We start from the raw sequence: 234537 nt of genomic DNA on the forward strand, positions 1-234537 counted from the left end.
GCTGAAGATAATTAGCTCTGCTGAGACTCAGACTGATGAACTGAGTACAGGGGAGTCCTCATGCAGCCATACTGTTTGCCAGGCCCCTTGGGAAGCCCCGTGCTGAAGTCCTGGCCTGTTCAGCACCAGCTGGCGCTGATGTCCTGTGCTGTCTGGCTGGCATGTTCTCTTTACACCTCCTGGCTTTCTCCAGATGCTCTTCTTAGACCTATACAGCTCTTCAGTGGTCATGAAGATCTGCTGGGCAGCACCACTGGGCAATGCAGGTGTCCTCTGCATGCACCTGTCACTGTGCACTTGTAGATTAAACACAGCCAGGGACATGGCTCCATCAGGAAGCTAAACCCACCCCATTCCTGGGCTCTTCCCAGTCCCCCACACAGACCTGTGCTCTTCCCAGTGAAGCAGGTCTTCCTTCTCCATAGCATTCCTCTTTATCATTCCTTGCTTGCTCCAATCCACATCTTCACCCTCCATCCTTTCTCCTCCCTCAGTCTGGCTCCTTGCCCATGGATGGCACTGGTGGACACTGCTGAGATCTCATATGTATATTTTGTCTCTCCTCTCGCCAGGTTCAGATTCTTTCTGCTTATAGAGGGCTAGCACATGTGAAATATTCCTCTCCAGTGCCTTCCCCTTGCCCTAGTCCGACCTCCTGCTTCTCTAGCCACCAGCCTTACCTATACCCAATGTATTCTTCCTGCACCAGGCAACCTTTGGCAAATCAGCATCATCTTGTGCTGTATCTTCACTCTATCTCCAGAGCAACACTTCAGCCTCAGAGTGAAGAATGCCTGTTAACATGGAATTAATTGGTACTTTATGTCCTGGCAACCAAAACACCCTATTTGCAGATCAACCACTTTTTGCTCAGTTGGTCTCAAAAGGAGTGGCTCATTGTACAAGTAAAATGGGCTGGCCAGAGGTTAGGGACGGGGAAAACAAGGCACAAACAAATTCCCTTGCCAGTAATGGCAAGTATCATTTGGAGAGACCTAACACCTTTGTTACAGAATTGCAAAAGTGTTGATGGAAAGGGACCACTGGAGGGTTTCCAGAGGTCCCTTTCCGACATCCACATTGATGATCAACACAAAATGAGATCAGCCATGGCTCTGCCTGCCTGAGCCATAGCATCTTCCATGGCCAGACATTCCCCCACTTGTCTGGTGACCTCTGTTAAGGCTGCACCATCCCAATGTTCCACCTTAAACTTTCAAGACTTCATGGTGACTGCTGCTTGATGTATCACTACACACTGCCAAGATAGTTTTGTTTTTTTCCATCATCCTTGAAATTGCTTTATCAGTACTTGTAGACTGCTGTTGGGTCAGGTCCTGCTACCTCCTCACTAGGAAAAAGCAGCCCAGTTCATCCACTTGTATTCAAGGACCCCTGTCCCCACCTTGGTTGTCCATCACTGATGTCTCTCTTGGCTTCTCAATTTTGTAGGTTCCAATACTGGACAGGAAAAAAAAAAAAGTCTATTATTTTATAACAGAAACTCATCTGCCAGTTCAGTCTTAATCCAGACCATGTCTTTATAATTTACAGAGTGGGATTGCTGTGTTTTCGACAAGGTGATTTAGGGAACTGTGCCAGAGTCAGTAATTCATTGTGCTTGCAACCCCCACACAGGACTGTGGAGTGTGCCCAAACTGTGGCCTTTCCCACCTGGTACCCTCACAAGGCCAGCATGAGTGACCTCAGTATCCTTTGATGCCAGTACTAGACCCTCCCTCAGCATCTCTGGAAAACAGGATTAAATCCTGAGTTTGGCGGTTTCCAAATCCCCCTGGGCTCAGGTTGTAACCCCTTTGAGAGTAGCTGAGCAGAGCTGGGGTTAGGCATCACCTGGAACAGAGCATTGCTGCTAGTAACCCATCATTGTAGACAGTCTTCAGGATAACCCTCTTCTGATTTGAAGAAATAATAATAATAGTAGTTATAGTAGTAATAATAATATTATTAATAATAATAATTATTATAATAATATAATAACCCAACATCTTAGCATTTACGAATAGGAATTTTGGCAGTCATCCCTGGGTAAACTTCTCTGGGCTCAGGATACCTCCATACCTTACTTCCCAGATGGAACCTGCCTCCTTCCAGAGAGGTCAGCCAGCCCTGTACCAACATACATCCTTATTTGCATCCTTACCTGCAATGTGCTGTGTGGACACTACTGCCCACCACATGCACAAGCATCCACTGTGCCCTGATGTACAGGTGTCCCACACCCTGAAACAGAAACTCATTACTGTTATGTACTTCCCTTGAAAGCAATGTTACCTGGAATCAGGAAAAGCAAAATGCAAACAAAGGTGATTACTCACAGCATCAGCCATCCCCAGGTGGGTGGTTGTGACCTGTATCGTGTTCTTTGTGTCACTGGTGCAGTGACTGCTCTGACAGCCCTTGTGTGCAGCTCTGTGAGGAGGAGCAAGAGCTGAGCTGCCACCAGGGGCAGGGGACCTCCAATGTCACGTGCCACTCACAAATGTGACTAATTTTTTCAAGCCCACATTTTGCAGCAGAACATGCAGCTTTCCCCCAGGAGTGCTGGGTTGAGAGGCAGCACAGCTCTGTGCCATGCCTGCAGACAGTGCTAAAGGCACTGCATGTCCTGGCCAGGAGCCCACGAGACTTCCAATCCCTGCTTAAGATGCAGCAGCAGTTTGGCTTGCCCAGGGTGCAGCACTTTGGCCAGGCAAGTGCATGTGCCCAGCTGGCACACACAGGCCTGAGCAACCCTCAGGCATCCACAAGCACAGTGCTGAGTATGCTGCCACCACAGAGACAGGCCCTGGCAGCTGCAGGGACAGCTTTGGCAGCAGAAAGGACAGAGTCCCTCGAGGGTGAAGAAATGCCACATGTTCCCAGGCTTGTCTCATTCCCTTACAGAGAGGGACACTCCAGAGATGCCTGCAGGGCAGGCTGGGTTTCTGCAGGGGCAGGCAGAATGAGTAGCATCCACTCTGACTGATCTCCCACCCCATGACACAAATGCAGGGAGATAGAAGTTTCTCTGTGGTGGCAGCTCTCACCTGGGATCAGGACAGGGTTTGGAAGCTGGCTGAAGAGACCATTAAAGAGGCAGCTAATTGCTCTTAGTTAGCCATAGGCATCTTGTGGTAGAAGGATGCGGGGGTTTTTCCAACTCAGTAAATTAGTCTAAGCTGCTGACATAGCAACCTCTCACTTGTTGTGGCCTTCTGTATGTTTGCACATTTCAGAGCATCCTTCACTTGCCCAGTTCTGGGGAGGCTGGTGTGTCTCCAATGGTTACCTCTAGTCTCCTTACAAGCTGATAGCTTTGTTGGAGCTCTGGAGTTTTTACACAAAGAATAATCTTGCCAGGCTGTGCCATTTGTCCTAACAGAGGGATACCTCAACTTCTTTCTACTGGGCATCTTCCCAATGAATGGCCACACAACACCAGGTCCAGGCTGGAGGGGAAGCTTGGCTCTCATTGCCACCAAGGTGCTTTGTCTGATGTCCATCCTGGCTTTCCTAATGAAGGTTAGAAGGAAATAAGGAGCTTCAGTTGTCCCATCTCTCTTTGATGTTCCATTTGTAAAGCAAGGCAGAAGGGTACAGTTGTCCAGAAGCTGTCCTGCAGACTTCACAGTGGACACACAAGATAATTTCTGAATGGACCATAAATGAGATATTTTAAGATGTACACCAGCAGACAGTGCTGGTTTTACTGCATGCTTCTTCTGTAGACGCAGATTTCAATAGAGATTGCTTATGCTGATAAAAACCTGGGCAAAACCATTGGAATTGTTGTGCTGGAGTCATCAGCATGAACAGACCATGTCCTGGCCATAGCACAGGGTCACAGCCAGCCTGGGCATGCTGCACCTGGCAGTCAGGTCAGCTCAAGCATATTCTCCCCATACACAGCACAGGCACAAATCAGAAAATGCCAATCTCTCACTTCAGACTAGAGTTTGTGTGTGACAGGGCTATTGGGCTGCTCAGCCTCTGCACATCTGCTACCTCCATGTGGGCCAGGAGATTTGTGCACATCCCCCAGTACAGGAGTTCTGTGTCTGGGAACCAGACATAGTGCAGAACCATTTCTGGAGATGCACATGGTCTCTGGCCTGGGGTTCAAAGGAGGGATGAGGAGTAATTACCAGAGGTCACATACAATCACGGAGCAAAACGTAATGTATCTGGCTCTCTGCTCGAATAAACCCCCTTAAGGTGGTTCAGGAATATCAAAAAAGTCATTTGATTTGGGAAAGATTAGCTCTGCTTGAAGTGAAGGTCAATTCCTTTGGAAAATGCTTTGGTTAAAGCCATCCCTGCCTGCATCCTGCCATCTCACACCCTTAAAGGGGATATTTTCTAAAGCTGGGCATCCATGAGCCTATGGCCCAGTGCCAGACGCAGGGAGAGCTACTTGTGGCCCAACACCCAGTAAGGTTTGGCCATGGGTCTGCAAACACGCTGTACAGAGATTTACCAGCCCCTGTTGCTCATGCTGTTACATCCCAAGAGCAGATGCGCCCCTGCTTCTTGTGCTGGTGGCCTTCCCTGTGCACAAGTCCCTTGGCTGTTGTCATGGGTCCCCTTCAGCAGTGGAGGAGTTGGGGCCATTTCAGAGACAGGAGACATGAAATTGAGATGGAGGCTGTAATCACACCAGCAGCAAAAGCATCAGTTATAATAGCAAAGGGCTTTTGGGGGCATTTGCTTGGGAGCACTTGATGGTGGGCAGTGACCCCCAAGCTGCCTGGTCAAGGGGGACATGTAGGTCCAGCCACCAGGTCCCACCTCTGCCACATTGCAAAGTGGGTAGGAAGCAGAGCTCAACAGCCAAACCTGCCAATGCCTGTGGTGACGCAAACTAGAGGGTGGAGCTGCCCTTGCAGCCCTTTTCCACCACCTTCAGCCATGGTTCCAGGCAGATCCAACACAGCAGGAAGGAGAGGAAGTTCCTCTGATGCTGCAGCACTTCTCCTTCCCTTCCCTGCTGTTGGAGCACACCTATGCCACTGTGAAGCAGAGCCTGCAGGCAGCTGGAAGGGAGGGATCAGATTTTAAAGCCACTGTGAAGCCTGTGAGCAGCCTTGAGTAATTAACCATGTCATCAAGGCAGAATTCAACATCTTCTGGACTGGTGTGGCGGAGTGAATTAGGGCAGAGTGATGTCTAGTGTGAGATCTGAACACTCTGAACGCAGGTGAGATGCTTGGACACATCTGGGGCACCACAGGACTCCCCAGCTCCAGGGGTCATCATGGCCTGATCCTTGTGAAAACTTCTGTGTGTCAGGTGCTCTTCAGTGGAGCCAACAGCGAGGAACTGGGAGGCTCCTCGATGGGCAGCTGAAGGGGTGACCAAACTCTGCATAGGATTAGAGGTGCTCCACCCCAGATGCCTCTTGGCCCTGGTTTTGCTTGTTGTCCATAGGGTTATCCTGCCTGTGTTCCTTCTGCCCAGCTGTGGCAGAAACAGTCAACTTCCAGCCTATGCAGGAGACACTGAATTTCCTTTGGTCTTGGTCTAGCGAGTTGGCAAGGTAGGCTGCAGCTGGAAACTCCTTGTTCAAGGCCAGAGGTTTCTGTGGATGTGGTTATTTAAGGAAATTCCCTTGTCCTCAAGAGCCTTTATCAGATTGTTGTTGTAAATTTTCTCTTGGGATTATTTGGGATTATTAAGTGGTCTCCTGAGCTTTGCTGCTGCAGATAATTGATGTCAGGGAAGGTGGGGTAGTGTGCACAGGGCTGTCACCATGTCCCTACATGAGCTCTGTGCTTTGTCGATGCTGTAAACCTGGGGTCTGTCCAACACTGCATCCTGCTTGCAGCACGGGTGTAAGATTGTGATGGCTCATACAGAGAGGACTTGGGAGCCTCCTTCCCCGCAGGACCCCACATTCCACATGGGAAGCTGTGCCACAGGGCTGTTCCCTGGGCACAGTATCACAGCCCACCTTATCCTGCAGGCAACTATGGAGTGGAAATTACACATAATATTTTAAATATATGAAGAACTTATACCTAATCTTATTTTACTGCTGTTCTTCTGTAGCTAGTGTCCTAGACTGACAAAGAGGGCTGAGCAGGCAGCTGTGGTGTTCTGCATCCTCCTGCCCTGTGCTGTACCAGACTTGTGGACCCCATGTGGTGCTACCAAGGTCAGCTGTGGTGCCAAAAGCTATCACCTTCATCTGGTCAGACCTGGGACACCTTGTGCAAAGCAGCTTTACCTCGGTGGAGAAAGATCCACCACCAGCAGTTTCCCAGTGACATCCCCTGGACCTAATTTTTTGTTCAAGTTTTGTGGCTCTTATTACTTTGGAGCTGCCAGCTCAGAGATGCTTCTGAGCACGCCTCCAATTAGCGAGAGTGAAGGGTGCTTAACCTGCTGCTTTTCATTTCCATTACCCTGAACACCCATCACCCATCTCTGTGTGAGCTCTGCTCATCCAGTACATGCAACGAAAGCAGAGCCATCAGTCATTACTGCCCCTGGACTGAGACAACAGAATTTATTTGACAAATTTAAATTAAACAGCCCTTGTCTCTATAAACAGTGTTTCTCACCTGGCAGGTTTTCCTCTCACTGTCCCCAATTGATTTTGTTTCCGGACAGGTTTCCTCACCAGGCTCATCTTTTCCCAGCCTCCCACTGAACACCCAGTATGGCAAGGGGTCTGCTGCCCACATGAGCTTCTCCTTTTTTTTTTTTTTTTTTTTTTTTTTTTTACCCCAGCATTTCCTTCCTATGACTTCTCCATCTGTCAATTCCTGAGGGAAGCTGGTTTGATATCCCCAGTGCCAACCTGGGCATGGTGATAGTAGTGCTCCCATGGCCCATACAGACCCATTTAACCCTTTAAGTCTCTTGTCCAGTCCTACATCAGCTTCTTTGCAGGGCATAAAGACAGCTAGGCCCCTGCTATTAGGGTTTTCCATATGCCAGAAATGGTTAAATCCTGGAAACAAGGGAGCCTTTGGGACCAGCTAATGTTAATACCAGGTTATACCATGCTGGTTGTGGACCCAGCTCTCTCAGAAACCTCAGCAATGGAGACTCCAGCCCCTCCTTTTTATGACTGGGAAATTATTCCCGCTGCCTATCTTGATTTTCCCTGTCATAATCTAAGCCTGATTCTACTTGTGTTTTCTGGCATGGGCAGATTTCTTGTTTAGGAATCATTTCCATTCCATCAGACTTCTGCTGCAGCCCCCTTCACTCCCAACTACCAATTAAACAGTCCCACAGTTGCTGTGTTTTCTTGCATTTCAGGTCTCTGACATCTGGATCCTCTCCAACCAGACCAAAGGGTAATGTCTACACATAGCTGCCTTCTCCAGCCACTGCTCCCAGCTGCTGTGGAGAAGAGCTGCCTCCAGCAACTCCAGAGCCCTCTCATGGTTACACATCCCAGTATTGTTTTTGCGTTGTTTGTTTTGTTTTGTTTTGTTTTGTTTTTCCTGTTAACCCCCTGCTCTGCAGTAATTAATTAATAATGTCAGTCCCTCCCCCCAAAATTGCTTCTTGCAAGTGAGTAATTTCTTTGTTTATATGATGTGCTGGCTATGCTGAGATGCTGCCAGTATGAGGCTGTGCTCCATGATGTCCTGCTCCCCAAGCCTGTTTATCTAATTTCTCTGTGAGGTGTTATGTAGGGAGAGTTTGGGGTTAGGAATCTGCCTTCCAACATAATCTCCACATTTCCTATCTTCTACTGTGCCTGCAGTTGTGTATCTCATGATTTGACCTACTGACAAGCACAGCCTGCAGCCTGAGCTGGGACCAGCACTCATTTCACACCAGGGTTAGGCTGGATATGATCTGCAGCTTGCTGCTGAAATGTTTTTATGGACCTGTGTCAAAGTCTTTTGAACATCAAGCATACACAGTGTTTCTTGTTCTTTTGTCAGAGGAGAGAACCAGACCAGGTTTGCCACAATTTGCCCTGAGAGGCTGGAGTTGGCAACTGCTCCCCAGTCTTCCACCCTTCAGCGTTCTGGGCTGCTTTGTTACTTATGCTTGTGTTTCCCAGAAGTCCGAAGCAGTGCTGAGCACTTAGGTTTCTCCTCTTTTTAAAAAGCCACACACACTTCTGCTATACCAGCTCCCCAGTTTTGCCCTCCTGCTCCCAGCTTTTGTGCTGCCTGCTCTGCCTGTATCCACATAGGGCTGCCAGACCTGGCCTGCCTGTGCTGCTCTGCCTCTCCAGGCTCCCCAGCCCTGCTCCTGGCAGGATTGTATCCTCACTGGTGCTGACTGCACACACTGGTTCAGGCTGAAGCACTGAGGCTGTGAATGCTCTTGGCACCACAGTATCCATCATTCCCCTTTCCACCCCAGAGCATCAGCCCTGGCTTTGCCTGTCCCCTTCCTCTCCATGTGCTCTCACTGCCTTGCCTGCTGAATCTTTGTCATAGGTTAACACAGTTTGGTTTTTTGGTTAATGGAATGTTGCCATGTCAGGACCTTGCACTTTGTTTTAGAAAGGACAGGGACCTATCAGGGGCCAGATCTTTCTATCGTCATGTGGTTTGACCACTGAGAGAGTTGAAGGCAACTTTTGGTACTACTTGTATAAAGCTGAGTGTGCCCAAGCCAACCCGTTTGTCCTCTTCCAGCTGGCAAGAACTTAACATCACTTCGTAAGTCAGAGGGCCACGTCCAGCCCCTGCCGCACCCCCCAGCAGTCGGGGCCAGGCCCAGCCAGGCCTCCAGGGGCCGCTGCCCCTCTGAGCAGCGGCTAGGGCTGGCTGTGTCCCCTCTCTCTGGCCAGGGCCGGCTGTGTCCCCTCTCTCCTCCCTTGGCTCCCGATGGGGTATCCTGGGTTGTAGTGTAGGATGTACACAAAGTATTTATTCTATCACCATCTTCATGAACTGTTGAAACCAGGTGGGGCAGTGTTTTCCTTTGGGATCTTCTGCTAACGGCCCATCAATGCCTTGCCCATGACTCACAGGTAACTCCCTCCAGGAGTTATCTCTGTTTAATGGGCCATCAAGGACCCTCTTCACGACTCATCATCCCATTGTGAGATGCTCTGCCCAGGGGGAGAAGCCAAGCATTCTCACTTGGATATAATCAGGGATTTGGGACAGTACAAGCAGCCCTTACCCACTGGATTCCCAGAGGACCAGAGCTACCAGAGCTTTTTACAGGATCACTGCTTCAGGAAGACCATCTCATCTGGACTGCTTCCACCACCCTGCTCAGGTCGTATTCTGATTCTGTCATTGGTATATTGTATTATTGCATTTATTTTATTTTACCTTTTTGCCTTTCATATTATTAAATTGTATTTCTGACTTGGAGCCTCTCACTTGTTTTGCTTTCAAACCACGACACGGGGGTAGGAGGATATTGCAGATGAGCAGTGCTGGCCCTGCACCAAGGGCTGTTGCGGCCATGCCAAGGGCATGGCCACTAGAGCCACTGGTCCAAGGGAGGAGAGAATCTTTCTCCAGAGCTCCAGGGAGCTGATCCAAGTTTGAGTCTGCTTTGGATCTGACCAGGGGTGGGGAAGGGTCTTCCATCAGCGTTCCTGACCATGCTTCCCCCCCACCCACTCACCCACCCCCATCACCTGCTTGGCCTTGAAGTTCCACACCAGGAGTCAGCAGGAGAGAAAAGAAAGACTCTGGGCAAAGACATTAACGCTTTCCTTCCTCCGTGGAAGACAGAGTGATTTAAAACATAGAGAGACAGCATGAGACAAAGTCAGCAAAAGAACTGATAGAGACTATTGGAAGAAGGGATGAAGAAAGTGGACATTTTTGACTTATCTTCTCTGGATATAAACCATGGAGAAATGGACTATCTCTTGTAATATCATAATGTTGTTTGGGGGAATGCAGGCTCTAGCCAAAGGTTGTGTGTATTGATAGAATTGAGATTTAATTGAGAATTCTGAACAGAGTAAGCCCTCACTCCTTGGGTAATAGGAAGTCTCAGCTTTTGAGACAAAGATTTTAAAGTAAAGTTATTTTGAAGCCCCGGCTCCTGGGCTAAAGAGAGGTCTCTATTTCTTTTGAGATAGAGACAATTTTAAAGATAGAATAAGAGAATCCTTGCTTTATACTAAAATAAGCATTCTTAAAACAGTACCCCAAATAAGCTGAGGTCCATAAGCAGCTTGGGAAACTGTTAAATGGATGGGGCTGCACAGATTTGCAAAATTCTGTGTGGTTGCAGGTTTGTGACATTGAGACCCACCAGACCTTTTCTTGTGACATGTGTCTCCATGAAATTCTAGAGAGACTCCTCTCCCCAAGTGATGCAAGATTCTATTTAAATGGTTGCAACTAACTGAAAATCATAGTTTTCTCTCTGTGTTGTGTGGGAAAGTGAACAGTTTGTGGTGGAGGAAAGGGTTGGTTTGGAAATTTAGTTTGTTTTTTTTATTTTTCTTTTTCCTTAGTGTGTGCTAATAAACTATCTGTTTACCTTAAGTTGGTGCCTGTATTGCTTTTTTCTCCCAAATCCTATCTCCCTGAGGTAAAAGAGAATAGACACTCAAACCACTACACTAAATTAGGCAAAACAGAATTTGGTGAACATGAAATCACTACAATCCTTTCTGTGTTCCTTTTGGCCTTCTTGATCTCACATTCTGAGTGGATGTGTTTACACTCAAACCTGCCTGCCTGCTTCCTGATTGCTCTGGAGTTTGGAAACATCACGGGATGTTCCTCATCCTAACATAGCCTTTGATGTGACCGTTGCTATGGTGTCCCACAGCTTCTCTCCAGCTGTACGGGTGAGCTGTGAACAGCAGACATGGCCAATATCAGGGCGTTGGAGAGACCTGAGGTGCAGAGAGGGACAGGCAGCACCCAGGAAATTGCTCTAAGGACAAGGTTTTTCCCACGAGGGTGGCCAGATCTGGGCCCTGGGCTCACAGAGCTTTGGGCTGTCCATATGTGGAGCTATACCTGAATAAAGCCCTGAGCATCCTGCTCTCATATCCCAGGATGTTCCTATTCCCAGTCCCAAGCTCTAGCTCTTTGAGCTCTGCAAGAGCTCTTTCATGTCTTGGTGGCATTCATCCCACTGATTTCCCCCCACAATCCACATCCACACCCTAAGGTTAGAAGCAAAGCCATAGCCTTTCTCTTCTACTGGCCTCTTATCAAGGAAAAAAAATCAGTTTTAAAGCCTTGGGAGTGTTTTCTGGACAGTTTGTCCCTGCTATCCTGGTACCACACCAGTTGCTTGGGTAGGGACATTCTCCATCATCCTGATGTCCTGGGTTTTGGGTGAACCTGGCAATTGCTCATGGAAAGCCCCTCAGCTTGGCAGGATGGCATCAAGGCTGTCATTGGATTGCAAGGCAAATGTATCCAGCCTTCCTATACAAAACAGTACATTTCCCCTTAATCTGCTGTCTGTCTTTCCAGAACAAGCTTCATCCTTCTATATGAATATTCCAGTCATGACCCTCAGCCCACCAAGCCTTTGTTATGCCAATTAAATTGTAATCTTGACTGCACATTTAGACTTCCCCCTCCTTTTGTTTATCCCTCTGGAGTGCCCCAACAGGGCGGGCATGCAGTAGGCTGACGCCTGTTCTCGTCTATGTCCAAGGCCTGTGCTGGGCATGCCACATCCTTCCCAGGTCTCCTGTGGCTTCTGCAGTCTGTAGATTTGTGGCTTCACACCTATCCATGTGTTAGGGCAACCAGTAGTGCTGGAGCTGGCCAGGCTGACACCCCTTCCCCTTCCACCCAGGTGTCAGGAGGTGAGTGAGGGTGGCCAGGGAGGAAATAGGGCATGGGGGAGCAGTGAGTACCCAAGCTGGGCTCTGAACAGTGTCCACCTCCATGCAGCAGCACCAGAGCTGCTGGAGGCAGCTTTGGGCAGAGGTGCCACTGGCTGGGAATGGTTTTGTTACAAACCCTGCTGAACCAGCACAATTATTTAGTGGAAATTAATGGTACTGACTATTTCCAGTTCCCTATGTGGACAGACAGGTGAGTCCCACCACAGACAGTGCCCTGGAACAGCACCCCAAGGCTTCCTGGCACTGTGCAGCCCTGGCAGGTGTGTGATGTGGCCTTAGGGCATCAGCTGTATGTCACTGATGGGGAAGCTGAGTCAGGCAGCAGCCAGGTGTCACTAAATTTTGTAAGCACCAAGTCAAGGGCTGTTGCTGCTGTTCCTGAAACACTGACAATAAAACAGCTCAAACCCAAGAGCCACCAGGGTGTCAGTTCACTACTGAGCCCGGTGCTGGAATGGAGGAAGGGCCCCACTCATCCTGATTTGTCCCCTTTGGGGATTTCTTACAAGGAACAGTGATGCTGTACCAGGGGGAGGACAAGATTTATCCAGGCCCTAAGCAGGTAAGTTGTGGGGGAGGAAGAAAAACAGACAGGGCAAGACAGAAGCCAACAAGAAAAACTTCAGGCACATATTTTTGAGGCAAAAATGTGGGTTTCCTGCAGGACCAGTCAGGCAGGTGGGAAGAAATAGGAGCATGAGGAGCAGCCATTTCCAGCCAGTTTCAGCAAAAACAAACTTCAGGGGAGTGGGAGGGAGAGTCTTGGAGTGTGAATATGCTTTGGAGAGCCTCCAGTACCCTTTCAGGCTGAGAGACCCTGAAGGATGACCCCAGCCTCAGCCCAGGGTTGCAGCATATCCAGGAGAACACCATGCAACACTGTGAGCAAGGTGACTCTTGGCATTGTCTCCAGCTGTCACCCTGCCCCACCACTTGACAAAGGTGCCCCATCTTCCCTGCCCCCCTAATCCCAGGTGACCCTGGCTCCTGTAGCTGTGCAGGAAGGAGTGGCACGAGGCACCCTCTGAATCAATATTAGCTTGTCAGCTGCTGCTCCCCTGCCCCCAAACACTGGTTGCTTTTACAGCCACTGCCTGGCTGCAGGAAACAGTGTGTGCTGGGGCACCTCAGCAAGCAAGGCACAGCCCCTTGGGACATCCACAGTGCCATCCCCAGTGTCCCAGGGCAGCCTGGCACCAGCCATCCTCAGACAGCCCTGCTGTCCCCTCCCCATCTCCATCACACTGGCTCTGATCTTGCTCCCCTTGCATGGCAGTCATCAGCCATAAATGTTGTTTTATATCCCAATGGCCAAAAACTGCTTAGGGAGGGAATTACTACTTAATTACACAAAATTACAAAGACATTTATTTTCAGAGTTTTATAGATGGGTAATGCAGTGGTTGGCTCTCACAATTGAGGGATGAATATTATGTGTATATTAAGAGAAGTTTTATAGATGTACAGTTATGTTATTATGGTATGTTCTCCCCATAGTCCTCTTTCCTCTCCCCCTTGTATTGTTGTCACTGGATGGCCTTAGTAGTCAGGGCATTTGGTGGGGAGGGCAGGCTCATTACTAGGAGGTGTGCCATGGCAACGCCTGACCTCCAACCAAGTTGCAAGAAAGTGATCTCCACCAATGGATGGCAGAGGAGGAGTTGACTGACAAGACTTTGGGAGGTTCCAAGGGTATAAAAGGCAGAGCATCCATTTTTGTGGATGAGCACATGGTGGTGTAGTTTTGTGCTCTAGGTGCACTAATTTTTCCTTATTCAGTCCTGTGTTGTATTTTGTTAAGGTTTAATAAACTTCAGAAATTTCTAAAAGTGAGCGTCATTTTCTCACAGAGTGATAGCAGGTCAGGTCTGATTGGAATTCCTTCTCACTGGGGTATTATTCTCCCTGGAAAAGAGAGCACTTTCTGTGTTGGGTTTGTGCTGGCATCAGGACACAGCTCAGCAGAGTTTTGCTGCAACAAGTTTCTGCAGAATGAAGGCAGGTCTGTGGGTTGCAAACAGCCACTCTGTGTGGTCCCCATGTCCTCAGCCTTGCAGGAAATCTGCAGAAGATGGATGTGCATGATGGCTCTGGACCAAATAACTAATCTCATCCCCAGTGTAACCCAGCCTGGAATTCTGGAATTATTAAGAACAGTGGCAGCAGCCATACTTGTGGTGGATGTGAGATTTAGGGCAGGAGAGCTCTGGTATTTTTAAGGGAAAATGGCTCCTGGCAGAATGTGCTGACCTCCCAGAAAACCAGCCATGTTCTGGGCTCAGCATAGACAGCAGGTGAGGAGGGATTCTCCCTTTCTGGCCCACTCCAGTGAGACCCCACCTGCAGAGCTGTCTCCAGCTTTGGAGTCCCCAACACTGGGAGGACATGGAGCTGCCAGAGTAAGTCCTGTTGGAAGTTAGGATTTTTCCTTTCTCTCAGGGAATTTTGTCCCATTTGTTGCCTGAGATGATAATGACCAGTACTTAAGAGAGGCAAAAGAAGTGGCCAAGGTGGGGGGAAGGGTGCAGCTGGCTGCAGTCTCTTAGCTGAGGGCTTTTCTCTTGGGAAGGGCAAAAGTACCCTGACATTTCTGGCTGGGGGATGAGGGGCTGGGCTCAGCTCCTCACTCTCCCTGGCTCTCGGGATCTGAGGGGAACGGTCCAGTTGCTGCTACTGCAGGGAGGATTCACTGCCAGTGCGGAGTCCAGCCCAGCACTGCTTCTTCCTTACCCTGGGTGAATCTCTGCTCGTAAGAGCAGCCGGTGAACTGGGACCTTATTCACACCCGATCTGACTGGAAAGGAGCCTCACCATCTACTTGGGTGCCTCAGAGGAAAAATGTGGGCCCCCCAACCCTTCCCCCTTTCTGGAGGGAACGTCTCCCCGGCTGCGTGCAGCAGCTGCTTACAGAAACCCGGCTGCTGCTGCCCAGCCCTGCTGCTTTCTGCCGCTGCCTTGGGCTTTTTCGTTATAGTCTAACCCTATGTCCGCCCGACTCCTGCGGCTCCTGCTAAGGCTACGGAATTCTCTCTTACATTTGATACCCCGAGTGTGCCTGCCTCTGCCATTCCAGCCTGCTGCTCAGAGGATCCTGCTCCAGCTCCTTTCATTATCCAGAGGGGCACCGGGAGTGGCTGCTTCCCGTGAATTTCCAAAGGAAGCCCCTTCTCCATCCCTCCCGCCCGCCATTCCCGTGTGGAGAGAGGCAGCCGAGCTCGCGCCACAGCGCCCCCTGCAGCCGCGGGGGAATCATTGCACCCACCCTGCCTGGCCGGGAGCCACCAGCACCCCTGCCGACTGTGCCCGGAACTGCACCAAAGGGGAAGGTGCCTGCGGCCGGGAGAAGGCTGGGACTGGGTCTCTGCTCTGTTGGTTGTTGCTGCCGGGGTTGTTGTTTGTTTGCCTTGTTACACACACACACATACACACACACACACACACTAGTGAAGAACTGCTATTCCTTTTCTCATATCTTTGCCCCATAATTTCAAAGTTAAAATAATTTGGAGGGAAGGGGGTCATATTCTGTCTTCCAAGGGAGGTACCTGTCTTCCTTGTCAGACACCTGTCTTTCAAACCAGGACAGTCCAGATAAGAAGATAAGTCCGAAATTTTCCAAGGGCTGGAGCACTTCTGCTCTGAGAGAGCCAGGCTGTGAGAGCTGGGGGCATTCACCTGGAAAAGAGGAGGCTCCAGGGAGACCTTAGAGCTCTTTCCAGTGTGTAAAGGGGGTCCAAGAGAGCTGGAGAGGGCCTGGAATGCCAGGACAAGGAGGAATGGCTTCCTACTGCCAGAGGGCAGGGTTAGGTGGGATACTGAGAAGAAATTTCTTGTGAGGGTGGTGAAGCCCTGGCACACGTTGCCCAGAGAAGCTGTGGCTGCCCCTGGATACCTGTAAGTGTCCAAGGCCAGGTTGGATGGGACTTGGAGGAGCCTGGAATAGTGGAAGGTGTCCCTGCCCAGGGCAGGGAGCCCGTACTAAATAACCTTATCTCCCCACCAAAACCCGTCTGTGATTCTGTTTCCATAAACACTGTCCATGGGTAGGGCTGAACAGGCCTGTGCAGGCTGGACTGTGTCCTCACTCTCCCTTGTGAAGCATGAAGCCAGAGGCTGAAACCCATCCTGTCCTGGCTGGGACCTGCAGGCTGTGTTCCTGATGGCCACTCTCAAACTGTGATAACTGCTCCACATCCTTGATTTCCTCTTCCCAGCATGACACTTACGTTTCCGCTGTATTTTTTTGGTTAAACCTCCCTTGTCATTATTCCCTTGTCATTGCTCTTTGACCCTGGGGAGGTTCCCCTTGCAGGGGACCAGGCAGGCTCCACCTCCATAAGGGCAACACAGTCATTAGGGGGTCCTGGTTAAGCTGGAGGGGCGTGTAAGGGGCTGTAGGACTGGGCTGACCCTGTTTGGACATGCTCAGCCCCAGTGAGGAAACTCTGGGTCTAGGGCAGGACAGGAGCTTGTTATGACTCATCTCTAAGGCAGGGTAAATTCTTGTTAATAGGTCCCTTGGAGTGAAATAACACTGAATGACCAGTGTATATATGAGGCAGATTTCTTTTTAAAAAAAATTAATTGTAGCAGAAAGGTGGTTTTGGTTCTCTAATAAAATTATAAAAATAACATGAAGAAAATATATGAGCAAAAGAAAGAGAAAGGAAGGACAAGAGTAGGTGGTGGAGAGGACAAATAAGTCTCTGTGTTTCCAGTGAAGAGACTTGGTCATTGCAATTCCAATGTCTGTGGTCAGAGTAATCATCACAGCTTCATTGGGAGTGGGGGCTGTGAAACAAAAAGCCAGGTTATAAACAACCAAGCTGGCATGGGAATGCATATATCTATGTCCACTATTTTGGGACACACAGAGGACAGCAGACAGCAGCAGGTCAAACAGGGAAAGCTTCTCTTTATTTTCTGACTCCATCAACTTATATACACTTTGTACAAAAGCCAAGGATTGGCTAAAAAGGTTGCGACCTCATGAACTTCCTTGGTCACCATTTCCATCAATCAAGTTCTCCTCCCAGAGGAGAACTATGCAAACACATAGATAAATTCTAAAAATACATATAGTTTACATGAAGCTGCATGAGAATCATGCTGCGGATATTCAAACATTTGAAAGCAAGAAAATTCAGGGCAGCATATATCCTTCTCCAGGGAGGGGATTCTTATGTCTGATATAACAGTACTGGGCACATGCAGCTTTCTGCAGGGGAGTTCCTGAAAAGAGTCCAGGGCTACTGGGGGATCCTTGGTGGTATCGATCCCCCTCTATTCATCTTGCCCATTCCTTGACCTCACTTCTGCACTTGTGCTGTGTTGTGTGGTCACTGTAGACCTGAACAGGAAAATTGGCTCCAGAAAGCTTCTTCCCTACCTCTGTAGGGCCCCTTACCAGGCATGTCCTGTTCCAACTTGCCGGTCATCAGTGTTTGAGGCATAACAATGCGTGCACTCCACCATTCAGGCTTCTACAGAACTGGAGAAGTGCCCAGTGCTTATCCCAGCCATCATCCTAGTCCCTTCCCAGCTGTTGCCACCAAAAAATGAGGAGCTTTGCTTGATAAGGAGTTGTCAGGGGTTTCTTAAACATGTCCATGGTGAGCAGGGGCCTAGAGATACTATTTTGGCTGTCCTAGGCAGTGCCACAGGATGCAGGCAGCCAGCACAGGTTCATGCCAGCTGCAGGAGGCAGAGGGTGAAACTCATGGGAATTCTGCCCAGAAAGAGGTTCCCAAAGCCCATGGGAGGTTCCAACAGGACAGTTTTCAGGATGTGCATGGAAACAAAGGTAGTGGTGGGTGAGAGCAGAGGCTGGAGCTGCGGTGGGGGCAGCAGGGGCTGCAGTGCCTAGTGTCCACTGGGCTTGGCACTTGCTGGATGCACCGTGGGCCTTCTCAAGAGGGAGCTGAATCTGCTAACATTTCCCTCTTCCTTGGGTACATCTGTCCCCAGAAATGCTGGACAGGGAACTGAGTAGCTGCCAGGGGCAGTGTTGTCACCACTGGCTTCTCCTGCTGTCACATTAATCACACACCAGCACTGTCTTCAACAGCTGCTGGGCCTCCAGGGCAGGTGGCAGGCTTCAGTGGCATTCAGAGGACCTCAGGGACTCAGGATTATGGGGTGATGTGGTCCTTTGAAGCTCAGGAGGTGTTTAATTCCAGTTCTTGCCCAAAGCAAGGTCACCAGTGCAGTTGGAGTGGGCTCACATCTCCCAGGATGGAGCTTGTGCCATTGCAGGAATGTCCTGAAGTAGACAAATCTTGGGCCTGGAGGTTTTGGAGTAACTCTGTTGCAAGGAGGGGACTAAGTGGACTCCATGGTTCCTGTGCTCTGGGCAGGCAGCCGTGTCGGGGCTGGGCTGCTCCCTCTCCCCCAGCACACACTGGTGCCCCAGTCTCCTGGAGGCTCCAGTCTGTGCCCACGTTGGTGGGAGCTCCAGTCTGAAACGTGGCAGCCATGCCAGGTGACCGGTTCCTGCTGCATCCCAGCCCTACTCCTCCGTCCTGCTGCCCACAGGGCACCTCTTGCCCCATCCCCTCTTGCCCTGTCTCGTCCTGCAGCAGGCAGTGCTGGCTCCGTGCTCTCCAGCAGTCCAGTCCCCGCAGGCAGGTGCAGTGCCAGGACTGTGACACTGTGCTGGTGTTCAACCAGGCAGGAGTGGGCTGTGCTTGCAGCAGCTGAGGCCGGGTGCTGTGGCCCCTCTGCCAGTGACTCCAGTGGCACCTTGAAATGCTGCCTTCACTCATCTCCAGCAGGAACCTCATCTGCACCCACGAGCCAGAAGTGTCCCTATGGCCAGCTGCCATCCCTGTTCATACCTCTGGGGTATTACAGGGCCATGAAAAGCCAGCTACTGCGAGAGTGGCCCCTCCTTACACCCTAAATTCTGCACTGGAATAAATACAGCTGGTATTTATGAGCAAAAGGCTGGAGGGAGAAAAGTCCATCTCCTGCCCATTGTGTCTGTGCCAGGGAAGGGACCTGGGCACCACAGCCAAGCTGGGAACACTAAACCCCCAACATCCACCCATGCCCAGGAGCCACTGGGAAGTTGGGAAGCAGTTCTGGGAGCTCTTAGCAGACATGTGAGCTTCCCAAATGCAGCAGCTTCTGCCTGTGGCAAACACCCAGATAAGCATGACTGGTAGCCCTCAGGGAGTAATGGGGGGCTCTCAGCATCCCCCACTCTCTCCTGGCTACCAGATGGCTCTCGGAGCAGGAAATCTCTGATGGCAGAAGTGGGATGTTCCAGGGATCTCTCTGGACCAGTGCTGCTGCCCCAGAGCCCTCATGGCCTCATGGTCTGACAGGGAGAGTTTCTGCACAGCACCATGAATGGTGCCCACCCAACTGTTCCCAGTCTCCCACAAGGTTCCAGAGCTCTGGGTGCTCTGGATGGCTGGAACAGAGCTTGGGTTCATAGGACACATCCTGAACAAGAAGGCCCCTGAGGAAGAGGCCTCTATGCCTCTACATCGCACTCCCCCCACCTGAGCCCCCCGCAACCTTCAGCAAGAGTCCTCGGTGTCCTTGCCCTCCCACCATCCCTGACTCCCTCCTGCTCACCTCCCATAGCTGCCATTAAAATAAATCGACAAAATAAACCTAATTTGGACTGTAACTCTATTTTCCCAACCTGAAAGGCAAAGTCCTGTAGTTGATCAGCAGCCAGTCTCTACAGGCTCCTGCTACTGGGGAAGACAGAGCTGTCACTGCACTAATGAGTGAATTAGCTAATGAAAATAGTATTTAAAATAATCACAATATTTCTTTATTTGCATGTAAAGATGACATAATAAAAGATAATTACGAACATGTGAAACAGTTCTACTACTCAATTTTCTCAGTTTAGCTAATTAATTATCTTAGTAAAATGCATCATTATGGCTAATTTTAGAAAATCCAGCAGCTGCAAGGTCAGAGTGTTTGGAACAATTTCAATTTGTAATTGGAAGAAACATTAAAGTGAGTCAGATAATCTTTTATTAGATAATAATAATAATGAATCACACAGGCAAGTATATTAAGTACTTTAAGAGGCAGAAAATGCACTGAATCATTTAATAATGCCATCAAATGGGCTTCATTAGGGGCTGCTGTGGGAGCAGGAGGGCACTGAGCCCTCAGCCCTGCCTGGGGGAACACAGCCCAGTGCTGGCTTGGGGATGCTTCTGTTGGGATGGGGCTGGAGCACCATGGAGGGTCTGCCCTGGGCCTCCCTGGCTCTTGCTGCCCTCAGCCTGTGCCAGCAGCATCCCAGGGCCTGGGCAGAGGGTCCTAGCCAGGGGAGTCCCAGCAGACGACCCTCCCCCTGGACTGGATGGAAGGGCTGGGCAGGGACCCCCAGGGCTCACCAGAATCTGCAGGGTGTTTGGGGGAGACTGTGGGACCCCGGGAAACCAGAAGGACATGTGCTGGCAGACACCAGCTCCTGATGGGAATCCCTCAGGCATGTGGGCAGTGGACACATGGCAAGGGTGGCCTGTGATGGGGAATTCAAACCCCAGCCTGGGAGACAAGGCTGAGACATGATGGAAGGGAGCCCAGGACCACTGTGGCACTGACCACCTACATGCTGGCCCCACACCTATGCTCTTGCCTGGGCTCTGCCCTGGTGAAAGGAGTCTTTACCACCCAAAAGCAGCCTGTTCCCCCACAGCTGGTGAAGGTGGGGATGCCAGTGTCTGCAGATCTTCTTGTCCCACGGGGACCAGCTCTGGGGACAGCCAGCAATGGATGGATTGGCTCATCTCTGCCTTTCCAGTAACATCTTTTTTCAGGATCCCTGGCTGTGAGCCCGGAGCTGCAGTGTGTCACCCCTTCCCTTCACACTGCTGAGGTGCCAGGCACAGCTGGGCCTTGTGTGTAGGGTCAGTACTTTTGGTACAGCAGAAATATAATAAATCTATTGTTTATTAATGTTAATTATAATCTATAAAAAGAAACATAACAAAGAAGAAAATCTCATGGCTCTTGCAGGAAGGAGAAAATATGTTTAAAGCTCACTGCTCACCCAGGTGAGCCTCCACCCAACTTCCATGGTTGCTGCCATGCCCTGGGTGCTGCCCACAACTTCCAGAGGGCATGCCTGCTGGGTATATGGGAGATCTCCAAAGCAGCATGAAAAGTCAAAAGCCAGGGCTGAGGTCCCTGGGATGCTCCTGGTTGCCACAACAACATGCTGCCTTCTTCCATGATGCTGTGATGTTGTCATGGAGATGACCTGACCCACACCCAGGATGCCTGGGTGGCCCCCAGAGCCCTGGGAGACACAGTCAGTGTGCACCAGGGACATCCCAGCAGCACTGATGTGGGCCAGGGACACACCATCAGCACCTGCCTGGCCTGAACACACCCTGCCAGCACTCATCACTGCTGAAGTGTGCTGGGGATGCCAGCAGCCATGGCTCAGCCCAGTTACACCTTCAGCCACTTACCTCCCTCCCAACAGACATTTGTTCACTGCAGGCAGCCAAACATTTTCTCAGTTTAAAACAGTAACTAAATTGCATTTCACCCTGGAAAATTATCTGTACTGCAATTTGGCTTCATTTGTGGTCAAAACCAGCCTTGCTACAGTGAGAACAGGCTTCTTGGGTGTCAGTGTGGCATGCTTCTGCCTCCTCGGGAAGTTTCTAAGAATAGCTGATGAAAATAGAGGGCACTGGGGAGGAGTTATATCCTCTACACTCCCGTGGCAAACCTGCCACCAGCTCCTCTGCTTGACGTGGGGTGCTGCCAGCTGATATGTGCCCCATGGAGCTGCTCCCTTTCATTAATAACAAATTAGAAGTTAATTCTTCTTTTTGGCTATGGCAGAGGGTACAGCCCTGGCTGCTTCACACTGTGGCCACTCCTGCCTCATCCCAGGATTTATTTCTGTTCTTGCAGCAATCACCTGGTGGTGCCAGGTCACTCCACTCCCATGGAATGGAGCACCTGTGGGGCATGGACAACTTTTCACAGAAACCAAGGAGCTGCTCCCAGCTGGGCCCTTCTGCCCTGAAGACCTGGATGCCACAGAGACACTGGACTTGCCTTTGAGTTCCTGGGTTCACAGAGGAAGGTTGTTCCTCACTGCACCTACACAGGCCCTATCTGCCAAACACTACTTGTTTCCACGATTTGGCTGATGGAGACCCACTTCCAATCCAAAACCTTAGGTGTGATATCCAGCCTCCCAAAGCAGCTGGGAGTATTGATCCCCCCCCCCCAATAGGAAAGAAGAAAGCATCAGGCTCCACATCAGCCCCAGAATGCCTTTCCTGCCCCTCGACTTAGGGCCTGCAGAGGAAGACACTCAACTGTTTATCACCCATGTTTGTGATCCTTCAGAGATCACTGTGGGACCTGCCTTAACCTTCCATGATGCATTGTGGTGAAGAGCTTGAGTGGATGGCACCAGCTGAAGTTACTGAAGACGAAGCCATCAGGAAAACAGACCTACACACATCCCAGCTTGAGGTTTCTGTACCAGTCACTTCAGTGCTTTTGTTCCAGTCCCCACGTGGGGCAAAGCTCAGGTAAAGCACCAGAGCTGCTGCAAAGGTTAAGTCCCAGGGACAGCACAAGGCCCCTGCCTGAGAAACAGCCCCTGCACCACAGTAGCAAGTACAGACACACACAGGTCCTGCAGCCCTGACCTGTACTGGGAACTCATCCCCTCCTTAAGGAACTCAGAGATGGTCCATGGGGATCTGGCTGGATGGCACTGGCAAACCCTCTCTAACCCAGCCCAGTTTCCCAGGGCTCACTGAGTGCATCACCCTCATGGGACAAGGCCCCACTGCTGCCCAGCTCCTCTCCATATCCAAAGCTGAGTCAATCTTTCTACCCTGTTTGCCCAGACAGCAGAGTCCTCATCCTCACAGAACTCCACACCTGAAGCATACAGCTTTCCCCTGTCCTGGGTGGGTGTCCAGAGTGGCTGCACCACAGGGGACTCACACCTAAGATGGGAAGCAGCACATGGAGTGACTAGAGAACACTGGCACGGCAGGAGCATCAGGCTCCCTTCAAAAGACAGTCTTTCACGTTTTCACTCCCCAGATTATTGAGATCAACATGATTTCGTTACTTATGAGCCTCATGTTCCCAGAGCTACTGAGGTGCAGAGGCTGTGCAATTCTGCTAACTCTGTCTGCTGTTGTTCTGGGAAACATCTCCACTGGAGAATTTCAACCAAGGTTTTGGAAAATATTAAAAATGGACCAGTGCAAAGTTACTAGATAAGAATCTTTAAAATTTATTTGACTAATTGTGTTACATTCAATGTTGATGTATTTCTCCTGGACAAAGAATTGGCATAAATACAAATAAGCCTTTGTGTGCCTTCCCTAAACAAATAAGAGATAAAGTACTAGAGACAACAGAACATAGTTCACATCTTCATATTTACATTTTACCTTTACTTTACAACTTAGCGCCAGGAATATTTACAGAAAAATACAGTAAGAACAGAACGTTCATGTCTTGGCAACATACAGGAATTCATATAAATTGTCTATGATTGAAGCACATGATATCTGGCATTCTCAGTTCTAATTGCTCTTGCTAAATCCAGGGGGAAAAGGGCTGTGTTCGCCTTCAAAGGTATCACTTAATTGCACAATCACGAAAATGCATCAAATTTGTCTGTGAGGCTGAAATTTAGTTCCCTCCTCTTCCTGGGCATGCAAAACCTTGTGAAAAGAAGAGGGAGAACGCAGCAGGTATAGCCCAGGGGCAGCCAGGGCTGCTCCTCCCTCCAGCTTTGCACACTGCTACCCACAGATGCACCAATTTCCACAGGCACTGTCATCCCCCTCTCTGGCTTGCTGTAAGGTTCTAATGCCTTTCTAGAAGGACCTTTAAAAGAACAGCTTTTCTTTAAAAATGTCTGTTAAGGTACTAAAATGTAATTTCAACACCGTGTTTAACAATGTGACAGTGGTCACCTCCTGCTCTGTTAAAACAGAATTATGAACCCAACTGAAAGGTTTGATGAAGAGTCCCAGTTTAATTACTATGGATTGCTTGGAGATCGGGAGGTGGGGGGTGTCAGCGCTCATCCCCTCTGACGGACAGGGATGCTGACCCAAGCCACCTGACTCAGCAAGTCAGAAATTTTATGCAGCAGCTTGTGATATTAAAAAAAAAAAAACCAACCTGATTCTTGGCTAATTCTTGCAATCACCATGGAAATAAACCTCATTTGATCTGACCCTTTAGGGGAAACACTCTCAAGACAGTGCTCTGGACTAGCTAAAGCCATTGGAGTTTGGTCAGATTTTGAGAGGAGATAGATATAATTCCCAGACTGGTGGGGCGCATTTTGTTACAAAGACTTCCACACATCCTGGGGAAGGAGGGACAGTCCCTGCAGGCACCCTGCACTGGCAGAGTCTGCCCAGGGTGCTCACTGCTGTGACTAGCACCCAAACCATAAGGGATGGTAGCACAGTTCTGCATCACAACACTTTTATACTGAACTGTGACTTTCCTGAAGGCTCACTTTTCCAGAGAGGCAATCCCACCACCTACAAGCCAGGTCACACCACCTGTAATCTGCTCACCAGCTGCTTCTACAACTCAACTGACACATGTTCTAAACATCCATCCCCTGGCATTGGGAGTGGCCACAATGTGACCAAGTTCCCTTCTTTCCAGACTCCTGCCAAATCATATCTTCAGGCAGCCCCCTTGACTATCCCTGCCAGAAGACCACTCAGGGTTTGCCCCAACGCCCATCTCTCCACTTGTGACTGTTCCCAACTTCCTGACAGCAGCACTTGGTGCAGCTGTGCTGCATCTGCCAGGACTGTGTAAAACTCAGTCATGGAGATGGGTTGCTGTTACACTATCAGTGTGCAGACACAGGGATTGCTCAGGATGTTTATTGGTTACGCATGCATTGCTCATGCCTTTTAAACCAGTGGGCTCAAGTTTCTTTGGCCATTAATTAGATCCAGTAGGTACATTCACAGTGTGGGTAAATTTAACGTGCGTGCATTAAATTGCTCCTGGCAAGAGTCTGGCATAGGAATGAGGCTGTCTAAGTTCCCTGCATAGCTTGGCCAATGCACCCAACTGCTGCCCTGGAGCTCCTTCTGCCATGTGCCACCTGGGCAGCACGCATCCTGCCACAGGAGTTCTCTTTGGGTGGTTTCATTTTTTCACTTTTTATTCATCTGGATCAAATTCCAGAGCTCCTGAATTGATAAGTCAGTGCACTTGTTCCCTGCAACAAACACACATCACCTTGACTGACCACCTCAGAGTCCATTCATATGTATTTTTAGGGGCGTGTGCTTCCATGAACTCTTTGTGAAAAATGACATGAAAAGCCAGGAGTGAGATCTGTCCTTGGCAGATAAGTCGTAATGAAACAATTAAAACTGCTTCAGGTCAGAATTGTTGCAAAAAGTAGCTCTGAAATATCAAAATTCAATGCCTGACAGGTATTACTGCAATGCATAGCAGAGCTTATTAAAACCACTTCAGAATGTGAAGAGCTCCCCAAATTCCTGTTAAGTCATGCTCTTCCATTATCTCGTGCTAGAAGGATCAGAATTCCCTGCTGCTGTCAGACTGCACCTCCCCAGGAGTGTCAGCCACAAATCACTGCTGCAACACCAGCTGGGATATGCCACGAGGCACTCCCAGGGCTGCTCACGCCTACCACACCTCTGAGATCCCAATATCACACTTGTAGCTGTAAACATCTTTTCCCAGCACATCCTTTGAGTCCTGAACACATCAAAGCCACAGCCTGAAAATGAAAACTCCTGACATAGGTGGAAGTGCTGCTGCCGAATGTGACAACATACAGGAGATTCAAAACAATGTGAAGTTATAACCCCAAAGGGGCTTTCATGGCATTGAAATTAATGGGGAAAAGAAGAATTCGTGATTTTTTTTTTTTTTTTTTTTTTTGAGTTGTTCAGTCTGCTTAACAGGAGCTTCTGAAAAGTGTTGTAGAAGCTGCAAAAACTGCTCATGCTATAAATAACAGGGAAGAGGCAGCCCCAGTATCTCAGATTTCAATCCAATGGAAGGAAGGCAAGAGATTTTTATACTTTTTATGGAAATGGTGAGTAGGTGATACAGACGCTTCAAAATAAATTAAGTTGTTGCATTTAAAAAAAAATTAAAAATAAAAATCAAGCTACTGGAATTAAATGTGACATTTTGCAACAGACCTGAAAGTCATAACCTTGCTTTTATATAACCGAAAGCTCTTATCCAATAATAACTCCTTTTGGAAAGTCAGTTAATTTCAGGTGGTGGTGGTGGTGGCTGTCTCACATGCAGATGGACTCACTGGAGGGAGTGGCCACATACAGCATTGGGCTTTGGATTTCAGGGCGTACTCTTTCCAAGCAATCTTTCTCCTCTTGTTTCTGGTACACAGATGGGTTACACCCAGTGAAGGATCTTCTGTTGAGACTGAAGAAGGACTGAAAAGGTCTTTCAAGTTCTCACAGGGAGAGTTAATGCTCTTGTACAGACTCTTCCTCCAAGGAAAGATCCTGCTTCCTTGCCCTTGGACATGTGGTTTCAGCAAGGTGTCTAATGGCAGGTTTGTTTGTATTCTTATTTCCATCTTCATATGCAGAGATGGCTTTACTTTGATTGTTTTCCCCTCAGAGCAAGACACCTACCGTTCCTAATTAGTCTGGAAAGGATGACTGGGTGAAGAGATTATTTTGCTAGCATCCAGGAAGACTGGAATTCAGTAATCTTCTGAGGGTAGGTGAATCAAGTCAATATCCCAACTGCAATGTTTCAGATTCATTTCTCATACCTCCCACATGGTATCTGCTGACTGGTGCTAGAACATGATTTCCTGAATTCCGGAGGGCTGAGAAAATTTGTTGTTGTTATTTAACTGTTTTCTTTAGTGTAGCCACCAAGTTCTGATCTAATTGTCCTGAAAGGATAATGACCTAGGGGTTGCAGTTCTTGAGCCCAACCTCCTGGAAAAGTGAGGTATAAAACTCTGGCTCCAGCTGCCTGTTTCGGTATTTATTAACAATATCTGCTATTTTCTGTTTTCGGCGGACGTGTGGGGGGTTGTATGAATCACTTTCCAGCCTCTTTCTCCGACAAATATTTATTACTGTCTGTCTTACTAAAAAACCTGAAAAAGAAACAACATTTAAATCAAGTTTAAATTCAGTCCTGCATCCCTTCCCAGCCAAAGACAATTTTGGGTTCTCTCCCATCTAAACCCAGGGGAGATGTTCAGCCCCATCAAGTCAAGAACTTTCTCCATGAACAGTTGTTAACAGACAGCCACGGTCCCCATGATTGTATATACCCTCACTGTAAAGAATGAAGAAAAGGACTCCCACAGTGCTACCCTAAACTGGCTGGAGGAGAAGGAGGAGTACTCTCTGCTCTACTAGAGCCAAGCAGCTGCCTGGAACAGCACCCTTGGGACAAGAGGGCAAACCCAGGGCAGCCAATACTAGCCACAGTACCATAGCCCCAGCTATGTCACATCTGGACCTCATGCGGGCCCTGAGGTCACACCAGGTAAGTCCAGGGGAGCCTTGAGAATGAAAAAAGTACCTGTCAGTACCTTTTTCCAGTAGGAATTGCAGAGCCTTCCCCTTGGAGAGGAGATGAAGAAAGACTGGATGGGCTGTGGCTGCAAACAAATTTCTCTTCCCCTCACTGCCTTGCCACTTTTGTCACCCCTCTGTAACTCACAGTGCTGGATACAGATGGAGGAGGAGGTGGGGAATGGAAGTAGTAGCACTCAAAAGCTGGCAGCTAACTTTATCTTATTTTATTCTGAAAGGAATTTTCTATGCATCTAAGGAAGCAAGTATCCCTTACCCTCTTTGCTGCTTCACAAGCTCTTTCGTAAAGACAGAAACATTTAGAGGACCCCCCTGCACACAAACTACACCGGCTGATCGTAGGAGATGAGAAAAAATTCACTATATTAACAGCCCTGATGCAGCAGAAAAACAAGCCCAGAAAACACATCTGATAGTTTTTCAGTAAAAGGCACTATCAGCTGATTTCATAAATGTTATTTAAGGGCCCAGGTCTGGCTTCAGTTTGCCAATCACTGAATTAAGCATACAAAACCTCCAGAACCTGAAAGTCACCTCCAACAGCAGCTTTATGGTTACGTATAGGTATCCTAATGTTCATTACTTCATTTTACTCTGTCCTGTATACTGCTCTTGCTGGATGGAATTTCCAGTTACTGAAGCTAAATAGCACCAATACCAGGACAGGTCCGTGAATCCATCCAGGAACAGAGGAAAAGGCAGAAGGCACACAATAGAACCAGTTAATACACGACTGCATGACACTGAACACAATCAAAAATGCTGTGGTTTTAAGCCCTGTCTCTCTTCTAAACCAGAAGGAACACACAGCATGCCAGCAAAGTAACAAATTCCATAGCACTCTCTAGTGCACCTTGGTTCTCTGCGCTAAACACCAGGGTCACGTTTTGCTCTCCTTTCTAAACGGGCCCTGTTCCTAGTTCCAGCACTCTCTCCTGCTATCCTGGCAGCCAAGCGCTGCCCACATGCTCCCTCTGCTGTTCCTGCTCCCACTGCTGCTGCAAAAAGCATGGCTTTCATTTGTTCAGCATTGCCTAACAGTTTTTCTAAAGAAAGATTCCAGACCGTGTACTTTGCAAATGTATTACTACTTTTTAAAAAGTAAAACATAAACATGAGCATTCCTAAAACCTTTTAGCTTACCAAGAGCTCTCCTACTGACTATCATTCCATCCACCAGTGGAATAACCATGTTGAATTTCCCAGTTGCTCCTTGTAGTTTTATCCTGAATAAGCCAGTGTTTAAAGGATGGATGAAGATCACAGGAACTTCCTTCTCAGGAATGGCAGATCTTAAGGGAAAAACACAACTGCTGAATCAGTTTTAAAGCATTGTTTCAATTAATCTACAGATGAAAAGTGACCCCTTTAGGTGTTAAAAGAAAGTTTTAAAATGCCTCATGGCTAAGGCAGCAGGATCCAGGGGCATGCTCTGGACCCTCAGAAGGGCTCTTTCAGTCGTGCTGTGCCTATGATATCTGTCCCCACAGGACTGGAGAGCCCTGCAGCCAGGGTACAGCATGTATGCAGCATTAATCACCTTGCAAGGGAGCCAATCAGGAAGGAGACTTATCACAGACTCAGATAAAACTGCACATTTTCTGTAATTTATATTTTATCTGCAGTGATATAAAAAGCTCTTTCACTTTTTCAACCAAAAAACAGTCCACTGAGATACCAATAAAAATAATGAAAATAAGAGCAATCTTACCTCAGGGAAGTGCTACTATTGGCTGTGGTTTCCACACCAGTGCTAGTTTCAGATACCAGATCAGGGAGGGGGAAGTTTTCTGTAAGAACGGAATGCACCGAATTAAGTTTATCTAATATAGTTTTGGATTTGTTTTTCTTGTGTACAAGGAAAAATTATTTATCATCAGTAAAACCATGCAGTCCTCAAGCATTTATACCACTAGTGTTTTTGCACAGCTAGTGTCTTTGTCTGGCTTCCAGTTTCAGCATTCATGGAGGGTACACATACCTCAGCCCTCTGCACTCAGCAGATGAGCTCCCAAATCCTCTCAACTCAATTCTCTCAACCCAAAGGTCAAAATGTCTAGAGGAACCATGAAAGCAGGAAGGAGATTAACTACTTCAACCACAAAAAGAGCTTTCAAATTATTATTCACTGCATCTTTACCTATCCACAAGTAAACAGCCCCCAGAATACTGCTAGGAGCATTGAACAATGCCAGCCACTCACACCTATAGTTCCCTTGAGCCTTCATCCCACAAACATGATATTCTTCCTCAAACCCAAGCTCTGTGGATCTCCACCATAACCTACAACTCTGCTGCCATGCACTTGGTAACAAAGAGTGGGTAACGAAGGTGAAACTAAGAACCTGAATCTCTTAATGGGATTTGGCACTTCCAAACACCTTGTTCAGGGGTTAAGAGATGTTTAGATTTTTTTTCCCCAGAAGTACAGTTCAGGCAGCAGGACAGTGCTTCCAGCAGAAGGAGTCTAAGGCCCAAACCCAGATGTTGCCGTCAGAGCTGGGATGCTAAGGGTACACAACAGCTGGAGCAAGCAGAGGGAGAGCATGGCAAGCCATGGACACACTCTGAGATGGAGCAAGAGGGAGGGCAGGCAGTTGGCATCAGGATGATAACCTTGACTACAAAGTGACAGCTTTTCACTGTCCAGACTCAAAGATGTACCAGAAGCATAAGGTAAAAGCCAAGAACATAAGGAGCATATGGCAGAGCCTCTGGGCTAGAAGTCACTTCCAAGAGCTGCCCTTCCCTCCATCCAACTGCCAGCCTTACTGAGGTTCACTAACTCATTTAATTCAGCTTGAGGCCCAGAACTCTGGGAGATTCCTACAGCTGCTGAAAGAAACAGACAAGCAGAAGCACGCCTATGTAGCACAGCTATTTGCCCCTGCAGTGTAGAGCTCAGGGACACCAGCTGGGAACACACCCTGGGCCGATGCGTGGAAAAGGAAATGATGATGCAGACTTGCTGTCTGCCTCCTGATCTCAGTAAGGCTCTGAGGGACATGCTGTGGACAAGGTGGTCTTCTGGAGAATTTATATCTACACTTAACAGGAAGCTTCCTCTTGATTGCTGCTCCCATTCCCTTGGTTGCTTTACTCTGGAAGGAGCTAAGGCCTTAATTAAGGTCCACTCTTACTGCCAGACTGGGAACCAGGATTAGAAATCAAAGACAGAATAAAGCAGCAGTTTCTGGCCAGTCTTGCAGACACTGCTGAGCTAGGCCAGTGCACAGAGACTCTCACATAGCACTAAGGCCAGGCCATGGCTTGGAACCAGCACAGAAGAAGCTCCTGGGGACAAAGAATTTCTCAACACTGTTCACCAAGGCCATGCCATGGCTTTAACAGAATAAGCAAAGCTGGGTCTCTCCCAGAGCAGCAGTACCCCAAGGCAGAGAGTAAACACCAAACTAAGAAACAAAGTTGCATGAGGAGCAGGAGCTTGCCTCAGCAACACAGCAGAAAGGGAGCATGGAGCAGACACCCTGAGTGCAGAACAAACCAGCCCTCCCCTGACGAGAGAACATGGAGTACCGAAGATGCCATCACACCAAGAAGGATGATGATTCCCTACAGCACAGAAGCAGCAGGTGTCAAAAGCCATTTTTTAAAAGGAAAATAAACAGTTCCTCTCCTAGGACACAATAATCAAGGAGAACTCAAAAGCAGAGGAACACATCCACCTTGGGTGCTGAGCTTAAGAAGCTTCATGACAGCATTTCACAGGTACTGTCAGTGCTAAAGGAAACTCAGACCTACATATGCCACTGATTCATGTACACCCTATGGATCACAACTCAAATATTGAAGAACTGATTCAGAATCTTAGTGTTGTTACAGACATTAATACAGACTTATTTTGATGGCAAGGGTGGTAAGGCTGCCCAGAGAAGCTGTGGCTGCCCCATCCCTGGAAGTATTCAGGCTGGATGGAGCATGGGAGCAACCTGGTTTAGTAGAAGGTGTCCCTGCACTTGGAAGGGGGTTGGGACTAGAAAGCTTTAAGGTCTTCCAATTCAAACCAGTCTGTGGTTCCGTGATCTAGCATTTTATTAAAAGAAAAAAAAAAAAAAAAAAAAAAGGAACAGAGTTTTTCCTCTGGTTCCTGCCCTGTTGCTACTTTAGTGAACAGTTAGCAGTTGTACATACCTATATCATCATAACGTTCCACCCAGACCACATACACTTTCGTTTCAGGTCCCATTGGTGGAATGGTTCGGCCCTGAGGCATCCTCTTGGATCTAGAAGTAGGACTGAGCTGTTTCGAACATAAGGGAACAATAGCATTTGCAAACATCGTGAGTCCAATAACGCGGCCAACAAGTATTTTCCAGCTGCTCCTCAGTCATTCATACCTCAGCCAGGTACAACCTCTGCCAGCTATTGAGCAGGGGCAGCTGTGCTGGAACTACTCACTGCAAGCTGGTCACCAACCTACTTGTATTCTATACAAACTAATATATAAATATATTCAGCCTTGAATCAATTAAATTTTTTTCTTAATGTTCTTGAAGACCTTAAATGAGTAACTAAATATACATTTGGAAGTGAATTCTAATCAAGTAATCCGAGTAATAAGCCTTTCACTTAGAGATATAACAGTTTATGGTTTTCTGCTTTGTTAGTGTACAAAAGCAACTTCTGGTACTTCAGACACAATTGACACACTGTTTTAAACTGGGTAGGTAGGAAAAGTGTTCATGGCTATCCATCCTCAATTTCCAAGCACAGATTTGAGGCTGAATTACTCCGTAAATACTGCATATACTTTTCCCTGCATGCATTTCAAGATTTCAGGATGCACAGTATTACCACTTAGCATGTCTAAGTTTTATATTTAAGTAATGTAATCTTGCTATCTCCTACTGTAGATGAAAATTCTGGCAGGACCAAAGCAGATATCAAAGATTAATGGCAAAGAACAAGTAGCTCTACACGCCAGGAAACCAAATCACATACTATCAAAAACCCTGAGCATTGCCAGCATGCTTCTTGAAAGGAAAAAAAAAAAAAAAAAAAGCACCATATTTCAATGCAAGTTTTGCCTTACCCGCTGAGAGGGATTAAGATTGTCTGTATGATTGGGGAAGAGTTCAAGTGTCAGAGGCTGCTGCTTCAATATTCCTGGCAGCAGATCCATGTTGGAGTCACTTTCTTGGTCAGAGACACTGCTTTCCAGTGAATCAGCTGTAAGCCAGAAGAAAAAAAGGAAGTGTTTGTCTATTCTTCCACCAAAAAACTTAAGCTGTCATCATATATAAGGTTTAAATACTGAAAAAATGTAAGGCTTTTGAAACTAGACATGCATAGATGTATGGTCAAGTCAATATAGTCTTCATAAGTAGGAAGATGAGTTAGGAGACAGCTGCCAGTTACTACAGAAACAGACTACCAATAAAGCACTCCCTATGGACTTACACACATCCCAGCAATTTCCTACAGAATACAGTCTCTTCTTTCCTACACCATATTTTATTCCAGGCAACTTTAAGCATGCCAAAGACACCCTGAAAGCTGTAGCTTCTCTACTTAAACAGTGGTACAAACACTCCTTCATGTGCTGCAGGAGCACATAACTGACAGGAAAGGAAAAAACAATAGGCATCACCAGTTGATGGTGAACCACATGTTCAACCTAAAGCACCCTGGCAACAACAAAATTCCCGTGCATGCCTTGACATCTACTGAGGCTCAGACTGAGAAAGGCACAGAACAGATGCCACATCACGAAGGAGTCTAAGGATTAGAATGCTGTAATTTAAACATCCACACCTTTTGACAAGGATCTTGCTGAACACACTACTTAGTTAATTTATTTAGGTTTTACCTCTGAAAGAGTTCTCAAACAAAAAAAGTGTTGGTTTCATTTTTGTATAGAGCATGTACAGAGAGATCTTACTCAGGGATTCCACTGGTGATGGGACAACAAAGGCAATTTCTGTCAGGGCATCTGCATAATACAGCACCTTCTTCTGCCCATTGAAGATACTTGCTCCAACATCTTCTGAGATAATTAGATCATCTGAAATGGACAGAAAATGAAAGTTTAGCCAGAAGGAAGTTCTTCTTTACACACTGCATCAGAAATGACTTTCAAATACAAGGTGCAATCAATGAGCAGAAATCATGCAAATCTCATTTTAAAATGCAAGGAGTCAAATCTCATGGCTAACAACCTTTCTTAGATAAATGTTTTTACTATCTTGAAGAAAAAGGCATTTTGGGTTGGGAATGGCTTCATTTTGAACGCATTTCCAATGTACTGGATTGTTTATTTCCTAGTACCCTAGTAAGCACATCTGTCACAAGAATACATCTACTATCTATTACTGAGCATTCTGTCTAGCAACACCATTCAGTTAGTCATTCCATTTCAAAAGGATTCTAATATTTATCACTTCAGTCTGATACTGTTCTAGAATTCAAGCCAGTTTCCACAGGCTCTCTTTGTTCTTTTCTCCATCAAGCAGAGTTAGAAAAAGATCTGCCTCCAATTAATTCAAGAAAGCTCCTCATTCTCAGTCCCTACTGATTCCCTCACCACAACTGGCCAACATAGGCCTTCAGAGTAGAGAAAGAGCTTCCCTCTCCGCTTTTCCTTCTCCATATCACCTCCAGAAAGACTAGCAAGGACTTTAAAATGAATTATTTCTCTGATCCAGTTTACAGAAGGGTTCCTGGGATAGCTGCCTCAGAAATGCCACTGGAGTACCGAAATTCAGCATACTGACAGAGAAGTGGCCAGAGGCATGTTGAAGACTCCAAGCCCTTCTTCAGCATCAGGAAAAGGTTCCCACATCTCCAGTGAACAGACCCCCAAGGAGCAGCATCACAACTCAAACCCATCTCTTTAGGAATTTCTTTGATTTTGGGGGTGCTGCTGGGAAACATTCCCATGAAATTATTTTAACCACATGTCACTGGAAGCTATTTTAGACTCACAGAATCATTTAGGTTGGAGATCATTGAGTCCAGCTGTTAACTCAACCCTACCAAACATCACTAACCCTTGTCCCCAAGTCCCACATCTGCACAGCTTTTAAATCGCCCAGGGATGGTGACTCCACCACTGTCCTGGGCAGCCTGTGCTGGACCACCTGTTCCATAAAGAAATTTTCCCTAATATCCAACTTAAACCCGCACTGAGGCTGTTTCCTCTCCTCCTGTCATTCATTACCTGGGATACCGACCCTGACCTGTCTACAATGCTTTTCAGGGAGTAAAGAGTGAGAAGGTCTTTCCTGAGCTTCCTGTTTTCCAGGTTGAGCCCTCCCAGCTCCCTCAGCTGTTCCTCATCAGACATGTGCTCCAGCCCATTCACCAGCAGAACCAGATTAGAAGTAATCTGCCATTCCCCCCCTTCCATTTCTGAACGCTTTTTCTGTTTTCTTCTCCAAGCTGGTTGAATTAATTCAGCTATTTAGTGGTCTGTGTTTTCATTTAAATGGCTGAAAAATGTCAGCTGAAAAGTCCGTATCAAACCAGGTCCCTTGCTAATTCAGGGACCTGCCTTCTGCAGTTGTTCTGACACAGCCAAAGGGAGGTCAGAGAGCTCTGCTTCTGAGAAAGCACAGCCTGACTCTGTCCTGAAAGCAAAATTAAATCCAGACCTGGTAATTTTGTAATCCATCCTGACTTGCTTAGAGAAAGCAATGCCTCTGTACTCTAACCTCTCCCCAATGCTTTCAGCCTTCTGTGGTTTGTACTTTTATTCCATAACTTAAGGGAGAAACCTCTAGCTGGCTGCAGATACCGGTGAAGGGCACTCCTAAGACACAGTGAACGGACAGCAGAGCAAGTGCTGCTTAAGCATCTGCGGCTGTAATGGCATCACCTGATGTTCAACATCAGGCCAAGGATGATGTATGAACAAGCGGCACCAGCTTTACCACTGCATTTGCGTGGCCCACCAGAGGCTGTAGCTTTGTAGAGCACCCAGAACAGGTCTGGGCCTTAGAGCAGTGACACTGAAACCAGCCCAGACGCTACCAATTCCAAGGGAATCTGATCAAGTTGTCCAAGGGAAAAGCTCAACCAACCCCCAGTTTCCCATCCTGGGATAGCAGCTCACATTCCTGAAGATCATTTTGGGTGACAGAATAGGGAGAGAGAGGATGGTATATGACTCAGAGGGAGTTGCTCTAGTGGAAAAAAGCAGAGTCAGTGAAGCAAGACAGAGAGCCATGTATGGGTTCCAACACCTTCAGGACCTATAAACAGCAGCTTGAGTCAGTATTTCATTTTAATCTACTTACAGACCACTAAAAAAAAATCAGAGTATTTCAAGCCTATTTGCCAATACACAAAACAATATGCAACCAATTTCACCTGAATACTGGTTTGCAATAACATAATAAAGACTTACAAATCTTAAGAAATATAGTCCAGAAGTTTTTGGAGTTTTTTTTTTTTTTTTTTTTGCTGAGGCTACTTTCTCCCATCAACATACAGACATTAATTTTGCTCACTCTGACTTGAAGTTTTATTTCATATTTACGTATTTCTTTCTAGCAAACATGATTTATCAAAAAAACCAACCAACCAACAAACACCCAAAAAAACAAACAAAAAAAGCGCCAGTGTTCAGATAGGTACACAGGAGCTAGAAAATTATCTTCTAAAGGAGCCTAAACATTTTAATTTACTACAAAAGACATTTACTATGTTTTACATGTCTTACCTTGTTCAGGTCCCTCTTCATCACTGCAGCTGTTGATTGACCAGCTTGTTGAGACGTGACCAGTCCACCCAGGGTGCTTTCCAATGTCAACAGACCAGCCAAGAGACAGCAAGAACTCCAGGAAGTGGGGCTGAACAATTTTGGAAGACTCCACGTTCTTCAGGATCTGAAACCAACAGCAGTACCATGTTGGTACAAGAAGCAGGAAACAGGCATCTTCCTCCTCAGCTTTTAAATTAAATTTTTGTCACCAACTTGGTTTTGCCCAAATACAGCTACAGAACAAGCCTGGAACCCCAGACTTTCTACATGGACATTACTCCCTGCTCCTCAGCATCCTCCTATTCTGCTTGGCCTTGTCCTATTCAATCAACTTGACTTTCTGGCAGCATTTTCAAAGCCTGTAAAACAGTGAATTAAAGGGCTGGAAATGGCAATTTTGAGACTCAAGCACTTATCAGAAAAACCAGTGAGTACTCAGTGCAGAACCTGCATTTACACCAAAGGTAACACAAGGGTTTTCTAGACAATTTTCAATATTAGACTGAGTTAGGAGAAAGGTATTTTCCTCACTATTCACCTGTACACGACATAGAGTGGTGTAAAGAACAGGCCTCACAGCACATTAAATTATGAAACAGATTTTCCAAAACAATTTTCAGCAGTATTGCGTGTGCACTTTAATCAAACATCACACTGTATTGTTCACATTAAACTTTAATTCTACTTCTGACAGAGATCTGGGATGTTGCCATGCGTTAAGGCAATTTTTACCTAATTATGACCAAGTGAGAGTTGAGCCCTTCACCAAACAGCACACAAGGACACGTGATTTGGGTACCAGAACCACTGAGGCCAGTGGAACAAACAATCCACTCACCCTTTCCAGGCCATGCAGGAATTTGTTTTGTGGTAGAGGCATCAATCATTTTGGCATGTGCAGGGGCAGAACCACTGTTGGGACACAGGCCTCAACAAAGCAGAAATTGCAAGGAGGGGTGCTGGAAAGAAAGCTTCCAGGCTGGAGGCTTTGTGTAGTTATATAGTCCTGATACTCCATCCTAATGCCTTGTACAGTGTCCAGCAGTGAGCAGACTCACTGCATTGAAATATTATTAATCCTCATTACTGAGCAGATTGAAACCATAGCTGTGCTTCAGAACAAGTCAGGGTAAGTGTGGGATGGAAGACCTAAGAACTGCACAAGAGCATATAAACATTCTGCTAGCTCAGCAAGTGCACATCTCAGCTCAAAGGCAAACCTAGCATATCTTGTTTCATAGCTGACTTTGCAGATGAAAAGACTGCACTGGCTACTCTGAACAACAATTTGTAACACTCACAGATGATCCTACTTTCAAGAGTTGTGTCCCACACCAAAGTAGAAGGTGCAGTGGCTTTCTGCCAACTGTGCATTCACAGTGACACGAGGAGGTGGCACAATTATTTATTATGGAAGCCATGCTCCTACTCTTTACTATGAGAGTTATGAATGAAATGAGAAGGTACTAAAGAAGCATCTTTTCCTAATGAGCCCATTAACCCTCTTAGTGAGTTTCTACGTCACAAAACAACTTAAATGAACTTTGCACAAATTAACCTGATTAACCTAATCACCTTTGAATCTAAATATTATAGCATAAAGACTTACAGTGCAATAATACTTCCTTACTTGCAGAAAGTTTTTCATTCTTTTAACATGTGTTTAACATTAGAATGATACCAAACTACCTTGACATTGCTCATTGCTGGAACAAACTGCAACCTTTCCTGCAAGCTGAGCCAACAAAGCTGAAATGCCTTTCTGATCTGAATCTTTGAACTCTACAAATAAGGACAATAAGGACAGAACAGATAATAAAGACACTATTAATATATTAATATATATCTTATCTATATTTAAAATATATATTAATTTTTTAAAAATAATCCTAAGTGTGAGTAACATATTTCAACCTACAGATGAAGGGAGTATGCAGTGCCTTGTAGCTTGCACTGGTTCTGACAGTCCACTTTAGTCACCAGCAGTGATGCTTTACTCACTTGGAAATTACTAGAAGCAATACAATATAAACTAATTGGCACTCTACACTTTCACTTACCTCCTGGCTAGTTTTCTGACCTGCCTTCATGTAGAAAATGAAAACAGTATCAAAAGGACGACAAGGTAACAAATCCAAGTAGCCAAGGTCATCAAAAAACCCAGGAAGTCCAGAGTCAAGTGCAATCAGGTGAGGAGGTAGACGACTGTTAGTAGGTTCCTGTCCAATATACAGAGTTCAGCAGTTTAAAAACCCATCTTTCTTAACAGAAAGGTCTTTATGGCTTCAGTGGTAATCCATTAAAATATAAGAAGACTATTTCTCTTCTCTAGGAGCAAAATTATACAGGGATTTCTGATTCGATATAATCTTGTCACTGTAAATTAGTAACAGCAAGCGTAACAGGTTGACAATTTGCTGCATTCCACTTTCATTAAATAAAAGTGGTACTTTGCCAGTGAGAGACATAATATTTTGCTCAAGAAGAGCACACAACAAAAACAGCAGATGCTTTTGGAATATCACAGCTATGAATACAGTTGTGTGTGCTGTTTCAGATTAACTTCAATACCAGTAATATGTAATAATATACTGAGCACTTTTAGACATCATTTTCACAAATGCTCTACAGTCTACTTTTCCTGACAGCTTTCTGGAAGGAAAAGCAATAAAATACATGGCAGAATCCACAGGTAAGAGGCAGAATTTCAAATTAAGACTATGGATCACCTCTAAAAAGAATTATTTTAGTTTTAAAAAGAAACCTCTACATCTACTATGTACCAAGTGTTTATGTGTGATTAAGCCATCTCAGCACAACCACCTCTGAAGCAAAACTTCTATGGCAGTTTTATTTCACAGAGTCTTTAAGTACCACCCCAAAACCTAACTCAAGTTGTGGAATGATTTTAAGCGTGAACATTTGAGTTTGATGGCTTATGCATCCACTGAAAACAAAGACACAGACACCTATTCAGAGCATGTTTAACTTGAGGGCCAGCCTTCCACAACCTTGCTCTTAATACTGAATGCTGGAATCTATCACTTGATTTAATCAGACTGCAGCTGAACAGTAGTTTGAACTATACAGATGGTGTTCCACTAACAAAATTTATTTTTCCCCTTTTGTCAAGCCAGATAACACGAGAACAGGAGGAACTGGACAACACCAAGAGTTATCAGATCACCTTCAATGCCTCTAACGAGAGGAACCCGAAGTGAGAGAGGAACAGACGTGCTGTCTGGAACTCTTGTGCTGGTGGCGGGGGCTTACACTCCGTGATGGGATCAGGAAAGCCCTTCTTCCGCCACTCCTCTTCACTTCTCTGATCTATGGAAGTCTCAAAGACAATCTGTTGAGCCATGCCATTCCTCAGCTTCTCATGGCGCTCCTCAAGCTGGAAAACATTGTGTGAACTGCTGATGTCACCAAAATCACAAAGATCCACTAAGAAAACAGTTCCATCACTTAGGAAAGCTCTACAGTAGCAGCTGCAGTCCACCATCAGAATGGTTACTAAAACACTTTCAAAAAGACCTTGCAACATTGCAAAATGAGCTCCTAAACACCCTGTTGGCATAAGAGAGCTCTGTGAATATCCAGTATCAGCTATGGCTTCCCCTATTCAAGAGAACAGAAACTAAAACAAATTAGATCCTGTGAAACTTTAAAATATTTGAGACATGCACTCTCTTCTTCCCTCAGGAAGGTCCCAAAAAAGACCCTTCCATTTCCCCAGAAGCAGCAACGAAATGCAAGTCATTGTTTCCTACAGGATATTAGGATCAGTAATAAAACATTTTGAGCAGTGTCTCCCAAATAACACACCCAAAGCATTAGCATCTTCCTGGAGAAGTGCATAGATTTAACTAATTTGCAGAGGTTATGATTCCATTAATATGAAATTAGACAAGCCAAAGAGTAAAACTATTTACAGTAAGACATAAGTGCATGACTCATGAACAGACAAAAACCCCAAGAACAAAATCAAGTCAGAGAGAATTACTTACTTCCTGATTCACGATTTCATGTAAATCAGGAATGCTCAAGTCAGCTTTCACAAATGGAATCTTGTCCACTTCCTCAGGAAAAGGGCGGTGTTTCACACTGTACTTCAACCCAACATCATTTTTAGGAGCTGGTCGAGGTTCTGGTACAAATGTCTGACAAAAAAAGGTTGCTTTTACATTCAAGGTATTGCATCACTAGACAATATTATAACATGAAAATCATTTCCTCTCCCCATCAGAACTACACTAATCTATTAGTGAGCAGTATCGTTAAAAAACATTAAGTACTTTAAACTAGCAGACTTGTATTAAAAATGTGACTGTAAATTTTAAAAATACACAACTGTCCATTTTGAAATCTATGAACCCCACTAAGCATCTAGCCTGTAAACAGTTGCAAACACAAAAAAAAAAAAAAAAAAAAAAAAAAGGCAAGCTTACATGGCAAAATCTTATTTTCAGCCCATTCTAACTGTATTCAGAGAAAGCTGGCAATGGATCATGATGCAATTCTGACGTAGCTACTACATCATGTTCTTACCGTCACTGTGTAATTCCAAACTTCAAGTTACCAAGGAAAGCAACGAATGATCTAGGTGCAGGTTTAGAGGTGCATCAGCTCCAAGCAAGCAAGACCTTTCATTGCAGTGTTGTTTTTTAAGTTTACTACTAATTACTAATTTTACTACTGATTACATTTCAGAAGGGCAAACCATTAACATTAATGTTATAGAATGCCTTCAAGTTGGAAAAGTTCCCTTAAAACTGGTGAAGAGGTCAACAGTCAGATCATGGCTAGCCCTTTAGTGTAGGAGGTAGCACACCTGAGCTCAGATTATTTAGCCAAGGGTCTCAGCTCCAGAGATAGCAGAGCTCCAAACACATTCTGCATAATCTTCTCAAAGGCTGCTTCACAGAGACCACATTCATCTAAATGTGAACATGCCCACTGAGACTAACAAGCCCTCATTTCAGCTACATTACTACCTTTCTTTTACTGAGAGTCATGGGAAGAGTTTGAAGAATTGGAGAAGTTCACAGACAGAAATTTTCATGACAAGAGTACATGCTCCATTAGACAACTGCAGTAAGAAATTTTACTGTAAAATAAAAACTGAGCTATTTCTCCTCCACCATCCCTCTTCAGAGCCGTTCCAGAGTTCATCTAGCTAATTTTTTTTACAGGAGGTCTACAGCCATCTTTGCAATATCAGGCTTTGTAGCTTGAAGACCTGTTCTCTCTTCAGCACTACAGTCTACACCTCCAGACTTCACTTCCTCTGCCTGACACCTGAAAACTAGCACCAATATTCTTGCCTACACACTAAATACACTGTGCCTTACCCCATCACTTCAGAAGATGCTTTCAGAAAAAAAGAAAAGGAAGATAGAACGCCCCCTCCCTTAAGCAAGTTTGCAAGTAGAGAAAGCAACAGCACCTTCACAGCCTGTAGTTAATACTAATCACAAGTGGTAAAGAGTCACCAGAGATATACCACATTACCTACAGCTAAAAGCCCCAATGGCTCAGCCTTAATGCATAATCACCAGCTCTGGGGGGCTGTCTCACATTAGTGGAATTTCTGCTGAACACCTCTAAGTAAAAGATTTCTTTATAGGCTTTGATAGAGACCTTTTGATTTGCTTTAGCTCCTCTTGGTAAAAGACAAAGTTGCTGGGCCCATGCAAATCTTCCAGATGTCCCACGGATCAAAACCGTGACAGAGGGGAAAGAGTCATCTGCAAAGCACATGAGTTAAGAGAATAAGATATCATCACATATTGCAAACAGTTCACTGTGTAATTCAACAAGAAAATTCAGGCATGACAGCAGAGGTTTTGCTTTCATGGTTAACTCTTCCCTGACCCTAAAGAAAACTCCTGGTGAGAAGCAAGCAAATCTCTGCGGCAGCGAAGTGCTAGTCTACTTTGTCAGTTGAATACTTGCCAGCTCAGTTTCATCATTAAAAGCAACTTTCATCCAAATTCACACAGATCACCATTTCTCTACAAAATACCTCCAACGAAATCAAGGAAGACTCCAGTCACTGCCTCTTTAGGTGAGACAACGACCATACAGAGATATTGATACCATCGCGCTTCTAAGACCTTCTGCAAAAGTTCCTCACAAATAGCAGCAGTAAGAATAGTGGAAGGACAAAAGATAATGCTCAAAGAAAGACTTGGAAGATTCTGACTCCACATCATGGAAAATTTTTCCTCACAAGGAATAGGGACACAGAGAAGTTGTCCCACTTTGCAAGAACCACTTGGGCAACATCAGGTTGTGTTATCCTGCTCCAAATCCAGTGCTGGCCTTGTCTACAGTAGGAGGTCAGACTACAGAGTCTTGAGGTGCCTTTCTACTGGCACAATGATGATTTTAACATTGCAGGGATTTCAGACTTCCTTAAAGATGTAAAAGGCCACTGATATTAGTCAAGTTCAATGAGATCATCATACTTCATCATAAGTTTTTCTTCTTAAAGGTATTTGCATTTATCTTTTGTGCACACAAACCACACACCGGCACCATCGGGTAATTAGCAGAACACTGTTCCTTCCCCAGTATCTCTTGGGAAGTTCAGGGTGCAGCACAGTCTATTCACACCCTGTACATAAACACACACACAGAGAACCCAAACCAGCTCCTCAGTCAATTACTTCCATGATCTGCCTCAGAACTGGCCTGATGTACTTATGCATTATTGCAATTAATCTCATAATTCAAAGGGGACTTGGAAGTAAGTTATACACAGCAAGAAAAGATAATCTAATTTGTGATTCCAACAGCTTTGCAGATTCCACAGTAACACATTTAGCAGAGGCAGAGTGAGCATGAGGATTGCTTAGCCATTCTAGCACGCTCTTATCTACTCAGTCAGGAATACACTTGGTCCAACACAGACTGGAGGTGGACATGTGGCAATGGCTCCCAGCATTATCACTTCCTGCAAGATCTATTCAGTGATTCTCAACATGGTCAGAACACTCTGGACTACAACTCAACTTCTCAGCACCAGTTCAGGCAGTTCTGCACAATTTCTGCTTTCAAGACTGGTTTTTAGGCTCCATCCTAGCTACAAATGAAGAAAATATACTGGGGACAGCACATCAGCTCTAACGTAAGTTAGTCTTTAACTGAGGTAGCATGTTAAGGAATTTTCATCTGTTCTATTAGGTAACACCATGACACGCGAAGACTTACGGGAGATCAGTTATTCTCATCAAAGCACCATTTAACACCAGACTTTTGTATTAAGTTCCTGATAGTCAAAGTCTACGAGGCTGAAATGAATTAGACTTAGCTGTGAAAGCCAACACCCTGTGACAAATCTCCTTCAAGGAAGGTGTCATTGACAGAACAGGATCAGACATGGGAAAGTTTGAACAGCTCCTAAGCAACTAAAACCATCTGAGCTGAAAGCACCCACAGAAATATGTAGTAATAGGAGGCCTAAAGTGAGCAGCAGCAATGGTGCAAGCATAAATGAGACATACTAACCATATGTTAAGCACTTACTCTATCAAGCCTCCTATACTCTTTGCATTTTTATTCTAGTATGAACAAGGATGTTTCAAAATGTAATGTTATTGCTTTTGTCCATCACCCATTATTTCAATGGCAGTCAGCAGCAAGTATATGATCTCACTGGTTGAAAGACTTGAACAACTGCATGAACAATTTGGGTAGGCTTGTGTATATTTGATTATCAGTGGCACTAAAGTTATTCCCACCACTTCATTCCAGAGCAACACTCAGCTCTGTGTGCCCATCTACAGACAGGAAAGCCCATAAATGTGAGAGAGACACCTGATGAAGTACCTTTGTTTTGCAGCTCCATACAGAAAGTTTTAGCCTGAGAAAAAAGGAAATGGGAAATCTGAACTTACTCTGTTCATTCCCTAGAGGCTGCTCCAACATGGCCAGGATGACACTGTTATCCAAAACAAAGTAACGGAAGCTGTGCTTGTTTATGGTAGGGAGACGGGAATATTTAATTAATGTGGTTTCATTCACCAAGCTGCAAGGAGAAGCAGGACCACTAGGAGAAGGAAATGCTCCAAGTAACTGCATAATGCTGCAAATGAGAAAAAAGTTGAAAGTTATGACAGATTAGGTAAACTGTTCCACCCAAGCACAAACTTTCACTCATATTTTCCACCTGTATCTTGTCCTAGCAGTTACATTATCGGGGCATATCTGCCCTCGCCATCAGGTTGTTTTAAGATAACCAGCACCATCAGAAAAATATGCATGACATGCATGAAAACCTACAAAGAAAGGTACTCTGCCTATAGAAAAAGCTGGGTTATAAAAATATTAAGACATGCTTTAAAGCATGAAAATCTGTACCCTTTCATAGCTTTCTGTTCATTCTTAAAACATTATTTCTCCAGTCATCCATACTTTAGTCCTTTTGTATCAACAAGCAGGACAGACATGTAAGTGCACTAGTTAAAATTACCTTTGCTTTCTTCAAGTACAGATTACAGTAACTTAAAACCTTTTAAAGTGTTGGGACCCTGAAAAGTCCAGGATCACACAAGCACAACTATCACAGAGGGTAATCTTCCCTGCAAGAAAGCCTCCAGGTGGGGTTCAACAGTGCTTACCTCCTTGGAGCCGCAGCCTTAGAAGGCCTCTAGAAGCATTGTTTTAAATAATTTGAAGCTGTACAGGATCTCACTAACGCTACTAGAAATTGAAAATTTCTATGGCAGGAACTAGTAATGAGAGTTGTCCAGTGTCGGACTGAAGCTCACATGATCTAAGTCAGGGCTTTATCCTTAACACCAATATCCAGAGCAAAATAAGGTCTATTGATTGCCCACCCCATACACTTTTTCACTTTACTGTGAAATTAAATTAAAAGAAACACTTTCAGGCAACAATACAGATTTTTCCACAAGTTTCGATGAATAGTTGCTTTTTCTTGGAAATTACACAGGGTTTTTTTACTAACAGTAACATTTATAACAGCTGAATTCCAAAGCAGAGTAAAAAAGAAAGCAGCTATGGCCTTTTGCAAATCATATTTATTCTCCGCATCCTCAATCTGTCCTGTCTGCCACCATGCTGATCAACCCATAACACAGTGCTTTCCAACTTCTCTGGAGAAAATCCCAATTTTCCTCTCTGTGCTTCCGTTCCCCAACCCACACATTATCTGTTACTGCATTTCCAGCAGAATCTTTCAAATATATTAATATAGCCCAACACCGTGGGCAGGAAGCCATCCCATCCTGCTCCAGCATGTGCTGCATATGCCATTCCTTGCTGTCACACAGTGCTTATCAGTTTCCTAACCAGAGTGGGACAGCATATGTTGTCAGACCGAGGAGAAGAGGAAATGGGAAGATGGGATCGCTGGGATAAGTGAAAGAGAGAGGAAACTGCTGTCTGCAGAGAGGTCTGGGCAGGAACAGAACACCAGGGGAGGAGGAGGGTCTGGGTTTTGCTGTACAAGGAAGAGAGGAAGCACAAGGGGAAAACAGTCACCAAAGGGATCTGTTTTCTGTTAACATCTGCATGGGGAGCGGGATAGAACTAAGGCAGAGCACAGTCCTGCCCAAAGGGCAAAAAGAGGGAACTTCTGCCTAACTGCTTAAACACTCTTGTTACATCAGAGGTCACCAGTTGTGAACTCCCTATTAAACACTCTCAGACAAGGCAATCCTGAACATTAAAGATGATCTGACAAATTACATACCACGTTAGTGTAGCCTCAGCAGCATCCTTCACTCGCATGGATGCAGGGTTCGGCTCCTTATCTCCTTTGTACTTGACCTCCTGTTCACTGTTTTTGGATTTACTCCCTGAAATGCCCAGCTCCACAATCTCCAGTACCTCTTTTAAACAATCCTAAAACACAAGAACGACCTTGAAGCAGAAGTATTTGGGATAAACAAACCCAAAATCTCAAGGCAACAGCAATATGTCATTAAGTAAAAACCCAAAACACTCCTGGTAATATAAGCACTTTATTTTAAGGCAGAAGATTACTCCAACACTGTTAAAATAAAATCACATTTGCTATAGAACTGGTACTTTTTCTGTTTATAGATCTGTACTTATATTATCTACTTATATTCTAATGGTAAAAAGTGCTCTGAATGAACAAATAGACATAATTTATTTCATTGCATACATACCAAATTGCCAAGAGGACTATTATGAATGCAATTGAAAAATATAAACATACTTAAAGAGATAATAAATGCATTTCTGGGACTCTTTGCAGAAGTTTTAAGTTCTAAACACATTAAGAATGAACTCATCTGAAAAACTCCAAGAAATCCTTTTCCAAATTTTTCAGTTGCCAGCATCATTCATTAGTAAAAATACATCATGGTATCTAATTCACCAAGAGAAAAATAAGAACATTCTAAAAGTACATTGTAAAAGCTTCAATAAATCTATTATAGGAGAGGCCAACACTCAGTAGAACCACAGATATGGCACTCCAGTGCTGTGCAGAAAAAAAAAACCCGCTGAAAATACTCAGATTGCTACAACAAAGGTTCAGATCTCATGCCTTGAGCTACAGGATAACAGAGGAAGACTTCTCCTGAATAAATGACTAAAACTGAACATGATTGGTTAAGTTGTACCACCCAAAACTAGACAGGCTTCTATGTCTAGGCCTTTGTCCTTCCTTTTATTCTGTATCAACAACGAATATAAGGTGAAGAGAAAAAGTTTTTGCTGGGGGCTAGGTTTGTTCCTTTTTTTTTTTTTTTACTGTAAAGATTTTTTTTTTCCCCATAAGTTACTAAGGAGACTAAGTGTTGGGTATTTAAAGGGTGCTTGACCAAAACAAAGAGGTGGCCAAAGTTCGGAGGGGGAGATAATGGAGTTCTGAGGCAGGTAAAGGACTGAGCTGGAGGCAGCTTTGCTCTGGCATTCGGGAAGAGAGAACAGCTGGGTTGCTGCCTGCTTCGAGAGGAGTTCATTGTCGCCAAGGGGGTCCAGTCCTGGGAGGTCTGCCATCACCTGCTTGCCTGTCCTGGAATTCTGAGCTCCTTTGCTGACCCGCTGGAGCTGGGTCAGCCCTGCCCCTTTTTGCTACAGTGTCACCCTGCACCCCCCTGGCCTGCTGGGACATCCTGCCCCTGCCCACTGGGGACATCCTGCCGTTCCAGCCACCAGCCCAGGACTCTCCACTGTTCCAGCCTGGTGTTCCGAGAATTCCTGCAGGGGCACCAAGACCAAAACTGCCCTGGGCTTTTGTGAAGCAAAGCCCTCAAGGTTCTTGGTACTGTTTTGTTACTAATGCTGTAGTTGTTGTTTTTGTTTGCTTTGTTATACATCCTAGTAAAGAATTGCTATTCTTACCCCCATTCTTTGCCTGAAAGCCTCTAACTGCAAATTTATAATTGGAAAAAAAGCGGGGGGGTGGTTTACATTCTCCATTTCAAGGGAAGCTCTAGCTTTCCCTGGCAGCTTTCCCTGTCTTCCCAAACCAAGACAGCTTTCTAACAGAGCAAAATTAACCAGCATTGGGCTGAAAGGACTATGTATGAAGAACTGCAGCAAGAGTTTACAGAGTAGCATTGCAGCAGGTGAAATTAAAAGCAAATGTAAGAGAAGGCACCTGGAAAGCTGCATTTTTAATACTTGCAAATGCAGGGAAAGGTTCTCATCTGACTATCATGACTCAGGAATGCGCTACTCAGTGTCCAGTACAAAATGCACACAGTATTTAATACTATCTCCTTATAGCAGCAATTAAAATAAAAAAAGACCATAACGAAATGGAATAAAGCATTATGCAACTGACTTAACACAACCTGTGCCATATCCAGGGAACCTATCCTATTGCAGTCACCTACTGCCACGCCAGTACTCCAAGGCACATGCAGAAAGCATCTTCATTTAAAGTTCTGCTTGTGGGTTTTCAATCTTCTTTTTTAAAAAAAAATAAAAAATTATATATGTTACAGAATAGACAAAATATAAAGATATGTAATGTTCTATCTAAAAAGATAACAAAATATTACATAATACATACATATCTATTACCTATAAAAATACAGAAAGATCACTAGAGTCAGCTCTGAAAGAGACTAACTAATGAAAACGTGCATTCCAAATTTTTCATTTTTTCTAAAGCAGCAGGGCAGAAGGCAACTGAAAACATGTTTCCCATTTCCTGCTCTTCTCAAGCTTCCCAAGTAAATTCCAACTTATATTGAGCTATGCTTTGCTCAGTTTCTACAAAAATCAGTGAAACAAACTCTGATTATCAAAATATTAGCATCAAAGGAATTCTGTTTAGCCTAGAAAATGCTTTAGTCAGGTAAGAGCTGAGAAATGAGGAGAGTCATGGCTATCTGCAGCAGGTAGCTATGGGTACCCCATTCATTCTGTATTTCTCTTTTGGTTTTTTCCAGGTTTCTTTTCTTTTCTTTTCTTCTAGTTTCACAAAGAAAGAAGAAAGATTGAGACATTGCTAACGTAATTGTTTGCCAAGCACTGTATTGGAGAATAAAGACCAGGAATTAAAGTTCAGAAGTATTTTGCATAGAAACAATTTTTGAAATTCTTAAGAAAGCTAAGCAAACCACACTATTTTAAAGTATCGAGAACAGACAGTTTGGGCACAGAAGGCATTTCAGATGCAGCACTCAAAATTTATCCACTGGAGGATCTGACCTTCTCATCCAGCATGTCGGGGTGCTCCGTGAGCCAGACACAGAGGCACTGGAAAGCTGCCACAATCATGGAGTGCAGGTCCCGGGAGTGCAGCGGGGCTGGGCGACTGCATTGGTAGACAATGTAGCTGCACACAGAGCTGATCGCGCGCTTCCGATCCAAGGGATCAACCACCACCTTCACCTGCATCAACAAGGGCAAGAGGGTAAGAATTCCTCCACAAAAATCTTCGAGAGAAAAAATAGTTTTTCAAAATATTCTAATACAGTTTTAAGAAACAGCAATAAACAGCTGAGCTCTTTTTGGATTACAGCTTAAAATTATGGGAAGAATTATTTAACAGTGATGGATATTGAAACAAAAAGTAAAGAAAAGCTGCACTGAAGTGTGACCACATTGCATGGCTTGGTTTCAAAGAGCAGGGGTGGTACCAGTGTGGCTTGGTAAGAAACAATGCAAGCTTAATTTGTAGCATTCAATTTATTCTTTTTCCACAAATGCCTCTTCTTCAACTCTAGCAACCCATTCTGTATCTCCAAGAACCCATTCACTGGCAAGTCTCCCTTCCATAGGGCTTCATTCTGCTCAAGTAACTTTGCCCCAGACATATTCTCAGGACACTAACTTTCACCACTGGTAAAAGGAACAAAAAATCCATCCTTGGACAAGCAGACTGAAAAAAACCCCATAACCTCTTCCCCAAAACTCACTGCAAATACCTCCCTCTGCTTCTTTCCCAGCTCAGGGCTGCAGAGAGCAAGGCTCCAGATGAGGTGGTCAGGAAACAGCACAATGAACTATGAGGATCTGCACTGTAAGGCTGAAGAACTGAATTTCTCTTTTCTTCTCTCTTATTCACAACTTGTGACTCAGCAAAGGAATAGATGGATTTTTCTACTCTGTAGCAACTGACCATGAAGGAAGGTGGATGGACTTGCTGGTGCCAGGACTGAAGTCTGGCAGCTGTACTCCACAAATGGGAGTGACAATTCAGAGCCCCAGGACTTAGCTAGAACATCCTTCAGAAGCTCAAGATCTACAGCAGAGTCCCCCCTCAAGACAATCTTTTGAAAGGCAGGTTTGTGAACCAGCATTCTTGCAGGAAACAAGATTTTTAACTTTTCTAAGTCCCACTAATAACCTAGTGCTGAACAGAAACAAGATAGGGCAGCCTCTACCTGAGAAAGGCTTTGGGATATGTCACCTCCGAAGATACAAGCAGAACAAGTCCCCACTGTGGTTGTGCAGGAAAAAGTGATCTCTTTTTTTCCCCACTTTGTTGTAAAGGGGAAAGATATTCCAGGGCAAGAATTAACTTCAGCTGCATGAAAGTTATACAAAGACTACAATATTTAGCATTAACCTGGGGATACATCTGTAGAGATATTTCCACATTCCCATAACCCTGCAAGAAAAAAAACCAAACCAAACCAAGAAGACCCTGGCTTAATTACATAAGCTACAGAAAGCCCTGGTTCTGTATGGTGCTCTATAAGATTCAATAATACACATTAATTCATTTCAGAACATTTTTAAATACATTTTTCAGTTCATGCTACTGCAATAGTGAACAAACGCCCAGTCCAATACGGCTTAGTGTTCATTTAATGCTCTAAAAACTGCCTGAGTTACACATTAAAGGAGATCTGTTGAGTTCCTGAGGGATTATGACAGGAAATGCTGAATCGTCACACCTGGTTATCATGGCTCCTCTAAGTACACTGGATTTTTGCTTAACATAGGCCATGAAGTCTAGTCTGGACACAAGAGTTCTCAGGCAGAAAGGAGCATTGTGCATTTCAACCCTTCTCCCCCACCTAGTAGCTTTAGTTTTAATTTGTGTTCATTGAAGAACTGTGTGCAGATAAAGCTTTGAAAAAGGCAACACTTCATATTAATACTGTGTATTAGCAACACACTACATTTTGTAAAGCTCTAAAAACTATTTCCAAGATGAGAAGAAAGGGGAAAAGTGATACAATAGAAGTTTCAGCTAAAAGACATTCCCAGGCCACGTGTCCTTTGAGCCACAGTGCGTTTACACTGGGAGAAAATTACCTACAACAGCAGTGCAGTTTCTTTTTCATTTCCAAACAGAATAGTTGCTGACAAACTCAGCCACAGAAATCTGTTCTGTGGCATGACTTTCATCCAGGCAGGACTACAAGCACCCTGTGAGAAGGGGCCAAAACACACCAAGCTACATATCTCACCTTTGCCAGTCCAGAGAGCAGTTCCAGGGCAGCCAGAGAGATACTCATGTCCTGCCTCCACTGGGAGTTGAGCCTTTGGGTTACCAGGTGAATGCTGCGGATCAGCAATCCAGCAGCTGTATCTGTATGAAGAGCTAGGATATAACCCCAAAACCACACACCACAGGGAGGGAAAATAACTAAGCATTAGTGACAAAAAGCAAAGCATAGGCACAAGGCAAAGCAGTCGCAACACAGACACAAAAACTCTAACCATCTCCAAACTGGTTTATACCTTTTGCACAGGTTAACTCTCTCATGTACTCTCCAGGCATTATACAGATCCATTCAGACCAGCTAGCTCAATTTAATTTTTTTAAGACATTTTGAATAATCCCAAAGCTCTGCTGCATTTTTTTAGCAGCAGAACAGCCACCTTCAGGTTTTGCTAATGTACTTAAATTGTCTGTCACGTTATGTCTTTCAGTCTCTGGAAAATATAGGCATCGGTAATGTATATTAAATGTTAGTAGCTGGACTGAGGAACTACAGAGCACATGTAATTTCAGATATCTGTGTCAGAAGTTAACCATTCTTTCGACACCTAATGTTTATCAGAAGATGCACTAGTTCAATAGACATAGATAATGAAAGAATCAGTGCTAGAGAAAAAATTATTTTTAACCTTCTGTTTCCTTGAACCTTTAACTCAAAATTAATAATAGAAAATGTTTAAAATATCAGTTGCTCTCACTTCAAAATACTACAACAAAACAAATATTATCTGTACTTGTTAAAACTGAAGTAGGCAAATTAATCTCAGAAATAAAAAACTGCTCGATGACTAGTTTAAAGAGACATGAGAACTATGACAGATAAGGCATATCCTTCCCAAAATTTAAATTACTTTATTTAACACTCAAGAATTATGTCCAATGTCACACCAGGAGCAGATTCAAGAGTCTACTATGGGTAAACAGTCACAATAAACCATCTTGTATTCAATTTTCTCTTGTTTGAAGCATCCAGTGGAAACACAAATTCTTTTCATAAGCTCCTTACAACTTTACCTTCTGTACACAGGAAGTCTTAAAAATCCAATAAAATGAACATACTACAAAAACATATTTCAAGTTATGTCATGGTATGAAGACTGTAATTCAAATATTTGAAAGATTTTTTAAATCTTACAAATGAATATTTTCACAAGCACTTGCCTATGAAAACCCACATAAATTAAACATGCAATTCAACTGGTGTAAAGAAAACTAGCACGTTGATAATTTCAAACAAGCAAATCCTGTAGGAAAAGCACTAATATGCTTACATGAATCCCTAGAATATACTGAAACTTTTCCTGATAATCTTCCTCCTCTTGCTATTTACAGAACTAGATAAAAAAACACCACCAAACACTTCTGGTTGGTGATGATAGAATTGTCAGTCTAGGCTACAACACAATAAAGGTGATTAGTTCTCACATTTAATTGGCCAGCATCAGTTAAACTGAAGACCAATAGAGCAAATGAAATTGCAGGATCTTGACAGTCAGACAGCTTACCACAGATTTAGAACATGGATTTTACTATAGAGAGTCAAAAATGGACAGTACAAGACATAGCCAACTAAAGTTAATGACTAAATTCTATTGTTATAACATATGACATATCAGAAGCATTCTGCTTACTTGCTCTATAAAAGCCAGAGTCCCTGAAATGTTCTTTAAATGTGGTTTAAGAAAAGGTGCTGCAGAGTTCAGGTGAGCATTTGGAATGCTATCAAAACGAATGAAGCAATTAATGTACACTTCGTGTACAAATATCCCATTCTTGTTGACAGAAACTAAGTGTCTTGAAAAACTAAGTTAAAGCAAAGTTTGCAAATACCTTTTTCAGAAACTTTTACATTCTGATTTTGAAAATGTTAAGAGTCTTTTAGTAGGGCTAAGACAACCATTGGAAGGGCACTTGTGAGTGTCGACTTGCAGCACACAGCTAGGCTATCCTCCTGGCTTCCAACACCTGGGCACATTAATGCTTTAGCCAGAACTAGAACAGCAAAGCCAAAAAACATCAACCTGGCATACCATGACAGGGTTTTCCAAAGAGCTATCCTTACCATAATCCCTCAGGAGGGCCTGTGCTGGCCGCTCACTGTCGGGCGTCGTGGGCTCTGTGCTGCCACCACTTGCAGTGCTAATGCCACTATTAGTGCGACTGTGGCTTTTGAAAAGGTTGTTTTCACCACCATTCTGCAAAGTGAAAGGCAGTTTAGAGAGATGAAAAAATTTCTGAGCTCCCCATGCTCTCAGATACAGAGATCAAACTTTGAGATGCTACCTGAGCCCCATTCAGTAGCAGGTAAAGTGAGGAATGCATTCTTTCTGAAGAAGTAACTTCTTAAACAAAAAGTACTCACCATTTCCATCTGACAGCCAATGGCTTCTAGCAGTGCTGAATCTTGAACAATATTTAACATTGCACCTGCAGAATCAGATAGAAGAAGGTGACAATGGACTACAGCAGAATTCACTACTAAAAAATACCAAGCAGCACAGAAGGTTTGCAGCCTTGTTTTACAAAATCTCTTATTAAAACACAGGACTTGCTTTGAGCTTAGCCACTTTGAGGCAGATGAAAGTTGAGACAGAGCATGCTTCCAGCTGCTAAAAATGCTTTGAACATAGTCTAGAAAAGACTGAGAGGGGATCTCATCATTACATATCAATTTCTCAAGGGTGGGTGTCCAGAGGATGGTGCCAGACTCTGTTTAGTGGTACCATGAAACAGGACAAGGAGTAAACTAAAATACAAGAAGTTCTACCTCAACATGAGGAAAATCAACCTTCCATGTAGGGTGGGAGAGCACTGGAACAGGCTGCCCAGGGAGGTCATGGAGTCTCCCTCTCTGAGGACATTCAAAACTCACCTGGACAGGTTCCTGTGTCACCTGCTCTTGGTGACTCTGCCTTGGCAGGGAGTTAGACTGAATCATATCCAGAGGCCTCCTCCAGCCCCACCTGTTCTGTGATAGGTAATTCCTCAGTTTGGAAGGATTTTGGCTTCACAGAAGGGCTGGAGTGATTCCTTGTCTCACACCAGACTGTGCTAATTTAAAAACTCAAGTTATGTTTAAGGATATCCCATTAGAAGTTGAGTTCATAATCTGAGGTGGGATACACTGAAATTCCCTCTGCCCGAAGTTCTCACCAGCCTGTCACTTCCCATGCTCTAATTTCCATCAGTGCCCAAAATATTGTATTCAAGAAGTTCATGCTCTTAACTGCAGGGGTCACCAACCCCACTGCATCCAAGCTAGTCAGGACAGAGTTCTCTCCTCAACATCAGGAAGGTTTAAATTCACTCAAATCAAAACTGCTGATGTGTCTTAGCTAAACTAGGGTGAACAGCCTGTATTCTGCTTGGCAGCACTGCCTCCAGATGATGAGAGAAGAAGCACTAAGGACATGGACCTGAAACTGACTGACACTGGCACATTTGGTGGCTTCAGTTTTTATTTTCTGCATCCTTCCTCTGTCTCATCCATCAATGAACATTTAGGAAAACACAACTTAGTCTATGAAGGGAAATGACAGGACAAGGGGGAATGGTTTCACACAGAGAGGGCAAGGTGAGGTGGGCTGGCGGGAAGAAATTCTTCCCCGTGAAGGTGGGAAGGCCCTCGACACAAAGAAGCTGGGGCTGCCCCTGGACCCCTGGAAGTGTCCAAGGCCAGGCTGGACAGGGCTTGGAGTAACCTGGGCTAGTGGAAGGTGTCGCTGCCCAGGGAATGGGGGTGGAATGCATGGTGGAATAGCAGGATGGAATGACATGAGCGTTAAGGTCTCTTCCAACCCAAACCACTCTGTGGTTCTATGAAATGCACCACTCACTGCCAGACATTTATCAGCAGATTGAAATAAACCCTGCTTCTGTTGAGAAGCTGGTGGCACATGTGAGAATTTCTGGCTAAACTGGAGATTCATGAATCCCCTCCAGCTAAAGCCAGTAGGAAATAACTTCACATATGGAAACAGGATCTTAAGAGAAGGAATACAAGGGCAGGTAATCTGGCAGAGACTAGCACAGGAACAATAATTCCCAGCAGAAAAGCCATTTAAGGTAGAGCACCCACCCAGTTGGCTGCAGACCAACTAGGTGTGGAGGGGCATTGGACCACAGGAGCGGGATTTAACAAAGCATCACCCCGAGGTGTCAGATATAGTACTGGAAGGTGGGACAACCTCAGGTGCACCAACATTCTGAGAGTCTCACTTGGAAACCACAGATATCCTCACCCCTTCACCAGCAGTGGGTGCAAATTATTCTTTCAAATTATTCCCCTCTAGTCTTTAGTGAAAAAAGAAACTGCCTAAACTATTGCAAGGTAACTTTCTACAAGTCTTTGCAGAGTTTGATTTGTTTCCCTTCCCTTAACTATGCACATCATTTTCTTGCCCTCTCCTGCGAACCAGGTAAACTGTCTGCCTCTCAGAACAAGGCAGACCCCTCTCTCACACCACAAGACTGATGGTTTTTTAAATAAACAAAAGGAAAGTGGTAAGGGCAAGAACACCATCACATTGAAAAAAGCACTTCTAAAGAGAGAAGAATAAGGGGGACAAGAAAGAATAATAGGCATTTACATTTGTACTTATCTGAGAACATACTTAACTTGACAGATTATGCACTATCCAAGTTTTCATCCTCTACTTCCTGAGTACTCAGCATAATGTTAATCCACTCACTACCTCCAAGAACAGTTTGCCAAACTGTGCATAGTGCAGCTCCACACTCTATTTTCCAAAGCTTTTCTCTGACAATCTACACACTGCTAAACAAATGTCATCAGTATTTTGCCTATGTTGGCCCACCAGTCACCAGTATGTCAATAGCTTTCTTAGGTTTAGCTGTATCAAAATCTAAGGTTTTCTCTTGAAATCCATTAGTCAGGAATCCTTCCTAAAATTATGAGATTTTACCTATTTCCATTTCTAGTTATGACTGACTTTCTGTGCTAGAATGTGCTTTACTTTTGCCTCTACTTTTCAAGTACCAGTTCACGTAAAAAAGGGGAGATTAACAAAAATGTGAGGTTTTTTAAAGTGTTTTCATGGTATGAGGAAGATTACGCAAATGACATCTTGCCAGGAATTTAAACGTTCTTGTGAAGCAACACATCACTAATAACCCATACTATCCCAGGACAGATTAAGACAGACAGTTCTATAATACAGTTAATAAATAAAAAAGCTGAAATAACCTAGTATCATTTGAGTGTTGTTGGGATCAGTTTCTGTTTGCAAAGCTCCTATAAGGATATTCACAAGCCGCAGCTTCAACGACAGGAATGTTACTGGCTTATCATATGCTGAGCTGTCATCATTGCTGAATTTCCCTTCCAGGACAACCTGAAGAAAAAATACACTTATTTCAGTATCAATTAAAGATCATGTCAGCAGGGTTTCAAAAGTCAATGTCCACAGCACACGTTGTTATCGGCACCTTGTAATATGGTCTTACTGTTTCACATTCACTGAAAGAGTTCCAGTGCTAAAGAAAACACCCAATATAACCCACAACCCATCCAAATTCCACTCCCAGGAAAAGAAAAATAGAATGCAAAACATAGTGATAAATGTACTACCTCAGACTTTATTGTTCCAAAATGATGAGGGAGAGGCAACAGAGATAGCAAGATGTTAATGGAAGCTCTTCTTAGCTCTGTGGGATTTACATAGATTTTAAACTTTGAGAGTTCCCTGCAAATCAAAGCATCAGACAGTTAATGAACTTTTCACAAGAATCTGGAGCCAAACGCAACTAAGTTAATATTAAATATACATCCACCCAGTGGTCTTAAGTAATTTGCAGTATGCAATGTAGCTGTCGGGTATCAAGACATAACACATACATTGAAGAAGGCACGAAGAGACTACTATTAAGTGCCTAGCTTAGCAAAACATTGAGAAATCTATAAAGCTCTGATAAGAACCTACTCCAATTTCATCAGCCTAAATTATTAATTTTTTACATCAATGAGTATGCAGCTAACAACTCATATTTCATTTAAAATAAGCACTATTATTGCTTTAAAGAAAAGAGCATTAAATAAAACTGAAAATTTGAGCTTACACAGCATTGCTATTATCATCAAACACACACACAGTGGGCCTCACATCGCAGAATTTCTTTGGTGAAATTACAGAGGAATGACAAAAGAAACATCTTCCAACATCTCTGATGATGTTTATATGGAAATGGCAACTTACCTGTCAGGTAAAATAGTTTCCAAAGCTGAAATGAAGTAGGGAACCACAACATCAATGCCTTTCAGGTCACAGCAGAACAGAGGAGAGGAGTTTAGAATAACACTGGCAAGAACTGGGTGGCAAACGAAATCTGCTATCTGCAAACCCTGAATTAAAAGCATGTAAAATCTGACAAAGAAAGATAAGTTTTAATTATTTGCACATAAAATCATCAGAACCCCACATGATTCTGCAGCCACTATTTGATCTTGTCTATATAAAACACAGTACATTTCAAAAACAGAGCTCAGAAACATTGATAAAATTCTTCCCTTATGTTACTTGAACACAGGCAAGCACACCTGACCAGCCTTAATAAACCCTCACACATTAGAGGTATTTCATATGAAAAGCCAGTGCAGCAGTTTCACTGAAATCTTGTTGCAACACGCAGACTGGGAGCTGAGTAAGCACAACCAGCTGGTTACCAGCAGCAGATCACCTGCTCTCCACTACTCCCTTCCCATAAAAGGGTGAGAGCAAGACCTTGATTTTAACTCCTCATCAGGAGAAAAACACTGTGAAATCTTGGGAGAAGAAGTGGACAGGATGTCAGGACAAGACACACTGATCAGCAATTTGGAAAACAAGACCAATCATAACATCACAGCCACTTCAAATGAAAAATCAAGGGCAGAAAGCCAGCTGCTCATCATCCTAGAGCAGTTAGCTTCTTTTGCAACTTCTTGTTAGAGAACATGTATGCCCTCTTAATTGCTTCAAAAGTCTTGCAGACACAGAGGAATCCCACTGACTGGGAAAGACAAATATGAACTATCTATACAAAAATACTACAACATTCAAGAAATAAAATTGTTCAGTCTTTTGGGAAGTTTTAATGCCATCTGGGACAAATGTACCTGAAGAGTATGAGAGAATAATGATTTAAAACTGATTCTGTGCCTCTAGCATTTGCTATTTTACATAACAAAAATTTGTGAAAAAGGTATACTATGACAAGCAAAACTGCTTCATTTTTCAGATATAAAACTGAACACAGAGGTAGTTCAAACACAACTGTTTCAAATAATGGGATATTACTGCATTTCAATAGTCAGAGGGTAAAAAAAAAGCAACTACAAAAAAACCAAATCAAATTATATTTGACAACACAAGAACCTTTGTGGTCTAATAAAGTGTTCAAAATCTTATGCCTGCACACTTATTTTTTCCATCTGAACAATATTCAGTGACAAACTAAACAAAAATAAAAATACAGGAAGCAAGAAAGCACCAAAGAAAATGTTCCTTCCACCTGGAGGCACTTTAAGGTACTCTCCTTCAACTGAAGTTTGAAGAAAACCCAGTGAAAAGCAGTATCAGGAAAATGTGAGAGAAGAACAGTGCTGTGCTTAGCTAGAAATCCCACCTCCAGCCTCTGAAGGCCAGCTAGGTGTTTTTAAACTGGCAACAAAGGGTTCGGACAGCAAGTGAATGCTATTCACTGGGAATTAGTCTGCATCATAAAGTTACACCAATAAAGCAACTGGAAGATAGGTTAATACCGGGATAGGTAAGCTGGCAATATTTCCTCCCCAGTCTTCTTGCTACAAAATATCCTACACAGTGTCCCGCATGCCTCTGCCCTTCCTGCTTCATAGTTGTCTGGGAATTCACTTGCATCAAACATGGGGTTGGAAGCCATAGTGTCTGTGGACATTTGGGATCCTTTCCGGCGGAACTCCACACTAGCCTGTGTCGCTATAGCTGGGAAGAGAAAAAACAGTGTTTCACTATGCGTGATAATATACAGAATAGGCTCATGGGATCCTGGACACAAAGATCAAGTCCAATTTAGTAGTTAACATGAAGCTATTAGTTCACTGTAGAAGTATTTGTGGTGTACCTAACTTGTTTAGAAGTATTTGTGGGTGTACCTAACTTGTTTTCTTCATAAGGATAACAGTAACTGACTTTCAGACCTTCACATCCTAGAGACTGTCCCAACTTTTTGCTGGGAAGAGAGTGCTTATATCCAATACTACCTGCCTACCCTCCCTGAAAGGGCAAGGATCTGTATCACCTGGTTCTTATCCCCACAAAAACAAAATGCCACCTTCCCTCGTTTCCTTAAAAAACAAACAAAAACATTTCAGTGGCGCTATTACTATTGACCTCCAAGGAAGTGCTTAATTTCCAGCTGGCCAACCCATCTCATGCTGCCCTGAACACCAAGCAGCTTTGATCCAGTTTTGTTGTACAAACATACTTATTAAAGAAATAATCAAAAAAATTTTAAGCCCCATATGAGAAAGGGAAGGTTGTGGAATCCCATTCTCCTAATTTGGTCCCTCTCTCCTCACATGATCACTAAAACTGCCAAATAAATAAGAGAGCCTCCAGGCAGCAGTTATGGTGGGCTGGCCATCTCTTGCTCCCGATCCTATAAGAAGCTCCACAATCCTCTCAGAGGGTCCTAAGCTGGTTCTGCCCAGCCCTGTGCTCCCCTTCCCACAGGGCAGTTCTGCCAGTCCAAACCACTCCAGTCCATGTCTTCCATGGAGAGATTTCTGGTGTCCCTTTCACACATCAGCATTGTATGGATACAAGACCACTCGCTCTGTTGGGTCCACCCTTTCTTCCAAGATAGCTACCAAAACAAAATATATACTGCACTCAATGTGACTTTTTTTTTTTTTTCCAAATTTTCCCCCTCTTCCTTGGACAGCTTTCCTCTAGGATTACTAACATCTTAAAGAGTGTGTTCTTGTTTTTAGCTAAGACTAGATGAATTTCCAAAACTTTTATAAACTACAAAAGCAAACAGCAGACAATGTGTGCTCCTGACATAATCACACCTGTGTGTTTCTACCAGCAAAACAGAACTTCTGTCTCAGCTCTGGGACACTGGGGAAAAGCAGGTTCACAGTCAGCCTTGAAAAACAAAGGCATGTTAACACTTTAGCAGTTGGAATACCTGATAATTTACAGATAGGGTGCTTTTTTGTTTTGTTTTAAAGGAAATGTCTTAATGACAAGTGCCTACCCCTAATTTTTTGTTCTCAAATCTATCATTTAACCTACATTTACCTCATAATTTTCATTGACGTTAAGTAAAAATAAGTACAAATCTTTATGCATCTTCCCATGAGCCGTTTTTTGTCCTAAATAAGCTATCCAGCAATATACTGTAGTTGGAAAAAAACACTACATGCACAATGCATACAAATCAAACACTAGGTCTGTAAAATAAGCTTTAAGTAAAAAAAACATGGTTAGTGCAAAGTCCTGAAATTCATGACATGATCACAGACTAAAGTACAGAAAAGATGGGACTGATTCAGGCAGATTAATTTGCTTTTGCCAACAATTCTCCCCATTCAAAAACACACACAAAAAAAATTATTCGTCTGTTTCAAGTAAAAGTGCAAAAGCTACAAGAGACAATGAGAATGAGTTTACAAATAAAATATGGGATTATGGAAAAAGAAAAGCATGACCGCAATTAAGGAAAAGCTACTGGTTCCTACTTACAAGATTTATAAGAAAGAAGAATTTGGATAAAAGATGCTGCAAGATAATAGAAATAAAATGGAAACAAATCAAAGGACAGCAGTAGTTATAAAATACTTTTAAGATGGTGAAATCGTAATATAAGTTAAGAAGCTTTTAGCTTTTTAAAAAATAGATTAAAAGCTTTATGATACAGCAAGCTCGTTAAACACATAGGAAATTGGCATACAGGTCCAAAATTATGGTTTTGAAAGTACCATGCAAAACAACGAACAGAAAGTTACAAAATACGACTAAAATTTAGAGCTGTTCATATCAACATACACCAGTCCTTTAACATGTATTAACCCTTTTCAGCTCACAGACCTGTCTCCATGTCACACTGCACATGGAGCATACACCAGGCTATCCTAAGGCTCCTCTGAATTGGGGTATGTCTTGCAAGGGGAAAGTTACTTACCTGCAATCTCCTCACAGCAGTACTCCTACTTCCAAACCAGCAACTGTATTACAGCTCCCATTTCCCTAAGCCAAATTGCTAACAATCAGAATACCTGAGCATGCATCCCCTGACCACCAACTTCATTAACAATCCTCCAATGCAGAAACAAAAGGTAGAACACTCACAGAAACATTAACATCTCAAACAATGTCCTGAAAAAGAAGAGAGTAAGAACTCCAGCAGCCACAAGCTGGGGAGGGCTACTTCTTTGAACAGGCAGGGTCAGACCTGTAAGCAAGCCTCTCAGCAGCACTCACTATGACCCCAGACAGGGCTGCTTAGAATTTGCTTCTAGAGCCCCACAAACATTCTATGGGACACTGATGACAGTAGAGCCAGAAGAGGTGAGGGTAATGATGTATCCTAAGGCTCTCCCACTGCCAACAGCCTCTGGGTGATACCAGCAAGTCCCTGAGGTGTCTCCTGCATTTGCTAAAAGCTGCGCAGCTGGCATCTTTTATATACAAGGATTGAGAATGAGCCCATCAGATTGGAAGATTCAGCTGCTGCAATGCTGCCACAAGGTGCTGGTGAGACTCTACCCACTCTCAGAGGCTGAGGACAGTAGGTAGCAGCAGCACACACCGTATGGCCAAGCTTGTCTGAAACACATCCTGCCAACTGAACGTGCCCTGGCACAAACACACATACCCCAGGCTGTCATTCTTGGTTAACCTCGTACAAGCTCTGTAGCCAATTTCTTATACATGTGTTATCTATCATAGGGATCTATTTATCCCACACTATCAGCTACATAAATGCCACACACCCACCTGATTCTAACGACTACCCCAGCAGGATCCAGCTGCCTTTAAACCACCTATGCGTCTTCCAACAGGCCATTTTTACTCTCACCATAACATGATGATGTTTATCAGCTGCCCACCATAAAGCTTCACCATTAAAGTTTGTGTGCAGAAACTAAAACTTAGTAAGGATACTCAAGGCTCAAAAGTGTCATGTCAGTGATGGAAGATCATTGCTCTGAATCCAAACAATGACAGAGGACTACCTTGCAGGACGGGGCTCAAAGAGCAAAGAAGACAACTGCATTCCAGGTGATAACCTCCACCAGTAGCCCACTGTATACAGATGACTTCCAGCTAATCTTGAGAGAGAACAATTCTCTCTTCCCAGAGACAGACAAAACCAGAACAACCACAGAAGTGGAATACCTACAGTTTTCCAGTCAAGAGTCAGTACAAGTTCACTCATGAGATGACAGAAAATTGAGTATCTGTGAGGCAGCAGTTAACCTGACAGAATCAGCAGAGTTGAGGCTGAAGGGGCCTCTGGAGATAGTCAGCCATCCCCTGCAAAGCGGGGTCAAGTAGAGCAAGTTCAGTTGCCCTTCTATCCATTTAGACAGTTTTTTCATCTCAAGACTTACAAAAAGCTTGACATTTTTTCCACCTATTGTTTTTCACTACTTCCTCTCTGGAGGTTAAAGAGCTCCAGTGGTAAAACGTGCAATCCTGGGACAAGGAAAAAAGGAAGGCTAGAGGGGCAGTCATTCACATCAGCCTTGATCAAGTGCTCATTATTTCCTACAGCTCATCAAAAAGGTGCACTGTAAGATGGGACAAGGACAATGTGTTTGGCGTGTGTCTCCGCAGGATTTGTTTAAAAAAAAATCAAACTAAATTCTGAACTAGAGCTTGAGATCATGGCTCATCCACAGGGCCCCTGGTAGGCACTGAACTGAGCTCATAAATGTCTCTTTGGTAATCACATCAGAGGGATTCTCACTGAGGCCGTGCTGTGCGACGGAAGAGGACAGAGAAACACACACTAGAAAACACAGTGTTCCAGAAGTGCCCCAGGGCACAGGGTCTCTACAGAACCAAGGAGCAGGTTGCAATACTTTTGCAAAGTGGTCCTCAGTCCTCCAGCTGGCAGCAAAACAAAGAAGCCATATTAGACAGCCAAAAGAGAAGGAATTCCTAACTGCATGGCATTGAAACAAAGCAAATATTAGAAGGGTTTAAAGCTGCTGAGGTCTTATACAGCTGCAGTTCCAGACCTAAAGAAAAATATTGTGTATGGGCCAGTGGAAGACAATACTACATGGAAAAGCTGATTTTAAGTGCAGACATGTGCCAGTCAAAACAGTTAAAGCGCCCATAAAAGTAATAGTGCTTCTTGAAGCTAATGCTAAGATTATCAACAGCAGTGTCAGACATGGTAAGAGTATTCCAGCTAGTGGCTGAAGTGTCACAGCTACAAAAGATAGCAGATGGACCAAGACATACAGGAATAGCCAAACTACAGCTGTAAAGCATCAGATTTCTTTTGGATGTCTTTCCTAAGGGTAGAGACTGTGGCAGCTAACTGTCCCTTCTCTGCTGGACCCTCCTCCTTCAAACCACATCTACAGTGGGCAGCAGGAGCAGGTGGATTGTGGGCCTGATATTTCTGGGTCTGAGAGATTTTAGCCTGCTAGCAGCTGCTAACTTTTTCCCAGAGAAAAATTTCTCAAAACAATCTTTGCAAACTATCCTTTCTCAAAATAATCTCTCTCCAAGTAGTGTTCTGCTGTTTCTCTAGTTAACCAATGAAATTAGAAAAGTGTCGTTCCTATTCACCAATCATGTTAAGTCTGTATCAGAACAGCTTATAAAAAATAGTAAGAATTAAACAATAGCCTTCTTTTTCTATGCTCTTTGCCTTCTGAAATATTTGGAGTCTTTCTTTCGCGTCCTACAGTGACAGTAGTGCCAGAGTGTGCAGATCTAATTGTCACTGATGGGCCCCACTTCTACAATGGGGAGGTCCTAACACAGACCCCTTCTGGCCCACTTCATCAGCCATCATAGCACCTCCTGCCTTATGTTCTTCAAGGAGGAAAAGACTTCACTTAGAGGCATCAGGCATCACAGGTCAAGTTCCCAGAATAAAAACTTTATGATTTGGATTTAAAGCGCATTCAAAAGACACTGATGCTTCAAGTCAGCAGAAACTCCAAGGGCCTGGCCCTTTACACCTCTTGCTCATTTTCCCACCTTAAGCAGAGGCTGAGCAAAAGGATAAATCAAGCAATCAGAGTTTGGGGCCTCTCTACAGTATTTCAGAAGCAGGGGTCCATACTCAGTTCTCTCTCCTTCAGCCAGCCCACCTTGGCACTATTGTGACCAGTGACCTTACACAGCAGTAAAAACACCCTGCAAGGGCAGCAGACATTTGTCTAAATTCCCGTAAGTTAATTCTGTCTTCCAAATCACTAAAAAAGCAGGACATGACACAGACAGGCTCCTGGGCCTCCATCACTGCCTCAGAACCACTGCTGCTAATACACAGCAGTTCATGTGATGTGCAAAGACTGGTCTCACTACAGATAGCTTGTAAGAGCACAGAGGAGAAACAGATTTAACTCAATTTGGAACAGCTGTCTCTAGTTTTCAGAAAGCCAGTAAATATCCCTGTAAGGCTAGTCACACAACAATTTTCTGATTGCTATTAGGTGATTTAAGACATTGCATATATGAACAGAAGGCCCTGAAACCCCTTTAAGGAAGTTAAACCTTTCATTTTGGTTGACTGTGCACTTCTGCCAGCATAACAACACCTCTGTTTACAGCTGACACTTTTGCATAAGCACCATCTCAGCTGACATCCTTCCTTTAGAGGTCAAGCATTTCATTAAAATCACTGACAAAACAGATTATGTCAAAATTAAAATTATCTAATCAATCTGAAAAGCACTAAATGTAATAATACACTAAATGCAACCAAACACACCCTCAAAGGATGCTTTGCTCCTTCCTAAGCTCAGCTGCTTCCCTAGCCAGGCCTTTTACAAAGAGATCCACAAAGAAAACTTTCAAAAACTATGCACTACATACCTAAAAACATCTTTGGAAGATCCCAAATCCTAAGCTTTCACACAGGAATTTGACACAATAAACAAGGAAGACCACCAGTTTAACTGCAGCTGTCAAGTCCCACTATACATCCAACTTGCTACAACAACTGTCTTTCCCCTAGTTTTTCTTAGGTCAGTGAGTTACTGACTGATTGATTGATAGATCTCCTGGAAAAGTTAGCAGACCTTCAAAGTACACCAGGAACAGGAAAAACGCAAAGAATTAGAAAGATTACTCATTTTTGAATATTATCACCGAAAGCAAGATGAGAGCTAAAAAGCCTCTCTGAGCAGAGCACTAATTCTGCTATGATATCTCAAAACATCTAACCTCTGCAGCTGAGCAAAGCACAGGAGACAAATTAAGTTTGGCAGTTAAGGGTTGAAGACACAAAGATATCAAATCATTAAGGGAAACACACAGCAATCATAACTGATGGACATAACTTCACTGGCTATTTTAAGGACTCTTGTTTTCATAACACTATAAAACCAAGAAGTACCGCTTTGTGCACTATGTGGAGCAACGTAGGACAGTTTTTCACATATTAAAGAGTCAATATAAATAGTTCCTATTAATCATAGACACTCAAGCAGGTTTCAAACTAAGAACTGAAATCCTACCATATGATTTCCCTCATTTAATAGCATTTTCCCCAATATCATAATTGAAAGTACCATGCTTGTTAGAGCAAGGGAGTATTTAATAATAAAAAGTGGGCTTTTCTGAACTTTGAAATCCCCAAACAGCTGCTCAGCTAATAGCAGATGCTGGCTCAGCTCAAGGGATTAACTACAATGGAGCACTTCAGATTTTAGGTTTTTTTGGATTATATGTGTTCATCTTGCAGATAGGAAGTGTCCATAAAACAAGGAAAAAAGTGTACATATATTTTTTGTAATATTTACCAGTCATGCTGCTGTCTCTGTTTATTCCATTATGAAGTTTACAGTGAACAAATGCTGCATCAAATAACCACGATCCAAAGAGGTTCAAGATGCTGTTAACCTTTGGCCTGCGAGGAGCTGGAAGTGGCCGAGGCTCAGAGCTTGTCTGGTTTGGGCTAGAGAGTGGAGAAGTAGAGGAGGGTTGGTGCTGCACTTTTGAAGCATGTGCAGTAGTTACCTGTTTGAACAGAAGAACAGATCAGCTCCTAGAATCAAAGAAATTACATCCTCTAACTGAGGAAACGATCCAAAGGGTCAGCTACCCAGAGTATGAAATCTTACAGTGCTGGTTTTCATCGTCACTTTGTTCACAGTCACTGCCCGATGCCTCCGGTTATGGGGTGGAGTGGTGTTGGTAGCAGTGTTCTGGGGCATGCTCAGCCTGTTCACTGGTGTGGGTGGCGCGCTGTCTGACCGGGGTCGGGAAATGCCTGTAAGGCCAGGAATAAAGCAGGCTTTCAGCAAGAATTCCATGGGCTCACAGAGCAGGCTATTAGTAAGCAAAGGATCCTTTGGTCAATAGCCACGCCTCCCCATGTTCCCCAAAACAGCAGTAGCAACAAAAACACCTCTCCCTATTTTGCTATTAGCAGAAATAAACACATAAGCAAATGAAAACAGTAATTACATAAGATAAGCAATTGATTAAAAACTACCAAAGGACCCCACACCTTAAGGCTGTGAGAAATGGGAGACAGGAGGAACCAGTCTAGAAGCAGGCAGAGGGAAAGGGACAAGATTCACTTGCCAAAGACAATTTCACAGCTCACTTCTGCCAAAATTCAGATGCCTCTCACCTTTGCCTTTCCTTCCCAATCATAATTCCCACACCTTTTTCTGAGACATCTCTAAGATGTCTGGCCCTTAAAGCCAACTTAGCTCAATAATTTAAGATGAAACCCATCCACCACATAGCTTTCTGCTGGGTTTGAGCTGAATCAGCTGCTGAACAGTCAAATACTAAGGTGGTACACAAGATAGAGTAAGAAAGCAGAGCAAGCTAAAATTTTCTGGCAGTAGCAGAACATTAGACCAGTTTTTATCCAGCTTCAAGGAAATTCATGCTCTTCTCCATCCAAATCAGAAGCAACACAACTTCTGCAAAAACTTAAAGTGATAAACACAATTTCTGCGCATTTTAATGAATTCCAACACCCTCGTGCCCATTTGAAAAATGAAGTGGGGAACCAAAGTGCTTGAGAATTTGACACAGATTTTTTTTACCATTTCAATTAAAGCACTGAAGTGTTTTTCATAACACATTACAAAACAATTTGCTCCTGCTAAATCATCAGTGTTAGACCCCAGGCAGAGTATGCACTATGAAACCTATTGTTTTGGTACATTTGGCTGGAAAAGAGGATGCACTATTTTGCCAAACACATCATGAGATGAGATGTGAGACCAGAGAGAACAAGATAAAACCCAATGTTTTAGCACTTGTGACAGAAGGTAATGAGCTCTCTCATCAGCCTTCACTGAAGAGCTTTCTGCAGCTCTCAAGTCTGCCCAAGCACACTTTCCCATTCCATACCTACAGCCTTAATTTAATTTTAATTAAAAAAAAAAATCTCTTGTGCCCCAATGCATTGTAGTCTCCATCTCTGCACTCCAGGTAGGCTATTATCACTCTGAGTGCTTTATCTTGCCACAAGATCTTAAATGTCTGATTCATAAAACCACTGAATAGTTTGGGTTCAAAGGGACCTTAAAGATCCTCCATTCCATTCCTAGACATGGACAGGGACACCTTCCACTAGCCCAGGTTACTCCAAGTCCTGTCCAGCCTGACCTTGGACACTTCCAGGGATTCAGGGGCAGCCACAGCTTCTCTGGGCAATCTGTGCCAGAGCCTCACCAACCCTCCACAGGGAAGAACTTCTTCCCAATATCCAGTCTGACCCTACCCTCTGTGCCCCTAGAGCCCGCTCTTCTCCAGGCTGACGGCCTCGTTCCACTGGCAGTTTTTTTCTTAATACTGTTTACATATCTGCTCTAGTCTCCCGCAATCTCTCATCAGCTCACACTTATGGCAGATGACACTTGTTTGCACGCATTTAAGCAGAAAAGCAGCTGGAGACAGGCAGCTCTTCCAAGTTTACAGCAGCATGAACTCCCTAAAGAATTTTCAGTAGGTCTCAAGCATACGAAGTACATGCTTTAAATTTCAGATACTCCATCCTGTTACTTAAAACTGACAAGCCAGAGCTACTGAGTTACTAGCAGACCCAAGAAACATGACTTCTACTCAGCACTAGTAGTAACCCAACTGTAAACTAAGGGGAACTCTCACAAAGATCTGAAGATGACAGACTAAATTCAACACCTTATAAAACAGGCACACAGCAACTGTCACAAAGATTAGAAACATGGTGGTGAGTGCTCACAACATGCTAAAGCATAACACTTGAATTAGTGATTAGATGAAAACAGAAAAGAAGCCTTGTTTGGGAAAGAGATCCCTGGTTTTGTTTTATTTTATATTTCTGATTTATTTATTTGCTTTGCATTTGAAACCAAGCCCATCTACAACTTCATGCATTCAAATGTTACTGTTCTATACACAAATTTTTTTAGAAGTGATCGGAAGTCTCCTCCTCATCAATTCCAGGATATACTTGCAAATGATAAATTGTTATTGGTGTATTTAGGGAGAAAACAGATTTAAAGAGAATAAAATAATGATTAAGTTAATATTTCTAGCTATCCATGGGTAAGACAAAAGCATTACCTAGGAATGCATCCACTAAACAGCTGATTCCACGCATGGCACGAAAGAATATTTGAGGCAGATGTTTAAGGCAGGGGTACTGATTCAGTTCTTGAGTCATCCCACTCACATTCAGAAACTGCTCCTGAAACTTGGGGGTAGAGCTAATAATGGCTGGGTTACTCAAATCCACAGGATTACTGCACAGAAAAAGAGCAAAATATATGTTAGTCAGTTTAAGAACAACTGTTAAGATTTTAAAAACACTTGAAAATGCAATAGTTTAAGGCACTTAAATAATACCACAAATCAGCATCCAATATCAATACATTTTAGCTGTCACTCCATCACAGGATGGCAATTTTCACTTCCTGGGTTGGCAGTATATAACTGTCTTAACTTCAAACATTACCCAAACACACTGAACAATTTTAGTAAAATAAAATAACCAGAGCACACATTTGCTAGACTAATTATTGCAGTAATATTAATTACTTACGAGGTCTTTTGAACCCAGTTAAGAGTTTCTTTAAGCAGTCTAATGTTTATCTAGCTTTTACTATTAAATGGTATTTTGTATTAATTGTTTAATAATCTGGCCATTGAGAGCATTGATGTAACGCCATGTCCAAAAGATTTTAAAACAAAACACAGCATTTGGTTCACCTGTGCATTTAGGAAAGATTAACATGTATGGTAAAATTAACTGTACAGATTTCTTAATAAAAATAAATATATGAAGATAAACACCCATTTTAAAAATAAATTGTAGGTTAAATTTAACCTGGAGAATAAATGGAAGTTGTATGCATCTCCAAGAACTATTGTTCAGCTCTTCCTGTTTGTTATCTCAGAGAAATAAAATTCCATTGAACTCTTGTTTTTCAGATCCTCCAAAATGCCAAATAGCTAAAGTAGTTTTTAATTAACTGAAGCAGTTTACATTTTGAAAGAGTCAGAGTTCAAAGTTGAACATCACCACTCATGGCCTGCCCTGAGCTGCTGCATAGCACTGGCACAACAAGTCTCTGATTTTATTCTATTTAGACGCTTAATCTTGGCAATCTCCAGAGGAATCTTTCATTTGTCATGCAAATGTATAGAGCTGATGCAAGAACACGAACAATGGATAGCTGTAATTACAATACCTCAGCATATGTAAAAAGCGAAACCATGTTTGTGCAACGCACTCATTATCCATTTCAAGAGGAATCAGACCAGCATCTTCATCAGGAATTTTGAATGGAGGAAATGAAGGTCCATATGTAAAACGCAGCAACCTAGAAAGCAAGTCAGACAGACCCCATCCTTCAGATCATACTCCAAAATTTAGAGCCCCAAAGGTATCAGCAGCTCACACATGAGTCCACAGGCAACAACGCAACATCCCAAGTTTTCCTAGATATCCCCATTTTATACAATCACTCAGCCCTCTTACAGCCTTGGATGGGGCACACCTGGAGCCTGCCTAAAGCTCCAGCCAAACCGAAGAGCTATTAAGGCACAACATGCCTCATCAGTTCTCCCATCACTTAGCCAGAGGGGTCACCAGTTATCATAGCCCCATGAGCATCTGGCAGGACTTAGATGTGAAGGATAGAGATTTTTTTTTTTTAAAGAAAGAATTCAAGCCCTTATCCTCACAGCTCTTTAGCTCAAGGTTTCAATGACACCAGCAAGTCATATTAAGTTGCAGTTCTAAATTCCAGCTTATGACTGATGACCTACACTGTACCCCAGCACCATGAGCAGCACACACTGTTGACCTAGGAGCAGCAGAGGACTTGCAACCCACAGTTTAGTGAGTTCTTCAAAACAGACACACCACATCTCCCAGAAGCTGGGATCTACAGACCAGCAAAGAACAAACCAGTGGACCAGTGCCATGAGAGCAATGCTTGGACAAATGTAGATTTTTCCAGAAAAGAGTTATAACTACCTGAAGACTCACCAGTGACCTTCACTGAGCTCCTGCTATCTAATCTGACCCCTGCTTCATATCCAGCTTCACCAAATTACAGTTCAATTTGCCTGATCACCAATCTTGATGTTTTCTAAAGGAATGGAAGAGATCTGCATTGAACTTTCACAATATCCCAGCATCCCCAGAAATCAGTTTGTCTTTCCCTAAGCTAACTTCCTTGCAATGGTCAGGAAATTACCCACTCATCCTTACTCACTTATAAAGCCACATAGTTTTATAAAGTCATCACAACTATGAGAAGAGGAGGAGAAAAGTCGTCTATGGCTGACTCCTAAACCAAGAGTCAAACAGGCTAAATTTCCATTTTCCACTTCTCCCAACAGTGGGCACTACAGTAACCTGAAGCCAACTAATGTAAGTGTCTGAAATCGCAGCCTATTTACAGTACCTAGCCTGGACAGAAGAGCAAAAGAGGTTTAGGACAAGAGACCTTCTCCAGATGCAAGGATGATGAGGAATCCATTCAGTGCAGGAGCTGGTGGTGCAGCTGCAGTAACAGCTGGAAACTGAGCTCCCTGAAGGAAGACTGGGAAATGCTGACCCTGTGCATAACAAAGGGCACTGGACCTGTGGCCCAGACAGGTGCTCAGACACTGCAAGAGCTGAGGGCTAGGGAAGAAGAACTGAGACTTGCACGAGCTTGGACTGTGAAGGGATAAAACCCAGGAGTCTTTCGTTGGGGCTGCTCCTTGGAGGCACCAGCTCAAGCTGTTCCTGTGTTACTGTGCCAGGAATAAAGGGCTTTATGGAACAAGACATCTGAGACTCCCATGGGAAGCCCAGGGGTTGAACTGGTGAGGAAAGCTGGTCTGCCTTTGAGAGTGGGGCATGCAGGGAGTCAAGCAGGGCACTCCTAGGCTCACTGGAGCTGCTGCTGCAAAGGAAGTCCCAGAAGTTAAAGTCGCTGGTGGTGGAAGAGTGACTGCCAGAGTCTCGGAAATGGCCAGGCTGGGAACTTTCCTTAACATCAGAAATACACACATCTGTACCAGGCAGCAAAAGCTCTCCAGCCCTGTGTCTACCTACATTTAGTGCCCAGAGGTAAGACCCCATGGTGTGTTTTTGCTGAGGAATTATCTGGCCCTAAACCAAAAGAGACTGGGCCAACCCCATGCATGGTCATGCCCCACACCACTGCCTGGCAAAACAATGCACTGCTTCAGTTCTCCCTGTGACTGCAAGAAACCAGTTGTTCAAAGAGCATGATCAAATCTTTAATGACATATGGGACACTTTAAAGAATTATTGAAGACAGAAATAAATTTTAAGCCACACATCCATCCAAGACAGTTAAAACACACTTAAAGCAATCTAGATGGGGTAAAAGTACTACCTATTGGTATGGCAACACAATTAAGACTCCCGTTTCATCCTGCTAAAAATCATAGCCAAAGACACAAATTAACACTGCATATCTGCACAGATTTCCAAATATAATTTTCCATATGGTTTTAATTTGAAACATTTACTCTCAGCTTATTGCTAATAACCCAATTCAAAGAACTGTTTACTAAAACATTTTAACTGTTTGAAGCTGGGGCTTCATTGAAGTATTAAAAATGCAGCTTAAAATACCACTGAACTTAAAGCCACCTCAGAGGAGAGTAACTTTCCATGTATCAGGCATAAACCAACATTACTGAACACAGACTAAAACATTCCAGAAATCCTGCAGACTCCTGTGCACCAACAGAACCAAGACTGTTAGTTAACAGTGGGAGTGAAAATGTAGGCACAGTGTGTGGTGCAGAACACCAACACATGTTTTGAGACAGAGCTGTTCTTTTCTGATCAGTGAATCATGAAGTATTTTCCGTTATATAATGCTACATCTAACAAGCTAAAAATAGCTAAAGAAATAGCGTGGGAAATACACAGAACTTGTACTGCAGCTTTATTTCCCAGGGGCTTAGCAAATAGCTGCATAACCAAGAAAAACCTACCCACACTTCACACTGACAGGTAATTCAAAGGAAAATTTTTCAAAGTTATAATAAACCTTTGTAGAAAAATACACTATTGACTATTTCACAATGCAGCAATTTTAACACATCTTTGAACTTTCACAGAAATAAGTTACTGATATTTCAGGAGAGCTGGAAACAACCCTCTTACAAACAATTAATTCAGTTCTTTACTCCAAGAGTCTGATATTTGTCCCACTAAGTCTGCATACCAAAAAGACCTCAATACTAAGGATACTGAAACTCTCCACACTGTTCAGTGGAGAGTGTTTGGCTTATACTACAGCCAAAATTCTCCTGCAACCCCCAGATGTGAGTGTTTCCTTGATCATTTTGCAGGTGACACTGAGGTGGGCAGGAGCTGACCTGCTAAAGGACAGGGAGGATGTCTAGAGGGATTTGTGTAGGCTGGATCAAGGGGCTGAAGCCACTCCAAGAAGTTCAACCAGGCAAAATGATGGGTCCTGCCCTTGGGTCACAACAACCCCAGAGTCACAAGTTTAGAGCAGAGTGGCTGAAATGTGCCCAGTAGGAAAGGCCCTCGGGGGTGCTGATCAACAGCAGCTAAACAAGAGCCTGGTGTGCCCAGATGGGCAAAACACTAATGACACCTGGCCTGTATCAGCGATGGTGTGGCAGCATGACCAGGGCAGCAACTGTCCCCTGTGTGGGGCACTGGTGAGACACCTCCAATCCTGGGGACAGTTTTGGGCCCCTCATGGCAAGAAAGATATTGAGGGGTCGTATCAGAGAAGGGGCCAGAGCACAAGGAGCAGCTGAGAGAGCTGGGAGGCTCTGGCTTTTCAGCCTGAAGAAAAGGAGACCCAGAGGGGACCTTCCCATTCTCTACAACTACATGAAAGGAGGTTGGAGCCACCAGAAGGTTAGCCTATTCTCCCAGGCAACAAAGGACAGGACATGGGTAAATGTCCTTTGTGCCAGGGGATGTTTAGGTTGGATGGAAAAGGTTGTCAGGCACTGGTAGATGTTACCCAGGAGAGTGGTGGAGTCACCAAAGGGTATTAAAGGACTTGTGAATACGGCACCTGGGGACATGGGTTAGTGGTGGGCTTGGCAGTGCTGAGGGTATGGTTGGATTTGATGATCTTAGAGGTCTTTTCCAACCTAAACAATTCTATCATATATGATCCTTACTGTTACCATACCCAGCAAGACTTGGTACAGCTCTTCTCCCCTGCTCTCTAGAGCAGAGAGCCTGTGGTGTGCCACTGGCCCATCACATCTCCACAGCCAGGGCAGAAGTGCCAGGCAACTGTAACAGTTTCGGCTCCACAGGGTCCAAGCAGAGTCCAAGAGTCACCTCAAACCCAGCAGCATGAGTATTAACAAGCACCTAATAATTTTGACGGTGACACGCACACATAATGCTACACTAATATCCTTGAATCACTCCTCAAAGCATATGATGAAGAGTCACAATCATGGAGACTAATACACACGCTGCAAAGTGTTAAATATCACAGAGGTGCTAAGCTTACAAAAGAATAGAGAGAATCCAACTCCGATATTCCCTTGCAGAACAAAGGAACACACAATACAAGGATACAGCAAGATCTCTCACTTTGTACTGCTTATCTACTTTTGGATTGCTGTGCATTCCACAAATAAGCAACTCCAAAATATGTATAATCATGATTATCCCCATACATGCATTTATTTTCATGGGATTTCTCTTACCTAGAAGTAAGGGCACAAATGACCTTGCTCCACTGTTCAACTACTGCAGGATGATGTCGCCAGTTAGCCACCATCTCTTTGGCAGTTTTCCAGTAAGGAGGTGTTGGAAAGCACCGCGTACAAGCGAGTAACCATACCTCAAACAGCACACCAATTAATTTTTCAGCCAGATTCTCGGCAATGCCACCTTACAGAAACCAAGCACACCTTCAGTTAGTGTTCCATCTATATAACTTCAAATATCTCTCCAAAGACGTTTTGGTTAAAGTGCATAAAAATTAAGCCTTCTTTTCATAATTTTTAAGAGTGATCCTTGATTGCTTCCTAGAGCCAATTAGCCTTTTTCCAAGATCAAGTATAACAGATAAAGTCCAGCCACATGTGTGTAATACGGGACAGTAGGAATCCACCAATCTTAGGAAATCTTCTATTACACTGTGTCTATATTGAAGTTTGGGATTTTTTTAATAGGTAAAACTGACAATATTATTTTGCACTAGGAAGGCTGAACAGCAAAACAAAGGGGTTTCAGTGAAACAAAGAGGGATGTATTACTCTGGAGTAAATGTTTTACTTTGGAGTAATGAACCAGAACTAGGAGTGAGCTATTGTGCTTTGGTAGCTCCTTAAGAGCTTTAAATGGGTTCCCCCTCCTGCTAGCAGCTGAATGTCAAGAAGAGCCAGAAGTTTTTTCAGTAATTGAACTAAATGGAAGACAAACATGAACCTTGCACAGTTGGAGCTGCTAGAAGAGTGTCATTGATCTGAAGAAGAAATAGTAACAAAACCTCCCAGGTTTCTCTTGCCATAATTGTTGACTCATGCGCCAGCTTCTGGACAGCTTTCAAAACCTGCAAGCATAGTCTGATCTGACTGGATCCCGGGTCTGGCCTGCAAGAGAAGAAAACAATGCTCAAGAAACAGAACTATGAACTGATGTATTCAGTAACATGAACTTTCAGCAATTACAAAAAGAAACAAGTATTACTGAGCGAGACTCAAGAAAATGAGCCAATATGCTTCTGTGCACCTCAAACTTGGTCTCTACGCATCCTAACTCTGCCTTAATGAGCACAAGATGCACCGTAACACTCTTCTCCATACGAGGCTCAATACGTAGAGCAAACACCAGAGCAAGCACAATCCATCATCTCAGATTTATCTTGGGCCAAACAATCACAATCCAGTTGAGACATCATTAATTACTACAAACATAATTCAGAAGTGGCAAAACTAGGAGAACATATTGTCAGCAAACTAACTTAAATTCTTCCTAGTTCTCCTTTTGTTTCCAAATCAACTCTTACCCCTTCTTCCTTTAGTCTGATGTTCCTATTTAATGACCCCCTTCTAGATCTTCTTCTGTTAGTAGTTAGGAGTAAGAAAGAAAGGAAACAGTTTCATATTTTTTAGGTTTTTCCTATAGTAATAATCAGATCCACATGGGCACTGCTGAGTCACTCAACACAAAGTTGTGCAGAAGCAGCAAAAATCAGCATCATCTCTTCCCATGAGTTAATTTGGACAAGGCAGAACAGCTACAAAACAGTAATGTGAGACATTCTGGACAGTATCTGAGAATGGTAAAAATCCTGAGGGAGCCTAAATTTTAAAGGGTGAAAGAGGAGATTACAAATTAGAGTATGCAGTATATGTAAGGCATACTTCAACCTGTGCATCATTTTGTCATCCCTCCTACCACCACTGAAGGAATGACAAAAAAAAATCATAAAAGTATTACCTTCCACTGGACTACTAAGTAGTATTATCAGATTCCTACCAAACATTTCCAGTGTGGTACAACCCACAAGTCATGCTGCATAGGAAGCACCTCAAGAATGTGCTGGTCTACTAGATACTATTAGCTTTTATCTTGACAGCATAAATCTTGTATTACAGCCCTGGAAAAAAGATTACAGAGACAAGATAATGTCTAATGCAAAACCACACACTACTAGTCATCATTCAGGACCTCAGTGGGTTGCTTGATGATAGTGCTAAACCACGACCCAGGGTCACTCAGTAGAACAACAAACTTTGGGACAAGTGAGTCCTGCCTTGCTTACAGCAGTATTTTTTTGCCTGAGCAGCAACAGAGCAGATTGTTTCAATTGAAAGATATCCTTAATCTACATAGGCTTGAAGCGTCCAAGGCTGCTTCAATACTTGTTTCCCTAATCATTTGGAGAAACTGTAAAAAAACAGGGCTTATATGCAAGCTAATGGGATACTTCTGCGCTAATCTTGTAAAGGCAACTTGAAGATTCCTGTCCATCTATGACTTCCTCTCGTCCACAAAGTTGACTCAGTGGCAAGTTCTGCTTGCACTATTTCTAGACTTTAAGGTGTCTAGATTTCTACAGATCATGGCCTTTTGGCCATACTCCTTCAGAAGTACTGTTCCTATGATTTCATATGAGGCATATGAAGTACTTTGGCAGTCACATGTTCCATGGTCTCTCAAGCCAATTCCAGACATTTCTGTTGCAGAGGACCTGGATATCTGTACCTCACTCTCCTGGAGAGGCAATTCAGGGGGAGAATTCTCGTATTTCTTTCCAACAGTGTTTGTAGCACTGAAACTTTATCTGACAGCAGTAACAACCACTACTACTTAAGTCATCTTCAAGACCTCTTGGATATTCTAGGGTATTTGCCAGAAATGGAAAGTCTGGGGGTTGCCTGGAGACTATTCAAGTATGTCAACAAAGTGTTTGTTTCTTCAGGATGGACAGAAGGCCAGTGTAGGAAGGAAGGAGGCAAACCCTCTCTCCCATCACTGCAGCAGATGGAGGAAAGGTAACTTGACTCACCTGGCCCTCATATTTTTATTTTTCAACACCACACTATTTCAAGGACTGTGCATGTAAACATTTGATTCAGCCGAGCAGTCAGACTAGAAGAATCTATATACCTGCTCTGTATGGGTGTACACAAACTCCTGAGATGCCATTTACACTGAAGTTCCCACTTCAGACTGCTGTATTTCACACCTCACCTATATGTCACCGTCTTGACCCTGAAGCCTTCACAACTCAGGGCCACCACTTTAAAGGCAGCCAAACAGCTACATCGTTTCCAGAGAACCAGGATGAGGAAGTAAGTTATTTTAATCACAACCTTGCATAGGACATAGGCTTATAATAAAGATTTAATATCTTCAACACAAGAACAGATTTTTCCATGAGACAGTTCAATATAGGTTGCTATAATAGCTCCTGGGTTAATTTTCTACATGAACCCATCAGCATCCTGCATCAATTGAGTAAACCCAGAAATTATTCTTCTCTTCCCCACTACAGACACCTAAGTCTGAATCTTTGCTTTTATTCAAGGTAGGTGCGCACAATTCATTTCTGCATTTCATTTGCAGTATAGAATTTTTTGTTCTTGCTGGAGCGAATACTGAACACAGCTCCCTGGAGGGCAAAACTTAAAAAGAGAGTAGGGACTTGAACATCAAGTGTTGACAGCAGCAGCCATGAAAAATCAGTGTTTAAGATACATCTCAGAGGCTCTTGAAAGAAAAACTACAGAACAGCTATACTACAGGGACAATGTTTAAAATAATGATTTTTTAGCCCTCCCTGTCTCTATGCGTTAATTATTTCATTCAACATCTATCACATGTAATCAATCAGCCTTCATCGAGGTCCAACAATGATTGTGGGAGAGAAGGGTGAAGTGGAAGCTTCATGCAAGCATGCAGTGGAAGCATGCAAGAAGCTGTACTACTGAGCTGCCTGCTACTAGGGCCAGCAAGGGATCACAGAAACAACTGTGAAAACAAGTTGGGATCACAGAAACAAGCAAGCAAGCTTGGGATTACAGAAACAACTATTTAATAGACTAGTGAAGAATTCCTTCTCCGCTGTGCCAAGGGAATAAGGGATCCCGGACAGCAGACTGTATTCTATTGAAGCCTAGAGGTAACCTCCTGCTGCACTCTAATCCAAAAGCATGCTTTCCTCAGACCTGTGTCATTGCCTTGACCATTCTTCAATGGGAATTAAATGCATTTTCACTACAAGTTAAGAGCAACAGCAGCTAAGAGTAGATGGTAGACTTCAAAGCAAAGAACTCTTCTGAATTTGCACAAGCACTTTATTCAAAGTCCTTTATAAACAAAGCCTTTAGTAAAGTGACCCAAGAGCAGCTGAGTACTTTGAAGGCTATCTCCAGTGATACATATTTAATACTGATAAATGCAGATGATCTGATACTTATGGACATATACTAAACATTGATCTGAAGTTAAGTACCTTTTCAGGAGGCACTATTATTTAATCTTATTCATCCAATCTATACATGCAACAACAGCAAATAAACTTGCCATAAACTATAAATAAGATATTGATGTTTGCACACTCTGACAACGTAGCTGTGTACAAGACCTAGAAACATGTCTATCCCAACAGCATCATCCAAGGATGTCAGGCAGGAAGCATTCTGCCATGGGGTTCTTCCAAAACTACCAGTGAAGGTCAGTCAGCATAACCATGTACATTTAACAGGCAGCAAGATGCAGGCACAGAGCAGTCACTTAGTGCAAGATCCTTCAGTATATCACAAACATGGTCAAATCTTGACTAACAAGGGCTGGGACTGCCATGATGTGCTCTTAGTTTATCTCAGTTTTACACAATGAGAAGCAGCACATGGTCACACAGTGATGCTCTTCTGCTTTTCCCCTTACTCTCCAGTCATCCAATAGGAACAAATCTTGAAGCTCTTGGGACAGTAAACATTCAAGTATATAAATCATCTATAATTCTAATTACTTAACCACAGCAGCAACAACTCAATTCAGTACTGCAAAATTACAAAAGATGCTTGGAGAAACACCTTCCTCCTAAGCTTGGAGCAATAGCAGTCTTCTTTTACTCAAGAGCCTTCATTTCTCATGAGTCTTCTGACATGTTACCTGCTGACTATAGCTTGGAATCCCTAACACTCACCTTGGTACAAAGAGATTTTGGAGATGTTTGAGAATGCATTGAACATAAAGGTTTGGTTCCTTAATAACAGGTAAAGGAATGGAGTCCTTAGGTAATACAAGAGCCATAATCCAATCTGTATACACATCCACACAGTATTTCACAGTATCGCCATCCAAAGGGAGGGTTAGTCCATAACAAACCACCTCCATAGTCCATTTTACCTAACAAACACAAAGCAAAAATTATTCAAAATAAATATTCGTAAGCAAGTACTGGTCAGAGCCCATTAATTCTAACTCAAAAAAAAAAAAAAAAAAAAAAAAAAAAAAAAAAAAAAAAAAAAAAAAAAAAAAACCAAAGAACCAGAAACAAAACAGTAGTTACATTGTATGGGCAATTCTGTTTAACATATCCTGCAAGAAAACACCAAACCATTAACTCATATATTATGATATTACGAAGAATACGAATAAATGGCAAATCACTCTCTAAATTCTGAATCTCTTAAATCTAAACTGTAAAGAGAACTCTTTGGAAAACACAAGAGCTGCTAGTGAAAGATTTTCAAATTCTAATATAAATACTTGTACTATACAAAGACTTTTTTTGGAGTCACATACTGTTACTTCAAAGCTGAAGGTAATTAGAAAGGCTTTGTGTTAAATGCTAAATTCCTTGGGTTTGAGGGTTTTTTTGGTTGGTTTTCTTTAACCTGAATTTCCTGGTATAGTAGCTCAGAAAAACATTTACTATCAAGTCACAAAGTACACTGTTGCTGTGATCTAGTTGCTAATAAAAACCCTATGGAGATTACGAAACTAAAAATGTAACACACTTCATAAAACTTGGGACAATAAAGAGAGGAAAAAAAAGAGGCTATAGAAAACCATAAGACTGTTGCTCTTGCATGAAGGAAACTATCATCTCCAAGGAAAGACACTTACTTCTTTGTCTGTTTTTAGTAAACTCTCGCTTCCAACAGATGATGTAATTAAAGCTTGTCCAAGAGGACGCACCACTGCATTTGCCACTTCTCTCCCCACATTCTCAGGATAGCTGTGAAGTACACTGGTATTCCCCTGATCATTTTGAATGACAAGATGCAAGGATCTCCACTCTGAGTACATAGTGCCTCTATGCTACAATCCAAACAACACCTAGGGAGCAAGGAAGAAAAAGAGACAATTAGTTAAAATGTCTGTGATATGAGTTAGCAAAACTGAAGCTGTGTATCACAATCCAGACCCTTGTAAATTCAGGATGCATATATCTATTTCATACATTTGACAATCCAGAAGATATTCCAAATGTTGTTCTTCAACCTTCGTATGTTTTTTACACAGACAAGCTTTAACATAGCTTGATTACAGAGATTACAGCAAGTTTCAGTTCAAGACTATTAGCCCATTTTAGATACTTAAGAGGTGACTTCACCTCACACTTCTGTTTGCACCATCTTTGCAGGAAAGATGCTCCCATTTACAAAACATCTTCAGGTAAGTAGAAAACAGTTCTACAAGTATTCTACTCATGAAGCAATAGCTACAATTCATCCCTTGTTCCCTTTTTCACCTCAACAGCAGTTAAAAAGAGATACCAGGAAACTACCAGGAAAACCTTAGTCATCTGAGAAGACAAAACTTCAGCCTCTTTTACATTCATAAAGTATTTCTACAGCAGGCACTACTCAAAACTGGTAGCTGAAAAATGAAATTGAGTAATAAGGAAGAGCGCCCTTTATTTGCAGTGAGTTCAAGACTGGCTGAACCTTTAGTGCATCACTAGCTTAAACTCAGCATCACTTTACAGTTTCATCATAGCACATACAGCTTCCAAATCTACAGCAGTGGGGTGCATTTCAAACTCTTGTAAAGTCAACACACACACAGAGTCACTCTGTAAAAATCCACATTTGTCCCACAGATTCCAGACAGAAAAGCTACTAGGAAATTTTCCAGGCAGTGCTCCCAGAACCAGACACAGTTCTCTTTTCAGTAACAATCCCAGCACAACTGCAGTTGTGCGTTTCCCCTCATTGCCATTTGAGATCAGGAAGCCAAGGTGACCATGAACTAACCAGGTTTTTGCAGTGATGGGAGCTTGGGCTGGGTATTTTGGCATTGTTGTGAAACCTTGATCAAAAGAGGTGATTAGAAGCAGCGGAAGTTAAGCGGCGCTCCCACAGTCCCTTTAGGCAGCAGCACCCTTCTGCACTAGCAGCACACACAACACCTCCGGTGCTGTATGGGGGCAGGGCTGTGAGCCAGGTCAGAACTCCCCATCCTGTGAATAGGTGGGGCGAGGCAGCACCAATCATGGGACTGCACCGGGGAGCTCAGAGACACCCACCACGCACAGCCAGTTTTGATCCACTTATCGAACATATCCAGAGATCTGATCTAACTCAGATGAGAAACATCTGTGCCAACACAACAGAGCAGTGAGGACCCAGGGCCAGAGGGGTGTCAGGAACATCCCTCTGACAGCAGAATGCTTTATACAGATTCGCAACAACATTCAACTGCTGCTCGAGCGGGTGGTACCACAGCAGCCCGAGCCACCAGAACTGGGACTGCACCATCTCCCTTCTCCTCCTCTCCCATCAAAATCAGCAGTCTTTTATCCATTATCTGAGCCATGAAAAAAGAAAACAGGGCTGGCACAGGAAAAAAGCAAGGCGTGTTCAAGAGACACAGCTCAGAGCAGCTCAAGCTGTCACTGATGGCACTCCAAGATCCATTTGCCAACTACACTTACCTGGCACAATCTGGAAACCAGTTATACAGGGAATATTTTGAACGCTTCCCGTAGACATTTGTTGGCCCAAAACTAAACAAGATGGCCAGGTCTGGAAATACACTTTCCTAGGGAAAAGCCTATTTGAACAAGTCTGCCTAGTTAGCTGACTCCCCAATGTTTAAACCCAAAAACTATGCAAAAAGCCTGATGATTCCCTTTAAGGGAGACAGACTTGTCTTCCTACTACATCCTTCCCAGTTTGAGGCAGCAATCACATGTGCTTCTCTCATAGTGAGTTAACCAGAACAGAAGCATCCTTCAGGCACCTTCCCTCCTCTGGGGGCTGAGGCGGGGGGTATGCTCATGTCACCGTGGTCAAAACCGTTAGGCTCAGAGAAAAATGGAAATTCCACGACACAGAAAAGTCACACACATACACGCACACAAACCTCCCAAAATCAAACCAAACACCCAAAGAAAAAACCCACCCAAAACCAAAATGCCAAACAACACCCACAAAATCTCAATCCACAGTAATGGCTTTGATCACTGCTTAGCTTCACTATCTACATTTCCATACTGGTATATTTTCCTTTCATATCCTATAGCCACAAAGATGCTCCATCTCCTCCTTTCTCTACCACCTGAACACCATCTTAGTCTCCATCGTGTGTTCAGAGTAGAAGGGTCAGAAGTGATATATAGCCCCTACAGTGCTTCTATCAGCACATTGCCTCCATCCCCAGAGCAGAGTCCCTACTCTCTATCCCACAAGCCACTTGAATTGGAAATGGCTGCAATCTGTTAGGATTGGAGTATTGCTAAATCTATCTGTATGCAGCTTCTTCTAACTGGACATGAATTTAAAAAGGCTGGAGTCTCCACACAATGACATCCAAGACAATGTTCCTGACAGATTTCACACACTGACAGCTTCCTAACTTGCTTCAGACAAAGAGCACCTAATGCTGTGCAGCAGCAGGACTCCCTCCCTTCCAAGATGTTCTACTTATCAGTAACTACTGAAACAGCAACAGCAAACTGAAGACCAAAAAACCAACTGTCGCATCACATCTGATTTTTACTTCTGTTTCTGCAATGCTTTTGTATTTCAGCTTCAATAAAGCACCTTCACTGGCCCAACTAACATCTCCCAACTTTCCTGAAGATGCATAGTCCCACTTCACATACACATACATCTTATTGGGGTTCAAATAACTAAGGACTCTCAGAACGCTGATTAACAGGAAGGCTAAGAAGAACAATAAATAAACCCCTGTTGTTCACCAAGCAGTTTTAGACATGCTTGTATGCTGTATGTTCACTGTATGTTCCCGGAGGCTGGACTAAATAAAACATCCTCACACTCTCACAGACAGACCTGGAAAGAAATCGCTAGCATTAGAAGTAGCAAAACAAAGGAGACATTCATTTACTATGAAACTGAGCATGAATTCCAACATTCCCTAGTGTAGTAACTAATCTGGATTTTAATGTATTTCCTCCCAGTCTGCTTCACTTTAGGAACTTCAGCAGTTACCACCATATAAACCACTGAAACTGGATGTCTCAGCATTGCAGACCCTAGATCCTCAGTTCTCAAACACTGCAGAAGCCAGTGAGCACAAAAGAACAGTGAGTCCATAAAACAAAAATTAAAGTTCTACTTCCAGTTCCCAAAGACTTAATATGAACAGTTGCAGCTAAAATATTTAAACTCCTGGATCACTAAAGTTAGACAGTGAGAACTAAACAGAGCCACATTCTGCAGTTACTATGAAGGAATGTGCAGAAGGTCCGAGCCTGAAGCTCAGGTGTTTGGAGCATGTGCAGAGGAGAGGTCAGGCAATCAATACCCATGTACAGAGCAGTTCCTCAGAAAACATGCACTGAGGGAGGGAAGTGCTGGGGGCAAACGTGAACATTTAGTGTTTTGTGTTAGCAGCTTCAGATGTAAATTGAAAGATTTTCCTACAATGCAAAAGAACTTCAAGCACGAAGACAAGCTGTTCCAAAAAATTCTTCTTGGCTTTTATTAGAACCAAAAAAGCAGAGCACACACAATGGTTAGCAGTACAAGAGATGCAAAGACCATCAGCAGAGATATGCTCAAATGTGGAGGCCCCTGAGCCTGTGCCAGGGAAACTTCTAGGCCGATGCCTTGGAAGGATCTACCACAGGCTTCAGGAAAGCCTCATAGCTTAGAGTGAGCAAAAAGGCTTCCCCCATGGTGCTCTACAGCATGTTAATTTACCTCAGTTTGGCTCTTCCCATTGGCCCATGGGTCTTGCCCACCTCTGTAGTTCATATATGGCCCTGGTTCTCAAGACTTCTCCTTTCCCTGTTTCCCTATTGGTTGTGATTACTGATGCTCTGTCCTTATGTCCCCCTTAGGTCACTGCCCTTTGCCCTGCCCTTGTACTGCCCCTTGCCCTCAGACCATGGAGTTCCTGACCCCATACTTAACCCTGGGCACAACTTTGATCTTGGTCTTTCTGTCCCTAAAACTCTTCAGTGTGTGTCTGCAAAATAAACTTTGTTGAACTTTATACAGGAGACCCTTCCTGCCTTTCTTCACTGAGCTAGCTGTGGTGTGTGTGTGGACCTGAGTGCCTTGCCTGTGTGCCCACCTGAGCAGCTTCTCCAGAAGAGATGCTTTTCAGGGAGAGGTAGCAGCAACCACCATCCATCTCCATGCTGCTAGGCTCAAAGAAGGCTGAAGGTCTAATTGAGCCTAAACCAGAGAAGCAGCCATAAAAAAAAGTCTAGATCAAAGTTCTGGGATATCAGATATGCTTTTTAAGTACTTCCCAGAAAAAAAGACAGCCTTCTCGTTTAACATGACCTCTGCTACCTAATGGTAGTAACATCTGCTCTCTAAGAGGAAACAATTCTTATCAGAAAGCCATCCTGCCACAACTCACCTTCCCCCAAAGCACAAAACAGACATTTATGCGCAGTTTTTCCCAGTTCTGTGACATTCTGAGCATGAACAGCTGCTATATGCCCATCTGTCCCACTGCCCTCCAATTTCATGTTGGAGAAAAAAAAGTTAGATCTAGCTGAGACTAACTGCACCTCTGGTATAAAGTCTATCAGGCCTGAGGAAGCAAAGCCCTCCTGGTAGCTCACCTCTGGAGCCATCTAACAGATCAGCTCGGCCTAAGGCATGCACTGTGTGTAAAGGCCAACAGCCAGAGCAGAGAGCAGCCAAAAAATAAAAATGGCAAGAATCAAATAGAAGACTTATCTGAGAGAAAGACCAGCAGAAAGTTGGTATTTTAAGTATTTTGTTAAAGAATAAAAAAGTATGCATGTCAGGGTTACTATTGAAATTTTTAAGTCTATATTCAAGGCAAGAAGAGATAAGGCACACAAAACCCAAGGAACTTCTATCATCCTTTCCCAAGCCATTCAGCCACAGCACTATTAAGGATCAGAGAAAACAAATTTGTCAGATTTTATTGCATTACTGTAGAAGTTAACACATGAATGCGCAACAGGGAAGGTTGGTTCTCAAACATAATGTACCATGTAAGCCATAGGACTCCAGTCTCACTACCTCCAGCACTCCCAGTTCGTGGATCCTATCCTCACCTTAGTTCCCAGGAACACTGCTGGATACAGCCTGGCCAAAGCATGAGGCAGGGCACCTGCTATAGAGAAGGCCACTGCCTAGAAATTGCATACTGTTACAGCTGTAGATGAGTAGAGCCATAGGAAAGCAAAAACATCAGTCAGTTTTGTATGTTTTGGCTATTATTCTGCTTTCAAGCATCATTACTCAGACATCAGTACTACTCTGCTTCTCACTATCACTCTTATTTTTAACAGCAGGTTTGAGGAAATTATCTTCCAGACAGGTCACCTCAGAATTTAGTAAGTTTTCAAACTCCTCATTTGTGCCAAAAACTATTTAATAAACTTGACCACGAAAGAGTGCCCTCGACTGAGAAATTTTTTTACTAAACAGTTTATTTTACACTGGTACTTATTCGTCACTTCGGTTTCTCGTAAAGGCTCCAAACTGTTTAAGCAGGAAGGACCCTCTTGCAGGCACAGCCCCCTTATTCCGAAGAGAAGCCTCGTTGCAATCCACTGTTTGCCAATAAATAGGATCTACTACCATTGTGCCGGGAGACCAAATGAGACAGGGAAAGCAGAATCCGGAGAGCCCGGGAGGCACTAATGGGCTGTAGTTCGGACTCTGAAGGCAAACAGCGACACAAACTTTTCCCTCCCTCAGGCCCAGCTCCCGCTCGCAGGATCCACACGGGAAAAAGAGCGCGGATACCACCTCACGCTCCTCCCAGGGACCCGAAACGCGGCTCGACCCCGCGGCCGGAGGAAGAGCCGAGAGGGGTCCTAGGCCGCGGGGGTTCATCGAGAGTCGCTCCCGCCCGCCCTGCGGTGGCTCCGCGGCACGAGCCCGGCGCGAGGCGCTGGGGGAGCCCCGGGGACGGGCTGGCCCGCCGCCCGCCCCGCTAGGGCCCCGCCGCGGCAGCGCAGAGGTCAGCGCGGCGGAGGCTCCGGGCGGCGCCCGCACCACAGGCCCCGCGGGCGGCGAAGCCGGCCGAGTTCGACAACGCCGTGGCGGGAAGCCTCGCCGTCTTACCTGCGCCGAGAGCCCGGCAGACATGTCGGGGCGCGCCGCTCCCTCAGGCCGCCGGCGCCACGGGGCCGCGGCCACACGGGACCGGGAGCGCCGCTCGTTGCGCTCGGCCCGCACCCGCTTCCGGCAGCGCCACAAAGCGCACGGCGGAGCCGAGCCCTGCACATGCGCGAGCAAGCTACGCTAAGACTCCCCACGCCTGCACGCAACCCCAGTGCCGGCGGCACCGAATAAGTCTCAGGGACATGCTATGCGCATGCGTGGAGCGGCCGCTGCCGTGCCTGGCGCCGCTGTGGTGCTTTTACTCTTAAAGGGGCCGCAGCCCGGGCTGCCCGCGAATCCGGGAGGCTCCGCCATCTCACCGTTTCCCGGACGTTGCATCCGGGCCTGGGGAGGGCCTGTGCGGCTCACCGCCCCCGAGCCCTCGGGTGCGAGGAGTTGCTGCCAGGCCCGTCCAGCTCGAGCACCATAGGCAGCGACAGGGAGCCGCCGGTGCCGTTCCGCTAGCCTGCCTCCGGCTCCTCTTCCACTGCCACCGCGGGTCTGCAGGACGCTGCTGTCCGGTCCGGCCTTGCCCTACCCTCAGGCCCCGCTTCTGCTGTGCCCTGGCAGCTGCAGCCCAACCCGGCTGTGGCTAGGAAGGGACAGCGACAGCACCAGCTCTGTTTCCCCAGGCCGTGTCTCGCCCTTCCCGCGATCTTAATTTCCATACCGCTTTCATTTGCTGCTCCCCTAGCCCATAGTATTGATTAGTCTGCAGGTGTTGATAGTACTTAGCTACAGCGACCTGGGTTACCTGGGTTCAAACAGTGTGGGCAACATGTGAGGGGGGATTCTGCCCCTCTGCCCACTCAGGTGAGACCCCACCTGCAGAGCTGCCTGCAGCCCTGGGGACCCAGCATAAGAAGGATGTGGAGCTGTTGGACCAAGTCCAGAAGTCACCACTGGAGATGGTCCCAGGGCTGCAGCCCCTCTGCTCTCGAGCCAGGCTGGGAGAACTGAGGGTGTTCACCTGGAGGAGAGAAGGCTCCAGAGAGACCGTAGAGCCCCTTCCAGTGCCTAAAGGGCCTCCAGGAAAGCTGGAGAGATTTGGGACAAGGGATGGAGGGACAGGACAAGGTGGAATGGCTTCCCACTGCCAAAGGGCAGGGTTAGAATAGATTTCTTTAGTATTTCGTTATTTTGTGAGGGTAGTAAAACACAATTTTCTCCGAGAAGCTGTGGCAGCCCATCCCTGGATGGGCCATCCCTGGAAATGTTCAGTGCCAAGTTGGACGGGGTTTGAAGCAATCTTGTCTAGTGGACAGTGCTTCTTGCAGGGGGCTTGGAATAGATGGCCTTTAAAATCTCCTTTCCAACTACTCTCTGATTCTGTGAAACACACCAGTGGAAAAGGCTGCACAGGGCACTCTGCAGGGTGCCTTGCTTCACAGCCCAGCACTGTTTAGGGATGATGTGAGGGTCCAGTGTCCTGAGAGCCTCTGGAAATGGGCCATTTTACCTCAGTCCCTGCTGCAGCTGGGGAGTGAGACACCATCTGCCTGCCTGTATCACCCCTGGGGACATGCTGTGTTCACCTCTCTGCAGTGTTCTCTGCTTTCTGCAAACACTCCAGTAGGTGCACTGCTGGGAAAGTCAGCCCAGTCTCAATTCCTTGTGGGCTACTCCACAGAAGCCAGGTTTCCAGGTCCTTTCTTCAGCACTTGCCTGCACTGTTTCTTGTTCAGTGCAGCACTAAGATGTTAACCTAAACAACCAGGAGCCTGCAAAGCAATTTTTAACCCCTTGTATTGCCATCCATTGAAGGAACGCCATATATCACAGTTGTGATAGGTTAACACAGTTTGGTTTTTGGTTAATGGAATATTGCCCTGCCAGGACCTTGTACTTTGTTTTAGAAAGGACAGGGACCTATCAGGGGCCAGATCTTTCTATCGTCATGTGGTTTGACCACTGAGAGAGTTGAAGGCGACCTTTGGTAATAGCCGTATAAAGCTGAGTGTGCCCAAGCCAACCTCCTTTTTACTTCTGGCCAGAGGAGAAGGTAAGACAGCTCTGAGGGGCGGCCCAGGCTGGTCAGGCCCTGCTGCTCCCCCCCCTGTGATGGGGAGCCAGTCCGGGTCTGGCCACGTTTCTGGGCCCCCCATCGGCTGCTGGGGGGCAGGGGGGCAGTGATGGAGGCTGCAGCTTAACATCTAGTGAACTTTTAAAGCTTACCCCTGAGCCGGCCAGGGAAGATGTTCCCTTTTCCCCTCCCCGCCCCCATGAGACTGGGGGTGGGCAGGAGGCCTCCCTGTGATCCTGGCTGCTGAGATCCCTGACTGCCTGAGCTGCTCCGATCTCTCCAGGTGAGTTTCTCCCCCTCCTCCCCCAGTGGTGGGGCCTTGAAGTCTGATGCAGCTGGGAAAAAAGAAGACTTGGGCAAATTTACTCTTTCTTGGCAGAGATGAAATTTCCAAAGCTCTAACTTTTTCCTTAGTGAGAGAGATATGGCCAAATTGAAGACATGTAAAGGGACAATATGGACATCTCAAAGTCAGTAAAGGAAGAGTAACTTCTTAGGTGGAAAAGATGAGAAGTTGCTTTGGTTCCAGGCTGAAAAATCTTCTGTGAGTTGTGGTAACAGACCTGTGATATGAATACTGAATTAGAAGTTGTGATTTTGGTGGTCCCATGAAACGTTTGAACAGAGAGAGATGAGAAGATGAGAAGAAGCCCCCTGAGCCAGGAAAAGAAGTGAGAAGACATCTCTGTTCCCTGAGTTGAAGAATCCTTTGCCTTTGAAGTTGCCTATCTTTAAAAAGTGCCACCCCAATATATATATATATATATATATATATATATATATATATATATATATATATATATATATGCGCGTGAGTCTACAACCCATACGTGTGGTCTCAGTAAAGGCTATGTAATAGGAGAGGTTCCACAACTGCAGAAGTTTCTTGGGCAGACTGCTTTTGTGTGAGTTAGAAGCCACAAACAGACTCTTTCTCTTGTGGAAAGTTACTAAACAGTAAGAGAGACTTCTCTCTCTCAAAGACTGAATGAAAGACTGTTTTATAAGTGGTACTGACCTGGAGTTCTGAGTTTTGCCTCTTTACATTGTTTATAGAAAATGAACAATTTGTGGTGGGAGAAAGGGTTGGTTTAGAAATTTCATTTGTGTTTTTTTCTTTTCTTATTTTCTTCTTAGTGTGTGTTAATAAGAGCTATCTGTTTATCTTAAGCTGGGGCTTGTTTTGCCTTTTTCTCCCAAAATTCTATTTACCAGTTGGCAAACAAAATTTGGCAAGCATTAAACCATCACATAAATGCTGCCAAAACCTGGGACTCAGATAACCAAACAACTACTAAACAAGTAAGCACTTACTGATGGAAAGGCATGGATTTGTAATGGAAAAAGGAATCTGATGTCTCTTTTCTAGGCTGAAAGAGAGGAAGCTACTCCTATTTTCACACAGAGTCAGTGTTCCCAGCTGCTGTGCCTGAAGCAGGGTCTAGCTTAGCAGAAAGGGAGTTTTGCTGAAAAGGAGCAGAAGTACCTTTTGTGTTTAGCTGCTGGAGAGGCGTATGGTTCCTTCAAACACGGTCTGTATCCCTCAACTAAAACCAGCCAGCCTATACAAAGAGTTCTCTGCCTTGAAAACACTGAGCAGCCAGCCTCAGCCTGACCCTATTTGTACTGTGAGCTGCACTGCCCCATAAGCATCCTCAGAAAAATGGTCAGCATGACAGATGTCATGTGGTGTGTGGTGTGTTTGGTGTTTTCAACATGCCAATGAAACAAGAAGAGTGCTCCTTTCAACTCTCCTGCTTCCATGAAAGCTGCGAAAAGACACAGACACCATGCAGGGAGCTTTCTGGATGGAGTAGCACACTGCTCCACATCCTGGCTGTGACTGAAGATGAGGAGTCATCACCTGTGTAGACTGGATAGATGCTGGACAAATAGAGCCAGCAGGAGAGGTCCATCACAGCAAAGCAGAGCTACAGACAGCCCCTGCAGGAGTACAGGCTCCAGCCAGGAGCTGCTGTGGCTACTTTGCTCTCTGCATGAAATTGGAAAGGCATGGAAAATCTACCTCACTGGCCCAGTAGGTCTGAACAAACCTGGTGAAGCCTGGGGATGCAGGGATGGCATAGTTATGCTTGTACCCCACTGTTCCCATGACTACTGCAACAGAAGGCAGAGGCCTCTGCTCAGGACCAGCCCCAGGTCACTGCCTGTCACCTGATCCCTACTGGCCCTTAGTGGTTCTCGGTGGAAACAAGCCATCCATCAACTAGGACAGCCCTCAACAATCAAATGAGTCTCCTGTGGGAAAATAAATGGAATAGGCTCACTTCACCATGCACTGAAGCAGCGTATTTGTTGCATGCTTCTTTCTGTGGTCTCAGAAGAACTGTCAGAGAGGAAAAGGTTAGATTTTAAACTCCTTGCAGAATCAGACCAATCTTAGCAGCCTTCCAGCTCTGTTACATGCTTTGATCGGGACTCAGTTTTGTCAAAGCTGTATCTCTGGCAGATACTCTCTCCTCAGAGAGGGCTGAAGGCAAATATGTAACGATGTTCCAACATCTCTCATTGCATCAAAAACCAAGTGTTTTGGAAAATCTGACTTGGATTAGTTAGAAGAGAATCTGGTGGCAACAGACTGAATTCTAGCGGTTATTTCCCAAATTCAACTTTCCTCTGAATACAAACATTGTTTAGCTGCACTAAATGAGCACTTTATCACTTTGAAGTGAACAATTGATTTTTCTATAAATCTTGAAAAATAATTCATTTAATTAAAATACAATATTGTTTCAATACTGTCATAGTATTTTGAACTACAGACCTGAATGGAGGGAATAGTTGCTTCATTGCTACTGATCTCCTAGATCAACTCCTGTGAACTGTAGATTTTGACAAGAATGAATGTTCAGTCAAGCTTTGTGAAGGATTTAGGCTGATGTGGAGATGCAGTGTCTTCGGGAACCTCTTCCCACTTTGCCTCAGCCAACCCTGACACCAACCACAGGAAAGATACAGCTCTGTGTGCTGGCACACTTCACTGATCCTGTAGGTTCTTTGTCCTGCACAGCATGAACAACGACGAAGGAAAAAAGGGAGGACTCTGTCAAGGGTACAACCACTGGAATTTATTAGTGCCCTGCAAGGAACAACCTCACCTCCAAGGAGTCTGCTTCACCAGAGCACGGATCACCCTGGTGCAACAGCTTAAGTATGGGGGAGGAGAGAGGAGAAGGGTTGAGCATGGGACCAGTCAGGGACAGTTAGGGAGTGGCTCTGCAACTGAAGGACAACCAAAGGAACCAATCAGGGAGGGGAAGGAGGAAACAGCTGGGATCCTGCCCAATCACTCGATGACCTCACTGGAACTTTCCAGACTCAGGGTGAGGCCTCAAAGTGACAGACAGGACCTGCGGGTTATGTAACACATTGACATAAAATGGTAACTTGGGAGAAAACATGGGGGAAGAACTTAGGGGGATACATAGAACAATACAATTGTTAACATACATATAACAATATGAGAACAAACCATGAATACATACATGAAACTGATAAAACTAAAAACACACCACTACAGGCTGACATGAGAACTTTTGCAGCTAGATCTTGCTTGTTCAGAAACAAACAAAAACCTGTGCTCTCCTGATGTTAATAAGGGCAGTAGAACGGAACAGCATTTACTCTTATCAAAGGCAGTGGAGCACAATAGCGCACTTGGCTCGACTGAATGACTAAAAGCATTTAGGAATCCCAGCCCAAACTGCCTGTACAGCCAGAAAGCCATCTGCTTCCCAGTCCTCACCCATGTCCATATGGTGGTTATTGCTACACTGGATGCTCAGCACCTCAGTGTATTGTTCTGCATGTCGTTGCCAACAGCATCACTTTTCTTCTGAGGTGGCCATCAGCTGGCCTGAAGGCCTCACAATTATAATTAATCTCCTTTTTATAACTGAAAGGTAACTAATTATATAAGTACCTTGATTATATAACTTGACCAGTGTGGACTGTTGGAGAGAGGCCTAGGCCGTTGGGGGTGCGAGCAGCCATTGGCTGGTTGGCCAGGTGGCAACTGGTTCAGCCAATAGAGGTTGACCACACAGACCTTCAGATCCATAAAAGGAGAAGAGGACTCAGTAAAAGTTGGCTGTTGTGCATGAACCTGATGTATGTCACTCATCTGTCTCCCAAACTGCAACATTCTTCAGTGTCTTCCTGGAGAAAAATAGAAACTAACACTTTCTGGGAGAACTGCAGAAAAAAAAGACACAGGTCAGTCAAAAACACATGGGGAGGTGGTGGTGTTAGTTAGGGCAAATGCTGCTGCCTTTTGTAGGGTCCTGGACTGCTGTTACGCAGCATGGGCATGGATGAAATAATCATGGAATTACTACAGAATCCTTAAGGCTGGAAAAGCCCTCTGACACCAGCAAGTCCAGTCATTAACTCAGCACCTAGCCTGGACTGTCACTGAAAAATTGTGTGTTCCTGTCGAGGAATCCATTCAGTGCATCAGCTGGCAGTACAGCTGCAGTGACAGCTGCAAACTGAGCTCCCTGAAGGAAGACTGGGAAATGCTGACCCTGTGCATAACAAAGGGCACTGGACCTGTGGCCCAGACAGGTGCTCAGACACTGCAAGAGCTGAGGGCTAGGGAAGAAGAACTGAGACTTGCACAAGCTTGGACTGTGAAGGGATAAAACCCAGGAGTCTTTCGTTGGGGCTGCTCCTTGGAGGCACCAGCTCAAGCTGTTCCTGTGTTACTGTGCCAGGAATAAAAGGCTTTATGGAACAAGACATCTGAGACTCCCATGGGAAGCCCAGGGGTTGAACTGGTGAGGAAAGCTGGTCTGCCTGTGAGAGTGGGGCATGCAGGGAGTCAAGCAGGGCACTCCTAGGCTCACTGGAGCTGCTGCTGCAAAGGAGGTCCCAGCAGTTAAAGTCGCTGGTGGTGGAAGAGTGACTGCCAGAGTCTTGGAAATGGCCAGGCTGGGAACTTTCCTTAACACTTAACTCCCACATCCACACACACTTTTTGAATACTTCCAGGAGTGGTGACTCCAGCACTGCCCTTGGCAGCCTGTTGCAATGCCTACTACCCTTTTAGTGAAGAAATTTTCTTTGATATCCAATTTAATCCTCCCTGCTAGAAACTTGGGGCCATTTTTTCTTACCTGTCAGTTGTTGCTGGAGAGAAGAGCCTGGCTCCACCCTCCTGTCAGGGAGTTGCAGAGTCTCACTCGAGCCTCCTTTTCTCCAAGCTGACCCCCTCCAATTCCCTCAGCCACTCCTCAGGATCTTGTGCTGCAAACCCTTTTTCAGCTGTGTTGCCCTTCTCTGGATATGCTCCAGCACCTAATCCATGTGGACAACAGCAAGGACTGTGAGGACCAGCCACACCAGAGAGCCTAAAATGAGCTTCCTGGGCGGGAGAGCCAGTGCAATGATTTACAGTCTTGTGGCAGGAATTTCCGCTCTTTCTACCACTGTTCAACAGCTCATCTAATTTACATAATCTCTAAAAATGTAAGCAGAATTATTGTCACTTCTGCTTATAGTGCCTGCACAAGTCTACAGTTACCCCTCTTCCTTCCTCTCTAGCTCTTGGCAGCCTAGGCAAGCTCAAAGGTATTATGAAGAGCTGGAATTATGCTTGGTCTTGTGCAAGAAGGGGCAGACAGTACTTCGCATGTTTCTCTTTAATGGCTTTTGTATGAAAAAGTATCTATATGAAACGAAAGTTAAAAAGATGTAATTAAAAAATTAATTGTTCAATTAGAATAAGGTTGGTGGGGTGTAATACACATTATAGGGGTATGCCCAAGGGACAAGCTACTTAAAAGCCAAGATCTATCCAGAGCCAAGCTGAGAAAGCTCAGCTGGAGACAGGCACTTTCCTGTAAGTGAGGCAGGGAGGATGGGACTGGGCTGAGCAGGAACGGGACTTTGTGAGAGTGGGGTGGTGCTCCCAGGTGAGGCTGGTCTGTGTTATGTGGGCTCTTTGGTCGGAGACAGAAACAACAAGATTCACCAAGGGTCATCAACAAACAATGTGTTTTAGTGTTCAGATCCCTCTCATACAAGGGGTTCAAACTTTTTGAGCTTGGACAGCTAATTGGCCAAGGTCTTGACACCACCCAGCTCTTTAGCCAGTGATATGTCTGCATTCTGGATTGAACATGATTAGCTGAGGTCCCTGTTTGAGTTCATATCTATCATTGCTCACCCAAAGACTTGTTCTATTTCTTTTCTAGAATGAGCCAAGCTAGCCAAATTAAGTTTATGTAATGACTGACAGACTTATTGTGAACTACTGGCAGACTGGCTATTCTGTGACAGGTCAGGCCTCTATGGGTACGCTCAGGTCCACTTTTGGGGCCATCCAGACAGCATGTTCAGGGGCTGGCTTGTACCTAGTGATTACTTACTGCACACTTCTCAAGGGGGATCTCAAAGAAGATCCTGGTCTTCATAGGGAGGCACAGTCAGTACAGCTGGTGTGGTCTGCCTGAACTGCTGTTTGCTCCAAGACTTGTTCGAGGGCACCAGGAGGAAGTGGTATATAAGGGGAGTCTGCCAATTCCAGGTGTGAGGACTTCTGGGAGGACTTTTGAAGTCCATGGTGCAGTAATAGACCTTAGTGGCCCTGACCGCCTAAGGCTTCCACCCACCCAGATGACATATTCAGTGCTCTTTCTTTTTTAATTATAGAATCATTAAATCTGGAAAATCCATCTTAGGCCATCATTAACCCAGCACCACTGTGTTCACTAAACCATGTCCCCAGGTGCCACATCCACATGCCTTTTGAACTCTTCTAATGGCAGTGACACCGCCACTGTCCTGGGCAGCAGGTTCCAATGTCTGACCACTCTTTCAGTAAGAAATTTTCCCCGGTATCCAATCTGAGCTTCTCGTGGCACAACTTGAAGCCATTTCTTCTCAACCTGTCACTTGTTCCCTGGGAGATGAGCCTGATTCCCATCTCGGTCTACTGGGAACACGCTCGGGAATGATTTTTCTACACACACCTCAGTTCTATCTCGCCAACTCTATAGCTATTCAGTCTTTACTTATTGAAGACCCGAGGTAAAGGCATTTCGCAGGACCACAAGGTGGCACCAGAAATCAGGGCACGGGTTAGGCTTGGGGAAATACCTTGATCATCCCAAGTGTTTAGGGTAAGGCCCTACCAAGGGTAAGGCGAGAGGCTCTGGGGACGCCACACTACTCCGGGAAGCGAGTGTTTCCACATGGAGACGTTCCTAGAGAAGGGGAAAGGCAGGATGAGGTGGAGGTAGCAGGCGCACTCCGCGGAGCGCTGCCCGAGACGCCAGACAGGCAGCAAGCTTGCTGTGGGACGGGTTTGGCTGCAGCCCCTGAGCGGAGAGGGAGGGACAGTCGTGCTCAGAGAAGGTCACCCTACCAAGCCACGCCAACACTGCCGCTGTCTCGAGCCCCGGCACCACGACTCCGCCCCAGCCCTGCCCCGGCACCACAACTCTGCCCCGGCACCACAACTCCGCCCCAGCCCTGCCCCGGCACCACAACTCCGCCCGCGGACCCCTGACGGCCGGGGCGGGGCCCGGCGGGCGCCCACACCAAGGCGACGCCATCTGGTGGCGAGAGGGGGAGGCAGAGAGAGGTACCGCCCGAGGGCGGCGGGGTGCGGCGCCATGTTGTTTGTAGTCTCGACCCCGCGCAGAGGCGGTCCCTGCGCAGCCGCAAAGCGCTCCATGCCGCAGGCGGAGTGCGGAGGTACAGCGGTCCAGGTAAGTCGTAGGCCGGCCCCGCCGGGATCCCTCCCCCGCCCCCGGGACCCCCTGCCCCCCCTGCCCCCCCGCCCTCCGCGGGACCTCGCGGAACCGTCGCGGCTCCGGGACGTGCGGCTGTCCCTGGGCAGCAGATGTCACGCAGCAACGCCAGGTGGGCCGGAGTAAATGGCAGCCGCGCCCGCGGGTGCCGTGTGTCCCTCTGCGTCCCGGAGGGGGTGATTTCACTGCGAGCGGGGTCGGTGCCGCCGCCTTCGCCCGCCTAGACGCGCCACTGAGGGGGGGCTCAGCGCAGCCCCGCTCCACTGTGAGGCACCGGCCGAGAGACCCGGTCCCCCCGCTGGGAGTGGGAAATGATTCTCGTCACACCGGGCTGCGCTGGGAATGGGGGAAACGCCTCGGAAGTGCCCGAGGTTATTGCGGTGATGTTTTTTTCATGTAAATAACACACGGGAGTGCATCGGGTGTTCTGCTTTCTCTCATTTATAGCTTTTCTTTCTGGTATTCAGATCTCAGAATTCTCGTTTGTATTATTTTCTTCGGACAACGCAAACTGGGTGTTTATCTTTTTAATTCGGCCCGGCCTTGTCGGAATATGAATGGGAAGGGAAAAGCTTTTAAAGATTTTCGTTCAGGTGAAACATCGTATTTCTTTTTTCTGTTTAATAAATATTTTGTATTTAGCGTCACAAGGAGTAATTCAAAACATTGTCGTGAAATCAGAGGCTTCTGCTGTCTAAAAGAGCATCATTATAAACGGCTGTATAGAAGATGGGATATGACAAAAACAGGTGAGGCTGTGAGCCCTGACCAGGCTACCTGGAGGCTCACGGCTTGTGGCACTGCCTCGGGGTTTTGCATTGCTGATGGAGAGCCTGGGGTCTGTACCTTCCTTCATGGCTCGGGAGTTTGAGGAGGTTGGAACTGGTGTGCAATCATGTCATGATAAGGTACAGTCACAGCCTGACTTGCTGTGAGGTTGTGACTTGGTCGCTACAGAGAACAGGACCTGTCTAGTAGGGATCAGGAGGCTGTGTCTGGGAAATCCAAAATATTTTTTTTTCCTTGAATACTGAGGTGATGAGAAGATAGAGGTTACAACTGGAGAAGAGTGGAATACGAGTATGCAAGGCTGGATTGTACAAGACTTGAAGCAGCCTTGTGGAAGGTGTCCCTGCCCATGGCAGGGTGTTGGAATTGTGAGAGCTTTAACGTCCTTCCCAACCCAGGCCATTTTGTGAAGAAACTGCTTCTGCTACGTGTGTCAAGCATGCTTGTGAGTCTCCTATGTTCAAGGGGCTTGGAGGCTCACTGATTTAGCTTCTGCTTTGCCTTGTCTGTAGATACAGCAGTCTTCCAAACTATGGAGCCTGGCAGACCAAGTTTAGCAGCAGCCTATCACTCTGTGGGAAAAAGCAGAAAGGTGGTGTAAAGTCAGGGAGCTCAGTTTAAAATTCGCATGAAGGTTTTGTAGCCCAGTAATTTCCTTGGCATAGACGAGCAGAGCTTACCAGATGTGTTGCTTAGTGAATTGGGGTAGAGTCCAGAAGAAACAAGGTGATCAGTAGGAGTCATCTGGATTATTGGCCCCTAGACTGGGGATTGTTGAGGGAGCTCAAGATGGGCAATGACTGTTCCAATTTCAATTATTTATTTGGGATTTTGAACCTCGTGTGACACACAAAGCACTGTGTCTTAGGGCAGCAGCTTCAGGTGCCTTATATTTGCTTTGTGTCAAGATGTTTGCAATGGTAGAAGCTGGAAATGTTACCCAATGGAAATGAAACAATATTATACAGTTGAAATTGTACAGCTGCTGGAAGCAGCATTATTGAAACCTGTAACTGTATTCCTACCTACTCATTCTGTGTCTGAGATTAAAAATTATTTGAAATTAATAAATATGTTTGATTTGGATTTTTCTAATTTCAGATCACCTTCAGAAACCCTCCAGTGCTCCCATTTGCAACTCTTATTTCACATTGGTCATACACAGTCCTCAGTGTTTTTCATTGGAAAGTGTAAGTGTAGCGGTACCTTTAGATTTCAGAGGCTTTATTATGTACAACATGTATTTTGGTTTCTTAAAGATATGCTGGAAAATCTTTTAAAAGATACTTTTATTTTAAACATTCCTCTGTTGTATGCTCAAGGTAGGCATTACAGCAAAGTAGTTATATATACATATTTCACTAAAAACCACAAAATTTTATAATCATAGTATAGTTTAAGGACAAAAATAAAAACAAAAGAGAAAGCAATTCACCTTTTAATTTTTGAGGGAGTTGTTTTTTATGTGTAACAAGAGACTAGGTGTTTTAATTTTTAATTACTTCGTTGCCATTCTCACAAACAGAAGTTTAGTTTCTTCCTGGAGAATCTTAAAGCCAAACCCTCAATTCTTAGGCACTATTACCCTCCCTGGGCAGGGCTTAGCTTGTGCTCGTCATGTCAGCTGTGTATTGGATATAAGTAAGTATATCTGTGCTACTTAAGCCCATGTTGGGCACGGTGGAGGGCTGGCTCAGGCTATTTGAGTCTGTGAATATTATGGCCTGGTTTAAGCTGTGATGCTTCCAGGAGCAGAGGAGCGGTTTGGTAGTTTCCCTGTATAATGTTGAAGACAGTGTATCCTGATAGGTGTCTCAGTGCTCCTCAGTGGTTTCATGTTTATGTGAATGTGGTTTGGGAGGAATAATAAAATCCTGTATTACTTTTCCCAAAAATTCTCAGTGTTCTGGCCAGTCAGGTCAGTTGTTAAGCAGAGCAGTTGTGATTTGGTCTTGCTGTGGAAAGGGGTGGGTGGCTGCCTACTATTGTGCAAAGCAGAGTTGATGAGAGACTTTATTAACCTCACTTGGTTTTCACTTCTGTTCTTGCAAATTCTGAATTATAAATTGAATTTTCTGGATTTTTAATGATCTTATTGATCATGGTCATATCCCATTGCGTTCTGTGACTGGTATAGCACCATTTATTGCAGTAATTCAACAGATGCTGTGGGAAGCATGGAAGGGGTAGCTATGTTTTCATTTGGCTATTGTCCTTTCCAGACTTGGATGCATTTCTGTATTTATAATGGGCTTAGTTCCCCAAAGGGGTGTTCCTTACTTTACATAATATAAGAACAGGAGAGGTAATAAATGTAATGTTTAATTTTAAAGTAACCTTTACTGTTTGGTCATGTATAAACCAGACTGTCTTTGTAGTTACCAGATGGACTAAAGATGTGAAACAGCACTTCTTTTCCCCCACAAGAGCTGGAATTGTGGCTTTTACCTGTGTGTTTGAACAGAGGAGATAGGCAATCAGCTGCTTCCTTTTCCCCTCTGTTTTGGTAATGAAGCTGTGTGTTACACCTTAAACTGATCTAAAGACTGGCTGCCATGCAAAAGGGCTGGTCATAACCCTTGCTCTCTCTTGTACCACCTTCAGCATTTATTGGAGGTTTTGCTGATTCAGTTCAGTTTGCTGAATAATCAGAATACTAATCCAGCCCCTCTGTGTCATCGTCTTCACAGAAGATCAGCTTTTGCCAGGTAAGTAAGCTAAGTGAGTTCAAAAAGAGTCTGAGGAGTACCAGAGATGCAATTGATTTTTGTCATGTGAGAATGCTGTTCTTTTCTAACAGTGACCAAAAAGAAGAGCATAAGGTCAGGATGTACAATATAAACTTTTGCCTGATGGTCCTCTTGTTTCTTGTAATTTGTAGGATGTCAAGAGGTGGATGTTTGCTTTTCGTGATTATTGCATTTTTCTTCTGTAAACTAGCCCATGTCTCCCATCCACTTAAATGTAAGGCACTGCCACATCCCAGGGGAGATGTTCCAGAGCATAGAATCACCTTGTAGGTGCTGATTACCTCTGTTTGTTTTGAACTTGACAGCTGCTGGCTTAATTTTCTGTCTCTTAGCTGTTTTATTTGGACACAGTGAAGAACTGATCTCAATTTACCTTTTCCGTTTAGTTCATGATTTTACAGGTTTCTGTTGCATGTCACTGCAGCAATCTGTTCCCAGGCAGAAGAACCCTAGCCTGATTGATTATTCTTCGTTTGTATTTTCAAACCTTGTTTCCTTTTTAAAAATACTTTCTTTTCTGTTATGGTCTCTTGAAAGGAAGGAGCAGGCACTGCATCCAGGATTTAAGATATAGCCATTCTATATTTTTATATGGTGGTTTTATTAGTAATCATTTTCTACCTTTTTTTTTTTCATGTGTTGAATGACTTTGAACCGATGCTTTAATCAATCTGTTGTGACTCCAGCAAGATTCTCTGAATGTTAATGATCAGTTTTGAGCACACCACTTGATATGTGAAATATGGACCATCTATCTTCAAGCTGCAACTTTATTTGCGCTGAATTTAATGTTATTTTATTTCTCTGTTATTACTCTCAGAGGGTTTTTCTACAGGTCTTCAGCCAACCTTTCTCTTTGCTCTCAGAATAGCTTGTGACTTCAGGAGACTTTCACTCTGCTCCTTGCCCCTTTTTTGGGACTTTATGAATACAGTGTATAGTACAGTGCTGCAAAAGGCTCTTTGCAGTCTCTCTCCCTGTGAAAATTGACCACTTATGCCCACCCTCTGTGGTCTGCTTTCAGCTGCGTATTAGTCCAGGTGGGGGCCTTTCCCCCTCAGGGTTTTCTGAAGATCTCTGGATGTTGACTGTGCAGCAGTTCCATCTGCCGTGAACGCTGCTCAGGGAGAGGCTCTGTGTGTCATGTGCCTCCTGCTGCCCCACAATGAGCCTAGTCTGCAAGCAGCCCGGACTAGAAATGAGCCTAACAAATTAGAAATTAATGCTGATTGAGTGGTGGTGTACTGGCAGTATACAAATGCAGGGATTTAATTTGAAACAGTCAGGTAAATGCATATGTCTGTGCTTGCTGCTGCTGATTGAAACTGCGACCTTAAGGGCTGAACTGTGGTCTAGACTTAGGCCATGTGTCAGTGTATGCGCTTCCTATTTCAAATGCTCCCATTTGAAGCTGTAGTTAGATTAGCATGGCTTAGTATGAATTACACCTAGGTACTAATTCACCCAATTTTGTGACTGTCTTAGATGCTTTCCTAGTGCTGAAGCATATAAACAGTCTGACCATGGGTTAACATCTGGAATTCCTTAAAGGCAGTGATTAAGGAGGGGGTTTAGTGCATTTATGTAAATTAATAAGGATCTAGTAATGATTTTTGTCCTGTATATGGACTTTATTCTAATTTATTTATAAGCATCATAAATACTTTAAAAATATAACTGGAAATTCACAAATTTTGCTACTGATACCCTTATAATGTTTTTGTAAATTCTAGAATTATTTGAGGTCTGTGTACATTTAGGTTTTCTAAATACAAAGGATATAGATCTTTACTGAAATTTCTGTTCACTAAATTGATTTTTCAGATCTCTTCTTGCTTGGATTCTCTAGTACCGTTGTCGCACGTAGTAGTTTTCTGCTGAGGATTTTTTTGGACTGTCTTTGTGTGGAAACTGAAGTTAGGTGTTTACATTTCTATCAGTTTCTTTTGGCAGTTCTAGTTTTGAAATTTATTACTTATCCAATAAAATCTGGAGGCGAGGGGATCGGTTCAAGTTGTGAAGGGTATTTTTACCTTTGCATAGGCAGAAAGAAAAACTTGATTTGTGTAAGTGTGTAGTTATATGACTTAGATTGAAAAAGGAGGGCTTGTGGCCAGATAGTAGAAGATGTGACTTGGGAAGTGATTTAAGTCTGCTTTTCTGTGCTGCCAGCTCATGTGCTACGTGGCTTGTCTCTGCCTTGGTGGAGAGCTAATATAGCAGTGCTGGGAGTCTTGGGCAAGGACAGGCAGCTCAGCTGAGAAGTGTTGTTAATCATTGTATAAGAACTCTACATTTTCCATTTTGTTTATATAGTTCATTCTGATATGGTTTTCCAGAAAGAAATGGCCTTTGTTATAAATTAAACTTATTTTTTCCTTTAGCTTGGATGAAAAGATTATCAAATACGTATCATGTGGCCCTCGGGAAAGTCAGGGAAGATTTTTTTCTCATTTAATGATGCAATTGGACTTTATCCATCGGCTGACCTAAAGAAAGGCACAGAGCTTGATGAAAATCTTCACATGAATAAGCTCAGCCACAGAATAAAACTATGCTTCCCTGACATTTTCAAGTGGTTAAACATTGGAAACATACATTCATTGCAAAAAAAAAATAAAATTGTTACTTCTAGCAGTAGGTGGATGGAACATCTGCCAATTCATGTTTATTAAATAGTCTGTGAGGTCACCTGTCAGTGAGTGGCCTCTGCTCCATTTGCACACAGGTGAGCATGGTCACACTGCTGTGAGGTTGCAGTACCTGTGGGGGTCCAGGAGTACTTTGGAGTTGAGAGCAGAACTGTGGGACCACAGGGCTACTGGTTCACAGTGAGGACATTGCTTTAAGAGGAAAGATATTATTCAACATTTTAAACTGTGCAGTGCCTATATGATGCAATCACTGTAGCTGCTGCTCTGGTGTTGTAAGAAACATAAGGAAGGAGCTGTTGATTAGAAGATTGTCTGTCAGGTTGTCTCCTTGGTGAATCCTTGGCTTGCCTGTGTTAGCCTGTAGTGCTGGGCTGTAGTCATGGGTTGTATCCAAGGCCACAATGTAATTTGGTAGTGTCTGGCACCGTGCTCATTCATGCTGCTCTGCTGTAGAACTGAATTATTGTAACTGAAGAGTTGGCATAATCTAGCACTCTCAACTGACATTTTTCAGTTACTGACTGTCATTGTCAAGGTTTCAACACAAACATCTAAGTTGCAAAAGAGCTGGACTTTTCCAACAGAGTGAATACAAAAGCACAGAGGATGCTGTAGCTTTGTTTGTACAAAAGAGTTAATGAAGTAGTTCAGGTGATCTCTGCTTATGTGTCGTTTTGTTTTTTTCTCGGTGTCATGCTGAAGAAAAAGCAAGGCCTCCACTACAGAGAGGAGCAGCAATATGGTCTGTGTGTTGTAGAGATTCAGGTGTACCTCAGCCTGGGAACACTGCCACATGGAGGGTCTTGACATAAGAGCATAAAGGTTTGAAATATTTTTCTGGCCACACTGAGCAGAACCATTGCCCAGGTATTCAGTACCTTTTGCACACAATTTCTGTATTTGTAACTGTTTTAAATGGACTTGGAGCTCATGGCTATCCTTCCCCTGGGCTCAGCTGTGGGGCTGACCACATGAAGCAGGAGCCAGAGATAATTTGCTGGTGAGTTCAAGGGTTCACAACATTTTTCTAAGCTTCTACTAAAATGCCTCAACTCAAGGTCTGTCCTGCTGCCAGCCAAGCTTCAGGAAGCACCTCCACATGTGTGTGAGCTTTGTTGCTCTCCAAAAGGTTTTTTCTCTGATCTCTTTGGCAGCAGTTCAAATCTTAAGAAATAGAAACCATGAGCATTCTCCTGTTTCCAACATGCAAAAGTGTTACTGATGTGGAATTGCAAAGTGTGATGCTCCAGTTAGAGAAGCTTTTTAAAAGACTTCAAGACAGGTTGATTTTTGTTGTCATGGTATTTGAATATGTGCTTGTCTGGATGGGGTCGGAGGATCTGTCACCAGAGTCTTGTGACAGTAGTTGGTGACTGATTTCTCTGTGGCTATGCTCCAAGGGAAGGAGCCATCTCAGGTCTGTGACGGTTACTCAGAGACGTTACTTGCCTTGGAAGTGGTTGACTGTACTGCAGCACTCCCTGTCACTCAGCCAGTGTTCCAGTTCCCACTCCAGACTTGCAAGGAAGTTAAAAACCTTTGCTGGTCTGATTTCTTTGTCGACTATCCTGGTTCTTCTGAACTTCTGTGGTGCCATACGAGGAAGCATAGAGATGGAGGTGCGGGGATAAGAAATGCCGTCATCTTGCTGGCATCCCCACCCCTCTCCATCTTACTTTCTGATGTATCTGTACTTCAAGTGATAAATGGAAGATTTTTTTTCCGATTTAGCATTTTAATGATTCCACTGAATGATCTTAGAGGTCTTTTCAAATCTTGATGTCATGCCGCCTTTCTGGTCCCTCTTGGGCCTGAGAGGGTCATACCAAAGCAGTAACAGAGACTTCTTTCTTACCGGACCTTTTTTCTCTGGTTTTGTGTTGTTTGTTTGGTTTCCTGTTGATGTTGAGTATGTCTTCATTAATTCTTTGTAAATACATAGGAATGTTGGCAACCATTTCCGAATTTTAGGTAGCCTGATAGTCCTGTATCCAGGTATTTAAGCAGTTCTTGAAATCTGGGAAAAAACAGTGTCAGCACCAGAGCTGCCTGGTCACATGTACTCCAGAAGCTTCACAAGGATAATGAATCCATCAAGTCCTTTGGATAGTGATTGAGCTTACACTGTGAGAAGTGGCTTTTGTTGTGACATTTGGTAGTAATTGCCTAAATGAAGTGTTTTCAAGGGGAATTCTAGGCTGCTATAATTGTATTTATGCTGCACTCACACCAGTATAAAAATGTCTTTAAAATTATTTGCAGAGCTTACCATTTGGTTTCTTGGGAGGGGGTCCTGTGCCTGTTCCATGTGACTGCATTCCATTTCTGGCAGTGGTTTTAGGTGTTAGAAAATTATATTTCCTTACTGAACATTATTTTCCTTGGCAGTGCAGTGACTTCTAAAAATGTCTAAGAAGTCTGTCATTCTGCCTTTTTTTATTAATATTAACTGTGATATCCTGAAGGAAGCAGAGTTTCTGTAGGAATTTCAGCGTCAGCAGTGAAGAGCAGATGGGAATGTGCAGTGCTGCAAGGCAGAGCAGGAACAGCTTTTGGGAAGGGACAATGAGCTGTGTGCTTGTGTTACTTGGGGCTGAGCTTCAGGAAGTATCCTCAAGAGATGGTTTGATGCGAGAAAAAAACCTTCTCCTTTCTTCCTTGTTTAAAAAAAATGTTTTGTTGAGGTTGCAAAACAAGCCCAAGACAGCCTTCAAAAGCCAGCTTTGCAAATTGCGTTGCATAGGATTTCTCCGACAGAGGGAGGGGATATTCACTGAGCATTATATTATCTTTTTTTTGTCAGTAGTAGAAGAGTAATGTAGAAGAGTAATGCAGGTTTTTCCTTGGGCCTTACGAAAGATAACTGCTTTTTTCCCCTTAACTTTGTTTCATTTTTCTTCATTAAAGACAGGAGTGTCTTAACAATAAAAGCAATAAGACAGCCAGAAAAACCTGTACTCTCTTTAAAGAAAGAAAACAAGAAGAAATAGGATAAAATCCATTGTGTGGTATAGTAAGCCGTCACAGCTCAACTGGCCTGTAGCTGGACAAATAAACCTGAGCATAACAGAAAATCCAGCTTGGCTAAGCCTAGTTCGTTCTCTAACTAGTCTGTGGGTAAGCAATGATAGGATAGATTTGAAGTTCCACAGAGAACCCCAGCCAATCCTTTTCAACCCTGTAAGTAGACATATCACTGAGACATATCACCCAGAGAACTGGGTGGTGCTGAAACTCCAACCAGTCAGGTGTCTAAACCTGGGACTTTTGAACCCCCTATAAAAGGAGACCCTGAACAATAAACCAAGCTGTTTGCCACTGACCCTCGATGAGTCCTGTCGTATGTCTATCTCCAACCAATGACCATAATGTAATAGTAAGCTTTGGAGAAACTCATAGTAGAATAGAAATAAATTTAAAACTATGTATAAATGCAAGAGAAATACTATCAGTACTTCATTGTCATAAAATAAGAACTGTTTAGGCTGGTATTATTCAGCTGTTTAGGGAGAATAATCATATTCTGTTTTCCAGAATATGAATCTCCCTGCTCTCTCTCATTGGTAGGTAGTAGTTGTTCAGGAAAAAAATTGAAATGGCTTGCAACACATTGCACCAGAAAGCTTAATTTGTTACCTGAGCATTAATTGTCTGAACTGAGAAGTGTTGTGATGCAGACATCTTGCTTTTCAATGGTTTTGTGCCTTCATGTGATATATTAACGTTTTCTCATATCTCTAGCCTTCAGCTGTTCTGGGCTATGGAATGATTATAAACATGGCACTTATACTGCTATTTTTATCCTGTCTCTTTTTTAAAATGAACTGCTTATGTAGAGGACATCATCAGTCACCTTGTTGGCCTAAAAATGACTTAAGCAAATACAGCCTTTGTAGTGTCAAAACATTCAGTAAGGAAAAGCTCACAGAGTTTAAATCCTGATCTTTAAATATTCATTTAGTGTAGTCTGAAGTATTTTTATCCTATCCTAGATCACTAGACTCAAATTTTCTTCTGTGTTTTTAAGAAAACCCTAAGGTTTCTGAGAAGCAGTGATTTCCAGGGTCTGGAACCTCAGCTTTCAAAACTGGGACTCACCTTTCCATCCATCAAGGGACTTGTTCCATGCCCTTGGTCTCTGCTTCCTTGTGGCAGGGTTCAGTAATCTGTGTGGATCAGAGGTGTTGGGAAAACCAGGTTGTGGGGAGCAGAGGTACCTTCCTCATAGTGTCTTTTGGTGCCTCTGAACTCCTGGGTGCAGTAGGAGGGGCATCTCTTTCTCTTGTCTGGCCAAATGGACAAGGCCTGCAGTGGTTTCTGGGCAGCTATTAGAAAGTTTCATTCTTACTTTACTGGCATGCCTTTCTACTCCTCATATTTAAGGGATGAACAGTCACATCTTGACATTGACAGCTGCTGCTTCTTCCTCTGAGCACTTGCATTAACACAGTCACCACCAACCTGGTAAGAAGCTTGGTTGAGCAGTGCTGTGCTGCCTCTCTCATGCAGTGGCTAGATGAAGAGCAATGACTTTTACTAGTGCTGATTGCATAGTAGAAGGTAGAAAACAGCTTTCAGTCAATGATCTTGTATTTTCCTCCATACTGGCTGCAGAGGAGAAGGAGCCTTGGAGTTTTTACCTCTTTCTTGGTTTGTCCCCTGAATACATTTTCACTTGAAGGAAAATCAAAACATTTAATCTCTAACTGAGGTGAATAAATATTTATCAGAAGTGTATCAGGTGCCAGTGTATTGGGCTGCAATGGAAAGTGTTGGTCTTTTCATTAAATGCAAAGTTATTCCATGCTGACTCAGAAGATCCAAAGGGAAACAAGACTACTTCATTCCAGTGTGTGGTTTGGTGAAGGAATTGTGGAGAAAAAGTTGTGTTCTTTTGCTAAACAGGAGTTCAGATAGTTCAAAGGAACTGATCTCTGACTTCACTGTATTGAGTAATATTGATGTACGAAGCATTGCCTGAAGGGCCGAAAAAGACCAAGAGTACTGCCTAGAAAGAGATCATGATGAACTTACTCAGCTAAACCAGATCAAGCCATTGTTTTGAAAAGAAATTAATGCCTGCACCTGTGATGATTCCCTGTGCACCCTTCATTTCATAAAAATTCTTGAACAAGGAGAGCAGTGTAGGGCTTCTCTGCAGTGGATGGACACTTGTTCTTTTTGCAGCTCTGAGTGTAGCTCATACACAAATGGAGCAAATGTACATAAAAGGGCTAATTTAAAAAAAAAAATCAAAGTTTAAGTCAACTTGAGGTCAAGAGAGAAACATATGAACATCTTAGATTAAAAATTATGTAATAAAATATTTTTAATGAAATTCCCAACTCTGAGAGTGGTGGGGGAAGCAGGGCATTATGTCAAAGTTTGCATGCACATTTATGAAGGTTTGTGGCAGTATTAAGGCACACTTGTAAAGAAAAACTCTAATACATCTCCCTGAGGAAGTGTGAAAGTTCTATAAAGCAGTAAAATAATAAATTTTAAGCAGAATAATTAACACTGGAGCTCATTATCAGCATAATCTAACAAACTGTTGAGTACAAGAGAACTAGAAGAGAGAGAGACGTGTTCAGAGAGGTAAAGCATAGAATTAGAAGGGGACATTAAACGGTCAGGACTTTGCGTGTTGTAAAGAAGCCACTAGGAAGACAAAGGGAAGTAATAAAGCTTTATGAAAGGGTGACTGGTGCAGGAGGTGAGTGAAGAATAACCGGCATTTCTGAGACCATGAGGATAAAATTTAGCTATAAATCAGACAGATGGAAGATTTATTTTATACAGTGTTTTTCACATTAATCATTGCCAGAGAATGATGGGGAAGCCAAAAGCATAGAGATGTCAAAGTTAGAAGAAGAATCTGAAGACGGGTAACATTTATTTGTATCAACGAACATAATCATAGTTAGCTTTGAGGAAACATGAAAAAAATCCTGTGGCACTAAGTGATAAAGTAGCATTTTAAATTCAGCAGAGTGGCAGAGTGAAGTAATGCAGCTGGAGAACAGCCCCCACTGTATGTGTACATACATGAGCTCTGAATTGCTTTTCCAGTCAGAGGCAGAACTGGGGGTTATAGTAGGGAGCTCTATCAAAATATCACATTGTTTAGAAAAGTGGATTGAAGGTTAGATGCTTCTGGAAAAATAATAGTGATCAAACTAGGAAACAGTGGTATGCAAGCTCACAGTGCACCTGTGTTGTAAGTACTGCATGTGTTCTAGTCCCATTGCTCTCAAAGACCCAGTGAAACTAGAAGAGATTCTGAAAAGGCTGATGTGAATGATCAAAGATGTGCAATGAGTTCCTTGTAAAGAATCATAAATAGATCAAAGCTCTTCAGTTTCAAAAAGATGTCTTTGAAGAGGATATGATGGAAGCACAGTCTTAGCAGCATGGCATGTATGTGAACCCATTATTCACTGTCTGTTTTGATAGAAGGACTAAGACCGCCAAAAGGAAATAGTGGGTGGCAGGCTCAAAACAAAGTGAGATATTTCTAAAGTGGGAGCAGGACCTCCTCCTTTCTCTTTGGCACTGAGGTTTTAATCTGTTGGAACAATGCCGTGGATTTAAGCTGATTTATTCTGCATTTAACACTTAATCAGAAAGCTGTTCATGGAGCTTTGTAAGCTTAGCTCTCGAGCTCTGTTCGCCAAAGAAATCCTTTTGAATGGTGGAGCAGGTATATGCAGCCTGTGATCAATTTTTATTGAGAAAATTAGTGCAACTTCTCAACAAAATATTATAGTAGAAATACCTGGTAAAGTCAAATACAGTTCCTGCAGCTCAGGACATACATCCTCATCTTGTATCTTGTGTTTTCAGGTTGTGATTGGAGTATTAAAACTTCTCTGACAGCAATACCTAATATACCTTCTTTGTCTGACCTTTACTAGGATAGTGGCATTTTCTTATGCTGTGGTGGTGGTTTCAGCTGCATCTACTACAGAAATAATACGATATTAAAATACCAACCAGTTGCAATAGTGTTGTTTTGGGATTGCTCCACAGGACCAATCTTTTCTAACAGGAGTTAGAAAAGCATGTGGTTTTGGATTCATGGAAACTGGATATGGTTTCAGGGTACAGGTACTATTTATTTGTGGTTTGTTACCTGTACTTTGTTGTGTTTGCTTATTTATTGACAGAATTAATTTTTTGCCATTTTAGGCCAATTTAGCACTTTGCTAAATGTTTCTTTACTGAATTGTAAAGACAAACTTCACTAACTTAAACTCATAAACTACTCAAGTGAACTGTGCTTTTGAGTTGTGTTTAACATCTGCTTCTGACCTGCACAAGGGCATCTGATCATCTGAAGCATGTCATTATTTCCAGTTCGTTAAATAAAAGCTATGACCTTAATCTCCAAATCCTTGGGATACTTGGAGTTTGAAAGAGTGGAGTAGTGGAGTCTGCTGGTATTGCTGAGCTAACCCCTCATGGTCACTTGTGTGAGCACATGGTCTCAAGGACCTTGTGTCTCCCTGGGGACACCTTGCTCCTCAGCAGGACATGGCTGTGCCCAAGACTGAATCAGACTCTTGAGGTGCTGAGGAAGTGTTCAGTGGTGAGTTACTATAATTTTAAAATGTTATTATGTTCCAGAGTGATCGTATTACTGAGATTTCACAGATAACTAAATTTCCAGTGCTCTGTGGGTGGTCTCAGACCTCTCCATTAGTCAGCTAAAACGCATTAGCTGAAATTGCTATGGACAAGGTTCAAAAAGATATCCATGCTTTGGTTCCGTCATGGTGGTTTAAACCAATATGATATTCTTTACAATTGGGTTTGATGCCTGATTATACTACAACTTACCTGGACTAATACGCTCTTTCTTACATCTTGTGGTATGACTGTCCTTCTTCAGAACATTTTATATGTTTTCTGAGGATTTTTTTTAGATACCACAGCTATAACATTGTAATACTGGACATGGGATATGTAATAAAACTACCATTTTCCAAAAGGATATGGCAATGAAGCTTGGAATGGGAGCGAAAAAAACCTAGAGTTGGCGTGAATAAAATCAATACAGAAGTAACTAGGGCTTTCATTTTATGTCTGAGATGCCTGCATCAGCTTAGACTTTGCTTAAAGATTAATTATGAGAGAAATGTGCAAGTAATGTTGCGGAAAGGAAATACTACACCGTGTAAAAGTATTTCATAATTTCTCTCCAGATGAGTGTTGGCAAGCCAGCCTGTCTTTAGAGAAGATATTGTTAGGCTTTTGTAGGGTTAAGGCTGGTGTTATAATCCTTGCTATTTGTCAATGGCATTGGAAAGTTCCTTCTCTGGACAGCATGTGTGAGCAATGGGAGTTGTGACTGCTCAGAGCTGTTCAAATGGGCTGTCAGAAGGAGTTAGTCTTTGATAAAACCTCTAGGGTGTGTTACTTTGTATTGCATATTTTGGGGGAGGGGTTGTAATAGTGGGGTGGAAGGGTATTCTGTATATAATAGGTCAAGCTCTTGATAATTTTTGTGACTGAAGGAAGGAGAGAAGCACCAAGATTTTATGGGCAAGGCTGCCTTGTTTTTCTGCAGCACATAAGTGAGAATAAATAACTTCTTGTTCACAAGAAACTGCAGTGTTTCAGTGCACTGGGGAAGAAGTTCTACAGGACTTGTGAGAGACTGCCTGAAGTAGATGTGGATGTACAGGCAAAGGGCAATTATTGTTAGATGCTCTTCTTTTGCCTTAACCTTTGCTCTTGAACTGAATCAGACTGGATGATGCACTACTCAGATCTTGTGCAGTTCTTCACGTGGTGTTTTTCTGGAAAATACTGAACATTTTTCAGAGTTGGCAATCAGTTTAATATTAAGCCTGCTATTTTGATATATCAACATCTGCCCTGAAAAATATACCAGGAGATTAATTTCTGTTCCAACTATGCCTTTAATGTGACGTATCTGAGTCGACTCCGTATTCATTATAAAACAGTTTTACAAAGGGAATTTTTAAGTAGTTTTGATGTATTAATTTTTATTTTTCTTTTTATTCTGGCCTGTGATATTACCAGGTTAAAAATCTCATTGTTTATACCACTTGCAGCAAGGGAAATTCCCATTGGATAAAAGGAAATTACTTTTGTGATGAGAATGGTATGTAATGCTAGAATCTGCATCCGTAGAGATTTTCAGTCTGTCAGGCCCTGAACAACTGGATCCAGCTTTGAACTTACTCTTTTTTGGAGAGTAATCTCTCCTCCAGAAGTCTCTTCTAGGCTACATGGTTCTGCAATTGCATCCAGGTCCCATAAACAGAAACCTTGCCATATTCCTGCTGTGCTGTCCTTACCTGGAAAGAAGCTGTAAGCAGGCTTCTGAGAAACTTCCTCTTAATTCTTAATTAAGGAATTAGTTTTAGACTTTGGTGTAGTCAGCTTTTCCCTTCACTGTTGCTTTGGTGTGGTACATCCTCATCTCACGCTAATTTCTAGGGAATGAAATCAGGAATTGATCTGCTGTAACCATGTCATTTAAACATGGAGGGGTTAAACATGAAACCCTGTGATGGTTAAACTTTATTCAGGACTTAAATATTAGAATTAAATCATTGTATTGAGATCTTCAGTTAGTTTTGAAAGAAGTAAAATCTTTGTGTTTTAACATCTTCAGGGGTCTGTTTACAATAACTGTGTGTCCTAGTTGACAATTGTCCTTGGGATCATGGATTTCCATCGTAAGATATGTGATGTGAAACTGTCTTAAGCATGTGAATGTTTGCTGTATTTGAAATGCACAAAACTGAATTTCACTTAATAGGAACCACCTTAACTTGCACTGTTATTTCTTAATGAAAACTAAACTTCGAATTGATCTAACCCATGGACTTTGGCATGGAGAAGTTAGGGTGAGGAAAAAAGAAGTTATTGCTTTTACCTGGTAGATACTGCAAGCAGAAGCTATGCAGATCCAGCCTACCTTTCTAAAAACTGCTTATTTTCTTGGTATAAATTGTTTACAGAGTCCAGTTCGCGCAGTAGATAGCTTTAATTTCTGATTTTGATGACTCAGATTTTCAGGAATCGGTGTGGGGGTAAATGAGGAAAGAGAAGGAAAGAAGGATGGAGAAAAAGGGAAACAGAAGTTCTATTGGCATTTTAGTAAGGGAAGGGCTAGGATCTTACACAAGTCTAGGAGGACGTACCTGCTGGACTTTTGCAGATATCAAGCAGTAATGACCAGAGCTTTTGCAGGAAGAGCTAAACTCACAAACAGCCAGAACCAAGAACATCCTCTAGAAATCCGTAGAGAGCAAATTGTGTTCCGGTGAACATGGAACCTGGTGAGTAGGTCAGTTTCCTCCTTAGGCCTAGCTGACAAAATTTAGGAAGGTGTGTTTGGTACAGAGTGCTATCTGCCTTTGGCTTCCAGCTGCTTGCAGAAAAACATTCCTAATTCTATGAAAAACATCACTTGCCTTCTAATGGTATTTTAGGTGTTTGTTTTACGTGCAGTTTTATAACTGACTTCAAACACAAGTCTTTCTTATGAGTGATGTTTGGCTTAAGTAGTTGGTGTTTTGTGTCCTATGTCTCTCTTGTATTCATGCAGATGTTTGCAAACTGGCCCTGGAGGATGCTTACAGTGGCTGAAAGAAAATGTGGTCCATTGCTGCATCACAGAATCACAAACTGGTTTGGATTGGAAGGGACTTCAAATATCTCATTTCAACCCCTGTGCCAGGGGCATGGGCATCTTCCACTAGACCAGGTTGCTCAGAGCCCCATCCAGCCTGGCATTGGGTGCTTCCAGGGTGTTTCTACCCTCTCCGAAATAAGACATTATTATATGTTTTATCAAAAAGCTTCTGTCCATTTCAGAAACTTACAACATGAATGTCCATTCTGATGTGTACTCAGGTATTCATTTATAGCCCTGGTTACTTGTATCCACAGAGCACCATGAAAACTCTACTGAATTTGTAAGTGTATTTCTCTACCCTTTTTTATGTGATTCTCAACTTAGACTGCAGGATTTGGAGGCAGTTCCAGAGGTCACTGCATGTCTGGTCCTCATTACATGAGTTGATTGTAATGTTTATGTGACTGTCTAATAGGCTTCTTCAGCTCACTAAACCAGCAGAGAGCTAACCTGGCAAAAAGTCTGCATTACATCTGCTCATGTTGCAGTCAGTCATGCCAGACATTCCCCAAGGCAGGTTTGGGGTCCTGGCTGCGAGGGGAAGGAGTAAAGGAGAGAGCTTAAGGGTCTGGGTTTTCTTTCAGAGGCTGTAAGGTGAAACTCTAGCTCGTCTCTATGTCCTGAAATAATACCCTACAAACAAGGCAACTCAAATTAGCAAAATTTGAGTTCTGTCATATTCAGTGTGCACTCTATCTAGATGGATTAGATTTATCATACCTTGAAGCTAAGTGCAGACCCCTGCATATCATCTGGTAGTGTCCTGAGCATGTGCATGGTCTGCTCCCTGATTCAGCTGAAGGGCTAACACTGCCCAGATACTTGGTTTCTTACAATCCGACCTCAAATCAAGATACTTGACATATTTAGAAAAAAGGTGGCACACAAGGAGCCTTTTCATGAGTCAGATCACCGATCCAAGTGAAAGGTAGTCCTGGAAAAAACATTTGAGGGAGAGGGAAAGGAGATCTAATTTGCCATGTTACTGTATAATTATCAGCCTGGTACAAGGGAGGAAGAGGAAGGAAGTTCTGTCTGGTATAGGGAGGGAGGACAGGAGCATCCCTTTTATCAGAAACTCACAATTGTATTAAATGAGTAGTGAAATTACCTCTTGAATTGGTCCTGAATTGTCTGTCCTGTATCCATTACTGGTTTTAACTGTGCTAGGTGGAGTTGCCTCTCCTGTCCAGCTGCTTCAGGAGGGACATGCAGTACATCATGACACACACAAGGATGTTTTCTGCTTAGAAGCAAATTCACAGACTGGAAATGATGGAAGGGACAGCTGTGTGGCAGTCGCAATGGGTCTGAAGTAATGGCACTGATACTTAAAAAGAGGTTGTCCTTCAATGACAAAGGCTGGGCCAAAATGAAAAAGCTTGTTCTGGGAAGCTCAAGGAGTAGTACTACATGCATAAGAGGAATATTTCATTAATGAGGAATAAGAGGCAAAAAACATATAATAAAAATCTTACTGTAGCAATTTGTTTTTCATATGTGTTCTTAAAATTTGTGTCAGTCCTGTGAATGCCCCTTTTACAAGCAGTCTGCAGCTAGAGCAGATTAAGATAGTGAAACTGCATCCTGAGACTTATGTCTGTCTTGTATGTACTTCGATATTCATATTAACCATCAACATTTAATATTGAACAATATGTATTTGCTGTGATAAAATTTATGGACTCTCCCTTGTCCACCATGGTGGATAACTTGGAATCGAAGCTGTTGAAGTGTTTTATCAGCTTTTGCCTGGAAGTATGCTACTTTCTGATGGCCAAAATCCATTTTTTCAAGTTTGAGTGAAGAAGAAAAGCTTGGGGTTGCTCTGCAAAGACGCGAGAAGTAATTTAGATGTATATACATAGACAGCACAGTGAAAGGCTCTTTTTTACCTGAATGAGCTGAATCAGAAACATTTGTGTCTTCTTAGCTGCTGAGGAGCAGAACTATTTGTTCTTCCTGAAGTTTGCACATGTCTGTGATGATTTTTAAGTTTGGTTTATCCAGACTGCACATAGATATAGATATATATATATATATATATATATATATATATATATATATATATATATATTACACTGTACATGCCAAGAGATCACCTTCACCAGTGAATACATTACTACGTTGGGTTTAGGTTGTACAATTTATATATTTTGAGTGAACACAAAGTTTAAATAAAAGTTAATACAAACTTTCTCTTATGCATTTGATTTCAATATTTTTCTTCTGTCCCAGTAGCACTCCACACAAACTAATAAATATCAATCAAAATTGCATTAGAAAATATGAAAAAACTTAGGTCTGACTAATTCTTTGTTTAGCCATACAATAACTTAAATAGTGGTTCCTCACAGACAGCAAGAAGGCTCATTTTGGTGTAGTAGTTATATTATGGGATGGTTTGGGTTGAAAGGGCCCTTAAAGGTCCTTTCAACTAGAAAGGTCCACCTTCCACTAGACCAAGTTGTTCCAAGCCTCATCTAACCTGGCCTTAAATCACTGCAATTTAATGTTGAGTAAGCGGTGAAAATGCAACTCTAAGACAAAATGCAAAACCAGCATTAAATTTCAGTAAGTTTTAATGTGGTATTTAATGATTAAAAAAAAAAAGTTCAAATCTCATTTAAACAGGTGACTGATTCACCTTGCTCTGGAACGCTTTATTTTGCTCAATGCAGTATGTATTCACATTTGATTCATTTTTTTTTTTTTTCACCTAAAGTGTGAAAACATAGTCAGAAGCATGGCTGAAATGAAGTAGAAACAAGCTTGAAAACAAAACTGCAGAGGAAGTTGAAGGGTCTGGTTGAAAACAGTCAGATTTCATGATAAGCTGCTTAAGAGCATGTTCCTGCTGAAGACAGCATTTTCCCCACTTGCCTGGTGTCACATGGGCGAGTGTGTGCTGGAGAGCAATTGAGGTCAGCGGCACATAGTGCTGAAGGGTGGGGACACAGGACAGGGAGGAGATGACAAGGAGAATGTGCTGTGGATGCATTGATGGTGACAGTGCTGATGAAAAGCTACACGTGTTTTGGTTTGGACAAACAACTAGCCAAAATCCTCAAGGGCCCTCACCGCTGCCTGGGTGGGACCTCTTGAACTATAGGGCTAGTGGAAGTAGGTGACTCAGTAGATAGGAAAGCATCTTGGAACAGATCTGTTTGAACATGTCCTTCACCATGAAACTGGCAAGAAGAGCTCTATGGTTTAGTCTGACCTATGTGAGCTCTGACCCTGGTTAACAGGGGTGTTGTTTCAGAGTGATGACACTGGGCACAAAAGGACATAGAACATCATGTGAATAACATGACTGATGGTAACAGTCACTGCTCTTTTTTTTTTTTTTTTTTGCCTTGGGGAGAAGAGAAATGCTGCAAAGCTGTTTGAAGGAGATACCACAATTGGAGGAGACTTTTTCAAAGACAATAATTCGCACAATTTTCATCAGAGAAATTTCTCAGTCCAGTTTATATCCTAGGTGTCCCCACTCTAAAACTGCAGACAGACTGTCCTGTATAGGGGAGCTCAGCATAGTTCGTTGTTTTCATGGGCACTGGTCCAGGTGATGTAAAACACTGTAAAGACTTACAGCATTCTTGCTTAATCAGCCCTATAGTTGATGCCTGTTAATTCAGGCGATTGGCAGGGGCAGTGTCCTGCTTGCTGAGCTCACTTACACCCATGGCAGTATGACACTGCTTTTAATTAAATTTGGATTAATCCAGAATTATGGAAGGCTGGGCACAGACCTTTTCCTTACAAAACCATTGTTAAATGTAGGTCTTGTTTAAACACCTTAGAAATTACATGAACCAGCTGACATTTCTGTCCTAAGTGTGACTCAGATTCCAGGGACATAAAATCGTGGTGATTTAGGAAGTTGCTATAGTTTTGCTCAAGTGCCTTAAAGAGCTAGTAATAAACAACATACTTTTGAGACAATATTACTATAGAAGATAATATATAGGCTGGTCTTTATTGGGAGCCTCTAGGGGCAGATAGGGGAAAAATGCCCAGCTCCGCATAGGGTGAATACAGTTTTGTATGTTTAGCAAATTAGCATGACTGACAAGAATCCCCAGTTAGAAACACAGGTAATGAGGTAATTCCTCCCTGGTTCTACCCTTTTCTGAATTCTGCCCTGTCCCCCTCAGATAAGAGCTAAACTTTGTTTATGAAAATGTGTCTTGAAGAGCTGGTTTCAGCCTTGGCTCCTAGAGAGCCTAACTTTGGGCCCCCAGGGCTTGGAGCCTCTAGAATGTGTTTTGTCTTTCTGCCTATCAGGGTAGGGAAAAGTACTGGAGTTAAGTAGGAACTATATAACTATGCAACAATAGTCTCAGAGCTACAAATATGTATGAAGGAAATATAAAAGCAAAAAATCATTTTGGCAACAGGGGAAGCTGGGACTGCACTGCTGAAGCAGAACAGAGTTTCTTTCTGTAGGCACACAGTTTGTCTTGGAGGTGGAGCACCATGTGGCACATTCCCAAAAATACATGAGCTGGAATGCAATGTGAGTAACCTTGGATAGTATTTTGAAACTGAATTTGGGCTCTTTGCCTGTTTCTCTGAAAGTTTACCATGTCAGCCAGCATTTTAGTAAAGAAAACAGAGTAGCCTGTGCAGGTTTTGGGAAGCAGACTACTGTCCAGAGGCTTGCATAGGGCAGAGGAGCAACAGAACAGGAATGCCCAAGGGTCTCAAGGCCCATCCATGAAAATTAGCTGGAATCTATATGCCAAGTCTGTGGTCTGCCCAGCCAGGCTGAGTAGCCCTGCCAGGCAGCTGGTTTTCCCATCTGTGGGAGAGCAGCACAAAAGGCACAAGAAGTAGGAATCCCCTTATAAAGAAAGGGAGAAGTTGCAGTGGAGAGTTACACAGCGCCTGAGCAGCAAACCTGCAGACTTTGGTCCTGGAATGGGTTGCAAATAGTGTGTTTGTTCCCATCTTCCTTTGCATACCTGGGAGCAGCACTTCTACTTTCCATCTTATAAGATGTAGCTGGCTTGTCATAGAGTGGTTCTCAGGAACCTTACCTGGATTGTCATGACTGTGAGTCCCTAGAGAGGAGCTTCTTCAGCTTGCCTCTGTTGTCTGCCAAATGAGTGAGCATATGTTTAGGAACATTTGATGCCATGATTTGTAGCACAGCTTGACAACTGATGGGTGTAATTTTGCCTCTCTGCAGTTAACATACAAAGCAAGGGTGTAAGTGGCTATGAAGGTAACAAATTATAAGCTATAGTCAAATTGAGGTGAAAAACCAAGAATTTTTAGCCTCTGAATGAAAGGTTTTGTTGCACTCAGTTCCTAAATAGTGTGGAGAGATTGTACCTCCATAAGAAAACAGATTTAAGTTCAAGATGCGGCTCTTGCAGCTCTTAACCCTGCAGGAAGCAATTGTGCCAGAGCTTCAATGACCAAAAACCAGAGCCTCAGAACCTACAGATATTGCAGTTCACACTTGGTGGGTCCAGGTCTGTAGTACTCATGCTCTTGACTACTGAACTTTACTCCAGTTTCTTTCTTTGTATATTGAAATTATGGAAATTGAGAGCAGCCTTGTCTTAGAGTAAACATGCAAACACATATTTAAGATCTTATTTATAGGTAGATGGTTTCTTTCTGTTTTTATGTAGTCTTCTGTTTTCTACCCTGATTCTTATCTCTGTGCTTAATGATTCACCACATCTTTCCTGGATTCTTGTCTTACTGGTTTTCAAAGAGCTTAAAATCTACTTCAGCCTTTAGGAAACCTTTGGAAAGGGATGGATAGTTTCAGCTGGGAGATTTGAGTGTATTTATAGTAATATATAAATAGAGACAAGAGGAATACTTGCAAACCAGGTGATACTGGGCCATTTATAGAAAAAACGTATGATTTATACATGAATTGTTTCAGGCAAACCTTTTGCTGTGCTTGTGACCTGTCTTCTACAAAAATCTTTTCAGTGTTATGAATATTTATGATGCTTTGTTGTGGTATTTTAAACTTGCCTTCAGCTTATGAAATGACATGTGTCTCTTTAAGTAACAGGAGAAATGGTGGGAGAAAATTATTTCCTGGGCAGACAAGTCTACAGAGCTTTTATGAGGAGTTTTTAGCATTGTTGGAACAGAGGATAGCCCAGCTCACCAACACCCCACCGTTTCCTTTGCCCTCTGCACTTGGAGATGTGCTCTGCAAAGGTCTCTCTACTACAAAGCATCTTCTTTTGAGAAATTTTTGTGGCCTTTTTTGCTCAAATGTGCCCATTTGCCATGTTTCAAACCAAAACATGTTGCTGTTAGCATAGCAGGGTGCTCAGGTGAAGTTGTGGCAAATAGTCATGTAGAGCTAGTAGATTTTATGCTGTAATGACAAATTACCCTGATTTAATCTAGGGCAATCACATTGAGCTTGCTAAAACCTTGGGAGGAGAAAAGTACGTGTATCTGCCAATGGAATATCCTCTGACCAGATTAAAATGAAGTCCTGAGGCTGTGTCGGCCATATTTTGGGAGAGCTTACTAGTGAGCGGATTGGGAAGAGCTGGTTCAGCAAGCTAAAAAAGCTGCTTACAAACAGTGATGGGGACCCCCTGTGCCTTTTCCTTCAAAAAGCCTTCCAAAAATGTTACAAGCTAGTTGAATAGATATAGAATCAAGATGTTTAGAAAAAAATCCATCCTCTGAGGCTGTGCAGATTTAATCTTTCTGTGTGATTTTGCTCTCAGTTGAGCAGTTCTCAGTGACTTCCTGGCTCACCTCAGTATTTGGTTCCCACTGGAGGGATCCTTCATAGATCTTACTTCTGGGTGAGAATGTGGTTTGAGCTGAGGAGCATTCCAGGCTGACTGTGCTGCAGACTCACTGCAGAGCAAGTCTCTTACTCTTCTGTGAACTTTCCTTCAGAAGTTTTCACAGCTATTTGAACCCAGCTGGTGTTAAGGAAGGTTGTCTCTTCTGTCTCAAGGAAGTTTCACATAGTTCTCAGCACCCAAATCAGCAGCTGTTTTTTGTTGCTACCCAGCTGGTGTTAAGGAAGGGGCAGCACATAGTGCACATTATGACTAACAACAGCTTGCCCTAGAGACTTGCCCTTCCCTTGAGACAGCATTTGGAGCAATAGTGGACTAGGAAGATAAACAATAGATTATTTTCAGAGTTGTTTCAATATTGTTTATTGTATACATTGTAGTTGCATCTAGAGACCCAAGTGTTAAACCAGAATTGATGAGATAAATGCATTTAATAATCCTTGCTTTGAACCTATTAGGTTTTTGGCTACAAGCTCTTCAGAAGAGACAGGAAAGGGAGAAGAGGTGGAGGGATGGCCCTTTATATTAAGAAGGGTTTTTGACTCCATAGGTATTGAAACTAATGAAGATGGAGTTGAATGCCTATGGGTGAGAGTTAAGGGGAGAGCCAACAAGGTTGACATTGTACTGGGAGTCTGTTACCGTCCACCCAACCAGGAGGAAGAGGTGGGCAACTTATTCTACAAGCAGCTGGAGACTGTGTCAGGATCATCAGCCCTTGTTCTTGTGGGTGACTTCAACCTGCCAGACATCTGCTGGGAACTTAATACAGCAGAAAAGAGACAGCCCAGGAAATTTTTAGAGTGCATGGATGATAACTTTTTGTCACAGCTGGTAAGTGAGCCCACCAGGGGAGAGACTATGTTGGATCTGTTGTTCACAAATAGAGATGGGCTGGTGGAAGATGTGGTGATTGGAGGACGACTAGGGCAGAGTGATCATGAAATTATAGAGTTCTCGATAATTGGTGAAATCAGGAGGTACATCAATAAGACTTTTACATTGGACTTCCAGAGGGCAGACTTTGGCCTTTTTAGAAGACTTATTCAGGAAGTTCCTTGGGAAGAAGCCCTTAAAAACAAAGGAGTTCAAGAAAGCTGGGTGCTCTTCAAAACAGAGTTTTTGAGGGCACAGGAACAGACTGTCCCTGTGTGCTGGAAGACCGGTCGACGAGGCAAACGCCCAGCCTGGATAAGCAAGGAGGTTTTGGATGAAATCAGGAATAAAAAGAGGATGTACCGTTTTTGGAAAGAGGGCCAGGTCCCTTGGGAAGTATTTAAGGGGGCTGCTAGAGAATGTAGGAAAAAAATTAGGGAGGCCAAAGCTCAATTTGAACTCCAAATGGCGACTTCTGTAAAGGACAATAAAAAGTGTTTCTATAAATACATTAATGGTAAAAGGAAAGGTAAGGCTAACCTTTGCTCTCTATTGGACAAGGAAGGGAACTTAGTAACTGCTGATGAGGAGAAGGCAGAAGTGCTTAATGCCTTCTTTGCCTCAGTTTTCAGTGGGAAGACGACTTGCCTACAGGACAACTGTCCTCCTGGGCTGGTAGACAAGGAACAGAATAGTCCCCCCATTATCCAAGAGGAGGCAGTCAGGGAACAGCTGAGACGCTTGGATGCTCATAAATCTATGGGCCCAGATGGGATTCATCCCAGGGTGATGAGGGAGCTGGCAGATGAGCTTGCAAAGCCACTCTCCATCATTTACAATCAGTCCTGGCTCACTGGTGAGGTTCCGGAAGATTGGAAACTGGTCAATGTGACACCCATTCACAAAAAGGGTGGGAAGGAGGATCCCAGTAATTATAGATCAGTCAGTCTGACCTCAGTACCTGGCAAGATAATGGAACAGTTAATACTGAGTGTCATCGTGCAGCACCTACAAGATGGCCAGGGTCTCAGGCCCAGCCAGCACGGGTTTAGGAGAGGTAGGTCATGTTTGACCAACCTGATCTCCTTTTATGACCAGGTGACCCGCCTAGTGGATGCAAGAAGGGCTGTGGATGTTGTCTATTTGGACTTTAGCAAGGCTTTTGACCCTGTCTCCCACAGCATACTCCTGGATAAGCTGGCAGCCCGGGGCTTGGATAGGAGCACTCTGCTGGGTTAGGAACTGGCTGAATGGCCGGGCCCAGAGAGTGGTGGTGAATGGTGCTGTATCCAACTGGCGGCCAGTCACCAGTGGTGTTCTTCAGGGGTCTGTGCTGGGACCAGCTCTGTTCAATATTTTCATTGATGATATGGATGAGGGTATTGAATCTTTTGTTTGTAAATTTGCAGATAACACAAAGCTGGGAGCATGTGTTGACCGCTTGGAAGATAGGAGGGCTCTGCAGGAAGATCTGGAATGGTTAGGTCAATGGGCAGAGTCCAACAAAATGAAGTTTAATGAGTCCAAGTGTTGAGTCCTGCACTTTGGCCACAATAACCCCCTGCAGCGTTATAGACTGGGGACAGTGTGGCTGGACAGTGCCCAGGTTGAAAGGGACCTGGGGGTTCTGGTCAGCAGCCAGCTGAACATGAGCCAGCAGTGTGCCCAGGTGGCCAAGAGGGCCAATGGCATTCTGGTCTGTATCAGGAATGGTGTGGCCAGCAGGAGCAGGGAGGCCATTCTTCCCCTGTACTCGGCACTGGTCAGGCCACACCTTGAGTATTGTGTCCAGATCTGGGCCCCTGAGTTTAGGAAGGACGTTGAGATGCTTGAACGTGTTCAGAGAAGGACAACAAAGCTGGTGAAGGGACTGGAAAACAAGCCATATGAAGAACGACTGAGACAGCTTGGGTTGTTTAGCCTAGAGAAAAGGAGACTCAGAGGTGACCTTATCACTCTCTACAACTTCCTAAAGGGTAGTTGTAGACAGCTGGGGGTTGGTCTCTTTCTCCAGGCAGCAACTGACAGAACGAGAGGACACAGTCTTAAGCTTCGTCAGGGGAAATATAGGTTGGATATTAGGAAGAAGTTTTTCACAGAAAGAGTGATTAAATATTGGAATAGTCTGCCCGGGGAGGTGGTGGAGTCACCATCCCTGGATGTGTTTAAAAGGAAACTGGATGTGGCACTTGATACCATGACCTAGTTGAGGTGTTAAGGCTGGGTTGGACTCGATGATCTTGAAGGTCTCTTCCAACCTACACATTCTGTGATTCTGTGATTATCCTTCTCATATAATAAATGATTAACAGTGTAGTGCATGGGTACAAAATGTGTGACTCCCTGACTCCCCGACTCCTCTTCTCCAGACTTTGCACACTTCATGGATGTGCTTGTATTGACAGCAAACAGTGTACCTGGGCAGGCTTGTGCAGGTTGCATCTCAGGCCTCTCTGGGACTTTGTATAGCTCAGGGGAAACCAGAAAAAATATCGCAAGGCTATAGCAAAAGTTTCTTTGAGCAATCTAATGCAGAGCAATTGGTGCTTTGCGGTGTTCTTTGGTCAGCCACAGCTCAGTAGAGAGGGGTTATTATATTGGTGTCCTCCATCTTCGTAGACTCTGGTTTAAGCAGAAATGCAAGGTGTGAACCCAAGACTCATGGAGACTCCCACGTGTATAAAAATGCACAGAGAAAGGTGGCTGGTGTGTGCACAGTTTTCTAATTATTTTGGATAGAGTGGACAACTTCTTTGTCTCTTGGGTAACCCCAAGAATAAGCATGACCTTCTTGCCTGCCACCAGTGGGTGTCTTTTCAAAGGAGCATAAGAGAAAAGATATGTTCTCCGACTAATACGGTGAAGGTGGTCATTCTAGTACCTTGTCACCTTATCTGCAGATAAGATTTGTGATGCTTGTTTGAAATTCCTTTTGTGTCTGTAACCTTGTTTGATGCTGTTTTGGAGAAAACCTGGTAGATGTTGAGCTCTTGATTAGTCCCAGTGTATATGGAAGTTGTAATTCTTTAGTAGAAATATAATAATATATATATAATAATATAATATATTAAATAATATAATATAAATATAATAATATAATAATACCTTAGCAGTATGACACTAATGAGCCTCCCTCTGAGGCTTACAGTGCACTACATAATGGCTCTTACTCTTCTGAATAAAAATTCAGTGTGGAGTAAGGGGGTCATTGCCGGTAAATTAACTGATTTCTTGAAACTCTCACAACTGGTAAAAATAAGTCTGAAAAAGAAAAATAATTGAGTTTCCCAAAGCAAAGGAGCTAAAAGAGACAGATGTTCTTATGGCTGATTTTCAGAGGGAAAGGCATTTTGTTTTAATTTGTTTATTGACAGACTGGCTTCAGCTACACCAGTGTTAGTCCTGGCACAAAGGATGCAGCTTTGTACAGCATTTGGGGTGACGGAGACCCCTCCTCCCCAGTACATGCTTGTGTTGAATTAAGGTGGATGGTGAACACAATTTTTCTTTTTCCACTCTTTCTCTTCTGTGGTTAGTAGCCTGTAATATCTTAGACAAAGAATTTGATTTGTGACAGTATTCAAAAGTACTTTCTTAGCACGCTCAGCTGATGCCCAGGAAGTCCACCACATGCTTACTTCTGTTCCATTAAATGAAGTTGATGACTTTGTTTATTTCATATGCAGTAATAAGTACAATTTTCCTGAACAACCAGGTAGTCTGCAACATCAGGTGTGATAATTTCTTGCCAGAGCCCCTTTCATGTTGCTGCAGGTGCTTGCACTAGAAATTCTTCTGTCTAGAAACACAGCTAGAGCGTCTAGAGTAAAAATTAAATGCCTTGTAAACTCAGCCATATTGTTCCTCCATCTTCGTTATTGTATATATGCTCGAAGATTTCTCCTCTGGCTCCATGGCAGCAGCAATTTCCCACAGACATATGGTAGCTTCTTACACTGTTGATTACATTTTTTTCTTTCCTTTGCTGACTTTGCTCCATCTGATAGAATGATGGTTTGGGCTGCCAAGCTAACAGTGTTGTCTGCACATGTTCCGCTGGACCAGCACTATATAGGGCCATTTTTATATCTTACCTTGTACAGCAAGGGCTGCCCTGAGTTCTGGACTCTTATGTTCTGCCAGCAAGGAGTATGGATCTCCACACCTCCACCTCCTCCATGTGGATGTGTTTTTGGCTGTATGTCTCAGGGATACAGCACAGCCTTTCCTTTGGTGGTGGAATGCTGGGGTTTGGGTACGCAGGGCATGGCAGGGGAAGTCAGTACTATCGCATGCTAAACAGTTTTTCACTCTGCTGATCAAGTAATTTCCAGTTCATTTCTAGACATGCTGTGGCTGAAATACCAGCAATGCATGGAAGTAGATGCAGTTTCTCACTTGAAAGGCCTGAGCTTTCAGGGGCAGCTTTCAGTGGGCAGGGCAAGAAGTAACCAGACTGACACAGTGAGAGCAGCACTGTGTTTGCCTTCTGCACTTACAGGTGTTTTGTGTTGCATTAAGAAACAGCTTCTTGCAGGCTTAATTTGAAGCACAGACAAGTCTAATGAAAAACCTCCAAGCATTCTTTGATTAGCATATCTTGTAATGCTTTTTCTAACTATATGCCTTTGTTTCAGAATCCCTGTTTGCTGCTTTGAGGATTAATTGGCTCTACTTCCAGCACAATGGATGAACTGCAGGATGTTCAGCTGACAGAGATCAAACCACTACTGAATGACAAGGTAATGCTGGCTACTGCTTTATCCTCACAGGTGTACTTTGTGTCTGGCAAGGAGCCCTAGGTGCCAGTATCTGTCTACAGATTGAAGTACCTTAAGTAACTGAAATGCAGTAAATTCTTCCCCATGCTGGTAATCTACTACCACCCACTCTTCTAAAGTCTCAGGGAAAGACAGACCACCACAATTCAGGTAATTTTGGAGTCTTGACCAAACAGTACGTCTTGCCGGTACTGAGGTCTTGCAAAGGCTGGGCAGCAATTGGAAAGGCGATCCCATTCCTGACCTGGTGTAGCTGTAGAACCTCTAATAAGTTTCTCTATTGTAGGAAAATGCTGGATTGTAGCCTGGTTTCCATTTAGTTGGTTTTGGGTTGTTGTGTTGTTTTGTCATTTGGCTTGGTTTTTTACTTTTTTTGTTTAAAATATTCTGTCTTAAATGGTCCTTTAGTGTTTTGACCCTTAAAACAGCCCTGTCTCCCTGGATTTAATAGTGGAGAGTAGTTTCCTTTTAATGTCTGCAGAGCCCAGTTAGAGCAGTCCAGACTTATGCAATATTGAGACTTTGGAAAATCATTGTATCACAGTAGCTGTTTAAGTCGTTCACTCTGTCTTCTGTGGGCTGGGGAGGAGCTATCTGCACTCACTGGAAAGAAGAACCTCACTGGATTCTGCCAGCAACTGTTGTTGAGAGTGCCTAAGTTCATCACAGGCATCTCAACAAGATCTAGCATCTTGCATCTGCAAACTGTGATTATGAGCAATGTGGTTTGGTCATTTTTGGTAGCTCACAGACAAGTTTAATGGCATGGGAAGGAGTTCCTAAGGCTTTGCTCTTTGATGGCTGATGATCAAGGTCTGGCTTATGCTGCTTAAGGGCTTTCTGTGGTGCTTTGTCCACTCACTGTGTGCTTGCAGAAGACTGCATTGTCCTCCAACGAAATGGTAAAATCTCTGGATAGCTGCTATGTTTTAGTCTGTACTAATTAGTTTTTTGCTAATTTCTTTGGTGTTCTAGTAAATCTGTTTAGTATCTGCGAAGTCTAAAAACTCAGCTGAAATCTGCAGTCCAGCTACCTGTTCTGACAGACTAGTGCTGACCTACTGGGCTTCCATAATTTTTTAAAAAATGTTTCCTGGAAGGGTGAGTCTTGAAAGTACAAAATCAGTGTAGATCAAATAAAAATACGGAATACAGGCTTTCAGGGCAGTTTGTAATTTTAAAATGAGATAAATATTTACAGAAGACAAGCTTCCTAAATGCAGTGGCCTAGGTCTTGCTCATGATTCTCCTGGGATTTTCTGTGTTTGATTCAACTGGGTAGATTGTCCTTGCTTCAGTCAGCTGACCTAAGTAGGAGGCATTGAAGCATGCCAAATCAAAGTGGTTTTCACTTTAGAAGTTTCCAGTCTGACGAGTATTGCCTGGTCAGCCCCATCCAGTCCTTGCTGTGGTCTTAGTTGTGATTCAAATGCAGAGTGTTCACCCAAATAAACACCAAGTGGTGTTAACCAGGGTGCAGAAGAGCACATAGAGAGTGATTATTTCTTTGCTTGACTCAGTGTTGAAGTAGTAGGGAGAAATATGAAGGGTAGTTCCAGAACCATTCTCAGTACTGCATGGGAAGAGAAGTATGCTGTGGCTCTCTTTTTCACACTTTGTTTCAACAAAATGAAGGCCTCAGGGAGCAGCCACCTCCAAGGTCTAGCCCTTAGCAGGGCTTTCAAGCTTGAGATAATACATGTATCCTTCTAGATATAGTTTATTGAGCATGAGGGTGTGGTGCAATAACCTGCCATTCTGTGCAAACATATCAGAGTCCAAAATCTATTGAGCTGGCAGTTCACTAAGGTTTTTACTGACCAACCCGCTTTAGATACAGGAGTTTGAACCAGCATGGATTAATGGCCAGAAATAGTACAGTAACACTCTTAAGGTACTAATGAGTGAATGCTCATGAACTCCTCAGAAACAAAGCATACTGTACACAGAGAAGGAGCCCTGGTGTCTCTGGTGAAACCAATGGAATTACCAGTGGAAGTGGAAATGGATTGTATCTTGTTCACTTGTCTGAACTGTAGACAATGCCACTTTGGACCACTGAGTCCTGGCTTTGTTCTGCCTCAGATCAGCGAAAAGTTACAAGCTTGACTTTTAAAGAATATAAACACTATTTTGTTTGTGTGTAACTTAAGCCTAATACCAAGTGCAGGGAAGTAAAATACATTATGTTTCTTCACTCCACTCACTTAAGTGCAGTGACTTTTTACTGGGGAAGCAAAAGAACTTGAAATGTTCCCATTTAGTTGAAAAAGAGAGAAAAAGACAGTATTGCCTGATCAAAAAAACTACCCCAGTGATACTTTATTATTCTGGCACCTTTGATTCCTGTTAATTCAGGCTCAGTGAAAAGTTACTGAAATGCCAGAGCCGGATTCAGGAAATTAAATGGGCAGCCGATAGGCTGGGTTGGGTCAGCTCAGACAGCTCTGTGCTTTGAGGTGCAGCCATGGCATATTCAGAGGCCTGAAAAACTTGCCTTAAAGTTTCTCAAGAAGAAATTTAAGACAATGAATAAATGATTTAAAGTCACATTTTCAGTGTATTAAAATCAAGTGTGTTAGAGTCAGGGCATGTCAGCATGTTAGCTTCTTCTGCCTCATGGTATACCTTGACAACAAGCAGCCCAATTCAGAGCTTCATCCCTTGCTTTCTGTCATTTCCTCTCCACTCGCTTGAGGAATCTCTGACTTTTTTAAGTACAAATTCACATCACCTTTTTTACTTAGCATGCACCATCCAAATCCAGTGCTGTATACAGAAGTGTCTCATTTCTCCATAAAGAAATGAGTGACTGAACTGACCTGCTTCACAAGCTGGCAGTGGCGTCAGAAATCTCAAGTAATTTCAGAGTCACAAATTGAAATAAGAGGAGACTGCTTTTTTATTTTCTTTTCCCCGGTCCCGAGGATTTAGTGGGTTTTGCTGTGTCCTGCTCAAAACATTGCCACAGTTCAGTACTTAACACAGAGGAGGAAAGAGGGGAATGGATTCTCAAAACAGATTTGCCGATACCTCAACTTAAATGTCTCGAAGTGCAGAATGTAGGTTGCAACCCTTGTTCTTACTAACAAGGCAAGACTCTACAGGGAGGAAAACACAGCCGTGTGTTTACACATGGAGAGGAATGAGGGTGCTCAGCCAGAAGAAATGTTTGGAGTGTTTCTGTTGTCCGTATGTGATCCTAGATTTCTCCTAGTAATTTTAGTACTAAGGTGCTGTGTTGATTTGGTACAGCCTGGTTTTTAGTAGCAAGGAAGGGCCACAGCAGCAGCTTCTGTGAGAAGCTGCTAGAAGCTTCCACCACGTGTGACAGCCAGTCTCTAAGGGCTCTGAAGGTCAACATGCTGCTGGGCCAATTAGAGAGGTTGGTAATGCCTCTGTGATGACTTAAGAAGAAAATCAAAACAGTGTGCATGCAGTTTTTTCCAGAGGCACCACAGCTGCTGCCATCCTGGCACAGAGCGTGGTGAGCCTTGCGTGCCTGGCTGCCCCTAGCCAGCCATGCCACAGGAAGCAGGGCAGGGGCAGCAGCTTCTCCTTTCCAGCGTCCCACATCAAGAGAGGTGTTAATTGTGTCAGCGCCACAGCAGCTGCCACTGTCCAATTGGTGGTGGAGGGGCTGCATGGCCGGCAGCAGAAATATGGTGACTCTCCAGCAGAGAACCTAGATGAGATGGACCTCTTGGAGCTGCGAGATCCTGCAAGAATCTTTGAATTAGCGGAACTTGTTATCAAAAGTACCTATGAGCAGCAGTTTTTCTCCTAGTCAGAGAAGAGGAGGAAGTGAGGACATGTGAGGGAGAACAAAGTGACACCAAGGTCAGTGGAAAAAGAGGGGGAGGAGGTGCTACAATTGTCAAAGCCAAGATTCCTCTGCAGGCCGTGGTGAGCACCACAGTGAAGCGGGCTGTGCCCCTACAGCCCATGAGGTCCATGGGGGATGCAGAGATCCATTTACAGTCCATGGGAGAAGTGCTCATTCCAGAGTGGGTGGATGCCAGAGAAAGCTGTAATCCAGTGAGAGACCCAGATGGAGAGAGAGCCCCTTCTTCCGGAGACAGAGAGAGGGCCTTTGCTTCTAAACTAGAGCAACCTGTCCTTAGAGGACTGCACCCCATGGACGAGTGACCCACACTGCAGTAGTATGGGGAAGACTGTTTGCCTTTGGGAGTGATGCGTGTTGCAGTAGTTTTGGAGGACTGCTGCTTGTGAGATTGGAGCCATGCTGGAGGAGTTAATGAAGAACTGTCTCCTGTGGGAGGGGCTCTGTGGCATAGCAGAGAAAAGACTACTCTCTCCCTGAATGAACTGAAGATCTTGAATGATGAACTGACCAAAACCCCACTCCTTGCGCTGTCATTGGGAAGGAGGAAGGGGCGAGGGGGAAAAACAAGGCGTTTAAAAGGCTTATTTTGCTTCTCATTATCCTCCTCTGACTCTGTTTATAATAAATTTACTTAACACCTTTAAATGTGAATGTTTTCACCTTTGAGTGTTTCTCCCAGTCCTCATCTCAATTCATGAGCCCTTCGTTAACTTTTTTCCCTCTCCTCTGCCCAGCTGAGAGCAAGAGAGCGTGAATGAACAGCTTTCATGGGTGCCTGGCATTTGGCCAGTATCAAACCGCAACAGGTGCTATGCCTAAAACACGTAAGCTGGAACGCCATCTCAAGTGGTTTGCTCAGCCTTTTACTGACAGCTCTCAGTGATATAACCTACGGTGTAGTTAGAGACAGTGTTTCACAAAGTACATGGGCACACAGTCAGGTTCCTGCAGACCTCCAACCTGCAGGATGCCAAGTAGGTGCTGTACTGACTGTGTTCACCTGCATGCATGGGGTCTCCTCTGAGATGAGTCAGTGGTGAGCTACTGTGCGCAGTTCCCATGTCCTCAGGTTTCAGGAGCTTGCAGGTCCCTGTGTCATGAAATGATCCCATACCTGCAGTAGTGGGTGCACAGGAGCTGACTGCATGGCGTCTTTTCTTGTACTCAGTACGTGAAATCCCAGAAGTAGTCCTTTAGGAGTTTTGCATCCAAATTGTTAATGGGCACCAGGAGTAGACAAAACCCAGACCCATATGCAGCCCAGCTGTGGCCAGTGTCCTTCCTACGTGCATCTGTCTCTGCTTGAAGACTCTCAGCTGTGCACACAGGTACTCACTTCTCTTAGCTGGTAGCCTCCTTACAGCCCTATAACCTTGTTGTATAGGAATGGGCAGATCTTGCATGGACTTTGCTTGTCTTGCCTTTTACTGCTTGCCTGACTGTAGCCAGTCTCAACTGTGCTATAACAGAGGTCTCTATGGGAAACTTTCATGATGTTGTTAGGGGTGTTCTCTGGGGCATTGTGCTGATTTCCTTTTTTCCTTTTTTTTCTTTTTTCCTGTTTTTTGTTAACAGAATGCAGCTCGCAACTTCCAGGACTTCGACTGTCAGGTAAGACCATGTGCAGGAGACTAGGATCGGTTGGTAATTCCCCATAGATCAGCAGTAATGTTGAGAGAGATGAAAAAAAAATGTCTGTATTTTAATTTTAGTTCCTCTTAAGGTTTAATCAATAAGAACTGGAATATATCCAGTGACAGAAATTGCCCTTCACCCTTACATTCTAAGCAGCATGAAAGTTCTGAGTTCTGAGGTGCAGACTGCTCTGCCAAAGCTACACACCGTCTTGCAGGATGGCTGGTCTCCTGAATAACAGTTTCTTGGAAAAATGCAGTATGCTGAAGAACTGCAACTCTTTCATGTCCCGTCTGGTTCACTGGCAGGGAAAGGAGGAGCTTGCATGTTCTACCTGTTTGTCTTAAAAGGAGATGCAAGTGAGACAGCTGCCCCAGATACAGCACGCTGCTTTGCTTGGCCTGTTTTGACACAGCCATTGTTGTATTCCAGGAGTTAATTGACAGTACTGAGGTGAACCAAATGGCTCTGGTTGCCATAGGAATAATCTTTTCATAGAAGTGGTTGCTCCACCAGCAGAGGACAGAGGACATGCTCTGCGATAGTCAGAGCAGAGCACCGAGATTCTGTGGGGCATTTTGTGGAGCACAGGCTCATTTCCCATACTAGATTATCCTGCTGTCTTCTCACTGAGCCTGTGGGTATGCAGCTAGTGACTGTTGTTTTTCTCTAGCAGTTGGAGGCTGCTGTGTCTGTAGTGCTCTGCTCAGCACAGGGCCAGTCATACAGCACTGCTGTAGCACACCAGGGGCTACATCATGTGATAAATTTAATAGAAGTCTGTTGATGTAGGGGATTCCAGAACATTATTTGCAAGCCTACGCACAGCAGGAACATAGTAAATACAGTCCTATGAAGGTAGTCCATATTTTTTTCCTTCTCTCAATATCAGACACTGATAGTGTTCATGCCATGTGGGCAGGTGCACATCACTGTACTGCTTTAGCTCAATTAATTGTGAGTATTGGTATCTTAAAGCCTACAAGTATAAAAATCACTAATCTTACCATATTTTAACTTCAGTGTCTGATCTGGAAGGCAGCAATAGTGTTAAGCAATGTTTTTTTTCTTTTGAAATAAAGTTAAATAATGGGTTTTAAAACACTTTGCTGTACTGTCATGTCTCCATCTATCTGTATCTTCTCTGTTACCTTTAGAGGTAAAGTGTGCTCCCATGTCAGATGGGTAATGGGTAAAAATAAGTGCAATGCTTTTGAGTAAGTGTAGACAGCAGAGGCACTTACTACTGTGATCTGTGTGCCAGGATTGGGAAGAATATGAATATATTGTGTATTGGCCTCCACTGCCAGTCCTCTAGTGACAAAGCTCTGGGTGTGCCCATGCCTTGCCTGGCTGAGAGTAGCATGCTCTTGGGAGCTGGAGCAGAGTGGGAGAGTGGGAAAGAGGCCCTGTCACAGAGCTGCTGCCTTTTGGCTCTACACTTTTTCCTCAACAAGCAAAGCTTCTTTGTATTTTTCTTTAAACAGAGCCCCAGATCTGAAGCTGGGCAAGCCCCACAGAAACCTGGCACTGCAGCCACCAGCCTGGGCACTTGGCTGTCCCGGACCTGTGGTTGTCCTCTCCAGGGCTGAGCTTTGGGAAAAGTTGAATGGTCTGCAGCCAGAGAGTGGTGCTCTGGGGAGTATTAGGCCAGGAAGGATGGGCTTGTTACTTCTGTGCTTTGCTGTAGATCACCAGTGAGCTGGTGGCCATGGCAACAGTTGGGCAGGAGGCAAGATGTTCTTTCCAGGAAACCATATAATTCATGCAGAATACCGTTGTGGTTTTTTGGTTTTGGTTTTTTTTTAGCAAGATGTCAACACGGTGTCTCTTGTTACTGTAAATATTGTCCCATCTTCACCTTCCACCATCATCTCTCCCTACAAGGTGTGGTTTCAGGGCACACCTGGCTTGACATTCCCCCACATACCTGGAAAGTACTCCAAGGGCTGGTTTGAGTCTCTGAAATCTGCCAGAGAGGATGGATTGTGTGTTGGATCCTTGAGTTTTCTGTCTCAGTCTCTAGTACTAGGAACTGCACTTGCATTTGGAGACTGAGCTCATGTCCTGTGAAAAATTACTGCTACTTTTTAATCTAGCAAGGCACATCTGGCTGCCACATCCAGACCTCTGTGAAACTCGTGTGACTTTACCAGTATCAGGGGAATTTGAAGTGAAGAAGGTTGCCAGGGCTTTCAGAGGAAGGAAGATCCTCTTGTGTAGAGAAAGATTTAAAAGCACTTAGGTTGGGGCAGTGTTTTAATTTGTCCTGAGCTTCACAGGAAAGAAGAGCCTTGGCAAACGAAGATCTCAGTTTGACAAGAACAGGCACAAACTGGCCACAGATTGATGAAGGCTGATAACTGAAAGATGGTTTCCAGTTACAATGCAGTGAAGTTCTCAATCAGCTTCCAATAGCAGCAACATCTGCAAGGGACCTGGGTGGGGTTTTAAGGCAAAAATTAAAGAATTTGTGAGATGGATTTTATTATCTTATACAGTGTAGTGTAGTGTAATATGAGACCATAGCATCAGTGATATGAGACCTACGTTTCAGACCTTTTCATTTCTCTGATAGTTCAAAAAAAGCTGTTTTGAATGGAGTTAAAGCTGTAGCTTTAACTGGAGCTGACCGCATCCTGAGCTGTGCTTGCAAGGCTGCAGGCAGTGCAGTGAGGAAAGGGGGTGGTGAGGGAAAAGTGAGGCTCTGTCAGCACTGTTGATAATCCTGTTGGCAGTGTAGGTCCAGTTTGAGCTCCCTAGTAAAAAACATTGACATGTTGGAACAAGTCCAATTTCTCTGTGTTATTCTATGCCCTTGGCCATTGAGGTCATTTCTGTAAGCCCATCCAGAATTTCACAGAGTATGCTGAGTTGGAAGAGACCCACAAGGATCATTGAGTCTAACTCTTAAGTAAATGGCCCATATTGAACCCCCCATCTCTGGTGTTGTTAGCACCATGCTCTAATCACATGAACTAACCTCAGGGTACCAGCTCCTTCCTGGACTGACTGATGTCCCTGCTCTAGCTTCTCTTTGGATACAGCTGGAGTAACAGCCACCCTCAGTGTTAGTTCTGTGGTGCCTTTAGGCCTCCCTCAGTCTGGAATCTGGAATTTCAAAATATTCTCTGCAGCTGGGACATGCTTATGAATGGGAGAAGTGTTTAGTTTCATTCCATCTCAGGAATGTTTCATTAGTACTGTCACTGACTCTAGGAGATGTGTAGGGCCAGGCACGCAGGTTCCCCACACTGTTTTCTGTATATTTGTCATGTGCTACTTTTCAACATAACATGCATATTTTAGGTTTGTAAGATCTTTCTTAGGTGAAAAGGGGCAATACCATTGTGAATTTCTATTCATTGCCCTGTATGTTTGGTTTTATTTTTGAGTAACTTGCCAGGATCAGATCTGGGTAAAGTCAACAGCACAAGTTTCTGCTTCTTCTCGCTTCTGAAATTTTTACTCTGGGGTGAATGGAGGACGCTTTTCACTTTTCTGGTACAGCTGACTTCCAGATACAGCTGTCCTGGTTTTCTTAAACTGTTCATATGCAAGCAATCAAAGCTAACTCTCATGCATAACAGATTGCCTGGGCATCTGTTAAACAACCCCACTGCAATTACCACATAATCTGGTAACTGCAGTGGAGATGAAGTGGAGAGCTAGCATGGAGGCTTAGCAGTCTTTATCAATAAGAATTTAGGTTATTCTCAGAACTAAAAAGTATTAACCTACATCTGAGACCTACATTTTACTTGAAAGTGGTATGAACCCTAATGAGGTCTAGGCTTGGCTTTTCCCAATATCCATGAGCAGAGGTTGAATAAATGGTCTGGAATTCTGATGGACAGATGGTGTGGTGACCTGCACTGTTAATAGAACTGTACCTGTGTTTTTATTATCCTCTGCAGACCCTCTGCAGCTTTCATAAGTAGGTGTTCTGTCTCAGCCTATATCTCTCTCTTCTTTTCCAGATGATTTGCTTTAAATAGAAATGCAGGAATATGCTGATATGTTTGTTAAACTGTCCAGCTAAACTTGTGTTACGTTTCAGTCTGAAATAAGCTGGCATTTTGATCTGATGAGCTGATTTGATCATTTGAGCTGACACTTCCCCTCTGCTGCCTCCCACCAACAGGAAGGCAGAGAAATGTTTGGCTTTCAGCACACACCACGCAGAAGAAGGGGGCTTGGAGTGTGGAGGTGGTCTGGGATTTGACTGAAAGCTTTCAAGGAAGAGGAGGTGGGAATAAGTAAATCCAGGACATGAAGGGTTCATCTAAAACAGAAAGGACAAGGCATGCATAAACCCTTGGAGGAAAGAAGTTTTCTGGTATAAAAATGTGCTGTCTTGCTGGCATTAATGGAAAATGTGGAGTTACTCAATTGCTTGTGCCTGGAGTAAAATACAGCAGAATTAATGTCTGACCTTGATAAGGAATTTTTGCCACTTACTTTTACTGAAAGTGTCACTTTTCAGTAAGCCCATGTTTGTACTGATTCAGTTTTGGAGAAGTTCTTTTGCAAGTATAGAAACTTACAAGTAGTGTGAAGCTTTTTTAATCTTCATTTTTAAAAGTTTGCTTATCCTTGCCTAGTATCTTAGCTTTATTTTTACTTGCTCTGCTGTCAGAGAGGGTATGTGCTGCTGAGAGGTTATTGACATACTCCATTGTATGCATTTCCTGATGCTGGAGATATTGAATTGAAACTGTGCTCACTTTTTGAATCTGTGTTCATTTTTTATTTTAGACAGCTTGTGACTGTGACCTAGTGGCATTGAATACAAGATGTTTAAGGTGTTTTCTTTTTACTGTGCTGAAATAAAATAGAACATTAACACTTTTTAGGAAGGGTTTGCTTTCTGTGTATGAATAATGGGAGCTGTTCTCACCCCTATTGAAACATTTTGTCTGGGATATTGAGGACCATTGTTCCTCTGATTTGTACAATGAGTTCTTTTGTTTAAAGTCCTAGAGTGAAATTATTTAGAACACGTAAGATGTTTTGATCTAAAAAGCAAGTCTATTTAATATCTGCTAGACTAATGCTTCTCCTAATCTTATTAAAACTACCATCACTAAAGTACAGGTTTTGACTTCTGACATCACAGAAAAAAAAAAAAAAAAAAAAAAAAAAAAAAAAAAAAAAAAAAAAAAAAAAACCCTGTAAAGATAACAATTATTAAAATAGAATGTTATTTTGGCCTCCCTTTTTTTGCATTATTTATGTTTGTTGGGAAGCTTTTCCTGTGATTCCTCTCATCTGGTTTCTATCTAAAAGCTCACTTTTTTGTTAAACTGCAGTGTTGAGTTCTGGAAAGTTTTAGCTAGCTGGACTTGAACTGAAACATGACTCTTATTTCTAAGTGTATGTGCACAGTCCCTCCCTGGGGTTTACTCAAACATTAGTTTTGCTTTCTGTATTCTGTAACAACAGTGTGCCAAAGGGGTGATTATGCATTTGTAATACTGGAAGTTCCTGTGCTTTTTATGTTCTTGTGAGTGAGTTTTTTGAGCAAAGCAAATATACGTGCTTTAAGTTGAGCTGTACCACTAGGTTTAATTTAGTGCAGTTCCAGTTCCTAGGCATGTGGAAAGTTTGGAGACAGAACACAGCCCTGCATTCTCTTCTTCAAGTGATTTTAAGATATTCATTGTCTTCAGCAAGGTACTGAAATGCAGTTTGGAACATCATATTAGTAGAGGACTGCCCTTGGCAGGAAACATGGCCCTTGGGTTACCTTCCAGGTTCCTTCAGGGGTTAAGATGATCTTGGGTCTAGCAGTCACACAAACTATTTCAGGTTCATCTGTGTATTAGTGCATTCAGGTTTCCCTTGCGCGAGCCTCAGCTTAACAGAGGCTGTGTGTCTGCAGGTGGTGGCACCTTTAGTCCACTGCCCAGAAGGCAGAGAGCCAGAGGTTCTCTGTTCTGTGTGCAGCCTGTGGGGAAGGCTGCAGTCTCACACTTTGCTGTCTCAAAGCAACAGTGCAGAGTGCCCCCCTGCCAGCCTTGGGCAGAGCAGACCTTAGCTGCCGTGGTTTAATTCACTCTGAACTATTACAGATCTAGGCAGGTCCAGTTTCCTGCCTTAGGTGGGGAAGAGGGGATCCACTCTCAGAGCAGGAGTAAGAAGCACCATGTATTCCTCAGTCTGTGCTGGGTGCCTTGCTCATGACACTGGATACTTGACAGGAATGTAAGAAAGTTGTGGTTTTAACTGCTTCTTGTAACACATGGGCAGGGCAGGAGATGGAGAAGTGCATCTTTCTACATTTCAGACATGTCATGAATTGCTTACTGGTCTCAGCATTGCGTGGTTGCAGGGGTTCGTGATTTCTGCTTTGGGAGCACAAACCCAGCCTGTCAGCCATGCTCATGTTGCAGCTCACTTGACTGGGTTCCTTTGACTGCAGAGCCAATGTCTGTTCTCTGGCAGGATCTGTGTTTGGAAATGACTTGCCAGTTCTTGCTGGCTGACGCTGCTCATTAGGCAAGGATCACAGAGAGACACTGGGTCCCATCCTTCACCATCACCTGCCTTTGGAACAGTTGCTTGGAACTCTGTCTCCTGTTGCTTTTGAGTTTGTGTAAGCAGATTGCATATCTCATTCTGCTGCTCTCAATTCTCACCCAGAATTTAAGATTTAATCCAATTACACAGAGTACCAGAAACCATTGCTTGTCTGCATAGATCATATTGTGTTTTCTATTAATAAATTTCTGCTCTGTATGGAAATGAATAATTTACTTCAAGATGTTGTTTTCAATCTGATTTTGATTTGCTTCCCATCCAGCCATCTCCTTCAACTCTACTATTTCCAACATAATTTTTCACTGAGCAGGATCTGGGAAGCACTCAGCTCCCAGCTGCCTTAAGATTGGCAGTATTATAATGGGAAGAGTTACCCGGTGATAATGTTTTACAGTCTTACAATATTTTTTTCTTATCTTACAGTCATAATTTATGGTATTGTTTTAGTAACATGTAGAAATTTGAGGGCAGCTGTTGCCAAGAGCAAGACAGTGGAGTCTCTGCTTTAATCTCTCCTTAGTTAGTAGCTGGGATAGGCTGCCCCAAGAGCATGATGCAGTTGTTTTTCACCTTTGCCAAGACTGGCAAAGATGACGTAAAGTAAATAGCCATAGCCACAGAGTCAGTGAAAAAGGGGAAAGCCTGCCCTGAGTAATCTTCATCTCCTTCACCTTACAGGAAAGCAGCAGAGGCAGTTTTCTTTGCCTTAGGTGGACCAGGAACTGAATGTCCTTAAGTTGAAAGGTTTTTTGGGGATGTTTCTTGACACTGAGTGGTTTGGACATATTCAGCAAAGACTAAAAGCTGGGTAGTTGTAAAAGAAGTCCTTTATTGCATCGTTAAATGAGTCCCATGAAGGCAAAGTTATTAGACTCTCTAGCCATAGGCAGAAGCCTTCTAACATAAAGTTTCTAAGTCCCAAGCAGAAGCAGCAGTCACAGCAGCAGTAGAGGCCTAGGTAGTCTGTGTCCCGTGAGCATCTTTATCAGTAGCAGTCGAAGCAGTAGCAACAACAGCGGCATCAGGGTTTTCGTGAGTCCTCTGTGTGTGTGTTCACTAAGTAGTACATTTTATTCTAATTTTGGCCAATCAGACTTAAACACAAATTTCTTACAATAGTGTTGGACCTGTCCTAAGCTAAAATTGGTGTGCGACAATTTTCATAAATTCTTACACAAATTCTGCGCATATAGTTCTATCTGTTCCATCTAGGAATTTTCAGGAAGGCTACATTATTTTTGTTATGACTAGAATTTAACTAACTTTGCAAGAGACAATATTTCTGAACTTTAAACTAGGCCTTAGGGCTTCTCTTACTACGTGCATTTCTACCTCATCCCTGTGTGGATTTAAGTATTTTAGATTTTCTGAAGGTTCTAATTCAATTGTCACATTTCTGGGCACTCCTGGGTCTGTGTGGATTTTGCCCAAGGGGATTCACTGTCCAACAGTTTCTAGCCTTATGCTAGTACAGACATTTAGCAAGATTGAGCAGAGTGCAAGCAACAGATGCCTTACTGCTCTGTGTTCTTCCAGGTTTTCGTGTTAAATTTTTTTAAGGGATTTCACAGATGTGTTCTTTATTGCCAGTCTCCAAATTAAATGAATTCCCAGTTTTTCTAAGGAATTAATTTTGAGCTTTGAGCAGCTTCACATTGGGAGTAAAACTAATCTGGTAATGCTAAAAAAGAAGCTTAATAAATTAGTCATGAGAAATGCTGGTAATACGATTTCTAGTCATTAATCATTCCCAGTGTGAAACAAATGGTTTCTTTAGCCTTTAATAACTTTTAAAACTTAAGTATTAGATCACACTGTGACCTGGGTCTGTGGGAGGCCGGAATTTGGACTGATACTTCTGCTGCCTATGAGTTTCTGGAGCTCGAGGCATTAACACCTCTGGAGCTGCTGTTGGATGCCTCACTCTTTCACTCTGAATGTTTTTTTCTCAATATGGGAAATTTTTGGTGGTGTTAAGGAAACTTCCTTGTCCAACCATCCTGGAGCTACTCTTGCAGTCAGTTTCTCACGACCTGAGTTGGGACTAAGTCTCTGGCAACTCACATCCCACACTTAGTCACAGCAGGTTTCTTACTGGCTCTTACCCCAGGTTTTCCATAGCAGAGTCACAGACGTCCAGATCCCTAAGATAATTTAATCATGGTGCAACAACTAAATAGGAAAGCAACAAAATAAGAGCTCAAGCTGGTGCCTCCAAAGAGGGAGTCCAAACAAAGGAGCCCCTGGGGTTTTATCCCGTCACAGCACAGGGAAAATCTGAGGGTCCTCAGCTGCTGCAGTGTCTTTGAGTCTGGGTCCCCTCTCTGGGCTTCAGGTCCTCAGGCCCTTTTCTGCAAAGGGTCTTCAGTTCGTGACCTCTTCCTGAGGGCTTGGGCTCCTGCCTCTCCAGAGCTCAACCTGCAGTTCCACTGCAGCTGCATCTGAAGCTACTGGCACTGAATGGATTCTTTAACAGGTGGCGCCTGTCAGTGGCACTGTCATTGTTTCCCTCTCTGGCCAAAGACAGAGTGGCAGTCAGAAATGGTTCCTACATTTGAACCTTTGGCCATGTGCCCACTTCTTTCCATAATCAGTCCCACAGTAGATTTAGGCTTTGGCAGTCATAGTTGAGTGTGGGTTTTCCTTTTTACTTTGAGAAGCATTCAGAATTGTTAAGAGCAAATAGAATAATGTCAGGTCTTGACTGACCTTCTGCTGGCAAATGCCCAGCAAGGAATGCCTTCTAGCAGTTCTTGTTTGAGTTTGATTTCAGGTATTTTAAAGCTTCTGTTGGGTTGTGCTGTATCACCTTCCGGTATCTGAACCACTATGGTTCGTACACACTTTTGAAGTGTAGGGCTCTTTGATTGAGAGCAGAACTTCACAGGAGCTGACACCATAGAGATTATAGCAAAACTCACAGGACAGTGAACCCAACCCTGCACTCCTGCTTAAAGATTTCCATAAGACCATCAGCTCATTGGACTGAGCCAGGGCAGAGGGACGGGACGGGGTGTGCCTCTCTTTCCAGTGGCACTTCATCATCAAGTCAGCCAATCTAAGTTGTATCCCTTACATGGTAACAACAATGCATTTTAGCCACAAACTTCTGTGGAGCAGCAGGTTAAGGAGCCCCAGAGCATGAGAAGCCATCATTGATACGATTCTGAGGGCAGAGGAATGTATTCCATGCCTTCCAAGAGCTGCTTTGCAGTGGGAACCATAATGTATTCCAGATTAACATCCCTGGGGAAAAGGAAAATAACTAACTAGCAAACCATAGAAAACTTCACTGGTTTTGCACTCAAAGTTTAGAACAAATCTTGCACAGAACCAGAAACGATTGTTGAACATAACCTGGGCAGAGAGCAAATGCCCACCGTCCATCATCACAGCAGAGACAAGGAATGCTGCCAGAAAGCCAGCATGACTAACAGAAGGGCAGGGAGGCTATTGCAAACAAAGCATTTTTTAAAAATATGGAGAAAATGGAAGAGATTATTGACTCCAGCATATTAAATACATGAACAGAACAAAGCAGGCAGAGGAGTTTTGCAAAGATGAACTTGATTTGAGAGAATCAAAGATGAGAGATGATTTGCAAGGGGGAAAAACCCAACTGTCCTTTTTCAGATCTATCAAAATGGAACATGGAAGAAAGGCTTAGGGCTAGTCATACCAGAAAAAGTAAACGTATTTTTTTTTTGCACGTAGGCTTGGCACAGAGCAACTCGCAGAGAGTACTGTGCTGGAATGCTCTTTGTGGGGAGTCAGTGCAGACCTTGTCATAACCCACAGTGTTTGCTGCAGAGGCTCTACAAAAGTAATGTGTATGCATTTGTAGCAGTTGCCAGAACTGTTAAGTATCAACCCAGCACTTTTCAATAAGTTTAAAGATTAAATAGTTGAGGTGTTAAGTGAGAGGTTATGCTCCTCTGTTGAAGCTGCCATGGTGCCCAATGATTCCTCTGTCAGACATTTTATAAGACAGATCAGAATTCAGAGGAGTTCTGGGAATTCACTGACCAGGTATACCAGACAGACTGATGAAATTACCACCATATAGTGGATCAAGTACACTGATAAATATTAGGAAAGGGTAATGTAAGTTTTTAAATGAAAGTCCTGCTCTGCAGAGCTGTTAGAATTCTTCTGAAGAGTCAGTAGTGATATAATAAAGAGAATTCAGTCAGTGTAGCCTACTTGGATTTCCAAGAGACAGGACCAAAAGGAGTCTTAAGACATATCTCTTAAGGGACGTAGGAGGCCATGCAGTCAGAGGAGAAGTCCACTGATGGATGAAATATTGATTAAAAAATCCCAGCATTTGTTTTCACTGTTGAGATCACTTGAGGAACACTCCAGAGATCTGTACTGGGACCTGCGCTACTTAAATATACTCTTTAGTGGTATGGAAAAAGTGATGGAAAGTGCAGTGACAAAACTTACCTGCCTTTGGGTAAAGAAAGTGTGCTCCACATTGAGTCAAACCTTCCTAGAGTGGAAAATGAAAGCATGGGCTCAGGGCTGATGATAAGCCAGAGGCATAAGACCTTACAATTGCAAAGGATGAATGACAATGTCAGCACAGGACTTGTGGCTTTCAGCAAAGCAAGTCAATCCTTATTCATCAGGAACAGAGAACAAACAACCCCATTGTGCTGCTTCATGCACCCACAGCATGTGCCTGCATGCATTTGACATCCTGCCAGACCCCTTGGCTCAGCAAGGACGGAGCTCCCTGGGGCAGTTCTGGAGGACAGCAGTATGGTCAGGGTCAGCTGCTATACCAGGGCTGGCTGGATAGTCCCAAGCATATCAGCCCAGAAAGGGGCATGTGAGGGTCATGAGCTGTTAGAGTGTCTCTTCTGGGGAGTATGGAAGTGGGATCAGTTGCTCCCCAGCTTCCAAACCAAGGGCCAGATCTCATGCAAAATCTGCAGATACAAGATGGGGAATTATGTAGTTCTTTACTCCACACATTAATAAGGTTCAGTTTCTCTGGTCACAGGGGGAGAGAGGTACCAAAGGCGTGTTTGGGGGTTGCAGCCCCATCCTCAGAAAGTTGCAGACCACACCTCCAGTTCAGGAAGTCTCATTTGACCTACAGATTGTTGGAGGCTGAGAAAGTTACAGGAAACTGTTACAAGATGCAACTGTTTGAGAACTTGTATCACTTTTTCATTTTCCACAAGCACAGGCTCCTGAAGTCGGCCCGCAGGCTACAGCTCCAGTTAGTCTCCATGCCTTCTGTTCCATCATTTCTCATTCCAGAGTTCCAGGCACTGTTGGTGTTTGAAGCTGGTTCCCAGCTGTGCTGAGTGGATCAATGGCAGCTGCCTGCCCAGCCTTAGCACCATGTCCCAGCAGCAGGTGTGGCATGGGCTGTGCCCTCAGCTGTTGAGACCTGGCTCTGAGGGCCACGCTGCCTCTGGTACTGACCTCCTATTTGCAGCAGGTGGGCTGCAGCTGCTGTTTATTTTTACCTACTATGCCAATAAAGGCAAAAGATAAAAATAAAAATACCTTCAGAAAAACTTCTGATAAAGTTTTCAGTCCCTAAGTGAAAATTGAATTTTATCCAGCTCTTCAAAACACAGCCTGTGGATCATGAGCTTCTCTTGCATTTATCTCCCTTATTTTGAAGACTGCAGGTTTGTAAAAGTCTGGCTGTCTCCTGGCCACATATTTTCCACCTGCCTTCTATCACCGTTTCCCTGCACTAGATCCAATAAGTGTTCAGACCATATCTGGAATTAGACACCTGCAAGCTAACAGCCTGTTGTGGTTTGAAAGCAAAACGAATGAGAGGCTCCAAGTCAGAAATACAATTTAATAAGAAGAAAAGTAAAAAATAAAAATAAAATAAAATAAATGCAATAACACAAAGGATCACTGGCAGAGTCAGAATACAACCTGAGCAGGATGGTGGAAGCAGTCCAGGTGAGGTGCTCTTTCTGAAGCAGTGATCCTGTAGAAAGGTCTGGTAGCTGTGGTCCTCTGGGAATCCAGTGGGTAAGTGCCACTTGCACTGTCCCACATACCAGTTTATATCCAGGTGAGAATGCTTGGCTCCTCCCCCTGGGCAGAGCATCTCACAATAGGATGAGGAGTTGTGAAGTGGGTCCTTGATGGCCCATTAAACAGAGATAACCCCTGGAGGGAGTTACCTGTGACTCATGGGCCAGGCGTTGATGGGCCATTAGCAGAAGACACCCCAAAGGCCATTAGCAGAAGACACCTTGGGAAAAAACTAGCCCACCTGGTTTCAACAGTTCATGAAGATGGTGATAGACTAAATACTTTGTGTACATCCTACACTGCAACCCAGGACAATCAGTTCCTTCCAGGATTTATCAGTTCCTTCAGTCTGGCTTCTGTTAGCAAAAGGGAAGTCCTAGCTACATTATCTCAGCACTGTGTATTTTGACTACAGTCTTTAATTCTTCTAAATCAATGCCTCAAGACTGCACCCTGGGCTGCCTTGTGCAGCCTTGCTGTGAGGACTGGAATTCCTGTCTTCTGGACACATGCTTGCTTTGCACACAGACAAGCCCTTTCCTACCTCCAGTCCCCTCCTAAGGGAAAGGGAGCCAGGTGAGCCTCAGGTAACGTAACGTAATCATCTGCAGATGGGTCTGTGCTGCTTTGTAGGTAGGTACCCCAGCTTCTGCACATGCACAATGCAGCAGCTGCAAGCCAGGTATTCTCACCAGTCCTGTATTTGGTTTAATGACTTTCAGGTTGTTCGATATTACTGTTTAAAAACAAATATTTCATATACTTTATGTAAACTAGTAAAACATATTTTTGAGGTTGTAATGTCCCATCTTCAAGCTGAACCATGTGGCTTTTTCCTAAGCAAGTACTTCCTTAATATCAAGAAAACAATTGGTGCTTTTTACAGTTTTTGTAAGAGAAGTCTCTCCATTGATTTCTGTAGGTGAGAGAAGGGACCTACAGGTGATGTTGTGTACCCGTGACATTTCCACGGCTTTTCCAAGGTCCATAGTTATCCCAGAGATCCTGTTCATGTCCCATGATGCAGTCCCAGACCGTTTGCACATCTGTACAAAAGCAAGCTGCTTTGGGCAGTGGTTGGACACAGAGATTGGAGAGAGAGTTTTGACAGTGTTGTGAATTGGCCAGGTTGGATGGCTCTTGGAGCAACCTAATAGAGTGGAAAATATCCCTGCACATGACCAGGGGGTGGAATGAGATGGTGTTAAGGTCCCTTCCAACCCAAACTGTTCTGTGATTTCAAGAGCTGTACTGTGGGTAGGAGAGCAGTGTTAAAGTGAGAATGAGGCCCTTGCTGCTGGCCCTCAGTTAGGGTTCCCTGTGCAGGCAGCACATGTAACACTGGGGCTCCTTCTTCTCTCTCTGCAGGAACATGACATTGAGACAGCTTTCGGAGTGGTTCATGTCACCATGCGGGGCACACCCAAGGGGAACAGACCTGTCATCCTCACATACCATGACATTGGCCTCAACCGTAAGCCCTTGCATTGCCAGGACCCTGAAAAAGTGATTATTCATGGTATTTGCTTTCGAGTGGGGAGTAGCAGGCCTGGCATGGAGCTGAGATGAAGTCATTCCAGGGTGAAAAGATAAAGGTCTGCAGGAGGGAGAGCATGTGGTGTCCCCCTGTCCATTCCAACAGGTAGGGCCAAGGTGGAAAGGTGGAAATAGATCCACCCAACACACCACAGTGCTCTAGCTGACTTGCTGCACAGCGTGATAGGGCATCCATTCCCTGGGTGCTGGGCAGGTGAACAAGTCCCTTCTACATGGCTGCAGCAGCAGTGTAATGTTCTGGTGGGCTCAGTTGCTCTTTTGACATGTCTTCCCACCCAAAACGTACTGTTACATTCACACAGGTGCTCCTCTGTGAGTGCTTTGAGTACCCATGTGCTTCAAGGCCCTGCCTTCTGGGACATTGCAGGCTGACTGTTGTTTGTCTGCCTGCCCTCCAGTCATAGAAGTTCCATTGCTGAGACTCACTGCTGCATTGCAGTTTTGAGGCACAGCATATACACCATCCAGGACCTGCTGCCTTTTGGGCTCAGGGGGACCTGAGCTCCTGCAGGTGTGTGCCATCGTGTTTGGAGGGTGCAATAAAACTTAAGGAAGTGTCTAATTTCTTTTTGTTGTTGCAGACAAATCCTGTTTTAACGCATTCTTTAACTTTGAAGACATGCAAGAGATCACCCATCATTTTGCTGTGTGCCATGTGGATGCACCAGGCCAACAGGAAGGAGCCCCCCCATTCCCATCTGGGTAAGACCTCTGCAGAGACCCATGTTGTTCAGTCTGGACTGAGGTAGCACCAGTTTAAGCCAGCTGTGACTGCCAGGCTGAGTGTAGTGGTAAGTAGGTATCAGCAGTAGAGGAAATGGCAAGATGAGGAAGCTTCCCACGGGGCATTCAGCAAACTCTCCAATTACTAAGACATGGGTAAAGCCTTCACTAGTGCTGAGTCTGGTATCTTTCTGACTTGAACATGAAACCAGCACAATGCAGTCAAGCTGGCATTTCATTGGTCCATCTTGCCACAAAAGTCTGACTGCCCAAAAGACCACAGCTCTGCGTTAGTCTTGCTCTGAGGGATGGGATCCACACAGTCAGCTGAAACATACAGTATTGTTGCACATTAATAACCTGTGCATGTCTGCCAGATATTCCTTGTCCCTCCTACCTTGAGTGGAACTGGAAGGTAACCTCTCTCAGGCTGTATTTGGAGGTGCTCTCTCGCTTTTCAGGTACCAGTATCCCAGTATGGATGAACTGGCTGAAATGTTACCTGCTGTTCTGACACACCTGAAGTAAGTCTCTGAAAGAAAATGAGGTGAGCCAGCTGGATACCACTATCCAGCACCTACTTCTGTCTCTGCTTGCCATGACTGATATGCTCACTGAGGTGTCCTAAGAGGCACAAGCATCTCCCAGCCAGTGTGACCCTGTCTAGTTCTATGCTGGGGACACTGTCTGCTACATGAGGCAATTTATGGCTGCTGCATCATTGCTCCATTGTTTTGAAAATAACCCATAAGTGCACAGTTGGATGCAGATGGGAAAGGTTTTGCCTCTAGGGATGCTTCGGCTGAGCTAGGTTAGTCGTGCTGACCATGAAATGCTTCTATTTCAGCCTGAAAAGCTTCATTGGGATTGGCCTAGGAGCTGGCGCTTATGTCCTCAGCAGGTGTGCAGTAAGTATCTCTTCACTGCTTGTGACTCATGTGGACTGTGGTCATTGCTGATCAGACTGACTGTGTAGGGCACGGGCAAGGTAGCATTCAGTAATTACAACAGGGCTGCAGGGAACCATGAGAGAGCTACCTTCATCCAGATGGTTATGTTGGAGCAGTCAGGGTTACTCTGAAGCTGTGCCAGACATGGAAAGATTGTAATGTGATGCCTTTGAGTCAGCAGAGCCCATCCTGAGTGCTAGGAATAGCCAGTCTTGAGTCTTCACAGAGACCAGCTGTGTTACTGTGCTGTATGCACTGTTCATGGCACTAAAGAATTGATGTGGTGATGTATTACAAACTGATGTTGATGAGGAATGTGCTTTGTCACTGGAAGGAAGCAGATTTTACTCCACTCTTCCACAAGAGAGCTACCTCTATTTTGGTATCTGCTTATAAATTTCTCTCTACTGTAGTGTTCATGTGAAATCAATGGGTATCATTTAGCAGCCCAGGAATTTGCCTGAGTTTTTCAGAGTTAGTGTTAAAAAACTGCAGAAATCTGACATTTTCAGTAAAATTTGCTTCAGGTTGTTGAGTGCAGAGTTGCCAGTTGTTTAGGGTACTATAATTTCTTCAACCCACTGTGCTGGGCAGCTGCCTCTCCTTACAGTTCTCTGTTTTCCATTCACTGCATTCCCTACAGTCAGGATCGAGCCAGGGCAGTGTGGGGCACTGGTGTTTCACTGTTCCTTGCCTTCTGTATCTTGGGTAGTTTTCAGCCTTGCTAAAGAGGAATTTGTGCAAATCAGCCTTAGTCCTCTGTGATGTGCCACAAGGCTCTTGCCACACTCCCTGGGCTGTGGGCAGTTTCCTGCTGAGGACAGAGATGTTTCTTTCCCCTTCACATCAGTGCCATAGAGCAGGAGAGCTGCCTTGGAGTGAGCCCAGAACTCAGCAGAGGCTGGTTGCCTCTGATTTCTGAGTTTGTATTTGCAAGCACATAACTGGGTATGGGCAGCTCATTAGTGCTGCATACCCGTGCTGCCCAGGTACAGTGGAGGGTTTTGGGTTGCTGGATGGAGCAGGGGAAGGGATGATTGCAGGCGGAGAGCAGCAGGGGTGCCATCTGGGGAGCAGGTGCCCCTCTAGCTCAAGCTTTCCATTCTGCAGAGGCTTGGGGGCCTCAGCACTAATTCCCCTGCCATTTGCACCATCTCCACTGGGAGGACTGCCTCTTCCTTGAGGAGAAGGAGGTGCTTTCCAGGCACAGGAGCTTGTTCAGGTTCCTCACAGAGGTGCTGGATTGGAGTGGAGAAGGTTGCTGCTCCCAGCCCTGTAACACACAGGGCCTGAGCAGCTGTACCAGGTACACAGGTCACCAGAAGGCCCTGCTGAGGCTACAGGTGCTGTAGAGCACCTCAGTGCCACAAGTGCCACTGAATTGAGTCTGGGCTTGCTGGGAGCCACTGGCTGCCTGGCACAGAGGAGCTCCCTACTTTGTCTGCATTTTACTTAGTCTTGCACCTTTTGCAAGAAGCTTTCCAGCTGCTGCACCAGCTGTTAACCACAGTGTGGGCTGAATCATCCTTCTGAGTGTGCTTCTGCTCTCTCCCTACAGCTCAGCCACCCTGACCTGGTGGAGGGACTTGTTCTTATTAATGTTGATCCATGTGCAAAGGGATGGATTGACTGGGCAGCATCCAAGGTGAGATTCTGCTTTCTCGCACATGTGCTCTCCACAGCACCTAATGAGCAGTGTGTTGAGTAAATAAAAAGGACAGAATACAGGAATTTTTCCGTTTCTGGTGAAAACTGTACAATTTCATTTTTGTCCCTGCTGCATTCTTAGTCTGGGTATGGTATGGCCTCTGCCATAGGAGCAGGGGTTGATATGATCATGTGAATGAGAAATGCAGATAAGCTGCTTGGATCACTCAGTTTTCCTCTGATTTAGTACATCTGCTTGCAGACTTCATTTGATTGATATTGAATGGATCTCTTAATTATTCTCTTATTCTGGCCCCTTGAAGTTATTTAAGGTTTCAAGTTTTTTGTAGAGCTGTGTTGTGTGTACACAGTTTCTTGGAAGCTTTGCACGTCCATCCCAAGCTTCAGACATTTGCTTCTTACATAATTTGATTCGTTTCTTCATTGTTTTCTTTACTCTGAGTAGCTGTTTTGCAACGTGTGATGAAACTGCACTTTCCTCATTCATGGTCACTTCAGTTTTCAGGCTGGACAACCAATGTTGTGGATATTGTCTTGGCACATCATTTTGGCCATGTAAGTACCCAGCAGATGCTAATATTGCCTGTGCAACTATACATGGAGCTATAACTTCTGTATGTGTCTGTTCCCAAATAGTTCTGGTCCATCAGGTAAGGGTTGTCACAAGAAAGTTCCAAAAGTAGTGCCATTTTCTCTGTGTATCAAGCTTACATCAGGGTTGGCATGCTGGGGCGCACACACATCCTCACTTTTGCATTGTCTCCAGGCCATGCACTGGTGATAGAACTCCTTTGTGGTGCCCAGGACACTGTCCACAGAAACAAGTGGCAGCCAGTTCTCTGTAGCCAGCATAGAAGCCTTTGGACTGTGGGTAGAGCACAGATCCGCTGGGAGCTGGCAATGGGATCTTGTATCTGTCCAGATGTTGAACTGCTGCATTCTGCTCTTCATCTTACCCTTCAGTTTCAGCAGAGGCAAAAAAGCCCCTCCTGAAAACTTTGGATAAGCAGTGCCTTCTGTTTGGGATTAACTGTTTCTCAACCATCAATCTTACTGGGTTTACAGGGATAGTGCCTTGTGAACACTGTATATACCACACAGCAGATCTGTCCCTGACCTGGAGTCTTCTTGCAACAGCACATCAGCACTAAAAGGAATGTTTCCTTCTCCAGCACCGCTTCCTCCTGTGCACATCCTCTCTTCCCACTGTCAAGCCCCTTCATTGTATGTAGTGCTTCCTTGCATTCCCTGCTCTCGCTGGCTCTCTCAGAATGTAATTTCTTCTTAGAGCTAGGTGCTGGAATTGAACTTTCTTCTGGTCACGGTCTTACAGCTTACATATTTTTTTACTTTGTTTCATTTATTAGTATTATTACGTATTTTGCTTCTTAAACATTAAGCATAAGTGGAAGACCTGCCTAATGCAGAGTGATTTGTATATGTAAGCATTACTGAGGCTTGGGAGTTAACTTATCCCATCTCAGGATACCTGTACTCTTGCAGTAGCTTGTGCACTGCTAGTTGTAAAAGTGTAGTCACATTACCAAAGCATGGCATGTACCAGCACATCAAATAAACACCTCATGTCTCTGGGATCCTTATACAGTCTGGAGTTGCTGCCCTCTGTGTCACCGTTCACAGGGAATGACGTGTATGGACACTCTTTAATGCTTTGGTATTTTTATGACTATTGCTTCTTTACTTTTAAAAACTATGTTTCCTGTTTTTCAATTCTTCTGCTTTTGTACAGGAGGAACTGCAGGCAAATCTAGATTTGATCCAAACATACAGGCTTCATATTGCACAGGACATTAACCAAGATAACCTTCAACTGTTCCTCTCCTCATACAACAGGTATAGGATATCTTTTTGCCTGATAGACAGTTCCCATAGTTTCTCTGCTCAGTAGATTTGGTGCCATATGTATTATCCTATTGGGTATTGTTTCAGGGAAAACTCTGTCCTAAGCCTAGTTTTCAGCTGTTACCCTTGTGTCTGCCCCCAGACCCTGTCAGACCTCAGTAGCTCATCTCTGAGCACAGAGCAATGCCATGAGAGAATGGATGCTGTTTTCTGGGGATGACTGCTGAGGCTCCTGCTCAGGGCATGATGCACAGAGTAGCCTGGGTGCTGGAGCCAGCACTCATGGTTGGATTTTGTGTGCTCCCATGATAACCAGTTTCCTCTGCAGATTTAATGGAGAATTGTTCTGTTGTGTCTTTCAGTCGTAAAGACCTGGAAATTGAGAGACCAGTTGTTGGTGTCAATGAAATGATTGCAAAAACACTCAAGTAAGTTGTCTGAATCAGCCCATCTCAGTTGCTGACTGTGCAGTCTCTTCAGCAGAAAAGATGTTGCTTCTCAGCAAGAACTGCACCAAGCCCAAGCACTGGGAAGACTGTCCAAGACAGTCTTAGGCTATGGTACCAGACTGTCAGTTGCAATGGGGCAGAGGTGTCTGGAAGTCCTCTTATTAAGAATACATTGAGATTCTCCAGAAGGCAGGGTGAGAGGCACATGTGTGCAACAGCAGTGGCAGTTGGTGTGCATGGAGGGGACAGTCTGGGTGCATCTGCAAGCCCTGGAGAATGTTTTGGTATAATAAAAGGCCAAGGTGTGATGGCAGGCAGGGATTTTGCTGAGCCTTTTCTTGTTAACCTTTCATGAGGGTGTTGGTTCACAGAGCTCAACCTTCTCAGAAATCCCTTAGATGCACTTGGAGTAACACCTCTGTTTTGGCTTTTGACCAGGTGCCCTGCCTTGCTTGTTGTTGGTGACAACTCACCTGCTGTGGAAGCAGTGGTAAGTATCCATGAACTCTTTCCTCTTGTGACATTCGCCTCACAAGTCACTTGCAACCTTGCAGTGCTTTCACCTTGCTCTGAATTAGTTACAGACAGTGGCTCTTTGTCCCAAGCTCTTTTTCAGTCCTCCAGCTACTCATGGGAGAGCCAAGGCTCAGGGGGCCTGAATGGCCCTCAGGGCAACTCCAGGGTGAGGATGGCAGAATCTGAAAGAGCACTCTGCTCAACAGGTGATGCAGAGGACCCTGTTCAGGATCGTGCATCCTTCCCCGGGCTCTGCCAGGCTGCTGCCTGCAGTTTGGTTCAAGTCTCGAATTGCTGTTGTTTTTCTGTTACACTGGGGCTACCTGGGGATTAAAAATAACTGAATGTTACTCCAGTTCTTGTGGTGGGGAGCCATGTAGAGCTCTCTTAGAGCACTGCATCATCAGGAAGGCAGCACTTAGGAGCTGTTGTCCTTTGCAGACACCCATAACCCACTTCCCTCCCAGCACAGCAATAAATGGGGCATGGCACAGGGTAGTGTGGTTGAGGTGGATTTTGCTCCTCTCTCTCAGCCAGGGATTGTGGGGGGACCAGGGCGTTGTGAACAAAAGCAGCTGTCTAAAACTGTGGAAGAGTAAGGGGGTCTCCTGAAACAGTAGCTTGAACCTAGGAGCATTCAGTGCTCCATTGTATGGAGAGAATTTTCTGGCCATGGCCTGTTGCCTTGGTCTGTTTGATCTGGAAGTCTGAAATTAAGTCTGCAAGTTTTGACTTTCCTCAAATACTATCCTTGAAGATTCCTATTGCTTACTGGCCACAACACAGTATGGGATAGGGTCTTCTGCACCTCAGTGTGCTTGTGTGGCTGCCCAGATTCCCAGCCCAGGATAACCTCTCCTGCTGAGGTTGTTTTTCCTATAGGGCCCCTGTCTATTTCCCGTTTTGCAGCAGTTTTAGAGAGAAGAGGTGGTCGTGGCCTCCCTGTCTGGCCAAGAGACTGAGTGACCTCCCTCATGCTGCATTGTACGGAAGTCTCGTTCCCTCCCAGTCTTGCTGTCAGAGCACTGAAGGTACTTCAGGGTTTTATACTGCATCCCAAAACAAGGGGATGATTTCAGTTGAAGTCATAACCTGTCATCACAAGATCCCTTAGATGGAACACCTGTCATTCCTCCCTGGATCTTTTATTCTTGATCACTTCCTACATGATCTCTGCTTTCTTGCTCAGTGCTTCCTGGCTCCAGAGAAGCTCCCATTGCTGAAGACAGGCACTGCTTCTGGTGCAGCTACCCCACATTTTACATCTGGGTCTTCAAGTTTTCTGCGTGACACCATGTCCTTCTCTCCTTTTTTCTAGGTTGAATGCAATTCTCGTCTTGACCCAACAAAAACTACCCTTCTGAAGGCGAGTGCCACTCCATAATCATTCTGGCCTGCATAAAGACACTATTTTTGCTCAGCTCCACTTAGGTTTTTGCTTTCCATACATTTGGCTTTGAGAAGTTTGTGGACAGTCATTCAGGGCTGTGCTCTCTCCTTCATGGAGCCAGAGCTGAGAGGGAGGAGTTTGTCAGGGAGACTCCCAATCCCTGCTTTATGGCCGCCTTCAACTTGGCAGGGAAGACCCCTGAGAGCTAGTAGTGATGCCCTGCCTCCACCCTGCTCTCTGCAGCAACAACATCCTTTTTCCTGGCTTTGTACTGGTCCTTCCCATCCTCACCTGTGGCCCCACAGTGTGACAGACAGCAGCTGTTTGAAGTGCAAAGTGACAGGTTTGGGCAGACTGGCTTGGGAAGAGGTGGCTGGGAAGGGGCTGGGCTTCTGGAGTGTGGCCTGAGATCACTTGGTGACATGGCCTCCAAGATGCAGGGTTTCCTCAGCAGCAGGTCCATAAAGGGGACCTTTCCCTTGCTCTGGCTGTAGAGGTGAGGTGGTGGAAACTGCAGTGTGATGCCCTCAGCCCTGGTGGGTGGTGGTGCTACTGTGATTTGGGGTTGTCCTCCTGGGCGGGAAGGACAGCTTAACCTGCATTTTGTTTCCTGTTGCAGATGGCTGACTGCGGGGGCTTGCCCCAGGTGGTTCAGGTGAGACACACCTTGGCTTTCCCATGGCATTTTGGTGGTACAGAGCCCTTTGTTTTGTTTGCACTAAAGCCAACCTCTCTGTTTCCACAGCCTGGCAAGCTGACTGAAGCTTTCAAGTACTTTGTGCAGGGAATGGGCTACAGTAAGTGGCAAACACAACTTTGTTGTTTAGATCAGGGTTGTTGTGAAGGGAACTCAAGCTTTCTGGGTGAGCCCACTGGCATCTGTGTCCTTACCCCTGAGCTAGTGTGGTTGCCAGGAGATCCATCCATGCTGGAAAATCAACTAGTGTGCGGACAAGCCTTAGCAAACTAGTGTTGTTCCTTAACGTGACTCCTTTCTGGTTGCTGGTGGTGTTAAAACCTTGTAAATCTGTCTTTGCACCAATCCAGAAAAATGTGTTCCCAAGAGCAGCAAATCTGCATACCTTCTCCAAAGGGGAAGGAGGTAGCAGTGCAGCCCCATGACTAGTCTGGGTATGAGAGATCCTCCCTTTCTCCTCAGATGTTACTGTTTCTCTGAGACTCACCAGGGTTAAGCAGTACTCCAGAACAAATCCCTCTTAACGGCGGAACAGGTTCCAGGGTGACATCTGAGGCACGCAGGGAGCCCAGAAAGAGCTATGCTTTGCAGCAGTGCTTGTCCTGCCCTATGGCTTCCTCCTCATGCTTGGAGGCAGAAGACATTGTCTCATGAGCGTGTCAGACTAACCGCTGCTCAGCTCCCTGCCCTTGGTGTTTCTGAGAAATTGAAGGAGAAGGGCTTCCTTACTTCTTTATCTCCCAAAAGGGCTTTACTACTCAGGAACATCAGGAGAAGCGCTTCTTAGTGCACTTCAGCAGCTCTTTCTTCCCTGCTGGGGCCAGGAGTTCCCTTTTGTGGATGATGAGCCTTCAAAAGCTGGAGTTAGGGAAGGGGTTGATTTCTGTGACTGGCTAACCACTCAGCATGGCCACCATGAGAGCTGGGACACTTGCAGTGATCTCCTCACAGCTTTGCCAGCTCATGGTCAAGGCTTAGCAGAAGCTGTCCTTTTCCTCAGGGGTCTGCAAGTAACACAAACATGTACGACAGTCATGATCTCCAGTGTTCGCCAAAGGAGCCTGATCCTGCACAGGAAGATGCAGTGTGAGGAGCGCCCCTCAGCTTCACTGAGAGTGTTTCAATGTTCATGTCTCTTGTTTTCCTGGTGTTAGTAAAGTCAATAAGTGCTGTTGTCAGAGCAAGGGCTTCAGCAACACTTTGCACGTCAGCTCTCATGTCAATAGGACATGCAGCACTGGAGAAGGACAGGCCAATTTTGTCCTTCCAGAATTAGTAGCTGGTCCCAGAATAGTTTTCCGAGCTTTCATGGGCAAGACTGTGGGCCACTGTGGAGCGTGGTCAGTTCTCTTGGGGAGAACAAGGCAGAAGCAAAACGCAGCTGGGCACTGCTAGAAATACAGAAGCCAGTTGTCCATCAGCTGTTCCTGTGCCTGCTGTACATGGGCTGAGGCAGCTGAATGTACTTCTGCTGACACTGCAGGTGGAAGGTAAGGACCTTGAAGGAGACTTGTAGCAGGAATCTGATGCTGTCATCCCAAAACATGAATTTCTGTCCAATATCTGGAGTTACACAGTATACACCAGGAAAACAGTATTGCTATTGAGCAGGTGTGGGGTGTGCAGTGGGGAGTTAATGTCACCAGGTACAGTGTGATTTTCAGCTAAAGGCATTGAGGAAATCTGATGGGTTTTTGGGTGAGCTTGGCATCTCCCTGAGATGCTCATTAGCAGCTGTTCTTACAAATCCTGGGAGCTTTCAGTGCAGTGTACAAGCTGGGAACGGAAGGAAAGGTAGCTGGGGGTCCCAGGAGTAGTGCAGCCACTAGTCACACACCACAACTAATTGGCTCTTTCCTGTATTCATCCCTTTCCTTGTTTCATGTTGTTTCCAGTCCCTTATGTGCAGCTCAGCCACCTAAGCACTGAGTCAGGTACCTCCAACCGTGCATCCACCTCAGCCCTGGTCTGTCTGCTGAGTGGAATTGTTCTCCGGGTGCTTTGCTCTGTCTCAGCATGTCCTGCTGTGGGTGGGGTGATCGTTGTACCGTGTGCGCTATGGGTTTCCACCTTTCATTTGTATTTTGTTGATTGTTGCATGACTTCAGCTCTGTGGTTTTCTAGAGTGATGAGACTAACTTTCAAAAGGTCATCCATGCCACAGCTGCCTTGGTTTGCACAGACACTGGCCATGGCTGCACTTGCAGATGATCAGTTACACTGCTGGCATTTGCTCACCTTCGACCTTTTGAAATTGGGCCTTAAACATCTTGCTTTAGACATGCAGAGACTTAATTTTGGCAGTGAAGAGTGAGTTTTCTTCCAAAGGATACAGCTCTTTCTATGCTTACCCAATGACACATACCTGAGTGACTGTGGTCGTGGCTCCAGGAACTTGTCTGAATCCCACATTTGTTCTCTCTTGCAGTGCCAGCAGCCAGCATGACCCGGTTGATGCGTTCCCGTAGCCACTCCTCCTCCAGTGTGGGCTCTGGCGAGAGCAGCCGCAGCCGGTCTCATGCCAGCACCCATGGGGAAGGTAGTGCTGGAACCCCAGAAGGAATTGACCTCCAGGCTGCACCTCAAACCATGGAAGTATCCTGTTAGGCAGGAACCCCTCTTCTGGATTCAGACAGCTCCACTCACCCCACTGAACCCACTCAGAATTTAGCATTTCATCCAACATGGCATTAACTGTTCTCTCTAACCTATGCATGCCCATCCAAGCAGCCACCTCCTTGGTAGTCTGTACTTGACATTACTTTGATCTTTTCTGTATCCCCTTGGCATCAGAGTCTCTTTAAACACATTGACATTCCACAGTCTTAGTAAGTCCCATTACCGCACATGCTGACCCCATCTCCTGTCTGTGCTGTGTATCAATCCAGATGACAGCCACTGTCTCCCCTCTTCATTTAAATATAATTTTTGTGGCTTTGTGAGGTTTAGAATTGCTTTCTAGTTGTGCTTCTGCTAAAGGACCCTTGTGGTGCAGTTGGTATGTCATTGGTGGGATGTGGGAAAGTAAGACCATGAGGATGTGGTACTCCAGGCACTGGAGCAGGCGGTGCAGTGCAGTGTGGAGCTGTACCTGGGACACAGAACCCACTGGAAGATCTGTGTCTCCCCAGGGCTGTTTCACATGCCATGCAGCCTGAGAAATACAAATGGTCAGGAATACTCTCTTGGTCTTACCTGTCTATGTGTTAAGAAAGAGCAGAGTGATTTCTTACCTGAGCCTCCTGAAAAAGCAAATTAGCCAGTAAACTACACTAACAAGGTGCACTGTTAACCCAGTACAAGGGATTATACTCCAGCAGTCCTGACTCTAGACCACTTCTGCAACCCTGTGCTGACCCAGCAGAAGGGCAGGGTGCAGTGACACATGGTCACTGCTCTGCTCTAGCGCAGGTGAATCTTTAATATTGAGCATATGTTGTGTAATGGGAAGCAGTGCCTCTTGCCAGGTGGAAGTCTCAGAAACTCCTGCACTGCCATCTCTGTGTCCCATTGCTGCTGCCCCAGGCGGGATCTCACAGGGTGCAGTTATGTGGGGGCAGGGAACACCAGTGAATGTGGCAGCCAGCAATCATATATTTATGGGTCAGAAGGATGGGTCAAGAAGGATGAGCAGTGAACACCTCTGTGCAGGTAGAAGGTACTGTCTGTGGAATTCACAATTGTGCAACCTTTTTACACCTGACTGGGTCACCAAGGGTGGACAGCAGATGCCTGCTACAGGCCAGGATCTGGTGTTAATGGGAGAAAAGGGATGAGTGGTCAGGCTGCTGCAAGTCTCAATTGATAAGCAGAACAGCCTTTCCTCATTGCTGAGCAACCCTTACCCAATGGGAGCCAGCTCCTTCCAGGGTCATGCTCATGTTCTGCTCCATTTCAGGTAGGGAATGGGACTGGGACTGGGAGGCTCTGCCTGAGGGGAACTTTGTACTGGTTATTGAATAAAGCTATAACTGAGTTTCATTGTTATGCTGTGTGCTCTTGGTGGTTCTCTCCACAGGACCTGCTCCCCTGGGGGCTTGGCAGTCCTCCCAGTGTCTCCTGCTGCAAGCAGCAAACTCGTCTCCAGGGCAGGGAGAGAACTGGGCACATCTCCACCAGAATAATGTGGTTGGTGGCCCCTGGCAGAAGGCTGTCCAAGGGCATTGGAGAGCTGGCCTCTGTCAAAATGCAACTAGAAACATACAGAATGGAAACAACAGGTTTGCAGTAGCACAGGCAAGAACTACATCCCAACAGCCAGTGCTCAGAGCCACGTGCTGTCCCTGGAGCAGTGCTCTGCACTGGCATGTTGCACAATCATGGCACAGAGCTAATCACTGTCACAGCACAAGAGGACGGAGGGCAGTTTGGGCAGCAGGGCAATGTCTGTTGGCACATCCACCCTGCAGCAGGGAAGTGATGTGCAGCAGCCTGGTGTGGAACATACCTGGTTCTTCATCTGCTGCATTCCACACCCAGCTTCTGCTCCCCACTGTCAGGTGTCACTTAACCCATGAAGAGCCCCTTGGGGCCTGACTGACTGAGACCTTGGGGGAGGTCATTGCAGAAATGAGACAAAGTGTTCTCATGAACTGCAAACTGGATGAAAGTTGAGATTGACAGAAACTGGCCAGTTTTATCAGTGGACAAGTAGTGGCAGTTTTTGATTAAATGAGCAAAACCAGAAGTTTAGATCTGTAGAAGACAGGAGACCGCCAAAGAAACCTGGCCCCTGGACATGGTGGGAAGTTCAGCACTACCTTCCCAGAGATAGCCTTTCCTGGACTTAGATCCTGATCCCTACTGGCTGTTGGAGTGTAAGCTGGGGGCTGCAGGGCATAAATATGCATTCCCACCCCTTGAGGAGCAGCCCAGAGGTTGGAGGAAGACCTTGCAAATTGGTGGAATTTTCTTGACCTCTCCTTGCTCTCAGGAACTGAGATGCCCAGCAGAAGGGGCAAGCAAATGAAGCCAGGATTTTCTTATGCTCACCCTTAGGACTGAATTCCCAGTTGCTCAAAACGTTAGGATAAATTCATTCAGTGGTATGTCCAGCCAAAGATCCCAGATTTCTGTATTGGTGGCTCCAGAAGCAGAGGGTGAGTCTGGCTTACCTCAGCTCTGGGTCACTCGCAGAAAAATACAACTCATAGCCATGGGCTGAGGTTTCTCCATAGTGGTTGCAGGGCCTCAAGTGCTGGGGCAAGGTAAGGACAGCGGGGAGACTTCTGCAGTACCCAGAAATCCTTGGACCAAATCCTCTGCTGATACCAGCCCTGGGCTGAGCCATGGCCAGCTCCTGCCCCATCACATTTGGACATGTTCCTTGGCAAAAGAGATGGAGTCAAACTCTTCTTGGTGCCAGAAGACACAGTGAGGAGCTGTCGTGGTTTGAAAGCAAAACGAGTGAGAGGCTCCAAGTCAGAAATATAATTTAATAAGAAAAAAGGTAAAAAGGTAAAATAAAATAAATGCGATAACACAAAGGACCACTGACAGTGTCAGAATACAACCTGAGCAGAATAGTGGAAGCAATCCAGATGAGATGGTCTTCCTGAAGCAGTGATCCTGTAGAAAGGTCTGGTATCTCTGCTCCTCTGGGAATCCAGTGGGTAAGGGCTGCTTGTTCTGTCTCAAATCCCAGATTATATCCAGGTGAGAATTCTTGGCTCCTCCCCCTGGGTGGAGCATCTCACAATGGGATGATGAGTGTGAAGTGGGTCCTTGATGGCCCATTAAACAGAGAGAACTCCTGGAGGGAGTTATCTGTGAATCATGGGCAAGTCGTTGATGGGCCATTAGCAGAAGACAGCCCTACACTAGAGTAGTGCCCCACTTGGTTTCAACAGTTCGTGAAGATGGTGATAGAATAAATACTTTGTGTACATCCCACACTACAACCCAGGACAGGAGCAACAGCCAAAGATTGAGAATTGGAAGGTTCAGGATTGATGTTGGGATTTTTCCTTATTTTTAAGGCCAAAGGATGGGGGATTGTGGTATGAGCAGTGGAGGGGGATGTCCATCCTGGAGGTGTTCATGGTGGAGCCACAGCAAAGCTGTGTCAGTCACAACACTGAAGGACTGGGGCCATCAGGGCTCCTGCTCCTCCAAACAACAATCATTTGGTCTAAACTCCTGAAATACCAGGTGGCTGTGCCTCATTTTGCCTGAAGCCTTTGTCCTCCCCATCAGATGAAGGTGCGCAAGATGGTGCATTTCTGCTGCCCCAGTTGTGCCTAAGACGGTGGGAAGAGAGGACTCCTGGGCCCCTCCTTTGGCCTGAGACACCTGTTCTTTTGTTGTCCATGCTTTTGCACCCCATATCCCCAAGAACCACAGTGGGGCTGCACCAGCACTTCCATGAGCAAATTAATGTTCTCCTAAACATTATCAACCACTCACAAAACAGCACTGCTGAGCTCAGTGCAGGCTCAAGGGGGTCCTGAACCCCAACACATGAGGCCCAAAAACCCTGTTGAACCTGAGTGTATTTCACAATGCTAAGGTGATTATGATTGACCAGAATTTTTCATGTTTCAGCAAAAAGAGAACAGGACATGCAGCTGCAGCAGGGCTGCAGCAGGAGGCTGTATCTGTTCATATTGTAGGGGCATTGTAGCAGGAAGTCATGGGGGGACTCACAGTGTTGCTCAGTTGGGCCATGAGTTCAGAAGCTGCTGAGAGCAAATACCAAGGATCTTCCTCAGGGCTGGATTGCAGGGGAGGAGGTGCATGTGTACATCAGAGGGTTCTGACCTCAGGCAGAGGAATGGGAGACTGGGCCGTGTGGGGTGGGGGAGGGTGGATGGTGCTGGCTGAGACAGCCAGTGTTTGCTTTGAAAGGTGAATGCTACACATGCATACTTTGGACAATGAATGGTCTGACACCAGCTGCATCTGCTGAGCCTGGATAGAGCTGAGGATGGAGATGGGCCAGAGCTGGGCCTGCTCCCACTCATAACCTAGCCCAGGCCAGGAACAGATAGGCCGGGCAGTGCTGGTGTGAGGTGGAGTGGTGTGGAGCAGTGTTGGGTGCAGGGCTGTGCTGGAACAGGGCAGTGTTGGGCGCAGCACTGTGTTGGGCAGGTCTGTGAGCATCACACCTCCCCATCTCTGCCTATGATATCCAGCACCATGCACCTGGTGAGGGCCCTGGTGCTGCTACAACTGAGGAGGCATCCTGGGACACACCCCCTTCACTAAGACTACCCCGATGATGGTGCCTTGTCCAGCCTCAACCTACAAATCCTATCATCCCTGCTCCCGCTTGCAAGTGCTACCCATCCATCCCACTTGCCCATCCATAAATTCCATGTGATGGTCACAATGCCTCGAGTGCCCTCAGGGATTTTGCTGGGCCTGGTGCCCATACCTAGGGCCCTGAGGGGTTCAGCTGGGGGACCTGTGACTGAGTGAAAAGGAGTAACCCTCTCTAGTGTGTGCACATCGCAGGAAGCAGCAGCAACCACAGTCCCAGCACCTCACAGCCCTTCACAGCAGCACTGCCTGGGGCAGCCTGAGCACCAGGGAGTGAACTGGTGAACATTAACACCCAGCCCTAGAGCAGGCCCAAGGGCAAGCCAAGAGGGTCTGACTAGGGTGGGGATTGCCACTCTGGATGCCCTGAGGCCCCTCCATGCAGGGGGGGCAGAGCTGGCCAATGGTTGCCTGGGCATGAGAGTACTGAAACAATGGTGACAGTAGTGAGGGGCAGGTAAGTAGAGTTAACTTCTCATGAAGGCAGGAAGGGGTTAGGGCAGGGGAGGAGAGGGGCTTAGCTTGGGACAGTTCTGGATCACACAAAGCTCTGGTGGCAGCTCTCCATGGCCAAGGAACTGAAAGAGGTGTTCCCGCAGCAGCTCAGTCTCCATGGGGGCCAGCAGTTTGGGATGTTGGGATAGGTGCCCCACATTCTGGGGGACATAGGGCTGGGGTGGGATAGTAGCACACAGGGAGTCAGCCTGGCTGGGAGTTCTCCACCGTGAGGCTGCGGACAGCCTGTCCTGGGGAGTTCCCACCCACACTCTGTGGTGGGGATGGGACAATGGTTTCCTTGAAAGTTCCTCCATTTCTCCCTGGGAAGCTGCCTGCCAAGCTCAGGAGCAGAGCCCTGCCCTGGACTGTGGTGGCATCAGCCTGCAGCAATGCCTTGCCTGGGACACAGGGTGAGGACTCCTGACCCAAGAACCAAGTCCCGTCTAAATGGCAGCAGCACAAGCCAAGGCCCTTGGGGCCTGAACCTCAGGATGGGAAATCTGTCCAGCTGGGAGAAACCACTCAGTATCCCAGCAGGATATGCTGACACCTCACAACCTCCACTGCCCACTCAGGCAGGGGAGTGCCCAACAGCTCTGAGATCATCCAACACCCCATGTGGCTGGTTCTGGGCTGGTGCTGCCAAGGGAATGCTGAGCCCTCTCCTTTTCCTGCAGTCCCCAATGGCTTCCAGGCCCTGGCCCTCTGTGACTACCCTTCCAGCATGGGGATGGCCATTGTCCTGAGGATAGGGGAGCATCTCCACATCCTTCCTGAGTAAGTCTCGGCACTCCTGACCAATGTCCACCCTGTGAGGTTATGGTGGTGGCATCAATCCTGTGTCTCTTCCCCCCATCCTGCAGCCTCAGCCCCTCAGGATGGCCCATCTCTCTTTCCCACAGGGATGGGGAGTGGTGGCTGATGGCATCTGAGGTTTCTGGCAAGGAGTGCCATATCCCCAGCAGCTGTGTGGCCAAGATCAGGCACGGGTAAATGCTAAAGAATCTGTCCAAAGGACGGCCCCAGGGAACATGGCCCCACCACAGAACCCGGCCACAGATTCTGGCCACTGCTCCAGGGTGTCCTGCTTGGGGAGATGGCATGGCATGCTGAACTGTCCCCAGGACATGACCCAGTTGGGGCAGGATGAACCCCAGGATACTGGGTGTTCCTGGCAGCCAGCAGAGGCTCTGCCAGTGCCTGCTGTCTGCACAAGTGGCTGTACAAGGGCATCAGAAGGCAGAAGAACTGCTGCTCCGTCCAGGCAACCACAGTGGATCCTTCCTGATACGGGAGAGCCAGACCAAGCAAGGTGAGAGCTCTCAGACCCATCTCTGTTACTGCTCCAGTCCTCCCCAGTGGGGTGCTAAGGAGTGAAAGAGAGCAATCTTCCCACACGGACATCTAGTGGAAATGGCCCTGCCTACAAGGCTGCTTCCTGCTGTTGCTGCTCCCGCACTCCATGCTGAGCCCCTGCCATGGGGCCTCGAAAGAGCAGACTACCATCAGGTTCCTGCAGCTTTGGGTTACACAGACAAGTGACAAGACTCAGCCTGCAAAAAGAAACAGGGGCCCATCACACCAAGGGGATCTTGTGAGGAGATCCTGACAGGTGCCACTAATGCAGGTGACTGGTGGCACCAACTCCACCTGATGTCCCAGCCATTCCCTATCATCTACATTGTTTTGAAGGTGCTTATGGCATGAGGCTGGCACAGGGCTGTTTGCAGCCACAAAGCCCATGGGGAGAAAGGTGATGCCTGCTGCTTCTGTAGGATGGTTGAATCCCTGCAGTGTGTATGAGTGCATCAGGCAGTGGGGCTGAGCAGGACTGGGGTCTGAGACAGCCCAGCCAAGTGCTCTTTGCCTTGTGCCTGCCGGGCTGCTATTCCCTTTCAGTGTGCCACGGCAAGTGCACTGCCTGGGCCTCAGTGACTCACTACCACATCCACCAGCTGGAAAATGGATAGTTTTACATCTTGCCTGGGCTCACCTACCCCAGCCTGCACAACTTGGTGGACCACTACTCTGGTAATGCCCCACCAGGCCCCTGGCACCCTGAGCAGTGTGTGGGAGATGTCCCATATCCTGAAAGGAGGGAGGGGGAAAAGGTGGCAGCTGGTCCCCCCTGTCCAGGTGCACCCAGGTTGGAGGGACAGGGTGTGCACTCTGTTGATGCTGTTGGCTCCCTGCCCGGAGCTCAGTGACAGGCTCTGCTCTCCCCTCAGCAAGCCCTGCTCTATGGAAGGGCCAAGGGTGTCCACAGCCCACACAACACTCACTGACATCAAGAAGCTATTGCTCCACTGAGACAAGATTGAGAGGCGGGTATGGGAGATAAGACAGAGAGTACAATGGAACTGATAAAGCAGCCTGATATCTTAGGCCCAATAGAGCAAAAACCAAGGGAGAGACACAGATAACTGATCCCTGGGGTAGAAGTGACCAAGAAACATGTTGTGACACTTTGTAATGATCACCAAGTAACTGATGTCATAAAGAATGTATAACCAATGAGAATTGTTACCAAAAATAGAACCTCATATAAATGCCTTGTATGCTCAATAAATTTGGCTTCTTATCAGAACTCAGAAAGACCCTGTCTCTCACCAATAGATGGGTACAGCTGGGACAGGGGCTGGGGTTCCCCCACCTGACCCTCGAGGGTTTGTGGGCTGCCTGCTGCCTGCCCTATCTGCTTTTGAGCAACTTGTTTCTGTTCTCAGAGACCACATCCACACCAGAGAACTCTCCCATCAGCCAAGATCAGCCAAGACCTCCAGAAAGCCTTACCTGATCCTCTCAGAGACTTACACCCCCAAGCCAGACCCCAGGAAAGGTGGTGAAGAACAGCTGAAGACAGGGCCCCATTTGGCCACAGCTCTGTGGTGGACACATCCCCCAGTTCAGTCTTCTCCTGCTTTCAGCCACAGTCACTTGTTGGTGCTGGGGCCTGTTGGCTGGAGCTTGGAACAGCCAAGACCAATGTGGAACCAGGCAGGCAGCGATGCTGGAGGAGGCAGCTGCCTGGGGGCCTGTCCTTCCCTCACCGGACACTTTAGGACAGGATGCATGAGCACCCTGAGCCTCACTCAACAACCAAGGCAAGAGGAGGCAAAGACTGCACAGAGAAGGAGCCCCGCCTGCCCCACAGGCTGCAATGGGACCTCTGGCATCTGTACTCCCACAGCAGCAGAGAGAGGATGGAAATGTTCAACAATCCTGCCCCAGGTAGGATCCAAGTCCAGGGGTTGAACAACCCAACCCCATCAGACCTCCCAAGGTCAAGCAGAACTGTTTTAGGGGCAAGGGTATCTGTGCAGGCCTGGAAGCAGCAGCCATGGACTCTCAGAGTGCTCTCACCCCTGTAATTCACCACTCTGCTTGCTGGGACCTGCAGACAGGGAGGAACCAGCCCCTGACTCTGCCCAAAGCAGTTGATTTTTAAACCTTTTAACACATGGATTCTTAGTTCCATAAAACAGGACCCTGCTGGATATGCAGCAAAACCCAGTGGTGTTCCAAGGGCCCAGGACCCTGACAGGGAGAGGAGCTTCCCAGCTGGTCTCCAGTGTTCAGGACACCTTGCGATTGCAACTCGTGCCCTCTTTGGCCATATCAGCTATGCAGTGGGCAGCACAGACCTCCCCAAGAGCCCCGTCACCACTTTCTCTGGAGTGACAAGTGCTTTGTGTTATAAACTTGCCCCAGGAGATGGGAGTAACCCAGATTCTTCTTAATAGATCTCCTGGAGTGGACTAGAGTGAAATGATACTGAAATGTTCAATGTGTATGTTATAGATGGGTAATGCAGTGGTTGGCTCTCACAATTAAGGGATGAATAGTATGTGTATGTTAAGAGAAGTTTTATAGACGTATAACGTAACTATGTTATTATGGTATGTTCTCGCCATAGTCCTCTTTTCTGTCCCCCTTGTATTGTTGTCACTGGATGGCCTTAGTAGTCAGGGCATTCGGTGGGGAGGGCAGGCTCATTACTAGGAGATGTGGCATGGCAACACTTGACCTCCAACAAAGAAAGTGATCTCCACCAATGGATGGCAGAGGAGGAGTTGACTGACAAGGCTTTGGGAGGGTCAAAGGGTATAAAAGGTAGAGCATCCATTTTGTAGATAAGTGTGTGGCGGAGAGTTACAAAGCTCCCAGGGCTGTAATTTTTCTTCATTCAGTCTTTTGTTGTATTTTGTTGAAGTTTAATAAACCTTTTAAATTTCTAAAAGTGAGCGTTGTTTCTCACTGTGTACACAGTACATGTGCACGTGTACATGTACAAAGAGTTTATTTCTTAAGAATATGGTTGCAAAGGGAAGCAGGTATGTAGCTGTTTTGGTTATTATAGTAATATAACAATATGAAAACATTGCAAAATTGTCACCAAAGCTGCAAGGAAGAAAAAGAAACTCTCCGATACCATCCTTCCAAGTGTTAAGAGAATTAGGCATTACTATATTCCAGATAGGATGTGTGGTAGACATCATTCCATCTCACCCAGTTCTTTGCATACTTTTCACATATTTGTACATTTAAAACCCAAAGAAATTATCATTCATTGTGTTAAAAATGGGCGGAGATAATATTTTTCTCCTTAAAATGCCTTTATTAATCAGCTCTTACAATGGTGGCTCAAGGGGTTTTGGCAGCCCGGTTCACCCTTGAGGAGGAGGGTCCCGGTCAGCTCTGCAGCAGGAAGTTTAGCAGAGCTGGAGAACTCTTCCCTCACTGGGAGTCTCCCCGGAGTTCTGAATTCTGTTTGTTTGCCTCTGGGTCTCACCCCTTGTTTGGTACTTTTAGGTTACAGCGAGTTACAAAAACTGGACCAATCAGCTCCACTGATGCTCTAGGGTATACACAGCCCAGTATTGGTTCTTGTGGGTTTAAATCTTACTTAGATTCATCTTTATAGGGGGTTTTTGGTGTTAAAAAGGGTTCCAGAATGCACCTGGGATTTCTAATCTGCATATTCCACGGGGTCTGAGGCAGGGGCTGTAGCAGTTTGCAGCAGCCTCGTGGTTATTTCGCAACAGTTATTGGCGAGCTGGTTGCGCTCGGGGAGCAGGCGTCTTGGAGGTTTTGCGGGCTTGATGGTGGCGGGGGTGGGGGGGGAAGTGGGTTCTTTTTGGAGCGAGGCCGGGGTAGAGACATGCTAGCAGCGGCGGTGGTCCGGCGGCCGCCCGGGCTGGTTTGGCCACTCGCACCACGTGGTGGTTTTGTGGGCTCTGGGGTTTTCCGCGCCAGGCTCGGGCCGGGGTGGGATGGGGCCGGCTGGCCCGTTGGTCTGCGGCGGTGGCTATGGCTGCCCAGCGGTGGCCCAGGGAGCCGCGGGCTGGGCTGGAGACGGGCTGCTCCGTCGGTCCGTGGCGGCGGCTGCGGCGGGAGCGCCCGGCCCCGCGGCGGGAACGCTGCAGCCCAGGGCTGCCGGGGACGTGGCTCTCTCCACGAGAGCCCGGGGATGCGCTGCCCCATCGGCGCGGCCACGGCTGCGGCTGCCCGGGGAGCTGCGGGCTGGGCTGGGATAGCCCGTTTTGGGGCTGGTGCAGGTTTTTCTTAAGGTGGTCCGGGGTTTGGGGGGGGGGGGTGCAGGCTCTTCCGACATCCGAGGGGCAGGCCTGCGGGCGGCTTCTAGCGACCAGGTAGCCCCCCTTTCACTGCCCACCATGGAGGTCCCTCTTTACTGTTACAATTTTACAATTTAAGATTATTACATTTAAATATTAATACACTTATTTTATGACAAGCAAGGGTTTAAACTTTTCAAATCTTTAATATTTCTAATTTTCATTTTTATCAATTGGTTCTAGATTATACAATTCTCAGTACTCCATCTCCTATTGGATCCCTTCATCTTCAATCCTAATTTAGTCCTCATTCTTTGGTTCTCTTATCAATCTTTTTCCAAACCAGGTAACTCCAGCCTAACGAGGGCATAATGTTTGTTAATGTCCATTTATCTTCTACCTTCTTGCTATTCTCAACTTCTAGATGTTCATTTTTTGTTGACTGAAGTCCATCAGGCCTCACCGAGCAAAATTCAAACCTTCGGTAATTACAGTCTATTGAAGAGGAAACTCAATTCCATCCACCCCCCCACCCCTGCCCCAGCAAATGCAAACAAACACATGACTAAAGTTACTTCTAAAATTTTAAAAGTTACATCATTTCCAACAACATGAAACCACAACGGTATCACCCAAGGACACATATAAGGGAAAAAAGAGAGAAAAAGAAAGGGAGGGAAGGAGGGAGGGAGAATAAGAATGTGAAAATGTCACCACCCAGTCAGCCTTCGATGAGTCTTGACTGCTACAGCTTAGCTGTCCTTTGGTTGAAGAGATGGTCCATTGAGGGTGGGGGAAAGAAGCCCTTGGGTTAAAGTACACTCAGGCCAGGAATGCCCAGGTATCTCCCCTCGTGTGGGGAGCTTTCAGTCCTCTGGTGAGAAACCTCAGAAATTACTCTGGGAGCACTCTGGGAATCCCTGATGGTTTATGACGCCTTCTAAGGACATGACAGCTGCCTCTTGGACATTTGAGCCAGGAATGCTGCATGAGACCCTCCCAATATGAGGCTCCATCCTGCCACAAGGTTTGCTTGTTACCTCACTCATAGCCTATTATTCAAGCAAAGAACCTTGGTGCCTTCACAAGTGAGAAATGTTTTGAGTCATTAACCCATAAAAGTCCAGTTTCTCACACTTAGGAATGTCTGGATGTATGACCCAGCCAGACAAGACTATGCTCTGCCCCCCACCTCTCTCAAACTAAACTGATCATCTTTCCCCGTAGCAGGATTTGCTGGGAACAACGGGATTTTGAAGAGCCACAAAACAGGCAGTGTCTTCATCAGCTCAGAGCCTCTGTGCAAAGGACACGGCTGTGCCCGGAGCCCAGACTCAAAGCAGTATCCACCCAACCCTCACCCCAATGGAGCAAAGGCCACAGAAACAAGGAGCTGGTCCTTCCCTGGTGTCCTTTGTCATGTCAGCATTCAAGCTTCATTACTTACTTACCAAGTCACCAGTCTGGAAGCCCAGAAGGTAAACACAGCTTCTACTTCCAAGACCATACAGCCTCTCAGGATTAGGTATGAAGCACTGCAAGGCTCCATGGCCCCTTCCAGCCTCTCCTTTCAAACACCCCAACAGCACATAAGCACCACTAACAGCAAAACTCCACAGCAGGGCAGGATGAATCCCAGTTTTGCTGGTTTGTTCTCAGTTTTTCTATCTGCTTCTATGTTGTAAAAGGAAAAAAAAAAGGCGACATTTACTATTAACTTGTCTGTTTCAACAGGACCTTGTTCTGGGTTACTTGCAGAAGGTATTACCCAAACAAGAGCTGTAACAAGTTTTTTCCATTCACAAGAACTGCTGTGCAACCTGAAGGATTAGCACAAAGCTGTGAAACACTGCTGAACAACTGCAAAGGCCTGCAGTGCACCAGAACCCCACTGGGAAAATCAGAGCAAGGACCAGGCATAAGCACTCCCACACCTGGATGGAGCAGCAGGCAGCAGCAGCACGGACGGGGCACTGGCCATCAGAATGGGCATAACATTGTGAGAAACAGCTTCTCACTTTTAAATTTCAAAGGTTTATTAAACCTTAATAAAATATAACAAATGACTGAATAAGGAAAAAGAACAGTGTCACTGTGAGTTTGCGACTGGCAGCCACGAGCTTGCCTACAAAATGGCTGCTCAACCCTTTATATCCCTGGTGTTGCATCAGGCAACCCTGTCTCCTCCCGAAGTCCATCACTCAACTCTTCTTTGCCATCCGCTGGTGGAGACTTTCTTGCAACTTGATTGGAGAATGGGTGTTGTCATGCCACGCCCTCCCCATAGCAACAAGCTTTCTCTATTCTCAACTGCCCCATGCAAGGGGCACATGTACACACCCTCCCTTCACACCTCTCACACAACCCAGGTTATCCGGTGGCAACAATACGGGGTGCGGTGGAAGGGGACGCTGAGGAAAACAGAGGACATTTAAACAACAAACTACAAAACATAACCATACATCAATAAAATATCTTTTAACATACATACAATATTCATCCCCTAATTGTGAGAGCCAATCATCCTATGACCTATCTATAACATAATCCACAGGCTGGATCAATGGTCAACAGCAGATCCTGTAATTACAGATGATGTTTTGGTCAAGTAACGGTGAGAATATAGTGACTCTACTCACATGAAGGCTGACAGCTGACTGAGAGCTGCTGCCTCCTATGGAAACCTTCAGATCAGGCAAGCAAATAAATCAGAGGGGACATCAAAACATGACAAGCCACAGCACACATCCCATTGAATTATTTCAAATTCAGACCACAACTTCAAAACCCGATTTTGACATTTAAGTGATCATCAAAGACCTGCATGATGACACCAAGCAGTGAGACATACTGGGATCTGCCATCAGTGGCCCAAGTCTCTCCAGGCTTCAAACACAAAGCTCCAGCAGTGATGCACCCTCCAAGCCTTTAAATCCAGCTTCACAGGAATCTTTTTTTTTTTTTTTTTTTTTTTTTTGAGAATGAAGTTAGAAAGAAAATTTGCTAGGACAAGGGAATACATGTGCTTTCCTCCCACTGAGCAAAACTGAGAGGCAAGAGACAGAACCTGAAGGTACATCAATGCCTGCCCCTGCCTTCAAGCCACCTTGGGCCAGGTACACTGCTTGTCCAGCCCTCCCCGGCTTCCTCCTCTCCCTGTCTATTTTCTCTATATCGATTGTTCAACTGCATCAAGAGCTCCTTGCTTCACACCACCATTAATGCTGTGTTTCCTCTGCCTTGAGCTGCTGTGGTTGTCCCTGACAGGCTGCTTGTCCAAACAGAACAAAAATTAGTGTCAGATCACACATACTAGGTACTAATATATTACATATATTAGGATTTGGGAATAGAATGTGTGAGCTCCCCATTTAACAATATCCAACACACTATGAAGGGTGTTTATAGAACATAGATCTGGAAAACAATAATTTCCAGACTTTAGCAAGAGTTGAGATATATATATACCTGACAAACTACAGTACTTGCATTTCAAAATGATGTGAAGGAAAAAAATCCAAATTTATTTTATTGAGTTATCATTAATTGAAACAAATACTTTACTAAGACTTAGCCAACAAAAACCTATTTTTTATTTATTCCAAACACGAAGATACAGTTTTCAAGTTTTGCAAATACTGCTCCAAAACAAAATTCTATGTACAGCCCATTGGTTCTAATAGTGCATCAACAAACACGTGTGTACCCACAGTGCAATGTTTGCTCGGTTCATCAAGGCTCCACGTTGCATTCACTTACCAGTGATTTAAAAAACAAAAGTGACCTGTCAGTCTGAACAGTTGGTTCAGACTAAAAATAACAACGAAGAAACTTGCAAAAAAAAAAAAAAAAAAGGACAGAAATTAATCCAGGCAGAGCACAATGAAGAATCTTCCCTGAACACGAGAAGTACTACTCTATTATTTTAAATAAATATTTTCAGTCTTTATCTGCAAGGGCCTCCCCAGCACTACTGAAGGGATGCAAGTCTCTAAGATCTGCAACTTGATCCACTCATGGGAACTGCCTTTTCTTCAAAACCTCAGTACTGCCCTGAGCAAAAGTAAACTGACAAGTGAAAACACACAATGAGGACACAAAGCCATTGCTTGAGAAGAAATATCCCTTTGGAACAAGAAGCCTGCTCAGAGACTGAGTGCTTAAATGCCCTCAGACTGAAGCACAACCAAGCTGTTCCCGTGCATCCATGGGAACACCTTTACAAACTGTAACCAGGGAAAACCTTTTCTGGTCTATTTCACCTGAAAATCACCAGCTGCCCTGGAGGCTCCTCTGATGCTGTTCTGGTTGTCTGGTCACCACTACCTCCTCTAGAGCTACACAAGCTCAGGTACCTGACAGGAATGAGCCAAGGTAGAAGCATTGATCTCATCTTCAGAGAACCAAGTGACCCTTAAAGTACTATGTAAGCTTTATTTCAACTGTGTTACAGAAAAAGAAGCATTTTTCTGCTGTATGTACTTGTATTCACTATATACCAACTTAGTATTATAAAACTGTGAGACAAATTTTTCTCTGAACTGAATCTTGGCATTAAAGTCCTAGTTACTACCTAGGGCAGTCTAATTATTTTGTCTTCTGAAGGAAATAAAATATTCACCATGTAGAGATCTTAACTCCTACAGTAATATTGGATAGTTCAAGTCTTCATTTTGCAGAATAAACACATTACAGATATATATTCCAAATTAATAATTTGAACAGGTATAGGCTTTTCATTACAACTGTGTTGTAATGAAACATTTGTCATTACAAATGTTACCCTTTGGCAGTATCATTGCACACAATAAAATAAGGGTAACAAATCCAGCCTTTTAAGGACCCTCTTTCACTGCAAAACCAGCTAACTATGTTCCATAGGGAACTGAACTCAGCAACGTCTGTGAAGGAAAACAAAAGTTGCAGCCATTATTTCAGGAGTGGTGATATGCAGCTGAAAGACTCTGAACCTCTCAAATGCTCACAATGTTCCAAAGGTTCTGTATAATGTGACTGAACATCAGCAGCCTTGTCACCTTGCTATCACAAAGTAAATGCAAACCAAAAATTAAAACTTAAGGTATAAAAAGGGACTTTGTGAACACAGACCATTGAAGATAATAACCCACTCACTGTCAGCAAGGACAGCACCTCATGCATAGATCTTGAGGCTTTATTTACACAAAAACTGATTCCCAAAACCACACATTCATAGCAAGTCTTTACAATGAACACATCCAGAGTATTGAAAAAAAATCTACATTTCCAAATATAACCGGAATGGCAATTATTAACAAATGGGTAAGAAAATACACCACATCCATGACAGACCATGCTGCAGTCTGAACTCAAAAGCGTGGCTCCAGTCCTTTCCTGGTGGCATTCTGTACTACTGCAACAAGGGCATCCCACCAGCAACTGCTGCAGGAGGCACAGGATGGCTGGATTTAGGAGCTCAAGAACGCACATCAACACCACATTCATGGGCTTCCCCAGTACCAAGTCATGTGACAGTGACAGGATAAATACAGAAAACGATAGTTTATTCTGGAAATAAGTGCAATCCACCTGTGACCTCCTGCTACATTATTTACTGTAACAGAAGTGTGGTTCAGGCCACTATTACTTGAAAACCTTCACATAACGTTTTATAGTCAAGAGCTGGACATTCATACTTACTAAGTCTGAAACTGTTATAACATCTCCTAATGATTAAATACTGAGTGCTAGTATGCATAAATCAGAAGAAATAAAACATGACATGAGTCACTTAAACTATGCAAAGTTATTTACAACCCCAGTCAACCAAACTTTTTTGGCTCTTAGAACTCTGTTCTTCAGTGGCACAATTTTTAGTCAATTTAATGATGAAAAAGTCTACCGTTTTGATAAGCAACTTGTAAGGAGTGAAAATTTGAGTGTAATTTATCAACCAACAGGTAACCTCTGGAGACAAGAGTATGACCTTTTCTGCAGCATTGCAATCATATAAGAGACCTGAAATAACCTTTTTGCTCTTCTTTGAGCAACACTTCTTCACAAGTCCCTGAAGTCAATCTGCATCCCATGCAACCAGCATGCTAGTTTCATTTACAGATTCAGAATTGCTCCCATGAGACACTCCAGCTTTGCACAGTCACAGCCCAGTGTTCTCCAGCCTCATGTGGAGCAGCACAGTGCGATCTGCTGCACTTTGCCCAAGTCCGTTATCAGCTGCTTTATGCAATGTTTGAGCTGGGGGAGCCGAGCAAGTGGTTCTGGGGGTTGCAACTCTCCTGTGTAATCCAGCCAACTCTCCAGAACTGCAAAGAAAACAAAAAAACCTGTCACTACTGCAGTTCTCAGCAAATAGTTCATCATCTGAAGTCAAAAAACAAGAATTCTTTACATCTTTTGTAGATCTTAAGAAAGCAGTAGGCAATATTCTCAACACTGTTGTTAGAGAAATCATAAAACTGAACACTTCACACCAATCTTTACAAGTAACTTTTGATACATAACCAAATAATTCACACGGGGATGGAGAGGAAAAGCTACTGCTCCTAGGAAAAAGCAGGACAGAAAAACTCTGGACCAAACATTGTGAAATCTCATGCTAAACTTCATCTGATCTGTTCCAGGGCAAAGACACTGTGGTACAGGGAGTTTATGTCATCAAGGATGGGACTATTATAATGAAAGAAATCTGTCATCAATACAAAACACAACTGTCCAAGACAGAACTGGTAACACAAAATAAGGATGAAGATCAAAAGCATGAACCATCGGAGTGCTGCACAAGGAAAATTAACTCCTGCTTCAAAAAACTTTTAAGTGGGAAACAAGAAATCCCATTGAACAGAAGACTCGTCAAGTGACAGTGTAACACACCCACAAGGAATTTGGTCAGGTTGGACTATGATGAGCTCTGGGGATGTTGACAGTATTTCAGATGGAGAACGAAACCTTGAAAACAGAATAAATGCATCTGCCAAGAGCAGCCACTGCCACCAACCAGATCAACAGGTGAATTTTACCCACAGGCAGCACCTGCCGCAGAACCAGCAGCATCACTCGCTACTGACATCCTGCCTTGGAGTCAGAAAGTTCCTGCTCTAAGGAGCAACACATTGCACAGACCCTGCTCAGCAGCAGGTACAAGAAGTCTTAACTTTTGGGAACCAGACCTTCTTTAGGCAGTACAGCCCTGACTGATCTTCACTACCTGAAATAGCCCTTTAACAGTCCAACTTTTCAGTATATTAAGTTACAAAGAGAGGGCTCTTACTTGGGCCAAAGTTGGATTCCCTTGCAAGTAAAGCTGCTGGTGTAACCACTACACAAGCCAATGGTGAGACTTAACAATGTAAAAAATTATCCTGAATCATTTAATGCAACACAAAGGGTTTATAAGTTTTCCATTACTACAAAAATCTTAAAAGCCATTTAAGTGAAGAATCTGAAGGAGACGGGAAAGGATAAGAGCCTTGTGGACTGAAGAGGCCACCCAGAATGGGTTAACATAGCCAGCAAGGCCCTGAAGAACAGAAAAATGCAGACACAGAAGAGTTTTGGAAAATGACAAAAACCTAAACTCAAAAAGACACAAAGATGTTCCAGTACAACATGTGATGCAACTATTTAGAAATGACCTAACTTGAACTTATTCTGTGAAATTCTGCTCTTTATTTTAAAATTCACCCCCACATCAGCAGCATGTCTATTTTCTATTAGGAAATGTGATAACTGAACATTAATTTCTTCGTAGGTCTGAAGAAGTAAAATTCTGGTTAACAGGCTTTGAACTAGCAGTTCAGTTAAAAAAAAAGGTTATTTTTTAAACTAAAATAACACTACTTACCATCTAGCTCCTTCTCAATGAAATCCATTCTGTGTATCACTTCATCTTGCAGAGATTCCACGTGAGCTAAAAGATTGAGCTGCCACTGCAGCTGTGAGTTCACAACTCCTTCTTTGTCTTTTTCCAGCAATTTCATTTCAATAGCTTCTTCTGGAGAGACTTTCTTAGATACAGACTCTCTCACCTAGCAGAAATACATACATAAAGTATTTGTTACAGTGAAACAGAATTGGGGAGCAAACTGCCTGAGTCCACCCAGTTCTCCCAAACTCAACTTATCATAGGCCAGTGAGTGAGAGAGACACAGACCGTATACAGATACTAAACTGGTTTGGGCAAGATCTAAATATAAACATATTTTTATAGTGTTTTCATAAAAACTATTTGTACTTCACAAGCATCTGTTTTTCTGAAGGTAACATATACATGCGTAGTTATCTTCCTGCCACTTTTCATCTGGAAGACCTGCCCTGAATCTGGGCATCTCAACGAACACCAAACTGTTTTTCACCTGACAATAATCAACTAAAGAGCAAACAATTCAGGAGTGAAAATGGATTTTTCCTTAAGGAATCTAATCTAAATTCTACTAAAATTTTCACTGAACCATCTCCAAGCAAGCATTACCACTCCTTACAAAACTTGACTAAAACATCAACAGCGTTCATTCTACTCCCCTACTTTTCTCAGTCTTTTGCTGAAATATGAGCCTTTAGAAAAAGGCTCTTTTAGACTGAAGAACTAAAATATTTGCCTTTCTAGGAAACATAACACAATCTCAATAAACAGAGAAGTTATATGCAGCAAATTCCAACTTACATATGGATGAAATAAGAGCTATCCTAATCTTTAATCTAAAAAAATGGAGCTCAGTATTTCATGGAATCATACAATGGTACAATAGTTTGGGTTGGAAGAAGCCTTTGAAGGTCATCTAGTTCCAACACATGCCATGGGCAGGGACACCTTCCACTATATCCCAGGCTGCTCCAAGCCCTATCCAACCTAGCCTTGGACACTCCAAGAGATCCAGGGGCAGCCCCAACTGCTCTGGGCAACCTGTGCCAGGGCCTTACTGTCCTCACAGGGAATAATCTTCCTATTATCCCATTTAAAATCTAGACTCCTTCATCTTAGGTCATTCCCCCTTGTCCTGTTACTCCATCCCTTGCCCAAAGTCCCTCTCTAGCTGTCCTGGAGCCCCTTTTAGGCACTAGAATGGGCTCTCAAGTCTCTTTGGATCCTTCTTCAGGTGCCTCCAGATCCACTGCTCTCCTAGCCTGGTTCTAGAGCAGAGGGGCTTCATTAATTTCCCAGAGGGTCTCCAACACTTCTCAGCCCACATTTCACAGAAATTTATACTAATAAAAGCAAAATTTTTGCACTGGGGAGTAGAAAGGCCTTTACTAGGCTGACAGAGCTGACAACGAGAACCAAGCATTGAAAAGCTAAACTTGAAGTGCTCCAGTAGGAAGAAGATACAGGACTATTTCATGGTGATCAGTCTTAAAAAAATCACTTCAGGCTGATACTTTTTTTTTTTTTTTCTATCTTGAAATGCTGCCTTGAAGAACCTAAAATTAATTTAGCTATTAGAAGGAACATGGAAACAAGATGGCAATAATTAGAAGCTGGCCTACCGGTGTATTTCACAGTATCATACGTGCTTGGCCTGTTCTCTCTCTTTACTAGTGTTTATTTTTCATTTAACACATGAAAGTAAGTAGCAATGAACTACCTGTGGACCATAAGGCATTTTCAAATGACTTGAGGTCCAGGAGCAAATCTAGATTTTTAAATTATAATATAAAATAAAGTTTATCACATTCATAATTTTAATTGTTATTGGCAACTTAAATTTAACACTAACAAAAAAATAAACACAAACAGACCAAAAACTATTAAAAAAGTCTGAGGTTTGCAGGTTGCCAGGCAAACACACGCTCTTTGTCAGAGAGGGTTATTTCAATAAAAATACCTTAGAATAACTGTGTTTTGATTCATTTTCCATCTTGCATATTTCTTGGTCCAGATTCCAGCCAAACCTCTCTGAGAGGGTATCATCTCCATTTTCCCTTATTCTGTTTACTCCATCATCCATGGCTGAACCTCTTGTTTCCACAACCAGTCTCTGCTCTATGGCAGGGTAGTAGGCCCGAGGCTTCTGGTAACAGTGTTCACTCGTAATGTAAGATTCCTCCACAGAAGGAATTGTTGTTGAAGGTTTCTCAACTGTCCCATTCCAAGTTCTATAACTTGTCTCCTCTTTGCAACAGTTTTCTTCAAAGTGAATGATGTGTTTTGTATGGATTTTTTCGTCCACCGTGATGTGCTTCCATGGATGACACCAAAGCTTTAAGTCAGGGTGTTCTTTATTTCTGTTCAAACAAAGAAGTAAACCACCCAATTTAAATGCCAAAGTGACTACGCAAACTATCTTCTTACATAAATTAACTACGAAATTCCAAGAATAATTAAGCCAAAAGAAAAAAAAAAAAAAAGCCAAGTGTTTGGATTAATAAAAGTATTTTAGAGTGAGTTGCAAATAGACACATACAACTTCTCACTAATGTTAGCCCTTCATGGAACATTTTGCTTTAATATTTGCAACTTATTAACAGCAGATATTAATTTTAAGTAGGATATTTTTAGTAAGGTATGCTACCAACACTGTAGTGGTGTTCTGCAGTGGCCATAGTTCCCTTCATCTGTTGTTAGAAAAAATTCTTATTTTAATTGTCTTCAAATTGACTAATACACTATTTATTCCAGCAGAAGGGATAACTATAGATATCCGATTATTACAGACGCAACAAACAGAAGATTTAGAGTGAGCATTGTAACCCAAGTTCTTCCTTGCGTCAGGCATCAAAACAGCAGTAAAAGAAGAGCAAAGCAGAATACTCTGCTATCTTCAAAATGCGGGCAGCTCATTTGCTACAGGCTGCAGGAACACAGGAGAGCAAAATCTTGACTCTAAAGCACCTGCACTGGGCTGCACAAAAAGCGGGGGGGCTGCCTTCAAGCGCCCATCTCCGCTTCCCTGCCAAGGTGGATGGACTTACTCTATTCAGCTGATCAAACTTTTCTAGCTGTTCACCAAACCACTCAACAAAACATGACCACTTGACTTTGGTAGTAACTCCTTTCTAACCCATCCTGCAGCAGCTCAGGTTTCTTTAATGTCTCTCAGAGGAAACCAGAGTGAGTACAGCTGCTAAGGATGTGCTCAGACTGTTTCATGGAAGCACCTCTGCCTCCAGTGCTGGCATAGCAAGGACGTATCTCCCTGGTGAATCATCCTGAAGGCATGCCTGGAAAAGTGAAAGCCAGGTGTCCATTTACCAAAGCCTTCTGCTCAAGCTCTGCTCATCTGCTACACCTAAAGAAACTACAGTTTGCTCAGAACAGAGCAAGAGATAATTTTACAAAAGACAGAAGAATTTTTGGAAAAATGATGCAGTTACCTAAGGATGAAAATTCAAATGCTAATGCTTGAATAACCTTAACTCCTGCCTGCTGAAGGTTCACCCTTCCATGGCACTGCTGAGGTCACCTTGGGTCCTTTGCCACCTGCTCAAAACACTGAGGCAAGACTCTTAATCATTTCAGGCACCTGTAAAATCATCTTCTATCTATTGATCTGCATCAACAATATAGTAATTATTCTAATTCAGCAATTTTTCAAATCCCTTCTGATTTACATAATGATAAAGAAAACAGCAGTTGAAGCTTTTAACCAGATGCTCCAAACAGGACTGCACCTCACTTTTAATTAAGCCAGGCCATCACACTGACTTCAGCATGGGAGAGAAAAGGAACAAAACCCGCAGCAACCACCACATATGTGCCCAGTGTTCCCTACCTCAAAATTACCTAAATCTCAATTCACAACTGGAAAGCCTGAAACTCAAGTGTCATCCTTTAACAAAAGGCCCAAGGAGTGGCCTTACAGTATTTATGTTTCAGTCTCTAAAAAGGAAAGAGATTACTTACAGATTTAACTAAAGGATCCTATAATGGAAAAGCAAAACCCTATGTTAAAATGGCTACTCTCTTGCTTTAAGAGGTCAGTAGACCTCCTAAATCACCACAGATTAGGGGAAAGGGTCTAAAGAGTGCCAAAATCACTTTGTTTTCCAAAAAGCTGCTGCCGTGCAATTTATCAACTAAAAAATTACAACTATGTAATTCAATTAATTTAAAAATGCTGGATTTGAGTTTAAAGAAAATTTCTTTCAGCGATCAGAACCCAAGGATGACTTTAAATAGGAAAATATACAGAAAAGTTGACTTGACAGGAAAAAACCCTTTTATATAAATAATGACGTTATTTTCTGATATATAGCTGAAATGACCTTTGTTTAGATATGAAGTGCTGCAGGTTGCGGAGGGTACAACCATTATCCCACTGCACCGAACAACATACTGTACCCAAACAAAAAGATCGGATTCTTCTTGGACAAGCAAAAATAGTGCAATGTTTTGTAAGTCTATCCTGTTCTTATTTATAATCCATTTGGGTGATTCAGTAAAATCAGTCATTATTAGTTTTATTACTTTAACCCTTTCTATACACATTGTCCATTTACACTCAATCCACTTTAACAGTTTTCAAGCAGCCAAGTCCTTTCCCAAGACTGTGGTAGCAAGTCAATGTTACAAATCCAGAGAGCACAAATGCAAGTCTGAATTTCTGGTTATTTTTATACTTGCAGTCTAATTTCCGAGGAGTACATGCCAGCTGGTACTTAAATACTGCTTACTGTAATATGCTCATCTTCAGCTGCAGCCCGTGCAGGACTTCAATCACTCGCTGTACATCACCAAGCAGCTGGTGAGTGGCCACTATCTTCTTGGCATTCTGGTGGGAATAATTTTCTTCCAAAAATGCTAAGCCATGCATGTGACCATTACTTAACCACTCCTTTTCATACCAGTACTTTAAGCTGGACCTCTGACCTAAAGTGACAATAATGAGTGAATTAAAATGAAATGTTGACATTGCTGGTAGTAATTCTGATTACTTCCAGGTACTGCAATAGCTTATTTATTCTTATCAACAGAACCAATAAAGATCCTGTAATAGCAGACATAACCCTGAACAAATGAAGAACTTGTAAAGCAGGAAGTCAAAAACCTCTGCCCAGCTGTAAAAGCATTCAGACCCCAACTTCCACCAAAGGACATCTACAACAGGCAGTTACAGATGAGGCTGAGGAAGGTGTATTTTTAGCAGGGTATCCATTGTCTAGTCTAACCATGGTTATAACAGAAGTTACAGTCTGAATGCAGCTCTCTGCAGACAGAAAAATGCAGGAAAAGGCAACCAGCTTCCCAGTGGTCTTGTTTTTTTTCAACATCAATATGTATCAGTACAGTTGTGCAAAAGTACATTCTGAAGGAATCAAGGATGAGGTTCCGATAGAAAATTTGCCTAAGTCAAGCTATTAATAATGATAGTTCTATCTTAAGACATACCAATATCAATATGTCTTGATATTGAATATCCACAACAGCTGAAATGAAATGGTGTTGAATGTGATAAATGCATCAATAGAAGTAACTTAAACTGCCAAATAAACAGTATTACAAAGAAAGATGCTTGTTAAATTGCAAACACACACAAAAAACCTTCATGCTATATATCTAACAAAAGCTCCCCCACAGCCTGTAAAATGTAGTTGCTACAGATGTTCTCAGTGGACAGCTCAGCACCCAGAGAAACAACTACATCAGCCACTGCCTATGCACAGCCCAGGCAGCAAGTCTGCAAAACCAGAGATGAAATTGGAGCACAACTGAGAACCATAATTGCAAAAAGGTCTCCAATATAAGCAGGTTAATACTGACTAGAGGAGAAGTTAAAAAAAAAAAGTTACTAGGCAACTGAATGAGACTTAGGCTGACACTACATAGGGTATTAGGTGGTATCATGGGTATTAGGTGGCATCAGAAATCATGACAGAGTAAAAAAGAATTTTGAAAACTTTATCAGCTTAACCTTCCAGGCAGATACACTGCATCAGCAGAAAGGCAAGCAGAGTTTTTGGTATGGTCAGAACCACACTGGAGACACTCATGGCCACCTGCATTAGCCCACCCTCATTAATTTCTGCATCAGAGAAGCTGACATCTGTAACAGAAAGTAGAGTTCAGTCCACAAGAGTAAAATAGTGACTTTGAGAACTTCATGGTCACCTGAACAACTGAGGTGATGTGCACCCTGAGATAAATAGTGCTCCCCTTTCAAATATATAACCTTAAGAGGAGACACCAGACTACATTCACAAGCAATTGCACTACATAATCATCTTGATCATGTTTAAGCAAGGGTAAATGTTAACAAATATCTTAAAAATCCCACCTGACTCAAAAAGAACTGAGTAAAATAGCATTTAGTACAGTTTTTAGAGAAAATTACACTAAATTTGCTTTTATTTCTAATAGAATGAGTGGTGCTGTTACAAGTCTCAGCAATTTAGACTAGGGAAAGCTCCTAAGTAAGAGTTTGCTGAATAGCCATGCCCAGTTTTGAAAGCCACTTCTTTGCAGATTCATACAGCTTATTAGCTCATTTCAAGTCAAAAGCAGAGCCACTGAAAATCCATCTTTGCAGTCAAAAAGTTGGACATGTTTTCCTTTTTCAAGACAGAGGTAAAAATTAAGCCCTCTTTAATGTGGATTTCAGAATCTTCAAATGAATAGTTAATGACAAATTAAGCAAATGAAGCTGTAATCAGTTTCTGCACAAAAGCACTCATTCAAATGTGATGATACAACTTCAGTTTGCATGTGCATTTTAGTTCCATTTAAAACTACCTTCAACTGACATAAAGCAAAATATCTTTAATAAAAGTTTTAAAATTTAAGTGTAGCATGTCTTCATTGCTGAGAGTACACACAACAGCAGTAAACATAGTACACAAATCTATGAATTAAAATACAAAAGAGTTGGTAGCTTTCAACAGCCAAAAAACCCTGAGATCACAATCCAAATACATATATAAACATAAAGGTATTTTCATCGGGTGAACAGAGATCCATCTTCTTGCCATTTATAACCATGGACTCAATCCCAAACCTCATCCATTTTCACCTTCAGCAAGGTTTTGTAATCCATACAGTAGAAAGCCAGAAAATATTCCCCCAAGTGTAATTTTACCTAACGTGTAAGATGGACCAAGACTTTTAAAAATATCTGCTAAGGAGGAGAGAAACATATTGCTAATCAACTCTGACTGTGTTACCCCAGCTAAACACCAATATACAGATTATTGTATGTGTGTTGGTTTTGCACAGCCTGGTTTTGGTGGGGGGGAGGGGTGGTGGGGCAGCCACAGAAGTGGCTTCTGTGAGAAGCTGCTGGAGGCTTCTACCATATCTGGCAGAGCCAATTCCCTATGGATCTGAAGATGGACATGCTGCTGGCCAAAGCTGGCTCAATCAGAGAGATTGGTACTGCCTCTGTGATAACAGATTTAAGAAGAAAATCAAAACAAAGGCACACAGTTTTTTATTGTAGTTCAAGAGTAGGAGGAGGTGAGAACATGTGAGGGAAACAACATGGTGATGTCAAGGTCAGTGAAGAAGGAGAGGGAGGAGGTGCTCCAGGCACCAGAGCCGAGATTCCTCTGCAGGCCATGGCGAGGACCACTGTGAAGTAGCTGTACCCCTGCAGCCCATGGGGATCCACAGGGGATGCAGAGATCAACCTACAGCCCATGGGGGAGGTGCTCACACTGGAGTGGGCAGATGCCTGGAGGAGGCTGTGATCTAGTGGGAGACTTGGTGGAGAGACAAGGCCCCCTGCTTCCAGGCTGGAGCAGCCTGTCCTTGGAGGACTGCACCCCATGGACGAGTGACCCACGCAACAGCAGTTTTGGGAAGATTGTCTGCCCATGGGAGGGACTCATACTGCAGCAGTTTTGGGAAGGAAGGCTGCTGCTTGTAAGATTGTACCCACATCAAAGAAGTTTGCAGAGAACTGTCTCCCATGGGAGGGACTCCTCTCTCTGAGCAGTGGAAGAAAACTTCGGCTGATGGAAGTGACCAAAACCCATGCCCTGTCTCCCTTCACTGTTGGTGGGAAGGAGGGAGGGGCTGAGGGAAGAAAAGTTGTTTTTAAGGGCTCCTTTTATTTCTCATTATCCTCCTCTGATTTTGTTGGTAATAAACTCACTTTGTATCTCTAAATTGAGTCTGTTTTTCCCTTGGAGTGTTTTCTCCCAGCCTCAACTCATGAATTCTTTGTTAAATTTTTCTCCTTCTCTGCCCAGCTGCAGCAGGGAAGGGTGAGCAAGCGGCTTCCATAGGTACCTGGTGTTTGGCCAGTGTCAAACCACAACAGCAGGTAATGCAGTCAACGACAAGAGACAGTAGTGAGGAAAGCCAGGAGCCTTGTGCTGCCTGATTCTAAAGAATGCATAAGCCTGATTTGTTGGGGGAGAGCTGCAGTCACATCCCCTAAGATGTGCCCATGTCTTTGCTTGAGCTTCCTGAGTGTTTTCTACACTCATCTGCCACAGTCAGACAGTACAATCTTTATCACAGCAAATATATGACAGACGGTCATCACAGTGAAAACTTTCTTTTCCATTCCTATCCTTTTGTAATTCCCCAATATTGACCCATGAACATTTACATAAATTAAACTGAAACCTACCTACAGTGACAGACACAGGTAGGGGGAAAAACTAATTTTTCAGAGACACGGATATAGATACAGATACAGATAAACTAGTAGATTTACTACATATATAACAAGGGTCTGTGAGCTTAAATTTCTGTACCTGGAGGATCTTGGCAAATATAGCAGGTATATTTCTCAGGTATATTATCTTCCAGTAAGCCCATACAGACTCCATGCTGCCAGCACAGACACTCTTCACACTGTTCAAAGTCAGGAAGTGCATATTAATAGAAATGAAGACTAGAGGAGCCCAATATCATGTCAATTAAGAAATACAGGATCTACATATTTTAAGGCAAAAAGGTCTATTAATAGCCACACACCATCTTCTACTTACAAGCAAATACTTTACAGAATCAGACTATAATAAAATGTGAGCCCTCCCCACACATTTTTCATGTATGTTTCTGAAGAATGACAATTAAAAAGTGGAAGCAGAGATCCTGAAAGGTAACCTTTCATGAGGCGCATGTGTACGTAACCAGGACAGTCAACGGAGCAATCAAGCTTTTTTTCACCAAAACAGATCAATTTTTCAAATTGAAAAGCTTCTCCCTCAAACAGGAAATCACATTCAGTTATTAAATCCCAGAGATATTTATGTCTCACAGGAGTAGCCAATATTATGCTTTATTGACTCTTGTACCTCCAACATTTTATCCATTTCAAAGGTAGCTCTACTAACACAAACCTCCAGTGCAGATGCAGCTGCAGCAACTTTAAGAGCTTTCAACATCCTTCCAAGGCAGGAGAAGGCAACAACTGAATGTAATTTGGATCTCTTTAGCACAGTAACACTATTTAAAATGCAATCGTTGTTCTTAAAGGCGTGCTGTTCTACAGCGGGAAAAAACGTATTCACATTCTGTTTGTCATTTTCTCCCCCCATCAGTATCTTAATGGGACAAAATTTTGGTTGCAGACTACAGACTACTGAAACATGGAACAAAACCCCACATAAGAATATTATCTCAATTTTGATTGGAAATTGTGATGTCAGTTAAAAATTACTACTTTCCCAAGCAGTGAGACAAGAGATCACATATCCTTTATTTCTCACAAAAGGAGAAAAGTTGTCAATGCTGGAACAGGACTGCAATATGAGCTAAACCAAACCCTAATAACTGCAAGGAATCTCACATGTTGCTCTTCATCGACCTATAAAAGATGCTAACTTGCTAAATGTTTCACCTCGGTTCAACACCACTTTAATGAATGCTCTTATCTGCCCTTCCTCAAGCTAGGAGGGACAGAAAAGGACAACCAGATTTTGAATACTTCACTGCATTAAGTAAGTGGTCTAGGTGTGGAGGACATAGAAGCTCTGGGAATGGAGAATGTAAAAGGTTAGAGAGGTTTCTGAAGAATGGGTCCAACAATGTTTTGTTGCCTTTCAAGAAAGGCAGAGACAATCCTCCTTTCACAAACTATAGAGCCAGAAAAAGGTGATCAAAACAAAGAAAACCGATTAAATGAAATAGACTGTGTGCTAAAAATAAGAAGGGAGTTCCTGGATCTAGTTACACCTGCATCCTATAAATTATGCCATATTGCACAGGGCTGCGCTCAGTGATTTTCCAGGCAATTTTGCCCAGAACTGTAGTGAAGCATCTGTCCTGAGTTACAAGTAGGGCTGTAACCAAACTATGGGTTTTACTCCCGTCTACATTACACCTGATGAAGTGTTAATGGTGGGTTGTTTGCAAGAGCTGCCCAGTGTACACCCGACTCCCCAGGCTTCAAGTGAAAGAGGAAAGTAAGGAAAAGAAGCAACTCCCTCACCCTTGCCCACCGCCCCCCCCCCTACCCCCCCCCCCCCCCCCCCCCCCGCCCCAACCCCGGTACATCAAGGTAGTGTTCCTTTGTCTTTACAAACTGACTGAACCGTGTTAACTGCACCCAGCCTAAGGAGTTCATCTCTCAATGGGCAGCATTAACGACCTAGGACATCAAGGACTCCCCAAAATATCCTATGATTCATAGGATTACATCATTCCTTTGTGAAACTCCCGGCCCTGGGGGAAGCACTGAGCATTCCTGCCTGTATGCGGCCATAAATAACCTGGGTGCTTTGGGGACTTAGGGCACCACGACTACTGGACAGATCCAGAGGAGGACCTGAACTTCCACAGGCGGACTAGACCTCCCACAGGACCACTGCTCTCAACTTCAACCATCATTTCAACAGGACAGCTGTCACTATTTGACAGGACTTAGACCACCAACGTACTAGACTGTAGTCTGACTTTGTGGGTTTAAGCCAGATTTTGTGTATCGTTGCATTTACTGTAAACTTTCTATTAAATTTTAACTCTGACCTGAAATCTCTCCCAAGGTATTTGTGTGGGATTCATTTCTCCCACTGGTTTACTTGCAAACCAGTACAAGCATCCCAACTTTTTAAAATTTTACTCAACTGATATTTAAATATCTATCCCTTCAGGTGGATTATTTAATCTGCAGGTCCATTCTTTAACCTGCAGGCCCTGCTGCACTGGCTGCCAAGCTACAGGATACTGCTCTGGTACACGCTACTGGGAAGCTATCTGCCCAGGTGGTAGTAGGGAGGTTCAAAGCATGCCAAGCAAGAGATTTAGAAGAGAAAAAACATACAGCATTGTGCAAAAAATACTTAAATTGAAATTCAAGTCACAAAAGAAATAACCAAACCCAAAAGATGTGTATTTAAAGCAGCTTTTCACCTTCCAGAACAAAAATCTCAAGTCCATTTACTTTCATCATCTCTAAGGCCATGAAATCCAGCCCCAGAATTTTCTGCATCATACAAAAATTCACCAATGTTTAGGTATAAAAACTAAAAAGAATGGACAATGACAGTCTGTCTGGATTTCATCTGGCCTCATCACAAAAACTGAGTGCTGTGCCTCCAGAAGGAACACAGAGCTATGCTACGCTGCTGCTTTACACCGCCTCCATAAATGAAGTCTAGTAACCTCCCTGCAGAGTTACAGAGACTCGAACAAAACAGCACCAACCAACAATACACTATTTTTCTGTGCTTCTTTTTCCAGATTTAACTTCTACTAACTGAAGCAGATAGTTTGCATTCTATAAATGCAAACCCAGATTGCTGCATCCCAGTGCAATGAATGACATCCTTAATGCACAAATTGCTCAAGACAATTATTTAAAGGCAAGTACAGGTCAAAGAAATTTTTCTATAAAATCTTCTGAACGTGGGAGAAAATTATTAGTTTAGATATCTAAAGGAACAAACTCTCGGTTTAACTGTGTATTAGTTTCATTAAACCATAGTGGTCCCCAATCTTCCACAGACAAGAAGGTGCTGATGTGTTTAAAATTAACATTTTCCTGCATAATTTTCCTAATTATTTCTAAATTTGGCACATTCATGACAGAATTCTCCAAGACACATCCTCAAAGAGAATGCTTAGCATTCTCCATCTTGTAAGAGAGGAGGGGGATATATTTAGAGTGGGAGGTGTACCTCTAGCCAGATCCATGAAGAAACTGCCCTGGCTCCTCATTCCAATATCAAAATGGGTACACAGCAAACCCAAGCAGGTACCCCAGGTGCCAGCATATTTCCTATAACCTCAATCCCCATAAAGAATGCAGGTATTCACAGTACTGCTGATCTGCATCTCTTTTCCAGAAAGAATAATCTACTCTCCTAGCTAATTCTTTCACAAAACAGTTCAAGTGTTAAGAAGTTTGCAATATGCTAAAAAAAACCAAACAAAACCCTGCCCAAAGCAGTTCAACCTAGCAAGTCAATCTTGGAAGCAGCCCATGAAACTTTAAAGGAAAGATATCCATAGTTGTGTCCTGAGCCAGCTGACAGTTCCCTACATTCTGCAATCCTAACCTAATGTTGAACTTACTTTTGCCAGTTACACTGCAGGCTATTTCTTTGTGTTTTTCTGTAAGCCATCTATTCATAGGACATTTACCCCCTTTAGTCACCACTGTCAGACTCCTTTTTTCTCCTGTACAGTCTGATGCTATTTACTTAAACTTGACCATTGCCTATCACTCCACCATCCCCTACTAATTCATAAGGTACCTTTTGCCCTGCATTTTCAGGATCCAACACTAAAACAAAGGTGTGCAAAGTGAACTCACCAATAAGAGAAAAAGCATCATAGCTTCCACAGCAAGGCTCCATGAAATAGCATGGAAATGAAATAGCATGGAAACTCGAAGAAAATCAATTAGAGCAAAAAATTACGAAGAAATTGAATTGATCTTTTTGACTTCACCTCTTGAGATTAATAGGAACTGGGCAGGATGGTTCAAAGCAGCTACATAGGGGAATGAAAAAAGTAAATAGGCAGGTAACTTCTAAGGAGGTTTTTATTAACAGTTTTAAGAAGGAGAGATAATAGAAGCCTCTCCGAATTCTCTGAGGAGATGGCTTAAAAAGAGCAGATGATGTGGAATGGATAGACAGTCTTAGGCCAGGCATATTAGGAACTCTGAATTTGCAGACTACCACAGAATGAACAAATGCAGTTCTGCTGCAAAGCAAAACACTCAAGTAATTTTTTTTTTTTTTTTTTTCATCCTGTCTGGAGAATTTTATGTAAAAGTCAAGCTTCTTGCCAGGGCAGGGGAACAGGAGTTTTACTACTATCTGATGACAATGTTCTGAACAGTCTCTAAGTTAGAGGGAGCCTCAAAAGTAACTGATTTCAAATATGTGTTCTCAGAATCAAGAAGTCTTCTAATTTAAGAAAAATTCACAGATGATAAACCCACCATTTATGACTTGGAGTGAATTTTCCCTCTTTCCTTTAATTAAAAATACCAAACTACACTATGACGCAAAAGTTAACCAGTTACCCTGGCAGATTACCTAAAAAAATGTTTTAACTTTGGAAGACAACAATGGTTTATTTCATATACAAGCCCAAAGTTTCTCCACTGACACTTTCCACTGCATTCACTGAAATGTACATTCACCCTCCACTTCATACCTGAATCATGAAGTCATTTTCTTCTTTTACTTCACAAACACACCGAACAATCTCAAAATCACTTTCTTCAACTTCTTCATCAGGGTTGGTGGTTACATCAACATCCTGACTGCAGTCATCATCGCTCCAAGGCAAGCTATCCATAGATGACTCACTCAGGGTGTCATCCTCTGTACAAGAAGTATTTATATAAAATCCTGAGTAATTACAAAAAAGATCCCTCAAAATCTAATCCCAAGTATGCAGACATACATTCCTAAAAGCATGAGTTCACAGTGTAATTTAAGGAATATCACAATTTTAACAGTTTATTGAAGGTTACGAAATAATGATTTTTTTATAGTCTCATTAATGGCTTCTTCAAAATATTTCAACTTAACAGTTTCTGTCATTAAAACTGTACTGTCAACATACAGTATCTCAAGCCAAAGGCACAAAGTCTCTTCAGACAAAACCATAAACAACAAAACCAGGCTTGTACATTCAAATAGGATTCATGCTAGTTGCTGCAATTTGTACAGAATTGTGACTTGGCACTTCTAGTGTAGAGGTCTCAAAAAGAGGCAAGATGCTTCTGTTTTATGAACTATTCAATCTCACAAAGTGAAGTTTTCATGCAGAAATACTGAGTCCAACACAGAATTTAAACCTGCTTCAGAAATTATCACTTTCATTTAGTCTTCTGTTTAGGATGCATTTATAAACTCACAGGCAGTGCATTGCACAAGGAATTCTTCCAGAATGCACCCATAGTACTTCGCTAAAGCATTAGTGCATCCTAGATTTAGTAAAACTGCCATGAAAATTTCAACTGATCAGCATGCTAAATTGAGAATCTTGCCTCAATAATATTAAAGCAATGTCTGCATCTTCCTTGGAATAAAATGGGAGGGTCAGAGGAAGAAGATGAGGTATTTTAATTATGTGAAAATAATTTAATGAGTTAGGGGGGAATGGAAGGTAAAAATTTTAGTCTTAAGTAAGATGGTCGAGGTCTCACCTACAGTGGGTATAACTACTTTCATCAGTTAGCTCACAGAATCCTGGAATGCCAAAGATAGAACCACCAGTCTGGCACAAACTATATCTTTTAGAGAAACATCTGTGGTCAAATTAAAAGGGATGAGAACCAAACAGTAGTTTATTTTAATTTTTAAAACTTCTATTCCACCTCTGAACTAGGACACTCTTTCCTAAAGTACTGTGGAAGTGACAGCAGTAGTAGGGACACTACAATTCTATATTACACAAAAATTTCACTTATTTTCACCAAATGTTGTTTATCTAGGTACAAGCTCTATAGATGCAAAAAGCAAGAAAACAATTCTGAAAAGGATGAAATTAAATAATTTCTGCTATTTTCCACCACTTTCACTATCAGATCTGATCAGAAGAAGTCTGAGCAACTGATGGCCAAGTTACTAAACTGTATGTCCTATGGCTGATATACTCCAGAAACACAACTGCTCAGACTTTCAAAACATCTTTCAAGACATTACCACCATCCACACTTCTGTAGTTTTTAATGTTTCCTGTTTAACCTATAAAGGGGAATTAAACTGAAGTTAAATTTTACTTTCGTCTAATAACAAAGTTATGAAAAAAAAAAAACCACAAAAACAAACAAACAAAAAAAAACTTTGCCGAAGTTTTGCAAAATGGTGCGCAACAGCGTATCTGTACAAAAGGAATTGAAGGTTCTTGTATACAATCAAACTGTCATACATTTTCTATTTCCTTCAAATTTTTGAGTTTTAAGAACAAGAGAAAAAATAAATGTTTATCTTTTTTATTTTACCAGCTTGTAACAGTAAACAGTAACATAGACCAAGATAATAAGACTTATGAAAGTTCATAAGAAAGTTCATACACAGCAGCCAGATTTTTATGGGTTCTGTGTATGAAAACTCAACAGCTACTCAAGAGTCATTATAACCATATAACATTTTGTATCTATACAAATACACATCACCACACCTAGTGGTCTCTTGAACACGGCAAGCTTGCAAAGGACCCATTTTTAACTCTGAAAAAGTTCTTACTTTGTAAAAACCTTTGGAAATATGAAAAAATTAATTATTAAGTTGGAACACAGTTATTTCAGGATTTAATAACGAACTGAGAAAACCCGCAAAATGGGTCTGATTTCTGAAATAAGGGCAACAATCTTGAAGCATAAATGAAAGCTAAAGTAAAAAGCAGCAACATCAAGCTCTGGCAAATGAACTGGGTCCAGTCTTGTCAACTAGGGGAAAGGAAATACACACAGCTCTCTGAGTAAGAATATCCAAATTTACACAATAAGAACCAGTTTCCAATTATATTAGTGCTGCTGATGTATTTCCTAGTAATGGAAGACAGAAACAAAAAGCCATAGAGGAGAATCATCTCACCGTTTGCTTTTGATTTTCCCTTGTGCTGTCCAGCATCAGTGCAGTGCAGCAGCGTACTTGAGAGAGCACATAATTTATTTGAAGAATTAGACTTTGTGACAACTGATTTTTCAGATGAAAGCTCTTCTGAGATATCTGTGTTCTCCCCAACGCTTGAATACCCTGTTAAATTGTAGTAAACGTTATCATTAAAGATCTATGGTCAAAAAAAAATTAACAGAAGAAGTAAATAGCACCATGCATGCCCATAGCAGGAATGTGTAATTCACTGAGCCAATTCCCAGTATGCTGGAGCTCTGGGACTGTATGATGCTGGCTGCAAGATGTGCAAGCTTTCCAGAGGCAAGGAAGGTATTGTCTAAACCAGACAATTTTATACTGCTAAGTCAATGTTTACTGCTGACAGAAGTGAGAAGGGTGTAAGTGACCAGCCTTTCCAGGCCAACTAATCTTCAGGCTGAGTAGGTGTACAAATGCTTTTGCTTTACAGGCACTTCCACACAAGCACTGCTAACTGGTTATCTTCCCCCCACCCCCCACCCCCCCATCCTGTTGTTACTCACATGAGCTGCACACATTCTCTAATATCACAGACTTCAAAGTGGGCAGAAAGCACTTGCTTCCCTAGTCTATGTAGGGAACAGAAGGCACTGGTAGATAAACCCAGATTAGGAGTGAGTGAAGAAAACACCTTGAATGGTTCCTCTGTGAGGCCTACACTGGATATAAATCAAGGCTGGCTGGAGTTACAAGTAGCACCCTCTAGTTACCTGGAAAAAATCTTCCTGGACTGAATTACCGTAAGGTCAGCATCAAACAAAGGCATGCAACATCTTAAAACCCAAGGACAGACCAACAAGCAGCTCATGAGGACTACTGGTGCATAAATCTTTGAATTACATTTTGCACATTATTGTTATACTTGTGAGCACCATACAATCAGAAACTCATTAAAATTATGTTTCAGATCAATTCTAAGCCACTTGGCCTATGGTTCTTCCCATCCACTCTCCTGACAGTCTGCCCTATTCATGGCAGCAATCAAAGACATAAGGTATTTTCTATCTCGGAAAACTCCTCCTTAGGGAGATCTAGTTTCACAAATTATGCCTAGCATATATGCTGCATCCCCATCAACAGCAGGTAAAGTTGTCACATTTGATCCTTAAATGTTTCACCAAAGAAATTTTCCAGAATCAGCTGCATTTTCAGCAGTGAAAAATCCATTACCTCTAACACTTGGGCCTCTACTTCAAAGCTTGAAGTGGCCCAAGGAAAGAATTCCCAGGCCTCCATAGATGAAACCAACAGAGAAGACATGTTGTTACTATAGCCATTTTAATGTAGTGTAACAGCATGTTAGGAGACACGAAAGAGGGACACAGTTTGAGTATAGACTTTAAATCGGGTTTTTACTTAACCTCTCCAGAAAAAATATTAATTCCTTTAAGAAAGCAATAAAGGCTGTGACAGGTTTCATTGGGCTCATTGTTTCAGCCCTCTCTCCCTCAAGTGAAGGTGTAAGAAATAACAAACTTGACAGCAGAAAGAGAGAACTCAATGTTTCCAAACTCCAACATTTCAAACTCCTGCATAAAGCAGCCCCAGAACTAACAGAACTGAACAGCCTGTACACAGAGCATCCGCACCCTCTTAATTCAGCAAAGCTTGCATAGAAGCACACTTATTAAGGAAAAGCCCAACTTAGAGACTGACATGCATTTAGGAATGACATTCATTCTGTGCCACTACAAGCACTACTACAAGCCACGATCCAGCATTAACAATGAAGCTTAACCAGGAAATAGAATATCTTGCCAATCACAATTTAAAATCAGTCACTTAATAAAATAAAAGCTAAGTGCTCTTAAGTGATCTAAAGCAATTTTTTGAAGTAACAAATCAATAATGAAGCCAGTTTCATCTACAGAAGAAAAATGAGCTTTACCAGTCTTAGACCTCCTTTTCTTTTTTTTTTTTTTCTTTGACTTGGATCTTCCGTAGTCTTTGGATTTTTTTTCTTTGTTCTTCTCATGTCCTTTAACAGCTGAAATGAGACAAAATTCCAAATTATTTAAAAATATATATATTTATTTACTCTACTTTATAATTTTCTTAAAAGCCTCCGCAGTTTCTTTGGACAATCAAGGCCAGCTCACTGAAAAAAAACCCCAAAAAACAAAATAAAATAAAACCCAAGAAGAAAACTTATTATAAGAACTCTCCAGCTCTCAACTGTAATGATCTACTTTAAGTCCTAATTTAAATGTACCTTTAAAAAATACGAGTATCATTTGGGAGAAATCAAATGTACAGCAGTACTTGTTTATTATTTACATGCTTCAGAGATCATAAAAAGGACTGAGTATTTGTTAATTCCACTTTCTAAATTATTATGACTGGACATTTCACTAGCATTGTAATAGAACAAAACCCCAACACCCCAAGCTTCAGTTCAGTTCCCCGATCAAATATTTTATTGATATTGAAAATGGATTAAGTGGTTCAGCTGGCTTTAACTACTGCTCCTTCAACATCTGTTCTCCATCCTGTTTTATGGGATTAAAAACACACCATAGTTTTTGAATGACTGACAGCTGTCAATCAAGTCTATCCTCAAAGCATGCTTCCAGAGCATGCAAAGCTCAGTATAACCCCACTGCAAGGGCCTTTACATAAATCCTTGCTTTCCAGACCCCAGTGTTTGGTTGCATCCTGTCTTTCAGATTTAGGTCTCAACAGCAGAATTTCTAGATAATAACATCATTCCTTAAGTAAATTATCCTGACTCAGAGATGTAATCAACACCTATTATGGAAGGATGCCTTGTATCTCAAAATGGCTCTGCTCTCAGAGTGCTTGGCTGATTGAGCCACTCACTACCCCATTCAGAAACCTATTTCAATGTTGGATGATACAGATCTGAATAAGCACTTGAAGACACACTATACTTTAAGAACTCTTCACTTGCACGAACCATGTGAGCATCCTAGGTTGCCTGTAACCATCTATGAACCAAACAAGCAATACCAGCTTTTTATGTCAACCTCTTTCATACATGTCAAAAGTAAACTCCAATTCATCAGCTGTGTATTTATGGCACAAACAGTTCACTGAGAAACTGCAAATCAGTCATGTTTAATCAGCTCTGTTAAGCATGCAGGAGACATGCTCAGGAGACACAGTATTTGCTAATTTCTTTGTGCAGCTATCTTCTGAAATGCACAACACAATTAATGCATGTTTCCCTGAAAAAAAAAAATCTTCAAAGAACAAGTATTCAAGTATTATACCAGAGTCTTCATAAAAAAACAGTCACTGAACAATCTTGTTATCTAAATCTGTTTCTTCTAAGTGCTCTGAAGTGTAATGAGTTTTCACTGACATAAGACCAGATAGAGACTTGTCTAGGTTAGGAGCATTCTCACGGATTCACATGATCAAACAGAAAGACAAACTGAAAAACAAAATCCTAAAAAATTAAGCACAAAACAAGCACCTTTTTAAATGGTTTGGGTTTTTTTTTAAAAAATGAACAATTTCAACTTCCTTGAATGGCAGACTCATAAGAACTGGGATGAGTGCTCACCATCCTCCATCACATCACCACCATGAAAGTTAATTTATAATCTGAGTGCAACACTCATACATAGGACACGTCCCACTGAGTGAGGAACAGTGAGGAGATGCTGATGGATCTCATTCATACCTTCCTACAAGGGAGGATAGTGAGGGATGCCCAAGAACAAACAAGATGCTAAATACTGTCTGTCTGCTATGAACAACAGAACAACACAGGCAGCAAAGGAGGTGATCTCCAGGACACAGAGCATCTGTCATAGATACAATAGTCTAACCTCAGATTTTATTTGTGTTTTCCTCATCACTGTGACTCAAGTTCTTACAAACATCTGAAGGAAAGTGGTGATGTAGTAATCTAGAATTATGCTGGAGATTATTTATATATTATTTATATACATACAAATTATTAAAATATATGTATTTTTTCTATGAGCGTGTGTGTGTATACACACATCACCCTATCCCAGGTGGCTGTTACCCACCTATACTACAGTAGATTTCAGTACAAACAGAATTTACATGATACCACTGAACAGTCAGTGTTGTGAAGGCCTTCAGAGACGTCTAGTAGCAATTATTGACTACCAGAAGTGGTCAAATGCTATTGAAAAAAAAATCCTACAAAAGAAACCACCTTAGGTCATTGTGCCTCAGGCTCACCCCCACTTCCCTCTTTTAAATTTAGGTATCTAAGTAAGTACAAGATTACTTAAAATATTTAATGATTTAGACAGCCAGGAGTTGAACAGAATTAAGACGTACAACATTTTCATGACTTTTAATATTTTAGTACTTTTTATATCTTATAAATATTATCAACTGACTAGGAAGAATAAACCCCTTAGTGTAGATAGCATGAAAACTTACAAAATGACAGTGAAAAAACACTGCTTACATTTTGTGCTGTACATTTACACAAAATTACTCTCTCTAAATGAAGATATACAGAATATTACCAGTTCCTTACAACGTTTAAAACTTTCCCAAGACTCTTCCACATTTAACTTTCCATGTTAAACCAAAAGCCGTACCATGTTGAACTCTTCCTCGAGGCTTCCGAAGTGCTCTTGCTATGTGGTTCCTGGTTTGGTCTCTAATAGAATGACGGTGACTATTTAACGCACTTACAGGAGTTGAAGTTCTTCTTTTTTCTACTTTTTCATCTCTATATGGGGTACTCCTGAGGCCTATGTGTAGAGGAGCATCTACAAAGAGAACAAAGACCAAGTCCAAAGCTTTAAATACTTTCCAAAGTCAGTCTATATCAGCAGCAGCATCTCTGGCAGTCCATGTGGAATGTTTCTGATCAGACATGGCTCAGTACAGTCCTAGCCCTGATTAAAAGGATAAAACCTCCCCAATGCTTTTGTTTAGGGGCTTTTCTTTCAAAAAGAAACAGGGGATGTTCATGCATTCCCCAAAGCTCTATTCTTCCAGAAAACCTGTGACTTCAGGAAAAGATGAAAATAAACAGTTCAGGTGAGCAGAGATATAGGCGGGGTAATTTTTATTAGCTTCTCCAAGAGAGTAAGTGCCAAGTTGGTTTAATTAGAGAAACCACAGCTAGTTCTCAAAAGTATGCTTGGTAATGCACACAGAAGTTGCATAAAGCAGCTCTGCACATATAAGGAAGAACAGTTTTTAAATACATACCACTGAAACAACAGTGTTTCAATCAAGAGTGAGATGCAAGAATTCAGGATCACTATATAAAATTCATAAAACTTTTAAGATGCAGACACGGCTTCACCTGAGATTTAATTTTTTAAGTCAAACAGTTTCATCTTCCTAACTGCAAGTAGTAACTCCTACTGAAACTCTTAGACGCAGAAAAAGAGCATTGAAGGTGACAAAAGCTAAAGCTGCATGGCAGGTAGGACAGCAGGCTAAACAAGACCAGTGCATTGCCATTTTGGAGCATTACATCGAATATCTTGGTCAATGAGACCCAGTACCCAAGATGGCAGGTTGCTGACATTTATCAAAAACATCCAGTTCTATCATCATATGCATCAAGAGCATAAGAAAGGCAACTTCTTTCTAGTCTGAACATTAACATGTCACACTTAGACACCTTTAATGAAACAACTGTGAGCAGAACCTGAGAGTGATTGAAAAGGGAAGGGAAAGAGTCCCAGAGAGCACACTTCAGAAAAGAAACTCGACCAACCATCATGCCCTGATTAACATTTCAAGTTAAAGAAATAAGGAGTGTTAAGACATGTCATTGTAGAGCTTGCAGAATCATCTGGGTCTCTTCAGACAAAAGAAACTCCAAGATGCAGAAATATGACATTTTCCCTAGTTTTCTCCCTCTAGGAAGTTAGAACTTAGGAGTTAAAAAAAAAAAATTCAAATGAAAAAGAAAAGGCACTTGCAACTATTTAACAACTAATTTTATCTTCTAGTCACCTGCCCTAGTGCTCTACAGCAGCCACAGAAGACAGAAATTAAACCAAAACCCAAATGCCACACAAGACTTTCTAAAAGATGCCTTTTCTCCAGACAGCCAATTCACTGCTGCCTTTCACTGTGTGCATATTGCCCTGAAGAAAGTAGGTTTTCTCCACAAAGTATTACTAAAGCAGAAGATACTCCTTGATAAAACACCATGGGGTGTGTGTGTATGACCTTCCATTTGCAACATGACTAAGTTCTCTTACAAAAATAAACAAGTTGTGTGGTAAATTTTTTGTCTGGTTGGCTTTTTTGTGCTGTCTTTATTTATTTTTTAAAGTCAGGTCTATTTTGACTTCTTGCCCCTCTGAGGACTTCCATGACTAGGGTTCAAGATAGCATCAGTTCAGATGACAAAAAACACAAGAAAACTTTTTCCCATGATACACAGTAGCCAAGAAATGAGATTCAGGTAATACATAATCTGGTTGGGAACACCAGTATCCTAATGAACTTTATGAAACACAAATGCGTATTTCACTACAGGGTGTAAAGTCACAATCTTTTCTGCACAAGGCACTTCCTGTGGGCTGACAAAGGTGCACACGGGCTCTTGGTGGAACAAAATAGTATTTTGTGTGCACTGGGTTTTTATAGCTTTGTGAGACTTAATTTCAAGGAGATTTTTGCCAAGAATACATCCTGTCTTTTACGACACACGGGTTAATATATTTCTGTAAGATTTCTCAGCTAACCAGAACACTGTCCTGGGGGAAGGGTCAAGGTGCTCTATCATACACTGGATGCTTTTTTTTTTTTTTTTTTTGTAACTGACACAAACATGCTACATTTTGAAACATCTTTGTTCCAGGGACAGGAAAGTTTAGAGGGTCTACAAGACCTCTAAGCACTCTGAAATATTCTTAATATTCTTTAGAAGTTATGATTAAATTTGAGAAGATGAGATTAAAAACGTGGAAATTTATCCTAAACTTCTGAAACAGCAAATATTAAAACTGATGCCATGGAGATGCAAACTTACAAGCCTTCCACACTGAAGTGTCCTTTTTCATCTGGAAGTATAATTCAGACAGGTCAGTTTATAAAAACATGGCTAAAGAACAAGGAACAATTATTTGTAACAATCTCAACTAAGACCTTATATTTAGGCATGCGGCTTTAAAACTTGCACATTTCTCACATTCAAATTTTCTGCATTAGTACCACCTGTAGAGTGTGCCACCTGCTTCCATTCTCTGGTCTCCCCAAGTCAACCTTAACCCTCCAGAAGGTTTCCTATTTCTCTGCTTCCACTCAGTCACAGGATAACTGGGTTGTGAGGCTGCAGTGACAACAAGACCACACTCATAGAGGATTCCTACGAGGAGTACACAGGGGATCTCTATGTTTCCTAAAGTTGCTTGTGCAGGCTCCATGAAGACAAATACACCTGTGTCCCACCTCAGAAAAAACACAAAAAGCACAAAAAGCCTCCTAACATCCTGCGCAATGACACTTTAATCATCCTTGATTAAATCCAGTAATGTTGTGATTAAGCATCAGAGCAGATTAATTTCCAGCTCAATTGACAACGAATACCACTAACAGGAACAAGAGGTGTATGTTCACAAGATACTGGAGATGAACAGGACTGCTGATTAACTGCCTCCAGCCTTCTTCCATGGATTTCTTTCCGGCCTCTCTCTCCTAAGCCTGGAGGAAGTATCCTCTGTCATATGAAAAACTGACACAGAAGCTGGGAAGGATCTTAGAAATTAACACATACAGACCTGAGATATGGAATTACCTCAACCATACAGAAATCACACGGATAAGAGAACCTATGACTAAGCACATTGAGGTTCAGTGAGAGACAAAGCAGTAGCATTCTGTGCCCTGGAACCCTGATGTAGGACTCCAGGTAAGAAGATAACTCAGCATTCACACGAAGCAGAGACTGCATTCCCGAGGATGTGAATCAGACAAAGTTACCATCCACAGCTGTGAGATCATTTGCTGAGAACTTCCGGTGGTATTTTCAAAAACTAAAGGACCATGTTTCATCTTCACTTACAGCCACTCCCCAGGAACCAAACACAGTACTGTCATGATAAGCCAAATACAACTGGCAATTCTGCAAACACAGAGGGTGTTTATGCAGATCTGCTGCTGCTGCAAGGAAAAAAACTGTATTTGTAGATCACCGTGCACATTCTTCTGTCCAGCAGAGGCATCAGTCAGCCAGAATCAAGAGGAAGCAGGAAAATTTTCCAAAGGATTAACCTGACAACCACTACACAACAGGCTAGAGGTTTGCCTGTGAACAGCTGTTATTGACAACCAGATGTTTTAAGATGTCAAAACAAGTCTGCAACCCCCCCCACACATAATCCAGCTCTCATCAGTAACACAAGTAAAAACAAAATACCTATTTTGTTCACATGCATTCATGTAAAGAATTCATGCATGGAGTCGTTTATACACTAACAGGACATACTGTAATTAACTCTGAGTAGGCAGAATTTTCTATAAACAAGGTTATGTAAAAAAATTTAAACCTACTGACAAAACATTTTTTCCTTCTTTAAAAGCTTTATATGGACTCCACAGCAGGGACAGATTTTTTTACAGTATCCAAACTACCATTTGCAGGTCTGCTCCTTTATTTTCTTCCTCATGGCACAGAACACAGGAGAGCCAAGAGTGGCAAAAACTTGCCAGACTGAGGCTACTGTTCTACACCCACACCCCAAATCGAAGTCTAATACTGTACAGTGTTTTTTAAGTCCCAAAACTGAGTTCAGCTTCCACTATAACCAGAACTCCTGAGAAGAGCTAAACTATGTCCTATGAGTCAATGGGTATCAACTCATGAGGTCGCTGTCAGTACAACTGTGCTGACAGCAGTACTAAGTAGTTATTAGGAGCATTAAGGGCACACCAATCATCTCAGATGGCACTGCTGTGCACGCGTGTTATCAACTCCCCTACTTGTTCACAAGGTTTGTGTCTCCTGAGAAATTTTCAGCATCCAGCAAATACAAGGTATGACGTGGGGGCACATCAGCTGTGCAAGCACTCAAGTCTTACTTTCAGATTTCAGAAAATATGTTTAGCACAAAGACATGAACTACATGTTAGCAAAACCGTAAATTAATAGATTTTACTAAAAAGATAAAAGCCACCAATCCAGAAAAACTCCAAAGTCAAGATATCGAAATTAGGACTTGCAGGTACAAAGAAAGAAATGAAGCTACTCTATGCCTCATGCCCTTGGAGAGGTCTAGGTCAGGAAAAAACAGTTTTAATAGGTCAAGAAACAACAATCTTTATTAAGAATAACTTTTTGTAAGCACTTTATACAAAGTAACATGGACAGACCTATCTGAAAGAGAAAACAGGTACCCTCAGAGAAAACTGTTTACAGTGTCTGCAGGGCACAAGTCACAGTATGGGATGATGTACTTCAACAGTAAACTAAGGGGTTCTGCAGCAAAAGAGAAGGGACCACAAAGAAAAAAGCCTGTCTTAAGGCTAATGCATATGGGCACAGAATCCAGTTCTACTCCTTTTTTAATTACAGTAATCAATACATAACTAACTGACAAAAATTTTCAGATACTGTACCACATTTAATTTCCAAGCAATAATTCTCATAGAGCATCTCTATTTGAACCAACACAAAACCTAAGCAACTCTAATATCAACACTGAAGTCATCTGCAGCCCAGACTCAAAAAGCCTTTTAGGCTTATGCATCCACATATGTTTGTGCAGATCTTGATTCTCCTCAGAGGCGTGCAGGTGGCTTTACACCTGCTGTGGTGTAATGCAACCTGAGAGATGAGGGCAGGTATACCTGCATATCCTAGAGCCTGGGGAGACACAACACCAGCTGCCGCCTTCTGTGTAAGGACAGTTCTATCCTGAAGACCAAAGTAGCAGCAATTCAAGGAGGTAACAGGCACTTGGGGGAAGAGCTGCTTCATCATAATGATCTCATTCCTGATGAATTTAAGAAAGGTATTTCCTGAACACATCCAGTAGCCATGAACTCAGAGTCATTCTGTTTAGGCATATTCTGTAAGGCATATGTAAAATAGAAGCTGCAGGCAATGGCAATTCTTCCCCCTCTGTTCAAAGCAACTACACAATTGAGAGACCTATGTGTCAAGTTTGCCACTTTAAAGGCAAGATCCTTCTTTGGAAAAAGGGGGAGACAGTTCAAATCAGTCCCACATAAACCCTTCCAGCTCACTTAAGCTTTGATTCCAATGTCAAGTAGCATAATTTTACATATCAGAAACTGTAATTCCACAGTCTCCACTACAGTGCAAAGCAACTACATTTAAATTGTTCTTTCCCAAATCCCACAACATGGTCACTGAAGACCACTTAACATCCACCTTCTTTTCTATGTGTTAAAATTTTCATTTTAAGCACTGCAAAGGAAACGTTTTGCTACTGCTCTGAATATCGCACATTTTCCTACAACTTTAGAAGCAATAAATATTTTCACTTTAAATCCAGCACCAGACAACCCCCACAACTTATTTTATGAGTAGGAGAAAGAGTAAGAAGTCTGAGAAGTCTAAAATAAAACTTGTGAGGTAAGTGTGACAAAGCTTTTAAAGCAAGAGCATCTTCTTGTTTATGGAATAACAGAAAACATGTTTGCTGAAAGTTTTATCTGTTAGAAACTGCCACCTTTTCTTAAGCACTAAAATCTACCTAATATAGTGAAAAGGACATTTGTACCAAAAGGTAAAATGATTTAAATATATTCTTTTCAAACAGGAGAATTTTTCTTCACAGAAAGATTGTAAAGATGAAAAGTATACCACTACATACCAGACTGAATTATGGTTTCAAAAGCTTTCACTCTAAGCAGTACCTCCTGAAAGGCCCTTTGAAAAGGTGGCATAAGTGTTCAGTAGACAGAAAGTCTTGCCTAGAAGACTGGCTTTCTATACATGCCATTCAGATAGAAAAACACAATTTCAAACACTATACTAAGAGCTCATGAACCTCATTAACTCTGCTTTTGACTGTGTTGCACCACTAAACAAAAATTAGGGAAATTAAGAACACACTGAGTTAGAAAACAGTGGCACTTAATGTCAGACATATAACTAATATATAATGACACTGCTTTTCCCCATCAAGAAAAAATGTACTATAGCTCCAAAAGAGCAGGCTTCAACAGTAAAGGTGACGTGAGAACTTCATAGCCCCCTCCTCCACCTTGATGCAACATTCAGCAGCTATGATCACATCCCAGGGTGCTCTGTGCAGAGAGCCACTATGAAGGACATAATGGAAATGATCCAGGTGAAAAGTATCCATCCACAAATAGGGAATTAGAGCGGTGGGGGCTTAGAATAAGCAAATACAGTTACATCTCAGCTCTACAAGGAATTACCTGCACTTGGAGGAAAGAATAAATGGAAGGGTCAAGATCCTGAGTCACTAGCCAGTGCATTCAAAACAATCACAACAGAACAACTTAAATAAAAATAATTACACAATCTGAAAGAGCCAAATAGAAGTCTGGTTATTGAAAAGCCCATTTACATATACAAAGCCTGTTTTTGATCACTTTGCAGCTGTCAGCAGCCAGTCTTCACACCATGCTTATCCCCCCCAGGCAACACTTAGGTTCAATTAAGAATACATACAAATCATTACATCCTAATGCATTTAAAGATAACTCTTTCCCTACCTAATCCAAGCTTATGCCTTTGCATTATCTAAAGATACAGAAGTATTTGAGGTTTACATGTAGTAACAGTACGTAAAGTCACATTCATCTTGTTAGGAACAAGCAGTAGCACCTCAAATGAAAGTCTCTTTTTGGACCCTAGGAAAAACAGCCATGAAGCAAAGTAAGGCAGGATACAGCCTGCTGTAGTGAGCTGGAGCTCTGTGAGCAACTTGCAAGACTTTGGAACTCTTAAACAAAGTACTAATGAAAGATCAACTGCAAAAACAAAAGATACCGGGGAATTCAGCAAGGAGAAAGATGGATTTTATAAAAAAGGCTCAGTGAGAAGACAGAAGACATGACTAGTTTTATAGACTTGCAGTACACAAGAGATATCAGTCCACAAGAGCCAACAGCCACTGCAGTTCACACTAGACCTAGACTGCCACTCTGGTATCATGGCAGGCAGAGTGTGCTTCAGAGAATGAGGGTGACGCAGAAGTGAATGTGATTTTACAGACTGTAAAGCAACTAAAACTTCCTTTTGTTCTTTGCTGGCTAACCAGTAAGTTTTTAACTCTTTCCATTGACCATCTGTAGTGTGAAAATTTTTTTTCAAGCACAGCTGAAACAACTGCACTTGTTAAATACTAAGATTTTTCATCTCACAGAATAGTAAATACTGCAGAAACTGGTACTGAATTTCCAGCCAGGTATGTGCTTGAAGGCAATAAAGTACAGACAAGTAAAGTCAAACCTAAAGGCAAGGCAGAAGAGAAGTGCAGGTATCCAAACTGTTCCCTAATACAGTGAAGGACAGAAGTCTCCAATCGATACTATTTGTAAGCCAGGAGAAAAATAAAAATCAAGTCAGAAACTCAGGGAACTGTAGTTTTTAAAAGGGAGCAGAAGTTTAATATGCAAGTGAGCTGCTCTGGAAAAGTAAGAGATGCTGCATAGTGGGATCTTTACCAGAACATGATCTTGAATTCTAGAAGGAAGACCTTCACACATTTCTACAACATGATGTACACATATATTATGCTTCTTCTCCACATAGAAACATGCTAAGACATAGCCCTAAAAGAGACTCCTTCAGCCCAAAAGAAAATTGATTTCAGGTGTTTTCTGCCTGTCCTGCCTGCTGCTGTTTAAAGAAAGAGAGAGATCAGCACCATACTTACACAATGAACCAGCTGTGGTCCGTCCTCTTTTTGACCTTTCTTGATTAGCTTTTTCAGAAGCCAAAGAAGATCTTGTTTGAATATTTCTTTTTACAGGGTTCTGGTGTGATTCTGCAGCCTTCTCCACTCCATGAAAGTATTTCATGTGATAATGCAATAACTTGGCTTTGCGGAAGGATTTTGAACAGTCCAAGAACTTGCATCTAAACTTGTGATCTTGGTCAACAGTTGCAGCTTTTTTTGATGCAAGAAAATCTGTTCTCCTACAAGGTTTTGTTACTGTAAGAACAAAACAGATAAATTGCCCCATGCATATGCTATATTTATCAAATGGTTTCCTAAACTGAAACAGCAAAAAGAAGTAAAATAAGCATGCATTCACACATATTAGCTATGAAATGCTAAAAATAAAATGTTAATGCCTTATCTGTCTTTAAGATCAGTAACTTTAAAGGGAAAACTCTACCCTACACTGCTCATAAAAACTGTCATGATGCCACTGTTTTTATCAGTAAGTTACAATATTTTGCTTCCCTGAGTCCTTGCCCAACAGCTGGTATCACAGTATAGTGCTCCTAAAGATAAATGACTGAATCACAGAGATGACATCCCTAAATCTGAACACTAAAGATTATTTGTTCACAACTATTCATACTTTTGGTGAGAGCAAGAAAATAGTTCTGCTTCTCTGCTTACAGTTATTTTGCTACCTCCTTTCTGGATGCACAGTCCCGCCACCAAAGCCTGGTGACTTCCAAAGACAATAGAAGCAGTATGTCAGAACATTTTTAAAGTAAAATTGAAATTTATTTCCATTTTTAAGCAGCAATGAAAAACAAACTCACTTGCATCTGTTACAAAATGTTCCCTATCAGCTATATTTACTTAGTTTCTCAAAAAAGCAAGGAAAGTCTGAAGATGCAAATGTAACATTTTAAGGAACCTATTCCACACACCATTGCTGTGCAACCCAGGGCTGTATCTACCATGAATTTCAGAAACTTTTAGTTCATGTTTTTACTGAGAAACATACAAAAGTCCCACATTCCCAACATTTTTAACTAAATCAGATTACTGATTTACTGTCATCAGTACCTGTACTCAATGCAACACATGAGAGGTAAAAATGAGGAAACAATCTAAATAGATCTAGGCAATTATCCATCACTAATATACACACAGCATCAAAAAATCCCTCTCCAGCTAGAAGACAATGCAAAGGAGGTATCATTTCAAAAAAAATCAGCTTCCAAAGATAAATTTTCAATTTGCTTTGTTGGTACTAAAGTTATTTGGTTATTTCCAAATTTAAAAGAGTTTTCAACTTTCAGGATTAAGAAAGACATGTTTAATTGCAAGACCCAAACCTAGCAACAGCGACTAAAACTGAAGTGATGCAGTACATGAATAAAATTAAGATACTCTACTAGAAATAGCTGTAAACAAGAGACAAAAGTAACAAGAAACATTATGAACAAGAATAAGATTTTCTGTAAGTGCAGTAAGGCTTTGAACAGGAGTGTTAAAGGCAGTGTCAACACAATCCTGGAGTAAAAACACAGTACCATTTGTTCCCAGGTTTTCAGCATGCAGTAACAAAAATGCTGTTACTGAGCAGCAGACTTGAAGGCTGTCACAGTGCAGGGAAGCATCCCAGACAGCTCTGAGTCACACCCAGCCTTTAAGTACCATGTACAAACAAACCTTTAACATGAAGAAAACACAAGTAATTGTACCTTGATGCATAGGGAAAGATTAAGTCATATGCAACACCAAGCTGGTTTTAACAAAAAGAGTATGCAGTGAAATTGGAGAAGGAAATTGTACAAAGAAAGACAACAGTTTTGGGTATTTCACAGTGGTAATGACCAGAAAGAAGACACTGTGGCATGGCCATGTTAAAAACATGCTGACAGGAACATCAGTAAGACTGCAGCAAAGCCAGACTCACACTTGCAGAATAATGAAGTCAGCCAATATCAAAATCAAAATATACTGCAGACGATCAAAAGCTGCATTCAGGAAGAATGAAGAAGTGTTTCAGGAAGGCTTAGTGCAATGGCCTGTGGGTTTAGTGAAAGCAGACAAAGAAAGGTTCTCCTGACTGTAAACTAAAACCCCAGCATTTGGGACTACAGATGCTGAGAACTTGTTACTATTTAATAACCAACATGAAGCTGGAAAACAACTGCAGTAGAAGGGAGCAATGGGGTCCAAAGACTTAACAAAAAATATTACAAAGATGAGAAGGGAAAGTATTACGCCGTCACACAACTGTTAGGATGAGACCCTGCATCGAAGCTCAGAGCACTTCACCTATACTGAGCCAGACAGATTCTGAAGAAGCTATAAGAAATGGCTTCTAACTGATCAGCTTCAAGTTAGAAAAGGAAAGGATTGCATTAGCTGAAGTTAGAAACAGGGATAACAAAGACATGGGGCAAAGAGACAGGAAACACACAAAAAACTTACTGCAATGTGCAAATTGAATGTATTCAGGGTAATAAAAATACCAACAATCCCACAAAATTTGAAACAAAGCTTCAATCATTCCTGTCACTACATTTGCTTCCTTTACAAGTTGCACAATAGAACTCCCTGTCACCCGGGCACGGCAGGAAACTGACAACCAACTGTGCCCTCCAATGGAGCCTTTGGAGAGCCCATGCTCAGTGAGCTCTGAAAATGACATCCTACCCAAACACCTAAAGGGGCATCTATCATCCTTACACAAAAGGATTTTTGCTCACAACATATGGCACTAAAATTGGTTTCTAGAGAAACAAGTTTCATGTATTGTGTTCAGATTTTCAAGCACTTGCCTTTACAGAGGAGCTTGATCGGTATTTTCTGTGAGTGCAGAGGAAAGTGAATGGTAAACTGACATCTGCTGTTTCCCCCATGATTATAACCAAAATTCAAACTCCTCATCTGCTTTTCAGTCGGCCAGTCCAACATTAAGCACAGACACTCATGGTCAAGCATCAGTGTGTCCTTTAAGTTTCACTACACAGAAAAACATCCCTTCAGTGTTCCAGTCAGCAACTCTTCTCACTGGGCTGAATTATCCAAGGGTCAAGCTATGACCATGTTCAGCAGTAAGTTCACTGTAAAATGCATAGCTTCCAAGCTGAAGCTTCCAAATCCACCAGAGGTGTTTCTACCCTATCACCAATTCTCTCTTTGACATGACTCCTTCTGGGACAGGAATATTTGGCAGCAGCATGGTACCTTGACTGAAGGCCTGCCATCCTGTGACATCTCCTGCAACACCTGGGTAAGCAATCCAAGAAGCCAGCAGTGCACAGAACTCTTCTCATTTTCCCCTGCTTAAAGTCGGCCTTACTGCAGTTTTGAGCCATTAGACCTCCACACACAACTGCTTGCTAAAATGAGGAGACCTTCACTCTCTATTTCCTGGTCTCCTAAGAGATATTAAGTGAAGATCAAATTATTTCTTCACGTGCTGTTAAATTAAACACATTGAAACTCTCTAAAACTCGTATTCTCTGGTGCATTATCCTCATGATAGCTCATGGTCACAAACGTGCTTGAGCTGACAGTTTTTACACTGTGTATGTGGACCACTTCACACCACTGGGCCAGTGTCCTCACTAATGACTTATTTCATTCAACTTATTTCTCCTGAAATCTTGTGTTTTTCCTGACCTCACCAAGTGTTTCATCATTGCAGCTCTCAAACTACATTTCTTCCTTTATTTTTCAAAATTCCTCTTCTTTCAATATCTCAGTCACGAAAAACCATCTTGCTTAATTGCTCTTCTCAAGCTAATTTAGGTAAAGACAGCATCCAAGAACTTCCAGTGCATCCAGAATCCACAGAAGGAGATGCCTGGTGTAAGAAATACATAAGGGCATCAATAATAACTGATCATTACATATTTGTAAACTTGTGGGGTCTTGAGATGTAACATTATTTGGCATTGCAAGAGCTACTCAAGACAGTATTTCCTATGGCCCTCCACTCACCAGTTTCCCCTGTGCTGGAAATAAATTGGTACCAATAAAAGCAGCTCGTACTGGGCAGTAAAGCATGTAAGCCTTGCAGTGCACCGCTTACACCTAAACACACCTGTGGAGGGGGCCAGGTGTGGGGGATGTAAAGACTTTACCTGCACTTTGACCTGTAAGTGAAACACTGTGACCAGATTGTGGTGCCTCACCCTAGAGAGTCTTGGATTTTGAGTCCAAGATTCCCCTAATTAGGGTTTTTTTTCCTTTTCAAAGTCCCCTGCCAGAGTTAGAAAGAAGAGCAGATCTCGCAGCTCAGTCTTGAAAGGTTTTTATCAAGTTTTTAATGTGAAGGTCAGTGCACTGCCTAACACCAGACTTAACATGCTGAAAGACACTGCTGCTAAGAACAGGAGACCTGGTGTCCAAGGTCCCATAAAGGTTTCTAACCCAATTAACTCTTGAAACGTACTACATTTACAATTTTGTACCAATAATTACTACTAATTCTAAACACATAATTCTCTACATCACCTACATTCTACCAATGTCTTTGTGCCACCATAACGGCAGAAGATAGAGTTGAAGATGAAGAACAACTTCGGAGACCGCCCAAAATTCTCCATCTTGACTCTATGTACTTCCATTCTAAAAACTCAGAAAATTCTACAAATTTTCACCCTGTGACAAACTAAACTACTATCTAATTTAAATTTTTGTTGTTCTCTTTTCATCCATAAGTATTGGCAATTTTTCCCATGGGCTAAAGTCAAAGGCAATGCTTTCCTGGGGTCCCAGCAGGGGTCCCTGACCCCCCAGGGCAGTTAGAGGGGTTTTCCTCGCGCCCTGGACTCCAACAAGAGAGCTTTAAGTCAGCAAGGCAAGATGGACTGATCTACCTAACATATATTGTTAGGCTCAAAAATAACTTTCATGCTACCTTGAAGGGATTAAACCCTACTGAGGTGAGCTGCAGGAGAAACAGCAGCTCTCTCAAACTGATGAAAAGGTCTTATGCTTCTCCTTAACTGAAACCCAAAGCTAAGTGAACAAAATTAGAAAAGTAGGTGTAAGTATAAGGCAAATAGAATCCCTGATGTAAGTCCATGCAAATCAATAAGTAATTTCAAGAGTGGTAGCAAATAAACTAATAAGATGACAGAAGATCTGTGCAAAGCAAAGCAGCTCACTTTTAAAGTAAAAGGAATTTTTAAGAGGAAAATCACATGAACAGCTGTGGAATGCTTCTGGTTTTGGATATATGCAGAGCTTTAACTGGCTGCAAAAATTTGCCAACAGATTGTCTCTTTTTTTGGAAAGACAGCTTGATTTAGCTAAATTCTGATCATCACTTCTGGTCCCTTGTCATTAGAGGTGCCAAAAGTCAGCAGAAGAGGATTTTAATCTTTCAGTACATGTTTTTCAGAATTTTGCTGAAACTTTTTAAAAGGGAACTTCAGTTTTGACAAGCAATGCTATATTGCCCTTTTGGAACATGTTAAATTTTAGAACACCTCAGCTATAGGAAGACTCCAGACTGTGCTTGCTGTTATAAATGTCAGCAAACTGACATTTGCAACCACTATGAATCTTGAATCACCTACCAACCAGTGACTAGAGAAACACCCTTCAAAAGGAGTACTCGCATCCTCAAAAATTCCTGATATTCAAATGCTATAAAAATCACGTTCTTCCTATACATCATGCAAGGTAAAATCTGTACTACCAGCATGCATTACTCAACAATGCCAAAGTAACACTAACATATCACAATGAGGAAAAGATAGGTTTTACAATATTTTTCTATAGGAAGACAATTCCCACTAAGTGACTAGAATTAAAATCTACAGACAAATAATAATGGTAATACTGGGTTACAATACTGCCTTTGTTCTACACAGGAAAAGTTACCAATGACTAACTTCTATGTTGTACTCTGTGGGAATCTCATCCACAACAGACACCCTCTTCTCCCACACACACCACCTACTCTCCAACAATGTACTCTGCCCCTTCCCAAGCCCCAAATCTCTTTAAAACACATGGCAGACTGAGAATATAATGAACATAACTCCCTGACACACAGTTATTCTATCTGGAGCATACCTGTTCCCTTGATAATCATCCATAAATGTGTTAATTCAGCTCCCAGTTTCCAACATCAGCTATTTTTAGGACAGCATACCTGGGCTCTGCAACATATCTACCCCTCAACAAGAGCAGAAGCCTCTGGTGATTTTCAGAGATATTTTCAGAGCCCACCTAGAGGCACTTGTCCCTGTCATGCTGCTACACACACGCACCATTACCAGGTAAAAGATCAAGCCCTGCTGTGCCCCCATCAGGCAGCTTATCAGCACTGGGGTACAACCAGTACAATCAGTACTGGTGCAAACCCACAACCAAGACAAAGCATAGAGAGGAGCTCACAGATCCACTTTTAACTACAAAAGATTAATCTGTGACAGAAACTATGAATTTTAAAATCTTCATCTAGAACTGCTCATTAACACTTTTAATGTTGTTTAAGTATGGAAATATAGGTATTTTGTACTTAGATTTCAGGTGACAGTATTTACTCAAAGACCCTGCATAGCTTTTATCCCCAATCCTTAAGAGTGCTCTACAACAAAAACACCCACTTGCCACATCTGGATGTCCACTGAGGTGCATGATAACTGAAACAACTTTCAATTAAATAAAATAAAATCCACGCTCCTAAACGTGGATTTTTAGGTACCACCAGTGTTGTACTTCAGATCAGAATTCAATGTCAGTGAATATTCTCAAATTAACTTTAATCTAGCTTGCTCAAGTCCTGACAGAAGAGCCAGGAACAAGAGTGTACAAACCCTATCAGAGCCTTTGAGTAGGTGTTAGCCAAGCACTGTTCCCACAGCTTTGCTGCTTGTATCTAATGAAGCAAGCTCAGGCCACATCCTACACATTCCATTAGTGTGAATGACACCACACACACAAATATTACACATACAGTTGGAATTCTACTGCGTTTAAACCCAAATTACAAATGCTCAGCAATAGCTGAAGGAGACCAACTTCAAAGGAGCTCGAATTTCTAAACAGTAGAAGACCATTTACACATCCAACCTCAGCGAAGGAAAGAGGTCAGTTCCTTCCTCCACTGAGGATAGCCATTAGTGGAAAGAGAGAGGACATGTCACTTGAACAGTTACATCAGAGTGAGTGAAAGAAGATATGTGCAAACGAGGAAAATTTAAAATAACCAACAAATGACACACACAGATTACTCCAGCAATGCTGAGCAACTATAAATCTCTCCAAATGCTCTGTTACACTTAAAATTAAACTTGTTTGATAAAGTATAAACTAGGAAATATGTACGTCAAATTTCCCCAGTTAGCTGTAGATCCAAAGATTAAAGTTATGAGAAATAATCACAGGACAGCACCACGCTCTGACAATCTACTATCTGCACAGGAAATTTTAATTTGAAAAGGCAAGATCAGAACACTCCCCGGCTAAGAGAAAATAGAGTATACATATTAAGACAGACACTGAAATGTTTAAATTATTTCATAAACTTGCACTAAAGTCTCAAAGTCTAAACACGAGGATATAAAAATGCACAATCAACATTCTCAAACTGCAGTAACTGCAGTATTACCACACATACTTGCAGCATATTAAGGAAAAAAAGAACCTGACCCCTTACACTGTTAAGTTCAACTTAACCCAGAATTCCAAACAGTGAAAAGAAGCATTTTTTTAACTTTACCACTCATGCTGAAAATATTACACCCAGTCATTTAAGATTTTCGATTTCCACTTTTAAGATTGCTGTCCAACTTGAAAGCATAAGACTAAAACTGAATTCACAAGGAATAAAAAACCCACAATTTTTAATCAAGGTTAACACTGCAAGAATGCACAATTTTAACACTCATACAAGAACCAAACATCTGGTGCCAGTTGCCTTAAGAAACGCATTAACATTAAATATGAAAAACCTGAACCTGTAGCAGCAGAAGGTTGAGTTCTGACAGGAACAGAAGAAGATTCAGCGTCTTCAGCTTTTTCTTCCTGCAAATTGGCATCTGTACTGAATGCTGTGCTATGTGATGTGTTTCCAGGTGATCCTTGCTCACTGAAACTTTGGTCAGATTCAACAGGAATTTCTAACTGGACTAGAATGAGAAAAAAATTTCCACTGAGTAAAATGCATACAAAAGCATACTGCAGAACACTGAGGGGGAGAAGGAATCTTCACCACATTATAATGGAGAAAAATACCCATCCATGCTCTTGACTGCTTGCTCTTGGTCACACAAATTTTTTGCAACACAACTAACTTGTAGCACCCCTATAAATTTACAGCTACTTAGAAACACACAAGCTAACTAAGTGTTTATAGCTCAGAAAAGGACAGATCTCCTCAATGCACTAACAACAGCTCCCTCAAAAGGAAAACGCAGTGAAGCACAGGGCATAAAAGGGAGTGTTATCTCCACCCTGGTGTTCTGGTTTAGGGTAAAATTTGGGAGTAAATTCATTTGATGCTTTTAGTGTTCAAAAGAAAGATTAAACTCTAAGTACTCTGAGTTCAGTACTTGGGCTATTACTTCTACAATCTGAAGGTGTTAAAACTTTGAGATTACCTCATTTTCACAATCAGAACCTGCACTCCCTGTAAAAGAAAAACAACCAACCAAAAAACCCCAAACCAAACTATTCCTTGGATATTTTTACAGCCTATGGAGCTCTCTTTTGCTGGAAAAAGCTCCCACCACCCAAGGGAAGTGGTAAGATTACTGACAGAAAGGAAATCAAAAGCCAAAAGCAATCAGGACAGCAGAGCAGTAGAGTCTTTCTATGAGTTTTCCCTGCACTGCTGATGCAATCACATTTTAATGGCAGATACGGAGCCTGCAGGTTAAGCAACTGAAAATATAGACCCTGCAACAACTACATGACCACCTCATCACAAAAATCCAGAGTACACGCAAAGGCACTTACCCTTCTCAGATTCACTTTGGTTAGATACTGCATCTTTCCAAGTTTGAATTTCCGTGGAAGTTGTGACAAGATCTGTATTTAAAATCTCATGGCTAATACTGGATGAGAGTCTTGAAGATCGCCGCCTTATCTGGTCTCTCTCTGCATTGTCTGAAGAATTCTTAAGTTTTTCCTGAGCTGGAACAGTTGTATTTAATGGTACCATGCAGTTACTGGAGTACAAGCAAGCTTTCAAGTTTTTCTCTCCCTGTGACTTCCTTCAAAGTGTGTTTTTTAAGGATTAAGGCTAATAACAAGAGCTAAAAAGCCTGGATAATTAGGCCTCTGTAAAAGCTATAATAATATGCAACAAATAAGCATAAAAGTACAGGATAAGCTCTCAACCTTTTTCTTCTAGTAAGAAATTTGAAGTATGAATGCAGATCAGTATCTTACTAGTTTCTTACTGAGAAAAAAAAAATCCACTGAGTAAAATGCACACAGAAGCATACTGCAGAGCAGCGGGGGTATGTGTTCATCACATTATAGTGGAGTTGGTCGAAACAAGTTGTTCCACAGACCTAAGTAGTATCAGGACTTAGATGAGACAATTCAGATACACAAACAGCCATGACTAAGCTGGATAATCCACACACACTGAAGTTTAAGACTGTGGTATTAAGGAAAAGTTTTTTTAGATCTTCATTTCCTTGGTCATGACACTTCTACAGAGAATTTAATTTTCTTTCCTCATCAACACACTCAAATTCTTCAGCCTGCACACACAGCACAAGATAAAGCAGACTTTATTTGACTGCAGTGGCATGAATATTTATACAGTATTACAGTGCCCCCACTTTAATCCTCTATGAAGTAACTCAAAGAGTTTCTGTAACTTCTAAGGCTTTTATAGCCTTCTATATATTGGAGGCCATCCCTACATCTATGACTTTTTAAATCAAGGCTCAGAAATTACGCCTCTGTTATCCAAAACCAACTTCCAAGATTTAGCGTGGAATTCCAGCATGATGATGCCACACATGAATGGCAAATTTAAGAAAAACAGGTGCAATTTCAATCAATGCATCTATGACAGTTCAAGATTAACACCACAACCATTTTATCCCTCCTCCACCTATTAAGCGTGAAGAACTTTTATATTTATACACACAGACAGTGTGAGAGCTGAATACCAAAACACTCACACAAGTTTTTTTCAATCCTGGGACGTTTCAGCGGAACATCACCTCCTTTAGGTATTTTCCGACGTCTCAACTCCAAAGTTATGGGCTGCAGTGTTTGAGAATTTGGCTCTAAAGATTTAGATAACAGAAGAAAAATCTATTGAATACAAAGCTGTGAAACACTAACACAAATTGCCAAACTTTACAATCTAAAATGTGCGACTTGCATAAATACAACTCCATCTGGCTTTCCAAAACACACATAGTAGTACTTAACCCTACTACAAGTATGTTTTATATTACATGATGGTTACTTGTCTAAATCTGAACTCTGACCAAACCACCAAAGCTTCAAACTTCAGTATGTTCTTGGCTGAACAAAGATGAACTAAAAATTTTAAAGAGTTTTAGAGATTTAGGCTGTGAAAGAGCAAGATATTTCTTATTCCTTTAGGTAAGTTTACAAGTGTTCTGGTACCTGCCTAAACATTTAGGCTTGGCTACGTACCTGTGGGAGGTGTTACTGGTGGTCTGCCACGCTTCCGCTTAGTTTCTTTTGCATTTTCCTGTGGACTCTTTACCTTGTCATTCTCAGGCTTCTTCTCAATTTGTGTATCTACTGAATATTCCATATCATTCTCTGATATATTCTCTTTATCTTCTTTTCCATTCTTAGATATATTCTTTTCTGAGATCTTGCCTTTTTCCGAGATGACTATAAATTTTCCCTCTTTATCGGGTTGTTTAACTCGTTTCTCAGCCTTTAATGTTTTTTCATCTTCGTCTTTCTTTGCATTACCTGTTGCTTTCCTCTGCTCTTTAAATTTCTCCTGGTTTTCAGGAGATGACGGAATTTCATTACCTCCTTCCTTAGGCTTAGCATCACCCACAATATTCTAGAATAAAGAGAATGACAGGAAAATCAACTCGTTGTAGTCTAAAAGCCATCTCTCTCCTTTGTATTTAGTAAATACATCTGCATCTTTGTCCAATTTTTCAAGTGATAAAAGTTCATGCTATATTGCAACCCACAGATTAAAACTCAGAGGCACCCTAACTGGTGAAGGAACTGTGCAGTGTGAACAGGAGAGGACAAGAAATCCATTCTTCACCACGCAATGGCAAAAGAGATTTGCTGTTCTTTTGTTCCCAGATATAGGCTGAGTCCCTACTAGCTTGTGCAGCACTTATATAAAACCTACTTGAGACACCGCAGAAAGAGTGAGAGTCAGAAGCACAGAAAACGACAAACAGCTCAATCACTCGGATGCGCAAACTCTCTTCCTTTCACTAAAGAGTCTCATTCAAAAGACACACAGTCTGCTTCCACTAATCATTGCTGCTGATATTGCTAGGCAGTCATGTAAAGCAACAGCAATCAGCAAAATCATCAGAAACCATGTTAGAATTTAAATGTTTTAATTAAAAAACAGAACTTAAAATTTTTTGTAATCTGCACTCAGTATGAGAGGATATGAAAATCCTTAACAGTCCCTGGCCAGCACACTACTTGAGGCAACATTCAACTGCCAGCCCATTTCCCCATAGTTCTTATTGGGTAACACCAGGCCAGAAAGAACCCCCTGTATCAACAGCTCCCTGCTACTCTATGTCCTTCCCCTTTTGTGATCAGGCTTTATATAACACCACTGGGAAGGGGTAGGGAGGATGATATATGCTGATTATGTTTTATTTCCCCTTCAAGGGATCCTGCTAAAGGTTGTCCCAGCTGAACAGAAATCTTCTAGCTTTGCACATGGATTAATAATTTCTATTTGGTCATGCATCAACGCTGCCTTCAGTTCAACTAACTTCTCTCTTTCTGTTGCCTAATTGAAGCATTAAAGAGCAACTATGCTCCTTCCCAGACACAGGGAAGGAGCAAAAGGTAGCTACAGGGCACAAGGATCTTCAACTCTGACCCAGGATCAGAGGACAAGAAAGGCTACATACCTCAAAACCTTCTTGGGGAAAGAAAGTGGAACAGGTGATTTGAGTTATATGAAATTCTGAGAATCCACTTAAAACTCACTATTTCCTTGTACTTGCACTAAATATTGCCTCTTCCCACCCCAATATTCCCGTCTATATGTGGCTCACATGAACTGATACCTTTCATGGTTTTCAGATCATGATTTTCAGATCACAGCCTTAAGAAACAATACTGCTGCATTAAAATGGTGAACATGCAATCTGCTCCACCCTCGATGATATTATTTCAACCATACTTGGTACAGATGTGATTTTAAAAAAAGGCACTGTTTAAAAGCGTGAAATCAAATTGCTGTGTATTTCATGAAAACAGATAGGTAAATGGGAAGGAGGTCTTCCCATTTCTGAGCACCTCTTTTACCAGACATCCTATAAGTTTGTATTCTGTAAATTCCTTAAGGGAGAAGCTTCACCAGCAATTCAAACATCAGAAGAAAAAAACTAACCAAACAAAACCTACCACCTCAATAAACAACCCTCAGGCAGCTGTATTTCGACAGTTGTGATGCTTGCAAAACCATCTGATTCAAATAAAACATGTGCTACTGGAACAATCATAAGCCATTTTAGTCAAAATATTCTCAAGAAACTGAATAATGAATATGGTATGTCTGAATTACCTCTTGGTGTTACTGAACTCTTTAGAAGTTGTGTGTCCTTGCAAAGGCACATTCACACTGTTACAGATTATTAACATTTTACCATCACTGTTCAACATAGCCAGTTACACTCTCTACACAAGGACAGATAATACTGTAATTAAAGAAATTATGACCTGCTTATATTGCTCCCTTCAGGAATTTGGAGGTGTGGTTTGGGTGTTTTTTTTTTCTCCTTAACAAATACTAAGACATAAGCCATGTGTGCCTTCCTGCCTCCACTCTCTCCCCCTGAAGAACAGAACAAGACACTTCCCCTCCAACATGCTGATACACTACTGCTGTATCTCTTTTTTTCTGAATCTTGAGCACTCCAGTGGCTCAAGGGCTCAAGTTGGTTTTTTTGTGGTTTGTTGGGGTTTTTTTGCGTGTGTTGTTGTTGTTGCTGGTTTTTTTTAATGTAATTTAATTTATTTTACTTCTAGTTGTATAAATAGAGCTCACTAGGAAATTCTCACTTTATGCTTTTTTTATACTAAAGGGCAGAAGAAATGTTCCAGCATAATTTAGAAGATTCTCTTGGGCTAAGAGAAATCTCCTTGGACAAAAGATAAAGGGAGAAAACAAAAAGAACCAAACCAAAAAAACTCCTTCCATCTCCTTTCAAAACCTTTCCAAAGCTATGCAGAATCAAGGAATTTCCTAAAGGAGAGACAAAACATTTTTGTTTTCTTATGCAGAGTATTTCTTCAGATTGTTCAACTCCATTTATTTAATGCTAAGTAGCATAAAAATATTTCTTATGGAAATGATTCTAGTAGCAGTAGCTCACTTGTGAGTATTAGCCAACTTTCCACCACACACAATGATAACCATTTAAAAATTATTAAGGGCACTTTATGGCAAATCTGAAATTGTGTTCTGTCCCACCCTGGCAGATACAGAAATCTGGAGGACTGGCATGCCTCTTCACAACAGTGACAAATCTGAATTGTACCACTGACATTCATTACTGGAATCTGTATTTAAGACCTGTGTTGGGGGAACAGATTCTATTTCTTTGCTCAAACTTAAAGTTTCAGAAAACTAAAGGTAGAGAGCATGACAGAAAAACCCACAGGCAGCTAGCACACAGGAATATGTGGTAAGAGATCAAACTTAAAACTCCACCTGTAATGAAAATTATTCTGAAGCATGTATTTGAGAAGTTTTAACCAAGTTACTCAAGACCAGAACCTAGTCAGCCTTTCATACATGCCTGTTCATGAAAACTGAAGTGCAGAGCAGCACTTCTTCCTTCTCACTATCAGCAGGACAGTTTTTATTATTTTCAATGTAATGGCTTGCTACTACTTTCTGTCACGAGCTGAAGATTGAACACACTGCAGTGAGCAGGTGAAGGGTTGGTAAAACAGCCAAACTACAGAATAAAAACAAAGAATAGCTTAAAAAGCTGATCTTTTTAAAGTTGTGAGGTGAAAGATTAATAGCCATCTTCCTTAAAAGTCTCATTAATATCAAGCAGTTACTTTAGGAAAGAACAGTTTTTGTCCACTCCATAGTTGCCACTCCTTTATTTTTAAAGTAATCTCAAAAAGGTAAAACAATCACAGCATGATTCAAAACCTTGCCACTAGCTTTAGCATGCACATTCTGAATTTTCCAATGACTTTTAGAAAAGTGTTTTACTTATATAACTATGACTTCTTTAGCTCAAGAGGTGCATTTAAAGAATCTGAGAGCTTTGCAAATCATACCACAAAGTTTTATATTTAATTTTAAGGGATTTCCCTTAATGAAGAGGAAATGAAGTTCCCTTTTCATTTTAAGGGATTTCATTTCAGACATACTGTATTTTAGCAGTAAAGGTTTTTCATTAATTTCATGTTTCATAATTCACCAGATCTAGCCACCTGAACTGCTCATTTAAAAGTATACTAGTTGCACAAACACCATACTTACCTGATCTTTGGAAAAAGCTTTGACATGAATGTTTTTGACTGTCTGAACTACACCATCGTAAAATTTCACAGTGTATGTACCTAAAATATGAAAACGAAGCATAAGAGTTCAAAGATCAGAAGTTATTTAACACAGCATCAACTAACAGCTCCAATACTCCAGCAGCACAATTAGCTCTAGATGAAAGCTGCCTTACCTCTGTTGTTAGGACCCTCAATGCAGAGCTCCTATCACAGGCCAGAGAGATAGAGCAAAGTTATCCAGAATAATTATGGTCAAAATAAAGGTGCAAGTCTAATCTTAGAGTTGCTCCTCAGATGTCCCTTACGCACAAAACCCCAGAATATTTTTGGTGGAATATTCCAATATATAATTACACACCCCTTTTCTCTTTGATCTTGCAACACAGACAATCTAAAGCAAGCCCAGCACTAGAACAAATCCATCACAGTTCCCTCTTCCCCTCTGATTTTTAAGGGGGTTTTGCACCTCTGACAATAGGTTTTATTGCAGTTTACAGGCAATAACAACAAATTTAAGAAAAAAACTTTTCCCATATTTATACTTAAAGTAGTTATTGACTGGATTTCCCACCAGAAAGTTTTTATCTCATAAACAAGGTAAGAGGTAAAAAAGGTGATGACAGACTAAAACACATAATTGAAAATGCAATTTTTCACAGCTGTTTTCCATCTGCTGTAGTACCTCTCCACCTAAACAATGAGGTTCCAGCACAATTAGAAATGCATGACAACTAAGCATGACAAAACCAGGAGTCCTTACCATCTTTGTTAACAGAAGTAACTTTGGCTGGATAGAAGCGACAGTCAGACCAGCACGCCAGTACCTGATCATTGATATGAAATCCCTACAAAACAGTAGTTAGAAATGTCTTCATCTGAGAATTACTGAAACACACAACTTTATTAAAATCTTTCAATTATTAGCTTTTTAATGTTTAAAAGAAATAATAAAATTTACACAGCAGGTAACACAGCAACAGTGAAGCATTTTAAAGGTCATCATTCATACAAAAGCACATTAAACTCTTACACACACAAATTTCCTCTAATTTCTACTTACTGCGCAACCTTCCTCCTCATGCAATCCTTCTTTTCTTAACTGTATCTTCTCTAGGGGACGCAAATAAGGACTGTCCCAACAAAACCATTCATCATATCTATGGTTCCAGCGCTTGAAATGGATAAGTACTTTCCCCTCTTCATAATCAATTTCTTCAATGTGCGCTGGATACCTGGTCAAAGGTAGATTAAAATATTTTAATTAAGAGTAAGGTAAGCTGTCTCAGACACTTTATACAAACAAACCAACCTTATTAATTTGATGTACCATTTATATAAGCAATAAAGATGCTAAATAACGACAGAGCAAAGCACATAAGAAAATCCAAAACTGAAGAGCAAATGCAAACACTGGCTGCAGCAAAAGGAGACAGCTAAGTAGTTCTTAGTCTGGAGTGGAAAAAGAAATTTAACTACAGATTCAGAAGTCAGAAATACCTTCCCTATATTTAGAAATGTCACATTTTACAAAATCAATAGCCTTAGTTCACTCTTATTAAGAGCAACACCTAGGGGTCAATACACTCACTTCTCTGAGATATCCATCACCAGGCATCATGAATCATCTACCCTACATAACAGCAAAAGAACAGCAGGCACACTAAACAACTAAACATAACCTAAGTTTTAGAATCTCAAAGTTAAATTTCATCTGCAAAATCCTGTGATTTTCAAATATAAATTTCTTAGTACATTAGAAGTAGAAGAATCTGAGATGAATCAAATTCAAACGTTTCTGACCAGGAAGACCTTGTAAACTGTATTTCTTTAAATTGCATTGGTAATTTGTAACTTCAGTATGTCAAAATCACAGCTATTTCACTACCCCAACTGAAGGTAACATTCCAAGTTCAATGTTTTCCCTTCCACAATAGTAACATCAAGAGAAAAATTCTATTTGTCAGTGTATTCAGTATTCTGAGGCAAGGCCTCAGTGAATTTTTGAACAAAGGGCTGAAGACAAAACTCAAATCCACAAGTATTCTTTATCTGGTAAACCACACTGGAAGATAGAACAAGTGGTAGAAAAGAGTGACATCTTGAAAGCATCAAGCCTAGACATATAAGCATTAAGACTCAAATGCAACCCAGGCTACCATTCTACAGCCTACACAAAGGGAAAGCAAATCTACCTACAACTGAAATCCTCCAGCACATCTAAGACATGTCCAGTCATGACTTAACAAAGAGCTACGAACAGGCCACGCTAGAGACTTACACTGCAACTACAGACTAAGGCCTTGCTTAACACTCACTGCCACATGCGTCAAGCTATGCCACCAGTTCACGCCAATGGATTACCAAAATGTATGCGGCAAAGGCCGTGGAGGAGAGGAACCCAAACAGGAGATACTTATGACAGGGACATCTTTAACTGGTTACCAACTTCTTGGAAAAAAAAGAAACTTCTTTCCTGTGACTGTCAAGATACTTTATATTTAGGTAACTCAAGTACTGTCCTCCACAAGTCAATAGGCACAGTCACAACCTAGTTCTACTAATCCTATTATTTTTGGATATCACTGAGTACAGGTAATGACAAAAATCAGCATCCCATTCCCTACAATCTAAGTGCAGCAAAAATAGGCAAGAAATCCCAGATCCTCTCAACAAGAGAGCAGCCAGAAAGGTGCCCTTGCCATTGGGACTGCAGTACACCTAGCACTTGTCTAGATTTTCAATGATGAAGAGGGAAGCTGATAAAAAGGACAGAGTACTGACTCAGTATCAAGCTAATAATCCTGTCCAAGCCACCTCTGGGAAGCACAATCCACTTTCTACCACTGAGATGAGACAAGTCCAAGTTACAAGAGCCAACTAACTCGATGCAAGACTGCTCCATGCTTCATATCCAGCAAAAGGCGGAACTTTCTCCACCAGAACTGTCAGTTCAGAATCAAACATCAGTGCCATCTGCATCTACTGGACTTCACCAACAGGAGTCAAGATCATCAAGAAAAGCATATCTGACAATGAGACCAAATTTTGGTCTACCTGCGTAAGTATGCTGGAGCTAGAGCTCTCAGCTCTTGGAGAACATGCTGCAAAACCTGAACATCTCCTTTTGAAGCAATAAACATCAGTTAACATACACTCAGTGCTCTTGACTGGAGCAGTAAACCTATTAGAAGCTGTGGTAGACCCATCCATGACTCCGACAGCCCCCTCTCTCCAACACCACCTTCCTTTTGATGAGACCACTGACAGCTATAAAACAAAGCAGAGAGGTTCACAGGTCCTCAACAGCCCTGAGCACCACACACAGAGGCCAAGCTTCCTTCCTCCACATCTTCCATAGAAATGAGCAAGCATATCACATCAGGAGGTGTAAGTGCTCACAGATCTATACAGAAGAGTAATAGAGCATTATCCATACACTTCCTCCAAATAGCCTGTGAACATACTTAAGGGTAGAGGTAACCTAAATTCAGATGTATTTCTAATAAAAACATACTATGAGAGGACACACAAATTGAAAGGCCCACAGCTGAAGCCTGGTCAAGGCCCCAGAGTACAACTGAGATAAGTCCAGGGTAGCCCAACACATCCTCCCCCAAAACACAAAGGAAGTATTCAGCTGACACAATGGGTATTCAAGACAGCTAACTGATCCTGGATAAGAAATCCCACATGGTACTGATTTAAATATTTATCTGAAACACTGTGAAATCGGAAACATCTTGCAACATACAGGTAGGGCAAAACAAGTAGTTTTCAAACTCAATTTGAACGGAATGATGAGCGCATACCTTTCAAGAACTTATGAACTGGCTAAACAGTAAGAGAAAATCTGTAAGATGCCCAAACTGCTGGCATTAGTTTTCTAAGAACCTAAGTGACAGACAATCAAAAGCTCAAAGAACTGAATAGACTATGGCTAGCATTGACTGGTAACTTCAGACACAGCTGTCAAAGCACAGCAGTTTGAAAATGGGTTTATGATAGACAAATGTAAAACTATCCTCTTCTGGGAAGAGGTAAATATCTGGAAATTCTCTGGACTAGTCTGTTCACCATCTCTCTTCCTACATACCAAAACAGAATTGCTACAACCCCACTCACTTGGAACTAGGAAGGGACAAGCTTACTACAGTCAAAGCAATGCAGAGAGGAAAGGAAGCATCGAGGAGAACCAGCACTGTGAAAGACAATAGCTATAGTGGTTCATCTTTTCAGTACTTAGACCAATACCTGACAGCATGAACAACTGAATTCATGGGACTGATAATCTGAATATTAACAGGGTAGCACCATACTCTCAGTATTACTCAAGAGCTCTGACCAGAATCAAAAGCCCCTTCACATCCATTTTACTCAGACCATAGAGTTGGAGATGTCATTGCAAGGTAACAAAAGGTAACATCATTTGCCTATTGCAGGCATCCAGTGCAATCATCCTCTTTTCAGTAAGAGAGGATGAAACTAGCCACCATGCAATCAGTTTAAATGATCCAATGCAAAAAGTTTCAGAAAGTCAATTCAGCTGGGGCAATGTGCCCACATCCATGGCTACAGCAACCACTCTGGGGCCATTCCACTCAGGGCTGCCCTACTGCAGCAGGCCCCCTTCCTCACCCTCTGAACTCCAGCACTATGTATCAAGAGATCTTTCAGCATCCACAGAGGCTCTCTCCCTATAGCAACCTGAGGCAAACAGACAAATCTTTCATGACAGTTTTGATGCATCAACCCAAACCCTAAGAACATAAGTGAAGCACCGAAAGTACTCCCTGTACTCCCTGGAGTCTGAGTATAGGACACGACAGGCAACTGCACCAGGAATTGCAGTGTACTGCTAATATGCTATGATTCCAAATACAACACAGTTACCTTTGGGACAAGCAATAAAGATGTAAAATTAACTTTGCACTTTTACAAGGAGCAGGCTCCACACTGACTACTTTGCTGGGATACAGTATTTTTTTCTTAACTAGGGTTGACAACACATCCAAACACTCTGGTAGTACTTAACTAGCAATTTGGGGCACAAGCCACTAACATGAAACATTTTCCAAAGCATCACTGCCAATGGACTGGCAATAGTGGCTCATGAATTGACTGATGTATTTGGTACCGAGAACAGAAATCAAAGCCAGCATTTTAACCAAACAGGAGACGTGTGACTATGTTTTAGCGCCAACACAGCAACAAAAGTAGACAAAAGAAAAGTTTGGACCTCCAAAGGTCTAGCAGTGGGAAAAGTGAATGTCAGCAAACAGAAAATCCTGTGCCCCCACAGGGGTGCATTGTAACCAAACCATGGAGTAGTCCTGGTTGCACAGAGGCAGATGAAAGCAACAAAGAAAAAAAAACATTCTGCTGTCCTCCACAAATCCACACCCACTGAGCTGTGTCAGCACTGACAGTTTTGCTAAGCCCCCAGCTCCTAAAAATTTTGATTTGATAAAAATTTGAATTTTGAAACCCTGAAAATGCAAATGCACACAATACAAGATTCAAAGCTTAGCAAGAAAACAAAAGACTTCAGAACTGGAGAGTTCATAACCAAGTTGTGAGACTAGAGTTGCAAAGCCCTGTATGTATGAAAGTTCATTTAAGATGAAGTGTTTACAAAAACCAATGAACATGGAACAACGAGCACATCCAAAATTCAAATTTAAGCCAAGAGATATGCAGAAAGTAGAGCAGGTTGCTGAATCCTCCCCCACAAAGTTTTCCCATGCAATAGTTATGTACACTCAGACACTGTTGTTGAGCAAACATGTCAGAAGGATAACAGTCATGGACATAAGTTATTAGCCTTACTCAAACACCAGCTATTCCAAACTGCATCTTTAAAGAGCCTACATTACAGACAGTCTCATCCCTTATTTTTGTAAATCTAATTTTTTTGCTGTACTAACAAAACTCAAGAATATCAGAAATGCAGGCAGATTCAGACCAGTGCTTACCTACACAACCCTTGGTTACACAGGTAACCCAAATTAATGTGTGAATAGGATTTAAAGTTCATACTTGACATTCTTTATGGTAAAGAGCTACATTTTCTCACTTTCACAATTCCAATGCCCTTGTACCTGGAGACAATATGCTCTGCACGCAACCAAGATGTTTTGGAATAAGCCCCCTGTGCCTAAGGCAGTACATCATCCTCCTGAGATGTCTATATAGTTTTCAACATTGACTGTGTACACTTCACCAGCTGGCAGGTTCCAGACCTTTAAGTACAATCATACCTAACCCACACAGAATTCTTAATAAAAATCAACTACAACTGATTTCTGGAAAGAGACGTTATATCTACAGGAGCTAACAAAACCAAATTAATTCCAGTATGCAAGACATCTGTGGCCATTTTAGTTTTATCCCTCATTCACTGAAAATTATTAAGTGCTAAGTTTTGAGCTGACTACCTGAAATGTACAGAGTTAGAAAGTTCAAAGTTAGCCCAAGTAATTTTTAGGCTCTTTTTAATCTTCCTAATGCAGGTTAGTGAAGAAAAGTATGCTTCCTCACAGCTGAGGGCTGCAAGACAGGCACCAGACCAGACTTGTTAGCACAGAACATGTTTCCCCACAGTTCTTTAATTCTAAAGCTGACTACCCTCATATGAGCACAGGCCTAATAAATTCAATCAGATTTTAGAGCCTATGAATTCACAACCAGGAAAGGAAGCAGCAAGGATACTCTGTACTGCAAAGAATTTATTTTTCCGCAATATCTGCTCTGCAATATAAAGTATAGCACAGAACTTAAAGGGTGAATTCAGGAGAATAAGAGCCTGAAGTCCAACTAGATTTAGGAGCAGTCCTATTCCCAGACACGGTACCAGTAGACTTCCAGAGGGCCAGCAAAACATATCAGCATCTACTGCCCATCTCAGTCACTGGTACATAAACTTTTATAAATTAATTACTTTCCAACAAACCAATGACTATGACTTTAAATATTATACCAGTACAAAATGTTTAAGATATTAAAGACTTAAAGTTAATATAACATGAATGGTTTTAAAAATATACCAGTTTTTTAATCTGTCACGGGCTTCCAACTGGGCTCCCACCTCAAAGTTGATCCCTCTTCTATTCGGAGGATGTTTTGTCATTTTGTAATATCAACACTGCTGATTTTATTCCCCTGAAAAATGCAATTAAATATCAATCACTAATCAAGACATACACAAAATAAGCTTATGCACTATAATTCCCAGAAGCCAGATGTTAAGAGACTGCTGTAATTTTGGTTTGCAGAAAGGGGGGAATTGTTTTAAACAAGGATTCCCATGTGACAGTGTACAGAATGATTTCAAAAGCATGTCCAAAACGGCAGCTACTGGACCATGAAAGCCTCTGTCCATTGTTCCAAGTTTCAGGTCAATTAAGAACGATGCAACCCAATGTTTATTCACAAATGAGACAAAAGTTTCACAATACTTTCTCCCCCCTCCCGGTTTTGATGAAAACAAGGAATCCAGTAAACAGGAAGTGGGCAAAACAAATACAATGGCAATCTTTCAACAGCTACCACATTAATGAAACACTCAAGAACACTGTGTCACCTCATCACTACAAGTGCAATAAAGTTCAAAGACATTAGAAAGATATAGTTTCTTTTAGCCAATTTTAGAAGACTCTCTATACTATTTGCACATCTGGATTGCTTTCATCCAACTTCTCCACCATTTTAACCAGAAAATAAAAAACAGTCTTCATCAATATTTGTTTCAAATAGATAATATAACAGTTTAACAAATCTTGCTCTAGTAGTTTCTCTCAAGATACACATGGTGAAAATGCCTGGTCAACAGCTTGTTTTCCCGAATTTTTGTCAATTGTTTCCCAGAATTTTAAGATATAAATTATGATCCACTCCCACTGTCTTCAAGCTCACAAGATCCAAAAATACAAGTAAATTTTATTCAATATCACTGTTCTTTTAGTAAGGCTGTATCTTTAAGATTCAATTACAGATAAACAAAATTGATAAGAGTTAAAATAAAAAAAGCTTCTAGTCTTATACTACAAGAACAAGGAGATGCACAGAATTAGGCACCGGTGTTTTGGTCCACATAAGGCATAAATAGCAATAGTATCAACTGAGCTACATCTACAAAAGGATTAACATTGTGAAGAACTACTCTAATTTCAAGTGTGGTTCAGAAATCAAAGATCTTTAGGAATATCGGAAAGCTTCTACGATGAGGAAAAGCTACTCCTTCACACTTTTTAAGCCAGGCCATTTGCCAAGGGCTGGCCACAGAGACAGCCCAATGCCCTCTATTCAACTACCATACCGCAAAGAAACTTCTCTATCAAAAGCTCATCTGCTGCCTTCCTATAAAGCAGTGCTTTTAGACGGATCCTCACCTCTATTAAAGTGGCCTGCAAGGGTATGGGGGAAAAATACTACTGCCTGTAATTTTGATTCACAGCAAAAGATAAATTACTCTAGCCACCTAGGAACTGAAAAAAATTAATTGTCTAGAATAGTATCTGATAACAGACTGAGTTCACACAGCATGGATCTGAATCACCCAGTCTTCTAATGATTGGCTCAGAGTCCATAACTTCTAACTGGGAAAGGTAATTAAAAAAAACTTAAGACAGTTGGGATTTTACAGTTTACATTGCATCAAAATGTAGAAATTGAAAAATAAAAGGCAGCAAGTGCAAAACTGTATTTTAATTTTAAGAGGTTTATCCACCCACACCTCAAACATCCACTATTTTCTTTGCAGATTTACAACATAAAAATATCCCTTTCTCCAAACATGGAAGAGACACACATTTTATTTAACACTTGTAGAAGAAATTATATCTGCAAGGTGATTCTTTCCCTAGGATGTTTATTTTTCCTTTTAACTAAGAAGGGACGTGCAAAGCCAACATACTCCCAGAGGCAGTCTTGGTATATTATTTCAGCTTCCCACAGTGGTCCTCCTCCTCAGTAAGAGTAGCCATCTGGATGCAAGGGATTCATCTCACCTCCATGGGACTGGAGAGGAACATACAAATCTCCTGACTTCAGTAACAGGATCACACACAATATGACTTCCATAAACACGTCGGTTTTGGTGAAGGTCTTACTATGGTTTTAGTCAAATATTTTTTAAAAATATGAGTATCACAACTAATAGGAAATCTGAAGAAAACAGCCAAAGTCATTTAATCAGTTACAGAGGGCACAGATTCCACAAAAAACTGAACATAGCTAGTCCGCTGACACCAACATTAGTCAAAGCACACACATACTGCACTTCATTAACTTGGCCAAGCTTGTTAGAAAGCAGTAGGTCACAAAGGTGAAAGAGAGAAAAAGTTTTATGAGCAAAAATCTCATATCATTGGCCTCTCCTCCAAAGTCTTCCTTCTGCTCCCCTCCCAAGTCAGAAAACCTGGGCTGCTTTGGGTTCTCTCTCACATCCTACCACTTGCAGTCTGACCCAGCAGTCCTGCTCATCAGACCATGAAAGCAGGCTGGCTTTTCCATTTGTAGCCAATTTCAGGAACAGCTTTCTGAAGCAGATGTATCCTTGGCAGAACATTACATGAGATAAATTACTCAATAGAGGGTCTCAACCATTTTACCCCAAAACACCTAGCCTTAGAGCAAGACTGAAACTATGAGACAAAATTTCTACTGAGAACCATGACATGCCTCTGCACAAACTAGGCCAAGAGGCAGTGCCAAAATATGCTTCACCAGCATGACCATGACTATACTGATAACTGAACACAGGGGCTTGCCTACTTTGAGATTTTATATTTCAGCCTCTGTCCCCTCCAGCAAAGACTGCTTAAAAACTTTGAACTACAATTAAACAGCTTGTCAACAAACAACCCCAGGCTGATCAGACAAGCATAGCTACAACTTGGAAATAAGAATGTTTTGCCAGAACATCTTTCCTAAAATTTTCTTCACCAGAAAGCCAGTTTGTACTAACTTGGTAACTAAATCAACACACAAACAGGATTTCCACTCTGGTAACTCTGATAATGCATTTATCCCATGTATTCTTGTCAAGACCATGATCAAAACAAGGAGACTAGGCCTACCCCAAGAGCTGTATGGCTTTTCTCCAAAACTTCTTACTTCTCTATGAAGATCAGATCTGTTTCAGGAACAAATACTTAGACAAATCACTACTTCCAAAAGAAAATGTTTCTAAATCTGTATTATTGAAAAAATACATATTATTTAAAAAGGAGAGTCTTTTCTTCTCCATCAAAGTCATCCTAAGAATTTAACTTTTAAAGACTCTTCAACAATTCAGACACAGGTATCAGTGAGGAAGGTACACTTATCTCAGGGCCATGCAGAGGAAAATACATTAAATATTGTGATTCTTCAGGGATCACAATTTTTGACTTCTAAAACGAGCTTTCTGTTCTGCTAACAGTGCAGGTCCTGTACACTTTCATCTGCAGCTGTTCTTACTCTCTCCAGTTTTAGGCTCTGTCACTGCAGAGCCTCAAACCTGGCATCTCACCAAGTTCCAACAGAAGTGGGCTCCTCTGGAAACTGAAAATCTGTTTCATATTATCAGATAGGGCAAACCCAAGCAGTTATGGCAAACTTTCACTAATAACAGCCTCTACCATTTCCTCTGTGGAAGTTGCAAAATCACTGCAGCCTTTTCCTTTGCCACCTGCCCTGGCAAAAATATTTTCTAAATCCCTGTGGAGCGATTAAACCATTCCTTTACAAAGTGTCACACCAAAACCCCTTCCTTGAAATCAGTCCCACTGATCATTCTGTATCAGTAATGCTTCATAAGCAGCTCAGGAGAAATGCAATCTACTTCCAAAATTCAGCCTGTTTCCTTCATTCTTTTGTGCATCCATGCCAAACCCAGGGATTTCCCTCCCTCTGCCATAAGGATACAATAAAGACAAAAAGAGGAACATCATGAAAAAAAAACCCCATAGTTCTCTGACCTGATAAAGGAGCACAGTCAACTTTGACAATTTGCATAAATACAGTCCTTTGCACTGAAAATTTATGTTTTATTCTGAATGGAAAGCTTGCTGACCCAATTCCTAGGAGGTACTCAGTACCTTGGTGGTGATTCCACAGGACTACAGGGTAGGAAAGCTAATAAAAACAACTGGCAAAACCAGGAAGTAAAAGCAACTAGCCAGAGATTGTCTTGTGTTCCCTGGAGATGCAGCACAGATGTTGCTGATCTGTTTCTGACCTGCACTGCCACGCCTACACAAGCTTGTTTTGTTTCCTTCTAGGACAAAGCATGTTTACAATTGATTCCACAGACCCTAAGGCAAAGACTGACTCTGCCATCCTCTCCAGCACCACTGTTCCAAATCTGCTGGCACATCTACGTATGGAACTGCCAAGGACTAAGTTCAGTCACATTTTGTACATAATTTTGTATGTTTTGGTTTTTTCACTCTGCAATAGTTAGTTTTGACCTTCTACTTTTATTGTCTGCACCCATGACACCAGCCTCACGTCTCCATCAGTGGCAAAAATGATGAAAGCCTCACCCAGTTCACCCCCTACAATATGCGCACCCCCACTGGGAATGGTCAATCCAGAGAAGTCCATGGTCCCCACTGCAATCGGAACATCCTTGCATGGATGACCACAGCCATGCTGTGCTGAAACCACACACCTGCAGATGAGAAAAGGTATGATATCAGACTGCAAAACAGTATTTACAGACACAATTTATACTGTACAATCCTAATAGCATCTTATGAAGACTAAGTGGAAGTCTCACAAGCATCACTTAAAAACTTGTGCTGGCACTGACATGGGAAGCTGATTACAAGAGACTTTTATTGCGGGCAGACAAAACACCGTCTGCCTAGCAGGTTTTGACTACAGCAGCAGTGCTGCCATGAAGTATGCCTTACTGTGTTTTACCCTACACGTAAGAACAGATATAAAGTCCTGCTAAATATGTTAACCCAAGAACAGCTTACGTTCATCCAAGGATGTCTGCTCCTGCCTGATGATGATCTTGTGTACCATTTCACAAACAAGTGACTGTTTTCAGATGTGACCCGTATGTTTCAGATGACGTCCCTCACACCAGTATTTCAAACCACAATGCTTACATCTTCTTGCAAGTTTTTAGGTTTGGGATTTTTTTTTTTTTTTTTTTAAAGTAACAGAAGCAGGAACATGAGAGATTTAAACTGGATGGGAAGACCTGACACTGGTCAGGTATTTCAGTATTTCAAGGAATACTGCATCATTCCCCCTCTTCTATCCAAAAGACATATTTCAAACAAGACACTGGACTATATGAAGTTCTTATTTGCACAATGTAGCATCCTCAACTACATATTCACTAGCATTTACTTGCTTCAAAAGCTTGCCACATTAAATTAACAACTACACAGGCAAACTCTGAGCCACACAACACAGAAACTGGATCCTGAACTGATATGTAACATCTCTGTAAGAAGAATCCTGAATATTTGATTCCTCACCATTGATATTCCCTCAAACCCAAAGACTTGAGTCCTTGATTTCAGTATCCTATTTTTTCTCTAGTTTATACAAGTAGATTAAGAGAACTGACACCAGTAAAAAAAAAAAAATTAAAAAAAAAAAATCTACATTTGCTCTTCTCCTCAGAACCAAGACTTTCCCACAGTACACAATGAAAAAACTGAAAAGGTGTTATGTGAGTGAGTCTCTGAACAAGATTCTCACTCTCTCCATGAGATTACAGGGCCTGGAGAATGTAATTTTCATCCCCTCAGCAAAAATAAATCTCATGTAACTGCGCGGTCAGTTTTAACTGGTGCTGAGACTGGGATAGACCAACATGGAAACAAAAATTATGTCAACAGAATAAAACCCCAACTTTTCTATAATAAAACCTATCTGAATTACCAAGTGCAATTAAAGAAATAAATAGCTATTACTGAAAACAATTATTTTCAGTCATTTGATCATGTCCCATTTAGCTGTTCCAGTTTCCCCTCTGTTTCCCTGTAACATATTAAAGATAAAAAACAAGCACCTAAGCACTGAACAAACAAAAAGAATTTGGAAAAACGTTTAAGTCACATAAAATAAATCAGGTTTTTCCTAAATAAAGCAGTATTAATGAAAGCCTACTCTAATGAGACCACGTATTTTCCATTTAAGGAAAAATGGCAACCTTTAGGAATACAAGAATTCAATGCAGATAAGCCGTGCAGAGGCACAGTGGATAGTATTTAAGTAAAACCTGAACTTCAAAGCAAAATGTCAAAAGCTTAAAGAAAAGCCACAATTAGAAAAAGAATCTATGCTTATATTCATCAAGAAACTTGTTTATGTTGCTGCAAACATTCCAAATAGTGCTGTAGAACTACAGGAAAAAAATGAAAATTACATGAATTCTGAGACTAAAAGTAGTTCAGAGTTAAAAAAAAAAAAAATTCTCTCTATAGTCAACAGTATCCCCATAACAGAATAACACCTTTAGAAAACAATTTAACCTGTAAATATTTCAGTACAGGTCAGTAGGCTGCTGTGATCCTAATTAGAGACACTTAAGAGGCCTTTACAGACACATACACTCACTCTGCATATCCAGATAAGATTTCTGTATAATTTTTTTATCTGTTGTCAACTAAAAATCACCAGTAAACTTTATCATTACTCCTACTTTGGTGCAACAGGTACTACAGTATTAACTAACTACACATTAACTCAACAATCCTCTCTTGTCAGTGGCCACATCCTCAGTTGGATAATCTCCAATTTCCATACACCACATAGCAGAAAGAGCTGTTTTGCTAATACAAGAATGAACTGTAAGTTTCTCCAGAATCTCTTCTTCATCCACAAATCCAACTCCTGTCAACACAGGCAGGCTTCCTCATACTGCAAAGGAGTGGCAAAGACAGCCATTTGAATTGTTCCCAAAAGCCCAATTTAAGCTGCAGATTGGGCACTCTAATGACATTTCTCATGGTTTCTACCTGAACTCAAGCTGCATAGAACCTGCTGTGGTTTAGGAATGGTATTCTTCCATCAAGTGTTCCCACTGAAAGGAGAACTAGAGGCACAAAAGGTAAAGATCATTGGCTGAGATAAGAACAATTTACTGAATGAGATAAGAAGGAGATAAGAAAATTAACCATAATACCAATAGTATTAACAGAAGTGTACAACAGAGGCAAGTAATTAATACGTGAATGTTCACTGTGGAATCTGACACAACTCGACCACACCCATGCCACCCCAACCCAGAAGGGACCTCTTCCCTGCTCCCAGAAAATGATGTGAAGTGGCACAGAATTTCAGAATAGGTCAGCAGGCTGCTGTAATCCAAACTAGAGAGATGCTAGAGACCCTTACAGACACTCCCTCTGCATATCCACATCAGATTCTAGCCATACCTCTTCTGGCTACTACAAAAAATAACCTTGTCCTGGCTGGAACCAGGATACTATCCATCCCTTATTCTACACTATGTACGTCATGTCCAAATACTACTCCTTTCCAACTACACACATACATACATATATACACACACAGACACCGATATCTACACAAGCACAAGTATTATTTTCATTGTTAAGGGCTGTCCCTCTAAGATGTCTATTGAGTTTATTTAGTCCAAGACTGTGAATTCCATCCATCCTAGAAGTCTTCTAGGGTAGAAGGGCTGGTTGTAAGCTGCAACAGGAATTTATGACTGGTGTACCTGAAGCAGTCTGGACACCTTGTGCATAGGACAGTTATGGCACACAGTGGCACTGCCATTCAGCAACCAATATTATACAATTCAACATTGCAGACTCTTCCCACCCAAAAATCAAATCCCTTTCAAATACACGTTTCAAATACACATTACACAACAAGAGCACACACGTCCTTGAGCAAACACAATCCCACAAATGGGCTTGCCTTTATCTGAAATAGGACTAACCCAAATTGTCTTCCCTAATACATTCTTCATATTCTATCCCTCACGGGGACTTTATCCCCTTCTACAGAATGTGGAGGTTTAGATTGTGGAGGGTCAGTTGGACTGGTGGAGCCTCAAGTGTTAACTAACCAGGTAGCTTTTGCTACACGCAGGTATCAATGTCTGATGGTTCCCCCACCCATTACATTCAGTATGGTTGTTAACAGTCCATTATGCTGTTCGATTTTTCCAGAGGCTGGTGCATGTTAAGGAATATGATACACCCACTCAATCCTATACTCTCTGGCCCAGATGTCTACAAGGCTGTTGTCCCACTCAATTCCTTCTGGAGTGCCATGTTGCCATAAGACTTATTTTTCAAGGCCCAAATAGTGCTCTGAGCAGTGCCGTGAGGCACAGGGTAGGTCTCCAACCTTCCACCACTGTCAGCACGTAACACTTGCCTTGGCGGGTCTGCAAGAGCGTGATTTAATCAATCTGCCAGGCCTCCCTATATTTTTACCACTGCCTCCATACCACAGGGGCTTTACCCACTTGGCCCTTCTTGACTTCAGTACATGCTTCACAGTCAGGGATAACCTGGAGATGGTGTCCATGGTTAAGTCCACCCCACAGTCATGAGTCCATCAGTAATGTTGCATTTCTTTCCAGATGTCATGAGGTGTCATGGGCCACTCCCTGAGCCAGAAATAATCCACCTGAGGCAATTTAACCTTGGCAGCCTGAGCCACCTGTTCATTTTTGCAATGCTCTTCAGTAGCCCAACTCTTGGGTACATACTACTTAACTGATGTACTTTTACAGTCAGCTTCTCCACCCAGGTAGTCATGTCTTGCCACACTTCAGCAGCCCTGATGGGTTTCCCTCTGCACTGCCAACTGGTCTTTCCATTGATCCAGCCACCCTCACAGAGTATTTGCCACCATCCACAAGCCAATGAACACTGGTCATTTCTCTCATTCAAAAGTATTTGAAGACAGCTGGATGGCTTTCAGCTCTGCAATCTGACCACCTTGTCCTTCAATAGCTTCTGCAATTCACGGTGTAAGACTCTATAAGGCAGCTTTCCATCTTCAATTTGTCCTTATCATATGACAGGAAGCAGGACTGAAGAG

At 43.2% G+C, this 234537-nt stretch overlaps 4 protein-coding genes and 1 long non-coding RNA gene across 29 annotated transcripts in view; 2 read left to right on the forward strand and 3 right to left on the reverse strand.

Annotated features, from left to right (window-relative positions):
* Window positions 1-25840: 25840 nt before the first annotated feature.
* Window positions 25841-86762, reverse strand: RALGAPB (Ral GTPase activating protein non-catalytic subunit beta). Of its 2 annotated transcripts, none has more exons than XM_083873267.1 (30): window positions 86675-86762; window positions 80265-80477; window positions 79339-79541; window positions 75108-75271; window positions 74381-74567; window positions 69883-70014; window positions 68756-68934; window positions 66307-66455; window positions 65986-66202; window positions 58765-58966; window positions 57221-57388; window positions 56596-56710; window positions 56212-56359; window positions 53368-53432; window positions 53068-53200; window positions 50971-51092; window positions 48758-48940; window positions 45813-45964; window positions 43993-44180; window positions 41732-41838; window positions 40099-40251; window positions 39276-39485; window positions 38149-38307; window positions 36047-36212; window positions 33266-33388; window positions 32417-32553; window positions 31516-31624; window positions 29075-29153; window positions 28507-28655; window positions 25841-26915 (listed from the first exon to the last, which is right to left on the reverse strand). In XM_083873267.1, exons 2-30 carry the CDS (start codon window positions 80445-80447, stop codon window positions 26722-26724), a joined length of 4476 nt encoding a protein of 1491 aa, XP_083729393.1. In that variant the 5' UTR covers window positions 80448-80477; window positions 86675-86762; the 3' UTR covers window positions 25841-26721. The 2 variants fall into 2 exon arrangements, with proteins under 2 accessions (XP_083729393.1, XP_083729392.1); XM_083873266.1 differs by having other exon boundaries at window positions 50971-51104.
* A 1928-nt stretch (window positions 86763-88690) lies between these two features.
* On the forward strand, window positions 88691-157686 carry NDRG3 (NDRG family member 3). Of its 17 annotated transcripts, XM_083873014.1 has the most exons (19): window positions 96389-96472; window positions 97157-97263; window positions 98405-98493; window positions 99908-100011; window positions 125708-125812; window positions 131274-131309; window positions 145266-145371; window positions 146036-146156; window positions 146639-146701; window positions 147025-147085; window positions 148686-148772; window positions 149294-149350; window positions 150546-150649; window positions 151021-151086; window positions 151546-151597; window positions 152942-152989; window positions 153633-153810; window positions 155606-155644; window positions 156139-157686. In XM_083873014.1, exons 5-19 carry the CDS (start codon window positions 125756-125758, stop codon window positions 156315-156317), a joined length of 1254 nt encoding a protein of 417 aa, XP_083729140.1. In that variant the 5' UTR covers window positions 96389-96472; window positions 97157-97263; window positions 98405-98493; window positions 99908-100011; window positions 125708-125755; the 3' UTR covers window positions 156318-157686. The 17 variants fall into 17 exon arrangements, with proteins under 17 accessions (XP_083729133.1, XP_083729135.1, XP_083729130.1 ...); XM_083873016.1 differs by lacking the exon at window positions 99908-100011; XM_083873017.1 differs by lacking the exons at window positions 96389-96472; window positions 97157-97263 and adding an exon at window positions 96982-97107.
* On the reverse strand, window positions 90107-96219 carry LOC310915856. The gene is made up of 3 exons (XR_014591228.1): window positions 96127-96219; window positions 95859-95965; window positions 90107-92951 (listed from the first exon to the last, which is right to left on the reverse strand). It is a non-coding gene; the product is annotated as an uncharacterized lncRNA (long non-coding RNA).
* A 4432-nt stretch (window positions 157687-162118) lies between the features above and the next one.
* On the forward strand, window positions 162119-164265 carry SLA2 (Src like adaptor 2; the record flags this gene model as incomplete). Its single annotated transcript, XM_083873201.1, is given in 8 exon segments — window positions 162119-162131; window positions 162134-162245; window positions 162371-162457; window positions 162666-162697; window positions 162700-162780; window positions 163368-163435; window positions 163439-163499; window positions 164195-164265. Coding segments are annotated over 8 exon segments (525 nt in total).
* A 6349-nt stretch (window positions 164266-170614) lies between these two features.
* The window catches only part of PHF20 (PHD finger protein 20), a 70047-nt gene continuing 6124 nt past the window's right edge, over window positions 170615-234537 (reverse strand). For 2 of the 8 annotated variants that reach the window (XM_083873423.1, XM_083873426.1), the window contains 19 exons: window positions 230028-230155; window positions 225546-225660; window positions 219563-219734; window positions 219263-219347; window positions 218480-218559; window positions 214435-214822; window positions 213948-214055; window positions 212764-212940; window positions 211764-211934; window positions 203797-204075; window positions 195544-195717; window positions 192879-192977; window positions 190931-191092; window positions 188538-188734; window positions 183677-183776; window positions 179651-179846; window positions 176863-177262; window positions 174885-175068; window positions 170615-173346 (listed from right to left, as the gene is read on the reverse strand). In XM_083873423.1, coding sequence (XP_083729549.1) covers window positions 173204-173346; window positions 174885-175068; window positions 176863-177262; window positions 179651-179846; window positions 183677-183776; window positions 188538-188734; window positions 190931-191092; window positions 192879-192977; window positions 195544-195717; window positions 203797-204075; window positions 211764-211934; window positions 212764-212940; window positions 213948-214055; window positions 214435-214822; window positions 218480-218559; window positions 219263-219347; window positions 219563-219734; window positions 225546-225628 — 3198 coding nt within the window. In that variant the 5' untranslated portion in view covers window positions 225629-225660; window positions 230028-230155 and the 3' untranslated portion in view covers window positions 170615-173203. Of the gene's footprint in view, window positions 173347-174884; window positions 175069-176862; window positions 177263-179650; window positions 179847-183676; window positions 183777-188537; window positions 188735-190930; window positions 191093-192878; window positions 192978-195543; window positions 195718-203796; window positions 204076-211763; window positions 211935-212763; window positions 212941-213947; window positions 214056-214434; window positions 214823-218479; window positions 218560-219262; window positions 219348-219562; window positions 219735-225545; window positions 225661-227413; window positions 227487-230027; window positions 230156-233865; window positions 234532-234537 lie in introns of those variants that run through there. The other 6 variants (XM_083873427.1, XM_083873424.1, XM_083873429.1 and 3 more) reach the window with 6 other exon arrangements.

The sequence above is a fragment of the Zosterops lateralis genome, assembly GCF_965231275.1.
Source record: "Zosterops lateralis genome assembly, chromosome: 16".
Lineage (NCBI taxonomy): Eukaryota > Metazoa > Chordata > Aves > Passeriformes > Zosteropidae > Zosterops > Zosterops lateralis.

Bases quoted from the DNA above. Each gene is read 5' to 3' on its own strand.
- RALGAPB (XM_083873266.1), bottom strand. From the start codon at position 80,447: ATGTACTCAGAGTGGAGATCCTTGCATCTTGTCATTCAAAATGATCAG. The intron at 36,213-38,148 runs GTAAGTGAAAGT...TGTTGGTTTCAG, and splicing joins GTCAGAAAACTAGCCAGGAG to ATCCTGAAGAACGTGGAGTC. The intron at 33,389-36,046 runs GTAAGACATGTA...TGTCCATTTCAG, and splicing joins TGAAGAGGGACCTGAACAAG to ATGATCTAATTATCTCAGAA.
- NDRG3 (XM_083873007.1), top strand. From the start codon at position 125,756: ATGGATGAACTGCAGGATGTTCAGCTGACAGAGATCAAACCACTACTG. The intron at 146,702-147,024 runs GTAAGTCTCTGA...CTTCTATTTCAG, and splicing joins GCTGTTCTGACACACCTGAA to CCTGAAAAGCTTCATTGGGA. The intron at 149,351-150,545 runs GTAAGTACCCAG...GCTTTTGTACAG, and splicing joins TGGCACATCATTTTGGCCAT to GAGGAACTGCAGGCAAATCT.